A 280,878-nucleotide genomic window follows, 5' to 3' on the forward strand; every position below is an offset into this window, starting at 1 on the left:
GCCTGCCTCCTTCCAGGCCCCTGGTGCCACGGGGAGGGGGCTGCCCCTGGTCCCCCCCACCCAGGGGCTCACCCAGCAGCACTGCTGGCACCGGGGCGGGTCGGGGCTGCTGCCGCTGGGCGCTGGCGAGGCCACCGACACCCACAGCCCTCCGTGATGCAAAGCACCAGAGGGGAGCCCAAGGCACTGGAGGAGCTGTCAGAGGGCTCCGCAGCTCTGCTCAGCTGCTGGCAGCCTCACTTTCTGCCGGGACTCACGTCGCTGTTTGGGTGCGATTTGTCACAGGGCGTTTGTGGGGATGGCCCTGGGCAGGGTGGGGCTGTGGGCACCCAGCGCCTCCACTCCAGGCCCTCACACTGCAGCTCTTTCACTCGGGATGAACACCCCGCTTCATCATTCACCGGGGGAAGAAAGCAGCTCTGTCCCTGCGGCCAGGCTCCCCGGTGCCACCCTGTGTGCAGGGGACAGCCTGGGGAGAGCAGGGCGAGCAGGAGGAGTGGCTGTGGTCGGGCTGGCCGTCAGCACACGGTGCCCACTGGCTCTGAGCCCATGCCACCCGCCTGGCCCCGCAGGGGCTCGAGCTGTGCTCAGCACCACGAACACCAAGCCCTGAATGCACCTGCCCCCCGCTCCTCCCCGCACAGGGGCCGCTGCCTGCCCCGGCTGGTGGCCCTGTGGGAGGTGGCCGCTGGGGTCGGCATCATGCTGCGAAGAGCTGAGCTGCGGCGTGCAAATGTGTGAGTTAATGAGCCGGTTAATTTGGCTGAGCTTCTCCTTCCCAGCTCTCAGACCTGCGCAGCACCACCACAGCTGCGGCCCCTGGGACAGGGATTCCAGGATTAGGGGCTGCAAAGCAGCAGGAGCTGGGCAGCAGCGGGGCACTGATGCTGCACCCGTGCTGGGGCTCAGAGCTTGGTGGCGAGGGCGCAGTTTCCTGGCCCCACACCTCCCGCAGCCACGCTCTGTGCACAGCAAGCTTCTCGCTCACAGGCAGAACAACCTCCTCCCTGTTCCCCTCCTGCCACTCGCCTGGCACCGCTCACCCTGGAGCCAAGGGAAGGAGGAGCCCCAAATGTTTTCTTTTCAGATCCTGCCCTCAGAAGGATTACGGGTTTCTTGTGTGCTCTCCCAAAGCCTCATCTGAAAATAACGGCCTCCCTGAGCAGAAGCAGCACATCAAGATGCCAAGAGCATGGCTGCAGCCGAGTATGATGGATGAATGCTTTTTGGAACATGCCCTGTGAAAGCTTCTGGGAATTCTCACTGCGCTGTTCTGTAAAGGTTTTCTTTGCCAGCCGACAGCTGGAAAAATCACCACCTTAAAAATAAAAGGTGATTTAATTCTTTTAGCTCATTTTGTCCCTTGGGCTGAAGGCACCAGCTGCAGGGGCTGATGCACTCAGAGCAGGGGACCCTGATGCCACAGCTCCTGCTGCAAACCGACACAGCAGCCGAGGCCGGGGCTGTGCAGCAAGGCGGGGGGCTGCCAGCGGGGTCAGGTCAGACGCCCCTGCAGGAACAAACTGTCTGGTGAGGCTGCTCTGGGGCTCCCCCAGCCACAGCCCTGCTTGTCAGGCTAATGAGGGTCACTGATGAACACGGCAGCTGGGGCTGGGGTTCCCCCATCGCAGTCCCATCTGCTAATGAGGGCAGGGGCTCTGACGAGCACCCCAAACACAGGGAAGTTCTGCACTCCGGGGGCTGAGCACCTGCGCTCACATCCCACCTGCCCAGCCCGGCTGCATCCCTGTGCTGGAGCTGCATCCCGGGGCTGAGACCCCCCCTGGATGAGCCCTATCTCCCTGCATGGCTGTGCCCCCCTGGCTGCAAGGAGCTCAGCGCAGCCCCGATCCTCTGCACCCAGGGCAGGTGCCCATTTGGAGGGGAGCCCCTGGAGGGGAGCTGCCCTGGGATACCCGGAGCAGGGGCAGCAGCACCCCACGTGCTGCTGGGGCAGGCAGAGCGTCTGCCAGGCTGGCACGGCTTCCTTCACAGCTCGCACTTGGGCTGGCACGTCTCTTCCAGCCTCTCATCTCCGTGTGAGCCCTGGGAGCTCCCTGCTCACTGCCCCAGGTTCTGGAGAGCCCCCACGGGTGCTGGCGTGGGGCTGGGGTGCCCCAGGGATGAGGGTGGTGGGGGCTGTGTGGGCACCAGAGCGGAGGAGGACAGCGGAGGTGGGCAGTGACGTGCGGAGCTGGCACCGTGCGTGAGCTGGCATCTGCATGTAGGAGACGGGGAGAGAGGCGATGGTAAAGGGAGTGGGAGTCTAAAATATATGCTGGGGAAGCTTTTAAACCACGCCATCAGCAGGGTCCAAGAGGTGTGGGCGCAGGGACGAGCTCATGCCCTTCACTTCGGGCTGTGCTTGGATGGTGCCGTGGGGCCAAGGGATGCACCCTGAGGTGGGGTGGCTGCCCTTGCACTGCTCCATGTGCTCTGCATAGTGAGACCAAGGCACAAATGCCAGAGCAACCTCCCCAGCCATTAGCATATATGCAAAGAGCACTTACGAGCAGCATCACCACACGAAAAACCAGCAGTTTCAGCAGAGGACAGCAGCGGGGGTGCTGGGGGTGCCCCATGGGGACCCATCCCTCGGGCAGCTGGGGGTGTCCCCAGCTCTGCTCTGGGGGCCCACCCCGACCGTCCCTGCTCTGGGACCCCGTGGTGGTGCAGGAGGGACCCCAGATGGAAGGGAACTGGGGTGGGGGTGGTTACTGCTCTGCTTCCCACCCCCAGCTTCTGCTTTTACTCCTCATTTTATTGATCTTTAATTTCTTTTCGCTTTCAGTCATCGCAGCCCACTTGGGCTCCCTGGAGAGGAGCCGGTACCAGCGTGCCTCCCAGGAGGGGGCCTGGGGTGCGGGGGCCGGGGTCTCCCCCGCACGCGAGCGCAGCGGTGCAGGGCCAGCCCCTGTGCTCCCCCCGCGCCCCTCTCCATCTGCATGGGGACTTCAGCCTCGCTTCCCCTGGCACCAAGGTTGTTCTTTGCCCAGCTCGCTGTGTTTTAAGATGGGTTTAGATAGATGTTTATTTCCAAGTAATTATTATTATTATTTTTTTTGCTTTTGCCAGTGTGATTGTTTGCGGAGAGGAAATATTGAACAGAAGCCACAAAGACAAAGCCTCAGATACTAATTTGTGCTTATGCAAATGTGACAGGGGTGGAAGCCCGAGTTCAGGCACGTAACTCCTGGGCCTCGCAATCAGTGCGAGTACCGGCGGTGGGTGCACGATCCCCCTGCTCAGGCCATGGGGTCCCCCTGCCCCCCTGCCCCCCTGCCCATCCCCACACGCTGTGCTCCCCGATGGCACAGCCCTGCCAGCCCCAGCCCTGCACCCAGCGCCGGGAGCCAGCTGCTGGTCACCATGGAGACCCAGAGGAGGATTTGGAACCATCGCAGGGAAATTTCAGCATTCCCCTGGCCATGCACAGCCCCTGTTCTCTCCTGGCTGCAGTTTTGTGCTGCCCAGCCCCACACAGGGCTGCAGAGCTCTTTGCAGGACCGTTCTCCCCAAGGGCAGCCACCACAGTGCCAGCCGGTGCCAACCCAAGGGCTGTGCCTGGAGCGGGCAGCACAGAGCCTGCCACCAGCATTTCCCAGCCTTGGGACAGTGCCCAGACGTGTCCCTGTGGTGGGGCTGAGCCTCCTGGTGCTCAGAGGGGCTTCCCCCTCCTCCAGACCGTTCTTAATCTGCCCCATCCCAGGGATTTGCCCATAGAGGCTGATCCCAATGCCACCGGCAAGACCCTGAGGGGTGGGTTTTGCTTCAGCAACAAGAGTTTCTGTTGCTGTTTGCTGCTGCTGGGTTTCCTGGTTCGAGGATCAGCGCAGAGGCACGGAGCAGGGTGGTGGGCTTGGCTGCAGGTTGCTGGGTGCCCGGATTTGGGCAGAGGGGCTGCTGGAGCCAGCAGGACGGGTGGGAGCAAAGGCTCAGAGGAAGGGGAATGCTAATCAGGCTGTGTGCTGGCAGCAGCCAGAATGCTGCACAATAAATAGCCATTTTAATTACTGCACAATATTTACAAGATTGCTTCCTCATTTGGGAAATTAAAACAAATGCTCCATCAAAATGATCAACATTGTACAGAGAAGCAGAGGGCTGATAAAGAAATACATCGGCTGTTAATGAAAGTGTAATTGGCACCTTGGTGCTCGCATGCCTGTCTCCTCTTTTTTGCAGCCACGGCACAAATGACAGCAAAGAGCACCGCGGCCACAGCAGCACCGAGCGGGGCGGGGGCACTTGTCCCCACTGCGGGGTCCCCTGCCAAACGGGGGCAGGAGGGGGGGCCTTGACAGCCCAGCCCTGCTGAGGCTCTGCAGAAAGAGGACACCTGAATGTTGGGCAGGGGGTGCTGAGCTGCAAAATCCCTCCTTCATGCAGACGGGTTTCTTCTGTCTGTCCTGCCTGCTGTTACTACCAGGAGCTGGCGTTTGCTGGTCCCAGCTCTGGCTGTTTTGCTGCCCCTCTCCTGATGTTATTGCCCAGGCTACAGGTCCTGGGATCATGTGATGATTTGGGGGGCTCATGCTTAATAAAGAAAAAGGCTTTTCCATCTAAATTGGGCATGGAGAAAATGTCCCAAAATGTAGTCATGGATAGGAAAGGGGGACAGATGGTTTCTGAGCATTTGAAGTAGGTAAGACCTTGTTGGTGCTGAGGGAAGTTGCTGCCACCAGCCCCAGCAGTGGTGATGCTGCTGGTCCAGGTGGTTCCCCAGGCCTGGGAGAACTCCTCTTCCTCCACGGCCCATTCTGCAGAGCCCTGCTGAGCGTGCTGCAGACAAGGGCTGGAAAACATCTGGATATGGAGAGGCAGACCCGACCTTGGTCCTTTGTTGAGGGAGTGTGTGACCTGGCAGCCCTGTGCATGGCCGTGGTGTGGGCTTTTGGCACCAAGAGCTGCCAAGACCAAAGCGCATCCCATGGGGACACCAGGGGGTCCATAGGGCTGGCACCTGGCCTGGCCCCCCGGCACCTCCCGGGGTGCAGAGGGACCCGTGCTGGGGTCCCTGTGTGGGCAGCACAGCGGTGGTCCTGGCACCGGCGAGCATCCCAGCCTGGCAGAGGCAGTCCTTGCGGGGTGTTGGGGACCCCCTGGGCACCACAATGCATCTCTGGGCTGCCCCTTCCCTTCCCCCTCCCCGTGCCTTTATTCATCTCCCGTTCTTCCTTTTTTTCGCAGCGCTTCTGTTGCCATGGGAATGGTGATATCAGTGCTCGGGGTGGGGCTTGGTGACATTGATGAGCGCAGCACAAACCCGTTTATGTAACGGGTGCTGCATCCCTGCTCCGGCCACGCTGGCACCGGCCAGGCCCACGGGGGGATGAGACACCCGGCACCCCACGGGACCCCAAGGGACCGAGTTCTGTGCCCCCTGCACCTCCTACCCACTGTGCCTGGCTGGGTGCAGGGAGCAGCAGGCAAGGGGGTTCGTGGAGATGCAGGGACAGGGACGTGTGGCTGCAGCCGCAGCTCTGGGCAGGTCCACAGCCCTGCCCGGCGTTCCTCCCAGCCACACAGTGCTGTCCTTTCCTTCTCCCACCGGGCGTGTTAATTACAGCCTGTGTCAATGGCTTTTACTGTTTGATCATTAAACCAGAGGGAACGTCAGTGTCAAAGGGAAGGCTCCTTTCCTGCACGGCCAGTGAGGTTTAGAGGACAGGTACTGGCGCTACTCAGATGCATCAGAAGTGGGTCAGGCATAAGACTTCCAAGGACATTTGAGAAAGCAGCAGGAATTAATTATGTTCGGATACCTGCTGACAGTCCAGAAGTATTTCAGAGGAGGAGATTCCACCTCGAATGAAACAGGGGAAGAAATGTCAGGAAGGCCCTTCATCTGCCAAGCGTCTGTTCATACAGGAGCGCACAGGACCCCAATGGGACGTGGTCCAGACTGAGCTGGCAGTGCCAAGGGTTCCACCTTTTGCTTGCTCCAGGAGCAGCAGCCTGCAGGGAGGGTGCCGGAAAAGCCCAGGTGACAAATCTGGGGCTGTCCTCAGGCCCCAGCACTGCCCCAGGCTTGTGGAAGCAAATGGATATCGCAGATATTGCAGAGATTAAAATAAATAAATAAATAAAATAGTTTAAATGGAGAGCTGGGGAAAGTGGCTAGCTCAGAGGCTGCTCGTGAAGCACAGACCTTCCTGGGTGTCAGCAGAAAAATCCCACCCGGCTGGTGCCCACTTGCCCTGCCCGGTGCTGGGGCTGTGGGCAGCCAGGGCAGGGTCCTGGGGCTGGGCAGGTGGCCCCCCAGCCCCCTGGTGTGCTGCCTGGGGTGTGCTCGGGGCAACACCTGAAAGCAGCTGAATGAGCCCTGGTGCTGCTGTCCAAAGTGAGTCATTTAGTTAGAGAGGAGTGAAAACCTTATGCTAATGTTTTCCATTCAAAAATTCTTTTGATTTCTAAATTAGTAAAGCAGTAGGTCTTTCTGGGGGACTTTTTATTTTTTTTTTATTTTTTTGACAAAAAGTTTCAAATATTTCTGGAAATTCACTCACAGGTAGGATGTTCTGGTTTCAAAAATTGTCTTCTTTCCCACCAGAAAGGGCCATGGATGGGCAGCCTGGGGCTTCCCAAAGCTTCTACCTGCCTTCGCAGCTCCCTGCCCTGCACAGCATCAGGGCTCCCTGCTGCAAGCACAGGGCGGGGGGCAGCGGGATGTGGGGGTGTCAGGGCAGGGTGTCCGGCACACCCAGCCCCAGCTCTCATCTGTGCCCTGCCTCTGTGCTGGGATAATCTCTGGTGGAAAATAACGAGTGATAAAAGTGGTGAGAAAAGGCAAACCGCACCCTGCACAGAAGGGAAATCTGTGCTTTATCACAGACCTCGTTTTGCTGGGAAATGACCAGAGCAGCTGGAAAAACCCAGAGACCCCAGACCAGAGCTGCTGGAGGGAGAGAGAGCTGAGTAACAGAGCAAAGCCTTAGCGGGTTAAGCCAAGGCTGACTGGTGTTCACTTGGAGTGAACAAGCAGGGAAGAGCCACCTCATTTTTCATGAAGTATCTGTGAGAAGGGATTTACATGCTCAGGGCATACCAGCAGCAGTGCCTGGATAAGCTGGGGGTGGACAAAGTCCAAGGCCATGACAGGGACGTCCCTGGGGGTTTCCATCTCCCTGGATTTAAGGCATCCAGGTGATGATATTCCTGAAGAAACGAGCTTTGGAGCATCCCCAGGCTGGCATCCCGGACCCGCAGCAGGGTGCCTTGGGATGCTGCAGGTCCGAGGATTTGCTGGGTTCCTGCAGGACCCGGCTGGGGTCAATCAGCAGGAGGTGGCTGTAAGTGGGAAAAGCGAAGGGCTCGGCTCTGAGGAAAGCCCTCCCGGAGGCAAAGCTTAATGAAGAAGTCATTGTGTGTTGGGATCAGACCTGCCGCCTGTAACCGAGCCTCATTGTTATTTAAATTACGCTCCTGGCAGGGCTGGGTGAATAACTTCATGATCAGACAGTTTTTCTGAGCAATGAGATGAACCACGCATATAAAGCCTGCCATCCTTTACGAGGAGGAGGGCTGGAGAGAAACCTGGTTCCCCAGGGAATGGCAGCTGGAGCAGAATTGGTGTGCATCCAAACAGCCTCAGATGAAGCCACCTCGAGGGACGAGAGCTCTGTGGGGTGTGGAGGCTGCTGCTGTGTGCCCTGGGCTCTGAGCTGCCCCTCCTGCAGTGCTGGGCTTGGGCTAGGGGCAGGATGTGTCCCGGGGAAGGGTGAGGGGACCCTGAGTGTGGCTGGGGCTGTGCCAGGTACCCCGGGTACACTGCTGCTGGCATGGGGAGGTCGCCCTGCACAGGCACAGTGCTTACTCCTTGGTGTTGCTGCTGTGATGTTTGGGCTGCACTTTTGAAGTCCAGCAGAATGTTTTCAGAGCTGTCCCTATGTCTCCAGTGCTTTGCTACCCAGAGCCTGGAGCTCCCCTTTGCACGCAGGTAAAACGCGTGGCAGGCACGGTGCTGCTCTGGCTGCCCTCACCACACAAAGCTCAGCCAGGTGCTCACCTGGCTCACAACACAGCAGAAAATCCCCACTGGCCCGGATCGATAGCAAGAAGTAATGCCTGCTTCCTATCAAGTCAGAGGACATGAAACCCTCTTATTGATCAAATGGTTTCGGAAACGAGCAGCAAAACACGGAGGATTTTACCACTAGCTTTGTTTAGCCAACTGTGGAGGAAGAAGGTTTGACGTGGGCCACTTTTGGGTACATGAAACAGAATTAATGTTGTCCCTGAGAACCCAGCAGACAGGAATATGAAATATTTAAATTGCCTAACCATGTTTGTGATGTGCTGAACCACGCAAGCACCCGACGGGTGGCTGCGCTTGCCATGCGTGGAGGTCTGGAGCACTTGGCTTCTGCAGCTTTCTGTCGGGTTTGGTGCCTGTGCCCCTTGTCTGAGTGGGAGACCAAGTGAAAGACATGGGTTTGCAAGGTTTTCTTATCTCATTTATTGATCTGCAGTGTGCTCTGTCTTGAGCAGTGATGGAAAAAAACGTGGGCCCCTAAACCAGTGCTGCACATCTGCACATTGAGCCAGAGAGCAGCTTGCTGCCCTGGCTGCTGCTCCTGGCAGCTCCGTGCTGGGACCTGTGTCCCCAGGCTTCCCTGTGCCCATGAGCCCTAGCAGAGCAGCATGAGGTGGTTGGGAGAGCCTGGAAACCAGGCACAGGCTCTGCTTCTGCTGAAAATATTCTGTGATGTGATGGGAAGATGCTGTCCTGCCTGCTCTGCCCTGCGTGGGTGGGTTTGGGGTGGACGGGGCCCTGTTTAAGAACATTTTTTATTGCAGCCCCTTCCCTCTGCCCATGCATTCCTGCCTGGACGGGCCGTGCAGAGGTTGGCATATGCCAGCTCTCTGCCAGCTGAATAACCTGAACAACCCGTGCTCTGCTCCGTTCTCTGGGGACTGCTGGGGTTAATATTTCCTTGCTCTCTTTGCAACGGGTTTCCTCATCCCTGCCCAGGATTCTGCCTCTGCTCCATGCATTTGAAAGCCTCCCTGTGTGAGTGGAGCTGCAGTGTCCCCCAGCAGCCCCTCACCTGCAGCCCTGCCTGGTCCGCTCCTGCACCTCCACGTGCACGCAGACCAGGAGGGGACAGCAATTCGGCGTCTGCCACGCCAAATCTTAACAAGGCCGCTAAAAATGTGAGCGGGAAGTAAATGAGAAGTGATTGCTTTTCAGGTCTGAAATTGGAGCAGCGGCTGCTCGCGCCCGGCTGTGCCTCTGCGGCTCTCCCGTCGCCGGCGATGGGCTGAGGGTTTATGTAACGCTCCCGCGCTAACATTCGGGCTGCTTTGTTTGCACAGAGGCTGGCTGAGGATGCTCTCGCCACGGTGGGTGTGTAAGTAGGTCTCTCCTCACTTGAATGCAGCTTCTCTCTCCCCCCCGTATCCTCTCTGCACGGAAGATGTGAAACATGCAAAAACTGTGAAAGCAGAAAGGGAAACCCCAGAGCAGCTGACATAGCCCTGGGCGCCAGGGGAGCCCCCCATTCTCCCCCATCATGCCTGGGGGAGACCAGGAATCCTCAGGGGGTGCCCGGTGGGGGCAGCACTGCCGGGGGATGCTCCAGGTGCGGGGAGCTCCATGGTTGCTCCATGGGGGAGGGGGGAGCCTGCACTTTGTTGGCACAGGCAGTTTTTGGTGACTCCTGAGGGTCACCCGGCCTCCAGGGCCCCGTCCCCACACTGCCCTTCCTGGCACGCTGTGGGGTGAGGCAGCCTCTGCAACAGGCGGAGCGCTGCTGAGACACCTTTATATTTAATTAGAGCTTGACTCTTCCTCCACCTGTTTCCTGTGGAGGATTTAGGCCCCTGTGAAACACACACGGAAAAAAAAGAGAAAATCTGTTTTCAAGCTTCTTTGAATTCTTTAGGAAAAGCCAACCTGGGCACGAAGGGAACAGCATCCCTACAGCAGCACAGGCTGTATGGAGGCAGCAGCATGCCTGCCGGGACCTTGTCTGCCTCCCATGAGAGCTGCAGCTCTACAACATAGCTCCTGTCCGTGCCAGGAGTGTGCCAGGATCCTGGGTGTGTGTGGAGGAGGATCCTTAGGAAATAGGGAGAAACTGTTTCTCCCCATCTCTCCCTCTCTCTTACAGTATCTTTTGGGGATGCTGCCTCTCTGCTGGACCTGTGGTGCTGGAGCCGCCCAGGCACAGTGCTGCAGTGGGTGTCTGATCTGAACCCCGTGGCTCTGGCTTTCCTTCGGGAGGACTCGCAGTACTGCCTCCTGCAGCCGTGGTCCCGCAGCCCGGTGCCAGTCCCTCCCGATCCCACATTCCCCGCAGCGAGCGGCAGCCCTGCGGCGTGCTCAGCTCTTCCCCTTCCACCAAGCAGATCCCCGGCTGCCTGTGGGAGGATGAGGGCCCTTCCTCAGGATATGAATCACGTCTCTATGGAGCTGCTCCTGCACCCGTCGTCTCCGTGTCTCCCGCGCCGCGGGGCTGCTCTCCCCCCGGTGAGCACAGCGAGGCCGCAGGGAGTGAGGAGCGAAGCTCTGTGCTCCCTGGCACTGCTCCGCTGCTGCAGGCAGGGACAGGAGAGGAGAGCCCGCTACCTGATTTGTCCTAGTGCTCTCAAATGTATGTTTTTTTTTTTGTTGTTTTGTTTTGTTTTGTTTTGTTTTTAATAGATATTATTGTAAAAGAGTGAGTGCCATGCTCACCTTTGTGCAGTGAGCGAGATCCTTCCAGGGGAGGAGTGAGCTACAGGGGCAGTGTGGCTGAAGCACTTTTGTCATCAGTGCCCTGCTCTGCCTGCCTGGCAGGAGCCGACAGCGAGGGAAATGTGGTAGAGAATCTGCAGTTTTACAGAAACAGGAATGAACTGTGCTGATTTCCCCTCTGCTCCATGCGCTGCACTCCCTTGAGAGTGCTGGTTTGGAGTTGTTTGTGCGTTCGTCCTCTCATTGCACCTGTGGGGACTTTACTTGCATTAATAAGTACAATAATTTCCTCAGAGGAAAGAGCTGCGTGGATGTTCAGCCTGACATTTCAGAGTGCTGAGGGGATCTGGATACCCAGCTCCCATGAAAATCAGCACGGCCTTGAAAATCCTACCTTTAATATAATGTGATTCTCAGTGTGTTAAATAATGGAAATGGTAAAGTAAGGGAAAAAAAAAAGGGGAATAAAAAACTCATGAAAGCAGGAACTGTACCTGGCTTTTGTACTTCTTGGCCCAGCAGAGGGAAGAAAGCTTGCACATGAATACTAACATGAATATCAGTGCTTATATAGGGAAATTAAAGACATCTTCTCAGTGGTTTGTGCTGCTGCTGGGTTTCATATGCAACAGCTATGCGGGCTGTGTTTGGAAATGGGTACATGCATTAAAAGAACAACAAAGAAGGAATAGGAGGAATAGGCAAAGCACAGCTAAAACAAGAAGAATTCAGCCTAGTATGGCTACATGCTAAGTGCAGCATGCACTTAGGATAATATACCAGTTTCCTTCGCAAAAGTACACAGGAAAGGAATCAAAATGACCTGTTATTATTTTCCTTATTACTCCCATTCCTTTGCATGCGTAAAGAGTTATTTCTGTTGCAAAATTTCTATGTGCAAGCCGGCAGTGAATAGGGCCTCACCCCCAAGGCAGGAGGCGCCCCGCAGCGCAGGCTGGCAGCACGACCTGCAGCAGAAAGCACCACCTTGGGCCAGCGCTTTCTCTCCCCCGCCGCAGGAGCCCTGGGAAGGTTCCCCTTCATTTCCTCACGACAAAATCGCAGCATGAGGAGGGATGCCTGCAATTTATTTCTCCTTCTTAGCACTAAAATCACATGGTGCTGGGTGTTAGTAACAAGCCTGTCTGTTTATGGAAAGACAACATCAGCAGGACAGGTCAGCTATGTTTTATTATTATAATGAACCCTTTAAAACAGCTGCATAATAACAGCTCTGGGACTATTTCTGGTAAGCCTCCCGTGCATTTAATTCCATGGAGCTCGAGGGGCTTTCTTCAGAGAAAGAGCCCGTGGGATGGGGGGTTGGATCGTGGCAGAGTGGGGACGGTCTCGGTCCACGGATGGAAAATGATCACACGGTTGCAGAGCCAGAATTAAATCCTGCAAATGAGAATTTTGACATGTTTGTTGTTCACAGAAATATTTTCATTCATATGCTTTAACTAAAGTTTCCTTCCATTTTGATTTAAATTTTCCCTTCCTCAGCTCCCAAACCAGGTGCGGTGCAGCACTGGGCTGGCACCAGCAGACCTGGATGCACCAGTGACCCTCCGGGGAGGGGGCTGATGGAGCTGACTTTCAGTGTCCATGGACACAGGCAGGTAGCAAGATGGATGGCAAAGGCAGCTGGAAAACTCCTCCATGCGGGTTAACCGAGGTGTCTGCAGTGAGCTGGGTACAAGAAGGTTGTTGTTGGATCTAAGTTCAGAAATCCCCCCCGGAGAGGCAGGATTTGTATCCCCCATGCCTGTATGTGCCCAGCACAGGAGCCACCCTGCCCAGGCTGCTGCTCCCCCGGCTCATGCGGTGCAGAAAGTGGGGGCAGCCCGAGGTGATTCTGGCCTTAACACTGCACAGCAGCGGACTTTGGGAGAGCAGCATCCTTGTCACTGCGGGTCCTGCAGCAGGCACCCTCCAGGCGGTGTCGGTGCCTCCTGCGGCCGGGATTTCCCCGCGGCTGCTCCTGGTAGCACCGCACACCCGCGCCCGGCCCCTGCCCGCGCCCCCCGCCCGCAGCGCTGCCGAGCGGGGCTGGGGGCGCGGCGCCCCGGGATGCAGGTGCGGTATGCAAATGAGGCAGTGGGCGGAGCCCCATCCCGGCCACGCCCCCTGCGCCCTCGGCGCGGCGCGATGCAAATCGGTATGCAAATCAGGGGGGCGGGGCTCCAGCCGCGCGGCGCCCGCGGAGGGCGGGGCCTGCCCCGCAGAGGAGGGGCGCTGTATGCAGATGAAGGGGGCGTGGCCTCGGCGTTATGTAGATGAGGGGGCGGGGCCGCGCCGGGCGTGTGTCGGCGCCTGCCGCCAGCTGCAGCCAGCGGTGCCGAGCGGCGCCAGCCCCGGCCCCAGCTGCAGCGCCCGGGCCGGGCCGGACCCGGCCGAGCCGAGCGCGGCCTCCCGCAGCCCCCAGCCCACCGCCCGCAGCCCCCAGCCCGCTCCCAGCATGGCCGAGCCGCCGGCGGCGCCGGGCCCCGAGGGTGAGGAGGGCCCGGTGCGCTTCGCCCGTAAAGGTGCCCTGCGGCAGAAGAACGTGCACGAGGTGAAGAACCACAAGTTCACGGCGCGCTTCTTCAAGCAGCCCACCTTCTGCAGCCACTGCACCGACTTCATCTGGTGAGCGCCCGCACCGCGCCCCCCTCCCCGCCTGCATCCCCCTATCCCCCTCCTGGCACCCTCCGATCGCCCCGGGCAGCTCCCGCCCCCCCCCGGTGCGCCCCCTCCTCAGCCGGGACCGGGACGCCCCCTCGCAGCCCCCCGGACCCCGCTCGCGCCCTGTCCCGGTGCCGCTCCCTTCGGCCAGCCCCGGGCACCCCCTGCCGGCGCCGCTCCCCCCCCCCCCGTTCTCCCCGGGGTCCCCTCGGCCCGGCCGCCCGGGGGGTGGTCGCGGTGCGGGGCCGGTGCCGGGGGTGCTCACCCGCCTCTCTCCCCGCAGGGGCTTCGGGAAGCAGGGCTTCCAGTGTCAAGGTGAGTGTCGCGCACCGGCGGGGACGCGGGGCAGGGGCCGGGGCATCGCTGCGGGGGCTGCCGGGGGGGCTGCCGGGCAGGGCCGTGCGGGCAGCGCCGTGCCCGGGGCGCGGAAGCAGCTTCGTCATTTTCTTACCCCCCCGAGCGAGCGCTCGGTGCTCTAAAGCCGCTCGCCGGTCAGGTTTCGTTACCGGAGACGGGTGCCCAAGGCTTCAGAGGAGTCACCCCCAAAAAAAAGGCAGAGGGAAGTTTGTTTTTAACGCACTTAACATGAAAATGTGTTATAGTGGCAAGCGGGCTGTGTGCCGGCTTGGTGGCAGCCCGCTGCCGTAGCTATGCAGTCGGGAAGAACTTGAATGGCTTAGTTGTGTTGCTGGGGAAAAAAATGAGGCTTTATAACGATACATGTTGCAATGGCTTCTAGGTTACTACAACCGGAGATCTTTGTTCTGACCGTGCTGGTATTCTGGAAGGGCTCTTTAGGGGTTTATGATGAGCCCTCATGAAATTAATATGAATTAACTTGGTTTTATTGGTTTTGTTGCTTGGTGCTCTAGGTAGCCTGGCTGGGGGGATCATGCATGCTCACAGACAGCCTACTGAATCCCGGCTGTGATGGTGCCGGTCACACCTGTGTGAGGTTAAAGTCAGGGCTTGTGATTAAATCAGGGTTGATGCTTGCAGTTGCTGGCACTGAGATCTTGCTTTAGTGAATATTTACAGCAAAGCTTTATTTTGCCGGGTGGCTGAATCCCGAGATAAGGTATTTTGCATGAGAATATAACCACCGTACAACTCAAGCTGTTGTTGTGGCACTGTCTTGGCATACTTCGCTTGTATCTGGACCAGAAAACAGCCCCCCTGATGATGATGTGGCACAGGATCGAAACTCAAGGTGTGAGGTGCCACAGGGGATCCAAGCCTCAGATGCTAACTCTGTACCGCACCTGGGAGCTGGGGTGGCTGCAGGTGGGAAGGTTTTGACTTGGGTGCTCTGGGGAGCATCTTTGCAGGTGATCTTACAAGCTCTAGGCCAAGCTTAATGGTGCTGCTCATCCATAGCACCTGCTGCTTGCCTTAAGGGTGTAACCCTAAAGTACCAACTGTATCCCTGCCACCTGTCTCAAGCCCCCTCCAAATGCCTGGGCTGGGCTGACAAGCAGAGGAAATCAGGTGTGGAGGCTAAAGCAAGTCCTGGTGGTGATCTTCATGGGCATGCTTTCCCCTGGCACCTGAGGTTTCATACATGGGCAGCTGTGTTACTCACAGGAGTTTAGTGGAGCTTGTAGCTCTTTGTGGGGCTTCTAAGGCTTACCCAGCCATTAATTCTCTGACTCTCCTTGTGGTGCATACAGCATCACGGCAGGCGTATTGGTACAAACACAGCATCTCTGAAATTTGAAGTTCCCTAGAGAAGGCTGGGGGGGTCACCTACCGGTGGGGCAGGAGTTTTTCTTTCTTCCTCTGTAATTTCTAGTGCTTTGCTCGGTTCTACCTGTAGTATTCAATATCAGATAATTTGAGCCTTTTCAAGTCTCTCTTCCAGCCATTGAGGACTATTGTCCGAACCTGTAATTGTGCACTTGCTCCAAGGTTTAACCTTAAATGTTTTAACTAATATTAAATCAGTCTCCAGTGTGAGGTCGGTAAATGGGACCCATAACGGTAGTCTCAGATGTGCTAATGCACAGCAATTGGCCAGCAATTGACCCTGCCCCCCAGATATTAAACAGAGCAATCCTCCCTGTGGTTTCTTGAAGCAGGAGGCTTTACAAGCTGCAGTAACACCAGTAGGATTCCCATTAGCGTGCTGTGCTCAATGACATTTCCAAAGGTGTGTGACTGGTCTGTAACATATCTTTCTGCCTTAAGAAACCATTTCCAGGTTATTCTGGTATTACAGACATGAAAACCACATTTCTCTATTGCAGTAAATTTTGCAGACTGTGGTATGTAAAACAGACCAATTTTTTTATTCCAAACACCTTCAAAAAAATCAATGCTCTCCCGACTTCCACGTCTGCCCCCTCTGCGGGGTTCTGAGATCCTGTGGCACAAGTGCTGTGATCAGTGCAAGCTGTAGCTCAGCCCGTGGGTGTGATCCTCATTAGAGTGAAAGCATCTTGCAGCTGGTGCCCTGTGATGGAGGCACGCGGTGTCCCTGTGTACAGTGCTCACAGGTCGGGAAGGCGAGCTTGAGCCCCGTGCTTCTATCATGCACCATCTGCATGGGTACCGTGGCCGCTCCAGGGGGGAGATGGCTGTTTGCTGTAGTGGGGTGCCAGGCCCAGCATGGAGTCTCGCTCCATCCCCCGAAGTCACCAGGCTGCTCACCAGGGATCCGTTGTGGCAGCTGTTTAGGCTGTGTGTGACTCCCCCTTCAGTGGGCTGCTGGGGCTGTGCCCCGTTGGTGTCCTGCAGCTGCTGCTGAATTTGGTAAATGAATCAAATCTGCACGGAAGGAAGACCTCAGGACTAGCTTTTACTCAGGGGTTCCCCTCCTTCAGCTGCATGAGGCTTACCGTAAGCTTTGATTGTAGGTTTTTAGCTCTTATAGAATACAGCTTCGATTCCACTTGGACAACTTCCCCAACTATTTTATCCTATTGCTCAGTGACGATAGCTGGAAATGTAGCTAGAGCACATGGCTGTCTTGTTTCTGAGCTGTTTCCTATTGCCGTGCTTGCTTAAGTAGGTTTTCACCTGTGCCCTGATTTCTTTCTAGGGCATTTGCAATAATTAGATTGTTAATTAGCTCATTACTTGTGACTTTTGGCAGGAAGTTTGCAGAAACTGACTCTTTGTAGCTTGAAATACTAATGGATACCACAAATGCCACTTAATTGCTTGCTAATCTCCTTATCCTTGTGTGCAATCTCCTTCTTATCCTTGCATACATCTTAAAACTCCTGGGGCTAACGTCTTTCCTCAGCCCAGCAGCAGGTCTGTGTGCCGGCTGACCGGAGGCACGGGGCTGCTCCCCGCGGTCAGGGCTCGGCGCCAGGGCACTGGCAGTGCTGGCAGGCATGGGGCTCGGTGCCGTGCTGTGGATGTACCCGGGGCTGCCAGTAACAGCCTCTTTTTAGGGGAAAGCTCGGTGCGCTGGCCTCGTGTCAGCGGGAGATGCAGATGGGGCTTCTAGCGATGCCGTACCGATCTGCCAGAGCTGCAAGGTACGCGGGCTTTAGTGTGACCTCGGAAATGACAAAGAGAAAAGGGTGCGTGTGTTCTCCCCTCCACCTCCTCCTTCCTGGATTTTGAAATCCATCTGTCCGAGACCATTACCAGGAAACGTATGAAGAGGGCAGAGAAGCGTCTTATCTGCAGGCTGTCTGGGTGAAAGCACGGTGTGTGGTTAAGTTACCACTGATGGCTTTGCTGTCCCCTTTCCTTTGGCATCCTCAAAACCCTTCTGAACTTAGGGGAACAGGAACTCACTTGAAAGCTGTAGAAAATGCTGTTCTTGGTCTTGTTCTCAGAATGTGCTGATTTAGTGAACTGCCAGCTTTCTCTTCATCTTTTTTGCTTATGTTCCCTATTTGCCATCCTTGGGGTGTATTTCTCTGTTGTCCAAACAGCTCTTGGTCTCTCTGTGGTTCAGGGTGCTGGCTGCGTTGGAGGCACTGTGAGGAGGGCGCCTGCCCTGATAACTGCATTTGTTCAACCTGCAGTCACTGTCACAGCTGTTGGGCTGTGCTTTCACCTTGGGAACTTGGGAAGAAGTGCTTGTGTAGAGGTGAAGAGCCATGTAATGTGATTCTCACTTACAAGCAAAAAATAACCTGCATCTGTTACTGCTTTCACGTGTACAGAGTAAGTAGAAAAGATCTTGGAAAGAAGAATCTTGATTCCTTAAGAGGAGATGGGAGGAAAAAAAAGGCAGCATCATTTGGTAATGGATGCTTGGATCTCATGCAGAAACTTTTCTGGGTAAAATGTTTACTTCTTATCCCTAGCTACGGCTCAGTAAGCAAAGATACTCTTCAAATTTGTTCTCTTTCCAAACTTCATGCCAAATATACTTCCACATTTTCTTCTCCCTGTCCTCCGAAGCTAGTGCTCTCACTTGCCTTACGTTTTCAATTCAACGCTTGATGCAAAAACAAAGTAGCTGGAGAATGTCAGCACTTACCTCTTAAACGAGTATTTCTCTCTTGCTATCTGCCTTCAAAACCCACCCTTCCTTCCCCCACCTCTGCGCTGCCCTCCAGACGGAAGTGAAACCCATCAGCTCGAGCCTCTTGAGCTGCAGCTCGTGGTGGTGGTTGTCGCCATTAACTCCATGCAGGCATTCAGCGTGCACGTTTATTGACTGTATTAAGCAAGTGAGAAACAAAAGCAAAACAAACTCCAATCATTCAGAGTTGCCTCAAAACCAGTAATTTCGTGTCAACATATTATGCACAGTGGAGAAATGTTAGTGTTCAAATAGACTAATTAAAAATGTTACTGCAATTACTTTTGCAACACAAATGATGCTAATTATATAATGCTGCAGAAATTGGAAACATAATTTTGGAGGATTTTTGTGTGCCTTGCAGTGGTAATACAATCCTCAGTGCTGTAGCAGTGAAGCCTCTGGGCACAGGGAGCCCCGCTCTTGGGCTGCTGGGGCAGTGCATTGGAGCAGGTAGAAATAGAAAGGGGAAGTCGGTCTGGTCCCCTGCTCGCTGTGCCAGATGGTCTGTGGTTCTGCAGAATTGTGAATAAAAACAGAGCTGACAGGGAAAATGGGAAGATGTGCCCCTGGACATTTTGGCTGAATGGTCAGGTCTCCCTTAAAGATGAGCGTTAAAGCCTGTGGCCTGATCTGGTTTCTCTAATCCTGCTCTTTTCTGAGCTAGGTGCTTGCAATTCTGAAGAGCACCTGAGGAAGGAGATATGTTTTGGAAGGAAATCTGGATTTGCAGAAGCCTCTTGCAGTGCCGGGTCCGTGGCTATCAGGTTCAGCAGGGATCACTTGATATGTGAAGCCCTGTCAGTGTCTCCTTACAGTGCAGAAGGTTCGTTTTAGTTTCTCAGTGGAAGTGGTTTCTCTTTGCCCTCCCCCTGTGTAATTAGCATAGTAGATTTTTTTCTTATCTCCTGAGATAACTGTCATCCTAAAATGATCGTCAAACTTTGATAACGAAGCGGTCTGTTTCCTTCCCAGGGTATCTGCCACTGACCAGTGTCAGAAACAGGCTGGGTGTGGGGGGGGCTCAGCTGGCTCCAGGCTGCTGTGGGTTTGTGGCGAGCTGCTCTGTCACTTGGGGCTCCAGCACAGAGGTTAAGCCGCCCTGGTACACGGGGCTCCATGATGATGATTCTCCAGCTATTGAGCCTTCCAGGGGAGTTTAATGCCCGCGCGGTCCCTAAGGAGACTTTTCAGCAGATGGTGCAGGCTTTTCCATATATCTGCTAGCTCGTTTGTATGCGGTCCTAACAATCCCCTGGGCTTCTGGGGTGTGTGCAGGGCATCCCCACGCAGCAGTGAGGCTGCTCTGCCCTCCCTGGTTCCCTGCTCTGGGCTCTGCTGCTGGCCTGGGACACCCGGTGGGGTGTGCGGTGGGTCTGGCTCCTGTAGACTGACCTGTGGGTGGGAGGCATTGGGGCCACAAACTGGCAAGACCGCCCATGTTCGATTTCTGGTGTGGGATGGGTTGGGTTGAATCTCCTTCCAAAGTTTGGTACGGATTCTGTTAATGCGGGGGTTTATCCAGGCACTCACGCTAGAAGAGTTTCACAAGCCCTTCTGCTGTGTTACTGCTCTCCCAGCCAGCCAGCACGGCTCTTCAGCATTCTGAATGCACTTGAGAAGACCGAAATCTAAGAAAGCTTGATACACTCATCAATGCTATCCAGTCCCCCCTTTGGATTTATCAGCAAATAAGTCGCATGATCACCATGACTAAGAAATTAACTTCTAACTGTGCCCGTTATTTAGTTCAGGGCAGAACTGCTTGGAACACGTAATTAAGAAGTGCACAAAAAGAAGGGAAATGTTAAAGTGCTGTCTCCTGTTCTGCCTCGAACGTGTGTGGTAATGAGGAGGGATGCTTGTAATGGTGGGTGGGATGGGATTTTGCCCAAGAGAAATGTTTGGGTGGGTTATACCTGGAGAAACCAGCTGTGCAAAGGATTGCTGCTGTACATTAACACAAACAGAGCCCTGGACCTGCCAGAGGCCAACTGTGGGTTGCCTTCGTATGCATGTGGTGCAAGGCTCCAAGATGAAGGACAACACAGAAGAGCAGTGGAGGGTGTTTGCAATGCTGTGCGATTAATTCCTCTTAAACGGCTTCATGAATCATTATTCCAGAAGTCCAGAAATTAGAGCCATTTAGAAAAGGTGAGTAACAAGCTCCCTGTAGGAGAGGAGTAACTGTGGGTTTTCTGGGCAGCGTGCTCCTTGTTTTCGTCAAGGCTTGCCACGTAAGGCAGATTGCTAAGAACAAACTTCCTGGAAAAGGCACAGAAACACAACAGTAAAGGCAGGGCTCCTTGCACACCGATCCTGGGCGCAGCCTTGGGTCTGCTGTCTGACAGGCACTGGCATGGCATCTGCAATGGCCAGGCAGAGGAAGGAGGGAGACAAGAGCGTGGACAGACCCTCCGAACTCTCCAAGAGAGGCAGGTGACTTGCTCATCCAGGAGCCCCCTGAGGCAAAACAAACAAGAGGTGAGGTTACTGGTAGAGAGGTAAAATGGATGGGCAAATGCTGTAGTCCTCCGGAAAAAAATCTCCCTGAAGCGTTTCAGTCCCATCAGAGCTTACACTGAGGGCTGCTCCCTGGCACAGGACTGCTGCTGATGTGCCCAGCAAGGAGGAGCGCTGCTCACCAGGAGTGACCTGGCCCTGCTCAGTGCCAGCTGCCCCAGCCTGCCGGAGAAGCCAACTTTTCCACAAAAGCTGCAGGAGAGGTGGGGGAGATGGGAGGAAAGCTCCAGCCATGTGGTGCTCAGTAGCAGCCAAGCGCTTTGCATTAGGCAGGAGTGGTTCCTGCAAGTCGTAGCTCTGGCTGTGACTTCCCAGCGAGGCAGTGTTCCTGCCTGCCCAGCTGTTTGGTGAGCCTCGCACTGGTGCTGTGCAAGGGCAGAGGCAGCCCAGCACCGGGCAGGCTCTGCCAGATTTTGGGGGGGTGATTCCTGTAGGCATGGTGCTGTGCTGACTGCCCAGAGCTGTGCTGGGGGTGAGCTCCCTGTGTGGAGCTGAGCACTCCTCCAATGGGTCTGCCTGTGCTCAGGGACTGGGGCTTGCTCCAAGGAGCCGGAGGGATGACCCTGTGCAAGCAGCTCCCCCGGTTAGGGGTCGCTTGTTTGGCTTCTCCATCTGACCCATCCCGGTGGCGGTCACAGTGCTGCATGCAGTGATGCAGTGGGACAGCCACGAGCTGCAGCCCCAAAACAGCAGCTGCCGAGTGAGAGATGCTTCTGCAGGTTTGCAGCCTGCAGAGCTGAGGAGGAGGAGGGAGAGCAGAAGCCTTCCCTCTCCAGGAGCAGCCGGTGGTGGGCACGCAGCCCGGGGTGTGTGGGGGTCTGCATGGCGTGTGGCTGCTTGGCGTTAGCGCTGCCATGCCCTCCTCTGATCACCTCGATGCAGGCTGTGAGTGATTTATTGCTCCTGTTCTTAGATCAGCCTGTGTTGGAGAAGTGAAATAAACTCAAACATTCCCTGCATATCCTTGAAGTAAACTCAAACATTCCCATTCCAGGCTACCTGAATCCTGTATAACCAAACAAACCAACAACTTGCAAGCAGCTGTACTTTTTTATTTTTTTATTTGTTTTCCTTTGGGGGATTACTTCAGTGTTTATTGACACAAGAGAAAGCAAGACCAGCACTTACGGGATCACACTTCATACAGTAGCTCAGCTCTCACCATTGCTTCTGATAGCTGATCCTGTTTCCCTCTGAAGGGAAATGCATTTCATGAAACCGTGACAGATGTATTCCTGCAGGTTCAGCTGCATGCTGCCAGCGTGCTTCAGCTCTGTGTTTGCTGGCAGCGGTGGGCACTGTCTGCTGGCCACGTGCTGATCTGCAGTGCATAAATTGCCTTAGGACTGTTCCCCTGCAGCCGCCTCATCTGCAATGCCATGTTCGTTGTGAACTGCAATAGGTCTGGTCCTCCTCTTCCTGGGATGAGGTTCCTGGAAGCCGGTTAACTCCTCTTCTTGCTTACCAAGTGCCTCTTTTTCTGGAAGCTGGGCACATGCAGGGTCAGCAGTAGCTACCCTCCTGTTAGGTACTGATAAATGCTGTTAACGAAGACCTGACTCTTCCACTTGTTGCTGCTCAGGCACACTTGAGCTGCCTGCATGGTGCATCTACCTGCTGCCACATGCCAGCTGAGGGAAGGGTGCGTGCCTGGTGTGTGCCCTCAGAAGCCCGGTGCTGTCTGGGCAGCGCTTTGTGGTGTGCAGTTAACCTGAGGCACAGCTGTGCTCTGCTCAGCTGGGTGCTTTTCAGGGCTTTGGGCTGACTTCCTCAGCTGGTCATAGCTACCCTGCTCTTCCCATTGTGGGGGGAAAAATATTTCTAGCATGGTACTTGAGTCAGCAAGTGTTTGGTGAACTGCTGTAGCCTTGTTAGCCTCTTGTGCTCAGAGTTTAACTTCGGTAGCACAGGAGGACGAGTGCTGCCATGGCCAGGTCTTCCTGCCGCAGCTGAAGCGTGGTGCCTGCTGTACGTCGAGTGCACTTCAGTTGCGTCTCCTCCATTAATTCACCTCCATATTTGGCCTTGCTTTTGCGCCAGGCTTATACATCTTGTTTAGACGTGCCAAGCAGAACGTACTCGCAGCTGATCCTAGCTGTACAGGCAATGCCTGCCAAAAGACCCAGGAGCAGTGGGTTACAGTACCTGCAAGCTCCTGGGCTCACTCACCTGAGGTGCATTGCGGTACCACTCCCGTTATATTGGCTCTCTTTCATCCAGCTAAATCTGTTTTTCTGGAGAATCAGTCTACTTGCAAACTTTCCTCTGTGTAGAAGTGCTATTTCCTCTGAGCAAGAAAATCTTTCTTGTTCCAAGCAGGTGATTATGGGGGGCTGGCTGGGGAAATGGAGGTGAAATCAGTGACTCTGCAAGACTTCTGTTTGAGCAGGGCTCGTGGTTGCTGTGTGCAGAGAGCAGGTGGGTTAGGCAAGCACGTGTGCTCTCCTCAGAGCAATGGAAACTGCCGGCTGCTCGGGATGGCTCTGCCTCGCTCTGCTGGGTGGGAATCGCATTTCAGAGCTGCAGTCATCCTTAGCTCTGATCTGGTCTTCCTACATTTGATATTTAGTCAGCAACACTCAAGCTAAAAAAGACCGTAATGCCTCAATCGCAGCCTTCAGGCGCTTCTTGTCTCCTGCTTGGTGACGCCGGCCGGTTCCTCCCGTCACCTGTTGCCACGTGGAGTGCTGCGCCAGTAATAGCTTCACCTTTAGAGGGAACAGCTAAATACCTCCGTTCTGACGGTCTGAACAGCAAGCACATTCAATAGCTGACACTCCTAGTGCATGAACAAATGCATTTTCATGATTTCCAATTATAGCAGAAGAATGAGAAAGTGCGGTTGTGAAGAGGAGGGAAAGTCGTCCGGGCTCTTGTGAATGGCTTCATGCAACTCTGCTCAGTGACATCGCTGTGAAGTCAGGAGTCAGTACGAAGGCTGTTCTATAATATCAGTGAGAAGCTGGAGTGAGGGGGAAGTGGCCCACGAATTTAATTTGCATCACTGAGTGGATTAGCTCCTGACGCAGTGCAAAGTCATTATTTACCACCAGATCTGCCGCCTTTATCAGTGCAATGATTTGGGGAGAGGCTGATTCAGAGATCATTACATCTTGGTGCTGCACTTGGCGGGGACCGTTAACACTTGCCTTGTAAGCAAAATGATGGCGCTTGTCAAGGTTGTTAATATTGTGCCTACCCAAAGAGGCTGAGTAATTTGTTTTTAGGTTTTTCTTTCTTTCCATATATTACAGTCCATGCTTTGCCTTAGTTCAGGAATACTTGGAGGTACTCCATAGCTCGCCAGTACCCTAGGGTAGCCAAGAAGAGAAGGCTGAAGGTTGCCTAGGTGGTAGGAGTGGTGCAGCCCCTGTCCCCGCTCCAGTGGGTGCCTCTCCCACCAAACAGCACGTGCTGGGGTTGTGGTGGTGCCAGAGAGCTTTGGGAGCACGGCGTGGTCTCAGCTGCTCTCATCTCCACCACGATGCTGGAGCTGCTTGGGCGCATTCAGGCACAGCCAGCACGTTGTCACCTCCCCGTACTGATGGAAGATTAATGCACAGCTTGAAATAACCCTCCTGGCTATTATTTATAGGCTGGTGTCAGGCTCTGGAAGCCGCTTTTGCTGTGGAGCAACCTCTATGTTGTCACGTGGAGGTTAGCTCTGCTGGGGGCTTGGTGTTCCACTGCCTGCTTCAGCCTTCGTGTGGGCCTCCTCAGGAGAGCAGCCGTGAAGGGAGGGGTTGTCAGCTTCTCCAGGCTCAATTGGTATCTGGAGAGTTGATGGAATAACTGGGTTTTGGGAGCTGGTTGGAGATCAGGGCCCTCTCGTGTGGCAGCTGGAATTGCAAGTGGGGAGAGCTGCGGAGAGCCCAGCGCTGCCCAGAGGGGATGTCTGTGCACAGGGGGAGTCGGGGCTGGAGCAGGAGACCTCTGCTCCCTATTTCCCTCATCTGCCACGGGAGATTGCTGCTTTTCTGCTTGCTGCCCTAGGAATGGTTGTAAAACCAAACTAATTCACATTTGTGTGATCATGCAGCTAAGGACCGTCTCCAATAGCTCAGTCCATTAACTTCCAAATTTATCTTACTCATTCGTCTTTGATGGAGAGGTGCCTCAGGGCCAGCGTCTTCTGGAAATGAGGCTTGTAGGTCTGTAGCAGTAGCAAGTTATTCTCCAGAGTGAAACAAAGTGACCTTCATGGCAGCTGAGAAGCTGATTTCAGAGATTGCTTCTGGGGCTTTCCCTGCCTCAGACATCAGCATCTGCACTCTCATGGCCTGGCAGCTTGTCCTGCAAGCCATCCCCTTCTGAGCATGGTAGATATTTGTCCCAGAAGCCTTCTACCTTCATGTCACCTCCTTGATGCCATCTCCTCCCAGTGGGAGGGAGGCAGCCCTGCCCCTCACCACAGCCGTGGCATTCTGCAGGTGGCTGTGTGGTGGAAGCAGAGCTTTGTGCCGAAGCAGGGGAGGTCTTGCTTCACCCTCAAGTTTTCTCTCTCATCCTCAGACCTTTCCAGGCACCTGGAGCCTCTCTGTGCCACCCCGCTTGGGGTGGGCTGAAGGATGCTCCTTGCCCTGGGGAGCGTGCGTCTCGAGGGCTGACCCCAGTGGCTGCAGCTGTGGGGCCAGCAGGGGAAGGGGAAGCAGGAAGGGCTCCCGACACGGCTTCCTCTGCCCGTGGAGGAAGGAAGGGGCTCCCCGGCCACACAGCACATGGGCAGCCCGCAGGCGTGTGTGGGGGGGTGGCTGGGCTGGGCACCAAAGCCCCTGGCTGGGCAGGGAGCAGGGGTTTGGGCAGGGTGGGCTCTGGGGAGCACCGTTCCTGAGGGCACCCTGCAGGGCTCACAGCTGCTGTGCATTCACTGCTGGGACATGGGGCAATGTCTGTGCCGGTGGTGTGAGCCCTGCACTGGGGCGAGGTGTCCCCTCTGTCCTCAGCCTCCATGGGGGGCTGCGGAAGGTGGGAGGCTGGTGGGAGAGGTGTCCTTGAGCCTGCCCCTGTGCCACATAGCCAAGGGCAGGGCGAGATGTGACAGGACATCGGCCCGTGGTACCTCTCGGCGGGCAGGGTGTGGGCAGATGTGTGGATGTGGCAGTGGTCAGAGCAGAGCTGACCTGGTGTCCCCTGGGGCTTCTGAGGTGGAAAAAGTCTCACTTATTGGGTCATTTAGAGACTCTGGATCTGGGCTTTTGGCAGGAGGAAAGGCTTTAATTAGCTGCTGCTCGGTAGGGCTGCTATTAGATCTTCTGAGCAAGATGCTGCTGGACTGGAAAAATGTAACAATAGCTCATTTGCTTAGGAAACCATTACGGTGATTTGCATTTTTGTTGAGTACTAAACCCTTGTAGAGAATCTCTTCTAAAGTAACTTCAAACAGTGCAGCTTAAATTTCTTCCTTCCCCAAAACTCTATGAATATCTATTTTAATGCCAACCAATTTAGAGTTGAACTCCTTTGTTTTGGTGTTCTTACCCTGATGTAAAAGAAGAAAAATACTTGTCTGGGCTGTGGACAAATGCTGTCATCAAAAACTGCATGAAAAATGGCTTGTTTGTCTCAACCTTGAAGCAGAATTAAATTCTCCCTCATCATATACGTAAAACCATTTTTTCTTTAACAGCAGTCCCTCTATTGACCCGAATACTCAGGAGATGCGTACAGGCATAGGAAGCTTTGCAGCATGTTTTCTGAATCTCATCTCTGCTGCCGATTGAAAATAAAGTGCTTTGAAATGCTTTCTGTGAACTTTGTGTTTCTGCCTGTGTCGTCAGCTAGCCCAAGGTGACGCTGAGCGTTGCCAGCACAAGAAAACGAGCTCGTGGCCTCGAGCTGGCAGTGAGAGGCTCCAGGCTCCCCGCACCCAGCTGGCTGGTGGGCAAGGGCAGCCAGCTGCCTGCGGTGGGTCGGGGATCGGGAGGTGATGGCTCCATCCCGAGGCTTTGCAGGGGGCAGAGGTGGCCGTGTCCCAGGAGCAGGGGGCTCGCGGGCTGTTCTGGGCTGCTGGGCTCTGGAGAGCACAGGGCTGGCTTTCCTCAGGAGCCCCTCCTCAGCTTGCTCGAGAAGCTTTCTGCATGGATCTTTCTAATTGATAACATTGCTTTTTTATCCTTTTTATTTTTAATTTGTTTTGCTGAGGCTTTGCTGCATGTGGTTGTTGTTCCTGTCCCAAATGCAAGTTAGAAATCTCCATGCGTTTTGGCCTCCACAGGGCTCACTTCAGAAGAGAGAAGTCCTTTGTCCTCACTCGGGCTGCAGCTTGGCACAAACAACGAGTGACTGGGCAAGGGGCTTGTTTTGTTGATCTGGTTTAGCCATTTCCTCAGACAGGTGTGAGAGCTGCTTCCTGCGTGGGCAGGAAAAATGGGATAACAGCGCTGTGCCAACGTGCTGATGCTGCCTCCCTGACACCAGTGGGGACAGCGTCTGGCACAGGGGGGTCAGTGGGATGCTCCCCCTGCCTCCCTACCTGCAGGAGCCGCACGCAGCATCCCCGGGCAGCACTGCCGACAGCTCAGCGGCGCGGCAGAGCCTCCTGCAGAACCCCCTCCTCTCTTTTAGGCATTGGAAATCTTGAAGAAACTTAATTTCTCTAGTGTTACTATTATCTGAATCCAAGAGGATGAAAATAAATGACTGTTGCGAAGGGTAGACTGACTCACTTTCTAGTTCTCCTGTAAATTTCCATTTAAGTTTCAGTTTAAGCTCAGGTATGAGGGGAGTGAAAGCTAGTAATTTGTGACAAAAACTTCTATTTTAGATCACTGTAGAAGAACTCCCTTTCTAATTGCAGAAATTATAAGGCTGTGATTCTTGTAAAGGAATACTGAATCCAGTAGTTACCTGTGAATTGCCTTTCAGATGCTTCTCTGTAAAGCCAGCAAAACAAGCTTTATGCATGATAACTTGTGCTTTGGTACCTTGGTGCTGCTCGTGCTAGGGCTGTGCAGGGCAGCCCTGGTAAGTGGCACAAGCCAGGAGCTGCTCACTGCCCCGTCACCGCCTGTTTGCTTTGGGATGTGCTGGTGCTGTCTGTCTGATGGCCTCGAGCTCTTGTTCTGGAAACCGCTCAGTCCCTGCCCACCTCTCTTGTGCTGCCTGTGATTTGTGGGCTTTGCCTTCCCTCATTTGTCCCTCCTTCAGTTTGCAGAGTTCCAGCCTGCTTCGTAATTCCCCACGTTAGCAATTTGGTAATTCCAATCACTTTTCCCTTTTCCTGGCCCCCACCTATGGGAGTTTGAAGGGTGTCCCCTCTTCCCAGGGGGGTGGAAGTGCGTCCCTCCATCCCCCCGTGTCGGTGGGTGCAGCCCCACGTGGGGCTGTCTGGCAGCAGCATCCTAGCTGCGGGCACGCTGCTTTATCTTATTCCTGAATCTGCTGCCTCGGCGGCTGTGCGCTTCAGCCTGCAGCTCTGCTGCAAGTTCTTCCCTTATCGCAGGCTGCTTGGCTATAATTTCTCTTCCACCATGTCAGAGTGAAACAAAAATACTTCTTTAAAAAGCAAGAGGAAAATCATGTGAGTACCAAGTGTTATGTCAGCATTTAGAGAGGGTTTGAAGCAACATGGCTGATCTGGGAACTTCCCAAGGGGGGGGCAGAGGCTGCAGGCACAGGGGTCTCCTGCCTTCCTCCCCGTGTGCGGGGATGCTTGGATGAGTGCTGCGGGGCTCTGGCTGTGGCCAGCCCTCGCTTGGAGTAGGACTGCGGGTGTGAGCCTGCTCTGAGTGACCCCAGCACGGCCTCCCCATGGCTGTGAGAGCTGTGGCTGTCCCCACGCCCGCGTGCACAAATGGGAAAGCTGCTCTGGGCTTTGGGGATGCGGCATGCTCGGAGCTCTTGGCATGCCCAGCGCTGCCTGTCCCTATTCAGCCAGCCTCTGCACCTGCTTCCGCTGCAGACAAGTGCTTGTGTGGTGCCAGTGCCCTTTCTCTTGTGCTTCTCCCTTTTGGCATGGGCGATGCCTGTACCCAGCTGCATCGTGCTTCAGCCCAAGAAGCGCCTTCTCCTTCTTGTTGCTGAAGGCAGGCTCCCTGCGATGCCCCCTTCCATGCTCCTCAGCAGCACAAAGAAGTATTTCCCACCCCTCTTTAAAGCAACTAACTCCCCATATATATTTCTGGGATATATGCCCTTAGGCAGCATTTTTCTTTCCACCCTCCCGCAGCCACTATCGCGCAGTAGCTGCAGCCCTGCGGAGCCGGCTGGGAAGTGCTCTGGTGTTCGGTGGGGCTGTGGGATGGAAGCACAACCATCCCCTCCGTGTCCTTCTGTGCCCTAAATTAGAGCTGCAAGATGCTGCAGTGGGTCCATATGGAGACTCCTAAAATAATAGCTGTCAGCTCTCTGCTGAGTTGTATGGGGTGCTAAAGCTTTGGGCTTTAGGAATGACAGCAAATGAAAAATGCCGATCGGCTCTAGCCAGACCCGCTGCCCATGTGTCCTTATCCCATAAGACATGTGTGTACTTTGAGGTGGTTGCTCTAGGGATCACAGTCTCCTAGCTGTAATCCCATGATTTCTGAGGAGCTTCTATTACCCATCCATTTATTACAAGGCCCAAGCTGACCTTTCAGGAGAGCTAGGGTCAAATGGTTTCTTTTAACGCTGATTGTTCACAAAACTTCTAGGGCAAGTAAATGGCCCCACAATGGAGAGTCCATGAGCGTGTGCCTGAGTGCTGGGGCAGTTGCTGCATAATTGCCTGGGTTTTTCAGTTAAGGAGGTGTCTGGAACCTTGCTGCTTGTATTTAAATTCATCTTCTTTGCCTGTTGGGTTTGATGTGCGTTTCCCCTAATAAGCCAGTGCTGATGGATGCCTCATAAAGAACTCATCTTCCCATTGCTGCGGAGACCATTGGGCTCCTAATTGCTCTGCAGTGGCCTTCTAGAGGTTGCTGCCTGTCAGGACAGCTGCTCCCATTTGATTGAGTTATTGCACATTCAGGTCTTGTCCTGTTTAGGTTTTATTTGCTGTCCAGGCCCTGCTCTACAGGAACTGCCAAGCCATTACATGGAAGCGAGTGGTTTAATTGAGGGGACTCGTGGCTCGGCATTTCTGATGCCGTCGGTGGGAGCAGGAGCTGCAGGTGTCCTCCACAGAGCCAGCGGGGAGCAGCGCTGCTAAACCAGGGAGAGATGCCTGTGCCCAGCCAGGGGCTGTAATGAGCTCGTGCTGAAACAGCAGGGGAAGTGGTGGTCTGCGAGCACTGCTTTCCCTTGGCCTGTTAATGAAGCCGTTTCCCTTTGTTTGGGGTGCAGCCGGTGGCCCCCTCTCCGCAGTGGTGGGGAGAAGCAGCTTGCTGCTGGGGCTGCACGTCATGGGGATGGCTGCGTGCATCAGGCAGCAGCAGTGGGCTGCTAAAATCCATGTATTTGCTTTGAAATTCAGTTCTGCTGGGGCTTGACTGGAACCTTTGGCTTCTGTGGAGCAGAACCGGGGTTTTGCTGCCACTGCTGCTTGGTGCCATGCACCTGCAGCGCTGCTCCCCTGACACCCCCCTTCCAAGGTGCAGATCTCAGCTGTGCTGACAAATAACATCCCACAACTGCCTTATTGCTGGCTTTGGAGGGAGCAAGAAGGACGTGCTAATTACCCTGTTTTGTGTGGAAGAGCTGAGGGAGAAGTAGGGGATGCTGCTTGTTTCTCCTGTGACATCCGTGGCCCCCGCGCTGTGATAATGCACGTCTGTCCTGGTGCTGCTGTGGGCCCCACTTGTCACCAGTCTTCCTCTGCCTTTGTGTGGGATGGGGGCTTTCTGTCTTCACCCTGGCAGTTCAGGATCTTCACATCACACCAGCTAATGGGGTTGCTCTTTGACATGTCCCCTGGTCGCAGTGGCTGGGGCTCGGCCGTGTTGCTGTTGTACCCCCACAGTATTGCTGTGTTCCGAGTCCGATCCAGAACCTGAGTTTTCACTTTCGCTGTCTGCCCGTTAGGCTGTAGAGCAGACTTCAAAACAAGCCAGAAGCTTAAATGAGGATCTAACCACACACACTGCAGATGTTTGTGTGGAGGGTGTAGTCACAGAGGTTTTTTTTAAAACTTGTTGGCATGTATGTGGCTGGTGCAGGGGTGCACCCTGGGGGGCCAGCTGGGGCGTGAAGCACCTCTCCTGCCTTTCGAGGGGAGATGCTGCTTGGTCCGGGGGTGTCACTGTACGTGGAGGAAACCTTTCCATGTAGTTCAACTTGTTTCCTTGGATTATGGCGCTGTGCTGCAGGTCTGTGTGTTTGTATCAGCCTGCTCCAAAGCAGCGTGATCGCATACCTGCTGCGTGCAGTGCTCCCTGGTTCCTTCACAACTAGGAGCATTGGTGCTGCTCCAGGCTCAGAGCTGACCTTCGTTTCTGTAAAAGCTCCAGGAGCAGTGTCGCTGTGCGTGGCCTCCTGACTGAAGTAACACAGCACGCAAATTGCAAAACCCGAGGTAACGGCACCCAGCACGTGGGATCACAAAGCTTCTCTGTCTTCTCGACATCCTGATGAGAGCAATGAAACCCGTCCACGTGAAGTACAGCGCTCCTGTTCCTTCGAGACAGCTCAATGCGAGTGGGTGCCCGGCACAGCCCACGTGGGCAGGAGTCCCTGGCTGGGGCTGTGCTGGGCTCTGCTTGCCTGCGTTGGCTGGCTGGAAAAAGTCAATGGAAGGCACCAGCAGCCTGGCTTCAAGGCTTCCAGCTCCTCGCTTCTTTGCAGATTCTCCTGAGGGCAGCTGAATTCATCAGCCACTGGTGTTGGTGCGAGTGCTGCCTGTTCCTTCCTGGCTGCTGGCTTCTCAAACAGAGCTGGGGCAAATGCATCTTGTGTGAAGTCTCTGGCTGGCTACAGCCCCATTTGTTTTGCAGCTTTTCCTATCGCTTATGCTGTTACTGCAGTCAATATCCATCTATCTCTGAGCTTCTGGCCTGCTACGTAGTGATTTCTCTTTCTGTGAAGGCTTCTGAGTGAGCTGGATTGAGGAAGGGGTGGATCCCTTGCAGAATCTGCACTGCTTCAGCTGCAAGAAGAAATATTTTGAGGTTTGACACAACTTTAACAGCTTCTCTGCAGGGAAAGCTGGGGTGATAGAAGCGGTAGCAGGTCAGGTTGTCTATTTTTAGAAGTCCCGTTTAATTGTCTGATGTTATTCTTGCAGCACTCGTAGCTGGATGGTTAGTTATTCACAGCCAAAGTTTATTAGCATGACCCAGCTCCTACTGTCTGCTTGTATGTATTAAACAACAGCTCTGATAGAGTCCTGGATCTTCATGCTGTATCTTGGCTGGGAGAGGGATGAATGTTGTAAGAAAGCACTCCACATCCGCGAATTTTAACGGCAAAGAAACGTTGCAGTTCTTGTAAGTCAGTTGTCTGCACCTCTCCCCTGTTACTGTGTGGGGTGAGTTCAGCGAGCATCTCCGGCCTGGGGGGGCTGTGCTGAAGGCTTCTTGCTGCCAGTGCCTGCTGGGGAGTTCTGCCACCGTCCCTGAGCTGCTGCAGCTCCGTTGCACTCGCTGGATTTGGCTTCATGCTCTCATACTTCATCTCAATTGCGTAAAGGAAGCGTTCTCTGCAGTAGAGAGGTCTTTAACTAAATGCTTTTTATTCATGTTAGTTAGTGATAAAAAAAAATGTCACTTTTGCCTGTTCCCGTACTCCATAACGGGTAGATTTGGTGAGTAAGGAGCCTTGATTTGAGTCACCAGACAGCTGCCTGTGTGGACAGAAGGTGCCATCTGCACGCAGCCTGTGATGTTTGGGGTGTGGGGCTCTCCCAGGGCTTTGGGGTTGTGCCTCTGCAGGGAGAGGGCTTGAGGCAGCCTTGTTCCCATGAACACCTACAGCAATGTGCTCTGCTCCTGCCAGATCCTGAGATCTGATCCTCTGGGCACCACTTTGCAAGCAGGTGTCCCAGCATTTAATTGCACAGCACTTCCTTGCACCCCAGCAGCACTGTGTGGTGGCAGAGGAGCATTCAGGTCCTCCCTGGTCCCCAGGCATTGCTGCTGCTGGGTTTTGGGAATGCTGTAGCTCAGTTCCCCGTTCTGCCGCAATCTGCCTGTGTAACCTTGGGGTCCCTTAGCCTCGGTGAGCAAGTTACACTCCAGCCTCTTAAAAAGAGTGGGAGGATAAATACAGTAAAGGTAGCAAGGTGTTTGCCTGACCTACTCCACCGTGTTTGTTATGCACAGACCGGGGATGGGAGTACAGCTCATTTGTGCTGCTGCTCTGACTCCTGCATCGAAGTCACCGGCTTGTTGAGTCTCATACAAACACTGCTCTTTGCCCTCCGCTCCTTCAGCTGTTGGTAATGGCTTCAAGTGTTCCCACAACTAAAACACGACTTCTGCAGTCACCAAGGCTGAAGTAAAACTCTCAGAAGTCAATGCCTGCTGTCTGTTGAGGAGCGCGGTGCCCCGACACCGAAGCCCTGTTGCATTGCCATGTGGCTGGTTCTTGGAAAAAGCTGCTGCAGAAGACAGGAGCCAGCGTAGCGGCGTTACTTGCTGCGTCCTGCTGATGCAATTGGCTTTGTTTAGGGTCTGGAATATTTTGGAGCATGCTGGTTTGAGTGAATAGTTTTAATTAGTTACATTCTTAGGCTGTGGTTTACTGTGCTGACTCACTTCCAGCTCTCTGATAACTTGAACACATGACTTCATATCAAGGCAGAAGAACAGAAAATAAAATGAGGGAAGATGGCAGTGCACAGCCTGGGTGCAGCGTGTTCCTGTAGCCTCTGCGTTCAGCTTTACAGTAACGGCTTTGGGGAGGCCAGAGCCAGGCTGGGCCTGGGGCAGTGGGGAGGTGGGACCAGGCTGAAAGCGAAGGGAACTCAAGGACAGCAGGCTTCTGCTCCCAGACTTGCAAAATGGTAGAGAAAAAAACTCCAGTGTCCATCTAGTGCAGAACTGCAGTGTCCATTTTCTCTGTTTTCCCACTTTCCTCAGGCAAACCCAGTTCGGTGGCTTGGCCACACCAGCACTTCAAAGCTTAGTTCTCTGAACAAGTACATGTGCTGCTCGGGCAGCTCGGCTCGGTGCCGTCCTCCCGACTCATGGGAGAGCAGGAAGCTGCAGCGCGGTGCCAGCCGTGAAGTCCCCTTGTGCACCCTGAGGTGCAATCTGTGGTATTGCTTCCCCAAAGCTATTTCTGGAGCCTGGAGGTTCTTGCTAGCAACTGTGAACTTCAGTCGTGCTTGGTGCCTGGCACAGCGTGAGCATCGATGCTGGGTGTGACTGTGCGTCCTTTTCAGGGTCCTGCTCATCCCTGTGCCGAGGAGGTTTTGGGGCAGGGGCTGTGATGGAAGCTGCAGGCGAGGTGTTGAGCTGCTGCAGATGGGCAGTGTGTGAGAGCATGGACACCCTGGGCTCCCTGCTGCTGGAAATCCTGCAGTAAAGGGAAGCCTGGCATATGCTCAGTCTTTGGTGGTTTTGTCTAAGGCTTTGTCCCCAGTTTTTCCCTTGTGAAGCAGCCCGGATTCTTCCCTTGGCAGAGGACCTGGTGCCATGCACAACCTCTCCTTGCTGCCACGTGGGGATTCTGGCTCTAGTTGCACTTTCAGTGCTGGAACATCGCTCCTCTGGGCTCCACCTGGCTGGCACCATGCGTTTGGCTTCCCTTCCATCCTGCACTGGGACATCAGGGCTGAAGCAGGTGTACCCTGTTGCAATAAAGCTTGCTATGAGAGCAGCTCAGGGTTTGTAAGCTGGCTGCTGGGGGCTCCCTGTGTCCCCTGGGCAGCGTTCCTCTCCTGCCACCTCCTCGCCTGCCACCCAGCACATTGCATGTGCTCTGTGGAAATAAAATGTGTCCTGCAGCGCTGACCCCCCAGTTTGCAGCTAGGGCTGGCGAGCTGACATCTCTGCATCGTGCCTCCATGGGCAGCATCAGGTTGCCAATTGCGTGTCCCAGCCCACCAGCAGGGCCAGCAGCCCCCAGCCCCCCTGGGGCCTCGTGCAGCCCTGGCCAGGGGCTGTGGGGTGGCTGCGAGCGGCTGCTGGCGCAGAGGAAGGTGCTCGTGAGTGGGAAGGCTGGAGGGGGAGAAGCTCGCTGCTGTTCCTCCTAATTGCTCTCCCACTTCTGTACCCGTGCTTGCGACGAGCTGTCTTGAGTTGTGTCCCTGGGGACGCTGCCTGCCTGTCAGTACCCGGGCTGCTCCCCTAATGGGGCAACTTCAAGCCCATCCTTCGCTCTGCTTTGACTCAGTCCGTCTTCCCTTTGATGTGAGTGATCCATCCTCCTCTTGCCACAGCACGGGGCGCACCCCTGGGCCTGCATGGGGGAGCTGCGGGGACTGTTCCCCCCAGTACAGATAACAGTGAAGGAGCAGGATGCTGCTCCCCAGGCATCAGGGCCCTCCACCTGCTGGGGGCTGTTTCTGTAAGCTGTCCGTAGTCCCGACCTTGCTGTCTGTCCCTGCCTCAGCCACGGCCAGGTTTGCTGAGCTGCTCCATGCAAGGCCTCAGTCCTGCTTGTCCCATTGCTGCTGAGCAAACGCTGCAGATGCAGCCCCGAGGTGCTGAGGACCTGGTGCCCCTGACCACAGCCTGCCCACACAGGGGGGCTGGGGCCCCCATCTGCTGCCCGAGCCAGTTTTGGCCTTTGCTGCCTTCCATTTTCTTCACTTGTGTCCTTTTTCCTCATCTGCCCTGAGTTTGTTGCTGCTCCCCCAAGGCTGCACCATTCAAATGACGATCTGATGCAGCAGTGAAGCCTCGAGTGCTGGGGATGAATTGTAGCTGTCTGCACCCGATGGGAGAAGTTAGATTTCTGGAGCTTCTGTGCATCAGCTGAACAACGGTTCCTGATGAACCCTTTTTAGGCAAGGAAGGTCGAAACGCTGTCATTGAGGGGAAGTTTCTGCTGCAGCCTGCAGAAAGATGGCAGCTTTCACTCCTGCTTGCTCTTTCGAGTATTTTTTTCTCGCTTAAAGAAATCCTTGCTCCAGACTTGCTACTAGAAACTGGTAATAAAATTTGCAGGTTTTTCTTGTAGATGCGGTGAGGGTGTGCAGGAAGAGCTTCCTTGATCTGCGTGGGTGGTTTTACTTGGTCTGGGGTTGTGTAAAGCCTCTTGCTCTGTAGTCCTGCAGGCTTTGAGATGGAAACCCTGATTTCAGCGAGGTGATGGTGTGAGGCTGCCATGTAACACAGCTGAGTAGCAGCACCCAAACCAGGCAGCACTTTGCTCGTGCTGAGGTGTTGGTGGGCCTCAGGCGGGTGTGATGCAGTGAGGCTTTCCATGGGGCACATCTCCTGAAATGCACAAGGGCTCCTGCAGGACGAGCATTTCTGTTGAGGAAGATGAAGGCTCTCCCAATGCTGACGTGCTGCAGTTATATGCAGAAGCTGGATCAGTCCTTCCAAAATCAGCATTGACCTGCTTGTAGCCCCTAAAACCCATCACAGTCCCTGCACCATGTGCTGGGTGCTTGGAACTCCCTTGCTGGTGTGAACCTGGAGTCCCGATATGCTGAGGTTCTCCCTCCAAGCAGGGTTTTGGTGTTTTTTCAGGCAGCTGCAGCTGGATGGTGAGGGGTTGTCTCCAGAGGTCCTGTCTCTGCTGCAGCTCCACCTGCCCCTGGTAGCACCGCAGGACCAGGCACTCATCTTTTCACCAACACAATGTGCCAAAAACCAGACTTCTGTGGCACAGACTTCTGTTGAGTGTAACGCAATAAACTTGCTCTAAGCTTGTGCAGAAAGCCTCCAGAGAACACGGGTGCTGTGGGAGGCAAAGCTTCCGAGTCCTTTGAGATCAGTTCATCCGTGACGTGCGACTCTTCCCCCGTGGGTGCTGGGTCCCGTGGGGTGCGTGGCACATCAGCGTGGGTGCCGGCTCCATGCGGCCGAGGGGCAGCGTGGGCCCTGTTGAAAGAGCAAGTGGGACGGAGCATATTTGTTGTTCCCGGGCTTGTTCTGTGCTAATGCTGGGTCACTCTCAGGGTTGAGCCAGCTGAAAAATACCTAACAGGAGGAGTGAAACCAAAGGGCTGCGTTGCATTATCATGATGACTTTTGGGTAAAAAGGGGCTTTCCTCTCTGTAGTCACCCAGCAGTTCTGACCTGAGGGGTGACTTCAGGCTGATCCTGCAGAAAGTTAAGGTTGTGTTTTTCCTGGTCTTAGTATCAGTAGAAATACTGATGCCTGAATGCTGCACCACTGGCTGGTCAGGAATTCACAGGAGGGCTGCTGATGATTCCCAAGGGAAACGTTCACGCACTGGTAGCTTTTGCTTCTCGTATGCCCATCTGAAAGCTTTTTCCCTAGAGAAAATTACCAGATCAGTGGTGTTTAAACACTTGCTCTTTGCAGATGGCACTGGTCCCTCTGTTTATTCCCTGCTATCAGAACAAAGCTTCAAAAACCAGCTTGTTTCTGCAGCGGCACCCCTGGAGCTCCTGCCGGATCAGACCGCTTTCTCTTGGAAACTTCCCTTAATTGCTGGCTCCCCTCGCAGCCTGGCTGTGCGCTCCTCCAGCATACACGGTGTGGGGCAGTCTGCCCATGCTTCCCCTTGCCGTGTCCTCCAGGTGATGGATATCAGCAGGAATCTGTGTGCGGAATACCTCTACACCCATGGCATCTGAGAGCCATCCGCAAACTCTGCCGTTGCTACGGGAACGGGTTTTCTCCTGTTTGAATGTGGATTTAATTCTTCCTTCCCCTCCCCGCTCCCTACTAGTTAAGACACTCAGATGGATTTTAAGTTGCAAATATAATAGTCTTTCAGATTGTGCAGGGAGTTCAAGAATATCTTTCGCTAATGAAAGAGCGGCCTGAACTCTCAAGGGATTGAATGAGATTTTTTTTTCTCAATACCTACTATGAAAAGCCAAGTTTACCCATGCTGTGTGCCTTGGGGCTGCTCCCTCTGCCACCTGCATGGATAATTAAGACCTTTCAGGTTGCCATAGAGAGTGGTTTTGCTTCCAATATCGTATCAATTGATATTTGGGATGTTTTTCTTTAAAACCACGGGAGTCGGGAATGTTGTCTTTACAGCACGCACAGGTGGCAGATACAGAAGTGGAGGATTTTCTGAGTGCTGTGCTATCACAAGCCCTGTAATTTGCAGGAGGGCTCACCTTAGCTGTGTGGGCTGGCACACGGGTGGCTGAAGGCCTGGGGGGGCGGTGGCAGCGGTGCCCCCCCTGCAGCCCCTGTGATGGGGTGTGTGTGCTGCGGTGCTCCCGGTGCTGGGGGTGCGTCGGGCACGGCAAGCAGTGCTCTGTGTCTTGTTATTTCAGCATCTGGGACAGTGCCTTGGTTCTGCGTGACAGCACAGCATCTCCTAAGAAAGTGAAATGATTCACTGTTAGGTCTAAGGCTGAATGAAAATGGAGATGATGATCAAAACTGTAGCTGTTGCTTTTCATTTAAGGTTTTAACAAAAATTGTCCAGAATGTTCCTTTCCCCCACGAGTGTCTGTCAGCAGCCTGTTCAAGGTGTAATGGGATTTTATGTATGCCAAATCTGGATCTTACAATGGAGCAAGCAGCTTCAGAGGAATTGTTCCTCAGTCATGTCAGCCAAACTGAAAATAATTTGGCTTCTTCTTGAAGTTAGCACACTTGAGTGGGTATTGCAACTTCTGAAGAATAATATTGAAAGAGGAAATCATCTTCAGTGCTGAGAACTTGTCGTTCTGCTCCTGGGAGTTTGTGCTCTCTTGCTTTCTAAAGCGTGCTGGTGGTGGTGGTGGCTTGTTCAGGCGGCGATGAAACCCGTGTGTGTGTTGGAATCGGAGCCCTGGAGCTCTCCACGGAGCCCTGCTCCACTTGGCAGCCAGGCCTCTTGCCCTGGCGGGGTTGGGAGCTCAGCAACACTGGAAAGACGAGCAGCACGAAGCTTTTCTGTTGAGTTCAGAGAGAAGAGCTCCTCCTAAGTGTCAGGCTCTGTGTGCTGAGGGTCTGGGGTCTGCATGGGAGCGTCCTGCCTGCAGGAGCTCACTGCAGAGTGTGCTGGGCTCCTGGAGCGCATTTTGGGGATAAAAAATCTCACTCCACTGCTGGGAGTGAGCCAATGCTCGTGGGAATAGAGCACTGCTGGCTCAGTGAGGATGTTGTCTCCAAAGCCTGTGGCCTCTCCTCGCCCACAGCTCATGAAAGTGGAGATCCCACAGGGTTAAAGCAGGAGGGGGCTCAGGCTCCCGAGGTGCCCTTGGTTCCCACCCGCCTGCCCGTGAGCTCCCAGAGCTCTGGAGATGCAGAGGGAGAAATAATCCCATTAGTAATGAATATGCTGTGTTCAGCCTTTGTCATCCAAAATAATGTTGTAATGAAATAGAATTATAATGTAATTATTATTAATGTCCCCGAAGTTGGAATCGGGCTGACGCAGGCAGGGAAGTGTCATGTTGGGCCGCTGCTGAGCAGCACTGCCCCGGTGGTGATGGAAGAGGAGGAAGATCGTGGAACATCTGAAGAGGAATGGTGATGTAACGCGGAAAAATATGCAATGAAGAAGGGGATTTAGCAATCTAAATACTCTCTGCTAGAGAACTGCATTTGTAGTGAATTAGAATCCTGGCAGGGTGTAGAACAGACGCATTTTTTGGGAAACACCTTTTAGTGGGTGTGTGTTTCATGCTCCCGGAGTCTGAAGGGCAGAGAAGTGCTTCCCTGGGGGCGGCTGGCAAATGAGTTTGCTGTCCTAGTCTGAACCTGTTTCCTTTTCTGTAGCTTCAGTCTGCATCAGTTCCAAGATAAATAGCCTGTGTGGTGCGCAGCATTTCACTGAGGGACCGCATTTATCCTAGCTTGGAAAGCTGCGTGCGGGGGTCTCCGTTACGGATCGGGCAGGATCTGCAGTGCTGAGAGCTGGGAGCAGCCTGGGTGCAGGGAGATGCAGGGGAGGGATGGGTGCAGCCTCAGGGGGGAGGAGAGGCTGTGGTGTCCTGTGTAGAAGGGCGGCCACGATGAGCTCCCCCTCGCCGTGCTGAGCCTGGGCTGCAGAGGTGAAGGGAGCTGAGCTCTTGTGCCGTGCTCTGGCCAAACCTTGGGGGCTTCAGAGAGGCTTTTTTATAGCTGGCAGACCCAGAGCGAGGAACCAGGAGCCTCCACACCCTTGGGTGAATGAATGTCACATCTGGCATCCCTGGCAGCCCCTCTGGGTGCGGGGATGTCAGGCACATGGGTGGGGGCTGTGGCTCCTGCCCCTGGCAGGGTTGGGGCAGGCTCCCGGGGAGCTCCGCAGCAAGGAGCTGAGCCTCTGCAATGTGTTGTTGCTGTTTATACAAAAATAACAAATCTTTCCAAATATTTATTACGATATCATGCGCTGAGGAGCGGGTGCTGTGCATTCTGAAATGGAAAGCCGCCCCCAGGCAGCTGCCAATCTCCGCTGAGGCTAAGCCCGAGATGCAGGAGCAGGGCAGGAGCCAGCAGCTGGGAGCAGCCATGTGTGGGGCTGGGGGTGGCGGGGGGCACGGGGCTCCCCCTGCCCAGCAGGCAGCACGCAGGACTGGGGACCCTCGGGAAGGCCCAGCACAGCTCGGTGCTCTGAGGGGCGGCTGGGGGGGGGTCTGCATGGAGATGGGGTGGCTTTGGGTGCTGTGAGCTCTCGTGGGGTGTTTGCAGGTAACCCCCAAGCCCAGCCAGCAGCTTCCCATGGCTCAGCACAGAAGTTTTTCTTTACCCTGCACGCAAAGGGAAAATGGGAAGAGCCCTGTGTGAAAGGGGGAGACCTGCCATGGGTGTAAAAACAAAGCGAAGCTCGGTATTTCTGAAATCTGCCCTATTTCATTTAAATGAAGTACCATGTAGCAGCTGGAAGAAATTTCAGGCAAGTTTAAATATTTTTATGGTTCCCTTTAGGTTCTTATGTATGGCTTTTTTTTCCCATCATTGCTTTATTTTAATAAAATAAAGTGAATGTAAAACCGCCTTTGGGCTAGCTGGGGATGGCCCGCGTTTCCTGTGCTGAGGATGGGGCAGGTGCTACAGCAGTGCAAACATTTATATAAATCTGTTTCCCTTGGTGACAGTGGCTGCCCCGTAAATCATCTGGGCTAGTAGCAGGCTGGCTGTGGCTGTCTACGTGGTGGTGCTGCCCCAGCGAGGCTTTGTGCAAGGGTTAGAGGGGCCCTGTGCTGAGGGACAGGCTAAATGGCTTATCCAAATTCCATTAAAAATGCAAATGGATTCTTTCACTGGGACGGAGTTGCATTAAAAAGTAGGCCATATCGTAAACATTAATAAAGTCATATTGGCCAGCAGGGACGGGGATGTGGAAAGTGAGCCAAGAAGGCTCTTTGCAGAGCTCCGTGTAAATAAAATGACTCTTCTCTTTTCTCTTCTCTTCCCCTCCGAATGCTGGCAGCCCAGATAACGCTCTAATTGCACACAGTGCCATGTAATCACACAGGACTGCTGCCCAAGAAGAGCGAATCCAATTCATAGTTTGGTGGTTTTGTTTGTGAAGCAGAAGCTGAACATACTGGTCATTTGGAGCTAAAGCAAAATTCAACTAAACAGTAGTTTAATTTAAAGAAAACAAAGCCCAAAGGTCTGGCTTCCCTCCCCCATCTCACTGTGTTTCGAGACGCGTCCCTTAGCGTGATGCTGCAGGCAAGGTCTGATTCCTGCTGCTGCCCTGACCTTGGTCAGGTGTTTGTGCCCCTCCGCACCGCCGGCTTTCCCCAGCCCTTGTGTCTAGCAGGGTTCTGCCTGGATTTTACCCAGAGCTGAGTCCCAGAGCTCCCCATACAGGAGGGAGCTGCCCCAGCAGCAAGGTGACCCCCCCACCCGCCCCGCTCTGCGCACTGCCTGTCTTGCAGCATCAATAAAACCTTGTTCCGAGCGGCTTTCACTGGAGGGAGAGCAGCGAGCAGACGCAGTAAACCTACATGTTGGAAATGTTATTTTAATATCTTAGTCGTATAGCATCAAAAGGAGTGCCAAGTACACTAGAGATCTTGCCAGCTGCAGCCCTTTGAATGTCTTAAAGGCAGTAATGTTGCTGTATAATAACATACAGTGCTCCAAACTGTCATGAGATAATGGCCTGTTTTCAAGGGAAGAAAAACAACAAAAAAAAAACGTAATCTACATCCTTTCCTGCAGCAATGTCGTTGTGGCGTGTGGGGGCTGGAGTGTGGTAGCACTCGCCTCGTGAGGGTCAGCTCTGAGGGATTTTGCTGCCTGCAAGCCTCCCTCCTGCCAAGTGAACATTCGCATCCCGGCTGCAGCCAAGCCGGGGGCAGTGGGGTGAGGGCGAGCTGGGCTGCTGGGTGCCTGCCCTGGCCTGGGCGCAGCACTGGGTGCCCCGGCAGGAGCCACAGGGTGAGCACAGGGGGACAAGGAGGGACCAGGAGGAGCCATGGCCTTGGTGGTGTGGATGGGTCGGGCTGAGCATACCCAGGGCGAGAGACGTGGGTCCTAGCCACAGCACAGAGCTGCTGTGCTGCCCTGCTCGGTTCACCAAAGCTGCCTTTTTTTCCCTTTTTTTTTTTTCCTGCAGAGGAAGTGGCTGGATTTCTTATCAGCACCTCCCCATCTGCAGTGCGCTCAGCAGGAAACCTGCGAGACCTCCCGAAATTCCCCTGTGGAGTTTGGGACTGAGCAGACGGAGAACAAGGCAGAGCAGCTACAGATGCTCCAGGCATCGCTGCTGGGCGCCGCCGGGCTCCCCTGTGGGCTCTGCTGCGGGTGCTGGGGCAGAGTCGAGGTTTGGCAGGAGTGAGCATGTGCTGGCTGCTGACGCAAAATTGGGATTTTGCGGCGCTGTGCCCGGATTTATGCCAGAGCTGGGCAAGCCATTGTGCTCCATGGTGGTCTCTGACGTGCCATCAGGTCCTTGTAAGCCTCAGGCTTGCCTGGAGGAGGCTGCCTGGTGCTGGGGGAGCCCAGCCTGTGCCCACAGGATACCCGGGGTCCCACTGCTCCCAGTTCAGTGTCACCATGTGGGGGGCGTCCTTCTGCTGCTGGGCCTCCCCAGGCTGCCCTTGACCCCCAGCATGGGAGGTCCATGTTTGATAAATGGCTTTTTGCCATGATTGGAAAATTTGCAAATCATTAGGGTTTTTTTTTGCCTGCCCTCCTCACCAGCTTTCCTCTTGCTGCCTGGTGGGAGGAAAGGGTTTAATGTCAGCAGCGTGCTGTGAGAATTTCCAAGGAAATCAGCTGTCCAAGTACAAAACGTGTGGGAGTTTCTTCATTTAACAATGCAAAATTAGGCTAGAACTGTGCGAGGAGAAGGGCAGCAGGCCCCGGGGATGGGGAGAGCCATGCGGAGAGGCTGAGACTTCAGAAGGGTTTGGGATTGTCTCATTCTCATTTTTATGAGTGAATTAGCGAAATGGGGTTTGGGCAAGTCAGTGCTTCTGGTGGGATTTGCCGTGATGAAGGGGGAGTGGGTGGGGGACTGGAAGCCCACCTAGCAGAGAGGCCTTGGGGAGGCTGCTGGGGGCTTGGAGCCCTTCCCTTGCTCCTTGGTCCTGGCAGCTTGGCACATGTGCAGGCACTGCACTGGGATTAACAGGCACCTCGAGTGGGCAACAGGTTTCCAAAGCAGCAAATTGCCTCTGCGAATGGCCTGAATGCAGCTCGCTGTGCTGGTTCGGTGTAGGTGTCCCAGTGCTGCCATGGAGCCTGCAGCACCCCACGCCCTGGGTGGCTTTGTGTGAGCATCCAGCTGGTGTTAGGTGAAACTGGAGGTGCTCAAGGGATGAGGTGTGCAGGTCCTTGGGGCGCTGGTACCTGGAGAAACACAGGCAGCACCCCCTGGCCCACCAGCCCCAAGCCCCCCATGGCAGGCAGGGCTGTTTCTGTGCCACCCCCTTGCTGGAGCACGAGGGAGGGATTGAAAACTGCCTTGGAGAATTAAGCTCATCACATTAGCAGTGTCTGCTGGGGAACGCAAGTGATGTGTGAAGGCAAGCGACAGTGAACTGAAGCTGCAGAGCCTGGCTTTCTCTTCCCGTTGGTGTCCCCCCGCAGCACACTCGGTGGCTTTGCTCCCTGCTGCAGGTGCCCTCAGCAGGGCGAGGGCTGGCCGGGGACTGCAGCCACCCCCTGCTGCTCTGCGCTGCTCCGTGCCCTCCTTCACAGCCAGAAACCTTGGTGCTGGCACGTGGCAAAGGCACGCCTGGGCCGGGTTCTGGGTGGCACTGTGCGCTCTTGCAGCAGCCTGGTGCATCCGCAGAGAAATGCTTCAAGCGGGCACCCCGCTGTTAGCACAGGGAGGGCTGCCTTAATGCTGAGCCCCCTCCTGAGCGGCGCAGCCGGGAGTGAGCCCTGGGGTGGGCAAACAGCCAGCTGCTGCTGTCCCCACGGAGCAAACGGCTCCTGGAGCTGCTGGCTCTCGAGGATGGGTATTTGTTCTTTGTGGCTGTGTGCCATAGTTGGAGGAATTGCTTCCCAATAACGGTTTTGGAAAGCCGCGTGGTGGGAGATGCTGGCAGAGCTGTGCCCTGCCACGCGGGGATGCCCTGTGCCTGCCTGGAGATTGTTGGGGCATTTGGTGCTGCAGATGCACAGGAAAGTGGTGACCTTTTTAAAGCAGGGAGATGGTGAGAAACCAGTAACGCTTTACTCTTCCCTTTACAAATGCACTTAGTGAACTTCTTGGAAAGTCTGTTGCTGGCTGACGTGGCCACTGATCCCCATTGCATCCCCCGTGAGCCCACTCCCTGCTTGCCTGGGGGCTCATGGTGGTGTGGGCAGGTGCTGAGCATAGTGGGGGGACTGTGAAGCGTGGGGGGAAGCAGCAGCCCCTGCAGATGGGAGCTGCTGCCTCCATACCACGGCTGGCAGCTCTGTGGGACTGCCTTGGCCCCGGCGCCCTCCTGGCCACCAGCAGCAGAGGTTTGGGGCCGTGCTCCCTGGTGGGAGAGCACCCTGTTATCGGGGCAGGGGAGTCACAAACTAGAGGAAGCACCTGCTCTGCTTCAGAGCTGCTGAAGATGAACCTGCTTTCTGCCGGAGCATTGCGGGAGGAAGTGGTTGAAATAACAAGATAAAGTCCAGCGCGCCGCTCCCCCGGGTGGGGAGGGGGCAGCAGCTCGGTCCCGCACCCTCCTGGGGGATGCAGGAGTGGGCACAGGCAGCATCACTCTGCCACGGGCAGGCTGCGACCAGTGCCACACACCAGGGTGGTGGTAGAGGCTTTTGCTGTCCCACTTCATGGGAACCTTGTGGGAATGGGCGTGCAGCAGGTGGAGCTTCATCTCCTGCCATCTGGCGAGTCCTGCGCTGTCTCCTGGGCTTGGAAGCTCCAAAATGTGCTGGCAATGGGGGTCGCTGGTCTGGCTGAGGCGGTGGGGAGAGCAAGCTGTCTGCGGGGTAGGTAGGAGTGGAAGTGCTGGGGGCAGCATTTGGGTTCAGCACAAGCAGCAATCGTCTTCTGCCCTCCTCGTGCCCTGCTCTGACCCCCCCGGCTGCAGGCACGTGAAGGGTGCCCAGCGGCGTGCTGCTGGCCTGCAGGGCTGGGCAGGCACTTGTGGCATGGGTCTGCAGGAGAGAGAGGGCAGAGATTAAATGAAAAGCATCTTGAAATTGTCTTGAACGCTCTGGTTAGCTTCTTGATAGGCTGCAAGCATGGGAGGTATGTTAATGCCGGGAGTCATTTGTGCCTGCCTTTAATGGTGCTGTCAGGGCAAATTAGTGCCTTGGGTTCTTGTCTTCTGAGCCAGGCTGATGCTGGTGAGCGTTGGGTTATTTGGGGAAACGCTTTGCTGGTGGTGAACCAGCAGGGAGCTGAGGTCAGAGCTGAGAAATGCTCAGAGTGCTGTTGTAGGAAGCCTGGGACCGTGGCACAATCACACGACACGATTGCAGCATAAATCCTACGTAGGAAGCTTCGTGTTCAGAGGACCCTGGCTAACTGCTGCGTTCAGTTGTACTTAAATTGAGCTGTTGCCATATCTGGGTGTTCAAGAAACCATTCAAACATCACTTTGTATGTAGAGAACAAAACCTCCTGAGATGCTGCATGCTCAAAATAAGCCAGAGGCAGCAGCAGGGAAGTCGTTAGTCTTTATATTGGCCGAAAAAATATTTTGCTGTTGTATTCAGGATGTTTTTTTTCCCTGCACTTCCTGAAAAGCAAAAGGACTATGCAGCAACCCCGACACTTCAGAGCAAGTCACAGGGGTCATGCTGGTGCCTCACCAGGTTATCAAAGCTGCTCGGGAGAGCCTGGAAAGCTTCTCTAGGAAGGACTCTCAGGCCTGCAGGAGATGCAGCACCTGGAGGACACGGCATGATTGCCTGGAGAGATGCTCAGGAAAAACTTGTCCTGACGGGTCAAGGTTGGGCTTTGCCTGGGGTCTGGCAGTTGAAGCAGGACCTCGCTGGCACAGCAGTACTGTTACGTTGTGATCACAGTATGTTAAGGGCTGTGCAGGTGTAAAACAGAGCCCATCCAGTGTAACTTGCTCTTCAAATGCAGCATGGGACAGCAGGACCGGGGTCCGACCGAGGTACAGCTGCACGGGGGGTGGCTGTGACCACTGGAGCTGACAGTGCTGCCTACCGTATAAACACGTGGGGTCTGGGTGCTACCTGGGGTGTGTTGTTAAACAGAGAAAATAATGCTAAAGCGAGGTGAGAAATAAACACCTGTGCTGTTCTGTTGGTTTAGGTAAGTTTACTTTAGTTTCCACGCATTTGGATTAGTCTGAATTATAAAAATATGTATTTATATATAGTCTGAGAACAAGATTAGACCTCTCAGTCTTTTGAGCAGTCTGTAAATGCCTTCCAGGTTTTGCTGTACAGTAGCTCTGTGTTTATGATCCAGTCTTGGTTGAATATCCTAAATCCGTTACATTTATTTGTATGGCCAACTTTAATCTCCAGCCTTTGCCCCCCTGGTTGCAAGTTACTGGAGGTAACCCAAGAGCTCCTGGAAGGTGACCAGGAGTAAAGCAAGGACGATTCTGGCCAAGGGTGCTTGGGAAACTTCTCGTCCATGTATGAGCTTAGCTCCGTACCCTAAATAGAATATCTAAAGGAAATGACTGCTTTATCTTGCAACATGTGTTCAGCATAAATGCCTCTTGCTTTAGCGTTCAGAAACAAAAAGTAGCTCAGCCTCTCTTGATCTCCAGTGCTATGGAAAATACATTTTAGTAGTGGAACCGTGAAGCCTGTTGACCAGCATCTATAGGCATGATGAAATTCTCTCCATTTGGCTTCCATCTATAGGTTTCAAATGTACTCCAGGGTCAGGAAAGATGCAGTCTGTGTGGAACATGCCTGCACACGTGGTGCTTTGGTGTAGCTAGTGCGATGGGGACATGCTGGGAGAGGAAGGTTACAGGTCAGCTACTTGAATTTCTTCAGCGTAGGCACGTGGCTGACCCCTGATCCCATCACCCTGAGATACATGAAGTATGCACAATCCACAGTTTGTACAGGAAACTGATTTAATGTTGGTCATTTGTAGAACAGGTTCCTTAATCCACTCGCTTTGGTTAGATGTCCTTGTCACAAGCTGGAGTCACCCGCATGGTTGTTCTGTGGGTTCTGGTGCACCACTGAGGCTTACATGACAGCAGCTCCTCTAGGCCGATAAGCCCATAATATTCCTGAAACAGATCTGCACAGATACGTGCACAGATACATCTGTGCCTTCGTGGGACTTTGAGTAGCAGCTGCCCCTGCAGATCCTCCTCGGGTTCATGAAGGGAGCTTGCAGAAACCAGCCCACATCTCCCTCCCGGAGCTGTGGGAGTCTCTTCATCCTCTATTTACAGTCTGACACCCTGTTACTCGTAACAGGCTAATCCTGGGTCTGCAGAGTTTGAAAGACATCTTTTGAGAAACTGTCATTAATTTTAAATCCCATCTGTGAAAGCATCACTGGAGGTTACCCTGGTTATGTCAGGCAAGCCTGACGAATCTGCTGCTGGAGCGAGTGTTTTGAAACGCTGGGAGACAAAACCACGTTGCGGTCAGATGCGGGGATTTTAAAATAGCCACCAAATTAACCTGGAGCAGCAGGATGGTGCAAACACAGTAAAGCCTGCAGCAGGTATGGGGGTTAGCGTGGCTTCTCCTGGTAGCTGCAGGGGCCGGGGTGACACTGGCTGCTGGTGAGATGAGCACTCCCAGGGCCCAGTGCCTGGCACAGGGGAGGCACGTTGGGGGTGCCTGGCACAGGAGAACCACACCTGGGGGTGCCCAGCTGGAAGCGGAGTTGCTCCTGGCTGGGATGCAGCAGGCTCCCAGCACTGGTCCTTGAACTACTGAGAGATCCAGAACCAGCCCGGTGCCTCTGAAACCTCCCTGCCTGCCTGGAGGTGGTGGCAGTGTTATCTGGGTGTTGCTCCTCAATAACAGCCCTGATCTCCAGCTTTGGATGCGAGACAATGTTCAGAGTACCTGATTTTAATGGGGGGGGATGAGAGGAAGAAAAAGGGGAGTGAAGTTCCCCTCTCTGCTTTGGAGATAAGTGACAAAATTCAGCTTTAACTGAGCTATGTTGTTAGCACTTTGGGGACTGGGTTTTTATCTTCCCTGAACAGGATTAATATGCTCGTATGGGAAAAAAAAAACACATCTTCAAAGCAAGCTAGCAGCCATCTTCCAGGGCTCTGAGATGCAAATACAATAATTGGGATGGTGGTGGGTTATCTGCGTCTGGGTTTGCCCTCTTAATGTCTGACTTGCTCTCTGGGTAGGATTGATCCTGCAGGGATACCTTTCCATATTTCTACCTCCTCTCAAGAGGCTGACCCGGAGTTTCAATTACAATATTAAATTACCAGGTCACCAGAGTTAAAGTAGGCTGCCAAGTTTTTAACGATCTTCTCTTGTCGTGTGCGTTTTTTTCCAAGCCTCCTTTCCATCTATGCACTTTTAATTGAGACCATCTGTAATCTAACACATCGCAGCAGCGAGCCCAAGAAGCGAGCGAGCGGCGAGTTGTGTAACTGGTGCACTTGAGTCAGGATTTTAAGAGGACTCGGTGTTAATTCTCTGGGGACTGCTGCAGCTTTCCACTGCCTTCCAGCGCCTTTGTAAGAAATCCAGAACTAATTTCTAAGACTGTTTAATCTGGTCCCTCAGGGCCTTGATTAATCATACAGTACTTATTTTTCATCTCTCGCTGGTGGAGATGCTGAAGGTGCAGCTGGGGGCTGGGACAGGTCCTGGAGCTGTGGCGCGGGTGTTGGTGAGCAGAGCTGGCCTCATGGCCCCTGGAACGCCCAGGGGACCCTGACCTGGTTCCCTGGCAAAGGGACCTGGCTGCAGTGTGTTGCTGGGTGTTTCCTCATGGAGCAGCCTCTCATCTGCTAAACCCCATCCAGCCCCTGGGTGCTTTTCCGCTGCTGCCTGTGACCCAGACCCCAGGCAGCAGTGGGGCTGTTCCTGTCCCTGATGGCTCTGCAGCCCTGCCCCGTGCTCGTGGGCTGAGGCTGTGCCCGACCCCTGTGTGCCGTGCCAGGAGGCTCGCGGGCTGGGCTCTTAAGAATCAGGTAGGGGGATGTTAACACCGAAATAAACAAATTCGAGCTTGAAAAATTACCTGTTAGTGTTGCTGCAACATGTCACCTGGCTATAATTAAAGATTAGAGAATAGCATGTTTTCCTCTGGTTCATTCAGGGCATCTGTCAGGGCCCGCGCGTGGGCAGCTCCGCTGCGGGTTCGGTTCCCCTTGTTCCGTGCGTGGGTCTCTGAAACGGCACCTGGCACGGTGAGCGGAGAGGGGGGAGCAGTGCCTGCGAGCCGTGCCAGGAAACGTACAGGCAGCCTCGTCCTCGCTGCTCTGAACTCCTCGGCTGGCTCTGGGGCAGGGTAACGTGTCCCCAGCACCCCGTACCCACGGGCACTGCGCTGTGCGAGGAGCCCACCCCAGCTGGTGCCAGCCCCCAAGCAGCCCCCTGCCCATCCCCGGCAGCCAGAGCCTGGCTCGGGGTGTTTCTGTCGCTAGCGGTGGGAGAAGAAAGATCTCTCCCCGATCTGAGCTCTACTGCAGTCATCGTCCCCTTCCCCGCCCACACCTATTATATTGCCGTGGATGATTGATGCTCCTCATCCCGCCTGGCTTCATTACATTCATTGTCATGCAGAGTGTGTTGTCAATTCATTACTGGTATTTCATATAAAAGCTGCAGACTTTTTTTGAATGTTTTGTTCGTACGTACTCAAATCCTTCTCATAGTGCATGGCTGGGCTCAAAATATTTAACCCCTTTAAAAAAAAAAAGATGAATATTAAAGATGCCTCTTTTGGAAAGGAGCAGTGCAATGGCCTTCCTCTGCCTTGCTCTTCAGCACGGCTGCTGTGGGTGCTTGTGCACCCTGAGCCCTACGGGTGCTGGACTCGCTGGGTTTTGCTGATGACCGTTACCCCTGGGAGCAAGAAGTGCCCCCTGTACCTCCGGCTGCAGCACCTGAAGGCTGCTGCTCGCTGCTGGGCACTGACTTTCACACTCTCCTGTGCTCCCTGAGGGCTCCTCGGGTTTTGCTGTGGTTGTTGCAGGAACGTGCATGGCCGGGGGCTTGGAGCTGAGGTCAGGGGCTTTAAGTCCTTCGGGGAAGGGTGTGCTCTGAACACCGCCTCCCCTGTGGCACCTGTCCTCCGGGTGCCCTCCCAAGGACCTTGGGCGGATGCTGCCAGTTCGGCTCGTGGCCAAAATTGCGTTGGGAAGTGCTGCGTTCGGCCAGCCCTTGTGTGTCAGAAACACCTGAAGAAACTGCTGGAGCCCAAAGAGCGAGTGGAGTCACAGCCAGCGCCCAAGGGAAGATGAAGTGATGAATGCCTGCAGAGGGGGGGGCTTTGGGCAGCTGCTCCCAGGGCGAGCCAGGAGCTCGTGGCCAGCCCCTGCGCTGCCAGCGCCTGCTGTGCGTGCCGTGCTGGCCAGGCACTTGTATGGGCTAAATTATTCAGTCTGCAAGTGAATCTCTGTTACAGCTTGGTACGTGAGAAATGCTGATGAAGTATTTAAATTCTGAGCCATTTTTCTCTGAGCTTGGCAGAGGCTCTCTGATGTAAAATTAATGTCGCTGTGTCTCTGGAAGTGTCTCTCAGCCCTGGCCTTGCTGTGCTGCTGGCCACCTGCGGGAGGTGGGTGCTGGGGCTGGGCTCTTCCTGCAGCTCCTGCATCCTCCCCGGCCCAGGCGAGTGCTGCCCACCTTCCCCTGCCAAGCAGCAAGTGACAGAAGTGATGTGGGCCCTGCTCCCTGTCTGCTGGAGAGCAAAACAAAGCCGTGCCCATTGCTTTCATAATGGCTGGAAGATTGTGTGGCTTAAAAAAAAAAATTAAAAAAAAAATAAGTATCATATTGCTTTTACTTCAGAAATACCAGGAAATGCAGTTTTATCTTCCTGGCACTGAATGACAGCTTTCACAGCACTAATTTGAAAGGCTGGGCCTCTTCAAATCTGTAGTGAAGGTTTCTTTGTGCCATTAGTGCAGAATTAACTGGTCTGAATAAGAATTGCTTTCTTGGATTGAAAATCGTTGTAGCTGTTCAGGCAATCACAGTCTTCCAGGGAAATAAAGCCGGTGAGACCTCTCAGAAGAGACGCCTGCTGTCTTGCTCTTTTCTTCACCCATTTCTTAAGAAAAAAACAACCCCTTCTTTTCTGTAAGAAACTGAAACCACACAAATGCCTTTTGCCACTCCTAATCTCCTTCACCCCCTTCATCTTTTGCTTGCAGTTGGTGGCATCTCCTCCCCTCTCCCCCTGCCTTCTGCCCACCCATCAGCTCCCCCCTTCGTGCCAAATGGCACAAATGAGCAACAGCCCTCGTGTCTGTCAGGGGACAGGAGTTGTTCATCGTGCCTTGGGACTGCTTTGCCATGGTGAAGGCAGACATAAGCCTAGTGAGTGAGAGCCCCCTGCTCCTTGCACTGAATTCACTGCCCTTAATTCACTGCTCTTCCTTCCAGGGGCAGGGTGGGAGCGTGCCATGGGGAGGGTTTGGCTTGTGAAGTGCCTCCTGCAAACCAGGGGAGTATTGGAGCAAAGAAACAAAAACGTGCCATGGGTTTAGACACAAAACCAAGTAATTGGAAAGTGACAGTAGTTGCTCAAAATACAAAATGCTCAGGCACAGCCACCAGCTTGGCATCCTTGCCCTGCAGTTCGCGCGGATCTCACCGTGGGCACAAGGAGTGGCTGCAAACCAGCTCCGTGTGAGCAAAGGGATGAGCAGCTGGGGCAACCTCCCCCCGGCAGGGCACGGCTCTGACCCTGGGCAGCATCCCCAGCCCCGGGGAGCTGCTCCAGCAGTGCCCGCTCCGACCCCTCAGTGCCCAAACCTCCCACCACGGCGCTGCTCCAGCGGGCACCCCAGAGCCCAGCCTCTCACAGCCGTGTCCTGGCAGCGCTTTGTAGAAAGGAGCTGTAGTCCAAAAACCCCAGGGCACGTCCGTTTTTACTGGGTAAAATGGAAAAACTGCTGAAGTCTGATGGGGAATTAAAGATATTTGTTGCATTGTGAGGACTCCGGGAAGCTTTTAACCAAAGCTGGGGATTAAATCCAAATAGCACAAATTTTAGCTCAGCTTCTCTTTATGTGCTGTAAGTGATTAAAAGCTGTAAAGCGCTGTCAGAAATTTAGGACTTCCCCTCCTGGAAACCTTCTTTCCCTCTATTTTACAATTATCATGCTTCGCTGACTGTTTGATGTACCAAGTCTTAGTTTTTAACGTGGCAACGGCAAATGGAGGGCTGCTGCTGGCTCCGGTGCGTTTCCGTGCATCATGGAGGCAAAGCCGGGCTAATGCGTCTGACCTCGTGGTTTGCCCAGCGTAGGTGGATAAAGGCAAAGCTCCTTTAAAAATATCTTTTTTGTTATTTTGTTTCCTCCAGTTCGGATGATCAGAATTCCAGCCCGTTTCCTGGATCTCCTGTTATTTATTTTAATGGAAACATTATCCAAATGAGAGTTTCCATGGGGTTGTAGGGGAGCAGCTACGCACTGAGATACGCTCAAAATAATCTTTGAGTTTCATGATATTAAAACCATCTGCTAAATTATGGATGTCAGCTCTCTGGGGAGGTTTTTTAACTCCTCACTGAGCTTGATTTTTAGATGAATCTTGGGTGATCCTTATTCTCCCTCTGTTAACTCTCCATCTGTCTGCCTTATTTGACATACTGTATCTGATAGGGGTCTTGATGCCTTCAGAACTTCCCTCTGCCCGACAGAGGATGACAAAGGGCTTCTCTTTGGTGGGAATGCACATTCTGGGGAAAATGTGCTCGGAGGGAAGCAAGCATTGGAGGTGACTTCCCTGAATTATGCATTTCGTGAAGGGCTTGGAGAAAATGGATTAGCCCCTTCTCCACAACGTCAGAACAAGGAGTTCATACAATGAAATTAGAGCATCAAATGGAGATCAAATAAAAGGCAGCGGTGCTTTATGTGGCATCCAGTTGCTAGGCAGGGTTCATTCTTGCAGGAAGTCATTTGTCACAGTGTCTGGGTTTTTGAGGAGGGCTGGATACCTTCCTGCCAGCTAACTGCATTTCGTATGGGAGATGAGGCTAATCAAATCTCATGTGGCAGGCTCCAAGCTGATAGCGTGCAGGGGTCAGGAAATGATTTATCATCGCGAGCCAGCCGCGCTTGGCGTGCCAGGTGCGCCGCAGGTTTGTGCGCTCTCCTGGCATCCTGCAGCCCTCGGCTGCGGGCTGGTGCCAAGGCCCCTTGCAGACGGCCGGGGGCCCACGGCGGAGCTGCAGCTGCCTGGAGGCAGCTCTGGGGCTCTCCTGGCTTTCCTGAGCCGCGTGGAGATGCGGCACGCCACTGCTGCCGCTCCTCCAGATGCAGTCACCCAGCTCCTGCAGCGTGCCTGGGGGTGGTGCAGGGCAGCCTTCCCATGGAGCACACTTCCAGCACCCCAAAAAGCTGATCCAGAGCCAGGCCAGAGAAGGCTGGAGAAACAGGGCCCCGAAGTAGCTCTCCAAAGGTCATAAAGGGGCTGAGGATGGAAGCCTGAAGTCTCTTGGATACGCCAGCACCTTCAGAAACAGAAGCACTTGGCCAGAAACTGAAAAAAGCTCCTCATCGTGGTCCTGGCAGCATCCCTCCCTAGGGACAGCTCTCGCTGTGACAGCCGTGGTGGCGCGGGCAGGAGTTTGCAGCGTTTGGACATGTCCCAGACCTGCTGCCACCTCGGACCCACGGCTGGGCTGGGAGCAGCGCCGTGGCTGGGGACCCAGCTCCAGAGCCTGGGCTTGCTGCTGCTGTGCTGCCCACCAGGACGGGCTCAGCCAGCTCCAGCGTTGGGAGTTGCAACTAAAACACGAACCCAGAGACTGCTCCAGGCTTTGGTATTCCTGGGAACATGCATCTGGGCTGGCTCCCTCGGTAGCCTGAGTGCCAGTATAAAGAGCTTAGTGCTCTGGTGAAGGGCTTGTCCTGGGCAGAAGGCGTTGGACTGGGAAGGATTTTGTATTCTAAGAGCAAATCTTTCAGCATTGTTGTGTCTTTGGGCAAGCTGCCCAACTGTCTGCTTTTGGAAACTCATGTGAGTGGAGACAGAGCATGTGAGGTGAGGTATCTTGCATATGGTGGGGAAATTCTTTGCATTTGTTTACATTTGGTAAACAGAAGCAAATACTCTGAATGAGAAAGAAGGTGTGCGTGCAGGCGACACAGAGCGAACAAGCTCTCTGTTCTCTGTAAATAAATCTGGCAAGCCAGAGGCGGGGATACCTGCCTCGCTTGTTAATGGGGCGGAATTAGTGGTTGCCAGGGCTGCATCTGGTCTGCCCTGGCTGCGGTGGTGACAGTGACCATGGGTGGGCTCTGGCCTCGTGTGCTGGGGCTGCTCCCTATGCCGGGGGACCAGGGGAGGACCTCAGCAAGGAAATGCTGCGTGGTGGCTGCGTGCCTGGTTCTCCGCTAACACAGGTGCCTGTGAGCAGCCCCCACGGTTGTGATTTCACATGCCGGAGTGCTCCCCGTGTGCCTCCTGTTGGGGCTGGTTGTTCCCAGCAGCTCTCCCACACGTCGAGGTTACTGTACCTGAACGCAGGACTGTCTGCTCCTGGAGCTGCTGCGAGGCTGTGGAAGCATCCGCTCTCCTCTAATTGCACTTCGTTCAGTGTCGAGGTTTGTCGCCTCTTTTTTAATCATTATTTTTAAATTTTTTACTTTCACTGGAGGTTTCATTTTTAGCTCTGTCCTGCTGACCCCAGAGGACCACTGCTGCGATCCAGGTGCAGAGGTGAGACCTGGCACTACAGCAGAGGCAGTGCTGAAGTCAGCTCCAAGATTAGCGTTCAATTTGTAGCTCAGCTTGGTCACCAGCCTTGTGTCTGTGATGCTGAAAGTCCTCAGCAATTAGGGGGCTTCCACCCAGCAGCTTGTGGCAGTATTTCTGCATAGTGCAATCAAATGCTGGGTTTGTCCCTCCCGCCATCGCTGAGGACTTACCAGGGGGCTTCTGTCTGCTGCAATAATTTGCAGCATTGTTGCAAAACACGCAAACCTACAACTGCTCCCAACCGCACGCTGTTGTATAAAGCTTTAATTTGCTGGCCTGTCTCCCTGTGTTCAGCCTCCCGGTTTGGCTGGCTGTCAGCATCCTGGAGCTGATGGATGTTCTGCCTCCTGCTGAGCTGCGCTAGCAGCCCTCTCTTCCCCCAGGAGGTCCCTTCCCATGCTGGAAGTGCAGCTGGACATGTGCTGTGCAATGCTCGTGCTCTTGGAACGCTTCTTAATTCGTTTTTTTCTGGCTCTCAGTTTCTGCGATCAGTTTAGGAAACAGCTTTATAGTTTTCTTGGGGATTTTTGAGCAGTGGTTTAGGCAAAGAAGCTTATAAGTATCTTTGTTCTGGTTTTGTCCTTTTTCGTGCCCACCTCCCCTCAACACCGTTAGTATTTTCTCTCTTTCCGTCCTTCAAAATCAGGCTCTTTCCAAGGGTCTGGAAATATCCTAATGATTCTGTGAGTTCTTAGCTCTGGAAACCAACCTTCTTGGAAACCTTTCTTCTTCAGCCAAATGCACGGCTCGGCTGCGAGCTGCCTTGTCCTGCAGCTGTTTGCTGGTGCTGCTGAGCCCCGGCACACAGCTCTGGTGGAGCTGCAGCTGGTTTGCTCGGGCTCCTGCAGCCCCTGCCTGAGCAGTGCCGCAGGTTTCTGCTTGCTGGAGCCAGAGCTGCTTCAGGTAGAAATTCTCCTCCCAAACTGTATCCAGGATAACATGGAAAGGAGAAACCTGATCTTGCTGGGATGCGTTAGTGCAAGTTGCCCCAGATCTGAGAGCTGTGCTGCAGCTGCCGTTAAAAGTGTGCGTTCCGGCAGGTCTGCGGGGAGTATCGGAGCTGCAGGACTCTGCCTCTCGTCGTTTGTAGGGTTTTCAATTCTTCACTTCCCCCATGACAGTGATGTTTCCCCAGATGCCTGTAATAGAGAGAGCACTAAAGAAGAATTTAGGGCCAGTGAGCAGTCTTGCATTATGCAACAACAAATGGTAAAGGTTAATGTTTCATTTTGTTGGATATAAATGACTCAGGACGTTTGTAGCTCACCAGTGGGATTTGGTAACTTTATTATCATATAATAAGATTTACAAATTAACTGTCTAATTAGCAACCTGGGAAAGCTGCTGCTTGTACTGTAGTTTCTACGCTGACAAAGATGCAAAAACTCTGATGTGATGAAACCAAGCACGGCGTGGGAGTGCCCGCCCCAGCGGTGCTCCGTGGGGCTGCCGGTCCTGCTGCCGCGCTCGCAGGGGGGAAGCGCCCGCTCTCTTTACACTATCATGCACGAGTCATGGGAGGGAAGATCTATCACATCTTCTTGTGTCTGCCGGGTGAGATGCACGCCCATGAGTCGAGGCAGGATTACCTGCATAAGCTCCTATACCTGATTAATTCTCTTGGATGGTTTTCTGCAGAGACTTAAATTCACCTAAGCATGCACGAACTGTTTGCATGGATTTTTTCAAGGCTTGCAGAGCTTCGTTTGAAGCGTTGGGTGCAAAGCCCACACCACTGCAGTCAGCAGAGAGCCACTTGCTTTGGATGCGTAGGCAAGCATTGCACTTCATCATCCTCAAATGGATTTTCCTTGCAATCTGTATTAATATTGATTGCTGAAGAACCTGCTACTCTTGCTAAATATTCGGTCGCCACAAAGGTGGCCTGCAGTGACTTTGAATATCATTTACTTAATTGAACTGTAGTATGGAATGTTTTCAGGACGCTGCAATCATTTTTCCACTTGGAGAGAAAATACGGCATTTCTAATACATTCTTTAGGTCCCTGCTCAAAGGGCAGGAGGTGTTAACTGGGTGTGTATATTTAATGCCTTCTTTAATAATTAAACTCCTCAATAAAACCTTGAAAAAATAAGGGGAGGTCGTAATGAGAATCTGGCATGCTTCTGAGCTTCTTGGGCATTGGCTTTCTAGTCTCTTACCGCTAGAAATGGGCATTTCACCTCTTCTGCTCACGCACATGGAAAGGTAAAATGAACATGTGCTGTTTTCATGGTTTCTGTCGAGGCAGGAGCAAATAGCTAGAGCAGGGCTGGTGTGTGCTTCACTCTTGCTTCGGCCATCCTCCCGGCTGTCTGTAAGGATCAGCCGTACTTAAGGCTTGAATTTTTTAATGCTTTGTTTTTAAACCAACTGCAATCAAACCCCACAGCTCCACCGATGTGCTGGATCTCCTGGCTGTGCGATGCTCCAGGACCCGATGCATCTCTGTGAAGGTGCTGGCGCAGCGGGGCCCTGGTCTCGGCTGCCTGACGCAGGGGCTCCGGGAGCGTTGCTTCGAAACCAAAGCACCACGGGTTTCTGCCAGAGCAAAAATAGAAAGGTCAGATTTCTGACTTTCCATAAACTGAAGTCAAAGCCACAGCCTGCCCTCTCCCTGCTCAGGGGAGGTGTGTGTGAAAAGTAAAACAGAGAATACACAGAAATAGCTAATTTGGAGAAGTTCTCCTCTAGCCCGCCCTTACACGGGGCAGAAGCCAACCTTGCTTTAGTCCCCATGTACCTCGTGTGCTCGGGGCTGCTGGTGGCAGCGTCAGGGGAGGGCACTTGCTTCAGCATGGAACTGAATTGCAGGAAATTTGTCACCGCGTGCAGTGCTGGGTTAGGTGGGGTGAGCTTTGTGCTCGGGGTGGTGCCCCTGTTACTCAGGAGGGCTTTCCACAGAGCTGCCCTGGGGTTAGCTCAGCAAACTGACCGTGCACCGCGTTACATGGGGCAGTTGAGAAAAGGAAGGAGTGGTTAGCCGATGGAAGGAGTGTGGCAAGAAAGCCTGTTGCAATGCCCAGCAGCTTGCCGTGGTGGAAGAGGTGCAAGGTTGCTTCTCCCCAGGGCCCTGCAGGGCAGAGCGGGGCTGGCCGTGGGCAGGGCGCAGGGCAGTGCTGTCAGAGCCCTGAAGGTAGGGCGAGCACACACACAACTGCTTTTTTCCTCCTCCAGCCACAGCCACCCCCGAAGGCAGGAACAATTTTCCCCAGGCAGGAACAAATGGCGCTGTCCCCAAAGTGCAAAAGCTGCTTAGGGGCTGGGGAAGGTGGAGCTCTGAAGGGTTTGCTTTTCTTTTTTTTACATACGCTTCAGGGTCGGGTTTGCATTCACCAGCCTGTTTTATATGGCACAGAGGAACGGCGTTTGGTCAGCCAGCCCGGTAAGCTTGCTCCTTCAGCCCAACCAAACCACCCCACCTCTGCTGGGAACCTCCTGCAGCATCAGTGTGCAACTCCCGACAGTGCCCGCGCTCCAGCGTGTCAGGGAGGCTTATTGAGTTTATACACACACTTCAGGACAAATCTTTGCTAATAGAGTTCTAATTTCTTCCTTCCTGCTTCCCAGATGCTTCTGTCTGCGTATACAAATGACAGAAATGGTGAACAATGTTTTCAAGAAATGTTTATTTGCTCAGAAAAGCAAGCGAGAGGTCCTGTGAGGAAAGAGATCCTGGCAGCTGCTCTGCCTCTCCAACCTTCTGTGTTTGTTCTTTTTGTAATGAAAAATGTGAAAAGGAAAATGAATTTAAAACTGCGTGTAGCAGGACACGTTAAGGGGATTGTGGGTTTAATGGGAAACGGCACTTGGTTTCTCCTTGTTCCTTAAGAACAATCCCATGTGGATGCAGTTGGGACCTGTTTCGTTGAGGTGCGCCTCAATTTGCTTTTCGTGCTCAATTTCTCAGAACCCCCTCAGCCAGCACAGCTCGTCTGGTGTTGCTCTTGCTTTTGGCACAACTACAGCCCTTGGGAAAAGGATGTAGCAGCAAGAGAGCCCTGAGACACAGCTGAGCTCGGTGCCCAGGTTTTCCTCACACAAAGCACAGCCCGGCAAGGCTCGGCTCTGCTAGGAAAGCCAGCAGTCCCCGGGGCAGGGACCGGCTCCTGTGAGCGGTGCTGCCCGCGGCAGTGGCTGGTGCGGGTGGCCCCTGGGTGCCTGTTGCTGCAAATGAGGTGTGCACGTGGCTTGGGGGGAAAATTAGCCTTTAAAGTACAGAGCGTTGGCTGCACAGACTGCAAAACACTGCCGGCAGCTTCAGATTAGCGTGCGCTGTCAGGGTTTGCTGGTTTAAGGGATGTGGATTTAGCTCCGGATACTCATGCTTGAAAGTCTGGGTGATGGCACGTTGGGATTAATTTACTGTGCTGCTCCCAGAAGATTGACTTTGTCATCTACGTGCGTGTGTGAGGAGGGAGAAGAGGGAGAAGTACGTGTCTTCTGGTCTGGCAAATGGAGGCTGTGGAGTTACTAAAGAAAAGCAGAGCTGTGGGAGGAAAATTGCCCACCTGTTCTCGTCGGTACAGGCTTCCATTTTTGGACACATGAACTTTTCAGCTCAGATATCCACGTATGCCAGTTACTCCCTCTTCTCATACATGGGGGTGACCTCAGCGCGCTTTCAGCAAGTGACAATGAGCTCAAAGTGAATGTAAGGGTTCCCAGCCCTTCTCTGATGTTGGTTCAACGTTTTGCTTCTGCTTAGTTTTACTGAAATGCCTGGTCCATTTGACAGTAGTTGATAAGGGAATCTGTAGCGGAATTTTAAATCTTAAAAAAAAAAAAAAAAACACTGCCTAGAGTCCTAGATGACTAGATGTCTCTTCTCATAAATCTACCTAATTGCTTTTTATTTTTTCAGTTCTGGATTGATGTGGTGCAAAATCTCAACGTGCCACTGATGCTGTCCCTGTCTTCTCTCTGCAGTTTGCTGCTTCGTCGTGCACAAGCGGTGCCATGAGTTCGTCACCTTCTCGTGCCCTGGCGCTGATAAAGGCCCTGCCTCTGATGTAAGTAACGGCCCAGTGCCACGAGTGGTGTTTGGGTCGTTTTGTTTCACAGCACTTTGGAGAAGGCGTTCCTCCAGCTTTCTGGGCTGACGACACTTCGGTGACGCTACTTCACGTGCGCCTCTAATTCATTGTTATCATAGCTGTGTGGGCTCCCGGATATTTTGAAACACTCAAAATATTTTCAAATCCCCCAGTAACTTGCTCTCAGCAGCTCAGGGAGAATGTGCAGGAATCCAGAGACATTTCAGTCTGGGACAACAGCCGATAGCCTCACCCCATCTCCCCGGAGTCACAGCCTCAGCTTTCCCATCGAGGGGCTGCCAGGAGAAGTGATGTTTTATGTTTCGGGTTAATTAACAAGCACAAAGCACTGACCACTAAAAAGATGTATTTATCTTCCTGTGGATGACTTTAGCCAATCTGCCCTGAGCTGAAGAATGCTCTCTCTTCTGGCCAGGCTTGGCTCAATGTGTTGATCAATTCCTTTTGTCATAAGTGGTATACCTGGAAGAATTGGCTGTCATTTAAAAGGTGCTTACTGTGCTGGAGTTAAAAGATGCTTACTAGACTGGAGTTAGCCTCAGGAAATATGCCTGTCCTTGTTCCTCCTCAGCTCATTACTTTTTTTGAAGGCATCACTGCCCCGCATTGTTATTTAGTGTTGGTTCTGTGCTGCCCTGTGTTTGTTCAGCGTTAGCGTTCCCTGTGGCCGCAGCTCTCAGCTGCTCGTGTGCAGGTTCCCCGGTGCCAACCTGGGGCCCTTATCAGGAAGAGCAGGCGTCGCTTTTTCAAGACTGTTCCGTATCATCTTGCAGGTTTAATTAAGCCGATACATATGTTTGTTGGTCTTCTCAGGAAAAAACCTGAAGACACATGTCGTGCTTGCTTGTGATTTGCATGGTGGGTGTTGCCTCCCAGGCTCTGACTCCCTCAGACAGAAAACACAAAACTCACAAGGCAGCATCATCAAGGACAAAAAAAAAAATACTGGAAAATACCAGTTTAGATGTGACTTTCAGAAAGCAATAGTGATGTTCCTTTAAACCAAATACATAAAGCAAACACAACCAAAAATGCAGAACGCCCCCCCTCCTCGCCCCCTCCCAAGCCAGCTGACTTTAAGTCCCCATCCCTATTTTCACAAGGGTGTAATTTTCTGGTGGATCCCAGTGCTTTCGGGGGCGAGTGACAGAGCTGGAGTAGCAAAGCAGAGCTCACTCAAACCTCTCTGCATGGCTCTGCCAGCGCGTTTCAGGTCTGTCTGGCAGTTTGTGTGTTTTACCGTGGAAACTGGCTAATTTGGGGAACTGCTAGGAGAAAAGAGATTGAATTGGGGAAACTACAGTGCACCAGAACTCTCACCCTTAAAAATAGAACCAGTGGGAGCAGGAAGTGCAGCACACAGCTGAAGGTGGGGGCTACACACACGTTGTCAGTCGCCTTGCCCGGAATGGGGCTGGTGCTGGGATCTGGGGAAGTGCCACTCGCCCGGCTGGCGGACAGGGGCAGACCGGGGCAGGGCGCAGGACAAGTGCTGCGGGTCTGGGGGTGTTTGAAGCTGGGACATGTCCTGCCCGGCCCTGGACTCGAGGCTCTTCCCTAGTCCACAGGAGATGTCTGCAGGGGACAGAGTCTGGGGGGGCACAGTGAAGGCTGAGCGTCAGTCAAGGTGTTCTGGGATCCTTTGCCAGAGCTGCCTTGCTTTTCTGCCAAACCAGAATCCAGGCTTGCTGTCTCCCCCTTCTGCCTGACTTCTCCTTCTGTATGAGTTTGCTGGGTTTGGAGCAATCCTGGCTGGGCTTTGGTCCCAAAGAATCAGCAGGGCAGCTCCATCACGGAGCATCAGGGACCCTGGCAGCGGTGCTGGGTGGGCTGCTGCCTGACGCCCCCCAGCCCCAGAACTGCTCCGGAGGCTGCTTGCTGTGCCTCCAGCAGAGCAGTGACTTTGTCCCAGTGCCCAGCCTGCTCCATGTGTACAGTCGTTCAGGTCAGACTGCATCTCTGCATCAGCACATGGGGGTCAGGAGCTGGACTGGAAGCAGACCTCTGAGTGCTTCACAAGGGCTCACCTGTACGGGCAGCAAGGAGCACACAGTGGGTGACAGTAAGGGAGGCCGTGCTTTCTTGCGGTGCATCTTGCTTTAGTATCTCCTGAGGCTCATAGTCGAGTCCCAGCTTGAATTTCACAGATTTCTTGGGGCGTGTTTGCTCGCAGCTCCTCAGCCTCAGGCTGCACAGCACAGTGCCCTCCAGTGTGCTGAAGCCTTCCTGACAGTGCACCTCGCTTCCAGGGAGGATGCTCAGCAGAGCAGTGTCAATGTGCTATCAACGAAGGAAGAGGCAAATGCAGCTCCTGGGTGTTCCCAGGGCTGAGGGCAGGGAAACTGCCCTGCTTGGCACCTCCCCAGTTCTCCGGGCTGGGAGCTGGGTGCTGGGAGCACTGCTCTGAGGCTTCTTGGTTAAGGGCGGTCAGGAGCATGCTTTGAAGCATGCAGGGCATTAATCCCGTGAGTAGCAAGCCCTTCTTTTACAACATCTCTTGCAGTGGCCATTAGCTCGGCTCCCCTCATGCAGAAACTCTGCCAGAGGCTGCACTGCCCTGCTGGGACGTGGTGCTCGTTGCTCTCCTGGGCTGCACGGTGGGACTCGTGTGAGCTTTGATAAGCCCACTTTTATTTCCACTTCCCGACAGACAATTAGTCAAGGTACTCAGTGTTGTTTTTTAAATCCCCCCCCCAGCACTTTGCATACGGCTATTGCTTTTCTCACGGAAGGCTCTCAGCTCCCCAGGGACTGCTGCTAATTGCAGCCCATTGGTAGCTATTGAACCTTACAAATCAGTTAGTGGAGGGGAAAAGGAGATGCGGTAGAGATGCTAACCTGAGGGAGACTGGTGCGTCCCCAAATGCTCTGGTCCTGAGGACTGCTGCTCCGTGGCACTTCTGTATGAGGAGGAGGGTCCGGAGCAGCCTCTGTGCCCATCTGACCACACTGGCCTCGGGGCAGCCTGCAGCATTATTCCCAGCCCCAGTGGCAGACGTGCCCCCAGCCTGAGCCCTGGCAGTGCTGTGACGGGCTTTGCAGCGTGCAATTTCTCTGCAGCACGCTGCAATTAAGCCCGTGGTGACGAAGAGGGGGCGAGGTCTTCCTCCCTTGCACGGGGAGGTCTCTGCTCACCCACCGGGCTTCCTGTGCTGCTGGGAGGATGCCGAGGAGGCTGGGGGGGCTGGGGGGGGGCTGGGGGTGTGTGAGTGCAGGAGGCCCCGGGGGCTCTGAGTCACCCCCGGAGGCACCCGCTGCCTCTGGAGCCTGGGCTCTGATGCTTGTCATTGAAATAGCACTGAATTTATGTGGCTAAAATCAGTGCAAATGGTCCCCCTCTGCTTCACCTGCCCGAGGGTCTTGGTGTCGGGGCCAAGGGGCACTGGGAAGCTTCTCTGCCTGCTCCAACTGTGTCAGATGGCCCAGCCCAGGGGTCCCCCAGCACCTTCCTGTCCTGGTGCTCTGTGCTTGGGCAGGGGAGCAGGAACATCCCCGGCTGCTGGGAGAAGCATAGCCCAGCCTTCTGCCCTTGACACCCAGCTCCTTTTTACATTGTGGTCTTTATACTTTATCTTCTTAAAAGTCTATTAATAAATGAGGGAAAACCTTTTCATCCCAGCACAGGAATGTGCTCTTCTGTATGCGCTCTCCTGTGCCAGAATTCAGCAGGCAGGTAAAGCAGCAGAGCTGCTGCCACCAGCGGTCCCCCTGCTGCCACCCTGTGCTTGCAGGGCAGTGCGGGGTGCCCAGGGCCACTCGTGAGCAGGCAGCACGGTGGAGGCTTTGCAGGGCCCTTCGCTGCTCAGTAGTGTCACGCTGTGAGATTCCTTCCAGCTGTCGGCTGAGCTCCAACGCGGGCACTTTCTCTCCTCTGTTTTGTCATCTACAACTCATAAAGAAAATGGCAGCAAGACCCACTTGTACCCTGCAGACCCAGCTCAGGCTACGAGATGTATGTCATATATCTAAAAATATATACGTTTAGGTATATATTTAGATATTTGTGTGTGCAGAGATGAAATCTATGAGGCTGCTGTAGCTGGAGGAGGAGATGCTGCTTGAGCAGAGCCTGGAGGCTCCCGTCCTGTCTGCCTGCCTGCAGCAGCAGGTGCTGCTCTGGCTGCAGTGGCTGAGGCTGAGCACTGAGCACGACATGGGGTTGGCCGGGGGTCAGGGCAGGACCCCAGCACTTTGCTCCCACTGGCCTAGACGTGCCTGGAGCACTGATTCAGAGCGTGGTCCTGTGTTCTGGCTGGTGCCAGAGGCGGCCTGCTTGCTTTTCTCCTGCTAAGCATAAAGCTAAAGCCCATCTGGCTCTGGGTGCTGACTTGAGGTCTGTTTGCTTGAGGTCTGGGGGCTGCAAATATGCACCAGGAGGCACGAACGAGGGAGCCGCACACTGTCCCCCGTATGCTGCCTCTTGCCCCTGCTGCAGCCCCAGGGCTCACAGGTGGCAGAGCTGAAAACTGCCCAACGTGGTGCCAAAGTGGCAGAAAGGTGCCAGCAAACGTGACTGCAGCCGAGGGAGATGGAACGAAGGATCCTGAAATGCTGAAACCACTTAACCTTGTTCAAGGAAAATGGGCTTTGGCAGTGGGAGAGCTGCGAGCCAGATGCCACCTCCTGAGCCGCACGCGGGAGCTGGGCAGCCTGCCCACGCAGGCACCGCTTCCTCATCCTCGCTCATCATCTGGACAGCAGCTCGCAACAGGCAGCAAAGGCAGCAGGTGCCAGGGAGACGTTTTGCCCATTTCTGTGCGGTTTTGGCTGGGGGTTGATGTCTTGCTTTCTCCCCACCAGCCCTGCCCAAGCTGGAGGGAGCAAGGAGAAACGAGGAGCATCTGCCAGCGTGCAGCCCCCTTGGCCGGTTAATTACCAGCAGTTTGCCTCCACGTCTGACTGTTGGTTAACTATGGCAGCCTCTGCCTGGAAAGGGAAGGGTCTAACTTAAATCTGAACTGTCACATTTTTAGAGGTGCCACTTGGCACCAGGACATGCCTAAAGGCCCCGGATCAAATTATCTGTTGCTTGCCGTTATTGCTCAGTAAGCGTTGCCACTGTGGCTCCTGAAGCAGACATGTAAAGGCTGCCCAGCTGGTGTTAGTTCATTTTAATCCATTATTTCCAAAAATGGAGAGAGGAATGCAGATGCTTGAGACTTAAAATAGGGAGCAAAACTGGCCCTTTTGTACCTGGATGTTATTCTGTGAATCTCTGGGCGATCCTCTGTTTTGTACTCCTGGCTGGCTGTCAGGCAGGATTTAACAGGGAGATGCACGCAGGGCAAACTTTATTCCTTCTGCACTGGCAATCAAGCTTCTTGCAGCAATCTAATCCTTAAGAAGCTTTGAATCAGGAGACAGAAAACTGCTTTGGCAAACAACAATGCCCTGTCTACATTGGGAATCATCTGGGGACAGGGCTTCCTTCTGAACTAATGCAAAGCTTGAGTTTTCCTCTGCTGTGTTGTCGCTAATAACCATGGCATGAGTCTAGAGCGACCTGTAATTATGTTAAACACTGATAGAATCTAGGTTGTAACAATTTTAGCTATGTTTTTTTTTTTTTTTTGGTCTGTGGAGCAATCTGGTAACTGTCATTCCTTTCACAAATACTAATATCCAATTAAATCTTGCAGAAAGAATGAGTTTAATTTATCGCATTTGTTTAAACCTTACAGTATGTTCTTCATTACAGTGGGACACGTGATTTTGCTGAGCTGGCGAGGGAAGAGCTCCTCTCCCCGAGATGGCATCCCCATGCTCAGCATCCGCAGGGGTGGCACGGAGCAGCAGCTGACATGGGCTGTGCTGTCGGGGGCTGCAGACACGGGGTGCAGCAGTTTCAGCCAGGTCCTGGGCTGGTCTGGGACTTGTAAGCCCAGCTGGCTGCTGGTTCTCATCCCCAGAGCTGCTGTATGCTGGTATGCTGGCCACAGAGCCCATGGAAAAATATATTTTAAAACATCCTGACTTTTCTCCTTTATCTCTGTATCTTTTAGTACTTCTTAGTTACTTCAGGATCAATGAAAAAAACAACATTTTGCATCCTGTGAAGTGCTTGTGGTACATGTGGATGCTTAGTTCTAAGCAGCTGGGTGATATTAGTTACTGAAAACTATTGTCGGTTCAAAGCTAAGTATGCGCTGAAGTGTTTTATGGGACGGTGGCTTGTGCATGTCTCAGGCATATGGCCCTGGGAGGAGGCTGACATTTTCCACTTTTCAGAGCGTAACAAAACTGGAGAGCAGTGAAATGTCAAAGTCTCTCTGTTATCATTGACTAGTCCTGCTTTGGAGCAGTTTTCTGTTTGATCTGGTTGTGTTTGAACCTCCTGGAGGAACGTGCATGTGTTTAACCTTGCAAAGCCTACGGAGTATGAGTCTTCCACCCAGGAGAGGAGGACTAATTATACAGAGATGATAGCGCTTTTAAGTAAAAAAAAAAAAAAAAGGCTTCTCACAATGGAGCCTGAAGCTCTCGATACAAATGCTGGTACTGAAGCTGCTGGGGCTGCTTTCATGCTAGGTTGGTCCTAAGTCACGGCAGGATTTTTTTTGCTTTTGATGTCTGGAGATGTTCCCGTGGGTCTGTGTTTTGACCATCAACATTGCTGAGGACAGTACGTTTGTTATGCAGCTGAGTAGCTGAAGACATCGGCGTTTTTGCCATTTACTTCTGTAATTCAGCCCAAATGTGCCCCGTGTTGGGCTTTGGGGTACTGATGCTTACAGCCACACGTTGTGCCCGTGCTGCACTGTGCTCAAACTGCTGCCTGCTTGCGTTCCTGCTGAAGGTTTTAGCTTTGCCATAGTTTTCATGTTAATATGGTTGAAACCCTTATTAACACAAAGGAATTAAGCTGCGCTGTTCTTTATTACAAGCCCTGACACTCCTGTGTTCTCCTGTTTGCAGGAGGCAGAGTTAGCATGCCCATTCAAGCTGAAGTTTTCTGAAATATGGCAAGGTCTTCAGGAGCTGAAATCAGGCATGTATAATGTAATGCAGTTGGCAAACCTAATTATAGTCAGAGCTATTAGTAGAATGCATAATTATTTAAATTGTAGACAAAATAATCATGAAAATGACCTTCTTTGCATTATCCTGTTAAAGGTCATCTAATCAAGATGCATTAATAAATATCCGAGTTGCTCCAGGAAGATAACAGGCCACTGTAGCTTCGTTTTGATTTTGCTTTTAATTTTTCCAGCACTTGCAGCTTTAGGATAGGATAGGATAGGATAGGATATCTGCAGTGCTGCCGGTGCAGCACCCATGGCCTGTCCACGCTCTCTGCTTGCTGGAGGCAGAACCATTTCATCTTTGCCTTGGACTCCTTTTGTGAAAAGACCCAAAATTGGGTGTGTGTACTGAAAAATGTATTGTCATTTACTTTTAGAAGAAGAGAGAAGCTTCATGGGGAAGCTTCATGGGGAGTCCACCTGCGCTGCCCGAGAACCAGCAGCTCCTTCAGGTTTCTGCTCTCCGGGGTGCGTCCAGGCAGTGGGGGCTGCAGCCAGCCCCTCCGTGCAGGACGGCAGAGCCTCGCCACAACTTGCTGCTCGCTTTCATTGTGCTAATTAACTTCTCCAGCTCTCGGCGGGTGCCATCTGCCCCTCGTGCGAGGGCACATGCTGGCTCCTCCTGCAGGCGCTGCGGGCGCAGACGGCCGGTGACAGTTCCTGTGGGATGAAGATGTATCGGCGCTGCTCCCTCCCAGCACCTTCTGCTGCTTCCCTGGCTCCGCCAGAGCCGAGTTCGTTCGCCTGCCAGTTTGCACTTGTCTTCAGCCCTGCAGTTTGAAAAGCTCTTCTCTCGTTTCCTCGGGGAGCTGTGTGTGTGTCTCGTTACGTCTGTTAAGATTGCAGCCTCCCGTTAAATGACTGGGTGGGAGACTGAGGTTGGGTCTGCGCCCTGCCTGCAGCCCCAGAGACCTCCTGCCTTGGTTTGTGCAGAGAAAAACAATCTGGGGGGCAGAAGGCGATGGTGGTGTATGTGCCCACCTGAGCAGCATTGGTGAGGGGCATCCAGAAGCCCCGTGTCCGGCAGGCTGGGGTGGTTCGGAGGCCTCCCAGTGCCGTCGGGCAGTCTCCAAGCTGCAGCCTGTACAGACAGGGCTGGGGGAGCCTGCTCCGTGCAGCTAGCTTAAACAGGAACAGTGGCTCTCACACCATGTGAACGATAATAAACATTTTTAAATAATGCTGAGATGCTTGTGCTGCTTGGGGAAAAAAACAGAGCTTGTCTTTTTGCTGCTCAGTAAGCAGAGTGTATTTTATTCAGTGTTGGCAGCAGCAAGAGAAGAATAACTGTCATCTGTGTCCCTTTGTGGTTGTCTGACTAGCAGATGAGATCTTTTGTCAATAAAAATGTATTAAGTTGCTGCAAGCTGCCAAGGAAAGCTGCCAAGGGCAGGTTCTACCTGCGGCCGTGTGTTTGATGCCGAAGCAGTGCCAGCTGCGATGCTCACGGCCGTGCCTGCTCAGCCAAGCCCCCGGCCCTCCAGTGCCAAGGCCTGGTCTGGCTGCAGTGCTGCGAAAGACAGAAGAGCAAAAGAGCTGGAGGCTGGGGATGGGCAGCTCAGGGCTGGGATGGAGCCTGGGCACAGGCAGGCGCGGAGCTGCGCCGTGCACAGCCCGTCCTCAGCAGAAGCGCTGGTCCCCACTGGGGTGGTCGCAGTTGTCTTCAGTCTGTTGCCCCCCGGCTGCATTTGGGTTTCTCCAGCAAGATCGTGTGCACGAGGAGGATGCTCCTGGAGCTTTCTCGTTAGTGTTCCCGATGCCTCACAAACAGTTATCCTCCCTGGGGGGAGCGCAGGCTTTGCTTTCCAGTGTCACCTTCAGAGTCGCTGCTAGGTCGCTCCTGTGCCTCTGCTGTGAGCTGCTCGTTATGTACCATGGGGGACTTTCCCCGGGGAAAATGTGGGACCAAAATGCAAGGTTTTTGATTTAATGTCCGCGGGTTGGGATTCATTAGGTGCAGACAGCAAGCTGTCACCGTGTTGTACGCGCTCTGCTATTAAGCTGCCTAAATTGCTATGAAATTCACTTGAAAATAGTCTCTTCACATGAGCTGCGTTAATTCTTCTTCAGCAGCGCTAATTTACGGCTTTCTCTGCAATGAGATATGGAAAGCAGGGGCACATAATTTTGGAGCAAACCTGAGTGGCTGTTCTGGAGAGTCCGGCAGATTTTGTCAGTACAAAGGATTAAAATAGCATCACCATCCTCAGCCTGGATGCCTGCATCCCCGAGGAGAGGAGATGGCTGCGCGCTGCTGAAGGACAAATGGTGCCGTGGTGTGGGAGAAAGCCACGGGAGCTGGGCCTGGGATTTTTATTATTTATTTTTTTATCATCATGAGGAAAACAAAGAAACCTAACTGCCCTTCATGTGTGTCTTATTTTAAAGATGAACCCAAGTGAGCTGGATGTGTTTTTAAAGTATTTTATGGCTCAGGCTTCTGGGCCCAAGGAAGGCTCTGGTCCCCCCCGCCTCTCACCTTCTCCCTGTTGAAGCCAAAGGCATTTCCTGATCTATGTCTCCTCTTAGCAAAAGCTGCAAAAATTTCCTAATCTACGTCTCCTCTTAGCAAAAGGCAAAGCTGAATTTATTGCAGAAGTAAATAAAAGCCCAAACAGCATCCAGTGCAGTGTTTGCAGTTCTGGGTGCAACAAAGGTGCTCTGCTCACACCCTGTCCGTGCCCTGGTGCTGGGTCTCTGCTGCGGTGCTGTCCTGGCAGAGCCCCCGGTACCTTCCAGGAGCTGCGGGTGAGTTGTCAGATGGTCGCTGCTCCCAGCTGCCGGCCGCACGCCCCTGGAGAGCAGCGGCTCCCGCAGCAGCCCCCATGGGAAGGCATGTCCCGCAGCGAGGCGGTCATCCAGCGGGCTCGGTGCTGGGGACGACCCTGACGAGAGGCAGAGGTGACGACTGAGATCTCTGCAGGTCGGAGATGCAGTTCTGCAGTCGCTCATCGCACACCAGAAGCCTGCTGTCAAGCCGAGAAGCAGGAGCCTCTCTGATGGGTAGGGACCTGCCGGTACCGCTCAGAGCCAGCAGCTGCTGCTCTTGTTCCCTGGCGCACGTGCTGACCTGCTCATTGCAGCTCCTGTCCTCGGGACACGCAGGCATCTCTCCACGAGGAGGATGACAGATCTGTGGCAGTGCTGATGAGAAAGGTCAGAGCTTCTCAGTGCAGTAAAACACTCTTAATGACATTTTCTAATTCCGCTCCAAAGAAAGCTTTTTCTGTCCTGTTCTTTGGGGACCGTGCCGCTCTGGTAGGAGTGAAGGAGGAGCAGATTTTCTTTTCTTGGCAAACTTCGTTTTAACTGTTCTTGTTTTAAGTCTCTCAGCATCTGCATACGCAATGATCTCGTCATCTCTGTCTCTGCGGTACAAAAATAGGCTCTTTGTGTAAAGACTTCAGCCTTGGTCGAAAACGATACCCAGAATTTCCAGGTTCTGGCACGTTCCACCACACCAGTGAGGGTGAGGCAGGTCCCTCCCGCTCCCTTGTGCTCAGGGAGCAGCCGTACCTTCCCCGAGCCTGTTCCTCCGTCACCCTTGTGCCCTGCTGGGCTCCAGCCCTCGGCTGCCTCCAGCTGCCAGGTCTCTGCAAACCAGCCCCTCGGGGGCGGGCAGCAGCGGGTGAAGCTCCAAACGCCCCAGTGAAGGATCTGGTGTCCTCTAAGTGGAGGATCCCTGCCCCGCAGCCTCGGGACGCTGGGGGCTGTTTGGGGATGCTGTGGCTGTTCCACGGCAGCACGTCTTGCTGCTGAAGCGCTGCTCGCTGCGTGCCTGGATTGCCTCTCTCTGACTTCTTTGAAACTCCCGGTTCCAGGGGGAATTTAAAATCGTTTGCACGAGGTGGAAACTGCCTCGCTTTGCATTAAGCTTGTGTTTTTTATGAATGACTAAAGCTTTCATTTGCCTAAACAGGAATATCTCTATCTAGAAGGGAACGCAGAAATTGGAGTGCTTGGGGGCGATTCCTCCCCGTGCCACACGCTGCGGTTTGGCAGGCCTGTGGCTCGTGCTCGAGGTGCCCAGGTGCTGCTGGCATCGCCCCGGTGCCATGAGGGCAGGGATGGGCGGCCAATGCCCCCCAGCTGGGGCTGCTCGGACCCAGGGGTAGCCCTAACATCAAGGCTTAGGTTTCCTGTGCTCACTTGCCTCTCTGGGGAATGTAAAAGGTTCTTGAAGGTACACTGTTACTTACCAAACTGTCTTTTTGGTAGCTGGAGGTTGTCAGGAGACGGGTGAATTGTGAACCCTCTTCTCAGGCCTCCTGTCACACAGCTGACAGGGGAGCTGCTGGGAGGAGGCATCTTGCATTCGGTATCAACAAGAGGTTTGCTTCGGGTAAAACGTGAGAGATTTCCAGCTTCAAATGCCATAAATTTGCTGCAGCTTGTACCTAATCCCTTGCACTTAGCAGGTTGAATTAAATGAAGCTCAATTGCTTGTCCGTTTTTCTGGTATCGCTCAAGTTATCTGTAATGTTGAGAAATAATAGAGAATATTAGTGGTTAATGCAGCTGAAAGCTTCGGTGCAAGAGTGGTAGGAAAATTAATTTAAGGGGAAGGTACTGTACTGGCAGCTATGTCATGCTAGGCTCTGACTCTGCTCTTTATTTATTTACTTAGCCTATAGTGTCCCGAAGAGGTGACTTTCCCAATGCCTGGGCACCTTTCCAGGCCATTAGAAAGCCAGTCAGCTCAAATGACTGAGCCAGGAGCTGTGCCTCATCCCTAACCTCTAAACAATTAACCTGAGATGAAATTAAGCCAGCCGGCACTTGCCGTGGTCTCGCCCTTGCTTCAGCTCTGCTCCCGGAGTCTGAGGAGAGAGGTTTTTGAACGTGACCCCCCTCAGGTTGGGGGCGTTTTGCTGAGAGCCTCTTGGCTGCCAGGGACCCTTGTTGGCAGGGCAGCGGGAGGCAGGGGGGGCCTTGGGGCCGGACCCCCACCGAGGCACCAGGGTCACCGTGGGAGCTGGTGCTGGCAGGGCGAGGATTTGCTGCTCACAGAGCCCAGGAAAGGCAGGGGCTGGGGCATCCTGGTGCTCAGGGCTCCCTGAAAGCAGGGCCCTGCTTGCAAGGCTGCACAAAACCACAAAGGGGCTGCAGTAAACCATGGGCTTGGCATGCAGTGCTGCAGGAGCATCAGCAGTTGGCTTTAAGGAAGCTCCAGATATTGGAAGTGCTCCTTACGCTGCTCAACTCCCCCAAAACATGCTGGGGAGGGCTGGGTACCAGGGCACAAAGAGGTTTACTGGGTGGTCTTAGTACAGATGGGCATCACGGCTGCTTTTTCTTGCCTTACCCCACTGGGTTGACGTGCATTTTGGGCGGTGTCCAGGCCTTCTCTTGGTTCTCTGCATACCAATTTCACCTGGTGTTTGCTGTGCTAAGACCAAGTTATTCAAAAACAATAAATCCCTAAACAAGCCAATGCCTTGCTTTTCCATTGTTATAGCAACACAGAGAGAGAATAATAACGCTGGATCTTGGTGGCTGCTGGAAAAGGTCCACATCAGTCGGTGGCTGCTGACTGAAGTCCATTAACGGCACCTCTGAAGCCAGCTGGCATGCGGAACGCAGAGAACAGAGGTTCCCTGCCAGCATTTGATGCGAGGTTATAATCTTTTTCTTCTGTTTTCCTCCTAGGATCCCCGGAGCAAACACAAGTTTAAAATCCACACGTATTCCAGCCCCACCTTCTGTGACCACTGCGGGTCCTTGCTGTACGGGCTCATTCACCAGGGGATGAAATGTGACAGTAAGTGCTGTAACCGGCGGCTGCAGCTGCAGCAGAGGAGGCAGAGCAAGGGGTGGGGGGGCCTCACCTGGCAGCAGGGTCTGGGGGTGCCACTGGTACCCAGAGAGCAGGGGTGGAGGTACCCAGTCCACTCCAGCACTTGGGGCTGCAGAAGCCCTACCTCAGGCACGGGAGCAGCTGGGGAGTTACACGGGGAGAAGATGGGGGATGGAGGAAGAGGGGGGATAGGGAGAGATGAGTTATTTTCCAAGTCAATCTTGTGCATTCCTATTTAAAATGACTGTGACTATGCAGCGTCTGCTTACATGCTTACGCCGTCTGCGGGGAACAGCATACTCTGGTGCTCACCATGTGCTGGTTTTCTCATAAATATAGAAGCTTGCTGACTGTTATGGGAACAGTGTATTCATTATCACCTTAAAATGTTACCAAGTAGAACTGAGTTAGTTGAACATATACATATATATATACATTATATATATATATATACAGGTAAAGGCATGGGGTATTTGACGCCCTTTATCAAGCCCTGGTGAACCCAGCTGAATCCCCAGCATTTAACCATGGGTGGGATGGAAGAGAAGTCTGATAAATCTGTAAAATTCTTGAGTAATTAGAGCGAGGGCTACAAGCCCTGCAGTCTCTAGGCGAGATCCAGGGATGCTGGTGGGGCCCCGTCTCTGTGCAGCGCTCTGCTGGAGCCCCAGGTCTCCGGCTGGGTTTGGAGGTCCATTTGCTGCGTGTTTGTCCCCAAGTCCCTCACAAACATCCCCACTTAAAGGGAGAGGGGTTCTTCCCCCCAGCCCACCTCAAACTCCCCTGTGAGCTGTGGCAGGACGGCAGGAGGTGCTGAGCAACCCTTTCCTTCTCTCCGCAGCCTGCATGATGAACGTGCACAAGCGCTGCGTGATGAACGTCCCAAGCTTGTGTGGGACGGACCACACCGAGCGCCGGGGCCGGATATACATCAGGGCCGACATCGAGAAGGATGTTCTAACCGTCGTAGGTGGGTGTGTGGCACGGGGGCGAGCCCTGGCCGCAGATTTTTTTAGGTCCTGGGAGGGAGGGCTGGGAGCTCCTCCATTCAGCTCTGCCCCGTGGAGAAGCGCGGTGTGTGTTTTGTGCTGTCCGTGTGAGAGCCAACGTCCATCTCCCATTATCTGTCCATGCCTTTAACAGTGTCTGGGCCTCTCGGTGGGGATTTGGGATGGTGTTTTTGCCTGGCTAAAGCCCTGCAGCCTGCACCCGGGGCTCTGGAAGCCGCAGCGTGCGCCCCATGCCCAAGGTGTGCGCTGTCCTCCTGGCTGCTGCTGGGCCAGCTGCCCCGTGCCATGCTCCTGGGGGGCACAGCGGCCACCACCCTGCTGGTACCTGCTGCCATCGCCCCGGCTGTGCCCGGTGAGCAGTGCCAAGTGCTGCTGCTCTATCACAGACTCTGCCCTCAGAAGTGTGGGGCCGGAGCCACAGGCAGGTGGCTGGGGACTGCAGGCAGGAGCAGGGTGCGCAGCAGGTCCCTTGGAGGTGCCTGAGAATGACTAGGGCACAAGCAACCTCAGCCTTGCATATGAAAATTATTTTTCCCTTAAAGGAGAGTTTCACTGGAACACAGGACTTTCTTTCGTGGCAATGCTGTTCTCGAGGCACCTTGCTCCAGGAGACAGGCAGGACATGTACCCAGCCTCTCGTGGCATCCAGGAGTGGATGGGCACACAGAGCTCCCAGTCCCACGAGCACAGAAGGCTCCCAGACACCGAGGTGGTGTTCCCGTGGCTCAGGAGGCAGGGCAGAAACTCCCTCAGCCCTTTCTGTGCAGCTGGAATTTCTTTTCTTCAGCTGGGTTTGAAAGACTGTTTTATTTCTGGCCCTTTATGGAGGTGTTGGTGAAAACATGTCATCTGTTGGCTTTTCCAGAAAGGCAAGGAAAATGTACTGTGCTCCCCAGCTCTGCTGCATAGCTAATGAAGGAGTGGGAGCACTTTGAGAGTGGAGAGACTTTGTGCACTCACTGCTGAGTTTCCTCCTACCTGACCAGGCAGGTGAGGGCCTTGGGCTTTCATTGCAGAATTCGGAAGGAGGTGGAAATGTCCCCCCAGACCCAAGCAGACGTGGCCCTGGCGTTTGGAAGCCACGCGTGTGCAGACCACAGCTGGGCACCACAGCCTGTGCTGCTGGCGCCTGCTTTGGCTCACATCCAGTAGGGCGACAGATTTCCGTTCCCTCGGTGGCTGCTTGCTTCAAAAAGGCAGAGCCTGCAATAATTACTGGGTTTGTGGCAGTGTTTTTTTTGGCACGGAGAGGCCAGAACCTGTAAAATTGGGGCACGGTTGCAGCACAGCTCCTCCAGTGATGCAACCCAGCACAGGGCACTGGGGAGATGGGGCTGAGCCAGCCGGGGGCTTTCTGTTGGGGCTGATTCCTGGTGGGCGATGCCCTTTAACACGTTTCCTGCAGAAATGCTGGTTCGGGGCAGGCAGGGAGCGACAGCACAGCACCACCAGCTGCAGTCCCATGGCAGTGGCTGCTGGGGATGAAGCCTCGTCCCCAGGGCACCTGCATCCCCCTTGGCCCCACATGGGCGCATCCGCAGCTCACCGGTACCCGGCTGGCTCATCCCAGAGGGCTGAACTCCGAACCAGACACCAGGAGCCTCTTTGAAGCCAGTGCTTTACTGAAACAATAAAACTAAAGCCCCCCCTGCTGCCAGCCTCACAAATTTGTCTGCATTTCCAAGCCCTGCACACAGTCTCCCTGCTGCCAGCTCCTCTTATCCTGGGCAATTTCCTTCTGCTGCTTCACGAGGCAGTGCTGGACGCCGTAAGGTGTTGAGCTGCTGGGGGGGTGCAGGGCCAGGGGCTGTTTTTGGGGGGCTTTCAGTGATGCCTAAGCACCAGTGAACCTGGCTGCATGGCAAAATGAAGATTTGGTGCTGGGGCAAGATCTTTTCTCCGTCCTGTCGGGTGTGCAGGGCCCTTGTCCGAAAATCTATTAAGCTTTCCCGTGGCCCTGAGCATCGCAACTGGAGCATGAGATGTGAAAGGTCCCTCGGTACTTGGCCGTGGCGGCAGCGAGCAGGCGGCGTGAGCTGGGCAGGAGCAAGTGCCTGCAGGTGGCAGCATGGGCATGGCATTGGAGCTGAGGAAGTAAAGGCTTTTATTTTTTCCTTGATTTGAATTTGACAGGGATTTGCGAAACGCTTTTTGGTAGCGTGCTTTTCTTTTCTTCCTCTTTCTCTGATTCTTTTTCTTCTAATGATAACCTTTTCCTCTCGATGGAAAATGCAGCTCTTTGGTTAAACAAAATGCGGTGTTTGATCTGAAATGACTTGTTTGGTCAGCCAGCAATATGCAGAACTGCATCTGCTTGAACCCCCTTTTTGAAGACCATGGTTTGCCCCAGGCAGTGTTTCTCCCTCCCTCTGAGACCTCCTCTGCACGCTGGCAGCAGACAGGACGCTGCTGCTCTTATCAGCACAGTGGGTGCTCGTGATCCTAATCTCACAAAATGAAAATCAATAAGAAAGGAAACATGCTGAAACATGACACAAACATGCGCTGTGAAACTCGCAGCCGCAAGGTGCAATTTTAACCACAAACCTCAACACGACATGGGAAAGGAGTGGATGTTTTGCAGGGACTCAAGTTCCAGGCTCGTACGTAGGCTGTGGTTTCCTTGAGCTGTGCTCACGTTTTGCTGCTGTACAGCACTCGACATGGTACAGTCCTGTCTACAGCATGGTCTGTAGATACTAAAATTGTAAATAAATATGGTAATACAAGAAAAATCCAAGCTGCAATATTCTTAGCTCTAAAGAACTGGGATGAACCTCAAAGCTGTGGGGTGGACAACTGGAGAGAGCGGCTTTGTTGGTTCCTGTGAGGCTTCTTAGCAAGTGTTGTCTTCTCTCCTGAGGCACCAGGGGCTGTGGGAGCACCATCCATGCCCACAGGTGGTGACTGCAAGCCCAGGGGCATGTGTGGGGCCAAGAAGGAGCGGAGTGAGCCTGTGCCAAGCTGGCTGGGTCACGCTGAGCATTGCTTTGGGCTGTGCACGGTGCAGGGGGTGCCAGGCCCAGCTGGCTCCCCACGCTCAGCTCACTCTTTTGGCATGCTTGGTGCTCGGCACAGAGCAGCGTCAGTTGTGCGAGGCATCCTACGTGGTGCCTCAGCAGGAGGCAGGCTTTGGCTCCAGGCCTAATTAGACAAGACGGATTTGAGCAGAAGGAGAAACGTGTTTGGACGTCCAGCACTCCTGTGCAGTTAGATGGGCTGGAGCTCAAACTTACCTCCAGCACTGGCAGAGCGGGACGCAGGGAGTGGATGCGTGAGGCTGGGACACCACAAACAAGTGGCTAGGAATGGCTAATTGTGCTAGCAGCTCTGCTTGCCAGCTGCGTGACTTTAAGTGGTGACAAAGCCTCCTTGCAGCCGGTGCTGGCCACGCTGCCGCAGGAGCGTGCCCTGCTGAGCTGAGCACCCCCCTGAAGCACCCAACCCGTGCGCAGCCCTGTGCAGAGCTGCAGTGGTGAGCTGCTGGAGATAAACCTCAGCACCTTGGCTTCCTGACATCAGCTCCGATAACTTGGCAATGGTCTTTGGAGGCTCTTGCCCTTTCAGAAGGGCAGTCACACATTGGGTGGGATTTTCCAACTGGAGGCTTGGGAGCCTGCAGGAGCTGAGTGGTGGCTGCTGAGGAGCAGAGGGGGCCGGGAGGTGGCGGGGATGGCAGCAGCTGCTCTGCTGCACAGCCCCAGGAGGGCTCTGTTCAGTTGCTTCTCCTTTAATGGCAAAAAGATCTCTGTTTCTCTCACCCACCACGTAAACCACAGCAAACTCACACTTATGGCTTTGTCATACTAAGTAGGTAGTGTGGGCCGGGTTATTTAGCTTGAGCTGCCTGATGAAATAAAAGTGATTCTTTGGGCCTGGTAAACAAAGTGTTTGGGTACCTAAAAGTCCTTCAAGACTTGTAAGACTGCCAAAACAAATTAAGTCCCTTCAAAAGCCACCTAACGATGCTTCACTGACTTGGGCAGATTTTACCCCAGCCACTTCAGGACCCTGGTCTGTTATGCCCAGCAAACCTACAGACACTTGTCAGCATCACCGCCTGCTCTCAGGGGTTGCCGGCACTCGGCACTCGTTGTTTCACCTGAAATGCAAAGAGCATCCCCTGGGGCCGGTCACTGCTGCTCTGTGCCCACAGGTTGGGGGCTGGCCAGCTCAGAGGGCAGCAGTGCAGCCAGGTTACGCCGTTCTCTGCCCCCATGCGTGGTGTGAACCGGCAGCCAGGTCTGCAGGCAATGAGACCCGCGAGCGCACCGGCTGCCGTGCGCACCCGCGGGCATGTGCGAGCTGCGGCGATGCGGTGGCAGGACGCTGCCGGGTAGCAGCGATGTGCTGCGTGTCTGCGGCGTGCCTAATGTGGAAGGCAGAGTGATGGAGTGTGACAGGGCGTCATTTGGCTAATGTTGGACAAGAGCAAATGTATATTCGCAGTCTGTGTTCTGTTCTGGGCTTTGATCAAGTATCTTATTAGCAGGAAAAGACTGCTGGAGAAAGTGGGAAATTGTAGCAAATTAAAATGTCATCAAGGCGTTGCACATTTTTGCTTCCATAATAGAAAAGCTTCCCAATGCAGATTATTTTGAGACTGTCGTATTAAGAAACATGAATATTTGAGTTTGGGAAACAGAGAAGCAAGAGCATACGAAGCTAAGTCATTGCGTGGCTCAGTCCATTAAATCTGGCGCTTCGCAACTCAGACTTCTCAGAGGCGGCAAGGCAGTAAGGTGCACAGAGCTTTGTCATGGAAATTGTTTGATATTAGCGGCAGGAAGGACTCTGCTTGTGCATCGCTGCTGCCTTGCCTGTCTCCGGTGGCAGATGGGGATTGTTCAGCGCTCTGTAACTGCAGCCCGGGTGCGTGCTAAGGCAGAGCACTGTCCTAGTGCAAGGGCTGGTGGTCGTGTGCCCTGCGTGTGGGGCTGGGAGCACCACGTCCACTTGCTATGGTCAATGGACCCTGCCCCAGGGAAGGGAACTCCTTTTCCTGCCCATACTGGGGCTCCCAAGCTGCCCTAAGCCCTGCCAGTGCCTGCAGGGTTGGCACGGGCTGCTCGGACTGAGCCTTGCTATTTACTGAGCTGATGAAGTAAACCATTGACCAAAACTGAAACCAATTATGCTACGATTAGATAAAAGAGCTGGAAGTGCATTAATTAATAATCACCAGCCCAGGAAGATGCGGCCGTAATGAGTCCTGTGCCTTTTCTATTGTATAAGCATGTGCAAATAGATTCTTCTGCGGAGCATTAATTAAATGTTCTAATGCACGAGGGTGCTAATCTGAGCGCCAGGTGTGCGCTGTGGTGAGGCTGCTCCCAGACGGGGATGGTGCCTGCCGCTGGAGGGAGGAAGGTGCAGTGCTGCAGGAAGGCTGCCCGAGAGCCTCCCCCAGCCCCAAAATCCTGTCCAAGGGGTCTGAGGGGGGGGCACCGCTGGCAGTTCTCTGCACATTGCTGGCCGAGGCCACGGTGAGGTGGTGGGGCGGCCAAACTCGGGCCTCTCCTTGCACCGAGAGGGCTTTCAGAAGTTTTTTTCCATGGTGTGCAGTGGGAAGCAGAATGATCTGCACTAAAATTGTTCCAATGGCCCTGCTTACTCAGAGATGAAGGTAAAGGATTTGGCAGCCAGTAGAAGTTGTCTTTAAGAGCTGGGTAGGAGTGGGTTTTGTTGTAGGCTTTTTTTTTTTTTTTTTTTCTCCTTTTCACATAGAAGTGAACCCCCATATGGCACTGCATATTTAGCAAAGAACTTTCTGGTCTTTCTTTACCCAGCATATTAATTTTGCCTTCCCATGGAAACCTGGGTGCTATCGGTGGGCAGGCAGGCGGCAGGGCCAGCAGCAGCCCTTTGCTGCCAGCAGCTGGGGTGCCCCCACCCTGCGGTGCGAGCCCGGAGCCACCCTCCTGTGCCTGCCACCGATCCGGCTGGCAGCAGAACCCAGCACAAAGCAATGCAGGGATCTCTCATCCCAGGGCTGCCGAGTGCTCCTCTGCCAGGACTTCCCCGTGCTGCAGTGCCCACTGTGCAGGAGAGGCCACTTTCAGAGCAGCCTCATGCGATGTGCCTGGGGAATCGGTGAAAAATCAGTCTTGTCTACCTGTGCCACTGGAGGCACAGCGATGTGTCACTGCGGGGCGAGCAGCATGCACACAGCATCAGCAGGGCTGCAGCCCAGGCACACCCCCACCATCCCCGTGTGCCTGCACAGATGTGTGCGGAGGTGGCCGTGGGCACTGCTGACACCGTTGATCCTCCTGCCGTGGGCAGCTGGGGGCACCATGGGCTGTCCCTGCACGCCCCATCCCTTCCGCAGCCCACAGTGCTTTCCCCAGGCAGCCGGTGCCTGCGCCCACATCGCCCCCAGTGCTGGTGAGGCCCTGCCATGCACCTCCCGCGATGTTTGCCCAAGGGCGCAGCAGCTTTTTCTCAGCAGGTTTGGTACCCAGAGTGGTTTAAGATCACTTGCTTGAAATGAGACCGTAATTTTCTTCTCCTCGCTGTTAATAATGATGTTACTACTTTGCAGTGGTGCACAAAACTGTCAGCACATAAGAGATGTCAAACTATTTTACATCAAATTTAACTGTCAGAGAAATGCCATAAACTGAGAGAAGCATGTTTACTTTAACACAAGGTATCACTGCAAGGCTTTTTAAACTATCTTTCTTTCACTTAATTGTTGTTTTCTGCTTGGAAAACAAACAAACAAATAAAAAAAAACAGAAAGTTACTTAAGGTCAAGCAGAAGCATTATTTGTTTTAATGAATAGATATTATTATTCCCATTAATGAAATTTCTAGGTCTGCACGCTGAGATAATAGCATGAGGTAATCAAATCTCATGCTTCAGGGCATAAACTGATTGACTCTGAGGGTCAGGAATTATTTTTCCTGTTCTATAAAGAACTGAACAATGGCCTGATAAATTACACAGACCTATTCATTTGTCTCCAGAGTACGTTACCCTGGCCGTTTGGACGGTGAAAAATGAGTTGAAGTCAGAGCCTTTGCATGACTCAGTGTGGCACGGTGACACGTCCCCGCGGCCGGGCACTGGGTCCCGCGGGCAGCCGAGGTCCCAGCCGCTCCCCCAGGCAGCAAGGGCAGGGCACCGAGCGCTGCAGGCTGCAGGAGCTGCTCCTCTGCTTGGGTGCCAACGCTCAGGGACTGCTTCCTTTACAGCCTCATTGCTGCTCGGGGAGTGGTTTGGCAGGACACGCTGTGGGACTTCAGTACATTTTCATGTTTTATAATTCAAAAATGGGTTTTAAAGATTGTTTGTTTGCTTGTTTGTTTCCTATCTAAAAGACACAGATAAAAGCCTGTAACAGTGATGAGAAACTGTGTTCTGCTTCTCCAATAAGGGGTGAGGGACAGGAAGGCACTCCGGCTGGATCAGTGCAGAGCCCTGGCAGGGTCCTTGGAAATTAAACTCATTACTTAGAGATTTCACACAGCAGATTGTGAGCCTTTCTGCTTGGACGGTACAAAGCTTTCCACAGAAGATTTTGACTGAGAGTCCAAATTAAGCTGCAGAATAACTACTGTGTATCCTCTGAAGTGCAGAGCTGGTATTTATGTCCAAACTTTATAAAAAATGATTCATTTATCAAATGGCACATGAAAATAATTGTCAAGACATTACAGAAACGAAGTCATGCTGCTTGTGTCACAGCAAGGAGCTATAAATGGGGGGAGGCACGACTGCTCAGGCTGCTCTCACAAGCCCCGGCTGCGCGCGTCTGTTGTGCGGGTGAGGCTGGGCAGAGCTGTTCCACCCGCGGTCACCAGCCTGGAACTGCTGCGGGTTTCCATCTGTGCAGGGGCAGCCCGGGGCTTCTGCAAAGCTGCCTATTGCCTGGGCTCTGCAGAGCACTGCAGCAGGACCTGGAGAGCCCCAGAGTGGTGGAGGTGGGAAGGAGCCTCCGGAGACCCCCCAGGGCAGCCCCTGCCCAGCAGGGTCACCCGGAGCACGGAGCGCAGGGTGGTGGCCAGGGGGTCCTGAGCATCTCCGGAGGAGATCCCGCAGCCTCCCTGGCAGCCTGTGCCAGAGCTGTCAGCCTCACAGTAAAGAATCGTTTTCTCACATTTGGCTGGAACTTCGTGTGCTTCAGTTTGTGCCCACTGCCTCCTGGCCTGTCTCTGGGCACCACTGAAGCTTAAAAAAGCTTGAGAAGCTTGAAAGCCGTGTGGCCCTATGTTCTGCTGCCCCAGGGATGCCCCGTGTCTGCGTCATGGTGCTTTCCAGGGCAGGAAGGGTGCATCCTCCTCTCTGGGCATCTCCAAATGGGCACTTTGAGGATGTCCTGGTATCCTCAGTTCCTCAGGAAGACCCCTCAGCATCCTCCCTGTGGGTGACTTCTGATTTCAGAGCAAAGCCGAGTGCAGGTCAGTGGATGCCGGCAGCACCGTGGGCGTTGGGTCCTCCTGGGGAAGCCATGGCTAGGCAGGGGAACCTCCGTACGTGTGGTGCCGAGCTGGAGCCCCCATCCCCGACCCGACCGACTGCTGGCGAGCCTTAACCTCACAGCAAGGGCATGGGGCCTGTCCTGGGCATGACAGTGTCCACTGAGAGGTCTCTGGATGCTGTGTGTCTGGGTTTCCGAGGCTGCCAGTAAGGCAGTCGTTCCCTCCCCTTCTGTTACAGGTGCTGGGGAGGTGCTGGCTCCCGCACTGGTCACTGTGGGAGAAATACGTGGGGCTGGAGAATCGATAGGGCTGTCCAGGCACCTTAATTGGGCTGCCTAGGCACCTTAATTGGGCAGCAGGCGATTCCCGGCAGGCTTGCCTCTCTCTGTCTTGCGAGCTGCTGTCAGGCTGTCGTGTTTGATAAATGAGCTAGTTTATACATGCAGATTTGATTTTTGGCTACAAGTTTTATTCCATGGAGCTGGAAATTGGGCAATGCTTCAGGAGGACAGCAGGAGATTGCAGATTTTGGAGCATTAATTCCTTTTTTAAAACTATCTGGCTCCCAACCTTGCATCAGAAACTCCTTGCTGGTGATTTGCGAGCGGAGCAATTGTTTCTACTCTCACCGACTCTCTGAAAGCATCTTTTAGTTCCTGCAGCACTTCACAACAAGCCGAGTCCTCTCCTCTGGAATAGGAGAACTGCCTCTGCTCTTAGGAGGTCAGGGGAGAGCGGAGCCCACGCTCAGCCCAGCCTGTCCCCGAGCTCTTGTCCTCAGCTGGCACTGGGGAGCGCAGCAGGAGCTGCCCCACTGCCCAGCCCTTCACCCACACCCCCAGCCCCTCGCACTGGCCTTGGAGAAAGGCAGGTGATGGAGGCTGCTGGAGCGCAAGGAGGTGCCTGAGATGAGGATCTGCTCTGTGCACCAAGCCCTGCAAAGCCCCTGAGGGTGCTGGCCGGGATTTGGGAGGGGGCTTTTGGGAGAGGCTGAGCCCTGGGGCGAGCTGGAGCCGCAAGGGCAGCGGCTGCGTGCTGCCACTCCTGGGAGCACTGCTCTGCTAGAGGGAAAGCAGCAGCTTTAAACTGCTGCAGGGAAAAGAAAGCAAACAACAAATCATCCTGTCAGAAAATGCAAACAGCCTGTTGAGTCGATCCTTCAGCCTCCGTTGTCCGCTCGAGCTCGATGCTTGGTGTTGCTAACTCTGCTGCTTCTTATGTAATGCCCCTGTCTGCTCACATCCAGCTTCCATTCTGTTTTTAATCGCTATTTTCATACTCCTCCTTGGCACACGGGGATGTTGTCTAGGTTTTTGGATATTTTTTACAGTTTGAATATTGAATTTAATCCTTTTTCTCCTCCTCAGTAAGAGATGCTAAAAACCTAGTTCCTATGGATCCTAATGGCTTGTCAGATCCCTACGTGAAGCTTAAATTAATCCCTGACCCCAAAAATGAAAGCAAACAGAAGACCAAAACTATAAAGTGCTCCCTGAATCCTGAGTGGAATGAGACATTTAAATTGTAAGTACAAGAAAAATGTTTGAACTTGTAAACTAATTTTTCTCACCCCCTAGGAATTAATGTCTTTGTATTTCCTCTGATTTAATTATTCGGAGAGATTAAGCTGATTCAACTGAGAAATTATTCTTTTCAGTCCTGTCAACGTGGCTCAGAAATGCTCAAATTTCTGCTCTGTCCCCTGACCAAAGCCGAGTGTTTTGGGAAGGAGCTTCACGTTCTCCATTTGAAGCGACTGCTGTCAGGAAATCGATGTTAAAGGGCTGCCTTGTTATGGAGGCCATCCTTTCGTTTTGCACCCACGTGCTAATGGCATTTGAAGGGTGTGGTGGCGTAGCAGTGGCTTCCAAAACCAAACATCCCTTTTCTTTCCTCCCTTCCAGCCAACTGAAGGAGGCAGACAAAGACAGGAGGTTGTCTGTGGAGATTTGGGACTGGGATCTGACCAGCAGAAATGACTTCATGGGCTCCTTGTCCTTCGGGATTTCCGAGCTGCAGAAGTCTGGAGTTGATGGATGGTAAGAATGCAATTGGTTTAAAAGTGCCGAGCTGTGGGCAAAGTGGTCTTTTTGTACCTGATGGGAGAAGACACGGCAGCCCCTTGTTCTCTTGGCAGCCTCCTTCCCTTCAGGGACCTTCTTTCCTGGCTTCTTGTTGCCACAGGCACACTGGGACCACTTCAGGGACATGGCCCATCAGCCTGATATTCATGGCCACAAGGGCCAGTGCTCCCTCTGGGGTCTCGGTATAGAGGCTTCAGAAGGAGAATGTGTCGGCTGGCAGGAGAACAAGCATTTTCCTGCAGCTTTGGGTTGAATTCCTGTAACTTCTGTCCTGGGCTGGCAGCGTGGCCTCACCAGCCTGAGCGGAGCAGCAGGAGCGATGAGGGGGGGCTTCAATAAAAGGAGGAGTACTGCCCGAAGTGTGTAATTACTGTTTCTTGTTACCATACGAAAGATGAACACAGTGGGTCTGCAAAATCACCCTGAATGGGTCTGTTCATTTCCATTTTATCTTCCCCAGCAGGATACATGCCTTGTTCCCTTGCTTTTTTTTTTTCCCCAGCCACTGATGCCTGAGAGCTGTGTTACTTTTCCATGCTTGCCATGTGAAGTGTAGTAATTGAAAATAGATATTGTGTGTCTTTTGGAAACCAAAACCGGCGTGGCATTAATTTGTGTTAGGTGAGGCGAGCAGACCTCCCGGAGGGAGCGCGGGGCTGGGCGCTGCTCAGGGGGCACAGCACACCTCAGACCCTCATGCCCCACTTAGTGTAGAACAGACCGTGATTGAGGCACAAATTCTCTTCTGGGGGAAAAAAATTGTCACTTCCTCCTAAATTTGCAATCATCTGTGAAGCTGCGTGTGCCTCAGCTGGGGTTGGTACACCGCCTGTCTCTAATGCGGTGCAAAGTGCGATGGTTTTCCCAGCCTTTTAAAAATCATGTAAGTGGAGATCTAAGTAATTTTCCTTGTCACAGTATTTGGCTGGAATAAACTCTAGAAGGAGCTCTGATGTATATTTCATATCTAAACTACTGCAGTTAATGGAGGAAACGAGCTCAGAGGAAGAGTCTGTCCCTATATTATGCAAATAGCGCTTTGTTCATTCAGTGCAGACGCAGGCTCTATAGATAACACCCGGCTGATAACTGCTCCTCTCTGGCTGCCGGGAGAGGATGCGCTGATGGAGCCAAAGCTTTGCCTGCGGCTGTGTAAAACGCCTCAGATCTGAATGGCATTTCCATGATTTTTGATAATTGCTGGCTAAACTCTTCCCCTTCCTGTGAGAGCCCCGGCTGTGTGCTCAGGGCTGTCGGTGCCCGCCTGGCTCCCAGCGGGGTGCGCGCTGTCCCCAGGGAGCTGGAGCCAGGATCTGCCCTGGCCAGGGCAGTGTCAGGGGGAAGGAACCCATGCCCTGCCTTGGCTGTGGGTTTGGGGCAGGCTGGGGTGTTGGAGGAGGCAGCGGTGCTCTGTTGTGCATGGCAGGGGTGTGCTGGCCAGCCCCCAGCCCGCCGGGGGTCCCAGTAACAGCCCCGTGCCCGGGTGCATGTCTGGAAGCATGGTGGAGGTCTGGGGGTGCAAAGTTTGGGGTCCTCCTCACCTTGGGGAAGAGTCACCTGGACATGGGCACAGCCGGGGAGAGCTGGTGCCCTGCCCTGACCGTCTCGCTGTCTCCCTCCAGGTTTAAGCTGCTGAGCCAGGAGGAGGGAGAGTACTTCAACGTGCCCGTGCCTCCCGAGGGAGAAGAAGGAAACGAGGAACTGAGGCAGAAATTTGAGGTGAATTGGCTTTTCTTGGGAACTCGTTGGGGCCACAGGGCAGGGTAGGGCTCAGCACCCCCTCCTGCTTTGTGCTGGTGCCCGCAGCCAGTGCAGCACAGCCGTCTGCTCCGCACCAGGCCTGGGTGATGTCCCCAGAAGGCACGCAGTTGGCTACGTTAGCTAAAAAAGTCACTGAAGAGCTGTTTGTATTCCAGAAGGACAGCAGCTAGGTCAGTTTTCCTGTCCTTACACTGCTGTTTCCTTAGGAGAAATCACCGCGTTTTGCCTTTTGAACAGGTCCCAGTCTCAGCTCCCAGCTCCCAGTGTTGAGGTGGGTGAGACCTCAGTGGCTGACCGCCAGCAGGACGCGTTAGCGGGTCAGGAGCTGTGCTCTGGGCATGTGTGCCCCATGGGCACTGAGCCCTGGCGAGTGCTCAGCTCTGCAGCATTCAAGCATGTGGTGGCCATGCATGGTTATATTTCTTTCCATATCCACAGAGATGCCTGCAGCCGGTTTGGATCTCAACGAGGGGTGAGCAACACTTGGTGTAGTGGTCACGCTTTAATTCAGGTCTGAAGGCAGGGTGAGGGCAAGCTGGGAGAGATGAGCCAAAGGTGGTCATTTCCTAAAAATTGTTGAACCGCACATTAAAACACAAGGGTTCAGATGAACCAGGGGCTGCAATGAAGGGTTCATTCACATACAATTTTCTGCTGGGATTGACAGGATGTTTTTTTAATTGTAGCACACTGCTCAAGCCATCCTTCAGGAGAACTTCGTTCCAATTTGAACACGCAGTGACCTCCCTGTGCATGTCTCTGGCTTCGCATGCGGTGGCAGCAGACAGTGGCTTAGCTGGGAAAGGGAACAGTTGTTTCTGGTGGATGAGAGGAGAGATGAAAATAATTCTTTGGCACTTATGTCAGGCTGAAAATACAACAGAGAATATTGCACAATGCACAGTTTTGTGTAATGTTTGCTTTGTGCCTTGTGCACTGCTAGGACTGCTTGATCCCATGCCTGCTATGTGCAGGTAGGAGGCTCAAATCCCATAATTTTTAAGAAGTCATTTCTTCGTACTGCGAGGAAAGCAGCACAACAAACATCGCCCTTCCATTTGCATTGTTTCAGACGATTACTCTCTATTAGGATTACATAACTCACTGCTTGTGTTTGCTAGAGTGAGTACAGCAGCTCGAAGAGGAGACACTTCGGGTAATGTACTGCCAACACTATTTTCCAATTAAAGAGGGATGAAGACCCTGCGTGTGCCGGGGTGGCCTGATGTCACTGTGCTCCCGGCGTCAGCATGTGCAAACATTGATACAGCAGCTGTGCCCTGGCTCTGAGGTGCAATAAAATAGCATTTTTTGTCTGTTGTTTATTTTTCTGTCATGCTGCTGGTTATGAATTATTACCCCTAAGATAAGTTAAGATACTGATATAATTGGATTTGCAGGTAATCTCAGAAAGAAACCCTTTCTTGCCCTGCTGTACGTTCTGGCGTGGCAGCCTCTGCGCCCTGCCTGGTGTGCTGGGGCTGCTCTGGGTTTCTGAGAGCCGATGGCTCTGTCGGCTGGACACGGCAGCCGTGATCCCAAACAGGCTCTTTGCACCAAGCTGCTGCATGCCAGGAGTGCTGATGGGGTTAGTGGAGGTGTAAGCCAGGAGCACACAAGGCAGTGATTTAGTTTTTGATACCGCAGGTAACCATCCTTCCCCTGGCGTGTAGCACTGCTCCCACAGCCCAAATAACTCCCCAAAGATGCTTCAGGGAGAAATGTCTGTTCACTACTCAGTAAGCCATAGAAGATTTTGCTGCAGTGATTGATCCAGACAGCACTGAATTAATAGATCTTTGCCGTTTTTTCAGTACAGCTAAAATCTTCCCAGAACCCTGAGGATGAATGTAGTACATCTGGAGACTTACCTGAAATGAGCCATACACAAAATAAAATATTTGCCCTGACGGATGTCGGTGTGAACTCCCTAACTGCAGCATGGGACTGGCGAATTGGTTTCTTTCTCTCAATGCCCTTTCTTTTTTTAAATCTCGCTTACATATCTCATTTATATATAACTTGCCTGAATATCCAAGAAAATAAGACAGTTCTAATGCAACAGTTGACATACAACCATATGCCATGGTTGTCAGCTCGGCAGAGAATTAGCTACCCGCTTTTCTTACATTTCTTGATGTTCCAGTGGTGTTAAAACGGTATGCATGGTGGAAGCCACAGATGGCGAGCTGCCTGCATATCAGAAAACGTACCGTCCAGAAGTGTCCCTTCGTGCTGCCAGGCTCTGTCTGTATCCCCACCCTACTGCATCTTCCCCTGCTCGCACCCTCCCTTGTGACCAAGTCATCACTGGAGAGAAAGAAATCCCTGAGCAGCTTGGCCATGGCTCGTGCCAGCAGCCCCAGAGGTGAGAAGAATGCAGTGGGGCCTCCCTGCAGAGCAGCAGCCAGGGGGCATTCCGGAGGATAAGGGCTAAAAGGAATCCTTCGATCGACCTGTGTCAGCACTGCTTGATCCTGCCTGTTCCTGGGCAGCGCAGATCAATAGGAGCAAGCTGAGGTGTGCATGAGGTTTATATTCTGAGTGGAGTTGGCATTGCAGAAGCACCGGCTGGAAGGACGGAGGTGTCAGCCTGCACGGTGCCACGCTGCCTGCCTGCGAGCTGCCTCTGCAGGAGCCCTGCCCCGCTCTGGCAGCCTGCAGCGTGGCTCCTGGCTGAAATCCTGCCCGTGCGCTTCCTGCAGCCCTGTGCCTGCAGCGGGCACGTCCTGGGCTCCAGCAGAAAGCCTCCCGAGACAGCAGCTCCGCGAGAAGCCTGGCAGCACACCCGCTGCCAATTCTGCTCGGTCTTTATCAGCCGGTTGCTGGGACAGCTTGATAGATGCGAACATCAGCTGCTACTGCATAAATTCAGATGTAGGGAATTAACTATGACAAATGGAGTTGGATAACGAAGGTCAAGTGCTTTCTTAATTATTTTTTTTGGTGAGCAGTATTTGACATGCTTCAGTTGTAAACCTTAAAGAGGTCTCAACATTGTGTCAACGTTAGGAGTGCATTAAAGAACAGGTTAAAGGACTTTTTTTTACTCACTTAGAAGTAGGCATTAAAGGCACTCCATAGCAAAAACAAGACACCACTGCAGGGTGCTGATCTTGACCTCTCCCTGACTGTTATCTCGAGCTCTGTACTCAAAAGACCTTTTTCACTCCTGGCCTAGCTGCATGCTGAGCCTGTTTGTTCAAGGGAGCCGTGTTGTGTCTGTATCCTCACCTCCTATGAACACACTGCGATGCTGCAATTCAGGTCAAGCACAGGACTGAGTACAACTGCAGCAGCAGCTCTTCAGCCACGGACTTGGTGGCAGCAGAGACCTGGAGTCACTTCCACACTCGGGTGCTCACCTGGGCACCTACCGGTGCTGCTGGCAGTGCTGGGGCTGCAGCTGGCGAATTTGCTGGAGTGAAGCAAATTAAAATCTTCCTCCTTCCCCCCTCTTCATGCTCACCTTTCCCACTTTGCTCAGGAGCAACAGCATCGTCCTCCCTGGGTCCAGCTTCACTCAGATTCCCGTGACCAGTGCCGGTGCTGGGGCTGCAGGCGTGCAGGAGATAGGTGTTAAATGCAGAGGTGTGCTTTTGGGTGTAATTTAATGGAAACACAATGATTGCCCTTGAATCTTGTTAAAGCTTGTTTTCGCAGAGGTTAATTTAGTGTCAAATTTGATCTGACAAGATTGTTTTTTAACTGTGATAGAGTAGTTAGGGAAGCTTTCACAGAACATGACTGTTTTGCCTGCTGATAAGTACACGTTTCTTTTACAGAGAGCTTTGGAATACAATAGGGTAAGGATTGCTGAAGGCAAAGTCACACAACACGGGGCTGGCTCTGTGACGACGCAAAGGCTGGGCTTGTTTAGTTGCACACATCTGAATCCATCTTCAGCCAAATTAAATGAGCAGCTTTCAGCCAGTGCCACGGCTGCACACTTAGAGGTTTCTCCTTCAAAAGTGGAGATGGATAAGGTGGGGAGTGTCCAAGGCTTTGTGCTCTTCGATCAGAACTGTGATTGTTGTTTTACTTGGGCAAGATTTCAGAGATCGCTGTGCCAAACCACAGGTACAGCCGTTTCTCACTTGGCCCAGCACATGCCAGGAGCTCCGGGTGCTAGGGTGGGCAGCAGGACCCCCAGGGCAGTGCCATGGGGCACACGAACTGACCTTGACTAAAATGCTCTGGCAGATAGCCCCTTGTCCTGGGGAGGTTGCAACAGCGTAAAAATTGCAGCTAGGGAGAAACTTTGGACTTTTAGTGGGTGGCATCCCTGCCCATGGCAGGGGGGTTGGGACTAGATGATCCTTAAGGTCCCTTCCAACCCCAGAAGTCCTATGATACTTTCAGAGAGGTGACTTTGTTTCCTTTTCTATGCACAAACTCTTTTTTGTTGTTGTTGTCATTATTGTTTTCCATCGGAAAGCAAGCATCCTGTGCACGCTGCTCCATTTGCAGCAGTAGCAGGTCTCAGGCTGTTGAATGATTTCAGCCTCTTCCCTGGGGCACTTGTTCAGAGCTGTATTAGCAATTATGATGTTTGCAAATCCTTGAAACTGTACCTTTATTTTTCAGTGCAGCACTCTTTCAGATGTTTGTAGGTGCTGCAGGTGACCTTGAATGGGGAATTTTACAGCAAGGAGAACCTTGCAATAACCAATTAGCAGCTGCAAAGGCTTGGAGATTACTTGTGAGGCTCCTATCTGGAGGAGCTGCGAGCAGCAGTCAAATTGAACTGCTGGAATCGGGTTAATGGAATTTCATGCTAGACTGAGCTCAATGCAAGCCCTACAGTGTGGCATATTTCTAAAAATTAAAACCGAATAAATTGTGAGATAGTTTTTACAAATTGTGGTTCAGCAAATTAGATAGCCCCTGGACCAATGAGAAGGTGCCAAGCAACTGATGAGATTTTGTGTTTAAAAAACGTGGGGGTTTGTGAGGGCTTCTTAATAAGCAATTGTGATTGAACCAGCTCGTGTGATTGCTTGGGGATGCAGAAGTGCTTTCTATTCTGCGTTTTTTTTCAAAATGAATTTGTAGCTTCCTACGTTCAGCCTGAACTGGCACAGGAGTGCAATTCTCTTTGATATCAGATAGTAACAAAGTTGGAGCTTGATAACAATTCCTGTATTTCACAACAATATATTTATATTCACCTGTCATTTTCTCATAAGGTGAGAGACAGAAGTCAGCTTTGTGAAGGCAAAGCTCATTTAAGGCTCTGTTTTATACTTGAATGGCCTCGAGCACATTATGGGTTGGCATTTCTGAGGCAGGGCTCAAGGTTTAAAACATTGAACGCTCCTGGCCACAGCTCGGTTTTCCCATCTGCTGTTGGTGGTCTGTAAGGATGATCTCTGGAGCTGCCACTTGCCAGCGCTGCAGGAGGTCGATGCTACCTGCAGCTCGGGTGTGCTTCTGGGACTCCAGCTCTAGCTCTGCGCCTGCCCGGGGGTGTTGTGGAGGTCCCATGGGTGGCCATTCAACGTGGGAAAAGCCCCCCTGGCTGTGATCAGAGGATGGATGGACTCATCCTGTAAGCTGCAGGAGGAGCTGGCGGCTGGAGCATCCGGGGATGTGGCTCCTGGATTCTCACGGATCTGAGCTGGGGATGAGCTGGGCAGAGCCTGTGCTGTGTCTGACCCACACCCAGGGCACATGGGAGGCTTCCATAGCTTGGTGTAGCTTTCAGATAGCAAAGAGCTGATTAACATGGGATTCAGGAGCATTCTCTGTTTTCATCATGACATTTCTGCATGTTGTTTTCAGTAATTTTTCTCTTTTCTCCATCTCTGTCCCTGCAGAGAGCCAAGATTGGCACAGGGTCCAAGGCTGCAGATGAGAAGACAACAAATGCCATTTCTAAGTTCGACAACAACGGGAGCAGAGATCGGATGAAACTTTCAGATTTCAATTTCCTGATGGTGCTGGGAAAAGGAAGCTTTGGAAAGGTGTGGTAGGACATATGCATTCGCACGCTCTGTATTAAAAATGTTTCTAACAATGCTGAGCAGTGGCTGCGTGGCTGCTCCAGCCCAGGAGTCCGAAGCCCTGCTCTGCCCTTGCTCTGCTTCGTGTCTGGTAATTGGGGTCTGGTCGTTTGCTGCCTTTGGGGCTCTGGTCCTGCTGCATCACAGTAACAAAGACTTGAGGTGTCGGGTTAAACCAGCACCAAAAGAGACGCTCTCTTTGGGAAGCAGGGTGTGTACTGTGTCTTTAAAGCTTTTATTTCGGCTTTTTTTCTTCCTTTAATAATTACAAATATACATGAACATTTTAATTAACTTTCCAGGCTGGTTATGAGTGGTAACAGAATTTCATTCTTCTAGTAATTATGTGACTCGGAGCCTTCATTTTTCTTGGGGAGTTGCCAACTTTGTCATGATTTCCATTAGAAATTCCAGTCCCCGGACTGCTGCTGTGACTTCAAAGCCCAGGCCAGGAGAAAGGTGGCTGGCTGCATGCACCAGCGCTGCGTTCACGGCTGTGACAGATGGCCTGACGCTGCTCTGATTAGCGAACTGCCTTAATTGCAGGGAGCATTGCTCTGCCTCCAGGCAGATCTCTGGAGCGGAGGCAGGACAGAAACAGGAGGGGAGTGCTGCTGATACACACACAGCACACACAGGGGTGAACCTGCCTGTCCCGGCTGGCACCCCGTCCCTCCCAGCCTCCTGCTGCTGGCACCTGAGCTCTGGGAGCTCCCAGCCTCTGCCCGGTGCTTGCTGCCTCCCTGGAGGGGCCCGTGGAGAGCTCAGAGAGGCACTGGCACAGCTTTAGCAGGACAGGGGCAGCTCATGGTGGTGCCCAGCATTCAGAGCACCCCCATTGCCCCTGAGGGCGATGCTGCTGTCGCTCTGTTTTACACAGCTCTGCTGCAGGCTGGAGACCTGGGCGAGCAAGCAAGCGCTGCGCTAGCACCCCTGCTGCTGCAGCCTTGTTCAGCCGTGCAGGTGATGGTGCTGGAGCAGCTCAGCTGCTTGCAGGTCACAGCAGGGGCAGCGCACAGCTCAGCTCTCCTCCCGCAGCTGCCGGGTGCTGGAGGCAGCCGCGGAGGTACACGGAGTGTGGGGGTGCCTGCCTCATCCCAGCAGAGCCGAAACCCCGGCTCTGAACACCACTAACTGCTTTTACCCTCCCTCCCTCCCAACAAATAATCTCTTTTAAAGTCTGCTGCTTGGCATCTGGAAGCTGTAGTTGTTTTTCCCCCCCCCCCCTCTTCCTTCTTTTAATTTGAGAAACATTAGCAAACCCTTCAGTCGGCATCATGGCTTATATAAGGGAATGTGTGACAGAAACTGTTCCCTGGAACAGAATGTTATAAATATGCTAATTAGCGCTTATTAAAACAGCACGTTGGTTCGTACGGGGAGATGCAGCCTCACCCTCACGTGTGCCTGCGCCTCGCCAGGAGCCTTGCCCCGCGTTTCCTCTCCTGCGGCCAGGGCGGGCACTGCAGCGTGCTCGGTGCTCTGCTGCGAGCTGCTGCCACCCAGCCTCTGCTGCGTGGGTCCCCGCAGCCCCTGAGAGCTCCCCGAATGCAGCCAGCAGGGTGTCAGCGAGCCCATCGCAGGCGCCAGCTCGTTAACCTGGTGGCACTGTCAGCTCGGATTTACTGCCACGCGTTTTCCTTCCTCCTCTGCTGCGGCTGTGCAAGATGAGGAGCACCCATGTGCTGGCCTTGCTTTCTCTGCGTCCAGTGTCAGAGTACCTCCAGTTGTTAAGCTGGAGCGTTCCCAAACAAATACTGTATATTGCAGGAATAAATCAAGTTAAATATTAGCTTTTTGTGCGCAAAAAAAAAAAAAAAAAAAAAAAAAAAAAAAAGCAGTTTACTTTCCAGAGAGTGAGCTGGCAGATGAAAGTCCCCACTGAGCCAAGCAGCGAGGGTTAGGGGGGTGGGGGTTCAGCTCTGGTTTTGCACTCTGGAAGACCAGAAAACCACAGGATTGTACACCTCGTACAGGCGTGCATGGCTGTTGTACGGGTGCTCAGCAGCAGGATGCGGGGCAGCCCTCGGTGTCCCTGCCCTGGCTGCTGTGGGGCTGCCCCCAGCTGCCCCCTGCCCGGGCTGGGCTCACTCTGCGGGCGGCCCTGGAGCTGCAGGCGGGGGCAGTCCCGTCCCCCCCCCGGCTTGGCAAGGGGACGGGAGATGTTCCCGACGGAGGAACACAGCTCTTGGCACAGCCCGCCCCGGGTTTGCTTTGCTGTAATATAAATAGAGAGAAGTTAAATTCTGGGGCTGGCTCATATTTTTGTAGCTAATCAATCTGTTATGCTATCGAGCTGTCAGTCGTTTCGGGGGGTTTTAAGGTGTTTTTTTGGAGTAGTGCTGATACTTTTGCCTCTGCTGTTATGGATTAGAGTGCAATAGGAGACAATTTGACAATTTTCGTGTCCCATGAAAATCTTCATGCTGTAAAGTGCTCTCCTGCCCCAGCTTGGTGTGAAATGTCCAGAGGACTGGTAGCAGGCACACACGGGCAGAGCAGCGGCCAGGGCCCAGGTTCGAACTTTCAGAGGTGCTCCAGCCCCGGGCACCTGCTGCATGGTGCTTGCACACCACCTCCTCACAAACACGCGTGTCCTGTGCAGCGTGGTGCGAGGTGTTAGCAAACTGCTCTGGGCGAATTCACTTGTCCTAATCTTACTGTGTTTACAAAGCAAAGGGTACAAATCTTCCTCACTGTCATTAGCAGGCACTGCCGAAGCCGGCTCATCACTGGCTGTCCTTCCCCTGAGACTTCGGCTGTATCCATGCTGCAGTCACCATAGGAACCGCGATGCCAGCGATGCACCGAGAGCGCGGAGCTCAGCACCAGGACAGGCTGTGGGTGCCAAACCTGCACCGTGCTGGCACCGCACCACCGAGCAGCTGCAGGCAGAGCCAGGGGTGCTTGCCCCAGCCCTGCAGGCTGCAAGCTGCCCTGCCTGCTGCTCGGGGAGCAGGCTGAGTCTGCTAACGCTCACAGACTTCATGCTTGTCGGGCAGGGTGCAGGAGGTATTTTTGTGAGTGCTGTAAAGCAGAGCCTGCAATCCCATCTGCATATGCAAATTCAGAGTGATTACAACATCCTGAACAGCATTAGTCTCGATTTACACTTCTGTAGCTGCTCGCTCTGCCAGCCCAGACGTGAAAGAGCAATGCAGTAACACAGTTTTCTGCATCCCCCTTGCACACACCCAGACGTGCATTCGCCCTTGTCCACCGAATGCCTCTCCGCGATGTGTGCAGTGCCACTGACCTGCAGGCAGCTGCAGAGAAGCCCCTTTGCATTTTACATGTCAGTAATGCAGGGCTGGCTGGCTCAGCTGTGGCTCAGGACTGCTATGTCATTGCAAAGCTACCGCATGAAACATTTACAGTCCATGTAAGCCCTGGAGCAGTTTTTTGCATTAATTCAGTGCACCAGCAAACCTCTGCCTCTCACCCCGCTGCAGAGACCGAGTGCTGGGAGCTGTTCCCTGCTTGGTGGGGACGACTCAGTGTCACCCCCCCCTCTGCCTGGGATTTTCTCCCCTACAGGCCTCCAGTCGGCAGAGTTCAGTCCCCACTGCGCTATTTACTGCTACCGAACCCCATTCTTCAGCAGCCGATTTTATCTTTACATTTTGATCTTTTCGTACCTCCAGGGAAATTTCCTGGTGTGTTCATCTCCAAACACACTCTGTTACCAACAACAACGCTCTCTCCCCTGAGAGTCTCCAAGCAAAATATCTTGAAAAGCACCAGGATGCTTTCCAAGCTCTGCTCCGCGCTGCGATTTCTCTGCTTCCCAAGTGGACTCCTCCTGCTGTTCCCCCCGGAGCAGTCCGTCCCTGGCAGTAACAGATGCTAGGTTCAGAAATTCTCTCTTTTACTTTTTTTTTTCTCTGAAAGGGTTATGGGTAGCAAGGTACGTCCGCACACTGGTGACTCTGCATGTGAGCCACTGACTTCCACAGAAGCCTTCATTTTCTCTCAGCCTGTCCTTGCAGTGGCTGCTTCTCTTTTCCACCAACTTGGAACTGCCAGAGCCCACCTGCCTTTAAAAAATCAGCCCCGTATTTTAGCACCTGTGCACAGCAGCATTGCTCGAGTGCTCATGCCCCATGCTGCAGAATCTCAACTTCCTTTAAACATCAGCAAGTAAATAAATCCATTACTGAAGTCGCTGCTCTGCTGTCAGTCTGCTTTTTAACACTGCCGATGGATGAGGACGGCGTGTGTTCGCTGCAATCCTGTGCCCTGCTGATGAAAATGTAAATGTCAGTGGCTTTTCCAAAGCACTTGGCGCTCGGAAGCCCTGATGCCTTCCTCGGCTAATCCTGACAAGCAGAGTGTCAAGGACAGCCAGCCTGTCACCGAGCCAGAGCCAAGCGCATGAAATGAGCCAAAGAGCCACATGCTTTTAAAAAGTACTCCCTAAATGTGACTGTTATTTTTGCTCTAACAAGTGGGCGGGCAGCAGAGACCTCAGCCTGGCAGCCCGTTGCTGCGGCCCCTGCCTTGCTGCCTGGCGGTGGCAGCCGCCGTCCTGTCCCCACACCTGCTCTGCCCCAACAGGACGGGGGGGCTGGGGGTGGCCGCTGGCCCTGCCACCAGGCAGCTCCGTGCCCGGCTCCTGCTGCCCTGTGGGGGCGGCTGGGGGCTGTGGTGGGGGCAGCACGGTGTGGGTCAGCTCTCCTTAGCCCCACACGGGACATGCCAGCACTCTCACTGCAAACCCGCTCTAGAGAGAAACGCCTTGCAGTTCCTTGCAGTTCCACCCTTTTGATGTCGAGTTCTCATAATTTATTTTCAAAACATCCTGACTGCTGCTCCTGATGTGACTGGAGGATTTCACTCTTCCAAATGTAGAGCAGTTCATTTCCACTGAGCTCTCAAATCTAACATGATGCGAGGCTGAGGGAGAGGAGCTGGGATGCAGCTCCCCAGCCCCCTTTGCTTTGCTGGCAGCAGGAGGAGCAGCTCACGCTGATGGAGCGTGGTGGAACGGCTGGGGGGATCCTCGCTGGGGCGCGTGATTAATGAGAGAAATGTGCACCAGCAGACGCAGTGCATCCCATCTATTGCAGTAAATAAATCTGCAAATGGGTGAAAACGGTTTAAAAAGTGAGGTTGAACGGATTCTTCTGCATGAGGGGGGATTTGGCTGGGCGATGGGCTAGCATGTAATGAGGTTTGGGGCTGGCACATAATAGGTTTTGGTTACCGTGCGCATTGTGGAGGGTGTGTGCGAGGCACAGAAAATCTTGCTGCTTTTGTGTACTATTAGCTTTGTACTAACTTTTCCATTGCAAGTTTTTACCATTAAAAAAATGGTAAAATGTGAATGGTTTGGAACTGTGGCACGGGCAAAGCGCCTCAGGCTGGGTTCACCAAAGAGACTGGGCTATAAGGACGTAAATGTGTTACCTGTTACAGCAAGAGCTCCCAAATACTTTTGGAAACATCCCCGTTAGCTTTCTGTACCATTTGGCACTCTTCTGAAGGTTGTAACGAGAACTGCACAGTACTAAGCAGGCTATAGATGTGGCAGATGTGTGTTTACCAACATCCTGCACGTGTTCTCTCCCTGGCACAGGTCATGCTGGCAGAGAGGAAGGGCACCGACGAGCTCTATGCTGTTAAAATCCTGAAGAAGGATGTTGTTATCCAGGACGATGACGTAGAGTGCACCATGGTCGAGAAAAGGGTGCTGGCTCTCTCCGGGAAGCCTCCGTTCCTGACACAGCTTCACTCCTGCTTCCAGACGATGGTGAGTGCCAGGCACCTGCCTGCTGCCCTGCATGCCCAACCCCTGCACCGGACACACTGGGAGCCTGGTACTTTGCAAATCAGGTGTCATTCTCTTGGCTTCACTCATGAGCCAGTGGGCAGAAACCCTCTTTGAGACTCCTGGCACTGCCAGCATCCCAGGGCTGATGCTTTCCTGGGCTACTGCTTGTTGATGCATTTTAGCTTTTCTAAAACGTGCCATTGCTTTTATTCATGTTTCTTTTTCTGGATATACATCATCGTACTTCCAGAAGTGGCTGTGTAATTTCCCCCTCAGCAAACTTATAGCTTGCCCGATTTGTTTGCAGAAATGCCTTCATGAACAAAGTGTTTGTGCTTGCATGTTGGGCTGGAGGCTGTAATGGAGAAGATCTGCACCCTCGAGATTTTTTCATTAGGCAACTTCTGATTGCGTTGATGTGATTTCGCAGCCCTTCAGAAGGCCCCCTGCCTGTGATTGGAGTTATGATTCAATAGCAAAGTGCTGTGCTTTATCTCTGAATTCATTCTTCTGATCAAAAATCAGAGTAGGCAGTGAAAACTAATACAAAGCGCAGGAAATTCAGTTTGAAATGGGTGTGCTATTGAGTTTGTACAAATCAGAAACGGGGATGGGGAATGGGGAAGGGGAAGGGGGACTTTTAAAGCAATCTCTGGGCTGCCGTTGGGCAACCTGTAAATGAAAATGTCCAGGTATGTGTCAGCAGGAGCGGGGAGAGGTAATCAGCGCAGCCCTTTGGAATGACGACAATGCTATCCAGGAGGATTACATTTTAATATTATCCCAGAAATTTCATTTACCAAACACATTCAGTGTATTTAAAGAGTGTGGACCGGCTTTGCAGCACAGTAATCAAAATGTGGCAGGAGAACCTATTTCACACAGCATCTCTGTGGCATCTGAAGTGAGTCAGTGCGGGATTATTCCTGGCAGACCTATAGTAGCTTAATAGTAATCGTATTTGTAATGTAATCAAAATGTATAGCAGGGTGTATTATCAAATGCTGGCACAAAGCACTTTGATTTCTGGGAGCACAGTCCAGAGCGTCCTGCTCAGCCTGGGCTGTTAGCTCAGCTGACAGCTGGGGGAGAGAAAAGCCTGAAATCTGCGTTTTAGAGAAGTGAAGATAAGCGAGGAGAGAGCTGCGTGGGCCTGGAAGGAGAGGGAAGCTGTAGGGCCCTGGGGACTGACTGCGGGGGCCCTGGGGCTGTGCCCGAAAAGGTGCAGGGTCTGCATGTGGGCTGCGGGGAGGTGCTGGTGTAGCCGGGTGTACCCAGCCCTCCCCTTCCCCTTCCCAGCAGTGGCACTGGGAACAATAAATTCCATCTGGAAGGGGGCTTGGTGCTTGTCCCGGCACCGACTCCTGTTCACGGTGCGGAGTCAGGCAGGAGGTAGACAAACCAAATGGTTGATCAGAAGAAGGCGTTGGCAGGAGCCCCGGGAGTCGTGTGCTGGCTGCTCCAGAAAGGGGCCCCGTGCCGCCAGCTCCACGCGGGCGCTGCCGCAGGATCTGCACCTTGCTGCTGCTCCGCAAGCTCGGGAGCTCCAGACTTGGAGAGACCCTGTCCTTCCTCCCACGGCAGGAGCAGGACAGATCCGTCTGCGTCCCCCTGTTCCAGCCTGTGGGCTGGCCAGCCATCTGGCTGCTTTATTCGTGATTTTTTTTTTTTTTTTTTCCCTGAGGCAGCATCCTTCTCTCCTCCACCCAAATGAGGAAAGCTCGAATCCTGCTTTTAGAGCTCAGCTGGCTGTTTCAAGAGAGCGTCTTTTTAATATTCTTCCTCCTTGAAGTTGATCGATATATTTAGGAAGCAGCTGCAAACAAGCACCGTGTTGCTTGGCCTTCCCGTTCCCGTCAGCAGCCCGTGCTGTGGCAGTGGCAGCTGAAGGTGACCTTTCCCCCATGCGTGGCTGCTGCGCCGCGAGGCTTGGCAGAGGCAGGCAGGTGCAGGGGGGCTACGTGCGGCATTCCCGGCCTGCTGGTGAGCTGAAACCCCTCTTCTACCCCATCAGTGCCACATTTTCCATAGCCCGACTGCCCCTCGGGTGCTGTCATTCACTATCATTAAGGCTGCAGTGGTCAGGGTGCCCCTGCAGGGCCAAGGTGCTGCGCCTGGCCGAGGAGCCGATTACCCTGATCACCCAAGTGACTTCGTAGCCGTGATTATGGGAGTGCTCCCATTTGCATTTCTTCTGGGCTTTTAGGACACTGTCCTCAGTGTCCTAAAAGCTTGGCTGTTTTAAGGAGGAAATGAAGTGAAGAATGAGGATTATTATGTAACACCACGAACCTGGGGCTCTCCCAGCGCTTCAGCCTCTGTGTCCCTGCTTTGGGGTGTCTGCAAGGAGAGCACGGGGCTGGGGCTGGGGCTGGGGCTAAGGTGAGCCTCGAGCCTCGCTGTCCAGGGCTGTCTGCGGGGTCCTGCACACTGGGGCCCCGTGGGCAGGTGTGTGAAGGCTGTGGGGAGCTGGTTGTTGTAGGAAGGGTGACTCAGGCCTGATGTGACAGCGCTCCGCTGTTCCCATCCGCAGCTGACGTGCGCCCATGCTGGAGCACAGATGCCTGCTGGTAGCAGGGAAGATGCATTTGGGCGCCCGTCTGTGCCCCACTTCTGCAGGCACTCAGGCGGTCCGAAGACGTCGCTTTTCCCTCCCCCAGAAAAGCTCTGTGCTTGTGGCAGGGGGAAGCTGACATGTTTAGGTTGGTGGTTTTGGCAGTCCTGCATGATTTTCTTCGGAGACATTTCCCATTTGAAAAAAAGAGCTGTGAAACATCAGAGGGAAGTGGCGTTTCAAGGGCATGGCTCCTCCAGGGTAGAGGTGTCCCTGGCGTTGAGCTCCCGCCTGCCCGAGGCTCCCCTGCCTCCTGGGACTGGCAGGGCTCACGCCAGAGCTCTGCTGGGGATGCTGCATGGCAGAACACAGCTGCTTCTGGTTTATTAACCCACGGTTCTGGGCTTTGTGGAAACACCCAGGTCTTGTTTCTCACCTTGCTGATCTTCTGGGGCGTGGGGCAGGGCACGGTGCGAGCCCAGGGTGCCCCAGCACGCAGGTTTGGCTTCCACTGGTACAGCAGGCTGCAGAGAAAACCACGGCTTTTAAGAGCTTACCTGGAAATTTCTCAGGTCTGTGGCTGTGTGGCTGCCTCAGTGTGGAAGCAGGGGAATGCTTTAATACCAGCTAGGTGCTGGCTCATCAAACGCCCTGCAAAATGGGTTCAGTGAAGAATGAAAACTAATTCGTTAATGGGAATGAAAAACCTCTGTTGTGGGAATTCTTCCACTTGCTATCAGATCTATCTGCAGAAGTGCATGAGGTTCAAGTCCAGAGCACTGGAAAGGAATTACCACATCTGTCTCACGGGCTCCGTATGAACACAAACTCCACCTGCACCCCTTGGGGAGGGCAGTAATGGTAATTGTATTGCCGTGAAAAATACAGACCGGAGCTGTCAATTGCTTTGGCCGTTATTTGTGACCTCTGCGAATTCCCTGCTCTAATAACTCTGCTGCTAATTGTTTGCTTTTTTTGTGGTTTTTTTTTTAGGATCGCTTGTATTTTGTGATGGAATACGTGAATGGTGGGGACTTAATGTACCAGATCCAGCAGGTTGGGAGGTTTAAAGAGCCACATGCTGTGTAAGTTCAACAGACCTAGTTCGATACCTTCAGGGTAGGTATTTGATGTATTTGTGTCAGTCTCTGGAAAAATAATCCAAGGCACGGGCTTTTGTGGTGCAAGTCCTGAGCGAAAAGAGAGGGGAAAGGAAGGACAGCAGCAGTGGGAAGACGCGGGACAATTCTTTGGTGCTACGGGTGCCGGTGCCTCCAGCTCCTCCTTGGGGCACATTGCACTTGTCAGTGGGCAGATACCTGACCTCCATGCACGTACCAGACAGGGAGGTCGGGGGGAGGCGCAGGTGTAGGAGGCAGCTGAGGGCTCCTGCCCACGGCGCTGCCCCCACACCTGGGTTCTGCCCCTGGGATGTACGAGGGATGTTTGGGCTTTGGCTGCCCTGCGGGGATTGCCAACCAGGGTGCTCACTGGTGGCTTTTGGCTCCTGCTCCCTGTGATCTGGACAGAGCAGAATGTGTTTGTGAAAGCCTTCGTATGCTTAATTAAATAACTGAAACAGTGAACGGGGCCCGGATGGGTTTGAACCAGCATCAGGCACACAGGGCACTCTGTAGCTCTGGCACAGCCCTCCGAGACCCAGAATATTCATCAAAGAAAGCAGTGGCAGTGCATGCTATCCCCTCCACCTCCCCAAGATGACAGATAAGTTTTCAAGCTGCATTGCCGAGACACAGTAACAAACAGCTATAGATCCCAGCTCTCTCTTAATGAGAATTTGTGTAACGAGAAGTGACAGCCCCCTGCTAGCCCACAGCAACCTGATCACATCTCTGCCCGATCCGGAGCGGAGGGTGGGTTGTGTCCTTCTCGTGTGATGCTTGTCTGGTATTTTTATATTGTGGCTGTCTTTATCCTTTGGTCATGTATGCCCAGTGTGTTTCTTCTAGTGCAATTGGATCTGAAAGGTTTTCATTTTGATTTATCTCCTTTAATTATCAGTCCTCCTTTTAAATCTTTCATTTCAGATTCTACGCTGCAGAAATAGCCATTGGCCTCTTCTTCCTGCAAAGCAAAGGCATCATTTATCGGTAGGTGAGCAAGTTCCTCCACCCTCTGTTCCCCAGAGAACTGCAGCCAGAGCAGGTTACAAGGACAGCAGTGCCGGGGGCTGGCCTGGGTGCCCCAGGGCCCTCTTCTGTGCCAGTGCCACAGGCAGAGGTTGGCAGCCGTGCACCGGGTGTGCGTGCCCAAAACAGGGCTGGGAGCCTCGTGGTGACACTGCTTTTTCAGAGGGTGCTTGGTTTTGTCCTTGTTTTATAGGAAAGAAAGCTCATAAAAGCAGCTTTGATTCTTCTTTTGCCTCTGCTCCATGTGTTTCTCTCCATACAACGCATGCCGCTGGTAGCAGGGACTGTCTGAGCCACGTGTTTTGCTGCAGGGCACTGTTTTCTTATCATTAAATTAGAGTAAGTGCTTATGGAGGGGTTATTCGGAGAGCTCAGTGCAAGTCTGTCACTTAGAGTCAGATACTAAAACTTCTGTTCCATTCGCAATATGATTTACAGCATCCGAGGTTAGCTGGATGAGTGCTGAGCGCGGGGCCATGCTCCGAGGCTGCTGGTTAAGCACTGAAACTCCTGAGCTGCTGCCCTTCCCTGCTCGGGAATATTCCCAGCGCCCAGGGTAGAGCAGAGCATCCTAATGAGTGTCAGACAGCATTAAGCGCTTGCAAAAAGGAAACGCCAGCTGCACTACTGAGTTGCGAGTTGCTGGAGACTGTTGTGAAGATGAAAGGAGCGGAGCAAGCCTGATGTGAGGGATGATTTTTGCCATCAGCTGCCGCAGAGAGAGATTCTGGGTCTGCAGTCCCCAGTGCTCCTTTCTTCCTCCAAGTCTGATCAGGGCTGTAAGCACTGGCTAGAAAAAAACTATCTTAGAAAACAGCAAGAAGTCGTAAATTCTGCTGTTCCTTCTATTATGCTCTTACCTAACCAAAGTTGAAACATGCCAAGCAGAAGTATCTGAAGTGTATTTTTGCCTGTCAAACATTCTTGACTCCAAGAGCAGCCCAATATACTTTGTGTGTGAAGCACGTTGTGACAGTGACACTGCTCTGTTGTAGCCTTGGTCCCAGCCCTTCGTGTGCTTTGGTGCACGTTCACATATTGTGCCCCAAATGCCGAGTGTTTGCCACAAAGCTGTCCTTCAGCTCACTGTACCCATCCTGGTGAGGGCAGGCAGCTCTGGCAACTGGTCAGGGATCGTCTCGGCTGGAGGCAGCTCTGGGTTGTGCTGGGGAGCAAAGCTCTGGTGGGAACGGCCACAGCCACAACAAACGTGCTGCGGGTGAGGATCAGAGAGAAACACTCTGTTTTGTATTTTCATGGGGGAGCAAAGCACAGGTGATACAGGGACTTTTGCTGAGTAGGTACCTACTTTTTTGTTGCTGGTGAGCTTTAAACACACTTTGATTTTCATAGGTGCAAAAGAAAGAGCCATTAAACCTGTCTCCCTGCCACACTGAGAGTATTTTCTGTCATACACTTAAAAGCGGTTTGCCCAGCGTGGTGTTCCTGTGGGTTAAAAGTAAAATAAACATTTCATCCTGACATCACTGACTTGTTTGTACGCATTTCCCCACACACTGTCCTACAAAGAGCCCGTGTGTGAGACGAGGCCGCAGCTCGCTCCCAGGGGTCAGGAGGTTTGTTATTGCTGCGTGGCCTCGCTCGTGGTCGTCTGTGTAATTGCTTTCCTGCGACATTGTAGGGACCTGAAGCTGGACAACGTGATGCTGGACAGCGAAGGGCACATCAAGATCGCCGACTTCGGCATGTGCAAGGAGAACATCTGGGACGGGGTCACCACCAAGACCTTCTGCGGCACCCCTGACTACATCGCGCCTGAGGTAGGAGACCTGCAAGGCAGGAGGTGGTTGGGGATGGCACCTCCAGGGGGGAGAACCTCCTCCAAGAGAGAACCCACTCAGCAGGAGCCGCTGTGCTCCTGAGGGGTCCAAGCCGGAGCCATGGGGAAGGTGCCGTGCCGGGGAGCCCGCACCCCTGCCAGCTCCGGGCTGGGAGAAAGGAATTACCCGTGGCTAACATTTCCCTGGGAAGTGGAGATTTTTGGATCCCTCCAGCTTGCTGCCCGCAGGAAGGGCTGCGTGCCTGGGGAGGAAAGGCGCCCTGCCCTGCCCTGCCCTGCCCTGCCCTGCCCATGGCTCGGGATCGCTCCGGTTGCTGTGCGTTTGGTTACTGCTGGCAAGATGAAGTTGCACGCAGCATTTACGTGAAGTGCTCTATGTGTGCAATTTAATGTCAGATTTGTGAAATTCAGGTAGGTAATTATTCGCAGACGTCTGTTCCCTTGAAATAAAAATATCCCTCTGAAATCTCACTTTGCTGAATTTTCAATGATGAGATTAATATTTATTCATTTAAATATTTTAGAGAGATTCTCTTTGCTAGGACAGACTTAGGTGCGCTTGTATGCTAAGCTATGCTGGGTTTCGCTGCAGCCAGAGAGGCTTTTAATTACTAGTTCCAATGTGTATTGCGTATCCTTGTCCCACCAAGATTAATATTGGTGTCCTATTGCTACGCAGCTCTCTTGCTCTGTGTGATTAATACTCTTTCAAAGCAGGACAAATGACCGGTTCTCTTGGTATTTGGCTGAGTATTATCATTTACACTCTTATTTTCTTCTGCTTGCTCTTTTGTTTTTTCCAAAAGAAAAACAGGAAATGGGAAATTAGGATAAAAATCACGGGAGTATCCAGGAATCCCATTAAATCCTGCTACCAGTGGGTCTCAGAAGAGGAAAGATACACGTCCCCTGCTTTACAACACAAAGTAGGGCACCGAGTTCCACCGTGGCCTGCTGCGGGGTGGCCAAGACAGGGCCCGGCCCCACGTCCTCCCCATGGGACCCCCGTTTTGACCTTTGGCCACACGCGGGACCCCGAGGCTGTGGGGCTGGAGGACAGCTGTGGGGCTGGCAGACCTCTCACGCGGGCAGCACGCGATCTGCATTTGTGCCTGAGCGCGTGAGTCTTTGCAGAATAGAGTTCAGTAATTGAGAGGAATAAATTGGGTAATTGTTTTGCATTAAGTAGCAGATGGCGAAGCCCAAGGCCTGTCCAACCCCGAGCGCTGAAATGCCGCCCGGCAGCTGCACCCAGCAACGAGCCAGAGCCTGGGATGGAGCCCACGGGCTCCCCACGCACCCCGGGCTGAGCCCACCCTGCTCGGGGGCAGACCCCGTGCACTCCTGCAGGGCTGTTCCGTTATGGAAGTCACAGCATTTCAGATTTTACAAAGTAAATCATGGAAAATGTAGGAATATTTCTGCTTTGGTGCCTGATCCAACATAAATTTTGATATTAGATTTTTTTTTTTTTAAAGAAAAAGAAAAACATCAGCATTGACTTTAACAGCAAAACAACCGCATTGCTCAGCAAAGGGTGGTGCTGTTAGGTTCTGTTAGTTTTTGCTGTTTGTTTGTTTGTGTGTATGAGGGAGGGAGGTTCTGTAATAAATAAGAGAAAGCAAACTGGTAACCTGGAAGGCGGAGAGTTTTGGCTACCCACATTCTGCAAGCCTGTTTTGAAGGGCCTCAGCCTGTACACAGAGGGCCAAACTCTGGGTTATTTCAAACAAATGCACTGAAATCAACTGCAAAAAAAAAAAAATATTGCATCAAGGTAACCACAAAGAGTTCCTGCTCCTGCCCCTGTTGAAGCAACGTGCCTTGCTGTGAGTGCTCTGAAAGGGCACAGTAAATGTGCTGGAGTTTTGCCTGAATCAGGAGGAATTTGCCCAAAATCACAGTGAATATTCTGGTGGATTTTTTTGTTGTTTTTTTTTTTCAATATTTAGTGCACATCTGTAGAGTGATTTCATTTAAACTTACCGGATCCTTGGCCTGTTGTGTGTTCTGTTTATAATTGCAATTTCACACTATTTCGGAGAATCAAGTCTCAGTAAATAACCTTGTCCTTTTGACCCGGACTACAGCTTGAAATTAGTTTGCGTTGTGCCAACAGGTGAGAAATGGATGTGTAATCCTGCTGTTTGTGTTGTTTCCAGATAATTGCTTATCAGCCCTATGGGAAGTCGGTGGACTGGTGGGCATTTGGAGTCCTGCTCTATGAAATGTTAGCTGGCCAGGTAATTGAATTTTAATTGATTCCTATGGGTTGGTGCTAAATTCCCTTGTGAGCACATGCCGACGTGCAATTTGTTCTGGTGCTGGTGACTGGGGGGGGGTCTCAGCTCTGTGCAGGAGATGGAGCTGGGACCGGAGCTGTGGCGCGGGGGCGAGGGGCTGAGCTGCTGCCCCCAGGGGCAGACACGGAGATGCCGCTGATCCTTGGCTTGCTTTGCTCCAGGCTCCCTTTGAGGGAGAAGATGAAGACGAGCTCTTCCAGTCCATCATGGAGCACAACGTGGCCTACCCCAAGTCCATGTCCAAGGAGGCGGTGGCGATCTGCAAAGGGGTAAGGGCTGGCTGCTGGTGGGCACGAGCAGCGGGCGCGCTCCCACAGGGCTGCGGGCTCCCGGAGCAGGTTCCTTTGGGTTGTGGTGGATAAAGGCTGGCGACGTCCTGATGTTGTGCTCGTGGTTGTTGCTTGGGGCTGAGCCTCGTCTCAGCCAGACAGTGCTAAGCAGGGCTATAAATATGGCTTTGTGTAGGAATTTTAAAATGTTAGCTTTTAATAGTTAATATTTAAAACTTCTGAATGTTCTATATCTCAAAATAGTGTTTCTATCTACAAATGACACATCTTGCATTTAATGCTCCCACTGCTGTCCCTTTCCAGTTTTGGATTCAGAGTTGGTGTTACAAACAGGATGTTTGCTTCTCTGATGGGGCAATGCTGCTGAAGGTGCTCCACGCTCAGACTGGTCCCAGGGAAGCAAGGCTTCCCCAGCCACCTGGCAAATCACCTTCAGCAGAACACGGTAAAATTGACACCTCGATTTAGAAACCACACTACTGACTAAAGGGGGAATTTCCACAAAATTTCCTCACCTTCCTTCATTCTTTCATCGGTGTTTTAATTGGGGCGTAAGGGGAAAGCCTGCTGGTTTTGTGGCTGTGCAGGAGGATGGCAAGATGCTGTGTAATGCTGAACGCCCTTATCCTTGCCGTGCCCGAGGGAATGATGCTTCTGAGCGAGCAGAGGCTGGAGCAGGGATAGGTCTTTCTGCCTGCTTTGTTTTCTGTTGCATCAGTCAAAATCTGAATGCTGTAAATAGATAAGAAGAGACCGTGATTGAAACGTCTGCTGGGTGTAGCTCTAATGGCTTTTCTCACTTCTGGAAATGTGAGGCTGAATAGGAAGAAATTTAGCCATGCGTAGAAAAGCTTGGTCTTTATAAATACTTCTCCTTTGGCAATGCAGTGGTTCCCTCTGCACAAGTGCTGTTGCAGGGAAGTGTACAAAAACTCGTGATGTTCTTTGCCATCACCACACTGCTACACCAGAATTTTTTCTTAAAAATATGTGCAGTATTTAGGAACCATCAATCAGCTGGAAAAAGAGTTTTTATGTTTTCCCCTCAAATACAGGGAAATACATTTGGGTTCACCACAGAGCCATCGAGGCTGTGCTGTTTGGGTCGCTGTGGCAGGTCTTCTGGGAGGGCACAAAACCAGCCTTGTGTTGGTCTGGAGGAAAGCAGCGGAGAAGCCCCCACGTTTGAATGTGAGGGACTCGGTACTTTACTGCCATGCTCTCCCAAAAGGATTGCAGAGGAATTTTGTTGCTCCTACACAGTTTCACTCTGGCATGTGGGTGCCAGTCATCACTTGCTGTGGATTCGGATATTGCGTTGTACAGCTCGGAGATGAAAAGCATTGGACGCTGAAAGCCTTGCATCGGCATGAGCCAAGTAACAAGTGTTCATCAGAGCGAGTTGGCTGGGAAGCAGGATGGAGAGTTAACCAGAACACAGCTCCTTGACACTACAGTCAGTGCCAATTAGTAGATCAAATGGAGCATTTTCCTTCTCTGCTGTCAGCTCGGATTTTGTTCTGAAGGCTGATGCAGGAGCTGTTGTTTCTGTGGTGCAGGTACTTAGCTTTGCTGTCTTGAACCCTGGCGTGGCTACCAGGACCCAGCTCCCCCATCACCCAGGCTCCTGTTTTGAGCTCGTGGAGCAAGGAGCTTGTGCGTGCACAAGAGCGTTGGCACAAATAACCAGCCCTTTTCCTTCCCATATGGAGGGCTTTGACTGTGCCTGAGCAGAGCAGCCCTTTCCAGGTGAACAGATTGCCTGTGAGCGTAAGCAACCTCTTTAATCTCTGCCTAGTAGCAAAGGCATAAAGTGGCATGTTTGCCTCCCCAAAGTTTACAGGTATTTAGAGCGGTATTTCCGTGGGCAGTGCTGCCCCAGAAAGGCAGATAGTACCTGCTGAGCACCCTGCTTCACCCCAGTGGCCTGCAGGTACGAAGAAGGAGGCTGAGAGGCTGCGGGTGCTGTGGGGCAGCCGCTGTGTGTGCTGCGTTGGGACCAGCTGGAATGCCAGGAGCTGCTGGGGTGCGCCACCAGGACGGGCGCTGGCAGTGGTGTGGCAGCAGCAGGGCTGTGACACCCGCATTACTCTGCCCCTCGGTGCAAGGCGTGTGCTGTTGAGTAAAGCGCATGAACATGTAGCATCTGCTGGCCTTTGAGAGACAAAAAGCAAAGCTGCAGTTAGGGAAAGTGCTGGAGTCCAGGCTTGGGCCTCCCTGTATTTAAGCCACCAACATCAGATATCAGATATAACCTCACATTGCAGGTGATGTGCACCTTTCAGCATCCTTCCTCATTTACAGAAGTTTGAAGGGTTTCGGTGCATTAGTGTGGGGATTAAATCAACTTGTTCCTGTTTAATACAAACAAAGCTAAATGCTTATCCTATGTAAGCCAGGAGAATCAATCTGCATGTTTATGGGGTCCTATATATCAATAACAGATGGTGCCTTCATGCTTACATGAATAAAGGCACAATAGAAAAACAAGAAAATTTAATTTTTGGATGCATATATTGAAAATACTGAATACGTGTGTTGTAGTACAGCTCTGTTCAGCTGTACAGGCAGGTACATGAAGTAGAAAATCCTTTATGATTCATTAATCAGGCTGAGCTGTTCTGACTGTGGTGTGCATTGGTGTTGCAATGAGGAAACCGGGTTTAACACCAACACTTCAAATTAAGCGTGGGGGGTGTGCGTGCAAAACAACTCCCAGCACAAAGCAGCAGGTAAGAAACAAAATTCTGGCTGGGAGAAGCTAATTAGTAAATGAGCAGAGGCCGAATTTACTGGTGCGTGCGGGCAGTGTCTGTAGAACAGAGCGGTGCTGAGGGGCACAGACGTGTTCCCTGGTGCAGGCAGGGGCCTGCTCTCCCCCTGGGGCACATCGGTCCAGCACCAGAGCCAGGCAGGTTTGGGTTCCCCCAGGGACGGGAGCAGCTGGTGGGGAAGGGGCTGGTGCCCCCCAGCCCCCAGGAGCATTCGCAGCATCCCTGCGGTGCGTGCTGTGCAGATAGGTGACCTCACGTCCCGGCACCTCACCCTGGGTGAGGCTTTCACTGCTGGATTTTACGCATGGGCATCTGCGAGCTTTAATGTCTGCCGAGACACAGCTCCTGCAGACACAGACCTGCTTTCCCTCATTGCCTCAGATGATCTCCAGCACTAGAAGTTAAAGAGGTGAGTGCGTGTGTTCAGGAGCAGCATGCAATAAGCAAGACCCAAGAACAGATTTCTTTCCATGTTTGCTGAATGCAAACTAAGCAATTTGCAGCGACAGCCAAATCACTAAATCAGTTTATTAGCACATTTCAGGCTCTTGAACTGTTGTCAGAGACTTGCTTTAGAAAAACCTTATTGAGACACAGGATGCTTTTTATTTTCCTGCTCTAGTACAGCTAAGTGGGATCTGATTGAATTGTCAGGATGCTGTCCAGAGCCTGGTGAGGGGATGAAAAGATCCTCTTGTTTCACTGAGCCTGTATCAGCCTGAAGTGGGTGCAGCGGGAGGCAGCCCTCCTGCCCTGCCTGGTCTCCTGCCCCGTGCCCTGTTCCCCTCTCCTGGCAGCAGTGACCTGACCCACCAGTCTGTGCTGCTCCTTCAGCAGCTCCTTCCACCTTGCCAGGCATCTTAGGCTCAGGCATGCTTTCTTAAAAGAGGCTGCAGCATTGGAGACCTCATTATTTCCCCCCAAAAATAAAACACAAGTTTCACAAGCACCTTGACGCTGTTTCCGCTGTGCCTTGCAGCCCCCAGCCCCTCCACCTGCCCCCCTGTGCCCCCAGACCCCTCCCTGCAGACTCGTGTTGAAGTGCACGCAGCTCCCCGTGCCCACGGGCACACGGGGCACAGGCTGCTCGCTGCGGGGCCAGCTCCATGCCCTGCCCGGCCCCACAGCACCTGCAGCCCCCGCTGCTCGGGCTGCCGTGCTGGTTGGTGTCAGGGGACGCCTGGGTATAAAAACCTCTCCTGCTACCCGTCTGCGGGGTGCGGTGCGGGGCCAGCCTGGCTTCAGCCTCTGCAGAGCTGGGGGTCAGTGCGGGCAGCCCCACATTTAATAAAGCAGTCCTTGTGCCGCAGGTGCACGGCTCATGTTCTCCGTGCTCATCAACTGTTCTAAATCTCTGGAATCTCCTCCTTATCTCCAAACACGGCTCAAACAATGCCCCCCGGATATTAATGTTTGTACAGCCGCCCTTGATTCCCGTGGCCCATTTCACTTCTCTTATTGAGTCAGTGAAGAGGAGAAGTTCAGATGATAAACAGCATTAATGGGTTGTGTGTGCTTTTTTCTCCGAGTTGACTCCTTCACTAGAAATACATCTCGTGTCTGTGTGGCTGCAGATTCAGAGAAGTGGGGGTTCTGCTTCTAGGGCTAATGAAGCCTTTTGAGGGCAGATTGTTCATTTTAAGTGGGCAGTGGCCTTTAAAATTAATTATGCAGCTGCTGAGAAGTTTGCCACCAAGCCAGCTGAGCGCTAAGCAGCTCGTTCGCACCCCGCTGGCCCTGTTGGAGCGGGCTGGCAAGGCTGCAGCGGTGCTGGCAGGGCTGCTGGCAGCCGGGCGCTTCTGGTGAGCGGCTTCCTTCCACGAGGAATAGGGGCTGTGCTGCTCCCACCCTGCTCCTGTACCTGCACTGCTGTGGCCTGCTGCCCTCAGCAGCTGCCAGCCAGCCCCATCCCTGGAGCTGCTCCTGCTTCTCCCTCCCTCCTCTGCCTCCAGCACCAAGCCCGCAGTGTCTCAGGGCTCCCCAAGCAGGCTTTGAGCATCGCAGGCTGCCCTGGGGACAGTGCCTTCTCCTGCTCCAGGCCCTGGGGATGCTTTGTGGAGCCGCGTGGCGCTCCATGAATGACTTCTGCTGCTTTTTCTCTCCCGCAGCTGATGACCAAGCACCCTGCCAAGCGGCTGGGCTGTGGCCCAGAAGGGGAGCGGGACATCAAGGAGCACGCCTTCTTCCGCTACATCGACTGGGACAAGCTGGAGCGCAAAGAGATTCAGCCTCCCTTCAAGCCAAAGGCTGTAAGTGTGACTGTGTTAAGTGTGCTCCTCCTCTCCCCCTCTCCCGCACGCTCTTTCTCTCCTGCACAGTCTCCCACTCACGCTGGTGGGTGCACACGCACACGAGCATATGTGCAGGCGCTGCTCATCTCACCCGCAGCGTGGAGGTATCACATTCACCCGTTCGGAAGATCACATATCTGTAGATTTGGCACATGGCAAACAACTGTTGTGAAGGAATCACTCGCTGTACCGCCTGGATGCTTTGTCTGGCTCTGACTTACAGGGACAGCAACACCACGCGTTCCGCTCGCAGATTTAATCACGTTGCAGTACTGTCACTTTGTTATCTCAGGGGCCAGTCTTTCTGTCTTCTTTTCTCCCTTTTTCTTAAGCTGAACAGGTTTCGCTCTGTCTTTTAAATCTAAACTTTATTTTAACATCTAGCTCAGCAGCATCGTCTGCCCCTGTTGGTAACGAAGCTGTGTTTCACTCAACACTTTCTCTCCAAGGTAAACTCGTGGAAGGCTGGAGCCTGACTTGGGTGTGAGCGCCAATGCGGGAATGCAGAGGAGCTCTGCAAGGAGAACGTGGCTGCTCCGTGTCGTGTCTGCCTCTCTCTAAGACGGGTTTCAGTAGCGAGGGACGTGCTATACGCGCTGGGGACTCAGGAGCTCTGGCTCTCTCAAGCCCTGCAGTGGTGTGGCACCACGTATTTAAATGTCAGACTGATATTTTTGCAAACGTAACTCCTGCACAGTGATGCCTTCGCACAAAACTGGGGGGCTGCTGTCCTCAGAGGCTTTCCCTGCAGTGCCCACAGCATTAGCAAAGAGAAGCAGGCTCCTTCCTGCGTCAGAAACACGGGGATGCAGGCTGCAGGGCAGCTCGTGCTGGGGGCGGGCAGGGGTCTGAACTGCAGCCAGTTTTGCTTTCCAACAGGAGCGGCATCTTTCAGCCCCTAGCCTGTGTAGGACAGGCATTACTGGGAAAGCATTGACTTTGATATCAAAGCGTAGTAGCACAGAAGTCTTTGGGGGCCACCTGCACACGCCCTGATTTGTTCACTTTGGGATCCAGCCCTTGTGCTAACGGTGCTCAGAGACCAGAGCAGAGTGGGTCTGAGCGCAGGAGGGGCAGTGGCACACTCCAGGGTGCCAGATCCCAGGCTCCCGAGGCTTTTCCTTACCCTGTAAGACTCTGTTTCTCCTCAAGTCTGCGGCTGCTGCTGTTTCTCACCTCTCTGCTCGTTTGCTGATGGAAGCAGTGCTGTGTCCCTCCCCTGCTGTGCCCTTTCCTCCTGCGCTGTTGCGCTGTTTGCCGCGTGTTGTGACATGGTGTTACCTCCCGTTTGTCTTGTTGCAGCTCAAAACAATTGAATTCTGTCACAAATGCGTTCTCACTGTTCTCATGTTTTAAAATATGCAAATTTTATCTTCTTGTAAATGTCTCATTTCTTTAAAAATCCTTTTGATCACGGACTGTGGAACAGGGACTGGTAAGCTGTTGCCTGTCGCCTCTCACCTAACGGCTGCTGTTGGGGAAAATTCCGTGTTTGATAGGGCAGGAAGATTAGTAGAAAGGTAGGCACAGTTGATTTAGGATTTAGGTAGGATTAAGACAACTCAGGTACCTGCTGATAGCTGATATTTCAACAGCAATGCATCTGTGCAGAAAAAGCTGCTGCTTTCATGCCATCTGTGAGCGCAGATCAGAGCAGCACAGCAATGAAAATCTGGGTTTGGGCAACTTCTGAATGTATTAGGGTGGGAAAGGCGCTGCTTGCTGCTTCTGACCTTTAGCTATTTGTGCAGGGGCCCGAGCACCTGATAGAGCGGGCGCTTTGTGCTTTTTACCTCAGCCTGAGTCCCTTCCCTTTTAAACCAGTCTTTATAAAGATAAGGTTACAGAGATTGCTGGCAAACCCAGGTTGGAAGATGCTGAATGACACGCAAATGCTGTGGGCTCGGTACCTGCCCACGAGCTGCAGGAAGCCCCCCTGAGTGGCTCACTGCGTGGACACCAACCCGGCTTCGCAGAGCTCACACAGAGGGGTGCTAAGCACCATGCCAACTAATTTTGCTTAGCGAAAGGTATCCCAGGTTGGTGCTTGCTCACTGCTCAAGTAATAAAAGCTCCCCTTGCACACACAGCTCCGTGCTGCCCCTGCATCGCTCCCCAGGGTACAGCCCCGGCTGCGGGCAGCTCGCCGCACAGCCCTCCCTGCTCGGCAGTGCTTTGGCAGCACCCACATCTTCTTTTTTGCCACATTTCTCTGGTTTTGCAGCAGCTCTGCGGGCAGTGAGCAGGGGTGCAGGTAAGGGCTTGCCTCACCTCCCCAGTGCCCAGCCACCAGGGAGGGTTTCACCACCCCTCTCCCAAAGCTGCAGCCAAGAGAAAAGCAGCTCAGCCCTCCGCCTGACTCGGGCATTGCGTACCCTGAGCTGGAAATAAATTCCCAAGAGCTCGCGCGTTGCTTTGTGCTTTGTGCTTGATTAACCTTTATCACAGAGACGGTAACGAGACAGATCAGGGTCTGGGTTGTCTTTGGCGTGCAGAAAGTCAGCGGTTTTGACATGGGGCTGTGCTTGGCTGCTCCTGGGTTTGGTTTGTGCATAACAATTCCTTTCATGGATCCGCATTTACCCTGGGAAGTGTATTTACACTTGCCTGCTCTCTCCATCTCTCATTGAGATAATTATTGTTTTTGGTATCTAATTACTCCTTTACTTTACATAAAGCCTGGTGATTTGAAAAGTCTCCTCATTTTGAAAGCATTGAAATCACATGGCAGAGCACAGGATTGCTCACAACAGGACAGTGGTTTAAAAATTTGCTTTTAATCTAATAATTTTTAATAGCGTAAATGAATATTCCTCTAATTACTTTGAATTAAACAATAGTGAAATGCCATTTATAAAGCAGGATTTGAAAAGCACTCCGGTTCTCCTGCCTGTGCATCTTGGTGGCCACAGTTTCAGTCCCTGGGGAGGAGACCCAGGGATGTGGGCAGACGTGTGCTCGCTGGGTCATCTCCCCAGGGGCTGTGGCTGCAACCATGGTCTGGGCCAAAAAAATGGGAAAACGAGGGCATGTACAGCCTGCTGGGAATGCAGACTTCATCACAGCCCCAAAACAGCCATCCTTGGCTTTCTGTGATCTTTGATCGCATCTCAGGGATCAATGGAAAATATTTTATGATGCCTTTTGTCTCTATTTGAAATCAAGCTAGAAGCTGATAAAATAAAAAGGCTATCTTCTAAACTGACAGTTTTATTTCTGCTGCTAGAAAAAAAAGTCATTTTCTGGTGGCTATAAATATTAGGCAGGACACATTGGGGATTTATGTAAGATAAATTCCCACCCTCCCCCTTTCTCCATTCAGGATGGAGTGATGCCTGCACATTAATAAAGTACTAAAAGCAATTTTTCACAGCGTGGCTTTAGATAAATGTAAAAATTCATACGGCATGTCTCCCGTCCTTTAAAGAGGAGGTTAATTTTAGAAGCTGTAAGGGATGGAGCTCCTGCAGGTGTCGGCCACGTGCAGCCCTGAGCAGTGGGACCCTTCTCCCTGCCCCTGTGAGCGGGCAGCCCTCACCTCCGTACCGGGGGGCTGGCAGGATGCTGCCACAGAGCCACTGGGGTCGGGCAGGGTTTGTGCTCCACCAGGAACCTGGTAGCCTCGGTATGCATGTGCTGAGCAGCACCTCTGCAAGGTAGTTTGAGTCACTGTCACCATAATAGGATAGCACAGGTGCATGGTAACAGCCTCTAAAAGCTGTGTTTGGGGTTGGATGCAGCTTCTGTAAAGCCGAAGATAATTTCCAGCCTTGAAGTATTTATTTTATCCATGAGAAAGCACGCCCTCCTCTTTGGGAGCTGTTTGTTTTGTTGCCCAGGCGGTGTTATACATCAGAACAGGTCTGCAGGAATAAAGCCAAACTTCACAAAGCTGGACACAAAACATTATGGATAGGTGCAAGTTCTAAAATTTTCCATCCACATATCCTTGCCTTATTGCATTATGGTGAGAATAATCATTTGCCAATATGCATATTCAAAGTACATTTGTACCTTCTATCCCAATAACTGGCAGCACTTCACAAGGATTAGTTTTTAAATCTTTCTGATGGAGTTGCTTTTGTTGATTTTTTTAAGACAGCACATTCCTCCGTAGCGAAAAGGAGGCTAGTGCTGTCAGACATTTCACACGAGCTGCCTCGCATGTCTCCACCAAGATCTCGTGAAGCTAATAGGCAATGACAGCTATATTTTCAAAGCACTGTAAAGCTTTCAGTGTATATTGGATGTTGATAGAATCTGCAGGTGAGCTGCTTATTACCAGGTAAACCCTGCTCTGTCGTGTGTTACCACACTGATAACCTTAAGCACTGCAGACTTTCCCAGTAATCTCGCTCATAGTGTGTTTTATCTCAGTGCTGAGGGGGAAGTCTGGTGACAATGTGGCCTCGCAAAGCCCGTGTCTCTTTGTTTCATGATGTTAGCTTCCAGCCTTTGTGGAGCCGGCAACTTCAATTTGGGGAATTTATTTTCTATTTTGATGTTAATGTGATGGCTTTCAGGAAGGCGTCGGGCTGATGCTGACTTGTCAAACACCTAAAACATGAATTTTGCAAGAATCTAAAGCTGTGCTTGATTGCGTGGTCTGCAGTCTACCAGCTCTTCCCTAAGAAACTGGAGCCGTGATGGGCATTGTTCCAGTTCCTTGTGGTGGGAATTGCCAGCTTCTCAGGAGCCCACCTTGCGTTAGTTTCTGGGTATCTGTGAACTTTGCTGCTGCCCTGCATTAGAGAGGGGTTGCTTTGGGCATTTGAACCACCCAGAAATGAGGTGCACTGCCTCAGCAATGCCTGGGCAAGGGCTCTCGGGGCTGTCAGTGCAGCCACTCGTGTGCCTTACGGGGAGCTGTGACTGTCCCCAGCCTCAGCAGAGACAGGGGCTGGGACAGGGGCTGCAGGTGGGGACACTGGTATGGCTGGGAGGATAACCAGAGCTCAGTGCTGCTGCTTCACGGGCACATCCCCGCTAGTTTGTGTCCACCTGTTCCTCCTGGGGATGAAACTCAGAGAGAAGATGGGGAGAATTGCCAGGGGAAGGGTCTGTGTGCCTAGCAGGGCTCGGTAAGGTGGGACAAGAGCAGCTAACCAGCCAGTCCACTCGCTTTGCTTGTGCTTTGTGTCTTCATTATCCATCCCCTTCCTGGCTTTCTGCTGTTGCTTTTTGTCCCAGGCTTGGTGTTTTCTGGTACGTGGACTCTTACCCTGTCTTTGGAGAGGTCATTTTCCACTTGGGTCTCTGTGCTTGAAATCAGGGACTTGCAAAAGGTGGCTCCTGGAGGGCAGCATGTGGGCAGCATCATGCCAGGATCACGGCATGTGCCAGCTGTGTCAGGCTGTCCCGCATAACCACAGCACTGCTGAAAGGCTTCTTCAGAGGCTGCGTGAAAAGCCTGCTCAGGCTCCTTTGGGAAGCCCTCATTTTACCACTGTTCCAGTAAACTGGCTTGCACTGTGTTTGCCTCTTCAGTTATGAGCATTTTGTTCGGATTTGTTGGGTTTCTTTTTGCCTAACTCCTCCCCTGGGCAGCACTGACTCATTTTTGTATCAAAATCCTTGAAAAAGAAGCTGTGTTTACCCTGAGTGCTGCAGTTACATGGCCACAACAGCACAGGAGAGGGGTAGGAGGGGGAAGGTGCTTCCAGGGTCTCTGAGTGCTGAGTTAGAAGCCGTGTCCAGCTCAGGGCCACGGCAGGAGATGCGCTGGGGAGCAGCAGCCTGACAAAGGCAGGCCAGAAGTGGGCTGTGGAGATGGACACACGAAATAGGAGGGTACGGTGCTGGGGAGGGATGGGCTCAGGGGATGGACATGCAGGTGTTCAGCAGGGCTGTAGCTGGAGTTAACTCGACTCAAACATTACCTGTTGAACTTTTTTGGGAGACTGGGGAATAATAAAGTGTCGCACTTGTTGCTGTAAGAATGTGGTAAGAGCTGCCAAAAGAGCACAGCAGTGGCGGCTGATGGATGTTCCTCTTGTCTTCCCTGAAACCTCCTCTCTGGCAGAGTAAGGCACTGGGAAATGTTGGAGTTTACAAGTATTTGCTTTAATATTTTATTACGTTTAGTCTGATGTTTATTAAAAATGTAAATCTGTTTCCTCAGCAAATGAAAGTTAAATACCAGGAGGAATTGTCCCAGCACTTTAGGCATGTGTTCTCCGTAGGGAAGTGGATGGGGAGAAGTGACGGGCTGAGCGCTGCTTCTGCATCCCTCCTGCAGCAGGGAGAGCACCGTTTGTGTGACAGCTCCGATAAGGGGGGGAGTTCACCAGCCCTTAAAGCGGGGTCATTAGCTGCAATTCGTACAGGATGTGACATGCATGTGATAGGTGGTAATTGAGCGTAATCTGTGGCTGCTGCAGTAACCCAGCATCCACCTGTTTTTAGCTATTGCTATTATTATTATATTAAATGATCACTTGCAGCGCAGGAAGTTACAGGACCCTTGTTTTGATTGCTAAGAAAATTAAATAAAGTGTCTGGCACGTCGCCCTGCTCCCGACCTCCCCGGTCCGCTGCAGACGGAGGCGCAGCCGCCAGGTCCTCGGCTGCTGCCTGGGCACCAGCTCCGAGGCAGCCGAGGGCGATGCTGCCTGGCTCCAGGGGCTCCGTCTCTCTGAGGTGGTTTTGCTGAGCCAGCCGGGCTGTGCCACCCAGGCTCCGGTGTTTTGGGGCTCTTCTGTCACCCGGTGATGCTGGGAGGGAGCTCACCACCCCGCCTCAAGCAGTGTTAATAGCTGCCTTCAAGGGCAGGAGAGAAATGGCTGCACGAAGGGTGTTTAAAGATGGGCAGCCTTGTGCAGGTGCTGTGGAGAGCTCTCGGGATGCTCTGCATGGAGAGCTGCACGGCTGCCACATGCACAAAGCTGCCGGCTGGAGCATCCCAGTGCCCCAGCTCCTGCTGCAGCGACCGGGCTCTGCCTGCCCCTGCCCCTGCCCCTGCCCCTGTCCCTGCCCAGCCCTGACCAGCGCTGTCCAACCCTCCGTGCCCAGCAGCAGCCTGGGAGCAGCAGGGATGAGGCCGTGGTCATGGATGAGTGTCCAGCAGGCACATCGGGGAGGGACAGAGCAGGCCTGGAAATTTCCAGCAGCACAGCTGCCTGCATCGAGCCTCCAGCCTGCAGTGCTTTACCCAGAAAGAGCTCTGCAGAAGGTGAGAGGCCTCTCCTTGAGCAGGAGCAGGGAGAATCCTCTAAGCAGCCCAGGCATGATGAAAACTTGCAGTTCCCAGGACAGGAGGAGTGATCTTGCAGTTCCCAGGACAGGAGTGATCAAGCGCAGGCACGTGTCTGGCTGCAACCTAAAACTGCAGGGGCCTTTCAGAAGAGAAACTGCGTGTGCTTGGCAGTGTGGGACAAGGTAGGGGACTGCATGCAGACAGGAGAAAGGCAGCAAGTAATTGCACTCCCATCTCATTCCTCCCTTGCAATTACTTACCATGGCGCACCCAGCAGATTTGTGTCGGTCTCTGGCTATTCCATGAGATGCCATCACCTGACGACTAACAAAACCCATGAGCGTTTTGCACCTTTTTCTTTTCTGCCATTTGCTGCATTGCAATAACCCGCTCTGTGAGGTGTGACTGGGAGGGGTTGCTGCACACCGCATCCCGTTTGCGTTTGCTTTGTTTTTCCACCCACCATACGTTCTTTTCTTCCCCTCTCATAGTGTGGACGCAATGCTGAAAACTTCGACCGGTTTTTCACTCGCCATCCACCCGTGTTAACACCTCCTGACCAGGAAGTCATCAGGAACATTGACCAGTCAGAATTCGAAGGATTTTCCTTTGTTAACTCTGAGTTTTTTAAACCTGAAGCCAAGAGCTAAGTAGCTGTGCAGATCTCATTCCTGCATCTTTATCATCCGGTCCCAACTGCTGTTGTGGTGACATTTTCCATTGCAAAAGCTGCATTCATGGTTTTTCTTTAGTAATACTACTAGAGTGACCATATTTCAAAGCCAGAAGTGTCTTCACATGATTTGGGGCATGCCTGAAGGGTAGGTGATGTGCAGTAAGTAAAAACAATGTTTTTATGAAATTTTGTTTGTAAAAAATGAAAATAGTGTATTGGCTAACGGGTAAAATGGACAGGTGCCGGCCATGACAATGAAGAGGAATCTCTTAACCATGTGCTTTGATTCCCTCTCTTCCCCTTTTTAACTCTTCTAATATAATCATGAAATTTTAATCTGTCGCTTCCTTAGCCTTAGGGGCAAGTAAGTGGTTTTTTACCAAGCCTTTCCCCAGGTGCAGGCACGCAGCCTGCAGTGCAGGTGCTGCCAGCTAAGCCTGTAAGCTCCTCGTAAGAGTGCAGAGTTGGTCGGGAGAGCTGAGATGCTGCAGATCCTTGGTTCTCTGGTAGCTCCACCACGTGTTGGCTTAACCCACCACGGATCCTCCTGCCCCCCCATAGACTTCTCTGCACGTGTGTGGGCAGGCACCGCTCTCCTCGTTGGGTCTTCAGTAGCAGTGATAAATTACTAGGGAAGCCAGGTCTGCTGTTTACACAGATTTCTCCTGATCCTGCAGTTTCTAAGTAGCATTTTTATAGTCAAAAGGAACATATCCAGTTGTAAACAGAAAACATGAAAGAGCTGCTGTAGATGCTTTCAAATCCATGGTCACCCTAGTAAATATCACACAACATTGGTTCTCATACCAAAACATTTTTTTTTTCTTTCAAATGCCAAAGCAATTGATTGAGTTTGTTACCTGCGCTTTAAATGTGTCAAAAATGGTATTAACAAAATGAGATGCAATTTAACATTGAACAGTATTGTGAATTCTGATATGAAGCTTGTAAAGAAATTTGTTTCAACTAATACTCCTACTTTAAAAAAATGCCGCTAGATATTTAAATTGCCTAAGTTTTGTTTCTGGTATCAAAGAAGAGTTTCAGGAAGGATGCATTTCTCTAGGAACAGTACCAAGCGTACAGCTTCCTTTTATACTGTTCTGCAGATGTTCGTGGGCTCTCACTTTGTATCGGTCTGCTTTCAGTTGTAACGTGCCAATTTATTTTTTTTCCCAGTACTGATGATAAAATAAAAAAATGCGAAATAATGTGAAAGAAACCTGCATTTGTTTGGAAGTAATGAACTTCTACAGGCCTGGGCGCAGGGATGCCGGGAGTGCCAGCCACTGAGCTGGGACCATGCTGGCTCCGCGGTGTCCGGCGAGCAGAGCAGGCAGGAGCACCTGGCACAACGCCGCCCTGCACCTCCCTGCTCCATCTGCCCCCCAGCACAACGTCCTGGGAGCATCTTCCAAGCAGAGAGGCCGCGCATCGTCGGCAGCAGCCAGCATCGGCCAGCGGTGAGCCTGCTAAGCAGCCGCACGTGCACAGGGAGAAGCTTTTCTTCTCTCCACTGTCCCTCGGAGGAAGGACGACTCGGACATCGGACAGCCCTCCTGTGGGTGCTGCCTTTTGGGTATCTCTTTAAATGCCTTGAATGGAGACAATCGCAGCGTGCACTTAGGATTTCTGGAAGCTGCAGTCGCAACTATCTCGGTGAGGCAGCATGCCGTGTGTCGGTGACTCATCGCCCTGCCTGCTCGCTCTCAAAGGAGCAGTTGTTAAAAGCAATTGGCAGTTTCAGCTAAAGAGGGATTACAGGTTCCTGCTAGCTTCCCTTCTCCTGAACACATGCAGAATTTCCTTTCTGTCTTTGGAAACCCACTTGTGCTGAATTACCGCAGTTGTGAGCTCTGCAGGATTTTTCTGAGCAGCACCGGATGGCAGCAGCGCTCGCACCAGCAGGAGCTGCTCCTGGCTGTGCCTGGCCTGTGGGAAGGGGCTCAGAGGCCGCAGGGGTCGAGGCTCAGGATGGGGCCAGGCACTGCCCCACCAGCCCCAGCCAAGCTGCAGGTGTGCCCTGCAGGAGCCCTGGTGCTGCTGCCACACGGTGCCCCCGCACTGCTGTGCCCTGCTCCACTCTGTCCTGCCCCACACCTCCTGGAGCCCCTGAGTCCTTCACCGGAGGTGTTTTCAGCCTTGAATTTCCCCATCCTTCTCCTCTCTCTGTTTACCAGATCTGTGTAGCCATTCCCTACCTGCTTACAAGCTATTCGTCATCTTTGACAGAGGCCAAATTGCCAGCAATTTCAGACGAAACTCAAGGTAAGAAATCAGCAGAACCTGCTTTGCTGCGCTCACAGCTGAGCTCTCCTGTTTATGCGTTTTCCTGCCAAGGCCCTGGAGGAGCGAGAGGCAGAAGCTGCAGGAGGAGGCTGTGCAGGGGCAGCTGGCAGCCCCGAGCCCCTTCCCAGCACAGCAACGACAGTTCTGGGGCTCTCTGCATCCAACAAGCCACAGGTTTCGCTCACCCCGAGGGCTCCCAGGTTGAGCACTTGCTGCAGAGAAGCAGCCCCCGGCACCACCAGCACAGACTGCTCCGAAGGGCTGGGGACCGCCGTGGCAAGATGCACAGGTGCCAGATGTGCCCATTTTGTTCCCTTCACAGTGTTCCTGCTGGGGGAAGCTCCAGGCTCAGTAGGACAGCATCGTCTAGGTGCTTGTTTGTTGGAGTTGACGTGGCCCTCAGGAACTGTTTGACAGCTCAGCATCCTGAGAACGCGGCAGGAGCCCGGTGCCAGCACCACCTCCTTCCTTCTGCACGTGCTGGGGTCTGCCCTACACTTACATTGCTGCTGCTTCCTCCTCTGTCTGGCAGAGCTCTGCATCTGAAGCCTCCCCTTCCCTACTCCTGCTCTGTGCCCCCAGATCCTCCCCTTCCTCCTTCTTGGTGTCTGGGAGGTGAGTGCAGGGCTGTGCCAGCCCCGAGCTGTTTGTCCGAAGGCAAAGCTGCAGCCCCAGCCCCCGTGGGGTGAGCAGGCTGGGACCGCCAGAGCCAGCAGGGCAGGCAGGGTTCAAGACTTTGCTCACTTGGCTGTGCATCCACCTCCTGGCTTTTCTCCAGCTCCTTCCTTGCTCCTTGAGCTCCGTCCTTGTTTTTCTTCCGGCTCTGTCTCCTCTTGGCCATCCTTGGCTCTGTCTGCCCTCTGGTCTTCTTCACAAGGCTGGAGCTGCCTCAAAGCAAAACTTCCCATGGGGAGCAGCCCCCCACGAGGATGTGGTGGTCCTGGGCCTCCGCTCGAGTTGGGGCTCATCTCCAGAGGGTCAGTGCAGCTGTGGTGGAGAACACGTTTGTGATGTGGTGCTCCTGTGCAGCGCTGTCTGGAGCTGGGGCAGGGTGGAGGGCAGGGGGCCGGGCTGTTTGCTGCATTCTGGCCGTGCTCCTGCTCGGGGCTCAGAGGTGTTGGCATCTCTGCCCCACCACCAGCAGGCATCTGCAGCCCATGGCATGGTTCAGGACAAGAGGAGCTGCAGTTGAGGGGCAGTGTATTGCCTGCTGGGTGCTTCATCAAAAAAAAACATTCTGCAGGTTCCTACAAGACACCGAATTTGTAACCTGCAGGGCCACTTGTCCAGCCCAGCAGCTGCTGGAGCAGGGGGCGCTGACTGTGGGGCTCCCAAAGCATCCCAGCCCTGGGGCTCCATGTGGGGCTCCTGCTCCTCTCTGCAGCAGCCCAGCCTTTGCTGTAGCCCAGCCTTCAGCCAAAAGGGAGCCACAATCATGGTGCAGGCGTGCCCTTGGGGCCAGCACAGGTGCCTGGGAGAGGCTGGGCACTGCAGCAAGTAATTAGAAGCACAGGGGAGGTTTCCTCCCCATTCAAGCTGCTATGGAGAGGCACTGCTGGAAAGCCCTTTGTCCCTGCTCGCTCTAACAGCAGCACGGAGCAGCAGTGGTTTCACAGCCCCACATTACGCTGCTGGCTGCTGCTGCTCTGCAAGGAGCATCCTCCCTCCCTGTGCTGCCCTTACGGATGAAGGCTCCTGGGTGCTTATGTGGGATCTTCAGCGCTTTGGTTTCCTCTTCAGCCCAGGCTCGGAAACATCCTGCAGCCAGAACACACCTTCACTAGGCAGAGGGACTGACCGACGTGCTAATAGTAGGTTATTGGTGCTAATTGAGACAATGACTTGTTTTTTCTTTTTTTTTCTTTTTTCTTTTTTTTTTTTTTCAGCTTGGTTGTAGTTGCAAAGTTGTTCCTTTTATGAAATTAAAATGATAGAAGGTTGCATTTGTGGAATTTTCATTCTTTGAGGTTTTGAACTGCTGTGTATTTTATATCTACAACCCTGGAGCAAATCACATCCTCACCTTAAATTAAATCAGTAAAACACTGCGTCGATCAATACCATATCATGACGTAATCTAAAAAAAAAAAAAAAATCAAACTTAAAGTGAAAGGAGCTCGTACAGCTGATCATTTTGTGCAAATTTTGAAATCGTCCTGAACGCTCACTTCCATCTCGAGGCGTGTTGCTTCCTCCAGGCTCCTCCTTGCGGGTGTGAGTGCAGTGCTGGGTGTGCATGCCGGGAGCTGCCGCTGTTCTCTCTCAGAGCCTCAGGTGCTCCCTCCTGCCCTCCACTCTCAGGTTGTGTGTCAGGGGTGAGCTGGACAGCCACTGTGCTGCCCTCGCCCATGGTGTTTTGTTTTGTTGCGCAGGGGCTGTGGCCGCGTGCAGGGGACCTCAGCCTCTGCTCCCATCTGCTCCCAGTCGCGCAGCGGAGCCCAGCGCTGCCCTGTTCCTGCACCCCGTGTTTCCCAGTTTAACTCTGTGCTTTCCGTTTGACAGAAAGACAAACGAGACACTTCCAACTTCGACAAAGAGTTCACCAGGCAGCCTGTGGAGCTGACGCCCACCGACAAACTCTTCATCATGAACTTGGACCAGAACGAGTTTGCTGGATTCTCCTACACCAACCCGGAATTTGTCATTAACGTGTAGTCGCGGTGCAGACGCTGCCCTCCCTGCTCCCGCAGCCCGAAACTTCAGCTCGCCTTGTAAATACCGACACTAGTCTTCCGGGATCAGCAGTGCATACATACATACCCTCATCAAAACACGACGACCGCTTGTTTTAGGAGGCCTCTGTATGTGTGTGACACTTGCTAGCTTGGGTTCCCTAGCAGGAAATGTGCGGGGTTTTGAGTTAACAAGCAGTAATACTTCTAGGAACTGTAGTTGGTGGTGACTAATAGAGTTTTTAAACAGAAATATACCAAATTGCTACAGTCTTTGTAATTTTTGAAATCAGATGCTGAAATTCTGGTGAACCTAGGTATTCACAAATTGTTTCCGTTGAATGCTAAGCATGGTTGATATTTTAAACCGTTGTGCTGAAGCTTGCAATGACTGTGAACGTGTCTTAGAAGAGCCTTTTGTTCGAGACATGGATACATTTGATCAGTGTGGAAAAGTCTGCTTGTAGACATATTTTTAAATGCCTTGTACATACAGTCACACCGGCTCCCCGAAGCTGTCTTCCTCCTTAGCCTGCTGTAAGCGTGTGCGTTTCACCACATCCCTTCCTATTACTCAGGCATTAAGACTACAAAATGAATTTCATTCCGGTTCTTGTAAATCAGAGCAAATCTTTTTCTAAGTGAAAGGTGGGATTTTTTTTTTTTAACATCTGGAACAGTTTGCAGTTTTGATATACTATGTCAGCACTCCCATAAATCTTTCTCCTGTTTTTTCACAGACACTGTCGAAATTTAACAGCTCTGTAAAGGATATTAATATTCTACCAAAACAAAACACATTTATATTCTCGGTTTACAATTTACCAACTGAAAATACGCCCGCTACAGAAGGGCTGTACTGAGGGCTATTTATAAAGGTAGCTTTTATACTTTATACCCTCTGCTATTACCTTAAAGGCTCAAAATCATGAATTTTACAGGCATCTTGGTTTTCCTGATTTCAGCCAAAATTCCTGGGGATTTTATTCAGTAATCCAGGACCTTCTGCATCGTTTCAGAACCCCTGACTCCCACGGGGAAACCGCAGCCGATGCTTTGGCAGCAAAGCTCGCCGTGCGCGGGGCCGCGGGGCTGGGTGGTGGCTGCTGCCCGCAGCAGGGCGAGGGCTGAGCGTGTGCTCCCGTGACACTGCTGCCATTCCTCCCCTGGCACACACGAGTTCGGTGGGTTTGCAAAGAAAGCACGTACGTTTTTTGAAATCCGACCAATTCTAATGTAAATACACATCACTTCATGAGTACGGGGCAAAAAAATGAGGGTGGAATTTTCTGAATCACGAGGAATCCTACCAAGGAAATTCTGGTTTGTAGATCTTTTATAAACATCAGACTCTACCTTTTGAAATTCTGTTTTCAATGCCTCATTAAGTGAAAGGACTGCTGGAAGCTAGCGCTGGTGCCGCAGCTGCTGGCTCGGTGCCGTGAGCAGGGCTCCTCGTCCCGTGACCAAACCGAAGGCCGGCCCTGCCTTGTGCGTGTCGGGGTACGTGAGCTGTGGCCGTGGTCTCGGGTACTGAGCTGGGCTTGAGGAAACAAAACAAAACAAAGAAAAACTGCAAATTGTGCCAGATGGACAAGGGGGCTTGTGGGCAACTTTGCATCGGACTAAGACCGGGAAAGTCGGAGTTAGTTCCTGATGAGAGTTCCCATAACCCCAGCACACGTCTCAGAAGACGTCTCGCCATCTTCTGCAGACCACAGTTGATGTTCAGAGCATGTATGTTACTGTAACCTTCAAATCTGTTGCTGCAGAATTAGTATTACTTAAATGGTGAATGTTTTTCATTTCTGTATCTTCAGACCCGAAGACGCTCCCGCGGTCCGGCCGCCCGTGGGTTACGGTGGTACCGCGATGCTCCTGGGGCCAGGAGGGCACCCGCGGCTGCACGGGGTGGATCCACGGGCACTGCTGTGGGGGGAGTTGCGTCTTTTTTGTCTGGGACTCGTGTGTGTGTTGGAGTGACACTTCCACATGGAGCAGGCTTTGTTTGGCTGCGGGGCTGTGCCCACGGGTGGCTCAGCGGCAGCACGTGTTGGGTCTGTGCGCATCTTTGGGATCCTCACAGAACAGCCTGTGCTCCAGGGAGAGCTTAGCAAAGGCAAGGTACAAAGCCCAGGGAAGTCTGCAGGATGTGAGCATTTCTGATAGTTCCCATTCTGCTAGTTTCAAAGCTCTTGCTTTGAGGTTTATTTCCAGATTACCCGTTTCTTCTGTGCAGAAATGTAAAATGGAATGTGCCCGGCCCTGCACAGATGCTGGGATTTGTACTGACTCCTCCAAGGAAGGGCAGAGTGACAGTGGTTGACTCACTGTTTGCCGTAATTTGATGATTTAATCTTTACTGTTGGATGAGGAAAGCAGTGCTTCGGGAAGATGCTCAGATCTGAGCGGCTCAGGAGGCTCTGTTAGTCACTGGGGGCTCTGACACGTGGCTGAAGCCCAGTAAGATGATCCTGGGCAGTGCTGGCAGGCAGCTGCAGTGCACCCCAGCTGTGTGACAGCGCTGCAGCAGCAGGGGGACAAGGGGACAGAGTGTCTGTGCCACTGATGGGCCAGGAGAAGGGTGCTCACGGGGACAGAGGAGGCATCTCAGCCTGCAGCTACAGGCGAGAGAGAAAGCCAGGTGCTTGTGGTACCCCATGGCCCTGCCTGCATGGCACAGGGCATTAGGGGCAAGCCCCACATCCCCAAAGGGCTGCGGTGGGACTGGTGGGGGTCTGGTGGTGGGACCCTGAGCTCCGCACCTCCTGGCCTCAGGTGCAGGAGGAGGAGACTGGAGGAGGCACGAGGTGCTCGTGGCCACCCCCTGCCAGCCGGGGACAAGGACAGCAGGTCCCGGCCTCCGCCAGGGCTGGTTGCACCTGGACACCGCAGGTAAGTGGGGAGCAGGCGCCTCGGGAGGTCTCAGCATGGTGCAGGGATGAATCCATCCCCGGGAGGTTGCTGGATGCTTGCGTGGCCCCGGGGGACAGTGGGAGTGACAGGAGCAGAGCAGGGCAGCGGGGCTGGGGGAAAAGCGGGGCTGGGGCTTGGCCAGAAACCGCCTGGTGCTGGTGGTCTCTGCAGCAGGCTCTGGGGGACTGGGAGACCACAGGCAGACTGGGGTCGGCTGCAAAGCCTGATCTGCTCTGAGGGCTGCTGGGCAGCTGCACAGGGCTGGAGGCGATGCCAGCCGTCCCGAGGCAGGCACTGCACAGCCTGTGTGAGCTCAGTGCGTGGCTGGGCCAGGGCTGGCAGTGCAGCAGCTCCCCGGCCACCCATGGCTCAGTGGCTGCGCCGCTGGGATGCCATTTCCATGGGGCACGGAGGCCCTGCTGCCACTGCTGCCGTCCCCTCTGGCCAGACATCAGAGCAGTCATCTCTAGGTGGAGAGCCGTCACCAAAGGAGTTCCTGACCCTTCCAATCCGTGTAACAAATAAATGCAAGGTTGCGTGGTGGCAGAGCCCCATGGGTGGTCTCGGAGATGGGATGGTGAGAGCAGGTTCTGGGCAGCTCTGCTCATTTAGTCCCAGGAACTAGGAATGGTGACTTCTAGCACGGAGCACAAGGATGAAGCTGTTCAACTGGTAGGGCTTACATCTGGAGCGTGCAGTTCACCCACACGAACAAGTGCTGCAGCTTGTCTGCTTTCGCAGTCACAGGTGAGCCACTGAGCCTGCAACAGCAAAAGAAGCAACAAGCATCTTGCTCCATGCATGGAAGTGTCATCCAAGCTGTTTTTTTCTGATCACGTTCAAACTGGCAATTAAAACAAGGAAAAAAAAAAAAGAAAAAAAAAAGAAAAAAAAATGTTTATTGTTGAACAGTTTGTGTTTGTGAATTTGATTTCACCTGCAAGTATTTGATGACTTTTCTACATCCTAGACTACCTGCTGTGTGTTTGTCAAAGGATTCTCATAAAGACCTCCTTTTAGATGGGCATATACTCTTAATTCTATTTGCTGCATGTATGAAAAAAAAATAAAGTAAAATATATAATTTTAAAGAAACTGTGAGAGCTTGGCTTCCTCTGCCTGCAGGATGCTGGTGGGTGTGGGGAGGGCCAGCAGGGACACCACAGGACCCCACGGATGGGCAGCTGCCTCTGGGGCAGCCACCCAAGGGGCCCCACTGAGCAAATGCTGAAATGTTCAGCTTTTTGGTGAAGAAGGTGCATAGCCTCGTGGCTGGAGTGCATCACCAGATATACAGGAGTGCAGTCCAGGCCTAGAAACCTTCAGCTGCGGGTACCTAAAGATACGCTTAGACCAAGGGGAAGGGAAGGTGTTGGTTGTTCGGCTCTTTGGTCACTTGCTAAGTACAGTGGGTTATGGGCTATGGCTCTGCCAACCAGCCCATGGACACTTGTTCCCAGTCACCACGCAGTGGGCTCGGGGAGGCGGGCAGGATGTGCCCTGGCAGACCCTCTGCAGGCACTTTGCCACTTGGCTGCAGGCACAGGGCTGCACCTGAGGGCTGAGCTGCAGAGGGGCTGGGAAGGGAGCGTGCCTAAATGGGCGCAATGGAGCTGATAGGGAAACCAGCAGGTCCCCCCTGTTCCTGATAACCAGGAGTCTTGCTGGCACATGGGGCCAGCAGAGCCCTCCCAGACAGCCCCTGTTTTACTGGGGTTGTATCAGGAGCTGGTGCACACAGAGGTGTCAGCATCCCGCTGCTCTGTGCTGGCCCCAGGCTGCCCTTGTACCCCCAGACCCATCTCCCCTTGGACCTGTGAGCCCCTCTCTGCTGCTCCTGCTCCCAGCCCCACCGTCACCCTGTCCCCTGGGTGCGGGGCTGGCGCAGTGGCCAGGCAGGGCAGGGCGGTGAGTGGGGCTGCGATGGTCTCCAGCAGCCCCAGGGGTCTCGGTGGGTCCAGTCGAGCCCCCCTCCGGTTCGGTGGTCAGCATTGACGTGCCCCTTCCCAGCATTTCGGAAACGCTTCTGAGCTTCAGTTGTTCTGGCTTCTGTAAGTGAAACATTTGGTTTTGTGACACTTTCCTTAATTATGGGAGCTAATGACAAAACCATTGTGACAAATGACTCAGCTTTTGATAGTGAAGTTAATTAATTCGGAAGTTAGAGTCTCCACCAGAGTATCTGGAGAAACCCGATTAAGAAGCCTGCTTACCCGCTGTAATACGGGCAGCAAAAACCTCAGTCCCTACAACTTGCCAGGTAAAATTCTCCCCACCATGGCAAGGGGGGGATCTGCTTGGAGCAGGGATAATAATGGCTAGACATTAGCACAGCAAATGCCTCCTGAGCCATCTCTCCATCCATCAAAGGCATCGGGAGGAACACAGCCTCATTAATGTTTGAATGAGTGACCAGAAGCAGCTTTGCGTTAGACTCTGACCTTCAAGAGCCGTCTCCCTGAAGCCATCTTTCATCTCTTTCATTTGCATTACAATCCTGTTTGCCTCATTATTCGTTATCCTCTTCTTCTTCAAAGAATTTAAATCAAATCAATTAAATTGTGGTGGGTTGGAGCAGCAGCAAACCTTTTATGGGGTCTCAGCACGGTCCAGCTGGACTCACGACTACAAAATATCTCTTAATCTACTGCTATTTGTTCTTTTATTACTTCTGTCATACAGTTGCCTTACAGAATCCCTTTGATAATCTTCCTCCTTTCCACCCATCCCGTTGCATTCATGCTTTGTGCAGAGGCTGGTCTTCCTGTGACCTTGGCAATGGGATTTCCTCGGCTTCCCTCCCGCGGGATGGGATCGGGCTGTCCCTGGCAGGGCTGCTGCGATGGGAAGATGTGGAACTGCACACAGCACTTGTACGCTTGGAGCCAGCACGGAGCAGCTGGGGAACCCTGGGATCCTGGCATGGTGTTTGCTGTCCCGTGTCATCCCCTCCCCTGTCCTGCACTTGTTTTGTGTACCCAGGGTATCAGAACGGGAGGAAAAAGCAGCTGCAGTTGTGGTGTGTGCTGGTGTGCGCAGGCAGTGCATGCAAAAGCAGAAGTGTGGGCAAAGTACCATGGGCTTCAGCATGCAGCAGCTGCCAGCACATTCACCCAGCTCTCCCGAGAGCCTGGATGCTGTTTGTTTCCCCATGCATGGCCACTCCTGCGTAGCCTTTGCATGTTCCCATGATAAGGAGGCTTAACAAGAGTGGATTTCTGTTTCTCTTCCCTGCTATTTTTACTGCTACTAAACCGTAGGAAGCCCAGCAGGGAGCTGCAGAGCTGGTAGGCAGCCGCATAGGCTCGCACTGACTGAGCCAGCTTGGGTGCGGGCAGCGGGCTGAGGCTTGCTGTGGGTGCCTGTGCAGCGGGTGGCAGCCCCCTGAACCCTGCCCCTGTCTCAGGGGGTGAGATGTGGGTGCTGTGCGGCCACCCGCCTGCAGCGCCTCGGCTCTGTGCGGGGAGCTGCGGCTGCTGCAGCACCGCAGACACCCAGGGCAGGCTGGGCACAGGGCACTGCTCACTGGGGTCACAGCCGGGAGAAATGCCCCGAACACAGCTGCACGTCGTGTAAGGACACAGCAGCCTCACCGCTGGATTCCTGCTAGAGCAAGTAGATAGCAACCAGCACTTCCAAAGCACGTGCGGATATAAATAATCCACTCGTAGGAGTGGGGAAGGATGAACTCATGTGCCAAAGGCTCCGGAGTCCTTATCCCCTTGCAGCCCCCAGGAGCAGGGAAATGAAGTGAGGACCAGATGAGGCTGGAGCTCAGCATCTTTCTGCATTGCTAATGACCTAAACTCGCCTTGTATCAGCATCTCTCTTCCTCCAAGGAAAAAAAAACTAATCCAGCTAGGGATTATTTCTGACTACCTACTTTCTGTCACTTTGCCAATGTAAAAGCACCAGAGCTTTCATCACTGGGTTTGGAAGGACAAAGCCTAACAGATCTTGGTTTAAGACATTTCTGTCTGCAAGGACAGCTTGGGTTTTTGTTGTTGTTGCTTTTTGTTTTGTTTTCTTGTGTTTTGTTGTTGTTTTTGCACAAGTTGTCAAGTCTTTGCAGCAGGGTCTGGTTTCTGTTATTTGTTTCTACTTTGCCCAGCTCAGAAGGGTGCAGGTCCATGAGCAGGTGCCTGGTGATGGACACGTCATTGACCAGCAAGGGGTGACAGGAGCTGTGGCTGGAGCCACCGGGCTGTGCTGCTGGAGCACACAGAGCTGGAGCTGCAGGTTGGGGTGGAAAGGTCCCCAAATTCTTGTTGAGTTCACATCTCAGCTTGTCCCCTAGTCCCAACATATGGCTGCTCTGGGCAGAGCTCCAGGCTCACTCCTGGGGCTGTCTCTCCATGCAGTGAGTGGTATAAGGGGTGCAGGGGTGTCCCCGCCACCAACCCGTCCAGGGGCCACCAAGATCCGAGGTGTGGACTTTGGTTCTGTTTGAGCTTGCTTTGTTAAAAGCCTAGGAAACAGTACATGTGCACTCTGCACACACCTACACACACGATGTTAAAATAACACAATTAAGGCTGCAAAATCCCCCACTCAGAACGCAATTTGCAGCCCCTTCGCTGTAGGTGTGAGATATCTTTGCTGCCTCCTCCCCGGGACGCCTGCCTCTGCGCAGGACGGGGGCCCGGGGGCTGCTGCTGCCAGGCTCTGCCCCACGCACTTCAGGGCTGGGGGTGGGCGGTGGAGCAAGGGGGGGGCCGGAGAAGTGATGTGTGGCTGGGGCAGCATCCTGGAGCCACACTGTCTGTCCCTGCACCTTGCCCCAAGCCACCTGCGTGGCACTCTCAGAGCCCTCAAAACAAGCCTCCATGTGCCATCACGCACGGGGCTCATCTCGGTGTCACCAAGGTGTGGCCTGTGACCATCGTGTGCCAGTGCCAGGCACAGATCTGGGCAACTATAACCCCTCCTCAAAAATAAATAAATAAAATAAATAAATAAATAAATAAGCACCACGGGAGAAAATTCCGTGATTCAGCTTGGGTGGATGCTTCTGGCCATGATCCCTAAGTGCCTGTCCTCCTCCTCCTCCTCTGCAGAGATCGATGTCCATCCTCCCATCCCGCTGAGGACTGCTGCTCTCCAGATGGAAATGCTGGAAGAGTGCTAGCTGGAGCCATGGCCTTCAGAGTCAGCACAGGCAGCGAGCAGGGCAGAGGGCTCCAGGCGGAGGAGAACGAAGCCGGGCACTCAGCACAGCCCGTGCGCTACACGCGCTGGGGAAAAACAGTGTAGCGTTGTAATTAAAATGCCCTACCTAATGAGTATGCACAAAGGAGGTAATTTAAGGTTGAGAAGGGTACTTAATTTCCACACTACTTCATTTCTCAGTACCTCATTTTTTGGTAACCTTCATAATTTTCTGTTTGCGTTTTGAGAGTAAATAACTAGTATTTACAAGTAAGTGCATACAAATGAGAGCTGTAGGAGTGCACGCTATCAGGTAAATCATACACTTCCCTGGCTCACCCGCAGCCCTTAAAAGAGTTTTAATTCAAGAGGTGGATATGTTATAGGGCTTATTTGAAAGGTCGCATGAGTCATAAGCTCATCCAACTGCCTGCAAAATCGTTTGAGAGCGATGCGGAGCTAGCGGCGAGCCAGAGGGTTTAACCGAAGCGAACCGCTCCGGGGCGCGGTGTGGGGCCCCCCCCGGGATGTGGCTGCTCCCGGCCCCGCTCCAGGCGGCCTCCGCCGCGGCCCGGCCCGGCGCTGGGAACCGGCCTCGGGCTGGGGCACCCCGGGGGGGCCCGCGGCGGGGCCCCCGACGGGTGCGGGCGCAGCGGGGCTGTGCAGCCCCCAGCCCCCGCAGCCTCCCCCGGAGCTCCCAGCGCGGAGGGGCGAAGCGGGGTGCGGCGGGGGCCGCACCGAGGGGTAGCACCCGGGGGTGGCACCGGGGGGCAGCGGAGGGGTGTGAGGGGTGGAGGGGGGGGGCGGGGGCTGCCCCGCCCGGTGCCGGCCCCCCTCCCGCCCGCCCCGGGGCAGTCCCCGCCCGGTCCCCGCCCGGTGCCGGCCCCCCCCCGGGCGGCGGTTTCCCGGCGGCGCGGCCCCCCCGCGGCCCGCCCTCCCTCCGCTGCCCCCCGCCCCCGCCGCCCCCCGCGGATGCCTTGGCCGGGCGGCGCGGGGGAGGCGCCGGGAGAGGCGCCGCGCTGCCGGCCGCGGGCGCACGGCGGAGCCGCTCCGCTCCGCGCCCCGCTGCTGCTCGGGCCATGCCGGCCGGGCGCCCGGGGGCTCGGCGGCCCCGAGCAGCGCCGCCGCGGGGGCCCGGCTCGCCGCGGGCCGCGGGGGCATGAGGCGCCGAGCGCGGAGCGCGGCGGCGGGCGGCGGCGCCGGCCCTTCCCCTGCGAGCCGCCGCCGTAGGATGAAGCAGCATGAGGATGTGTGACAGAGGCGTCCAGATGCTCATCACCACGGTGGGAGCCTTCGCAGCCTTCAGCCTGATGACCATCGCCGTGGGCACCGACTACTGGCTCTACTCGCGCGGCGTGTGCAGGACTAAGTCCACCGGCGACAACGACACGAGCCGCAAGAACGAGGAGGTGATGACCCACTCGGGGCTCTGGAGGACGTGCTGCCTGGAAGGTACCGACCGCCCGCCGGCCGCCCCGCCGCCCCCGGCCGCTCGCCGGGGCCCTGCCCAGCCCAGAAGTTCGGGGGAGGGCGGGGGCGCCCCGGGACCCCCAGCGCCGGGCCCCGCGCCCCGCGGCCCCCCCGGCGGAGCTCCCCCGGCCGCCGGCCCCTGCCCGCGCAGGAGGGGCACGGGGGGGCCCGGCGCGGCCGGGGGGAAACTTTCTCGGTGGCTCCCGCACACGCAGGACGCGGGGTGCCGGGGGCGGCGGGGAGCGGGGCTGGCTGCGGGCAGCCGCGGTGCCTGCCCCGAGCGGCGCGGTGCGGGTGCGGGTGCGGGTGCGGGTGCCCGCTGTCGGCGCGGCGCGCCTGGGGCTGAGCGGCCACAGGTCCCGCTCCGGGCCCCGGGGCTCGCCTTGGCGCGGCTCGGTCGGCGAGCGCATCCCCGCAGCCGCTCCCCAGCGAGGGCTCTGCAGGCACCGGCTGCGCCCAGCAGTCCTGCAGCCCAGCCCCAGCGGCGTGCCAGCCCTTCCCCTCGGAGCAGCAGAGCGGGGCAAGGTGTCCGGCTGCTGCCCCACCGCTGCTTCTCCCTCCATCCCTCGGGGACTGCGCCCCACACCCTGCGTGGGCTGCCCCACGGCCGGGCTCCTGCCTGCCCACCCTCGCAGCTTCGCCCCGCTGCTTTGCCCCTGCTGCAGCAGCACCCCGCTGGAGAGGCTGCTGCGGTGGTCCTGCAGCACAGAGCCCTGCTCGGGGGGCGGTTGCAGCCCAAAGTTCCTGGCTGAGATTTACACGAGCAACAGCAGGCAGGGCTTAACCGCGAGCCTGAGTGGAGCCCGGGTGCTGGTACCTGTGCAGCAAAAAATGGCCGATGGAATCACCCTGGGCGCTAAGTTTTAACATCAATGGCAGCGGCTGGTGGCCTGCAAGCTAATGGGGAGCTGTGGCCCTGGTGCTGTCAGGTTCCCCCGCCCCGGAGCAGCGCCTGGCGGTGGGGGCCAGCGAGCCGTGGCAGCTGAGCTGCGCCTGCCACATCGGAAAGTTCTCGGTGAGTCACGGCCACAGATGCAGAAATCTCCTGCCTGTTCCTGGTGCTCAATCCTAGACCCGGTGAAGTCAGTCGGGGCTTTCTTATTGATTCAAGGAGGTTTTGGATCATGCTCTAATTCCATAATAAATAATTGGAGATAATCTGACTCCCTTCTCAGGCTGAGGGAACAGAGGAGGCAGCAGACAGGGCTGTGAGAGATGGGATCACTGGAGGCATGAGTAATTTCCAAAATTCTTATTTTTGCTGGCTGTGGGTTTTTTTTCAGTGGATGCTTTATGCTTCCCTCACTGCCATAAATCACTGCTTTGGAAGAAGCTGGTGCAACCCTGGTCTCTCGGGCACAGCATGCTCAGGAAAGGGTTTAACGGTGCCGTGCCGGAGCTCCAGCTGAATCACAGGTCAGCGCCCCAAGCCCGGGCATGGGGCAGGGAGCAGTGGGGATGCGCTCGCTGCCAGGCTCATCCCTGCCCGCTGCTGGCTGTCCCTCATGGGCTGGGCAGGAGCGGGCGCAGAGCTCTGCACAGGGCCGTGCTGGTGCTGCGCATGGGCACAGGCTCTGGCATCCCTTGCATGCGGCTGCGGAGTGCAGGCGGGCAGTGGGGGTGCCCAGTCGAGATCTGGGCAGAGGGGTCCCACCTGGAACCACCCCACACCACCCCCTGCTCAGCGGAGTGTGTGGGGCCACCTGCTCTGGTGCTGGGGCTGCACGGTGCCGCTCATCACCCCCGGGTGTTGCTGGAGAAGTGGCCGCATGCCTCAGTGCCGAGGTGGTGCTGGGGCAGCTGCCCTCCCCGCAGGGCCGGGCTCCCCCCAGCAAGGGCCGTTCCTGCTGCTGCTCGCCCTGCCGTGGGGAGCAGGATCTGTGGGGTGCTCACCAAGGGCCCTCAGGGCAGTGGGTCCTGGGTCTGCTGCTGGCTGGGCCCCGGATTGCTGCGTGCTCCTTGTGTCTGGCTGGAGAGCCAGGAGCATTGCGCTCCTCCATCCTGAGCTGGGAGTGACTCTGGTCAGTGGAGAGGGCCCCTTCTCCTGGAGTGCAGACTGCTTTGAGCACTAAGCAGAGCCTCTGCTCCTTGGGAAGCACCTGGGCCTTGAGATTCCCACCCCCGGAAGGGTTTTAACGCGTGCTGCGATGAAGGAATTAGATGGCGAGCGCCGGTCCCTCGTCTGGCTGAGTGTCGAGAGCAGATTATTAAAATGACCAAAGCGAGCGTTGGGTGCTCGCTACGTGGCAGCTGCTCCTTAAATACATGTCAGTCACACACGCAGTGCCTGCGTGGGAGCGCCTGGCATCACGTGGCCCTACAAAGCCCATGGGCAAAAGCGGATAAATCTTGAATGGAGCCGCAGCAGACCTCTGTAGAGACACCCACGCTGGAAAACACAAATCGGTGATTGACTTGGTACCTGGAGTCGAGGCAGGTGTCTGCAGGCTGCCGTGCTAGGACAGCCTTTGTTTTAAATTGCAGCGTTTGGATTGTAACGATCACTCTCCTGATATGCAAACACTTCGCAGCCACCTCGCTGTACTTCCCAGCGGGACAGGGGCAGGCTGCTGGTGCCTGTCACACACCATTTGTTTTGGCTTCCTTTTTGGCACAGAAGGTAGGGAGCTCTGCGGAACTTTGGGGATGCTGAAGTTGAGAAATTGCTGTTTAGGGCTTGTGTTGTTTTAGGCAAATAAAAGAACTTTAGTTTTCATCAAACTTAATTAAATTCAGCGTCGTTAAACACTGGGAGCCTCCTCGGGCTCCCTGCTGCACGGTGCAGCTTGGGACTGGCTCCACGGCACCGTGTGGGCACGGAACAGGCAGAGGCAGCGGGAGGATGCGGCCGGGGCTGTGTGAAATGCGGGGTTTTGAAGATGATGTGGTGCTTTCTCTTTCCTCCTCCGTCAGAACTGGCAGGAATAAAGTGCTCTGTCATTTCTGGAGAACCATGAGCGCTGCTCAGCTGCCTCCCGGTGGATACTCCAGCATCCTTCTGTCCCGTCTGTCCTTCTGTCCTGCCAGCCCGTCCGTGCTGCGGCCCCCTTGCCGGGGGCTTGGGGCAGTTTTAGGGGACACAGCTGCATGGCCGGGGCTGTTCCTGGGCTGCACTGTGCCTTGGGCCTGGACACCCCTGGGTCCCTGCAGCAGCAGGAGCACAGTGTGTGCCAGTGGTTCATTCCCTCTGCTGATCTCGGAGAACTTTTCCTGGCTTTTGTTCTTGTATTTGTTTTTGTTGATGTTGTTTGTTTTGTTTTTGTTTGTTTTTGTTTTGTTTTGTTTTTGTGGAACCCATCTAGGTTTTAAATATTATTGCAGGTGCTGTGAGCGGATGGCAGAGGCAGGGCTGGGACCTGCATGCCCCGGAGCCATTTTCCGAGCACCCTCACCTCAGTTGAGTCCCCCCCCTGCTCCTGCGTCCCAGCCCCTCGCAGCCACGGCACCGGCACGGTGCTGGGAACAAACCAGCTTCACTCCTGCTCCCCTCTGGCAAGGCTCACGGCTTCCTGCTCTGCCTTCTCCTCTGTGTAACTCCTACTAGAGTAATTCTCCTAACTTTCTTTGAACATAAAGATTAATCTGTGATATTTAAGCCTTGCTCAGCCACACAAGCCATTTATCCTTATTTCTGCCTGTTCCTAGTGGCTGTACAGCGGTGGGAACATCTTCATCCCTTTTAGCTCCAGCTCACGCTGGTGGTTATCCAGCACCACCCCAAGTCCTTTCCGTGCTGCTGCCTGTCAGGACATCACCTCCAACACTGGAACTACAACTTGCTGTCCTAAATGGAAAGCCTTGGACTTGGCTGTATAAAACCAGCTGTCGCTAAATGAGCCCACCCTACAGAGCTGCCAGAGTGCCCCATGCACCTGACCCATCCCCATCATTCACTGGTACTCCAGTCAGACTTTCCTTTGCCATTTGCACCTTTTATCCACAATTAATTCATGTTATCATTAATAAAGACATAGTTATAGCTCAACACTATTCTAGTAACAGATCCCACGTAGAAACATCCCACTGGAAAACAATTTATAATCTCTGCAATCTGCTTGCCAGTCCCTTTAGGAAAGTGATGTTGATTCAGCATAATACGATTCTTTTACTTTTTCAGGAGAGCTAAATCAAATAGCTTGCGGAGCTCTAAATATATTATGATAATGGCTTCCTTTATCAACTAAATTGGTAACCGTAGCAAGAAAAATGTATGAAGTTTGATGGATCTATTTTCCATGAGGCTGTTAGCCATTTATCACATCCCCTGGCTCCTCCCTGCTGCCGCCTCCGTGCACGAACCCAGAGCTGACGCTGAGTAATTCGGTTCCTACCCTTGCCCATTGCCATGGCTGGTGATGACCAGCACGGTCTAAGCAGACATTCACCAGCTTTTCCTGTCTTCCAGAAATTCACCAAAATGCCAAGATTTATTAAAATCCATTTTAGACCTATTGTTTTAGACCTTAGGCTGTTCTCTTAATGCTCTTGGGACAAAGTTCTTTGGTCCTACCAATTTCTCGCTCACACTTACTAGTGGCTGTTCAGCATCCTCCCTCGTCCCCGATGGAACACGGGCGCCTGTTTGTCTCCAGGTACAGGACAGAAGTGCACGATGAATAAATAATTGTGTGTCACTCCTGCTTCGTGACTGACAGTTGTTCCGTCCTCATCTAGCAGTGAAATTACACCACTGGTGAGGCTCCTTTTTTCTAACACATCTAAACAGTCCTCCTCGTTCTGCTTAAAGCTTTTGGTTGCAGATTTATTTTAACTGATCCCATCAACTTCTACCAATATCAAAAGTCCTGACTTTTGTTCCATTAACTGCAATGTTGAGTTCCTCTCCTCGGCAGGTCTGACAGAAGCTTGGGGTGTCAGGAAGGCTCCTGCCACAGCTCCCAAGCCACAGGCGTGGCTCTGTGTTGACATTTTCCCCCAGTCAGTTGTGCCCATGTTTGCTTTTGGCTCCGCTGAGCTGAGCTGGTTCTCTGCGAAGGCGTTAAATTGGGCTGCAAGCAGCTGCGCCTGGACGGCCACCAGCTCCTTGCCTGCTTCCAGCTCCTCTCAGTCCCTCTGAATGAGGCCAAGCAGAGAATTTCCCCAAGGTGACAGCAATATTGTTTCTGTTAGAAAGTTATTATCTTTAATTTTTAAAAGCGCCAAGCAAATGTCCCTGAGATTGCAATCATCCATGATAGAGCGCTTTTTCTCGCTACTCATTATAGGTGGGTATTTAAGGAGCTGCTCATCCTGTTCCTCTGTCTGGTTGGTGTCTGTAATAGATTCTCATCAACAGCCCATCCTGCAATCTAACACTTCTCCATGGTGCTCGCAGTCCGGCTCCGTTGCGCTGCCAGCAGCGCTGGTGCTGGTGTCTCCGGTGCAGCTCCAAGAGCTCCTTGCTCAGCCACATCGGCATCCCCGGCACGTGGCAGCTCCGTGTCACCGCAGGGGCAGCCCCAGTGAGCGTGTTACTCTCTGCTCCGCACTGTGCAGGCAACGCACGGGGAGCCGGGAAAGCCAGCAGTGCGAGGAGGGAATGTCGGGGGGCATCAGCATGGGCTGGAGGTGGTGGATGGGGACACGGGACAGTGTGAGGGTGTGGGAGGGCTGGGGAGGATGGGTGGAGTGACAGTGCCCTCTTCCCCATGGTATGAGGATGAGGAAGCATCAAATTAAATCGTGTTACAGAAACTAAACAGGCACCTAAGATTATAGCGATGGGTGAAGATGAGGAGGGCACGGTTACCCATCTGAGAAGACCTGAGGAAATTACCATGCCACAGGCTTAACCACCCTTCCCTCCTGGCCCCAGAAAGCCTCTCCACACAGGACAGCACTGAGCACGGGCAGAACACACACCCGGCACTGGGACCAGTTGTGGCTCTGGGGTCAAAGCAGGATGGGACAAAAGCATCGAGCATGGGGTCAGCAATCTGCGTGTGATAACCCAGGTGTCACCTCTGACTTGGGGACCTAAACTTTGGCTTGGTGGAGAATAGGTTGAATTAATTACTGTCCTCTAATGGAGGTGGAAGTCAGGCTGCACCTCTGGCCTGCTCCAGCCCCATGTGCCTGTGGCTTATGGCCAAATGCCAAGAGCCATAAAAAATCCTCCTGGACGGAGCCGGGCCCACACCGCCTGCCAGCCAGCGCTGCGCTTTCAGGCAGCTGTGCAGCCGCATCTCACTGAGGGTTTGAAGGTACCCAGAGCAGATCCGTGCCTCGGCTCGCTCCCACCAGCTCTGCTTTGAGGAATTGGCGCTGGGAACAGCGGGTGCCGAATTTACCCTTGTGGGATGCTGCGGCATTTGTCAGGACAAAAATCCCATCGTCCGAGGCGGTGTAGGGAGCTAGCTCCCACATTGCCTGTGAGCAGCACGTGATGAGTAAAATGTATGCTGCAAACAGCTCAGAAACAGGCATTTTACTGCTGCATAGGCGTGGTGCAGAGTCTGTCATCTCAAGAGCTGTTACTGTTTAATAGAGGTGGAAGTCTGAATCTGAATGAGGCTCAAGTGTTGTTTTTTTCCATGCAAGGTCACTATCTCCATTATGGCTGTAAATAATTAGGGGTGGCTAATGAAGGCTGAAAGCCTGAGCACTGGGGCTGGTGGCTGGGGAGCGCGGCCGTGGCGGGGGGAGGCCGCCCGCTGGCCGGATCCTGCCCGCTGCCCGGGGTGGCAAGGCCGGCACCGTGCGCACGGGGAGCGGGGAGAGCAGCGGCGACGCTTGGCTCCGCCACACAGTTACACAGCTCTGGCAAATCACTTCTCTTTGCAGGAGCTTTTTGCCTTTCATAGTGTGCAGGTCGGCACGGTGGGGGTGGATTCATTGGTGCTGGTCTCACACAGCTCCAGGAGCGCACAGCACCCTCGTGGCTGGTCCCAGGGGTGCAGACCCCTCCCCGGCCACTGGCACAGCCCGGCCACACCACACTCCCTGGCACCGCCGGCACCTCTCAGCGGTGCAGGGCAAGGGGCCAGGTGTGGAGATCCACGAGCCCCCGCGATTGCCCCTGCTGCTTGGGATGGGATGAGGGCAACCAGCCACGGTGTTAAACTTGCTCGGTGCTTCTTGCGTCTCAGTGGTTGGTTTTCACATGGATCTCACCATGGATTTTTAATAAACACGAGGTACACTTCATAAACAGACATCAGCCTCCTTTTCCAGGCAGACCAGAATTGCTCCCATAATTCTATAGATGGATTAGGCCATAAATACGGGGTGGGCACGCGGCAGGCTGGGCTCCATCCCTGGCTCACCTTGCAGATGAGGTCTGTGCCTGATGGATGCGCATTGGCAGGGTGCTGTTGCGATGTATCCACCAACAGGAATGCTCACCAGCACCTGAGGGTGCCTCAGAGATGCCCAAGGGGAGGCGCCCACCCCACTCATGGAGTCACTGGGACGCGCCGCAGGCAGCCAGCAGGGACATGCCACGGGGTGCGAGCAGCGGGTGCATGCTCGGCGAGGGGTTCCCTGCACCCATGGGTGCTGGGAGGAACTGGGGGGTCTGCCTGCCTGCTGCCCTGCTCCGACCTTGGTAAGGGCAGAAACTGTGCTGCAGCATCTAAAAGTCACTTTAAGTGTTTATGTGACCCTTGGAAGAGGATTGCAGCTGGTGCTTGGCTGCACTTTGGCTTGAGGCTTGGTGTTGAGATGGAGGCTCCCACGTCCCCTTCTAGGGGCTCGCTGGGGGCTCCACTCTGGCTTGCACTTGAGCTTAGCACCACGAGGTTTTGTTGCTTCTATTCTGAAGGATAAGCACCCTGGGGAGCACAGCCGTGTTGCCATTCATTTCATGCAGTCCTCCAGCACGGTCTGTAACGAGCCACGGCTCGCTCTGGGGGAACGCAGCAGCGGGCGTCTCGAGATATTTCTTTGATTAAGAAGACACCTGCTGTGGTGAAGAATGACAGCGCCTGGGTGACAACTGGTGTCTTCTCTTGGCTCATGTGCATCGGCGGGGCTCTGCGCGGCTCTGCAGAGAGGAGAGGTTTCGGAGCAGTGCTGAGGAGCGAGCACGAGCACGCTGCCTCGCCGTGCCGGGGATCTGTTACACAACCCTGAGTGCAAACACTGCTCGTGTCGCGGGCTGCCAGGCTCAGCCCTGGTGACTCAGGGGCGCTTCATGCATTTTCTTATCTGGCATTTGTGTTACCTTTTAACCATCTGCTTTCAGCAGTTACTTAACAGAATTTTTCAAGATAGGAAGCTCAGGCCAGGCATGCTCCGTGCTTTGAGCTGTCCGATGTCCTTTGGTCTGGTTACATCAGAGACAGGCTGCAGAACATCAACTTCTCTTGGACGTTTTGTGAATCAGAGGCACATCGTGTGACCAGCAGCGCACCAGTGCTTGGGCACGGGATTTCCCAGCCAAAATTATTGCACACTGTCTGCCCTCTGCAGCTGTGGGCCCTCGTCTATCCGAGGTAGGAGGGGATGCAAGGCAGCAGCTGCCCGAGGAGCACTCCCGTGAGTGAATGCCTGCTCGTTCATCACCACAGCAGCACGGTGACAGAGTGCTCGTATGGTAACTCGTAATTCTGCATTTCTCTACGAGCCACTGGCCGCCAGACTCGCAGAGGCTGGTGCACGCTGCAGTCAAGGTGCACGCGTGGCTGTGGCTGCCAGGAATACTAATTCTGGAAGTGCTGCCGTCCCTCCTCCACCCCTGCTGCTCTGGCCATGCTTTGGGGCTGCCCCCCTGAGCTGGGGCTGCAGCGTGCCATGGTCAGCTTGCCAAACGGAGCCCGGGTGGAGCAGTCCCATCACAACAGGGCTTTGCTGGCATTTGAAATGTGTGGTGTGACAGCTGAGATGTGTTTGTCTTCCTAACACTTGCAAGATTCGCTTGCACACTGGATGACTGCATTTGTCAGGCTTGAAAATATCCTTTTTTTTCATAGTCATCATGGAGAGAGGAAGGAGAAATTATTATGGCTGCTGAACAGGTAATATCGCATGATGATGTTCTCAGATATTGCCTGTTTCTTATCTCCTGACACCACAATCTGTAGACAAACCTGGCGCTGTCGGGCTGCAGAGGATGCTCAGCTGTCACCACGGCGGGTTACTGGGAGCCGCGCTGCTTTATCACACAGAGAGCAGGGTCGCAAGGCAGGCAGGGGAAGGCGGAGAGGAGAGCAGGCAAGGAAAGCAGCCGTGAGGAGCAGGAGCAGGAGCAGCACCGCACCAGTGGCCCTGCTGCCTCACAGGGGCTCGGGGCGTTGCTTTGTGCCACAAGGTTTGTGTTCCAAGGGCAGGGCTGGGCTGGGAGCAGGAGCCACGGCCCCGGGGCAGATCCCTGAGCTCAGGGAAGGTGAATGAGCAGCACAAGGCGTGACTCAGCCCAGGGAAAGCACTAACAAAAGGCAGCATTTGAGGGTGACATTTGGGCTCGTGCCTTGCAAATGCTCACTCTTCCAGTTTATTTGGTGATTTGGTAATTGTCCCATAATTGTACCTTTACTCTCAATTCGTGCCTGGAACCGTAAAGGGAGGGGAAAGCAACCCCCAAAGAGGTTACCACCAAGTGACTACCCTTTTAAAGCGTTTCTCATTTTAACTTTTAAAATCAGCGTGGCCTTACGCTGCTGGGACCTTGGTCATGCTGCTCCTGTCCCCCACACCCATCCTGCAGGCCCCAGGCTGCCCCCTCCTTCCCTCCCCACAGGGCTGCTCCTTGGTCAGGAGGGAGCCCGGAGCAGACCCCCTGTGCCAGGCTGGCCGCTGTTTGCCCATGTTTTGGCAGCTGTCAGTGCCCCGCAGCAGCAGCAGCAGCACATCACACCACACCATCACACGGGTGATCACAAGGGGCTGCACCAACCTGCCGCTGGGCTGCCTCCCGCCCCACCAGGCAGGGTGGCTGCCCCCTCCTCACACAGCTGCCCTTTCCCCGTTGTCTTTGCGTGCTGTCCGCAGCCTGCAACAGCTCCAGCGTTGCCTTCGCAGCCAGTCGAGGCAGTGACTGCCACCAGGCTGTGCAGCATCCTTGCCAAACCCTCCATTTGCCGGCAGCAGCGCGCTGCTCGCCCGGCCTTATCGCAGCACGGCAGCCGTGTGGAGCTGGGGAGATGTGGATGGGGGCAGCACCCCGGGGCCTCCCAGGAGCAGGACTCCCCTCCCGGCCCCGCCACCCTGAGGTGCTGCTGTGAGTCAGTGCGCTGAGGATGGGCTGGCTGCCTCGTGCAGCCTCCTTCCATCCACTCCTGGGGAGTTTCTTCTCATTCCTCAGCAGGCTCCAGCCAAGGAGGAAAGTGTTTTATCTGCATCACTCTTTGGCCTTCCCTCCAACAGAAAAAGCTGAAGGACAAGAGTGATCCTGCCTTTAACAGGGTAGGAAAATGGCAGTCTGAGGTGTGAGATCCCTTCACTTGGCGGGGAGACAGGACCCGTACCTTCTGCCTCTGTCACCAAACAATTGAAGCACGCTCCAATGAGGGCGTGGGGATGGCGATGAGACCCTGAGGGGGTGGTTTGCACGCTCATCATGTTCATTTTCAACACTATCCACTCTGCACATCTCCCAGCCTGCCCCAATCCCCAGTGCTGCTGCGCAAAGCGCGTGCCCCGCAGCTCGGCCAGGAGGATGCTGTGGGAAGGACCCGCAGGGGCTGCCGCGATGAGCCCCAGCCCCCTTGTAGACGTGTGCCGTGTGGCTTCTGTGTTTGTCCCAGCTCCCTGACGGCTGAAGTGACAGACAGACGTGTCAGCGCCTCCGCCGGGAGCCGCGTTCTCGCAGCCGCTCTGTCGGCACCGAGCGGGAGCTCTGCTCCCCGGGGAGCAATCAGCGTGCTGGGGTGTGCGGCGGGTGGCACTCTGCCTGCTGAGCTGTGCGGTGCCCACAGCCCTCACCTCATCGGCTCTTGGTACGGTCGAGCTGGTGTCCCTCACCCTGCGGTTTGGTGCCAGCTCGGTGCTGGTAAAGCTGCGGCAGCTCGGTGCTCACATTGGGTACTGCCTGCTGTGCCACAAGGGGCTAGGGAGCAGTCCTGTCTCTTAGGCAAGGGGGTTTCATGGTAGGTGAGAGCTGACACTCACTTAGAAACCATCGGCATTGTCAGTTTGGACAGATCTCACCCCCAGAACGAGCAACAAATTAGGAAAAGCAGAATGTCCCATTGGCATCTGGGAGCTTTGTGCCGGGTTCTGGGTTTCATCCTAGCTTGCTCCAGCAGCACCTGGCTGCATGTTATTTCAGCTCCTCTCATGCAGAACTTATTTCCAGGGCCGTGGTGGGGGCCCTGACACCCAGCACAGGCACTGGGGCTGGTCCCAAGCTGCACAGACAGCCCCAGCCCTGCCCTGGGGTGCAGCCTGGTGCCTCCTCCAGCCCCAGCCACCACAGGTGCATCAGCAGGAGCAAGGGCAGCTGTGTGCCATGAGCATAAAGTGGGCTGCTGAGCTGCAGCTGGGACAGACCCATTAAAAGTGCTGCCGCAGGGCACTGCTCTCCTGGGGGGATGTGTGCTGTGAGCTGAGTGAGGCTGGGGGCAAAGCTGTGCCCCCTGTGCGAGCCTGAACCGAGGGCAGGGGAAGGCACCTGCATCGGTGGGGGGCTCGGCCCTGCTGTGCTCGGAGCTGATGGCAAAACATCTCCTAGCTTCAACAGCAGTAGGGTGGGCTCTGGTGCGTGAATTAAGGCAAAGTGGGAAGGAAATGGAAAGCTCTGGCACCAGCTGCGGAGCTGTCTGCTTGCCTGTGCTTCTCAGGGTCTTTTACTTTTTTTTTTTTTTATTCTCCTTCCCCCCCCTCCTCAAATCTATATCGGGCTGCTGCCTCTGAAAAGGGAAGAGCCGTGTGGGAGCTGGAATTGTTTCAAAGCCCTGCAGTTTCTCTAGCAAAGCGCACCGTGCTTTGAGGCGCTGGGGGAAGCTGAGGCCCTTTTGCAGTCAAGGTGAGTGCAGGAGCTCGGGGGGCTCAGGCTGCAGCGCTGCCCTGCAGGTGGGTGGGCAAAGCAGGAGGCTGAGGCAGCAAAATCCCACATGCAGGCAGGAGAGGGGGAGGTGATCGCCCAGCGTGGCTCAGAAAAGGTGCTTGTGGTGCCCTGGTGCCCCTTGTGTAATGGGCAGAGCCCCCCTGCTCCTGCAGCCCTCCCTGTCCCCACTCCCCAGGCACCAACCACGCCGCAGCTCACACAGCTCAGGAGCATTCCCCATGGTGAAGTCTTCCAGGGCACAGTTGGATGGGACAAGTGCTGCTTAATGGAAAGTGCTCTGAATTTTGGGGAACCTGGCTGTGCCTCTTTGTAGGCATCTTTCCTTTCCCTGCTCCTGGCCAAAGGGACCAGCAGAGCCTCCGCTGCCCTTCATGAGCATTCCTGCTCCTGTGCCAGCAGCGCGATGCCCCCTGAGCTCCCTGAAACAAATAGGTTTTGATGGATGCAGTCCCTTTTAGTGCATCAGCTGAAAACTTCAAATATTTATATTGTTAGGGAGAAGTGACAAGAAGTATATAAAAAAAGCAGGTGTCGGAGTGGCAATCCCATATTTGAAGTTCAAGTACTTAGCTTCAAATCAGCACTGTAAGAGAAAGAAAAAAGAAATTTAATATCATTTTTGCAAGGAAAACAACCTGCCAAGCCTCCTCCCAGGCTAAATGTGCTTTAAAGATTGACTGTGTGGCTGTAAAAACTATTGATGAACTGTAAACATGAAAAGATCGCCCTGCTCGTGGCCTGTCAAAAGCATTAGGTTGGAAATGCTCTGTGCTCCGCTCCAGCATGACTCACCGAGTCCTGAGCAAATGTGTTTATTTGTAAAGATCCCTATTTCAGAAATAGTGACCTTTTTAATGCCTCGTGCAGTGAGCTCAAAAATTCTAAATTGCCTTTTGGCATCTTCCTAGTCTCGCTGAAGCTCTGACAGCGCTTTCCATGGCGATTTACATATTTTTAGCCTTGATAGTCTGTACTGTGTGACTCCTTTGAGAACTGATTTACTGCTCACAGCCCTCAAAATGCAGTTGGGCATCAGTGGCACGGGGCTGGGACCAGAGCGTGCAGGAGGGCAGGCGGGGAGCCGCGGTCCTGCCTGTGCTGGGATGTGCCAGAGCCTGGGGCCATGATCCCTGCTGAGCTGAGTGCTTGCTCTCACCCTGCAAATTGCCCATTTCTGAGCCCAGTTGGCCAGGCTTCACCTTCCCCTCTTAAATCTTGTTGTGGTTTTTCTGCTGGGCAGACCTCTCTTGGGATGGTTGGGTTGTGCTGTGGGAGCTGGGCCCTTCACGGTGCTTCATCCCAGCTTTGTCCCAGTCTTTTGCCTCTTGGAAACCTTGCCGTTTAATGCCCGCCTCGAGCACACGGTGCTGTTAGCCACGCATCCAAGCAGTCCCTTCACCTTGAAATAGGGAAGAACCTTTTGGTGCTGTTACTCCACGCTGTGATGGGTGAAAGCACCAGCTCAGCTCTCCCACCTCACCGGGCTGCCCCAGCTCTCCGGGTCCCTCCTCGCCTGCATGTCCCCAGTGTCCTCCTCCAGTGGCACCAAGGCAAGTGGTTGCCAGTGGCCTCAGCCCTGTCCCCATGTTTGTGGTCCTCGTTTTGGGTGTCCTGTCATTGCTCTCCATGTGTGATGATGGGAACATCCCATCCAGTGGAGGTCTGACTGCAGCGACCTCCAGGTCCTGGGCTGGGGACCCCCTTGTGAGGCTGGGGCAGGACCCCTGGCAGAGCTGATTTTCCCCCCCCCCAGAGCTACAGAAGCCTCGGTGCTAATTGCTTGCTCGGCTCTTCTGGCATCTCTGAGCGCTGGGATGTGACTCTGCTGCATATGAAATGTCGCACTTGTTATAACAGTTATTTAACGTTCCTCCGTCCCGTGACTAACGCTTCTGCCGTTTTTGTCTAGGAACAGGAGATAGCATTGCTCCTTTCTGTTGTTGTTGTTCATCCTAATGCATCAGGGAAAGATGTTTTGATGGTTTTTCTACTGTTTGTTTGCGTCCTTTATCAGCGCTCTACAATTTTGAGTTGCTGATTTAAATTCAGAGTTATGAATATCTCCTTTCTTCTTTTTGTTGGGCATGTTTTTATTTTTACGACTGTTTACATATTAACCAGGCAGCTTTTAAACTGGTGCAAACCCACATCTCCGTTGTGAATTTGGGGGTAAAACGCTCTTAAATCATTCCCTATTCACAGCTGTGCTTTTATGTTTAAATCTCTCCTCCGAACTGATTTGGCTTATAATTGTTTTCTGCTCTGTGAATTGGCCTTTAAAGCACTGAGAATATATGTTAGTGCCTTGAACTTCACTCTGTTTGCCCATAAGAAGTACAATCAAGCCACGATTCCTTGGACCTGAGCAGCAACTAGTTTTTAATTTTTTGATCCATTCCCCTTCAGCTGTCAACACAGTCTAAAATAGCGCTCCCTGTGTGAGATGCCATGCTTCAGAGCTATGAAATTGTCATTTATAGGTTTTTAGAAATTCAGAGGACATTTTAATACTGGCGAAGTGAAACCTCCAGCTTCCCATCATAATGCAGCTTTCTCTCCTACTTATTATAAATAGGTACTTAAGCAGCCTCTGGTATAATCTGTCCTCTGGTACAGCTCAGGGGGCTGAAGCAGACACCAGAGCACCACAGCTTGTTCCTTCTCTATATATTAATTCTGGTTAAACAAGTGGCCATTAATTCAGACAGGATCTTTTTTTTTTTTTAATTTTTGATCCTTGTTTTTTCCACCTTATCCTTTCTGAGTGCATTTTTTCATTGATTTTTAGCATTCTGGCTATACAGATCTCTCCATAGGGTTCACAAACGCTACGCGGGTCAAATGTGCTCCAATAAACGAGCCAGTCCCGTCCCTTTGGTTTGTTATCCCAGCTTGCAGCCGTGATGTGCAGGCAATTAAAGGTCTGCCCTTTGCTTTCCTGACAAATTTTGCTCTCACCGCTCAGTTTCATGCTGGAGGAGGACTTGTTTGTGCCCTGGTTCCTCTATCTTGTTTTGCTGCTGGCTTCGTGCCCTCGGGCTGGGGCTGGTCCTGGCTGGAGGGCGGGCGGTGGATGGGAGCTGCTGTGCTCCACGCAGGAGGGTCGCCCCTAAAGGGCTGCTTTCTGAGCAACTGGGCAGCAGTCTGACAGGGGCAGTTTGGGCACAGTCCTGAGTCCTGCACGTGGCTCTGTAATGGTCGTGATGGGGAGAAATGGCTGCGAACACGGTGGGGCTGGGTTAGGGACGTGCAGCAATGAGGACCAAAAAGCATCACAGTGGAAGACCAAGGGAGAGAAAACAGCATGAGCTGGGGCATGGGATTTGTGTCCAAATAAGAGCAGGAGAGGGCGTGAGTTTCAGTAATTAAATGAGAGGCCATTAAGGCAGCACAGATGATCGTGGGGAAGCGGAGCCCAGCATTAAGAGGAGCTGCAGGGCTGTCTGGGAGCGGTGGGGATGGGTGCTGGGTCCGGTGGGTGCTGAGTCCAACCTTCACACCGGGCAGAAGGTCGATGAAGCATTGCAGTAATGGTGCCTGGTCCCATCTGCGGGGCTGATGGGGCTGCACGGCTTTTGGAGGTGGAAGCTGGGCCTCAAACCCTTGGCAGAGGCCAGAGGAGCGTGTGGCAGGCGGCAGAGCCACGCTGGGCACCTCTCCCGGGGCTGAGCTGGCCACCCCAGCCACCCACAGCCACAGACCAGGCTGGGGGGGCAAGCCCTTCCCTGAAGCTTTTCAGTTAACCCACCCGAACCCGGTGTCTGCGGAACAACCGAGGGCTGGATCCTGCCCTGGTGCTCCCTGCCTGTGCCTCGGGCAGACCTAGCTCTGACTCCTGCCTGTCTCTTGCCATCAGTATCTCCGAGCTGGCAAATGAAAGATTAAAAAATCCTGGAGTTGTATTAATTTAAAAGGATAAACTCAATCAGCAAAGCTCATTACTTCCTAGCACGTGGCTTATTTACACTGATTCTGGTGGCACCAGCCCTCACTCTGCTATCATGGCAATGTCAATTACGTTTCAGAATAAAAATCAATGTTTATTTGCTGTTAAAGACGAAACAAGAAACGGCTTCCTCAGGAGTGCTGGGAGCTCCCCCAGCCTGCTCTCGGTGCTGGTGCCCTGGGGGCTCCCCAGCTGCCACGGGGGCTTTGTCCTCGTCCCCATCTCGCCCCCGCCCTGCTGTGCTGACCTCTGGGGGGGAAAACCCCCGACCCCCAGCAGCTGCTTCCATCGCTGGGCATCTGCGGTCCTTGGAAAGCTCGAGTGATGGGAAGGAAACCCAGGGGAGCGTGGGGGTGACCTGAAAGGCAGCTCCGGTGCGTTACCTGATTGCTTTTATAATGAGAAAACCAAAGCTGAACCCTCGAAGAGTGCTAGAAATTACCCATCCTTTTCAAACTTTTTTTCCTCTATTATTCAGAATTGTTTTGCTTTTCTGAAGTGCCTTGTGTAGGTTGTAGCAACCCCACAGATTCCAGAATGGGAGATGATGAGTCACTGTCAAAATGTAGATTTTTTTTTTTCCCTTTTAGCAATGCTGAGGGAGTAAAGTCTGTGACATGCTGAGCGCTGGAGCATCCCTGGCTAAAACTGGCAGAAGTTCCCAGTCCACCCATCGGTGTGAGAGCCTGGCCGTGCCCACAGCTGCCCCCACGGGGATGCCTGGGCCCCCCCAGCTCCAACACAGAGCTCTGGGCTCACCCCTTGATGGATCTGTGCCTGGAGGGCTGCATCTCCAGCTGGTGGGGGGCTGCAGCGTGTGGCAGAGCAGCTCTCTGTGTACCCCCAGCCCCGGAGTGCCCACGTGTGCCTCACTGAGCGTCCCATGGCAGCGGGCACCAGGCTGGGGCATCCCACGGTCAGCCTTGGCTGGGGGGGCGTGAGCCTGGGCACTGCTCCCTGCCCCCCGAGCCGTGGGTCCTCGCCACCCGAGGCCAGGTTCTGCTGCACTTCTGCTGCACATGTTCCAGCTCCTGTCTGAAGCAGCATCAGCGCCCGGCCGGTGCTGTAACCGCAGAGCCCGCCTCTGCCGCCTCCTTGCTGTTGCACTTGTTTAATTTGACTTGGGGTTTTTCCACTGCTTTTTTACCAGGAAAAAAAAAATCCTTCAGAAAATGCATATCTGTGTAGGTGACTCTGCTGAGACACCAACCACCACCACAGAGAGGGGGAGAGGGTGTGAAAGAGACGGAGCCAGGTTCTGCGCCACCGCCCCGCTGGGGATCTGGCACGGGGCCACTGTGGGAAGCGGGGATGTGCTGGGGGGAGCTGGTCCTGGGGCCAGTTGGTGTCCTGGGGGGTGTCCTGCTGCTGGGGCAGCATTTGGGGAACCCATCCCAACCCACAAGGAGCAGAGGGAGCTTTCCAGCCATCGCACATGCTTCGTCTTAATTTAACTTCTCACCAATGAAGTTTGTGCAAGCAGATGCGTTGTAAAGAGGTGACAGCCCGTGATCTGGGGGGCCACAAAGCTGACCTCGTGGTGGGGACAGGTTGCTCACCTGAGTCCCCAAGTCTGCCGTGGCTCTGGGAGCAAAGCAAGCTCCAGCTGAGCAAACACCTGCCCAAGGCATTCAGATGCATTCGGCAGCATCCTTGGATCAAGCTGCTCTTCCAGCTGAGTTGCCCTCACCACTGGTTTGAGGAGCCCGTAACAGCCCCACCACCTTCCCTTCGCTTCCCCAAGCCGCTCGTGTTGCGTTTGAATCCCGTCTGTGGTGAGGAGGTGAGCGCTGTGCTGGGCTTTGTTTCAGAGGAGCTGGGGGCGGCAGCCTGCCTGCAGGCACCGTTGCTCACATCCAGCTCTCGGGGAGAGGGGAGCAGCCCAGGGGTGCCCCCAGGCTTGGGGTGACTGACACTGGCAGCGAGGGCTGGGAGAGCTCTGCCGTGCTGGGGCATTACTCAATATGAGAGAGCAGCGGCCCTAAACTCAGTCTGTGCCCACCGCTTAAATTGGGAGCACTGGGGGGGTTTGCAGGGAGCTGCTTTTGGGCAGATGGTGCAGGCTCAGCCCAGTCTGGCAGCAGCATGGTGCTTTTGGGGCTGAGAACCTCTTGCCAGGACAGGAGCAGTGCCCTGTGGTAGCTGCTCGGTGCCACCACCCCCATGGCACAGCCACTTGTCCCTGCGGTGGTGGCCGGGCCCCCCCCAGCCCTGAGCGCCCGAGGTTTTGCAGCTCCGCAGCAGGGACCCTGTGCAAACAGCCTCGGGATCCCTTGCAGAGCGGGAAGCTGGGGAAGGATAAAGATGAATTTCCTTCCAACTCCCCAGGCATCTGGGAGGTGGGCGGAAGGTAAAAAAAGATGAGCCTTGAAGTTTTAATTCCTTAGAGATATTTAGGTACCTTGCTCTTGTTACTCGAGGGAGCCGAGTGCCTGAGCTCATAACCCAGCACTTCGTAGCCAAGCTTTGACCTCTGCTTCTCCAGTGGATGTTAAATTTCAGAGAACTTCTGGCACGGTGGCCACACCACTTGCTCCATGCAGGTTAGGCCCGATAAGTTGTCTTTGGGATAGCCGTTCCTGTAGGCCGTGGCTCATGAGATAACTTGCCTGAGCTTACCAGGACGTGCCAAGAGCCCAGGTCTGAAATTTGACCTTGCAGGAGGGCTGAACTCCCGGATGGGGGTGGCAGGAATACTGCTCATCTCCCCAGGTCTTAGTTCCCACACCGAGGGAGCAGCAACAGCCAGAACAGTGCCTGAAAAGTGTTTCACTGGATGAGAAGTAATGAGATGTTTAGAACCCAAAGTAGAGCCTTTTAGTCTTTTGGCTTTCCAGGTTGCGATCAATATTCTTGGCCGTGTTTCCACCATCAGCATCATGAAAATCATAGTTCTGTCGCAAACTCCTCCTTCCCCCTGCCCCCCCCCCTTCCAATAACCCTCCCTGGGGGAAAGTGCTTTGAGGGGAAAAAGACCTGAGATAAAATCAATTAATTGCCTTTGCATTCTCTGATAAATGCAGTGCAGAGAGTACGTACTTCGCAATACAAATGAACTAAAGCAGCAGCAACAAAAGCCTGCTGAAAGGAAACATTACCCCATAAGAGCAGCCCGCTCCGGGCACCAGGCTGGTGGTGGTGGTGTGCAGGGGCTGCTCAGGGTGCTCCGACCCGATGGGGTGGGAGGGATGGAGGAATCCTGCAGAGCACGGGATGAACAGGGGATGGATGCCTTTTCAAACTGAGAGAATGCAAAATGTGTTACGTGAGTTCATCTCCTCCAAATCAAACGTTACCTGAAAGGCAGGGCCGTGGTGAGGCTGGAGTAATCGGGCAGATCCTCTCTGCACGTTGGTGATCCAGTTCTCACGTACCGTGTTTTCATGTGAAGTGCCCTGCAAGATTCCTCAACTGGGGAGGGCTGCCCTGCCCTGCCCTGCCCTGCTGGGGACACTGGGGGCACCCCTGCAGCTGCCCACCCAGGGGTGCCCCTGGATTAAAGCAGTGCCATTAAATCAGGACCGTGAACCAAAGCTCCCTGGTGGTACAGAACATGGACAAATGCTTCTTGTGGACTTGCAATGGATTTCCGTGGGGCTGAGCAGGGAGAGGGGAGGAGCAGACAACTCAGGGCAGGTGGCACCCGGCCAGCAGCGAGGCTGGGGATGCTCGTGCTGCCCCGAGCCCCCACAGGGTGCCCAACGCTTTGATGCATCCTCCAGGGCCCAGAGGAGCAGGAGCAGGAGAGCAGGACTTGCTCAGGTGCCCCCCACCCCAGCTGCTCCCCTCCTTGCACTGCTCATCCATCACTTCCAGGTGTGCCTGGGTTCCTCCAGCCCCACGGAGGGGCAAGGGGCTGCTTTGTGCCCTCCTACACAGCAGAGGCTTCAAAACAGCCTGCACGGGGAGCACGGAGCCGAGCTGCTGAAGGACACGCTCCTGGGGGCCGGCCTGGCCCAGCGCCGCGGTGAACTCATCCGCAGAGGGCATGATTCATCCCGAGCTCACCCTGCTCCGTACGTCTCGGACACTCAGTGCCAGAGTATTTTACTGCTCTTGGCTGCTGGTAGGCTCCCGTGTGCCCAGCCCTGGGGATGCTCCTCCTGCCCTCGGTGCAGCCGTGGGGCTCTGCAGCCAGCACCAGGCTGTGCGCGGGGTGGGTGCAGGGGAGCAGCGAGCTGTGCCGCCGTGATTCCCTCCTGCAGGAGGGACTGAGGGAGAGCAAAGCAAGCCAGCAGCACGGAGGGCAATGTAATACGACAAGGGATTAACTTGCTGGCTTCACGGCTGGCTCTCCTCCAGCTAGCTGCCTCAAACCTTTTTTCCCCAGGCTCCTCACCGCTGCCTGTTGGCTGGGCACTGTCCACGTCTGTTTGCACAGCTGGGGGGCACAGGGCATGCACTTGCATGGGGAGAGCTGGGCTTGCTCACAGTCCTGTGTGATGGATGTGCCCTGTGGGTTAGCGAGATTGCAATGAGGATCTGGTAATTCGGCACAGAAAAATGCAATGGGAGAAGCTGGCCAGTGCCAGGGCGGGCAAGTGGAGGCTCTGGAACAGGGCTGTGCAAGTCACAGCGAGAGGAGCCAGCTGCCAAACAGCCCAGGCTCCGGGCAGGGAAGCGCAGCGATAAGCTAAGTTGGCTAATCGGGATTCACACTGACAGGGAGAGAAAATTACCCAGATCCAGCACAGAGGCAGCTAAGCGGGGAATGGATAACCACAGCAGCGTTCTGCCTTTGCTCCAGCTCTCCCAGCCAGCAGATGAATTAAAGCCCAGGCGGTGTGACTCACGCACGCAGAGCAGGGTCACTTTGCCAGCACGGGCATCAGCTGTGGAAATGCCAGGCCAGCGGGCTGGGCTGAGCCCAGCACCCCCAGAGCAGCCCCTGCCCAGCAGCAGCAGCTCGCCTTCTCCTCATGCAGCAAGAGAGGAGCCCAGCCTCAGGGCTCCTGGTGAGTCCCAGGCTGCTCCTGCCCCGGTGCCCTGGCAGGGGCTGGAGGTTTCTGGGGGTGGGTGCCCCGGCTGTGCCCCCGACTGCAGCCCTGCCGAAGGAAAAGTGGGCAGGGGGCTCTGGAGGTCCGACAAAACCCAACCCCTCTTCCTTTGCACCCGCAGTGCTCTTGTTGGTAGGGCTCCTGCTGTAAAACAAGGAGAAAGCCCCGAATTTCGAGTTGTCTCCAGGTGGGCTCAGGGTGCGTGGAGCCCCGCGGTGCGAGCAGCCCGGCCGGGAGCTGTGTGTGTGTGTTGTGTGCTGTGTGTGTGTGCTGTGTCTGTGCGCTGTGTGCTTGCAGCCCGGGCATTTTTTTGGAGCCGGGGCGTTCTCTGCGCGCCAGGTGACCGCGCGGTCGCCGTGGTAACGAGCATCGGGAGCAAAAAACCCGAAATAAATGTCGGGGCGTGAAAGGGATGCGGCGGGGCCGGGCCGGGCTCCCTGCGGCCCTCGTTTGTGTGAGCCCCGGGGGTGCGGGGGGAGCTGCCCGGCCCCTGCTGGGCGGGGGGGGCTCCCTTGGCCCCGGGGTGGGGCAGATTTTGGCAAACCTGCTGCAGGGCGAGGGGCTGGCAGGCCAGGAGCATCGCCAGCCCCATGAGCACTGCCTCTAAAGAAGCCTCCAGACACGCAGGTTGCAGGCAGGAGTTGAGTCCTGCAGCTGAGCAGAGGCTCTGTTCCTCCGCTGGGAAAGTCACTTCTCAAAAAATACATAGATTTTTATGTCTGTGGCAATCGAAGTGTTTTGGTGGGACAGGCAGCACTGCGGCAGGGGTTGCACATCCCAGCCGGGAGCAGCAGCCCAGGCTGGGCAGCTCGACCCCTGCCATGGCATCCTGCAGCCGGGGGGGCTGCACCCGAGGCTTGGTCTCCAAAATTTCCCACGTGGAAAGTTTTCTCTTAATCAGATATTGAGTGCTGGCCACATGAGCCTGCTGAGGAGGTTATTTCAGAGAGAAATGTCCCTGTCTTGTGAGCCTGTGCACTTGGAGGAGATCCTGTACCATCCTGTGGGGGGCTTTGCAACCCCTGCAGGCCAGGGACAGCAAACGGGCACAGCACAGTGCAGGCGGTGGGCTTGGCTGGTGCCAAGACAGAGCAAGGACCTGCCTTGGCTGGGTGAGGAAAGGGAGAGATCTGGGGGGAAGCTTGGGGGGCCTGGGGCAGAGCCTGGCTGGCAGGTACAGGGAGAGGGGAGGAGAAGGTGAGTGGAAAGCCAGGAGCAGGGGAGGAGGAGGAGGGAGGCTGTGCCGAGGCTGCTGTCCTTGCCGTGCCCGGTGCCTCCCCACCCATTTGTGCTGCCCGTTCTCAGCCTCCCCAGCGCCCGCAGTTCCCAAAGCAACGGCAGCAGGCGCTTCTCCCTCCGATGCCGCGTCTCCGCCTGGATGACAGCTTGCCACCTCCAGAGCTTCATCTCCAGGCTTTAATTGATGCCTGTCACGATGCTCAGCTCCCCCGAGCTGGAGCTGGAGAGCGGACTGACGGTGTGCTGCTGGGGATGCCGTGCAGGATGGCTTCTCTCGCCCAGCGCCCCGTCCCCCAGCAGCACATCCCACGAGAGAGGGGACACAGCCAGCATGGCCTGGCGCTGCTGTCACACAGAGCTGCTCCCATCGAGCTGCTGCGGGCTGGAAAAGCCATCACTGAAGGTGGACACAGCTCTTCTGGAGGGATGAGGCATGGGACGAGCAGCACATCTTGCAATGGCTTTTGGCAAGCCAGAAGTCGGTGGCACAGCAGTATGAGCAGGGGACAAGTCCCCGGGACCTGCACCACTGCAGCACGTGGCTGTGAGATGTTTGCTGGCAGGGCCCCCGCTGCCATCTGTCCTGCACCAAGCTCTGCGTGAGCGTTGGCAGCTTTGTGGAAGGGCCATAACCCGAATGGGATGGCGAGAGGGATCCCTCCCACCTCAGCCTGCCCTGACACCGCGCGGAAGCCATGCTCCGTGCCTGGTTACCCATTTATAACGTCAAGGACAACATTTGTCAGTGCTGCAGAGAAAGCACCGGGCATGCCCTGGCACTTGTGTGCTGCTTCCTCCGGAGAAGGCAGCTCAGAGAGTCCTGCAGACAGGACCCACCGCAGCTGCCCGGCCCCTGGAGGTGCTGCAGTTCCACCGAGCCCTGAGCTGTCCCCAGCAGCGCTCGGTGCCTTGGAGAGCTGCCACGGGGAGCAGGATCTCAGCATCCACAGGCGGGGACGGGCTGCATCCATCAAAACAAATCCATAAGTGCAACTGGGCATAGCCAGATTTTTTTTTTGTTTTAATGCCTTTGATTTCCCTCTGACTGCACATCGGTAGCACACAGAGCAGGCTGCTGGATGGATGAGCAGAAACAGTAAAGAAGAGACGCAGCCAGTCCCTTCTCAGGCTGCCCCACCAACACGTGTGACCTGTCAGGATCTCCCCTCTGTGGACCCCCCCGTGCTGTCCCCATTCCCTTCCTGTAGTGACCGAGTCCCCAGTGTGTCACCTGGCTGAGCTGGGCTCGTCCTTGGCTTTCTCCTTCCATGGCACAACTGCACCACTTTGGCACAGGAGAGAGCTGGGCCCTAAAGCACAGCGAAGAGAAAGCCAAAGCAAACAGGCGTTCAAAGGCAAAATGCTTTTGTTTTGCTTCAGAGCCAGGAGGGGGGAAAATCAGGAAAAAAAAAAAAAAGAGAAAGCCTTTTTTTCCCAAATGCTAAGTGGGAGGCCATCAGATGCCAGAGCATCTGTCTCCTTCCCCAGGGCTTCCAGGCAGCACTGCCGGTGCCCACCACAGCGGGGCTGTGCTCGGCCCCCGCTCCGGGTTTTGGGTGCGGGAGGAGGGGGGCAGCAGGCGTGGGGCTGTGGGGGTGCGGGGTTTTGGGCCATGCCGTGGGGTGGGTGGCTCAGCCTTGGCACTCGCCTGTGACTCTGGTGCTTACCCATGGTGTGTGTGTGTGTACACGCGTGTGCCTGCCGTGCAGGGGCTGCGTGAAGGGGGCTGGAGCTGGGTGAGGCCGGGTCCCCTCGGTGACTCTGCCTTCTCCAGCATCTGCTGCGGTTGCCAGCGTCCCGGGCACAAAGCAGAGCTGAGAAGCAGCAAGGAATGGAAAGCAGGCAAGAAACCTGTTGTGGTAATTTGAATGAAGTTACCCATGCCTCCAAAAATCACATCTCCAGAGTTAATCTGCGCCCCAAGTGGTGTTAGCGGGCACAGAGGGGCAGGTGGGTGCTGCTGGTGGATGCTGCTGGTGTGGGGGGGTGCTGCCCTTCGCTGCAGGCTGCCCCTGGGAGGATTGCAGCGGGGGGTGACACCAAGACTCACGGGTACCCCTGGGACAGGGGGGCTGTGGTTGGGGTCACTGGGCACCCCCGTGCAGCACCGCCCCCAGCGCAGAGGGATCTGAAGGCTTCCTGGCTTGTGTCTCCTCAGGAACCTTCCGAGGAGTGTGCAAGAAAATCGACCACTTCCCCGAGGACGCGGATTACGAGCAGGACACGGCCGAGTATCTCCTCCGTGAGTCCCCCTCTGCGCGCTGCCCCCGTCCCCAGCAGCCCCCCAGCAGCCCCCAGCTGGCAGCAGGCTGAGGGGTGGCAGCCCCAGCTCCCTGCACGGTGGCACCCACCCGGGCACCCACACGAAGGGACACAGGCACTGCCCAGCCTGCTGGCAAACACGGTGACAGGCTGAGGGGTCCAGCGGGTGCAAGCACTGAGGTCTCCGGGCTGGCTCAGCTGCTGACACCCCGGGGGAAGGGACCCCGGCACCCCCTGCCCCTCCTGCGGGGCTGCTGCTGCTCCGGGCGCTGCGCTGAGCTCCCCGTTTTGTAGCTCTCCATGGGGAGCCATCGGCTCTGCTCACCCAGCTAGGAGGGGAGTGCTCCGAACGGAATTGGTGTGCAATTTTAGGAGCTGAGCGTTTAAGTTCTTCTCCCACCCCCTCCCACAGTTAAAACAAAAAGTCTATTTTAAAGCCCCCAGAATGGCATTTTAATGGGGCTTCTGTATCTCTGCGCTTTTAATAAGGGCCCTAAGAGAGGGATGAGCCCAAAGCAAGGCACGGTGTATTTTAGGTGCCTTTGCTTTAGCAGCAGATAGGGATTTGCTGCATTAATTGTTCGCTGCATTCAGTTTGGAAGCTGAACTTCTGATAGGGCTTGTAGGAAAGCCCCTTCCCTGCATAGCTCTGGTAAGTGATCCCCAAGCGTGCAGACAGGCCCTGCCCGAGCTAATCCTGCTGATTTGGGGATGGAGCCCAGCCTGGGGCTACAGCACCAGCCCTGCCGGGCTTTGGGTCTTGGACTTTTTGTTCATTTAGATCATGTTCCTCCCCAAGTCAGAAAACAATTTTAATAAGTAAGTAAATGCAGCTGCAGTGGTTTGGGGACCCAGGTGACAGGTTCCTGACCCCTGTGGCTGGCAGTGCAGTGCCTGTGGGTTCGTTGGCAGCCCCTTGAGATCTGGGAGGTTTTCTGCAATCCTGAGGATCTGCTCTTATCCACAGCCAAAACCCAGAGGTGCCGTGCTTTGTAGTGAGGAGGGAAATTGCTAGTGCTAGCTGCATGACAAGGCTCAAGAGGTAGTTCCCTGAAATAGTGCAGGAGAAAAAAAAAAAAAGAAAGAAAAAAATAATTGTTTTAAAGGTTTTGTGCCTGGAGGCCTGAATCACAGGTCTTGCGTGGTTGATGCAGGGCTCGAGAGGAGCTCAGGAGAAAGAGGAGCAGCGGACACCCAAGGGGAGCACTGTGGGGCTGCCCCCAGAATTGCATCTGTGAGGGCTGTGAGGGCATCCTTGTGGGGCTAGGACCCGGCCTGTGGCTGCCAGCCCCCCGCGGGGTGAGCCGGGCTGTGTACCCCCAAGCCCGGGGGTCCCTCCCCAGCAGGGTCCCCAAATCCAACCCGGCCCGGGGCTGCCATGGGGCTGGGGGTGCCAGCCCCTGACCGTGCCCCGCTCCTCGCCCCGCAGGTGCAGTGAGAGCCTCCAGCATCTTCCCCATCCTCAGCGTGGGGCTGCTCTTCTTCGGCGGCCTCTGCGTGGCAGCCAGCGAGTTCTACAAGAGCAAACACAACGTCATCCTCAGCGCCGGCATCTTCTTCGTCTCGGCAGGTAGGAGCTGCCCCACGGGGCGGGAGCGGGGGCTCTCCGGGTGTGCTGCAGGTGTGCACGTGGGGACTCGAGATGGGACAAGGGGAGCTGGTGGCACAGCCTTGTGAGTGGTCCCATCCCAGGTGAAAAGTCCTCAGGGACAGTGAGGAAAACCCACAGCGGTCCTTGGCCAATGGGCCACCTTGCCAGAAAGTCCTGTAAGCCCCACAGGGTGTCGCTGGGGGAGCCCAGCATGGGTCAGGTTTTGGGGGGATCTGCCTTCGGCCACCACAGAGCACCCAGCCCTGGGCAGCGGGTGGAGGGGCTGCCGCAGTCCTACAGGAAAAATAACCCTGCCTTGAGAGGCCGTTCCTTCAGGATTGCTCATTTCTCTGCGCACTGTTCCCCAACGCTTCCACTGATTATTTTATGACAATGTCTTTGTCTCAAGGAACTGCTCTATTTTGTGTTTTTCTTCTCCCCACAAAGAGACAAATTACTCTCCCTCCTTCGGCTGGCAGGAGCCGCTGATGCAGATGAGAAAACAACAGAAAGAACATAATCGATTCATTAAGTAAATACAGGAATGCATCAGCCGCTCCTCAGCCTTACGACACAGCCCCACGGCTCTGCTGGCAGTGCAAAAATTGCCCAAATCCCAAACAAAGTCCCCAGGCTCTGCCAGAAATTAAGAGACGGAGCCGCTTTGCTTCCCGGAGCTCTCAGCCCTGACAAAATGGGGCCGGCACCCCCCCGGGGCGTGGGGACACTCCCATCCCCCCCATCCCTCTCCCGCTGCTGGAGCGAGCGCCTCTCCCTCTCCCCCCGAAGGTCTCAGTAACATCATCGGGATCATCGTCTACATCTCGGCAAACGCGGGGGACCCCGGGCAGAGCGACTCCAAGAAGAGCTACTCCTACGGCTGGTCCTTCTACTTCGGGGCGCTGTCCTTCATCATCGCCGAGATGGTGGGGGTGATCGCCGTGCACATGTACATCGAGAAGCACCGCCAGATCCGCGCCAAGTCGCACTCGGAGCTGCTGAAGAGGTCGGCCTTCACGCGCCTCCCCCCGTACCGGTACCGTTTCCGCCGGCGGTCCAGCTCCCGCTCCACCGAGCCGCGGTCCCGGGACATGTCGCCCGTCAGCAAGGGCTTCGGCACCATCCCCTCCACCGACATCTCCATGTTCACCCTCTCCAGGGATCCCTCCAAGGTCACCATGGGGACGCTGCTCAACTCCGAGCGGGACCACGGTTTTTTACAGGTCCACAACTCCATCCCCAAAGAGTTCAAGGAGTCTTTGCACAACAACCCGGCCAACAGACGAACCACGCCGGTCTGAGCGGGGCCCCGCCGCCGGGCAGCGTGCAGAGGCGCCTTGTCAGGCTGCATGACATGATCCTCGTGACGGTGTAACCCGTGAAACCCCGTTTTTAAGGACAACCCCAGCAGGCTCCCCGTGCCCCTGCCCCGGCGGGGGGCTGGGTTTCTCTCCCGAGCCACCCACCCGGCTGCCCCACAGCCGGGCTGGGACTGCCGCCCGCCCCCGGCACCGAGGGCACCGCGCTGCGCCGCGTCCCCGGCCACGGCGCCCCTGAAGACTGGCTGGGGGCTTCCCAAAGTCACCATCGTTAATGTTGATAATAACCGCAGTGTTACCTTAGCTGTATGTCCCCATGGAAATGCTGGCGACAGCCCTGTCTGTGAGAATCCCCATCCGGTAGTTACATTTAAGCGAAACTGCCTGGAAGTCCGGAGTGTGAAGCACCGAGCGGGTAACGTAACGATGCTCGTGTTCCTGAAACCATGTCCCCCGTTGTGATGGATGGAGTGCTCGAGCTGGGTTTCTTTATGGCGTTTCGTGCATGCATTAAATAGCTTGGAATTCAATTTTGTCATGTCGGGTTGGAAGAAACATCCTTTTGCAAATTTCTGTGGTCTTGAAAGGGCTTCTTTCTTTCTTTCCTTCCTTCCTTCCTTCCTTCCTTCTGTCTTTCTTTCTTTCTTTCTTTCTTTCCTCCCTCCTTTTGGTGCATTCTGACCATGAAAGGACTCAGGAGCAGAATTCCTCCAATGACTGGTAGCAATTAGCCAGCATTTAATTAATCTCTAATGTTGCAAGAAAACGAAATAACTCCCTAAAATTAATACACGCGCAGCCACAGAATACTGTCTGGGCGAATCGAGAGGCAACGCTTGAGCCGGTGGTACTTCGGGAGAAGCTGAGTTGTGGCTGGGCCTCTGGCTATGGTTTGTATGCTGATGGTGTATGATTCTATAATGAACATGACCAGGAGATTGACGAGAAAAATAACAATAAAATTGTCCAACTTTGGCAAGCAAGTTACTTGGCTGAATGGGCACCAGGATGCAGCGTGCATCGCGGGTGTTTATCCCATGGCGGTGGGGAGGGGGAGATGCTCTGGGTCCCTCCATACTGGATGTTTTTGGACACAAAGCGTGGCGGGGGGAGCACCTCTCCCACCCCGCGGGGGGCCACCAGCACAGGCCGGGGGGGCTGCAGGGTTGGCACCATGCATGTGGCCATGGGTCTGTCCGGAGCAGAGCTTGGCTGCAGGAGGCAGTGCCTGCGCAGCAGCTCTTGGTGCAACGTGTCCCTTAATTGAGGTTTATTTAGCCATCTGACAAAACTGATGGATTTCTGGGGGGTCGGTAGGTGACCGCAGGTGCTGGGGGTGTGATGAGCCCTGTTTGCTCTGCGAAATGGAAGCACCGGGTGCTGCTCCGTGCTCCTGGCAGCCAGCGGCCCCATGGCGTGGCCACGTGTGGCTTCAGGTGGGTGCCTTGGCTTCCTCGGGGCTTATTTGCTACTATTGCAAGGGGGTGGTGGCAAGGAGCCCTATTCAGATGCTAATTAGGCCTCTTAATTGCCACAGTCGCTGATTGCATGTATTAAAAACAGCCGAGGAAGTGTAGCATTCTGATCCTAGGGAAATATTTAAAAACAAAGTAGTGAAAGGGCTCGCTGCGTAAAATGCAGAAGCAGCAGCATTTTAATCTACCTGGCAAGCAATCATCAGCCTGCGAGGGCTCTCTGCAGCTCCCAGCACGCAGCCTCCTTCATCAGGTGGTTGCCCTGAAGAAGGCCACCTGAGCACGTGCTGGGGTTGTTTTGGGGAGCTATCCCAGTGCCTCGGACCTCTGACAGTGGCTCCGGGCTCACCCAGCAGCCTGCGCCCCTCAGACCCCCAGCAAACCGCCCAACCTGCCCCATCTGGCAGATGTGGTCAGCGTAGTGCCAGGAGCGGGGCGTGCTGAGGACTGCCCTTCAGCGGACCTTTGGGGACTCTGCGAGCAGAACCCCCGGTGCTGTGTGAGCTGAACACCACAGCGAGATCCCCGCGGTGGGCACGGAGGGGCTGACCCCACGCGGTGTTACCGGGGCAGGGGCAGGAGCCTGCCCTGAAGCATCCCTGCCTGCTCACCTCTGGGCTGTGCGCACGCACGTGCACGCTTTGTGGCTTAGAGGAACGTATTTGTCAGACTTACAACTTCAGAAAACCTTCTCCAGCTGAGTCACCAAATACTGCGGGTAAGAAGCCCTGTGCGTCCTTATCAGGAACAGCGAGACGTGTGAACAGGGTGCATTTTTAATTAAAGCCAAGCCCCACGCTGGTGGAGCAGTGTGGCCCATGCTGGCCGGGAGGCTCAGCAGCAGAGCAGAGCACTGGGACTGGCTCGGCACGGCAGGAGGCATCGATGGCCAGGAAAACATGTGGCCAGCTGCAGATGGATTAGCTCCCGTGTCATGGCAATTGTTAATAATCCAACCCACCGTGCTGTTATCATGATCAATACTGCCGTCGCTGCGTTATTTCCTGCCATTCTGGTGGCCACCAGGAGCCCCATTTGTTGGGGCAGGAACGCTGCGTGCCACCTCCTGGGCAGGCGCAGGACTCCTGGTGCCTCGGGTGTCATTAAAGCCACGTTCAGGGCAATTTGTGTTGCTGTTGCTTGTCTTGAGGGCCAGTGAGCCAGGGGATGGGTCAGCAAAGGATTGTGCTTTGTTTCAGAGAGAGGATCGATTTTCCAAAGTTATCCCCTAAGTCGTGGAACAGAAGCAGGAGGTGCCCCCAGTACGAGGTCTTACTGCGGGGTGGCCACAAGGCAGGTGGTGCATGAGCAGCCGGACAGCACGGGTTTGCCTGCCTTGAGGCTGAATTTTTTCGTTTGTTTCTGAGGCACCCTAACTCCAGCTGTTGTTCTTTCTGATGCCGTTGTCCTTTTGTTTCACCCAGTGCAGCCGGCTCACCTCACCCCAGTGAGCACAAAGCGCCGCTGGTGCTGGCTGCACAACTCGTACAGCCGCTGTGCCTGGTGCTGTGCTGGGAGGTGTTCATGGCAGAGGGACAGGACGGGGACCTGGCTGCAGAGCAGCACATCCAAACCCTGCTGTGCTGCTGCCCTTGCTTGGAAATGAGACCCCACGGCTGGAGGCTGCTGTGCAGGAGGGGTTTGGGTACCGCTGCCGGAGCCCATCGGCCCCACCTGGGGCAGCAGCAAAAAACATCCCCGGCATGGGGACCACAGGCAGCCCGTGCCAGCACCAGCAGGAGCCTGCCCCTGGCACAGAACAGAGCTGGGGGTCCTGGGCTGGCAGCCCCCCTGCCCCGATGGGCACCGCTGTGCTGCTGCCCCCGTGCCGCAGGGGCTGAGCCGAGCCGCAGCCTCCCCAGCGACACCGAGGCGCTTGTTTGTGAAGGGAGGCCGGGCAGGCGGTGATTGAAGGTGTTTACTGCCACGTGTAATATCTTTCCTTCGTGCCGATGTCTTTCCCCTGAAAGAGAAAATCAATACCCAGGCTAAATCTGGAGGCTTCAATATTTTTCACAGAAGTGCAAATCAATATGGATTTCTTAACAAGTTTAATTTCGATACCTGAAAGTGCACATTCTGCCTATTTCCTGACCTTTCCAATCCTTTGGGGAGAAAGATTAAAAAGATTTGTTCAAATTCAAGAAATTGAATCAGCAATTGCCCCATTACCGTTTCCTTCCTGCCAGACCTTGATAAACAGCGTGATGGCCCATCCTAGCCACATGGCCCACGGCACCTCACCCCGTGCCATTACTGACAGCCGTGCCGTCCTGCCCTGACCCATGAGGCTCACGTCCTTACCCCAACACCCAGAGCTGCAGCCAGCACAGGAGCAGCAGCCCCGGTGGCAATGAAGGAACAAGCACCAGCCGCAAGCAGATGTCCCCACTGCCCCTTCTCACGTCACACAAACCAACCCAAGCCTACACTCGTTTTTGAACAGCTTGATTTAAGGGTGCTGCAGTGCTCTGGAGCAGCTCTGTATTTATCGTGCAGAGCCTTTGTGCAGTTTCAGATCATTGTGTGATCACTGTAAACGCTGCAAAATGAGCGCAAGCTGTGGGCTCGTCTCACCTGAGCTAAAGACTTCAGGTAACGTTGTGGTTGCCCTTGGAGTGATCCTGCTGAAAAAGACCAACTTATGTTACTAAAGCAGATGTGTCTGTGAAGGTCAGCGCCTGCTATTTCAGTGTCACCCCAGCAGTGGCTGTTGCCACAGGTTGCTCGTGGCTCATCCTGCACAGCAGGGAGCTGCACGGGGGGTGCACGGGGCCGGCCCAGGACAGCGGGGCAGTGGGACAGGGACACTGCGGCCCTTGCAGTGGTCGCTGTGGGCTTATGTTCCTGCTTGCTCAACTCAAAAACTCAAGGGAGGTTTTTAATTGCTGCATTTGTGTTGTGGTAGACAGAAGACCCAGCTACAAGCTGCCTGCTGCCGGCCGGTGGGAGTTGGCACCAACACAAACGTGGAGGGAAGATGTCACCAGCGGTGGCTGCAGCCGAGCTCTTCTTCTGACCTTTTTTTTCCAAGCCCAGCTCTGCAGGTACCTCCGATCAACGTGCAGCTTCCCCACGGCTTGCTGTAGGGGAAAGCTCCTCAACTCAGTTCCTCCAGAGCTTCATTGGACCCCTTGGTTGGTACTTCCTCATCATTGTCCTTTGCCCTCTCTTGCTGTGATTTGTTTGTGTGTTTTATTTTTTTACTGTTAGAAATAGCTCATGAAAGCCTCGGTAAGTCCAAGCAATTTATATCATGTGTTCATTATTTTCTGGATGGACAGTAATGGCTTCTGTGGTGCCATTACTATCTGTCATCTAAATCCAAATGCTGAGGTGCTTTAAAGGGCAGCCTTTCATTCCGGGGCTGCAGTAGCTGCTCCAGCATCGTTTCCTTCTGCTGCGAGAGCCTGCACACCGTAAATCTTCAGCTGGCCATGGCCACTAACCCCAGCTCTTAAAAGTTCCCCAGAAAATTTTCAATGAACAAGACTTTCACCTGCTTTTAGAGTGAAGTCTCACTGCTAATAAACTTGTCACTCTGCCATGAACATCCCTTCAGTCACTAGAGAAGAAAAACCTCCTTGACGCACCCACACTTGCATTAGAGGGGGTGTTGGGAGCAGGGGTGCTGTGGGGGGGAGGCAGGTTGCAGGGGGGGGCCTGGCTGAGCCCCCCTAATGGGTGCTATAGCCCTGGGAGCAGTGATGCAGGTAAGTGCAATTATAAATTAATTAGTGCTGGGTTTCATTGCCTGTTCCTGCCGGTGGCTGCAGCCTTGCATTGATGGTAGCCAAGGTGTTTTTTTTAAAATCAAGCATTCTTCCCTTTTCCTTGATAAACTGGTTTCTATCAGCAGTCCAAAGGAGCTTGCCAAGGCTATGAATTATTCCAGGCTTGCTCTCACCCTGCCCAGTACAGGACAAGTCTGATAGTGAACAGTGCTGGGACTGCACAAGCTGTTCTCCCTTTCAGTCTCTTCTGGGCTTTGTCAGTTTTGGGGCTGTCTGGTTCAGCCTCCTTCCATCAGTCAGCATCATCCTGTGGCATCAGCCTAAAACAATTGCAGACCGAGCTGTAGGTACAAGGCAGGGCAAGAATTTGTGGTGTTAGCCCAGGTTATCTGATTTGCAAAGTTAGTGTCTCAATTAACAGAGGGTCAAATTTAGCAGTAACTGAAGGGAACGGAGGAGCCTTGTCCTCACTCGCACATGCCTCCTCCTAGGGCCAACCGGCTGCACCTTTTTGTTCTCTTTTTGTCCATTTACAGCATTTTTTTAGCCTCTTATTAAGCAACTTTCTCTCCATCCTCTGTGGTTTCCTTAGTTACTCCGTGCCTTGCAGCACCGTCAGTGCTCAGGGCGCTGCCACAACACCGACGTCTCCTGTGCCAGGGGCTGCTCAGGTGGTGCTGGCTCTGCGGGGCCAGACGCAGGCACACGGCCACATCTGCCTTGTGGCAAAACTCTGCGAGAGATGCAGCCCTGGGAAGCGCTCACAAGCACACACAGAGGGCTGTAGGCAGCCTGCTGGGCTATTCCAGGAGCACTGCGCCAGCGCCTGCTGTGCCAGCACCGTGGCTGCTCGCTTCTAACCACAGCAGTGGCCCTGTTCTGTGACAACGGCACCGTCCCAGGGGGCTCAGGGCCTGCAGGGGTGCCAGTGCCTCCCCCCGGGGCCGTGCACCACAGCCGTGCCTGGCCCAGCCCCGCGGCACCCCGCACGGCACCGCCGGCTGTGCCTTTCTGACGGCGCGGGCTCTCCTTGGAGAACCCAAGTTTCTGCTTTCTTTAATAACCCCTAGGTCCTCTGGAAAACTGCTATGAGTAGCATTAAGAAGCAACTTGGTAAGTTTATTTTGATGAAATACAATAATTATCATGCTTAGCAGCTGTTGCTATTTAAAATAAGAAAAAACGGGGCTTGCATTGAAAATGTTTTGTAAACCATGTGCACCAACAATCTGTTCCAATGAAACCAGCCATTATGGAAACCGTATAATAGCAGGAGCTCATTATGGAAAGTTAAATTGCAAATCATATTTTGTTTCAAATGAGCTAGATGAATGCATAATTTGCCTCAAAGAAATAGTTTTGCAGTTCTCATCCTCCTGCCAAGAGCTGAAGCTCTCGGGCTGCAGCTGCTGGAGCGGCCTGATTGTCCATTTCAGACTACAGGAAGTTTTGGTTTCAAAGGAAGATTTGAAGTGAGAAGGGGAGGAACAAAAGCAAAGGAAAAAAAGGCAGAAAGCCACCACCGCTTTCAGAGCAGAGCAGTTGCAAGTGCTCAGCAAGTTTCCTGCAGGGACCCCAGCGCCTGAGGGGCTGCGCGGGTTGGATTTGAGGGCAAACAAGCCAGGGAGGGGACTCACACGGCTGGGGCCATCCTGCTGTGACCCACGGGATGGAGCCACTGTGCCTGGTACAGCGGGGTCTGGGCACTGACTTGGGGGGGGTCACTGCAGGGTGACCGAGGGGTCCTGGCCCTTCCCTCTCCAGAGCTCACAGCACCAACTTCCAGCCTGAAAATATTCTCCTTCCCTGGCAAGGGCATCATTCATGGGCATGGAAGTGGTTATTAATTATCCTTCCATCACTGGCTCTGTCCCAGTGACTCCTCGCAGTCCCCGTGCTGGTAGGAGGCGCACAATAACCGTCGTCAGAGCTCTGTATTTAGGCTCATCCATTTTCATCAATTAAAAGCAATAGTAAATATTCCAGGGAGACTCTAAAGGCTCGCCTGCTCCTCCCCGAGGCCCAGTGGCTGGGGAGCACCCGTGGTTGATTGTTCGCCCTGGGAGCACGGCACTTTGGTGGCTCTGGGGACACAGGTGCTGCGTGTCCCCAACCTGCTGGCCCCAGCTGCCCGGCCTGGCCCCCAGCACCGAGGGGCAGACAGCGGCTGGGAGCCTCCCTGGGAGCCCAGCTCGGTGTGCTGGGGACATCAGCCCCCGCCTGTTGGTGTAAACTGTGAGCGCTGTGCTTTACTGCCGGCCCTAAACGAGAGCATGTGTAGTAATGAAACCTGGCGGGGGATCCTGACGTGGCCCTATAAATCCTGCAGCTGATGGGGAGTGGAGCAGCGAGCCCGCAGCCCCTGGGAGCCCTCACCCTCCTGCAATGAGGCAGCGGCCAGGACATGGGGACGAGCTGGGGGGGTGGCCACCACCCATGGGACGGGGTTTGCCCCACACCATGCTGCCAGCATGGCCATGGGCTGCAGGACGGGGGTGTTTGCCCCCCAGCAAAGGCCAGGCTAAGGGGGGAACCCCTGGGTGCAGTGTCTGAGCAGCCAAAGTGTGACAGCAGCCTGTCCTAAAGTCACCACCTGGGCACCTCCCTCCCCGTTCCTGCCCCCTGAAGATGTGAGGGCTCTCTGAGGAGCATGGAGGTGCAGCGGGACGGGGCTAATTGGGGCAGCGCTGACTGCAGCTGCACCAGGGGCTGGGGGCAGGACCAAGGCAATTTGGCCAGGGCTGCAGGACCTGCTCCCATCCCCGGGCTGAGGCTGAACTGAGCTCGCTGCAGCCCCCGGGGTGCCCCTGTGCTGGAGGAGCGGGAGGGCTGCGGTGCCAGGTAAGCCGCTCATCCGCTCATCCCCATCATCAGCCCTGCAAGCGCTGCCGGTGTCAGGGACGTGGCTGAGCAGAGGGTGCTGGTGTAATTCACGCAGGCTTGCAGCAAATGAAAAAGCAAGAAATTGGCAGCAGGTAAATTGTTGCTATTTGAACCTATAAAATAATGGAGAAAGAGCAAGCACAATGAGCAGTTCCATCACGAGCCAGGATGAATAAGGAGCGCAGGCTCCCCGCGCCCCGGGGAAGGCAGGCAAGCTTTGCAGAGTCCCTAAATGCGCCGTATATCTTCACAGAGAATTTCAAGCCAGTTAACCTAGCAGCAAACTGGCAAAAATAATTGAGAAGGCTAACGGGTGTTCTGTAACCTTCAAGTAAATAGCAAATATTTAAAACTTCAGGCTCTCTTTTTTATTATTATTATTATTTTTTTTTAACATGGGCCCTTTTTTCTTGTGCAGCCTGGAGCTCAAAGCAGATAGGTGATTTGCTTTTGCTTCGCAGTCTTAATTAGCCTCTATTTCCCGCCCCTTGTCAGCAATATACAGCAAGCTAATTACTTCTTGCTGCTGTCAGGTGTCCTCCCTGCCTGCTACTGAGAGCAGCCCCTTCCTCCTGCCCTTTGCCTTCACGGCTTTCGCCCCGGTGACATCCCTGTTCTCAATGCCCGAGCAGCCACATGTCCAGCTCCCTGTGCCAGCCCCCTGTGGTCCCAGGGATTCGTGCAAGGTCTGGAGGCACCCAACACGTGCAATGAGGGGTGCTGAGGGTGCCCAGCACAGACTGCGTGAGCTCTAGGAACGAACCATGGCATTAACCCCACACATCTGCATCCCTCCCCCAGGTGCCCAGGGTTTGGGCTCAGAGGGGCTGGGTGCCATGGGATGCAGATCAGGGCACAGACCCCCCTGCTGCAGCCTGGGCAGCCGCTCTCTGTACGGCTCGGTGGTGTTGGGGGGCGGACAGCCTGTGCCCTGTCCCTCCGTGCTCAGCCCAGCCCAGAAACACCAAACACCAACTCCCGGCCCTGCAGGCAGAGCGGAGCTGCAGTGGCACCGAGCCCGTCCCAGAGACAATTTCATTAAACATTAAAAACAACAGCTGCTCACAGTATTAGGGAACGCTTAAAGACAGCAGAAGCACTTTGCAATTAAAATGTGTTTATCTTAGAAAAGAAATCCCGGAAACTTGTAATTAAAATGTTTATACAAAGGGCAAGATTTCAGCGCCTGCATCTTTACAAACTTCCTTTCTGGAAGCAGCAGGAGCTCAGGTTAGGCTGTCCCTGGCAGGCACCGGCCTCAGCTCTCTGCCAGGGCTGGTGATGGCACGACGGGACACCGTGTCCTGGGGCATCGGAGCAGCTCGCAGGAGGCTGGAGCATCCAGAGCAGCCCCAGTACTGCAGCCGTGGAAGCCCTCACCCATCTGTCGTGTCCCAGAAGTTGCAGTTTGGCATCGGCCGAGGCAGCTCCTCCCAAGGTCCAGGCGCTGCCAGGCACAGCCCGGATGGCCGGGACACCTCCTGGCTCTACAGATGCTGCACAGGCAGAAACAGCCCATCCCCGGCGTGATCTGGGATGTGCCCGGACTCAGACCTTCACTTCCACTGCCTAGGGCTGGAGGTTTCTCCAACAGCTCCTGCAGAGCTGGCAGGCTGCTGGAGCTGGCTCTGAGGGCAGCCAGCATGCCTCAGCAGCTCGGCGCTGGGCAGGGGGCTCGGTGCTGGGGACACCGACCTGCCCCACACATCGGGGGCTCTCCGGGCAGATTCTCACATGAACAGCAGTAAATATGGGGTGGGAGATCTCCGTGGCTCCTCTGATGAGGTACAGCACGGCCTCGGGTCCCCAGGGGAGGCAGGGCTGGGCTGAAGGCCAGCAACGTGGACTCGGCCAGTTCAAAGAGCTCCGAGTGCTGCTTTGATTTGTACAGGCTCTGCTCCTCTGCACATCCACTGCAGTGCTTCTCCCCTGTGCAGGCAATCCGTCTGGCTGCTCTTACAGGATTTTTCTCTTTTGTTGCCTTTTTTTTTTTTTTTCCAATTCTCCTTTTGCTGCCATTGGGGTTTTGCTGCTGGTTCTCCCTCCCTGCCAGGCACACAGGACTGCAGGGCTGGGGGGAGACCGAAAGGACCCGGGGCTGCAGAGCCCACCCCTGGGTGAGTTTTGGGGTGCTGGGGTTGCTGTGTGGGGCTGGCACGGACCAGGAGGCAGCACCCAGCAGCCTCCCCCTGCCCATGCAGCCACCCCTGCCCCCCTCTGTGCCTCATCCCCCACCAGGGGTCTGCGCCCCCACGTGCTGCAGTGCCACCCCGGGAGCAGAAGCGGCAGCAGAGCCACCAGCCTTGCCAGGCTTAGAAAAGGAAAATCCCATCGGGCTGATTTCCTTCCCTCTGCCCCAGCAGCAGCTTTGGTGGTGTGTTTTGGTGTGTTCCCAAGCTTTTTGTGCCACCAGTTATGGCAGGTAGGAACCTCCGTTACAGAGCAGACGATATGAAAATGTTACCTGGAGAGCTACAACTTTGTGGGCCCTTACAGCCCATGCTTTGAGGCTTGCCCCAAGGCCGGAAGGTCTGCAGTGAGCAGCCCCTGTTAAGACCTGAATTTTAAAGCCTTTTCATGTTTATTCCACAGTGATAACAGAAAATAGAAATAAAAATTAAAGCCAGAACAATGGAAGCGAGCTGGTTCTGGGCTGCTGCAGAAGCCATAAATCACTTTCAGAATGCGTCCCAGAGGCTCTCACCCCGGGGTTCAAGTGCCTTTTAACCTCTCAGATCATTGAAACCCGGCAGGAACTCTTTGTCTTGCTGTTGTGAGGTTTGTAAGCACCTGACAGTCCCAAACAAGCTGCAAACCCTAAAAGCAGGCTGCCTGGGGACACACCATCACCTTTGGAGATGGTTAAACATCCTAACAGAAGGGATGAAATGCGTTTTATAAAGCATGATCTTTTCAGGCAGCATGGAAATCACAGGTCCCAGTTCTCTTACAGACAGCAAACAGCCTTTGAACAGGGTCGGAGCTGCAGCCTGGGCACAGAAAGAGGCGTCCCAGCCACTGCTCTCAGCTGCTGAAGATGGGGAAAGACGTGGGTCGTGGCAAACCTTCGGGTGTGGGGCCAGGCCCCACAGAGGGCTGCAGGCACCCAGAGGCTGTGGAGGGCTCGGGGCAGGCAGGAGGGACCCCAAGGACGGGAGGAACCCCAAGGACAGGAGGGACCCCAAGGACAGGAGGGACCCCAAGGACAGGAGGCACCCCATCACCTGCCCCCATCACCTCCTCTTTCCCCGGAGCACGCCGGGGGCCTGGCAGCTGCACGGGGGCTGCCCCCAGCACAGGGTGAGCTGAGCCCCTCAGCCCAGGCTGGCTGCGAGGTGCCACGACGGTGCCAGCAGCACACACGGGCACCGAGCCGGCCACGGTGGGCAGGGAGCACCCGGAGCAGGCGGGGGTCTGGCTTTGCCTGCGTTGGCAGGGGCAGAAATTTTGCAAATCCCATCACGTCGTTACCTTCCTCTCTCACAGAGCATGGGATTGATTTCCCGCACTGGGTGTATTTAGGCTGTTTGTTCTGTGAGAAGGCAAATTTGGGAAGACTTACTATTGTGCCGGGCCTGATGAGAAAACCTTGTCAGAGGCGGCAGCGCTTCCTTCGGCTCGCGCCCTGCCGGCCGGTAATTGGGCATTCAGCGCAGTGCCGGCTGCGGATCTGCCCTGCACACAGCCTGCACAGCCTGCACATCCTTCACACAGCCTTCACACAGCCTGCACAGCCTTCACACAGCCTGCACAGCCTGCACACAGCCTGCACAGCCTGCACAGCCTGCACACAGCCTGCACAGCCCGGCTCGCTCTGGCTCGAGTCACGGCTTACTCCGAGGCTGCGCCTGGAGCTTGTGACAGCGCCTTCCCGGAGCACGCAGGGGGACGCGCTGGGGGATTTGGCTGGGAAGCTCGCCTTCCAAGCAATTCAAAGCTGCCGCACTGGAAGCCTGTATTGATTGTGGGCACAGCTTCTGCAGCCAGAACCATTTGCCTTTGCACGTTGTGGCAAACCTGGCAGACAAGGAGAGGCTGCACACAGCTGGCTGGGCACTCAGAGCAGCGGTGGGCAGAGCCTGACAGGCCCCTCAGTCCTTCCCCAGTGCCACAGCTGGCTCAGGCCATGCCTTTTGGGTGCTCTTATATTACAGTAGCCCCCACAGCCACCCCAGGGGTGCTCTCCTTCTGCAGGAGGGCTCCAGCAGTGAGCAGCCAAGGAGGAAGGCTCCGAGCACCCCTGCCTGCAGCCAAGCAGCCACAGTGAGGGGTCAGGGAGCGTGGGGCAGCCTGGGACACCCACGAGCAGTGTGGAGACACCCTCACATCCTGCACTGCTCCTGGGGGAGCTGCACTCCCCTCTGCAGGACATCTTGGTGCTGGGGTGCCCTCGAAGCTCACCACCTCTGTGCCTCCTGGAGCCGGCAGTGTGGCCAAGAGGGGCTCAGGGGTCGGGAAACTCGTCCGCAGCGCAGGGCCCTGAGCTGCTGGGGCAGCACCGAGGAGCCTGGGGCAGCCCTGGCTGGGGGCAGCCTCAGCGAGCCCTGTTGTTAACAGCCAGCAATGAACAGCTGTGCTCTGAGGCAGGGTTCCTCTCGGTGCTGTTTTGCAGCCTGCTCGTTTCCCGTGGTTATTCCAGCCCCCCCCGTCAGAGCTCTCACAGGGCATTGGCAAACATCGTCCGGCACGTTGCTGCCTGTGGTTCCCTGAACTCTCCTACAAAGAACAGTTTCCCAGGGAACAAGACAAGAAACAGAGCAAAGGAAAACGAGAGTCCCGCTTCGTTCCACCACCAGAATTACAGATCAGCAGTTTATTCTGTTCCTTCCCCCTCGAAGCACCGAGTCACCTGCTAATTGGCATCAGACTCAAAGCAGCGACCATTTGCTCCTCTTCTTCTTTTTCCCATCAGTTCCTAAACCACATTTGGTCCCACAGAGAGGGGAAATAATGTACGAGGAGCCCGTGCTCTTGCCTGGCAGCTAGGGTATTCCTGCAGAAACAAGCAGCCTGTTTTGCTCAAAGCAGCAGTGGCTGCTTCCTCCAGCATCGCTTTTGCAGCCCGGGCCAAGGCTCAGAGGGACGCGTGGGAGAGATCTGGGGCTGTTCCTCACATCCCAGTGCCCTGGGCCATGGGTCAGTAGCACCTGGCTCTGCTCCAGGGCTTCATGCAGGTCTGCCCTGAAGCAGAAAGCGTGAAATGGGGCATGGAGATGGGCAGAGGGAGGGCCAGGGCCAAGGATGGGGAGAGCCCTGGGGCCTCAGGTCTGCAGCCCACCCCAGGGGGAGTGCTGTGGCCCCGAGGTGAAGGCTGTGTCCTGCCCTCCCCTGGGCCCAGCACGGAGGCTCCTGGAGCTGTGTGAGGGCAAGAGGCAGCACGGGAGCCGCTCACCCCAGCAGTGCAGCACGTTCCAGCTGGCAGGGGAAGCGGGGATGTGTCTGTGAACTTGGCACGTGTCGGCGGAGACATACCCGGGAGAGCAGAGCCCCGGTGGAGAGCCTTCTCCTGCACTGCTGAAGTGCACTTGAATCCTGGAGAGCCCAGGCACTCTGTCTGGGTGCCATAGCCAGCCTTTCTCTGAGCCTCTTTGACTTTCTATAACACATTTGCATGTCTCTTGCACGTTTTTATTTCCCCACAGCCGCCAGCTCAGCACTCAGCGGTGTCTGGCTCCCTGGCTCTCCCCTGACATCGCTGTCTCAGTGGCACCGAGGGGACGGAGCACCCTGCTGAAGGCAGCCTCGGCTGTGCAGCAGGGCTGGAGCTGCGGCTGCTGCCCTCCTCCCCAGTGCCCCGGGAGGGGACCCCACAGGAGAAGCGGCCTCCTGCCCTGCTGTGGGGCTGGGTGGTGGGGACCGAGCTGGTGCAGGATCCCCCCAAACCATTCACAGGAGAGAAACGGGGTGACTGTGCCTGGATGTGCGTAGAGGTGGCTGGCCCTGCCTACACCTCACCGGTACTCAGCAGGGTGCCCAGCACCAGGTCCAGATCTGCAGGGGCAGGAGTGCCTCAGAAATAGAAGTCCTGAGTGCTGAGTGAGAGCCAAAATCTCTCCGTGACATCCACATGAGACATACGGGACCTGCTGCAGCTGCTGCTCATCGCCTGTGTCCTAACTCCGAGGTCTGATCGTTATTTTAATGAGCTGCAGCATCTCGTAAAACGCAGCACAGAGAAAATTATATTAAACAACTGTGAAAAGAAATCATTTATTTCCATAATGTCTGTGTTTTGGATGGAAGGGGAAAAAAAAAAGACTCCAGCAGTAAGACTTTTCCTGCCGAGCCACAAAGTGGCAGGTTGCTCATTAGCTTAGATCATTGCTGCTCAAAATGTAATCATCTTTAAAAATGATTAAAAATGGAAACCTCTCCAATAAAAAGCATGGATGGCAAAGCAGCAAAGGGCTTTGCACTTCCAGAGCCTTGGGGGTTTCACCGTGATCTCTGCTCAGTCCCACCTGCAGACCCCGGTCGCGTTAGGGGTAGCAGCTTGCAGCCTCAGATCCTGAGACGTGCCGGAGTCCCCAGACCTCGGCCAGATCTCTCCATCTGCTCTGTCCTGAGCTCTCCAGAAACGCAGCCCCAAGGAGGGGCAGCAGCGTGCCCCTGGCTCTATGTGGCCCCCATCCTCGCCCCCCCCTCCTGCTGCCTCCAGTGCTGTGGCTGCAGCACCCGGAGCCCCTGCAGGAAGTGAAACCACCCTCAGGACAGCTGAGAAGTGACACTGGGGCAGGCAGGGCGAGCACGATGGCTCCTTCCTGGTAACACAAAAAAAAAAAAAAAAAAAAGCCAGGATTTTTGGACAAGAACATGGCTGTGTGTCGTGGTTATGGTTAAAGCCAGGTGCTGGAGCCTTCCAGTCTGAATTCCCATGTGATCCTGTGCTGCGTCCCACACCTGCATCCTACCAAACTGGGGCTGGACGGAGATAGGAGGTCGGATGGGACCTGGGACGGCCGCGAATCCGCAGGAGCAGAGCAGAGCACGCAGCCCGGCTCCCTCCCAGGGCTCATTAGTGGAGCCCATTAAAGCTTATGCTACACGGCCAATGCATGAACCAAGAAGGGAAATGAGCATGAAATCTGATTGCAAGGTTCGTCAGAGTTGATGGACCTGGGCAGCCGGAACAGCTGTACCTCGAAGGAAGCTGGGACGTGTTGTCAGGCTCTTCCAAGCATTGTTAAACAATCATCTATAGGCAATGATTATTCATGAGCACAATGAAGATTATCATTTAGAATCCTTAACAATTCAGCACAGCTCCTGTTTGATGTGGCGAGGCTCTAGCAGTGCATTTGCATTAGGGAAAGTATTACTACTTTTGATGGAGGAGAAGGATTACAGGAGAAATCTGCATAAATTTATTGGTAAATGTCATTTAGCATATGTCCAAATGTAATTTATCACTGTTTTGTAGTGCAGACTGTCTGACTCACACAGGGCTTTATTTTTTTTTCAATAAATAACCCCTGGGACAGAATTACCTCACTGGGAGGAAGGGGATGTTAAATCACCAGCGCTGCAGGTGACCAGCGGCTGCCCGGCCGAGGGGACAGAGTGCCCTTGGTGCCGGGGGCTCTCCTCCTGCCCCAGCCTTGGCGCTGGCAGCCCCCCAAGGCCGCTGCCCCTGGGGACACGGGCACACTGCGGGTTCCCCAGGGCCATCACCCAGGCCTGGCAGCGAGCTGCAGCCCCGTGTCCTCCCCCAAACTGCTGCCTCCGCCTTGGCCCCGGGGTCCTGGCAGCCCCGGTCCGTCCCCTCGGGAAGGGTTTCCTGGCAAATCCAACAGTTTCCATTCCCATGGGCCCTTTCAAGACTTCTGTTTGGGTTAATTTCGCAGCTGTTTGGGCTCATCCTGTCCTCGATTAACTCTCCAGAGGCATGTTCTTATCCACAGAGGCTTTTCCAGCTGCCTTGGCTCTGATGTTCGGTTTCCCCTGATCTGCTTGGTATTCCCCGTGGGACACGAGGTGGTTTGACACACTGGCTGTGACGGGGTGAGAGCTTTCTGAGGAGTGGGAGCAGCTCCTGGGGCAAGCTTTTTGGTCCCACAAAGCATGCTTTCTGTAAGTGCACCAAGGGGCACACAATGCCTGGAGGCAGGAGGGCCCCTGCACCGTCAGCAGACCCAGCCCGTGGCTGCGCACAGCGGGACCTTGCAGCCCCTTCCCTGAGGAAGTCAAGCCCGAGAACCACAAATTTCCACCAGCTTGGAGCTGCAGCCCGGGAAGGCTGAGGGGTGACGCTGACCCCGTGCTGGGGCAGGCGACATCCCACACTGTCGGATGTCCTCAGCAATCACCGTGTCTGACCTCCCCCACCCCGCTTCCACACCTCTCCCAAGCAGGCAAAGACAGGCTCCATCACGACTGCCTGATACGCCTTATCGTCTTGTTAGCAGTTAATATTAGCACGGTAGAAATCGCTAATATGTGATATACAATAATTAGAATTCAATTTAATTGCTGAGTAGCTCTTAAACCGCGCAGACAAACGTGGCTCCCCCTCTCTGGATGAGGGAGCAGTGCATGGGGACGAGGCCATCCCGGGAGCTGGGTGAGGCCAACGCAGCCCAGCTGAGCCCAGGGCAGGGCAGGATCTGGCCTCCCTCCAGCCTCCTGGGGCCGGCAGCGCACCACAGCTGGGCTGCATTTGGCTCTGGGTTCTCTGATGTGCCTTGCTGCAGGAGCACACGGCCTCTCCTCCTCTGGGTCTTGGATGAGGTCGGAGGGAAATGCCTCTCCCAGAAACAGCAGAGAGCTTCACGTGTGGCTGCAGGTACCCCCCAGGTGAAAAAGGAAACAGAGGAAACAGAGGGCTTTGCAGGGGCTGCCCCACCTGCACTGGTGCTGGGTGCAAGCCAGGGGCTGTTCCGTGGGCATGCAGGTGGCTGAGGGCACGCGGCTGGCAGAGCAGTGGGGTTTTGCTGTCCCTGGGGTGGGAGCGTGGCCTGGGAAGGGCTGGCTCTGCAGAAGGCTTTGGGGTCATGGCAGGTGATCAGTGACACCAGCATGGTGCTACAGCTAATGGGATTCCGGAGTACCGGTACCTGGGAAATGCCTGAGCAGTATCCACAGAGAGGATGTTATCTCCGTGCAGCACCGCTGGGACCAGCGCAGCGTCCTGTCCCGTGCTGGTGTCCGTGCTCCCAGCGAGATGTTAAGAAGCTGGAGAGTTCTGGCAGGAGCTACAAGAGCTCCTCAAGGTCTGAAAAGCTGGCATGGAGTGAGAGATTAAAGAGATCAGCCTATGCCTCTTGTCACAGAGGAGGTTAAAAGCTCACTTGACTGTGGTCTCCAAGTACCTCTGTGTGGAGATCTGTGAGAATGGAGGCAGAAAGGTGTTTATCTGAGACTGACTTAAGCTGGAAGTAAAGCACACATGTTAACAAAGGATGAAATTAATCTGGGGACAATTGACCCAAGGATGCCCAGCAGGCCTTGAAATCGAGGTTATGAATAACACTTGATTTTGGACTGCTGGTGCTGAGGGCAGTGCAGCAATCGCAAGCCATGCTCGAGGGTCAGCATGGTCCCGGGGCCAGGCAGAGGCAGGCCCTGCGGATGGCTGCTTGTCCACGGGGCTGTTGTCACCTTATCAGCGAGGGCAGGAGCCCAGGGCCTGCTGAGAGCCCTGCCCCGGGCTCCACGAGGCAATGTGCAGCGACCCAGCAGTGAGCCCAGGACGGCTCCTGCCAGGAGTTCGCCTTGCACAGTATTTCTTCCTTTTTCTGAAGTGTAAGCACTGAGGCAAAAGTACCTGCGTAGCAGGGGCTGGATGCGGACTTTATCGCCAAGGGATTAAGGGCTGCTGGTGACTCAGAACTGAGATGACTCAAAGCAAGGCAGCATCCGAGGGATAAAGCCAGCCACCACGGCCCCCATCGTCAGCCGATTCCACAGACTCAGCACCGTCTCCTGAGTGATTAGCGCAACTGCACGGGGAGTTCGCAGAGCAGCAGTGCTGCGATTTGGCACTCCGTCTCCTGAAAGTCGGTGTCTGTGTCCTGTGATAGCAGCCGCACAGCCAGCCAGGCCTGGTCAGGGCTGGAAAGGAGGGCTCTGGAGGCCGTAAAGAAGGTGCCTTTGATCCCCGTAATTAACTTTGATGTAAAATGTATTGTGAAACTAAGAATTAGGAGGAAAGCTGGGGTTGCTTTGATGTGTGTGTGGGGATGCGGCCAAGTTTATCCGAGTTCAGGCACACCATGTGCCAACAGGAGGCCCTGGGCTCCCTGTGTCCAGGAGAAGACCCAGCCTCTGCAGAGGCCATCCAGGCTGGCACAGTGCCACCAAGGTGTCCGAGTCTGTCCCCACCACGGGTCCCTTGTAACCAAGCAGGGAGAGCCCACGAGCTCCTGCAGCCAGGGCAGCACGAGAAGCTGAGAAGTCCTTGACTTAGTGTAAGCACTGCTCTGCAACAACGGAAACGTCAGCGTGTTATCAGCATCGTTCTCATCCTAAATCCAAAACACGGCATCATACTAGCCGCTGTGAAGGAAATCAAAACTCTATCCAACCCAAAACCAGGACATCCCTGAAGCAGGTGTGGATTTCCCCCGCCAGTGGCAGATGCGGGTGCTGGAGCTGTGAGGCCGGCTGAGCGCAGTGCAGTGGGCAGGCAGGGTCCTGCTGTCCTCTGCCCTCTTCCAAAATCCCACAGGGATGAAATGTTCCTTCAATGAGAAGGAAATCCTCCCAGGTTCCAAGTGAGCAAAAGCACAGATTTTAGGTGTCCCAGGCTGAGGAGGAACCCCCTGAAGCTGCCTGGTTGTGTGGTTACAGCTACACTTCTGTCAGCAGCTCCGCAGTCACAGGCTTTCCTGCCTACTAGTGCACTTCAAGGCTTAATTAATGTTTGAGAAGCAATTTACAGATGAAAATTGCAGGCATGAAACAATCCCAAAAGACAGGTTGGTCAGGAAGAGGTCTGACCCATAACGATGCTTTGCTAAATGTTTTCTGGTGGCACTGACTCATTAGAAAACAAATTTCTGTTGCAGGATTTCTTGAGCGGGGACAGAGCCCTGGCAAACCCAGCTGGATGGAGCTGCTGCTGCCCGGCTCCTGTGTGCCTCTGCAACAGGACAAAAGCAACACAAAATTTTCTTCTCCATTGCCTGAGTTGCCAGGTTTCCACAGAGGCATTGCACTTTTGGTCACAGGCAACTTTGCGAAAGAACTGTAGGGACAAGCAATTCCAAAACCTCTGAGCATTTCTGGTGATTTAGACCACTGTGAGAACAGCACTAAGCCGGTGGGGGGAGTTAAATCCCTCATTAATCTCAGAAAATGTATGTGACATTGCCAAATAAACTGTAGGTGGTCCTGTGAAATCAAACTGTTCCTCCGTGTCTTAGGCTCCCTAGGTCCCTTTCTTTTGACTGTTCATTATTTCTCCTTCCTTTCACTTCGCAAACTGCAGCACAGTCCCTCACAGATACCTGTAATATTTATTAGCACTTAAAACAACAAATAACACCTCACTTGGGCCCCTGGGCCCATTCTTCCCGGCCGGTGCCACCCCAGCAGCCGTACATCAGCAGAGCAGTGGAAGCACGGCAACGTGCGATGCTGGACGGATGGCTGGGGGTGCAGCCCTGACCATGGGGAATGAGCTAGACAGACCCTAATCTTTCAGGAATCGTCCCAGAACTGTAATGGATTTTTTCATGAAAAAGTAGCTGGACAGTTTACAGGAGAGCATGCAGACACTAGCGGGTAAGAAGGCTCCCAGGAACTTCAACAAAGCCAACTTCCACCCCTGGGTTTTGAATAGGGATGAGCAAATAATGCCCAAGCTGGGAAAACCACAGGGCAGCCACGGGATGCTGGAACTCTGGGCAGTAAAATGAACTTGCGGTATTTCTCCAGTTCTCAGGCACAGGTAAAAATGTCACAGCCCAGCTTCTCCTTAACTATTCCAGCAGAAGGGTCAGTGATTCAGTTAGGGATGGTGGCAGGGCACAAAATAAAAGAATTCTGCTTCTTCATCCCATAGTTATTCTGTATTGTTCTGAGAATAATTGGAGGATTCACAGCTCCCCAGCTGGACTATCAATCCAGCACATTTCACATGCATTCATCAGGCAGTGCCCAAATCACCATTTTTCAGTCTTGAACTCAGAACAATGGAACGGGATATTTATTAAAAACAAGAGGATGTGTTCTGATTAGCTTTGGTCTGTTTCTGACAAAGCTCCTTCTATTTACGGTGGCCAAGATAAGGAAAAGTCCGTATTTCTTTCTCAGCTGATACTATTGTTTTAGGAAAGAAAGCTGGAGGGGTGGAGAGCCAAGGACTGCTGACACCAGGTGTGCACCTCCCCACCTTGGGATTCTCCATCTGGCCTTGCAAAGGCATTCTCATCTTGGGAAGCTTTCGGAATCATGAAAACAGAAAACTGAAAGTTTCAGTGACAATTCCTGGAAAATATCCCAGGGATTAAAAAATGCCCATTGGGAACCCCGGGCTCTTTTCTAACCCAGAATTGTGCCCAAGTGAAGTGCAGGTGGGTGATCAGAGCTCTGCAGCACTCAGAGCAAGCGGGGTTTAGTCCCTTTGCAAGCAGATTATCATTATCATTCCTCCTGTTTTCATTGGCAGAATGTGGCTCAACACTAACAGCCCCTTGCCTTAAATTTGACAAAATCCCCTCCTTTTTTCTCTCCTCAGAAAACAGTTTTATAAAGCCCTATACAAAGACAGGGAGCTCCAACTCTGTCAGCTTTCACGCTTAGCAGCCGGAAAGGTGTGCTGCACAGACAGCTGCGGACTGCCGCCGCATAAGGAATATCCTGCCTGCACAAGGCTGGCTTCGATCCAGGATCATCAGAGTTTTAAGCTTGTGGCTAAGAGGGAAAATCAATAGAATTGTACAGAAATCAGATCCCACAGGTGCAATACGGAACTGGAACCGGCAAAGGGTCGATGCGGCTCAAGTGAGGACCTCCCCGCAGAAAACCGCAGTGCCATTTCCACCTGTGAGCTTTGGTTTCAGGAGGAAATAGCAAGAAAACCTTCTGGAGACTTTGAAGTATCCTCGGAGCTGGAGGAATATGATCAAGATCACCCGTGGTTCATCCACTGCTGTGTGTTTTAATGCAGAGGGTTATACTAAATGATGCCAGTTTTCTCATTACCCTTATAGTCTGTGAGTGTTTGAGTGAAGAGCGCAACTGTGGATGTGTCACACTCAGGAAACGTGCTGGTTTCTGGCACTGACCATGAGTGGTTTGTGGATATGAAGGTTAAGTTGGGAGCGTGGTGAATGTGGTGTGCTGCCACCTGTAATGTGGTTCCTGGCTGGGTACAGATGTGGCCGTGCTGGTTCAACACCTGCTTTCTCCCTTTGGTCAACAAGGTGGAAGTGCAGACACCTGCATGATGCTGCTCTTGGATGGCCTTCATTTACCACCCCATGGGTTCCAAGTTTTGATCACTGTGCTCAAAATGTATTAAGTTACCAATGGTAACAAGTTGGGGTGATGTAGTTGTGAGTCACGGTTTGGTGTGTGTGGTGTACGCACACGAGCTGTACACAGAGCAGCTGAACAGAAGGGAGCAGGAGAAGAAAAGAACCAGAGGTTGGTTTGTTGCTTTTTGCTCATGCTTTTTTTTCTCCTTCTTTTTTTTTTTTTTCTTTTCTTAGTGTACCGATGGTATTGTCATCCTTAATTAAAGCTTAGCTTTAACCAGTGCCTGCTCACAGCATGTTACCTCAGAAGCTGCACTGATGACACCGAGCTGTGGAACTGTGACATTACAGAGCCATGTGGATATTCCAGCAAAACTGGCCGAGTGGGCCGACAGCTCTGCAGGTCTTGGTTTGGGCTCTCAGATTGTTGGAGAGCCCCAAATGCTCGTGGCAATGCAAGCTCCACTCTTCTTGTGTAGAGCTCACAGCTAAAGTTAAAATAAAAATAAAATAAGAAAATTTAAAAAATAAATAAATAAAAAAGGAGGGGGAGTCTTTGCTCCCAGCAAAACAAACTGAAGAATGAAATGCAAACACAGACCATCCCACTATGCCACCCTGCTTATTTACATGTCTTTTTCCAGCAGACTTACTACTGTGGCTCTGAAGTTATTAGAAATAGTTTGCCCTTTCTAGTTTCAATTTTTTTCACTTGTTTGCTTTTTATACAGCAGGTACTTCCCAGACATTCGGGAGCAGCGTTGTCACGGGCAGCACTCAGTCTGAACGCTCGGGTGTCTCAGAAGGAAGCAGCACAGACAGCTCAGCAAAAGTGTGCTCGGTGCAGCACGGCAGAAATGTGCAGAGAAATAAGCTGCTTCCAGATCAATAAAGGAGTAAATGAGAGGAAGCTTCCTACACAGCTCCTAATAATCTGTAATGGAAAAACTATGAGACTACATTGTAACCCAAATACCTTCTTTATTGCTCTTTTTAAAGATAATCTGTGAGTCTGACCTACAACAGTGACAGCAAACCTTGGGTAACTTATGCTTTAGGTTGTTTTGCAGAATGTGGAGGACAATTCACTGCTGAACATATCTGAAAGCAAAAGGGTTAAAAGTCGCAGAAGTAACTTAGAGCTACAAAAATAGTGGTGATGCCAGCAGGTGTACAGAGCACACCAAGCCACAACGCTGCTCTCGTATTTGCCTAGACTTTCAGAACCTAAGCCAGCTCTCTCTGAAAGCCACGCAAGTGTTTTCTCGTCTTCCTGTGAGGTTACTTGTGTACTTTTTAAAGTTATAAATGAATAATTCTTCATCTGCTGCAACAACAAACCAATATGACACGGACATTTCTGCTGAGTGTGGTTAAACATCATTTAATAGGCATGTCAGGTCTGGTACTTATGTGGAAGCTAGCTTAAAAAAAAAAACAGTAGTAAGGATGTGCTGACATTCCTTTGTGGAATTATTAAAACCTCAAACAATCGAGTGGAGACAATTTGCTTTATGCACAGCCTGTGCAGGCTGCAGACCCCACGTACTTCACAGCCCAGTCCCCTCACACACACAGCTCCTTTTTCCCTGGGGTGCACAAACCCCCAGGTGTAATCTGTAGGGTTTAGACACCAGAGGTTTCCTAGCGTAGCAATTTAATGAGAAATGCTTGTTTGTTTGTTTGTTTGTTTGCCTTTCCCAAGCCTGTTGGGCTTCGCTGTTTTTACTTAGAAATGTGCCTGCTTTTAGGTTGGTTTGTTTCAGAGGGCACTGCACCGCCTGATACTCTAAAGTATCGGGTTTAAAGTACCAGGTATAAAGTTTGTCTGCAGGGACTGGGCTCTAGAGCACCAGGAACAACCCCTTGTGCAGTGAAGTTTAGAGCTGGAAGTTTGTTCAGTGATAAATGTGTTGGCTCCTGAGCAGCGCAGAACTATGGACAAACGGGGGGATAATAAAAATAATAAAAACGTTAATAAAAACACGGCACCCACGGGAAGGGGATGAACAGCAGCTGTGCGGTTTGGTTCCATTTATTAGGAGGGAAAGGAAAAGGGCGGGCGGGGGGCGTGAGGGACACGGCGCTGTGGGGGCACACGGCAGGTGACACCGTGAGGCGGCTCCGTGAAGTGACATGGGGGGTGACAACGGGGGGTGGCTCCGTGGGACGGCTCCGTGAGGCGCCGCCATTGCCGCCCCCCCCCCCTTGGCCGCCAACGGCCGCTCCGCTGGGGGGCGCGCGCAGCCCCTCGAGGAGGGCGTGGCGGCGGCGCCCACGTGACGCGGGCCGCGCGGCCGCTTTGTCATCCTGCGCTGAGTCACGTGGGGTGGGCGCGGCGTGCCGTTGCGCACGCGCAGTGCGGCGCCCGCGGCGGCCCGTGCGGTTGGCGGCCGGGAAACCCCTCGGAGGAGCGCCGAGGTGGGGGCGCCGCAGCCGCCATAGCGACCGGGCCGGGCCGGGCCGGGGGGCGCCGCCGCCGCCGCGCGGGGCCGGGAGCGGAGCGCAGCGGGGCCGGGGCCGAGCCGAGCGGCGGGGAGCAGCCGGGGGGGCGCCGAGGCCGCCGCGGCCCAGCTCGATCGCGAGGGCCGGAGTCGTCGCGGGGCGGGGGCGGGGGCCGGGGCCTGGCGGCGCCGCCGCCGCCATGGAGCGCTGAGGCCTCCGCCCGCCCAGCCCGGCCCAGGCCGCGCGGCCTGCCCATGGCGGAGCGGCGCGGGCCCTGAGCGCCGCCCGAGCCCAGCCGCCTCCGGCCGCCGCCGGCCCGCGCTGCCCGGCGCCGCGCAGCCCTGCCCCGCCTGGCCGCGGGGCCGCACCCGGCGTCGAGGCCGTGCCGCCGCCGCCGTCCCGCAGCGGGCGCCGCCCGGCCCCAGCCATGTCGTGCGTGCACTACAAGTTCTCGTCCAAGCTCAACTATGACACGGTCACCTTCGACGGCCTCCACATCTCCCTGTGCGACCTCAAGCGCCAGATCATGGCCCGCGAGAAGCTGAAGGCGGCCGACTGCGACCTGCAGATCACCAACGCCCAGACCAAAGAAGGTGCGTGGGGCGCCGGGGCTCGGCCGGCTCCTGGCGGTGGGGGGCGAGCGGAGCGCGGCGGGGCCCAGCCCGGCAGCCGCGGTCTGGCTGGAGGCCGCTGCCCTGACAGCTCCGTGAGGAGCGAGGCGCGGGGGGGGTGCGTGGTTGGTGGGCCCGCCTGGCGCCCATACAAGTTTTGGGGTCGTGGGGTCCTTCCCACTCTTCTAGCTCAAACAGTAAGGGAACGCGGGAGGGCAGCTGCTCGTGGCAAACTTGGCAGATTTATTTGAAGTTTGATGGAGAAAACTGAAAGTGATAAAAATAGGGCAGATGGGTAATGTGTTTGAAGAAAAAAAGTGGGTTTGGTGACTTCTATATACTCCACTGTACTGGAAAATTGGCGTTGTGGCTGTTGTGGGAACGGCTCACTCCCAATGTCTTCTGTTAAGAGGGTGTCTGTGACCATCAGCTTCACAGACCTTTAAAACCATTTCACCCACAAGCGTGCTCTGTATGTAAACTATGCCTTGGAATTTCCTGTTAACGCAACCTGTTTTTTCACCAAAGACACTCATTCAAGTGCTATTGAGCGTGGTGTCATCATTTGCTTGTAACTCCTTTTTTCCTGGTTCCACGTGCTGACTGTGTTAGGACACTGGTGAAGGGTGATGGCTCTAATATGGTGCTCAATCGTCAGTGATGAGAGAGCTTTTGTACTGCCTGGCATGATACTTCAGCTTGCAGTGGTGATCTGCCATCTTTATAAGTTTGGATACGATTAAAGACTTTGGGATGTTGCTTCTCAGAAATAAAAAGAATTCTGAAGTGTTTTCATTTCTCAAATGGTAAACTTTTTTTTTCTGTTTGTCTTGCGCTTCTGTGACACTTTTATAGCAATCTTTTCTTAAAAATGTGTATTAGTTTTTTTCCTTTTGCTGTTTCACAGAGTAAAATTCAAGTTAGGTAATATGTAGGTACACTGCAGTAACTGTAACTTCACCCCTAGCCTTTAAAATGATTGCACTTAAAGCTCACTGATTGTTTACAAATATTAAAAATATTTATTTTCAGGAGGATGTCTGTAAAGGGACTTAACAGCACAGTGTTCAGGGGCTGTTGATGAATTTTGTTGTATTGCATAACGCGTAGGTGGATAAGTTTCAGAAGTCCTGATTTTATTTTTTTATAGTAGCGTTGAATAAAATTGTCAGACCCTTTTGAAAAGTGTTTAATTTGTTTTAAGGGCTTTGCTACAGGAGGGTCTGGAAACTTTGTCTGCAGTTGCTAATGTATAGTAAGTTTCACAAACACTAGGGGCTGATTGGCCAGCTGTCTGGAGTTGTATCGGTTGGGTCTGCAGAAACAGCCTTAAAACCAGAGTGTTGGATGGTAACATTGTGATGGAGCCCAATTACTACCCGGGGGGCAGGGGGGAGGCCTATTAATAAAGGTTTTCTTTCTTCTTTTTCAATAGAATCCTCTGTAATAGCAAGTGAGGAGCAGAAAACAAAGTTATAGAAGGAAAAAAAAATACGACTAATTTATGCTCATAAATGTGTTATTCAATAAAGTGTTGCTAATATTCTTAATATCAGTTCTACAAAGTATGTTGCCTTGTTCTCATGCCTGCCAGAATCTGGGGAAGAAAAAGTATCTGCCTCAGTAGGTTACAATGTTAAGTGCAATATTGCCTAAAGATGGAGTTAAAGCATATCTCTTAAAGAGCATCACGCATTTAAAGGCAGTAAGATCCTAAGATGCATTGCTCTTAGACTGTTTTTTTTTTTTTTTTTTTTTTTTAAACAAATTCTAAACTTGGTGTATTAGCAGCATAGATACTTACTGAAGTTCTTGTAAGGGTGATTTCCACTTTAAAAAAAAAAAAAAGGAAGTTGGAAATTTCATTTCTTACTACTTGGATGGAGGTATTTAAACACATTGTTCAAAGATAAAGTTAAAAAATAAACTAAATAGGACTTCTGCCTAAATGACATGTCTGGAATTCTTACATACGTCTGTAAAGCACTAGTTTCTTATGACTTCTGTCTGTGTAGGAGTTCTGACATGTTAAAATGATATTGGAAGGAACAAAGTGAAACTTACAAATGGTCTGCTGCTTCAGGTGTTTGGGAATCTCTGACCTTCCAAACTGCGGTAACTGTTACTTCTTATAATGGAATTCTAGTAATGGAGGGAATGCTATTGTAAGCTGAAAGTAAATAGGAACTTAAATATCAATGGAAAAAATATGACCTGATGAACTCTTTCAGAGGCTGGGAAGGCAAAAAGATGGTAGGAACCCATTTTAAAAAAAAAAAAAGCCTGTTCTCAAGAATGAGTATTTAAACGTGACTCCTCTTCGTTTGATGTCAGTTTGATCACCATCTTTCACAATAGATATTCTCACAACATCCGCATTTTTTGTGGAAAAACTGCAAGCTTTAGAACTCCTGTTTCTTGAATAGTCTTTTTCTGCCCTAAAGCATTCTGACTCAAAAACACTTGGAGAAGGTATAAGGAAAGCATTCTTATCTGGCAGAATACATTTTAAAAATGAATGACTCTGAACTGCTTGTGGTGAGATGAATAGTTTTAGGGAAGAATAGTGTTTTTAAAAGACTCTCTTGAACTGGGGACTTGCATGAGTTCATTGTTGCAGCCTGCACTTGACTGCTTTAGTAATGCCCAATGTGATGTCTTAAAACTCATGCTAACTCCAAAATCACTTGATCTCGCTGCTGGTGTGCCTGCTGAAAGGTCAACAGTATGCAAACTTAGCACTTCAGATAAGACACTTAAGCAACTTTTAAACCTCGTCCTTACCTCCTTTAAACCTTGTACAAGTTTATATTGCAGTGCTAATATCAGGGATTGCTTTGGTTACACCTCAGTGCAATTAATTCTTGGGCTGCCACGCAGTGTTATTATGCAGAGTCTTCAGAAAAGATGTGGAGTTCCTGGTTTCCCTGGTGAAGCTGAGTGTAGGTTGTGTATCTACTCAAAAACTGCCGTGGAGCTTAGACGCAGTGCCAGTCTGGGAGTCAGCTGCTTGAACTCTGCCACCAGCAGGTTTGGGATCCATCCTTCTTGGGAGTGTGGAGGCAGCTAGAATATTGTCCCTTTGCCAAGCACTTAAGGCAGGCTCAGTTGGGTCGATCTTCACCTTGTCTCCAGCATTGCTTCCACTTCCACCAGGCACAGGCTGAAGTGACACAATGACATTAAGGCTTCAGACACTCAGTGTGGTCAGATTGACGGCTGAAAGTTTGTTAGATTTTGTCAGCTCATCCTTTCAAGACCATAATGACCCAAGCGAAAGATCTGTGAGCCATTTGGGCTACTGACCTAGCTGATTTAAGAAATGATGGTGTGCCAGTGGTAGCTGAGATTGGGGATACCTATTTTGGTGGAAGCTAAACACCTAGAAATAGTAGTCCACCCCATTAGTAAGGGTGTGTTGAGGCAGGGCTTTCAGTGCCAGCTGCAGAGCTCGTTTTGCTTGCTGTAAAGTGTGCAAATGAATGTTGATAAGAACAGAGTTAAAAATGAGATGAGGGAACATATCTGAAGTGCTAGGGAGAAAAGGCATTCTTGGGAGTTGCACTGTTTTCTGGTAGAGACAATCTTGAATGTTGGTGGTCATCATCTTTCACTCTTCAAATCCTTCCACCAATGGTAAATTGTCTCATTACTAAGTAAAGCTGAGATGCCTAACAAAGGTGGTTTTGCCTACAGGGTCGCTTTCTGATGATGTTTTTGAAGAGCATCTGTACTTTATCCAGGTGAAAATACTTCTCTACGTAGTGCTCAAAAGATGCTTTTTGCAGTCCTGTCAGGCTCAACATGGTGATCAAAACAGGCCATAAAATCCAGAATGAACTTTTTAGAGTAGCTTGTTCGTAGTATACATATGATGCAAATTCTGGAAGTCTGATGGCTTTAATTTTATACTATTTTTGCAGGAAGTTTGCAGACATGCAGGTTTTGAATTGAGATCTATACATAGGTATGAGGCAGCAAATCAGTTACTTTATTTAAGCTTGTTTGCCTCTATTCCTTGAAATGTTTCTTTCCCTGTCTATTTCAAGTAGACTATCTTCTTACAAGAGATACAGCAATTTTTACACTGTTGCACCTCTTCTGCTTAATGTAACATCCATTTTTGCCTTTGTTTTTGCAAGCTTTCTGTACTAATCGAATCCATGTTTTTAATCACAGGTCAGGCTGATGAAAGCCCCGTAGCCAGTTGCTGGCTGGCACCATCAGTAGAACAAGTTTTGTGCCGTCAGGGAATAGGCATCAACAGAACGGTCACCTCCTACTTTGCTGAACACTTCTGCTTGAGCTCTGCTTGGACAAGTGTGAAAAGTGGCCTTGTTGAGCATGATCTCACCGCTCCTTTTGCAGATGTCCGGTCACGTGGAGGGGCAGGGACTGCAGAGTGACACTATTTTGCAGATCCTGGGGGTTGCCAAGCCCATGGGGAGCAAGCTTCTGCTGGGAGATGCCAGTTTAGTCTTAGAGCTGTTAGACTAAGCTGGCGTCTGTTAAATTCAAATTAGGCAAACAAGTTTCCAGAGACTTCAAGAATACCTCTTCAGCTTTAGCCCTCATCTGACTTTAAAAGACATCAAGTTTTTACTTTGCATTGTTTTATTTCACTTTTATTAGAATTTCATCACCAAAATGCATTCAAATAGTTAAGGCAAAGGACAAATAAATGTAGTAAAGCCTGGAACAGGGTCCTCTCACAGAAGTAACTCGGCTATTCGCTCTCCTGTATATAATCACTCTTCCACAAATTCTCTGTCACAAGCAAATTGGACAGTATTAATTGCTAAATACCAATAAGTGTCCTATACAAATAAAGTCTTTCCTTCACGAGGAATTATTGCTCTTCTGTTGATCAGTTTAAATATGTAATAAAAGCACAGGTTAACATTTAAAGGAAATTCGTTCTTACATCATTTTGTTCCCGTGTGGATGGAGCTTTCTTCAATGCACACAACAAAGCAAGGAAATTTATGTATGCACACGAGGACAGCTTACTCAGAAGGCAAATGTTAATGCATCTCTTCTAAGGGTCAATAGATTTTCACAAAATGCTAAAAGAGGACTTCTTCATCTATACCATAGACACTACAGATACGCTTGTTTGAATTGGCCTGTCTGCAGGCTTGTTTAATTTGTGAATAAATCCCTTGGCTATAGGGGACAATAGTTTACAGACCCAGCAGACTGATAGTGGGAACAGAAACAAAGCGTATTTTCACTGTTGAGGAAGAACAGGCATTTTTAAAAATGCACAAGTTTTCTAATAAAAGCATAAGTTCTCAAAGGAAAAACGTGTCTTTTTGGAATAGTTATGGCTGTCATAATCTGGTATGAAAGTGCAACAATTCTGTTTTTTAATTATGAGCCTGAGAATAGTAGATAAAAACTTCAAAAACAGCTCCTTGTAATATCCCTTGTCTACAGTTGTGTCATGCACAAACAAAACAGTATCTTTCCTCTGTTTCTTTCAGCTGATGTCCAGGCAGATGCAGCTGGGCAAGTCAGCTGTTCTCATGTTTACAGTGTAGGAGAGGTGCCAGTTGTAATCTTCTGCAGGACTTCCAAGTTCTGCGTGCGGTACAGGCATAACAAACTCCTATGTACTTGTGGAGCCGCTGTTGCTTATCCTAGAGCTCTGAAGTCTTTGTCCAGTGGCTTATTTTCTAGACCAGCAAGAATGCTGGACATGACATCATACAGCAGGTAGAAACAGCTGCTTGGGAGCTGCAGCTCACCTGATCTCTCAGTTGCTTATCTAGGTTTCAGTATTCCTTGACCATCTCCAAAAAGTCTTATTGCAGGCCTTTCTTGACAGCTAACTTTGTAATGGTTACATTTTCCTTTTGAGAAGAGCTCCAGGGGTTGTTTCAGGATATATGACTTCTGTAAAAGCTCCTGTTTGCATGGATTTCATTAGGAACTGTTTTCTCACACAATTCTAAACTGCTGTGAAGTTCAGAGGAAGTCTGCTGTTTGGTTCCCGTGGGGAAGATCAGGAATTAGTTAAACCTAAAAGATTTCTCAGTTTTGTGTAGAAGCATTTTGTCATCTGGAAATAGAAGTCACATTTTGATTTCAGTGTTGAAATGATTGTCTGGTAGGTGTGTTTCAGTTTAAAGGAGACTTCTCTCTAGGAAAAACATTCTGAAAAATGGAGCATAAATTATCAAATATTCTTATTTTGTGTTTGATCACTGGGAAAACTACCCTGACGGTGTGTGACTAGATACATGGTGTCTTTGGTTTTCACACCATGGTTCTGATTCAATCTGCAAAGGTAAGGGCTTTTAGTATTTAAAACTGTAGATCGGTTATAGGGAATGGCTGCTGGTAGTGCTTCAAAATCGGCATATCTGACTTGTGGAAGTACAATAGAAAAGCCTTTCTAATAGAGAGATCTGCGTGTTTCAAGCTTGCTCAGTGTCTCAGGGAGCTGGGGGGGCATCCTATGTAAAAGGTCAAAAGGTTTTCTCCTTTTCAAAAGAGCAACATGATGTGAACCAAGGTAAAGCGTGGATAGCTTCAGGCACGCTGTTTTCTAAAAGCTTTTTGAAATCCGCCTTTGTAAGTCATTTTGAGTTATTTTGCTCTGCAGAAAGTGACTGGAAAGATTTCACCCCTTTGTAGTTAATTCTAGCCAGGTAATAAGCTTAAGAGGAGCTGTGCTACTTTCATTTGAGCCAATTCTGGCCGGTCTGTGAAAGCAAGCTAAAATAAAAAACCACAAAGATTGTGCGAGAAAGTTTCTAGTAATGCCAGTTTAGTTTCCACTTAAATTTAAAGCACTGAGTAGCTGAAAAGCCTGGTGGCTGTTGATTAATTAAGCTCCAAGAAATGGACAGAGTTGGCAGGTTCTCTTCTCCTGTGTACTGTCTCAACCACTAAGCAGCAGAAGTGAATTGGGTTTAGTTATCAACTCTGAAAGCAATGGCTGAAAGTTTTCAAGCTTTAGTTAAGTTCCTGTGCCGTTACAGGGCAAGCTAATTGGGCTTAAGAATTTGGTTTATGACTGTGCTGTGGTTTCTTTTTCTCTAAAACTCTGTTGGTGTTATAGCCTATTAGAAGTAAAAGCAATTTAATCAAGGACAGGAAGGAACCTTGTGCATTAGCAGGGACTCCCCTTAAGTGACCTTTGAGACAATTTTGCTGTTGGTATTCAGACGAGTTAAAAAAAATAAATAAATAAATCACGAAGCCCATGATCTTGCTGCTTATGTTTGATTATAAATGTAAAGACATTTTTTGAAGTGGACTGTTACTTCAAGACAAAGTACAGTGTCACGTGTAAAATTCCACTTTTATATCTGTACAAGGGTGCTCAGAAGTGCTGTCTAATTACATATTAATGTGCATTCTTATTGCTAATCTTTTTCTGTGTTTGTGGTGTGTTTGTTTTTTTTAGAATACACAGACGATAATGCCCTGATCCCTAAGAACTCATCAGTAATTGTTAGAAGAATCCCTATTGGAGGAGTTAAAGCTACCAGCAAAACATACGTTATGTAAGTATCCACAAAGCACTGCATTCTTTGTGAGCGTTTTCTTAACTTATTTTTTTGATTAATCTTAGTTTGTGAGAGGCATTCAGATTGTATATTTCTTGTAAAAGCTGTTAGTTTTTGTTGCAATGGGGTAGATTTTCATATATCTGTCCCAAAATGGACTAATATTTTTAGACCTACTAGGGCATTGGGTTCAAACTCCCGCAGCGGTAACTCTTCACATCCGTTCTATTGGCTTCTCAGGGGGGAGGTCATTTTCTGAGACCTGAGATCTGAACGGGTTTAGATCCTGTTTCCTCTACAAGAGGAGATCCCTTAGTGTACATATTGCTCTTCTTTGTTTTACAGTTGACACAAATAGGCATGGTGCTGTGAATTTATAATTTGTTCCCATTTCAGTAGACTCTCCTTCTCAGTGTGTGAATTTCTTGCATTTTTGGTCTGGGGATGTGGCAGTATTCTTATGGCCCAAACCCACTATTTTTGCATACTAGCAATAGAGGAAGGAGCAAGGGTTGCCATTTGGTGAGCCATGCAAACAAAAAGTCTCATACATAAGTGATTTTGTTAGCTTCTTAAAGACAAGGGTTGTTTAAGGCAAGGGAGAAAAGAATAATATCCTTACGTTTATTGCCTTTTGTTTCTGTACTGTGAAGGCATAGCTAAAGCTTTCCTTACTTGAAACTCAGTAAGCAGTTCAGCACGCTACCATTCCTAGTTATCTTTCTGTTTCACCCTAAGCTGGTATCTGTGCTCCAGGTTTTCATCTGTATTCCTAGCATTCATGAAGAACAGAGAATCACATGTATTGATTAAAATTAGACATTCAAATGCATTTCCTGACTACAGGATTAGTGCTATCGTTCATTTATTCGTACAATCCAGTTCTGCAGCAGCCACATTAGTGTTGTTTGAATGGCTTTCTTTTCCAACCTCCTTAAAGATATGCCCGTCCACCACAACTGGTGAACGTTATTGGTTTGTGGTTTTGCTATGCCTTTTTCGTGTTGGTTCTCGATAAGTAAGGTGTACTGATGAGTTACAGTGTGTCTCTAACAAACAGTACAGCAGCACCCTGGTACCCATGAAGCATTTGCATGCAAAAAAGTTGAATTTGTGTGGCTCTGCACATGAGCTTAAGCACATTGCTGCTGTAAGTAGTTGTAGTGCTTTCAGGCTCTACCTAGCAATTCTAGACCCCACATTTTTGTGCTTATAAGCATTGCCTTGTCTTAGGGCTTAATTTACGTACGTATGCTTAGTGCTGTCTTGTCAGTGCATCCTCCGTCTCTGGTTGGATGGCACCCTCTCCTGGTATTGTAATGCGGTTGTAAAATTAGAGGATAGATGCTGCCAGCATCAAAGATTAATTAAATACCTGTATGTGGGGATAAAGAATTGCGCTGCCGTTTTAACATTGGAAATTAAGCAGGCAGATGAGCTTTCTGTCCCTAGCTGGAAATATTACAGAAACAAGTGGTGGAGTAGTTAACGTTTAGGAATTCCGAGTGTATGCTGCAACAGTGGAGAGGCCTCCAAAATACGTTAACTCCTCTTGTAGTATGTTCCTCAAGGTAAAAATATGAAGAAACCATTGTGTGGTAATCTAAAGCATTTCCTTATACTTCCTCATCTTCAGGGAGTACGCGGCTCTAACTGTGAGCCTAGTGGTTTTCTAGCAGTGGCAGGAAACACGAGCCTTGCAGTTTGTACATAAATTCCGCAGCAGCCTTTAATTGCCTCTGCTCATGGGACACTTGGGATGATGTATGAATTGTTTGTTAACTATATCAGTGGTTGCATGCCTGATTCATGAGTAGCATGCAGATACAGATCAATCAGTATGTGGAATCTCGGCAAGTTTTCAAATGTACTAAAGAAATAGTTCCTAAAATACTGTAGCATTTTCAAGATTATTTTAAAGCAAATTATGGCAATTAAGACCTTTTTTTCTGTCACAGGACTCCTAAATCGCACAAAATCCTAGAAACTGCTTTCAGGTGACATTTCTACTACTATTTTTAGTCAATGTAGCATATGTAACACGTTTAATATTTTGGCACTTTCATGGCTAAATATAGTAGATATCTGAACACAGTGCTTGGGCTTCCACAAAGAAACACAGCTCTAAAGACTATGCTGCTGTCATTTTTATTTTATTCCTTCCTTTATCAGATGACTGTTTTTTTGTTTTGGTTTCCCACTTGAAACTTGTACTTCAGAGAGTCTAGACTATCACTGTTCTTTCTTAGAAATTAAAGTATTGTGTCTGGTACCTAATTGTAATGCTAAGGATATACAGATTGGCTAAAGCTAGCTTCATGCTTAGAACATTGATTAAGAACACAAAACTGTAGTAGAGACTTCATATTTTTGCTCCTGATACAGCAGGGACAAAATACCTGAGGACTTGTGCTTGCACTGTTGTGTTCTGTATTTGTAAATCTTAAAATAATATTTAACAAAGTAGAAATGAGATTTTTTTAGTTGCACTGAATGTACTGAGGGAGAACAGTTTATGTATGTGAATAAATTTCTACATTCTCTAGACTACCAGAACATAATGTTGTGATGCTCAGGTTTTATAACCTGTTTTCACTGCTGTATGTTGGATACAAGTGCTTTCTGTTAAATTCTGATCACCTTTATTTCTTCTTTTAGAAGTCGAACTGAACCAGTGAGTGGAACATCAAAAGCAGTATGTAAAAACACAATCTCACACTTTTTTCTACACACTGCACTTAATTATAAACAATGTAGCCTTGCATTAATTTTCCAAGTATTAACTTAATATATTTTCCAGCAAAACATAGTATATGTTGTAAATACAATGTATTTGATTCAGCATAGTAAAAACTGAGTAATGCCATCATTTGCACAGTTCTAATGTGAATATTGGTATTTGTGCCTAGTAATGCATTGTATTTCATATTGAATATGCTAGAATATTTCCTGTATGACTTTGTGTTGTACAGATACTGTATGATCATTTTTAGATCATGTAGGTTTGAGGTTTGCACAATTGAACATGGTGCCATGTTCTACATCTGTCTGTCTATAGCTAGTAATATGTATGTTTGTATAGGTTGTTGTGTGCTTTTTGTTTCTTGCAATAAAAATGTTTGGAGTGTATTTTTTGCCATTTTCACATTGTATCACTTAGCTTTCGTTTTTAAATACTTTTTTGCCTAATGGTTTTTGAAAATGTTATCAAAAACCACTGAGAAACCATTATTGTTAAACTCGATATTGTTTCTTATTTCTGACTTGGGGGTTCAAACAAATACCAAAACCAGCATATTCCATACAATTTCTGAGGACATTTCTGTGCAGCTAAATAACTCCTTTTTGTGTCCTTAAGCACTCAAGTATTTATTCCTAAAACTGAAATTGAAGTGATATTGTTTGGGCCCCTCAGAGTACATAAATGTCTTGAAAAGATGTGAAGACATGAATTTGAATATCATTGCTACACAAAGTGGTATTCTAAAGTTCTGTGTTTGGTCTTTTTGCTTTACCTAACGAAACAGTTTAGTTTAATAGTTTGCAAGCGAAAATATCTAAAACCTGGTATAAAATTTTTGGCACAAGGTTAGAGCCCGGTGCATTTGTGGGTAAAGTCCATGTCATCTTTCTTAACTTTCGTCTGCACTGTACTTTTGGATCTGGGTGGCTTCAGGGTTGGATGCTGCTTTAACTTCCCAAAGGTTAAGCCTCTCTTTAGTATACCACCATTTTGAATTTCCCTTTGGAAAAGGGGGCAGCATTTTAATTCAGGCTTGAAAACACACTGTTACTCTGCTGCTAAAATATAGATAAGTACATGAGGAAATACTTGATTGGTAACGGTCTTAGATACTGATTTGCCACTTGGGTCAAATATTGTGTATAACTACGGATTTCAAAATAGTTCTTACAGTATAAAAATTACTACTTGGTGTTTTTTATTTTTCATCTTTATTTTAAGTATAACTGCTTTTTCTTCACTAGAATGGTGTGAGGCATTACACTAACCCTGGATCATTGGATCTGATCACTCATTAAGCTGTTAGGATAACTTAATCTAGAAATTCATGAACTCTGTGTCTGCATTCTGTGAAGAATGCAGCCTCTGGTTCCCATGGAGTGGTGTGCAATCAACCTCAGATGAAAACCTTTTTTAAATGTAGGTCTGAAAAGACTTAAATCTGAATCTGACATCCGTAATTCTACCGCTGATTGGTTCGAATTCCTTTTTCGACATGAATGCCTCCCATTGTGAGTTCAAGTTAGTTTAACTGGCCCAGTGACCCTAGTAGTTAATGTAATGCATTTGTGTAAAGCACGTTTATAGTATTTGATCTAATTCAGATGGGTTTTTATTTCTTGAAAACAGTTATTTTCCTTTTTGTTTACTAGCATGTGTATAAACACAAATCACATGTTCATAAATAAAGTTAACATTCTTTTAGCCTTGTGTGTTCCCTGGCATGTCTGTATTACATTTTTAAGTAGCATCTGACCATAAGCTAACATAGACGTCTCAAAAAACAAAAAAGAGAGAAAAAAAATGGGAAAAAAAAAAAAGTATCTGCAGTGGTGGGGGGAAGACTTAGTGTTAGTTAGAACAGATTAAAGTTCTAAAGTGGAAGAGAGAGCAAAAATATTCCCCTCTCGTTTGCTCTGACTACCTGAGTTGGGCTGTGGGTAGGTATAGGGAGGGTGGAAGCCTCCTTGGAACTCTTCCTTTACAAGTCTTACATTTGTATGGAGGTGGATGGGTACTTAGATACGAAAATTAAAGATTACTTTAAAAACACTGCAGAGTCAGGCACCCCTAGTGTTGGAAGCACAGTGAGATTTACTTTTAAAGCCAGCTCAGATCTTGGTCTAAAGTTTTTGTTTGTTTTTAAATATCTGTATTTCTGTATGTATTTCAAAGTAGAGACAGCATCTTAGTGTGGTAGGGATAAATTACTGGAAAGCTCAGCAACTACTGTTAAACAGTAATGCCTAAGCAGCAAAGTTAAAGTGAGTAAGAAAAACAAAAAGGATGCACAAAAGCTTATGGCTCGAACATTTTTTCATTGTCTTTTTTATGTTAGCTGTTATTTTATGCTTCCAAATTTGTGGTGGTGTCCTATTGTTATTACAGACAATCAAGGAAGTGGATCCTTTTTGTTTTAGCATTAGTATTTCAACAACTGCAAGCATCTCTGTTTATCCTTAGAGTCTGCATAAACGCACAGTTGTGTCCCTTGTTTCAGCGCCACTGAATGCAGCTGCGATCCTTCCTGGCAGGATTTTCTGGTTAGCTAAGATCTCAGGTTTTAGGAAACCACTATGATTTGGATATACCACACTAGCAGCAAAACTAGCCTTTTCCCTATTTTCTGTCCCAGTTTCTGCTTGCTGTTTTTTAGCTTCTGTTGAATCTTCTGTATGAAATGAGAGTTCCTACATTCGGCTCTCAGATCTGTTTTCTTTCTCTGATTCTTCTGCAGGATTATCTTAGGGCTGTGTGCTAGATTCCTGGAGATTTTGTTTCTACTTCACTAATTTGAGGGACTGGCAGGACTACTTCAATGGAAACATAAAGATTTAAAAAAAAATGAAATAAAAATGAAAAGAATGCAGGATCATTGGAAGATGGCCATTGGGCAGACTTACTCAATAGTGCATTGTTTATTTGCTGCTTTTGGTACCAGTTTGGTAGAAATGAGTGCCATCATCTCCTTTAAGAAATTAGACTGTTGCCTACAGGCCAAACAATACTGTTTCCTAATAAAATATAAACACTAATTAACATTTTATTAATTGCTTTGTTTCGGTAACTGGTCAATACTAGACTGTTTAATATCTCATTAGACTGCTAGGCTCCAATCAATAACTTCCCCAATATTTTAGCTGCCTCTGAAAACACACAAAATGGTAGCAGTTGTGCCTCCCTTGAGAGACCTCTTTTTTCCACACGTAAAGGAGTGACATACGGAGTGTACAGCTACACGATACTTAATCAGACATCCTTTTAAACATAGCTAAGTACAAAATCTTCTGAAAAGAACGGAAGTTGAATCTTCTAGTAAGAGTTGCAGTGGAAAAAAGCTCTTTTACTCCAGATCTAGGTCTTTTCAAAGGCACAACTTAAAAATATGTTCAGATAGTAATATAGTAATGTTCATGTGCTTTCCCAAACATACAGAGAAGGAATGATTAACTAAAACCAGTGCGTTACTGGAGTAAGGAAACATCTTCTGCAGGTAGATATTTTTTCCCCTACAGTCTGCTAAAGCTACTGCCTCGAGTTCTTCCACCATGTTAGTAGAGGACAAGAGTGTTGTTTTTTTGGTGTTGGTTTTTTTTTTTTTTTTGGTGTGTTTTGTTTTGTTTTGTTTTTCAGGGAAGGGTTTCTAATCTCTTTTCTGATCAATTTTGTGATCTCTTGAGGAGAGCTGTTCAGTTTACATTCTGAAATTTTATTCTACTTTTTTTTTTGAACAACTTGTAATAAGCAGAATTTGGAATGTCTTTCTGATAATGTTAACTGGTGTAAGCTTACTGCTGCCTGTGGCATAATTCAATAATGCATAATACTGGAAAAGGAAAGGGAGTTATCGTTTTCAGTTGTGGCCAAACTACACTTCGGTGTTGGTTCTCAATAAATGCTGCAGTCTGTTGTTAACCTGTGGCCTTAAGAGCTCCTTCCTGCAAGCTGGTCCTGTAGGTAGCTGAGGGCAAGGAGAGTGGTTGCAATAGAAAAGCAGTGACAGGATTATGTTCTGAATCCATCTTTCATTACCAGTAATACGCTTGATGCTTTCTTGCTTTTGTGCATTTAGTACTAGGCTGCTATTTGAAAACTATTTTTGATCTGATAGCAGGGAGAATACTGAATACTCACACTTTCCAAACTAATTCATAGTATGTAGTCTAATAATAAATAATGATAGAAATTAGTTTTCTCATTTTTATAGACTACTTTATCATGGTAAACACCTTAATTTCAATGATTTAAGCAGTTTTTTTTTTTTTTTTATCTAGGCAAAGTGGTGGGTTGTTTTTATGACTGCTGTTTTGGATTGGTATTTTTATTAGGGTTTTGTGGGGTGTGGTGAGTTTGGCATTTTTAAATGACGTGAGGGGCAGAGTTTATGGTTCAGAGCTAACATGCCTGTGCTTTATTTTCACAGGCAGCTACTGTGTTCACAAAAACATAACCATGTGCATTTAAAAATGATTAAACATTAAGCAATTAATTTACAGATTACACTGAAAATAAGTTTCCTGTAGTGATGCTTCTTTCTCAAATTTATTTTTTTTTTGAAAAAAAAACTTTTTACCAGAAAATTGAGTTTCCTTACCCCTTTGACTTTTATGCAGCTGTGAGCATTTGGCAAAATTCCCTCAGAGATACTCTTGAGCAATAGGTTGATCTCAGTTGGTTTGGTTGTTCTAGTTTCTTCTCATTAACCATATAGACACTCTTAAACTCTTGTAGGTCTGGACTTTGTTTTGAACAAATACAAATTACACTAGGTTAAAAATGCCTCTTCCAGAGAGACACAGATGATATAGTGCAGACTTTCAGACTACAGTAGAGGTTAACTGTTGCTATGTTTTGATTGTAGAACTTGAATATGTGTTTAATTTTTTGTGAACAGATTGATGACTCTTCTGCATCTATTTCTCTGGCCCAGCTTACTAAGGTATATATATATATTCTTGTCAAATATTTACCAAAAAAAAGTGTTTGCTTCCTATTTTAAATCTTACATTGTGATCTATAGCTGGCTTACTGTTGTAATTTGAAAAAAAAAAAAAAAAAAAAAAACAACCTTTAATTTTTAATAAGTTAAAGTATTTATCTTAACTTTAAAATGTGTGTAAAATTTGATACTATCCTGTAAAGAGTAGTTCCCAGTTTGGGAAGATTGAAGGGGAGTACCTTATCAGCCTCAACATAATGTTGCAGTATTATTCATCTTCAAGACACAAAGAAGAAGCACTTCAGAAGCTGTTTACCGTTTTTCATACGTTTCGTTAATTTTTCGTTGGAAACTAACACAATTTTTACAGAAGAATTTAATTGGCTGTAAGTTATGGACTTTTCAGGGGGGTTTGCAACAGCCAAAATACAAACATTTCTGTAACATGGACAATTGCATGGTTATTTTTGAATTTCTAGTCTTCACAGATATAGATCCATTCTTGAATGTTGCACAGTTTCATAAGCTGTAGAATATATAGTGGGCAACACGATCTAATTTGTTTGAACACAGACTGTAAATTGTGTAAATGTACCTAATTGTTTATAGGAATATACCAATGTGTATGTGTGGCATATTAGCACGTGACCTTCTGAAATTGTTGTAATGCCGTGTTTTGCTATGAAACTGCTTGCATTTTTTGCTCAATAATGTGTAACTTTGTCTGGGAAAGCACTAGTGACTGCACTTTGGAAAAGGCTTAGTTCTAGCCAATTAAACTACCAGTCTTTAAATTCCAGAGATTAGAGGAGGCAGGGTCTAATGCAGAGTAGCTAGAGTTTGTTCTTTTGAAAAGAAAAGCTGGAGCTCATGTCCAAGAAAGAGAAGTCTTCCCACTGGTAAATTCTTCCCCTACACTCTGCAGAAATTAAATCGTATACATCTGGCCAAAAAAAAAGGAATGTAGCCACCTAAAGAAATTGGTCTCCATTAGTGCTGTCCCTAAACGTGTCCTTGGTTCTGTGAACTCATGTCAAGTTTTATTCTAAACTGAGAAACTGTCCAAGCGGTGTGCACATTTAAGTTTTCAACAAAATCCAAACATTTTAGAAAAACACAGGAACATAACGAAGCAGCTCAAAACTGTTACGTACCCTAACCTCTTCAGTGCAGACTGGCTTAGCCTGGAGGCAATGTGTTAACAGTTTTCTGTTTTATTACTACTATGTATTAAATGCCATATTTGAATTTTGGTCTATTCCTAATAATGTTTTGTGGGTTTTGGATGTGTTTTGTAAACCGTTTGGGTTCAAACAAATTAGTCAAGTAATTGTAAAAGTTTTCTGTAAATGTTCATGGAAACGGTTTCATAGATGTCGATCTGGATTATGTTCATGTTGAGAAAAACTGTGTATATGAAACAACCATTTAATAAAGCGTTGAAACTAGTTGGTTGCTTTTGTGAATGAATGCATATAAAACCAAGAACACGAGTGGTTGATCTGAATGATAGGTGCTTGAAGGTTCAAATAATTTACAGTCACTCCCTTAGACCCTGCTTGTATCTGGACTAGTGTGTAAAAACCATTTTAACAAATACTGCTTAAAAATCAGCTAGCTTCAATGATTAGAAAATACAGCTGTAGATAAGGTTTCTATTACAATTTGTGTGTTAAAAGGACACAATCAAATTGAAAAACAGCCCTTCAGTATTGCTTGTAGTTCAAGCACTTGGTACAATGAATTGTGTTGGGAGGAACGTGCAGCTTGGACTACGTTATGGTCAAATTTCTACTGAAAAGTCTTTTCTTGCTGAGGGTTTATAAAAAGCTTGATTCCTTTTAATGCTTATTTGCCAGAAGCTGAATTTCAGCAAGCAGAAACAGCTTCGCAACAAGTTGTGTGTCCTTTTAATGCTGCAAAATGTAAATATTAGTGCTTGGCATCCATGTTTCTGAATTGAATGTACAATGGATATCTTCTCCATCAAATAGTCTGGAGCTTAAAATTGATTGAAAAATACTAGATATTGGTGGGGTTTTTTGTTGTTTTGGGGTTTTTGTTTGTGCTTACACTCAGCTTCAGTCCACTTTGTATTGAAGAAAATTGGATTGGTTACACAAGTCTTTATGTAAGGTACAAACAGAGCCTAAGGTTTTGAGTGCCCAAGAATGCTCTCTTCAAGTAGGTTAACAGGCACATAAACATCATGTAATGGCGTAAGGACTCCCCAGAACATCTTCAGGACAAATATATTTTATATAAGCAGCTGTTTCATGCAACCTCAGCTAGAGTTGTGCTGCTCTTTACAGGATTGGATGAGTGGTGTTGTCTTTGGCTGTGTGGACTTAAATGTGTTTCTAATGTGTGTGTCAAATAATTACCTGTTAAACAGACTGCCAATCTGGCTGAAGCCAATGCTTCCGAAGAAGATAAAATAAAAGCTATGATGTCACAGTCTGGCCATGAATATGATCCAATCAAGTAAGTGTTGCTGAAGTCAAATCTGTTCTTTGAAGATTGTGAAAAAATTGTAGAGTTGTTTGCTCTAAGGGGAGATACATGTGTACCTTTATATTTTTTGTTTTTCCCAAACTTTTTTAGTTACATGAAGAAACCCTTGGGTCCACCTCCACCATCATATACTTGCTTTCGTTGTGGAAAACCTGGCCACTATATCAAGAACTGCCCAACAAATGGGGTAAGATTACAGTGGACTGCTGGTGTTACGTGGTTTTGTTTGTTTTGTTTTGTTTGTATTGTTTTTTAGTTTAGTTACTTAATGAATACATCAATATTCATATTAAGAATCGTTTTTCCTGAGGTGAAATACAGAGATTGTAAGACAATGTTACAAAGCCCTTGAAATGTAAAGTGAAAGCTGGAATTATAAGACTGCATAATTTTCCTAGGTCATAGGCATTTAATATGTCCGTAGATTTTTTTTTTTTCTGTGTACTTTCACTCATACATTGATACATTGGAATTTTTTCTTTTAACTTTAACTTTTAAATGACCATTAACATTTGTTAATACTTTGTATTACAAGAGGAGAGGATATTTCTCTTGACCTTTCTATTGAAGATTTACATGTTTTAATTACACTATCTCTGGTTAAGTATTCATGACAGTTAGCATTAGTCACTAAAGATAGGCATGAGGTATGAATTGAACCTTCATACATAGATGGTGAATTTAAGTTTCTCCAGTGACTGATTCAAAACACTGGAAGAAACTTGCAGCCTGACTTGTATTATGAATGTTTCTGTCCTGATGGAATAGTAAGTTAGGGGACGTTTAACCCCTAAGGAGCCAGACATTAAGCCACATGAATGTCTGTTGAGTTCAAAATGATGCTAAACCTTTGAAACATCTTGGCAGTATTCATTTATGAAAACAAATATTTTAACCATGCAGTCCTCATGTTAGAGAAAAGGAGAGGATTAAGGATTTTGCTGCTTAATCATTGAAATGTCATTTTAAGTGTGACTTTTAGGATGAAATATGTCTGAATTTCTTTTCTTAACAGGACAAAAATTTTGAGTCTGTTCCCAGGATTAAAAAGAGCACAGGAATTCCCAGAAGTTTCATGATGGAAGTGAAAGATCCTAACACAAAGGGTGCTATGCTAACAAACACTGGAAAATACGCAATACCAACAATTGATGCGTAAGTATGGAATTTATCAGGTGGACCAGAATATTTCCTCCCCCTTTGACTGTCAGGTCTCACATGTGAAACAGCGCTTTTCCTGTTGGTATAAACTAAGGGCATCCTCCTGTGCTGAGGACAGCAGTTGCTTCTATTCCAGTTTTAGAAGAGTTTGGTAGTACTTCTGTTTTCTGTTGTTTTCTGAATGTCCTTTTGGAGAAGCTGCAAGGTCAATGACTTTAATTTAGAAAAGTGTCATTTCTTAGAGATTAAATTTATCCTGACCCTACAACTTAGATTTTACCCTCTGGCACAGAAGGGGTTCATTTCACAGAATTTCCAGCTGCCAATTGTTTTCCTAGTCTAGGCTAATTTCTCATCTCACTTGAGCTAATGCATGGGAGAGTTCTCCAGAACGGATAGATAGACGCTCCCTCTTCTAGTGTTGTGACTGTAGAAAAAGTATTTTGAATTGAACGCCTATATTTTTAAAAGTCTGATTATAAAATTATTTGATGAAGCCCAAAGCTTAAAAAAGTTGTCTTGAAATGCTTCAAATTTCTTCAATTTCTTCAAAATTTCTTCATCTTCAAATTGTTTTATTTTTCCTCTCCCCCTCTTGTCTCCTCCCTAAAGGGAAGCTTATGCTATAGGAAAGAAAGAGAAGCCTCCTTTCTTGCCAGAGGATCCATCCTCCTCCTCTGAAGAAGATGATCCTATTCCAGATGAGTTGTTGTGTCTGATTTGTAAAGATATAATGACAGATGCAGTTGTTATTCCCTGCTGTGGAAACAGTTACTGTGATGAATGTAAGTATTACTCCCACGTTTGTTAATTCAGATCATCAAACTTGAAAGCAAAAATAGGAGATAACGAGATTAGTTTGTTACTAGCTCTATTTAATGCTTAAGAATAGCCTGAATAAGAAAGATCTTCTCTGGTATAAAAGGGGGGAAAAAAAAAAAAACTTTTTCCTCTTTTTAAGTATCTAGTTAAATCCTTTCCACATGCAGAAAGAGGAGTATGAGAAGTGTACAAAATTGTGCAGGTGAATACAATGTTAGATATCAAATGCATTTACTTTGTCTCCAGACTTTCCTCTTGTTAAATAAAGTGTTACTATTATATATCCAACTCTGACTACTGTGGACTCTAGCTCTAACTTACTGTGGGTTGCAATAAGTGGGTAGTTAGATATTTAACCTTCTAGGAAGAGTTGGTTAAAACCTTTAGAACCCAAACTTACTATTTTTAGAAATGTTTTATTTGTTAACCTTATGGTTGGTTGACTAGTAGTGGGAAAAAGGACTAGTCAAAATGGCAAGACTCAGTCCACTCTGCAGCTTCCAATGTTATAAGAAATGAAATATCAAAACTGTGTAGTTATTTGCTGCATATGCTATTGAACATTTACAGCTTTGTGCTCTCAATTCAAGACCATATTCACTCATTAATCATGCACATGGTTTTATAATTGACTAGAGCCCCCAAAATTTTCTTAGTTTGCCTAAAAAATTATGTTTTGATTGTAATGATTCACAGGTATCAGAACAGCATTACTGGAATCTGAGGAACATACATGCCCAACATGTCATCAAACAGATGTGTCTCCTGATGCTTTAATTGCCAACAAGTTCTTACGCCAGGTAACATGATCACTTTTACATAAGTTATTCATAAGAAAAGTCTACTTGTAAAAAAAAAAAAGGGGCAGTCAGGTAATTCAGGTCAATATGTTATTTAACGTGATTGCCTCACTTTTGGATTCAGTGTTAACACTGAAGTTGAGTATTTTAAATAAAAATGCATTTACAAGAGTACACAAGTAATTTTACTCCTTGGAAACTTTTTTTTATATACATTTGCTGAATTTTCATGTGACTTTTGTAAATGTTTTTCCACCTATAGGCTGTGAACAACTTCAAAAATGAAACTGGCTACACAAAAAGACTCCGTAAGATTCAGCAGCAACAACAGCAGCAGCCACCACCACCACCACCACCTCCACCACCACTAATGAGACAAACAATAACACGCAACTTGCAGCCTCTAATGAGGCCAACAATTTCCAGACAGCAAGATCCACTAATGATTCCATTAGCTTCTCTGTCTTCTCATTCTGCTGCTTTGGCCCCTGGTCAGCCTGTGGCAGCTGGGCTGCCAGTAAATCCGTCTTCTGTCATTGTCTCTGATCTCCCTCCAGCAGTGTCCCTGTCTCTCCGCGCTGAAAAGCCAGATGGACCTTTTCAGTAAGTACATCTGTAGATCAACGCAAGTGTAAAAGACATCAAAATGCTGAAGTTAGATTCTTCCTCTCAAACTTCTTAGTGATTTATGGATCGTTAATGACAGTTCCAAATAGTTGTGGAAGTTCTGCTTTTTGTTTTTAGTGTGAATAAAGACAGTTTGATAAGTTGGAAGTGTACTTTATTTAAGGACTTTCTCAGAATTGTTTCTTGTTTGATTCCCTATCAGTCATTCAGTACAGGTTTACCTTGTAAGAGGAACATTTTTTCCCTAGCAGCCCTTTATTTAAATGACAATCAATTCCTGAACTAGTCATTTAGTTATCACGTCAAACCTTCTGGTTGAGTGTATTAATTTTCCTTTACTACTGAGGAGATGGTGTTTTCATGAAAACTATACAAGTTCAGTTGCAGGTAGAACTAACTGGGTGTTTTGACATTACTTTTTTTCTAAAGTAGTTTTGTAATCATTTTTATGATACGTCAGAATCATTATCTGTATTACTGATAATGTAGTCAGTGACACGTGTAGATTTGGGTAATAGATCTTTAAAATGTTGTAAATTTGAAGTATTTACAAACATAAAAGTCTAAGCTTGCAACCCAAAGAAGTTCAACGAAAATATATTGAAAATATTAACTACTATTTAGGGTTTATATCCTTTCAACTTTATGCCTTGAATGTAAATAATTGCTCTGTCGAGAAGACTGTCAGGTTGTACAGGAGGACGGCTTGAGAACAAAGAATCACAATTTAAAAGAACCTTGAAGACAGCCTCTGAACTAGCACATAAACATATTTCCTAATAGAATTTTTGTTCTTGCATCTTCCAAAATGTTTCAGTGTGGGGCTTATACATACTCTAAGCCTTTCCTTTGCAATTAGCATAATAAAATAGTTTGCCGTTGAACTTTCTCTTTAAATACCAGTAGTCCAAATTGACTTTAGTACTTCATTTGGAATTGACCAACTTTCTATTTGTAAATCTGGCGAAGGTTATTTTTTAGTTCATTTTTCAATTTACAGTAGTCAGCTTTTTCTTACCTTTGACTTTATATTTCAAGTAGCATTTCAAAAGGGTGTATTTGGTTTGTTGGCTTTTTGTCCGTAGCGATGCAGATGCTGTTATACCTCCTGCTCTGATGACTGCCGCTGAACTTTCTAAATCTTCCCCTCTGTCAATCAGCAGTTTGTTGGAAGAAAAGGTAAATTTTATTTCAACAAATACAGTGATTCTTATATTTTGTTAGAGCCTATTTCTAACAGTTTGTGTTTATTCACAAGGGCTATCAGGTTCCTGTACTAAGACAACCAGCATTACAAAGTCTTCTGGGTCCACAAGGACAATCAATACCCACAACTGGTAAACATCTGCAGCTTTAGAATTTCTTTTTTTTTTTTTAAATAATAATCTTCTGATAAACTGAATGGGATTTTTTTCCTTTTCCTATCCAATCCAAAAGGTCATCCCATGAGAGCCGGTGCAATTCGCTCAGCAGGCGGCAGGCCAGGTTGGGAACTGTAAGTATATTCTGCAGAAATTAATACATTATCACTTGTAACCTGTTCAATTAGGCAGTGTCACATAACTTATACAACAGCTGATTAATAATGAAATAAGTATGTACAGATAGTTATAGAGAATATAAGTGATAATTAATTTTTAAATGATTCTATTTGAATTAGCTCTAACAAGAGGAGGATCTGTGCTTCCAGTAAGACTATTTAAAAGAAAACTCCAGTGCATAATTGAAGAGGACTCTGAAAAATTAATACTTTTTCAGGAAACTGTAACTACATGAACAAATTAAATATAATTAAAGGATCAGATGGAAAGCCACCCTTTTGATTACTGGCTGAATGTGGCTGACAAAATTGATTTCACAATAGAATTCGGCATCCAACATTACTTTTTATCAACTTAGTTGATACTGACTGAGCAAATTGTTGGAAAAGTCAATGCTCTGATTTTATGACAATCTGGAGTTTCTTCAGTTTAGACCTCTCAAACAGGCAAGCTGCTTTCTCTTACTTGGAGAGAGAGGAGTTCATTTTATTTATTAATCATAGTGCCGAGTTTGTCCTTCATTCCGGTATATATTTGTTACAGACAGATTGTAAGTGTGCGTTACCTTTATAAAATCTTAAAACAAAAACAAGGCTCCGTCTTACAGAATATTTAAAATCTCAAATTCAGTAAGCAAGAAAATAACAACAATTCAGGAACAAGAACAGGCCAAATGCATCATCATGAGGCAACAACATAGGAAGCCTATGTGGAAGATGTTAAAAAGAAGTTCAAGAGAAGATTAGTTAATATTTGTGCAGTACTTTGAAGATCAGAAGTTTGAAGTATTAAAGTATATCGAGGAGTGGCAGAGGAGCGGTGGGCACTTGGCACTTGTGAAATAGGAGTCTTCTTTAAGCATAGGCAGCCTCCATCCACAGTTGAAAAGCTGAGTATAAGCAGAGAAGACTGTGGGAGCTATTGGGGGTAAGAATGTGGAAAGCAAGCATGAGGATCAAGAAATGTGTGTAGACTCAAATGAACAGAAAGCAGGGAGAAAAACACATAAGTTCAGAACAGGAAGTACTCCCCACTGTTTTCTTGCTTCCATTCACTTTCCTCTTTAAAATCAGGGCAGAGTGTAACAAACAGTGACACATGTTTTTGGGTTTCTTTAGAAGTACAAATCGAGGACGCCCGCATAGTGAACGTACACAAAGGACTCAGGCCCCAACACTGCCAGCATCAGCACCAGTCTTTGTGCCTGTGCCTCCACCTCCCTTGTATCCTCCACCTCCCCATGCACTTCCTCTTCCACCGGGGGTACCACCACCACAGTTTCCTCCTCAGTTTCCACCTGGTCAGCCTCCATCAGCTGGGTACCCTGTCCCCCCTCCAGGATATCCCCCAGCTCCTGCAAACATGTCATCAGCTTGGGTACCAACAGCAGTACCAACGGCTCATTCAAATGCCATCCCAACGACACAAGCACCTCCTTTATCTAGGGAGGAGTTTTACAGAGAACAACGGAGACTTAAAGAGGAGTAAGTATTTGGCTCAATGAAGTTGTGTTGTTTTTCATTTTTGTATTTCAATAGCATATCGGGCTGCAGTTACACTAAAGCGCGTCTGACATAAGCAAAAGTTACATATAGAACATTTTTTTCCAATATACATTTTCATTGTGGATGGTAAACATGCAAAACTAAAGACAAATGTAACTCTAAAACTTTCCCTAAAACTCGTAGGAATTCTAAACTGTTTTTGCATAAATAGGATGTTCACCTTTTGCATTTGCATGCAGTATACATTTTCTCATATTGGCCATGTTTTGTTTCTTGATGTCTTTTTGTAATAAAGGTCAAACTATAATTGTAATAAAGGTCAAACTTATTTTAACAGGGAAAAGAAAAAGTCCAAACTTGATGAGTTTACAAATGATTTTGCTAAGGAATTGATGGAATATAAAAAGATTCAAAAGGAGCGTAGGCGTTCGTTTTCCAGGTAACTGCTTTACATGTCCGTAATGGAGAAGCAGATTGTCTAGAAGAATCAGGAGGAGTTCCACTCCACCTCACTATCTTTAGATGGATTGGATAATTCAAGGGATTAGCAGTGACAGGAGTTTCCTACGTAGCTCAGATACAGCAGAGCTTGCAGTTGACTGATAGTTATCATTTGGCAGCAGTTATTAAGAAGCAGGTGTCTCTTACTAAAGCATCTGTATAACCATCCTTCACCTCCTGGTAACCCTGAGGAGGCCAAAAAGTGAATTAGTTGCTAGATGTTCTCTGTCTCCCTATTCTGATTGTAACCATTACTTCAGTGCACTTTGAAGGAAATACGTGAGAGAAATTGTCGTCATTTCCTCTTTTGTCTATCTCATATGGATACACGGAGAGATTTTAACCTGGACTGCAAACTGGTGGCTTGCGCTAGTATCTTGTTTACATTGTTAAATTTTCCTTAGGACTTAAAAGATCAGACGTGTTTCTAACGAATTCTTAAATTGCTGAAGGACTTTGAGAGGAAGAATGATTCTAATGAGTATGTGCAGATTAATGTGAAATAGTGATTCAAAAATTAACGGAAGAAAAACTTGTGAAGGAAGATACTCAGGATAGTTTACATTTTTTATCCCAAAAAATCACTTGGGCAGCAGCCTGAATAACTATTAGTAATGTTTATTACTAATAGTCTGAATGTCTATTAGTAATGTCGTCAATATCTTTATTAAGAGTAATGGCATTGATTCATAATATTACTAGAAGCCGTTTAAAAGCTTTTACGTATTGTTTTACTTGAAATGAGGTCATTTGCCTTGGCTAGAACTAGACACGTGCAAACTTTTGCTAGGACATCTGGCTAGAAGTTTATTAAATCTTACGGCATGTAATGTTGCAGTACAAAGTATTATGTATCCCATACGGATTGCCAAATAAGCAGTGAAGTTAAATTGTCTAAGCTGGCATTGTAGAATTGAGTTTTACTGTCTTCAGACAAACTCCTATTTTCTTGATACTTGGTACTGCACTGTAGCCATTAAGACTTGCGTTTTTTGCATCTTACTGCAACAGAAATGATTTGCATGGCATTGTAGTTGCTGAGTAGTGAAAAAAATGTACATTTGTGTACCAGCAGAGGCCAGTATACACCACCTGAAATCAATCAATAGCTATGGTAGTCAATATAGTAGAAGTGAGTGGAAATAGACTTTACTCTTCCTGTATGTTTTTACACTAACAAAGCAGCAACTGTTCCGTCTGTAAGCAAAAACTTTTACATGTTTTCAAGTTCTTCAGTTTGCAGTAGCATTATGTCAGCAGCTGAAAGAAGCTTTGACATAAGCATGTGGAGAGGAAAAAAAAGAATTGAGAGAAAAAAATGGGGAGAGCGACTGTTTTGAATTAACTTCTTCTTTGTTTTTTGTGTTGTGTTTTTTTTAAGGTCCAAGTCTCCCTATAGTGCTTCATCTTACTCTAGAAGTTCATATACCTACTCCAAGTCAAGATCAGGTTCTTCCCGCTCCCGCTCCTACTCTCGATCGTTTAGTCGTTCCCATTCTCGTTCCTACTCGCGATCTCCTCCGTATCCAAGAAGAGGCAAAGGGAAGAGTCGTAACTATCGGTCTAGGTCAAGGTCACATGGTTATCACCGTTCAAGGTCAAGGTCACCCCCATACAGAAGATACCATTCTCGGTCTAGGTCTCCAGTATTTCGAGGCCAGTCTCCCACTAAACGGACTATACCGCAAGGGGAAGGAGAAAGGGAGTATTTTAACAGATACAGAGAAGTTCCACCGTATGATATAAAAGCTTACTATGGCAGATCTGTTGACTTCAGAGATCCTTTTGAAAAGGAAAGATACAGAGAATGGGAAAGGAACTATAGAGAATGGTATGAAAAGTTCTACAAGGGCTATGCTGTTGGTGCTCAACCTCGACCTCCAGTAAACAGAGAGAACTTTTCTCCAGATAGGTTTGGTCCACCTGGAACCAGACGAGAGAATTCACCATATGCTCGGGGACGTAGGGAGGATTATGCTGGTGGGCAGAGCCATAGAAATCGTAATATAGCTGGAAATTACCCTGAAAAACTTTCAGGAAGAGAGGGCCATGGTATAAAAGATCCTACAAAATCAAAAGAGAAGGAGGTTGAAAATCCACTGGGAGATGGCAAAGGAAATAAACATAAAAAACACCGGAAGAGGAGAAAAGGGGATGAGAATGAAGGATTTCCCACTTCTGAGTTGTTAGACAGTGCAAGAAAACCAAGAGAACCAGGTACAGCTGAAGATGTTAAAACAGATTCTCTGTTCATGCTTCCAAGTAGAGATGATGCCACACCTGTGAGAGATGAACCTATGGAAGCAGATTCTATTGCTTTCAAACCAGTGTCTGAAAAGGAGAAAAAAGAGAAGGATAAGCCAAAAGCAAAAGTTGACAAGGCAAAACGGAAAGCAGAAGTGGCTGCTCCTCCTAAAAAAGACAATGCAATAAAACCAGCTAAATCTTCCCAAGAGAAGGTGGACACCGATCGTGAAAAATCGCCTCGAATTGAACCTCCTGTGAAAAAAGTGAAGGAAGAGTTGCCAAAAGCAGACAGCGTTAAAACGTCTTCCTCTCAAAAGGATGAGAAGGCTACTGGTACACCACGGAAAGTTCATCCAAAAGCGACAAAGGATCACCCAGAAACCAGACCAGCCAAGGAAGAAAAGACAAAGAAGGACCATACAAAAGAAATCAAGTCAGAGAAACCCTCCAGCAAAGAGGACAAGTCAAAAAAAGCTGTTGAAAAAGGCAAAACTTCTGATGCAAAAGCTGAAAAAAGAAAAAGAAAAGCAGATGAAAAGGTTGATAAAGAACATGAAGCAACTTCGATAAAGGCCTCTAAACCAGAAAGTGCTGAATCAAAAACATCACCGAAGGGAAAAACTGAACCTGATGGTGAAAAAGGAGAGAGAACTCCAGAAAAGGATAAATCTGCTTTTCTTACCACTCCTGCAAAAAAGATTAAACTTAACCGAGAAACTGGCAAAAAGATTGTGAGTGGAGAAAATGTGCCACCTGTGAAAGAACCCGTTGAGAAAGCTGAGCCAAGCAGCAGCAAAGCTAAACAAGAAAAAGTGAAAGGAAAAGCGAGAAGAAAAGTAACAGCAGCTGATGGATCTGGTTCAACTCTTGTAGATTATACCAGGTACCTAATCATTTCTTCTCTTATCCCCTCTAAAATGTAAAGTCCTTCTGATAACTAATGAAAGGAAAAACAAAACCCATGCTCACTGAGTGAGTGAATCATCTTTGAGCTTTTCAGTTAAACTGTACATGGGTCCAAATCAAATGTGGTGGGAGTAAACAAGCAGTCTGTAGTGAACGAAAAGCTAATGAGCTTAATTCATGGGTGATATGGTTAACCCTTACTTCTGGGTCTTTTTTCCCCTCTTAATCCTTACCCTTTTGAATACTGCTACACATTGACTCTTCGTGGTGTCCTTTCTGTCTTGCCTTCAGCTTAATGCTAAAGGCAAGGATAACAGATATGTCTGTACAGTGCAGTGTTTTGTATTTTAAAAATTGCAAGGTACTGTAGCGATCGTCTTCTGTTAGAGTGACATGAAATTATAACTTACAGAAATAGCAGCTTGGTTGCCAATACACTGTGCAGCTTTGAGGCCCTAATTGCTCCTTAATTGCTTGCTTACTTGTTGAAACAAGAATATATATCTAATTTATCTACTATTGATAGAAATAGGACATCAAGGAATTACCAGATCAGACAGTCCCCAATCTGATAATCTCGTGTCTTTGTTAATTAAATGCATAGTAGGAAGATACTAAATTAATTGATTGCTCATAATCTTAGCCAGTGGACTCATCCTTTTTCATCTGTTAATTTGTTGAATATCTTTTGAAAAAATACCGAAGATTTACGAGTGAAACAAAGGCCATTTTATAAAAGACAGCTGTGCTTGCATCTCTACCCACTTATTAACGTATGTTTTTTTCTCTTCTTAGTACAAGTTCTACTGGAGGAAGCCCTGTTAGAAAGTCTGAAGAGAAGCCAGATACAAAACGAACTGTCATCAAGACAATGGAGGAGTATAATAATGATATAACTGCCCCTGCTGAAGATGTCATTATTATGATCCAGGTTCCTCAGTCAAAGTGGGATAAGGATGACTTTGAGTCTGAAGAGGAAGACATTAAATCTACCCAGCCACCTTCAAACATAGGAAAACCTGCTAGTGTTGTAAAAAATGTGAGTAGTAAGCCTCCAAATCCTGTAAAACACAACGAAAAAGAGACTGAGCCTTTGGAGAAAACACAGAAAACTGCAAAAGAGTTGAGTTATGAAAGCTCCCAGCATGATGCAAAAAGTTCAAAAAGTTTGATGTCAAATGAAAAAGGGAAAACCAAAGAGCGAGATCATTCTGTGTCAGACAAAGACGCTTCTGAGAAAAGAAAGAGCAGTATTCAGCCAGAAAAAGACCACTCAGAACGTGCAACTGAACAAGGAAATGGAAAAAATATTTCTCAATCTTCCAAAGACAGCAGATCTTCAGACAAACATGATTCTGGCCGTGGATCCACTGCTAAAGACTTTACTCCTAACCGAGACAAAAAATCTGACCATGATAGCAACAGAGAGCATTCTAGTTCCAAGCGTAGAGATGAAAAAAGTGAATTAGCAAGGAGAAAAGACTCCCCTTCTCGAAACAGAGAATCTACATCAGGACAAAAAAGTAAACCAAGAGATGAACGAGCAGAGTCCTCCAAAAAGGGCACTGGAGATTCCAAAAGGAGCAGCTACAGTCCTCCACGTGACCGAAAGCAGTCAGATCACAAAACTACTCATGATTCCAAGCGTTCATTAGAGGAGCACAAACCTCTAGATAAAAATTCAGGGAAGGAGAAAGAAAAGGAGAAGGAGAAAGAAAAGGAGAAGGAGAAAGAAAAGGAAAAGGAGAAGGAGAAGGAGAAAGAAAAGGAGAAGGAGAAGGACAAGGAGAAAGAAAAGGAAAAGGACAAGGAGAAAGAAAAGGAAAAGGAGAGGGAGAAGGACAAAGAAAAAGAGAGGGAGAGGGAGAAAGACAAGGAAAAGGAGAGGGAGAGGGAGAAGGACAAGGAAAAAGAGAGGGAGAAGGAAAAGGAGAGGGAGAAGGAGAAGGAAAAGGAGAGGGAGAAGGAGAAGGAAAAGGAAAAGGAGAGGGAGAGGGAGAAGGAGAAAGAAAGGGAGAGGGAGAAGGAGAAAGAAAGGGAGAAGGAGAAGGAAAAGGAGAAAGAAAAGGAGAAGGAAAAGGAGAAAGAAAAGGAGAAGGAAAAGGAGAAAGAGAAAGAAAAGGAGAAGGAAAAGGAGAAAGAAAAGGAGAAGGAGGAGAAAGAAAAGGAGGACAAGCACGTGTCTGAAATAACGAGCAATAAAGAGTTGGGTTGCAATAAGCCACCTTTGATACAAGAATCACCAGATGCAAAAAATGAGAAAGAAAACATGACTGGACAAAATGATAAAACTGGTGTCAAGCCTAAGCCTCAGGTAAGCAACCCCTCACGGCTGTCTTCTGATCCAACTCGAGAAACTGATGAGGCTGCATTTGTGCCAGACTACAATGAAAGTGACAGTGAAAGTAATGTATCTGCAAAAGATGAGGAAACTGCAGGAAAAAATTCTAAAGAACCGAAAGAAAAAGCTGTTGATAAAGTTAAAGAGGATACAGCAGCACCTGCCACAGCTGACCAGCCTGAAGCAGGCAGAAGTCAAAGTCAGAGCAGCCCCAGTGTTAGCCGCAGTCGTAGTCAAAGCCCTTCCGAGAGTCAAACTCGAAGCCACAGCAGCAGTGCCAGCTCAGGAGAGAGTCAAGACAGCAAGAAAAAGAAAAAGAAGAAGGAGAAGAAGAAGCACAAGAAACACAAAAAACATAAGAAGCATAAGAAACACACTGGAAATGAATCAGAATTGGAGAAAAGCCAAAAACACAAACACAAGAAGAAAAAATCAAAGAAGAGCAAAGATAAAGAGAAAGATGACCAAAAAGTTAAATCTGTCACTATATAGAATGACAGATAAGAAAAAATTGACTTAATTCCTAAGTCATCTGTATTAAATTTTGTTAAAATGTAAACGAATTCAAGCGTTGTAAATAATGACATGAAAGACCCTGTGCTGCACTTAAAATATTGCTGCTTGATTATTTGATTTTTACATCAGAGCTTTATAAAAGTGAACATTTTGTACAGAATTGTGAGTTGTGACCATGTAACATGAAAGGTTTTGCTGGGGCATCTTATTTTTAACCACCATTAATTAGTTTGGGTGGAGTTTACTGTACTGTGAAAATTTTCACATTTGAATTTTTTTTTAATTGCCTGGCGGAAGAAGCTGGTATCAGTTACGAAATATCTGCAGAATGATTTGCAGAATACATTACAGCCCTGTTATGTCACTTTTTGATTACAATAAAAAGTTTTCAGTAAACTTTATTCCTTGTGATGAGATCTCCGGTGATAGCTGAACGTAAGCAGAGAAAGGAGTGTCAGAAAAAAATGTACTGGTAGCTTGCTGATAACCAATGTATGAAATATAATGTGTCGGGGGGGGGGGGGGGGGTAATTTTGAAAAGACTGGTTGAACTTGAAATCTTTTGAACTGATACAATGTGGGGAGGTGGGGAGGTATTTCCCAAGAGGTGCCCTTTTCCATGTGCCCGGTGGATTTGTGTTTATGTTTCAGAAAGTATCTGGCCCCAGAAATACAGCCACTGTTAACATCTGGTACTGACGGTTTCAGAACAATGTTATATGGGAAGTTGTCGTATCTCAACACTCCTCCAGTTTGTTTAGAAAGCTGTTGCCATTTGTTGGCAAACATTTACACATATATTTTAACATGTCCTGTAATCCGTATTTCCTCTCACAACCAAAAATGACTTTGGCAAAAGAAGAAAAAATATTAGAAAGGCAGATTTCTGCTTCAGACTGGTTTGAACAATGGCAGAAAATCTCAAAAATATAAGTTTAATTAGCTTGGTAGTTTCAAGAAGGAAGTTGTTTCTTCTTTCTTCTCACAGGTGGCAGTGGTGGGTGTTGCTAAACTGTCAGGAAGCCAGCATGGTAATAAATACATCTCATGGTGCATGAAGGGCATAACACCCCAGTAACAACTGGACTTGGTAGTTCCCCTCTCCACCGTTTCTCTGTGGGATTTGCCCCAAATGAATTAGAAGTACTAGATATTAAAGCAGCATTTCAGGGCTTCCTGCTTGCAGAAATTATTTTGTTCAAAAATCAGCATTGTTTGTAGGAACTGTCACTGGGATATTTAGCAGTACAGAGATTAATAAAGTAATTCTTCATTTTGCTTTTCAGTCGGTTGACTCACGTTTTAAATACCAGGTTAGAGGTAGAGCATCTTTTCCTTCTTCTGATGGCTAAAAGAATAGCAGAACGAGTACTGAATTCACTTCCAGCACTTTGTACTTTTCCATGCCAAGGCATTCGTGGTAAATTTCAGATGTTTTCTGCACAGGCTTTCTTTCCAGGAGAAAAGAAGTGGCTAATAGATGTTAGGTGTGTTCATCTAGCATTTCCTGCGCATGGTCCATCAAATGTGTCTGACCAAAGTAAACGCCAGATGTATGGGAATCTCAGGCAGCTCCAGACTGACCATTTTTAGATAGTCTGTGCTCATGATGATGAGGCCACTGGAAACAGAAAACGTATTTAGCACTGTTCGCTGTCTGTGAGCATGCTTTGGCCTAATGAAATACAGAAAATTTAGCTCTAAGTGAAATGGGATTCTTACCTGAGTTGGAATGTGTCAATGTGCTTTCTTATTAATGGTCAGAATAATTGGCAAGCTTATATAGAAGTTTCTTTGTGGAATAGCTCCTTAAAAACAGGCAAAATGCTGTATTTTTATATAACGTGCTGAGGAAGCTGCAGTAAAGGCCTGTCTTAATACTCTGCTAAATTCTCCATATTTTTTTTTTCAGAGCTCTGTAACTGTTACTGATTTGTCAGGCTCCTCTGAATTTAATTGACCACACATAGCATTTATGATTACTTTTTTTCCTAAGATTTTTGAGCTGAAGGCACCTAAAATGTACTTGTGCTCAGGCTTGAATGGGTAATTTTTACTACAGTCGTGTTTAGAAGTCTTTGGACTGAATTTCTGAAGCTTTTATATGTTGCCTACGGTAGTGTAAAGGAGTGTATCCAAACGGGTCTCTAGGTGTGAGAGTAAATACACCTGGAGTGCATTTGATCTCACGTGGTGAAATACAGTTAAGATGGTTTTAATCACAGAGAAGGAAAACATACATGTATTTACAGAGAAAAATAAGTTTTGACTGTCTTCTTCAGACATAAGAAGCAGGTGTTGAGTCAGTGAATTTAACATACTCCTGAAGCAACGCTGCCTTGCCACCTAACGGTAACTGTGCTCTGCTCCTCTAAAATGGTCACAATTCCTTACGCCAGTGTCTTCAGAGAATTGTTGGATTCATCTCACCTTCTTTCTTCATTTTTTTTTCTGAATAGGCTAGAATGCTGTTAGAGCATCCTGGTGTGTATGAGCCGAGATGCTGTTAGAGGTGTTCGGGGTCTTTCCTTAGAAGTGATGGACTGGTTAGACAAACACCGTGGGCATATCCCGTCTGTCCCACAGCAAAGACTGGAGTAGGTAATTTGAGTCTACAAATGACAGGATCACTGAAAAAGCAATGCTCGTGCAAAATCCCAAACTACCACAATTAGCAATGAGAATGAGAATATAGACTTGATGGATCCTGTAGCACAGTTTGAATAACCGAAATGCTGGGAAGCTGCAAGAAACTGCGAAGAAAATGCCGTCAGTTCTCAGCACCAGGCAAGCTGCAAAGGCAAACCCTGACAGAAAATAAATTACAGAGAAGGGTCCGAGTCCTCGAAATAAATCTTGAAATTTACTCTGGGTGAGAGGCATCTGGCTAGTCAGGGATTTGAGGTGCCTCACAGCCCCCTGTGCCGTCACCCCGCAGGTACCTGACTGTCGGCGGGGCACGGCGGTGGTTCAGTGTCCTCTAGGTTCCCTTCAATAGCAGAAGCAACGCGTACCCATCACTGTAACGAGGATTAGGCATGCGACTGATCCTGCTCATCATCTTAGACCAAATACTGGTATTTGTGGAAGGGGAGAAATGGTAATTCCTGCGTGCAACCTGCAACCTTCCCAGGCTGCAGTGTTTGTTGCTGAACTTTTTTTAGCTCCCAGCAGCTTACAAGTAAATGCCAAGCAGGAAGCACAGCACTTAAATGGTTGCCAAATTGCTTCTTGTGTTCTTGCCTAGCAAGCTGATGGGGGTCGTTTAAATTAGATTGGGTTTTATATTGAAATGGGATCAACTGAGATTTACTTTGCATCGTTGCCCTGAATTTTAATACAGAACCATCCTATGGTGAGCCTGGCTGTGCACTCAGCGCAGGGCCTGCGAGCACAGCACCCCTCTGTGAGCCCCCCACAACCAGGCAGGGCCAGGGCAGCTCCTGGGGGCATCAGCCCCGCTGGCTGCCCCCCGCTACAGGACATGGGGGCATCAAGGGCAGGTGGCAGCACGCTGGGTGCCCACGCTTTGTTCCTGCTCCTCGCTGCACGCTGCAGGTGGGCTCCAGTGCATGGAGAACCCGCGGCTTTTCCTTCTCCCTCCGCTTACTCCTGGTTGCAGTGGATGGCCTGAGGCATTGGATGAAGCTGGTGGTGCCACAGCTTGGGTGCTTGAACCTGGCGTCTCCCTGATGGCTTTGGGTGGAGCTCTGGGGGTGATGCACTGGTACCAGTGTCTGTGGACGTGGTGGCTGGAGGGTGAGGGCCCCCAGTAGGGGATGCCACCAGGTCTTGGCTCAGCCCCTCTGCAGGGAGCAGGGTGCCCAGGTCTGGCAGCGCTGGGCTCGCAGCGTGCCCTGGGGACAGAGCAGGGACTGCTGGGGTCTGCTCAACAGGGCAGGAAAGAAAGCAAAGACAGCCCAAGGTTGAAGAAGGCAACACCTCTGAATGAAGACTAATTAAAAGGAAGAGCTAATCAAGGCCTTGAGCTCTCAGGAGTCCTGCTGGCAGGGATGCTGGGTGAGCTGGTGATGGAGCATGCCTTTTGGGGGAAGGAGGCTTCCTAATTAAATAGGGGCTGCAGAGCTGGGCTGGGGGGGAAGCTCTGCCAGCCAGGTGGGCAGAGGGCTCGTTTCAGCCGTGACCCCCGGCAGCACGGTGGCACGAGCACGGCTGGGAAGCACCCAGGAGAAGCAGCGAGTGAGGGGGGGGCTGTTAGCAACGGTCAGAGCTCCCCTGCAGCCTTAGTGGGTGGATGATTAATTAACTTCTTTGACAAACATGCAGGGAAGCTCATGACCAGTGGGGGAACAGACCCAACTGCTCCCCAAATCCAGGATGATTAATTCAGGGCTTGTCCTGGGAAGGTGTCCGGGCTGTGCCAGGGGTGCCAGCTGCCCATGGGACATTTTATGGGACGAGCACCAGCTGAGACCTGAGCACCTCCACCCCCAGCACAGGCAGCTCCTGCACAGAGCAGAGCCTGAGCAGAAGACACCCCACAAATGCACGGCCCGCAGATGCACCAGGGTGGGTTTTGCAAACTCAGAATGTGAATTTCAGAGACCCAGCACAGCACCTGGATGCCTCCCGCAGCCGGAGGATGATGGGCAGAGCTCTCCTGCTCTGCAGGTACCAGCACATTCCCCATCCCTATGCTCACAAATAAAATGTCCTGAGGAAAGGAGTTGCAGACGGTCTGCAGCTGAGAAAATCCCCCAGAAGGAGTGGTTTTGAAGTTAGGAATCACCCACAGCTATGGGTTTGGGCCACTCAAAGCCCATTTCCATTCACAGCTCCTTTTCCATGAGTTCTCCAGCCCGCCCTGTGCCCACCGTGTAACTGTGGTGTGTGAGCAGTTCGTGTGCGTGCACAACCCCTCCGTGGGCAGCCGAAACCTGTACGGCCTTGGGAATTCGGGTCCCATCCGCTGCACAGAGGCAGCCCCATAAAGTGCTTATACCTATAAAATGGGTGTGTAAGATCCGGATTTTTTTTTCCAGGTCTTACTTTGCAAATGATGAAGTTAGGAATTTTGTTGCAATTTACATTTCAGTTGGAATCTAAGCCAGTACTTGACATTGTTTTAATGGACCTGGGAAAAATACTGCTGAGCTGTGGTTTTAATTTTTTTGTAGTACAATTTTCAGCAAAGATATTGATTAAATCTTTTCTAATGAAATAATCAAATCAGAGAATTAAATACACAAAAACAGGAGACACAGCTCTGACTTCCCCATTTCCACGCGACCCTGAGGACAGGTATTTAATGCTTGTGAGCCTGGAACTCCAGAAAGGATGCGGTGTGTGCATCTACTTCTGAATTTCAAATAGTATTTCACAGATCCAGTTCTATTGTCCAGACCATCCTCCCCCACAGCCCATCAGTGTGCTCAAATTATTTGTAAATACAATTTGATAGGAAATATTTTATGAAGACTACACCAGTTTCTTATCGCTGCTCGTACTGTATCACATCTGTGGTCTTTGCCGACCGGCTGCAATCTGCAATGTTCTGCCACACCTGAAATGTGCATTTATCTTTATCTGCTCCTCTCTGTCTGAAAAATGTATTACACACGAGGGCGAAATACAATAATAAAGCAGTCATTGTCTCTTCCGAAATACATTTAATGTTTTAAATGTCTGCAGATGGGTTTCTCTCTTTCTGGATGCTAAACAGAGAAAGCCGTGGGCTTCTTGTTATCTGTCACTTTTAAGTTTTTGACACAGCTCGAGATGAATACATTAATTACAGTTATTTAAAGCACTGGGAGGTTTCTGCTTTAAACATTCAAACCTCTACGCTTTTTGCTGAACTAAAGCTGTTCATTACGGTTTTTTTCTGCTCCTGTCTAGCTATCTGCCTGCAGCACGCGCACACAGCCTAATGCAGAGATCCAAATAAAAGTCTGGGGTTCGTGTGTCAAGATGACATGCTGGTATTTTCTTAAAGACAGCAGGTAAGGTAGTTTGCTTGGATATAATGTCTTTCATTTAGCTTCCCTAATGTATAATCTTGGAGTCAATTTCAATTAAAAGTGAAATGTTTTGATGATTCCCATCCTTATTTTAATTCCCCTCTGTGTAGAATATGCTGTAAATTGATAAAGCAGGAAATTTGGCACTGCAAAAGCCAGCACAGTCACTTTGTACTTCCATTGTCCGTGTGTGCACCAGTTTATAAAATAACAGGCTTGCTTTTGTCTAAAATTTAACTTGTTGGGCTTTTATGCTAAATATTTGACTATAGCCCATGGCAACCCAGGCATTTACTGCACAGCTCATTCCTGTGCATTTTGTCGCTTCTCTCCAGCAATGTTTAATCACGCTGGCTGTTGTCTCTTCTCTATTACAAGAGGAAAAAAGAAAACAGACAAAAACGTGAATACCATAATGAAACCAAACCAAAGCTCTGTTTCAAATTAAATAGCAGCATCACCTCTTCATCGGCTGAGGTTCAGGCTGGAGCACCGGGTTGGGCAGATGAGCTGAGCGGTGCCGAGAGCCACTCTGAGCCACCCAGGCTGGTCCTGTTTGGCTGCACCCCAAACGCCCTCCCCACGTCCCCAGGAGCTTCCCCGCATTCCCTGCATCCCCAGTGCCCTCCCTGTGTGTTTAGGTGCTGACAGCGGCGTGTGGGGTCGGGCTGGTTTGTGCTTTTTTCAAGCAGATTTTCCCAAAGCGCTGCTCGGTGGCATCCTCTTTGTTCCCGCTCAGCGCGGAGGTTTGCAGGAAGCGCATTTGGGCACTCCCAGGCTGACTTCTCATTCTGTCCTCACCCGGCTGCCCTGGCCCTGTGGACCCCCTCGTGCTGGCGGTCCTGTCGGGTGCTGCAACCCCTCCTCATGGGCACAGGCGCCCGTTCAGGTCAGCACTTTGCACCTCTGCTCATGCAGCTTTTCCCTCCCTGGCTCGGTGTGCGGTGGCCCGGTGCCTGCCAGGGGGATGTGGCCGCGGTGTGCCAGCAGATCCAACGCCATGGGAACGGGATGGTGGCAGCCCGGCCCCACCACCACAGCACCTGGCAAAAAAGAAGCTTTGCTGTGCTGCGCCAGGAGTGCAGGGGAGAGGCCGGGGGGTTCCTGGGGAGGAGGAGGAGGCTGCCACAGCACAGGGTGCCCTGTGGGACCCCGGCTGGTCCCTGGTCCCAGAGTGGCATGGCTGCTATCAGCACTGGGCACAAAGGGCCCAGCTCCTTGTCCTCGCAGGGAAATGCCTCCACAAAGGCCGTCAGTGCCTGCTCGTTTGAGAGGTAAATGAGAGGTGAATAATTAGCCATGATGCATTCAGTGGCAAAATTCCTCAGCTTTCATTTCTCCCAGCTAGCACGTGGCGAGGCCACGGAGGCTGCTTGGGCACCGGCCCCTCCCAGAGCCCCCTTTGGGGCAGTGGGGCTGGGCAGGATTAGTCTTTTGCAGTCATTTTTTTTTCCATCCAAATTTTGTGTGCGTGCCTGGGCTTTTGTCGCCCTTTTGTGAGCGAAACGGTTGTTTGGTAGCAACGAGCAAGGGCTCCTTGCCAAGCCTGCCTAATTAAGATTAAGCATATGCAGATTTGCCTTGTTTTCGGCTAATGACAGCTGCAAACAATTATTTGTCATGCTTGCTGATTGTTGATTGGTAAAGGCGAGGCCGTGCGAGAACCGTACGCGATCTTCTTTGTGCGTCAGCACCGCTGGATGCTCCCACGGCCGCGGACACCCATGAGCAGCACCCAGCCCCTGCAGCCCGGGGGTCGCTCGGGGCTCACGGTGCCCACGGCAGCCGGAGCAGCGGTACCGGGTCGGGGTGGCCGCGGTGCTGGCCGGCTCCGGCAGCCTCCACGCAGCTCCTTGGGTTGGGGCTGGCTGCGTGGGGGATTGCTTTGTTTTTTATGTTGCCGTTGGCATAAGCGCGTTGTGATGTTTTTTTGCAGGAAAGTAAATAAAGACGTCTGAAATCGTATCTGACGTTTGTAGTTTTCAAGCCAGCAGCCTTCTGCAATTTTCTGTGAGCTGAGGACCAAAGCAGAGACCAAATTAGTCGGGAGGCTTTCTTCCTGGAGTCCTGCGCTGAGAGCTTTCAGCTTCGCGCAGAGCCTGAGTGCATCTCAGGAAGCACCTTGGCATCTCTCCAAAGTGCCTGGGCTTTTTAAGGACATTCTCAAAAAGAGCTTGATTTTTTTGTTGTTGTTTTATTATTATGCTGATGAAAGGAGAGAGCCTCTTAGACAAAAGAACGCCTGAGAAAATGAAATTCTCCGTGTTGCAGATGAAAACACTCTGCATTGTTTTAAGGATGGCAGGGAAATGAGGACACGTTGAAAAAATAGTCATCACAGAGAGATAATTATATCCTGTTCGACATACACGCTGCTCCTCAATGCTCGCCTCGCGGACGTGTGCTCGCAGCCTCCCTGCCTTTGTCTGCGGCGCTGGAGCCTGGCAGCACCGGAGCTGCCCCGGTCCCTTCAGATGCTCTCAGAATTTCTCCCTGGGTGTCTCGGCTGACTTCTGTAAATCTCTCTCAGCTGTTTTCAATCCAGATGCAATTTAAAATAGAGTTGAGGAAAATGGAAATGTTCTGGGAGGAAAAATTAGAAAATGTGTCTTCTCAATAGCTGCTTGGCTGCAGCCCATGGTTCCCAGGGCCCCTCGGTGGCTGGCAGAGCACGGCTGAGGCTCGCTGCTGGTCAGAGAGCGGCTGCACGGGGCCGAGCCCGCTGCCGTGGGCTTCGTGGTTTTCCAAAGGCACTGGGTCACCCACAGCCAGACAGAGTGCCATCACCTCTCCCCCCTGTGCCACCGGCAATCCTGTTCCAGCTCGCACCCATGCAGAGGCCGGGTGGCCACGGGGCTGCGTTCCCAGCCCCAGGGTGTGAGGAAGGCAAGGTTTGGGTTCGGGTGTTGAGCAGTGCGGGACCGATCACAAGCTGGGGTTTCGGTGGCTTCTCCAGCAGCTGGGAGATGGCACCGGTGGCTGTGGTCAGCTTCCTGCGTGCAGCAGGGCCGGGAGGTGGCCCCGTGAACGTGCGGCGAGGAAACCACCTCTGCATTGCCCCTGGGGGGGAGGCAGCTGCAGCCTGCTCCGGGCTCGGCCACGGCGCTCGAATACGCACATGTCCCTGAGAACATTTTGGAGAGATCCTGATTTTAATTGGGTTTACTTAATTATTATTTACTTTGACTGAAGAAACTGTTGTATTTAAATAACGCTGTTTTTTGCCAAAACGCTGTCACGGAGAAGCTGCTTTCCCTTCAGGAGCCCTCAAACATGGGCTCCCTTCCAAGCCCTTGGGCTCGGTGGCGCAGCAGCCAGTGCGGAGCATCCGGCACCATGCAGCTGCCCGGGGCTGGCAGGGACCCCGGCCTCACGGGGCTGTGGGCAGCGTGACCCCGGCCCAAGCAGCTGGGCAGGCGGTGGGAAGGTGAACTGGGAGCTGTGCACTGCTTCCACTGGTATTTGTCGCCGGAGCCCGGCAGGGCTGAAGGTCTCAGCTGTGAGCGTCCTGCAGGCTGGGGCAGCCTTCCACGGGCTTGTGACTCTAAGGGAAAACAGACCCAAGGAGCAGCTGCTGGCTGGAAGGCTAAACGACCGAGTGCAGAAGAATGGTGGGAAGAAAACTGAACTTCAAGGGATGAAAAGCAGAGCGTAATTACAGACAGCAACAATACCCAGCAGTTGCACTGAATTATAAGCAGACGCGTTCTCGTTTCAAATCGTAGTGTGGGGTTGCTTTCCAGGCCCTTTTCCCTCGTTTCTCTTGTGTTTTTTTTTTGTCTGGGTTCAGCAGCCCCCAGGCTCTCCCCAGAGCTGGAAGTCCCCACGTTGTGCAGCCGACGCTTCCCATCGCAGCGGGCAGCGCTCGGGGACCGGGGCCACCCGCCTGGGGGCTGCCTCCCCTCCTGGCTCCATCGGCTGCCTCTGCCGGGCTCAGCGGGGGCCGGGGCCACCTCGGGGTCTGTCTGCGGCTACCAGGCCCTCCTCCCACCTCGGCTGAAGCCCAAGAAAGGCCGCTGTGCCCCGGGAGGTGTGCACAGTGCAGCGGGGGCCGGGGGGCTCCGTGCAGCACACCTGGTAGGGTGGTAGTCCTGGGGGCCACGTCCACACCTGGGCATGTTTTCACTTGTAATTGTTTCCAGAAAGTGCTGATAATTTTATTGCCAGCCTTGAGAGCCCTCCACTCCTTCTGTTTTTGTTTGTTTGTTTGTTTGTTTGTTTGTTTTATTTTTTTTTTTTGGTGGGTGGGGGTGGCTGTGATTTGTGAGTTCCCAGTGAGATGCCCGCCCTGCCCAGGAGCCCGAGCAGCACTGCTGCCTGGTCCTGAGGTGTGCACACATGGCTGAACCTGGGGCACGGCCTTCACCGGAGCCTCAGTGCTCAGGAGACATCTCCTGGGAGGCTGTGGGTACGTCGGGCGTGCCAGAAGAAAGCCTGAGCTCAGCTGCGGGGACCCTGGAGGGCACCAGACCCCGGGGCTGGGGGAGCTGGTGGAAGGTGCAGGGTTCTCAGGGGAGCCCTACGTTAGGTTACCCAAGCAGCTGCTCTTTGAAAAGCTACAAAAAAATAAAATTAAAATAAAATAAAATAAAATAAAATTAAAATAAAATAAAATAAAATAAAATAAAATAAAATAAAATAAAATAAAATAAAATAAAATAAAATAAAATAAAATAAAATAAAATAAAATAAACAGAACCTGGGCCAAGTGCTTGTTTGCAGCTAGCAGCACTCTCCTCCTCTCCTCCCCAGTCAGGACTGCTCGTGTGGGACGTGTCGGCGCTCTGATGTCTGTTCTGATGTCGTCTAATGAGCGCCTAGCATGCCTCTCTGCTGCTGCCTGACGTATCGGAAGGAGATCTGTACCTATTACACGGAGGATACAGGAAAACCATCAATTTGTGCGTGACTGTTTTCTGATTCAAGCTGCTGAATATTCAACAAAAATCATTTGTGACCTATATTCAGTGTAATTGCTATTATTGCAGGGTAGGTAACAGGAATGTCAGTGCAGGCACCACAGCCCTCCGCGCTCGTCTCCGCTTTGCTCAGGAGGTACCGGGGCAGGGAAGGGGCTGGGGGCAGCTGGTGGCTCGGCCACCCCTCTCCCGGCTTTGCCCTCGGGGAGCGATCCCTTCCCCAGATCTTGATCTGTCCCTTTGCAGTTGTAAAGGAAATACAAAGCAAACCCAAGAGGCAGCAAGCGCCGCTCCTGCTGAGAGCACCAGGTGCTCTGGGGCTTTGGGGATCCCCCAGGGGCACGTTTAGGGGGTGCCTTGGGGCCGGGACCTCCCCGCCACCCCTTGGGCCGCTTCTCTCCTCCTCGCTGAGCTGCCCTGGGGCTGGGGCAGTGGTCCCAGCCTGGCAGCGGGCTCCTGCAGCAGGGTCGGGGGCTTCGGCAGCGCCTCCCCGGCCCCACAGGGATGGGCTCACCCCGAGCACCCTGAGATGCACCCAGAGGAAACCTCCGCTTCCAGCACATGCAGACGGGTTCTGTGCTCAGCAGCACCACTTTTCTATCATTTGGTCTCCTTATTTGGTATTTCTTTAATAATTAGCGGCAGATTTTGTACTTATGTTTGCAATTATCTAAATGCCTTTGGGACATGTTCTGCCAGATAATTGAATCTCCTTGGTATGTGACTGCAAAGATATTGTTACCGAACGCATGCTGGAGCCGGAGAATGTTTTGCTGGCTTCTGGTGTCCTGTTCAGATAAATCAGACTTTTTTCCTTTTGAAAAACTAACAGAAACAAAGAGTTTTGCTTTGCTGTCCTCAGCAAAAGCTTTTCTAGCAGCCTACATTGGAGAGGGAAATGCATTATTAACAGCAATTAATGGGATGTGCGTTTTAATTATAGGCAGCATCTCTTTCCTGGGCTTCAGCAGATCCTCCACGTGCCCCATCTGCAGCTGTGCAAGGGCCGAAGCACAGGGTGCAGCCGGGGCTGGAGGAGGTGGTGGAGGGGGGAAGCTCTGGGGGGCCCCTCGCTGCTGGGCTTGGCAGTGCCCGGGGCAGCTCCCCGCAGGTGGGTGCCAGGCCGGGCTGCAGGGCGCAGTGGGGCAGTCCCGCAGTGCCCCGCGGCTCCGGGCGCCCTCCTGGCACTCACAGCACAAAGCTTTCTGTCCCAGTGGCATCGGGGTCTCAGTGCCAAGCCAGGGACAGGAAACTTCCTTCCTTAACTGCCACTCCTCAGAGTAAGGGCTAAACTGCTTGGCGTCTGCACAGCCCAACTGGGGGAGATTCCCTTCCCTCGGCATCGTCGTTTCTGGGAGGACCCAGACAGGCAGAGGACAGGGGGGCTTGGCGGGGGGTGCTGCTCCCAGGGGGCTCCGTGGGCGATGCCCTCTGCTCCCTGCTGCAAGCAGAGGCCTGAGTTTGTAAGCAAAATAAATAAATAAATAAATAAAAATAAATAAATAAAAATAAAGAGAGAGAGAGAGAGAAAATGATACAAATCAAGCCATAAAGATGAATGAATAAGTTAGAAGGATAACTGGGTCTGTCTCAGAGATCACCCAGCACTGCAGCTGTTAGAACAGCCTGCTCTGAGCAATGACTCCTCTGGAGCTTTAAGTAGCTTTAGGGTTGCCGTTCCTATTACTTATTTTATATTACTTTTTTTTTTTTTTTTTTCCCCCAAGTATTGAATTTTCTCCCTTTTAAACATACAGCTGCAATTTGCCTCTGCTGCACCACCGAGGTGAGAGGGGAGCAAGGGGGGGGCCAGCAGGAGCCTGAGCACAGCAGCTGCTGGAAGCATCCCTGCCTGTACCTGCCCTGAGGCTGCAAAGGGCCCCCCCAGCACAAAGCCTTTGAAGGGTGAGCAGAGGGCAGCTGCCAGGTGGGGCAGTACGGCACTGGGAGACTTTGCTTCCTAAACGTCCTGTGGGAGGATGGGAGAGGGGTGTCCATGCACACCTGCTCTGCGTCATGGGGTGCTCCCTGGCCTGGCTGCAGCGTGTCCAGCACTGCTGGGGGTCCCAGAGGGGGCCAGGGAGGTGAGAAGCCCGCCTGGCACTGCCCCTTCCCCCGGGACACGCACTGTTGCTCCGTCTGTACTGAAGGGCTCCTTGGGGTTCGGGGCTTGTTTTGCTTTTCTCCATGGCTGGGGGTGCTGATGTGGATCCGTGCTCTGGAGCAATCCGTGGCCGTGCCCATCAGTTGCCAGCAGAACTGGTGTTTGTGGCACCTCCTTGTCATTGGCACCATGTGCGGGACCTCTGCCCCTTGATGGCAGGGAGCAGCAGGGGTGGGCACATGGTACCCAGGCCTGTGGCTCTGGGACACCCTTGGGGACAATGCCCGGCCTGCCCCTGCGCTCCTGCTCTCATCTGGGCAGGTTGGGGCTGCTTAACCCCCGCAGCAGCACACGCAGCACCGGGATAACCTCTGTGAGGTGGGGTCCCACCTGCCTGCTGCCCCCGGCCCTTCCCAGGGGATGCCCAGCCTGGGGTTAACGCCTGCCAGCCCCGCTGGCTGCAGCCCAGCCGTGCCCCCACGCACCCCCTGCTCCTGCGCTTCGCCCCAGCCACAAAGCAGTTAATATTTGTTGATCGCGGCGGCGTGCTCGGCTCTCTGTGCAGCTCTCGGAGGCAGCGCGATACTCCCTGGTCTCCAGGGATCTCGTGGCATTTTGCCCAGATGGCATCGGTCTGTGTCTCAAGGACATAACACAGCGCCTACGGATCCTTGCAGCAGCGCTGTAGTGACAGATGAAGCCAGGGCGCTCCTTCGTCTCCACCGAGAGGGAAGAAAAGCTCCACAAAATGCCCGGGCTCCAGCCGGCCGCTCCCTTTCGCCTCCACGAATGAGCCGGTGCCCGGCGGCTGCCCGGGGTGCTTCGCGCAGGGGCAGAGCTGGCTGAGCACGGGGGGGTCCCCTCCCCGCGGAGGAGAGGGCGCTCGGCTCCGTCCCCTTCCGCCAGCACCGCAGGTAGGTGGAGACGTCCCCGCCGTGCTGCCGGGTGCCCGCCGTGCCCTGCTCTGCTGCCCACTGCCCCAGCTGAGGCCGATGCTCACCCTTCTGCAGAGATGGTGCTGGTGGCCTGGCCTCGGCACGTTGGGCTGGCATGGGTCAGCGTTGGTGCTGCCCGGGGGGGTGGCCCCCATCCTCTCGGCTGCATTTTGCAGCAGGCAAAGCGCTGGGCCTGGCAGCTGTGGGGGAGGCTGTGAGCAGCACCGCTCCAGCCCCCAGCAGTGCGGGAGGGCTGGCGAGGGGCTCGATGGCACCATCCTGCGCCCAGCTGGTGAGGGTGCCCACGGCTACCATCGGTGCCATCCTGCCTGTGCTGCGCAGGGCTGTGGCCACCGCTGTGGGTGTTGGTGCCTGTGGGGTTGTGGTGGTCTCAGCAGGTGACGGCTGTGCTGGGTTTGGGGCAGCGCACGGTGTGGGGAGCTCACCGTGCCCAGCTGGAGCACCCACGTCCCCGCACAGTGCGCACGGCAGGGCTGGCCCCATCCTGAGGCTCCTGCCTGCCCCACGGCCACGTGCACCTCGCTCTGCAGGGCCTGCCCACCCCGTTCCCTCTCACCCCACACCAGCAGTGCCAGGCTGTTAAGGCCCATCCTCCAGGGCCCTCAAGCCTCAGGGAGGTGCTCGTGTGGTCTCAGGGGTGACAGAGTGCGGGGCAGTTTGGTGTCCTGGGGGACCTATGAAATGCTCGCAGCGCCCATACGGTGGCCGTGGTGCAGTGCATGGATGGAGAGAGGGGGGCGCGTGTCCTCGGCACCCTGCAGCTGTGTGAGCGGCATGGGTACAGGAGCGGTGGTGCCCTTCATCGGCTGAGTTTTCCTGATGCATTTTGGTTCCCTGCGTGCCGCAGCTGGTGAACCCATCGTGGCGATGGAGCTTGGGCTGGCTGCTGGCACACCATGGTGGGTGAGGACGTGAGGACGAGCAGCTCTCAGTGGGAGCTGAGGCCGTGCTCCCTCCTCGTGCCATGAGCCCCTCGGGAAGCAGAAAGGCATCTCCAGGAGGGGCCCGCCACCGGGCGATGGGTGGCAGCCTCCCGTGCTGCTGCAGGACGTGGGGCTGGTGGTGCCCCTGCCCTGGGGGTGTGTGCCAGATGTGGGGTCCCAGGGCTGGCCTGGCATGGCAGGGAGTGCAACGCCTCCCCCAGGGCTGGGCAGCGTGAGGAGCGTGTCCCTCCGAAGGAAGCAAGGCATTGCCTCGGGCCCTGTGCCCCCTCGCTCTGCCCGCACCAGGCAGCCCAACCCCCCCACACCAGCGGTGCGAGGGTGCCGGGAGGGGAGCTGCAGGCAGCCCCGCACCCATGGGTGGGAGCCCCACGTTTCCCTGCGATATGTGCGGCTGATTTAATACGAAATGAAAATTGGGTTTGTTTTTCTTTTTTTTTTTTCCCCCTTTTCTCCTGCATGTGGCCAATCGAGTGTTTCCTTGCTGCGTTTCATTACAGCCTGCACAGGCTCAGACACGGCTTCCAGCGGCTGCCCGTGTGCCGGGAATGCAAATGAGCCTGCCTGCACCGCGCAGCTACTGCAAAGTGTATTTGTCCTGAATGCAGAATAATTAATGGTTTGGGAGAATCAAGTGAATTACGCTGGAGCTGTTGCCCAATTAGTTAAACTAATTGAGAAGTAGGGGCGGCTATCAGAGCCCCCGTGTCCCGGCCGCCCTGCAGCAGCCGCTGTGGTCCCCGCCGGCAGCCAGTCTCAGCCCTGCTGTGGAAATGGGGCCGTTCGGCAGCCTCCCTGCAGAGCCCAGCTTTCATTTTTTGATGTCCTGCTCCATTTTCGGAGGGACAGCCTGCTTTGTTATTTCTGGATGTGATCTGTAGGTCTGCGGGCACGCAAAACTGAATTTTTAATTTCAGCGCCTTGATGCCAGGCAGGGACCAGTCCTCTCACCAGTAACGTCCCCCAGCAGCAGGTCTGGCCCCGGGCCCGGCGGTGCCTGCGCCCTGCCCCTGCCCGCAGCTCCAGCAGCCCCCTCCGGTCTCGCAGGCATCCAGGGGGTGGCTGTGTTGGGTGGCGTAACGTTTGTTGGGGCCTGAGGAGATGTTTACTTGTGGAGTTGCAGAAATGGCCATACCTTCTTATTTCCCGCTTGGAATTAAGACATTTCAAATAACGCAAAATCCTGCACGTAAAATGGCTGGAGCGAGCCCCAGCTTCCTGCTGCTAATTCTGGGTGGGAAAAAAACCCAACACTGTGTGTACGTATAAAAATGTGAATTTTTATTTATTGATAGATGTGTGTGTGTGTGTACAGGGTGCCTGTGTCGGTGTAAGGGTGGGGAGCGCCCTCCGCACCGCGGTGCAGCCCGGCTGCGGGACCAGCCCCGCGCTCTGCAGGCGCCGCGGCCGGGTGCGCGCTCATTGAGTTATGCTTCCCCCCGTATTCGCTGTGACAGATTACAGCTTGATAGAGCTGCAAACACCGAATAGCAACAGAGGCGTCAATTTAGTTATTAACAAAGGATGGTATTCAAATGGCGCTGGCACGGCTCCAAGTCGCAGGAGCTTATGAGGAGCGCGGAGGGTGTATTAAATATTCATTGAAATCTTGGCATTTCGTTCCCATCTCCTTCTCTCCCGCCCCCTTCCCCCGAAATTATTTGGTTCTAAAGGTTAGAAGCCTACTTCAAAAATTAATTATTTCATTAACCCATTATAAATTAGATTTTTACAACTAAGTTTTTTAGGGTCGAGGCGAAATGGGTCTTAGTGGCACTTCATCAGGTTTGCTCGTCACGTGAGCCCTGACCCCAGCCACGTGATGGTGCAGACCGATGCTAACGGCAGCATGTGACCCTAAATGCTACGTGAGCTCAAAAAAAAAAAAAAAAAAATTTAAATACAAAAATATAAGCAGGTCTGTCTCCTTCCTTCACCTGCCCTTTTGTAGTTGAGCCGTACCTGCCGCCCGGAGACCCGCGGGCGCGGGGAGCTCCGTGCCGCCGCCACGCTGCAAAACCCTGCCCTCTAATTTGGCACCACGGCTCCCCATTTGGTAAGTTAACAGATACTTCGAGCAATTAATTGGCGCAGCTCTCCCGGCGCCGCTCATTAGCATGCAGCGCGCGCGGGCGCTCCATCGCGTGCAGCCTCGCCTCCACGGGCAGCACGGCCCTGGTGGATGGAGCGGGGTTCTGCCACCCGTGGGGGCCGTGGGGCCACGCAGCGGGGTCAGCGTGTGCTTGGCGTGCGTGTGCCCCTCTCCGTCCTCCCGCCCTGCACGCAGCTCCCCGCCGCGGTCCCACCGGCTGCGTCGGCGCAGGCATTGCGATGCTCCACAAAGGGCTCCTCGCAGGTGGGAGCCGGGGAGCCCCGTGTCCGCTGCCCATTAGTGCTTTGATGCTGGGATTAAAAAAATAATAATAATAATCAAGCAGATGTATCCTGAGTGCGGCAGGTTTTGGGGAGGCTTTTCCCTTTCCTTCCGCATCCGAGGGGCGTTTGGTGGCGAGGGCTCAGCGCGATGGTGATCCATGCTGCCGCCGGTGCGTTCAGCTCCCTGCGCGGTGGCTCTCAGACAAAGCCAGCTCTGTTTCGGTGCTGAGGGTCCCGGCAGCACCCGACCGGGAGCGTGGCTCGGCTGGTGCCTCGGTGCTCCCCCGTCATGTCCCCGCCAGGGTGGGGCCACTCGTCCCCCAGCAGCGTGTGCGGAATAAGGAGCCGCCACGCCGCGCTGCCCGGGGCGGACGGGGGCTGAATCCTAATGCTGGGGGCTCCGGCCCCCACCCAGCCCAGCCAGGAAGGGGCCGCGGGGGCCCGGCTGCCGGGCGGTGGGCGCGGGCGAGGCGGCCGCCCGTCATTAGGATGCAGGTCCATCGCCATCTCCCTGGAGACCATGGGAAAGGAGGGCTCGGTGAATCGTTGTCTGGTACGACTGGCAGCCGTGCTGGGAAGAGGGCAGCTGCGTGCAGGCTCTGAAGGGCGCTGATGAATTACTGCCCCTGTTCAGGCACAAGCCTTTGTTCCCCGCGCATTGTCAGCAGAGAAATTGGAGAGAAAAGTAAAATTAATCAGGCGCAGCTAGTGATACGGGGAAGATAATGGGCTGAGCTCGTACTCGGAGATAGGACTGCGCAGCAGCATCCGCCTTAGTTTTAAGCATTAGTAGCAATTTTTTTTTGTCCTTGAACTAATTATCCACAAAAGCTCTTTTGAGCTGACACCGAATATGAATTGCCGTTCTGGTGTGGCATTGTGACTGTAGTGATCCCATATTTAATACTTGGGGCATTCCTGGGCAATCATTAGCCCCTTTGTGTCGCTGAAGGAAGCCATATGTTTCAGAGACATCTTTAAAGATGCTTGCAAAAACAACAAAAAAAGGGATTTCTGTGTGTTGCTGAATGCGGCTGCCAATCACCCGGCGTCCCGCTCGGGCTCCCTTGTGCTCGCCTGGAATGCGAGGCGGCGGCGGCGGCTTCAGTAAATACGGGCTCGTGTTTGTAGTCGGGATTTGCCGTCTGGGGGAATGAGCTCCGCAAGCTTTTTAATTGGCACCAATGTCCGCCCTGCCCCTTTCGCACGTTTGCTGGCTCTCCCCAGCAGAACTCCTTAATTCAATCGCGAGGAAGCGACTTCCACAGCTTCGCTGCTTGAGAATAATTTTTCTCTGCTGCCTGTACAGATTTTTTTTGACTCTCAGCCAGCTGTCGCTGTGAGCGAGCGGTTAAACAAACAAACAACTGACCCGGGCCCTGCCTCGCCTGCTGCGTCGCCGTCCCCCGGCACCGGCCCCTTCTCGAGCTCTCCCTGTAGCTCTTTGCTCAGACCCCGTGTTTCAGTCGCTTTAATTGGTTCCGTAATAGTTTTGTGGCAAGCAATTCTGCTCCCGTCAAAACCTTCTCATGTGAACGTTCCCCTGTGGTACGGGAAAGATAAGTAATGAGGAAAATTGATCCCCGTCAGCTGCAGGGGCTCTGTGGCAGTGCCGTGGGGTGGGTGTGCGTGGGGTGGCCGGGGCTGGCTGTGCCCCCGTGCTGCCGAGGTGGGCACTTCTGGGGAAATAACCCAGGCCGAGCTCACCCAAGGATCAGGAGCTGCTGCCACCAGCCCCACAAAGAGAGAGGATGTGTCTGTTGTTCAGTATACGAGGGCTTTTGGAAGCTTGAATTCAGTTTGGATTCTGTAGGGAGGGAGGCGCAGGGATGTACTTGCAGCACTGAAGGTGTTAATGGGACTTTTTTTGGCCTGCCACAGCCCTCCGGCTTGGCTCTGGCTTCATTTCTGAGCCCAGCAGCAACCGTGGCAGCTCTTTGAAGCAGGTCCACGGACCTCCGCTGAGCAAGGAGCTTGCCTGGTGCTGGCAGAAGCTCGGCACCGAGCGGCTCAGCCTGGAGCCCCCGGCAGGGCCTGGGGACAGGGGTGCCCCTGGGCACCAGCTCCGTGCCACCGGCAGCCTGCGGCTGTGCTGAGCTCTGCTCTGGGCACCGCCAGGGCTCACAGAAGGCCAGAGAAACCTCAGGAATTCAGGAAATGAGGCATGAAGCCGCACAGTGGTGGAGCTCCCCCAGGAGCTGCTCGTGGAGCGAGGGCACCCCCGGCGCTTCCTGCAGGGCTGCCACAGGAGGGCTCGCCTGGGGAGCCTGCTCCAGCCCCCAGCCCCAATTTCAGGCCCACCTTCTGAAGGTCGGCTCTGGCATGCTGCATGGGATCTTCTCGGTGGGCTTTTTGCTTGGTTTTTGCTCATCTGGACGCATGTCCAGCCGTCCCTCATACCCTGGGACCCAACTCCTTCCAGAGCACCCCGTTATGTAGGAACGGACTTAAACCCACATGGGCAAAGCCTGTCCCGTCCCTGTCCCCCCGGCGCTGAGCTCTGCTGCCTGGGGGCAGGAGCGTGGCTGCTGCTCCCCTTGCTTTGCCCCCACCTCACCCAGTGCCTCCCGTCCTGCTCTCGGCAGCCTCCTGCCCTCCCCTGCCTCTCCCACAGCCACAGCCCAGACCCCGTGCCCTCGGCCCCCCCGGCCTCCTCTGTGCTGGGGGCTGGCGTTGGTCCCTGCCCCTGCCCACGCTGACAGCCCCCTACCTCCAGAGCTGCCCGGTCCCTGCACTCCCCATCAAACAGCTGGCACACAAAGCACAGCTCTCCATCTTGATTTAATAAGTGTCTGGAAATGTCATAAAAGACATGATAATAAAATATCAGATGCGGGAAAATGACTAGCCAAAAGGCATTTAAAAAAGTGAAGAGTGTAAATGTAGTAGATTAAGACACTAATTCCTACCCCTTGTATGTTCTCCATCTTTCCTGTGTCTTGACAGACAGAAATAAATGCCCCCTCCCTCCGCAGAGCACTATCTGCCTCTCCTGGCTGTACGGTAACCACGGGGTGCCCGCCGCTGTAACAGCCCATTTATTCTCAAGATTTGATGCTTTATCACTTTCAAAGGAGAGGCTCAGCTAGTTCATCACACATTCCCACTGCAAGCACTTATGCTTTAAGAGCAGATAGAGATTCTGATGGTAATAGCTAAATTTGATTTTTGATGCTCTGAAGTCTCTCCGAATTAAAGACCTGCAATTTGTGCCTTTGTTTAGACCACGCGAAAAGGCAACAACAACAAAGACAAAAAGGTAAATGATGGAAATGATGAAATAGTTTAAATGAGTTTGGAGGAGGCAGAGGATCCCTCTGTAACTCAGGATCTGTGAAAGTGATAGCTGGTGGGGTTTTGTGTGTGTGTGTTTTTTTTTTCCTTGTAAATGTAGCTTTGAACCAAATAAAATGCTAGTAAATTCCCAGGCCCAACACGCAGTGCAATAAAGACAGGAGCCAGATCAGCAGCTAAGTGATGGATGTGTTAATGTTTTAATAGGCTGATCACCTCATAAATAATTTGCTCAGTTCTAGAGTAATTGACCTGGTCACAGAGGTAATAAAGGGCTTTCCCCTGGGTTCTTGTTCAAAGGTTCAGCAAACCCTTTCAGAGGGCGCCTTAAGTGGCTTTTAACAATATATATTTTATATTGTTACAGTCTGGTACCCTGCTAATTCAGCAGTCAGTGCAAACACCATCAGTTCAGCTCCATGGATATCGCAATTAAAAAAAAATAGGAATGGTGACTGAGAGCGACTTTTGCCGGATGAGCCGTGTTAGCACCGTGGTGAGGGGGCTGTGCCGGCACTGCCGTCCTGCGGCACCTGTGGGCACCACGGACCCACTTTGGGACCCTGCTGGGCTGCCTGGCCCCATCCCTCTGCGTCCCCAGCACCAGGCATCGGCCACATCCACAGATGCAGACAGAACCCCAAGATTCTTCTCCATCCCCTCGGTGCCGCTGGTATCTCCACGCAGAGCTCCAGCCTGCTTGCTGCTTGCCTGCATCTCATTTTCTGTAACGCACCAGGGGCTGTGCCAAGGTCTGTGCCCCGCACAGTGCTGCTGCCTCTCCGTGGTGTGTGCCGAGCTGGGCGTCCTCGTGTGCTCCAGGTGTGCCTGTGTGTGCTGGGGGTTCCTGCCATACACCTGCTGTTCTTATTTACTGGGCATTCCTCCTGTGTGCTGCGTTTCCCTCTTGTGTGTTGGGCGTGCCTGCATACCCTGCCTACTCCTGTTGCATTTGGGATATTCTTCCCGTGCCCTGGGCACTGCCATTGCACCCTGTACTGCTTTCCGCTGCGGGCTCTGGAGCTGCAGCCCCTGCTGGCAGCCAGGGCAAGGCTGCTTCTGTATTCTTAGACTTTTTTACCTTCGCCTTTGTGGGGGTAAAATGGTTTATGGCATCTGCAGCTCTTCCCCATAGGCTTGGTGTGTTGCTTTTTAATTTTTTTACACTGTTAGCTAGAGCTTAACAAAATGCAGCTCGGTGCCAGCAGGCTGATGTTGTTCTGACCGCATGCTGCTGCAGGATTTGTCCTCCCAAGTGCTTTGATGTGCTGTGGGGTAGGCCAGCATGGTCATCTTTCTGCAGCTGCAGATAAGGAACACACGGAACACCAGAGTAATTTGTCAAATAAAATCAATTGCAAACATCTCCAGCATTGCACCTCCAGTACAGGGACGTAATTAAATTTGACACAACAAGGAAACATTCCTCTGTTTTGGGGGGCAGATAAGCAGGGACCTGCAGCTGCACGGACAGATCCATTCCCTGGCTCCAGCAGCGCAGGATGAGGATGAGGAGGGCTCAGCCGCGGGACGGGGCAGCCACCCGGCTTCCTCAGCTCTCAGCAGCCCCAGCCCTGAGCCCCAGCCCACTTTGTGCCTGATCTTGGGGGACTTGTTAATACCACATAAAACACTGGCCGGCTTCAGCCCCCACCTTTTACCCGTGTGGGATGGGTGCAGCAGACACACGGAGGGAGGTGAGGGTGTGCTGGGCGCACACAGCCCCGCACAGGGCAGCAGGGATGGCCACGGCTCGGCGGGGCTCACGCTGCCGTGTGGGTGCAGTGACCGACCTGCACCATGCTGCCTGCAACACAGCACCGTGGTCAGACCTCCCGCTGCTCCCGCAGCCCTCACCAGGCAAAGGGGGCAGTTTTGGGGCACCCGTGGTGCATGCAGGGTTTGGCTGGGAAGGGTGCTGGTGCCGGTTCTGCCACGGGCACCACAGGGGCCAGGGTGCTCGTGTGAGGGTCTGACTGCGCCCGAGCAGTGCTGCCTCCACAGGCAGTGTCCGGGGGCACAAAGGGGAGGATGGAGAAGGGCGTTCGTGGTGCCTCTGGCTCCCCGGGCCCTGGGCAGCACCGTGCTGGCTGCGGAGCCTCCCTCCTCCTCCCGCCCTGCCCACCGGCACGCGCGGCTTCATCCAAACCATCAGACGCAAATGTGGCTGTAATGAAAAGTAAATTTAATATCCTTGCCCCTAGTTTTGTAAATTAGTATAACCGTCAGCTACAGAATAAATGACACCTAATTACTGTTCGGGGAAGTTCATGCAGAAGTGCTTAGCTGTGAGGTGATCATAGGGAAGCACTATCAATGACGGAAAATGAACAAGATGCCGGCTGTAGGAAACTGTAATTACAGAGGACTGACATACTGTGAGCTGTTTATGATAATGAAGTGGTGCATCAAATCAAATTAACCTTAGTTATTTAACACAGAACGCACCGAGGACTTCTCTCAGTTGATGCTAAATCCAAAACCAGAGCAGTCGCCCTTTGGATCGCTGAAGTCAGGAAAGCGACTGAACTGAAGGCAGGGACGGTCGCTTTTATTTAGGACGTGGTTTTGGTGCGGCTGCTGCTGCGTGCTGGGGTGTCGGGGCTGGGCGATGGCAGGCAGCGGTGCCCTGCACTCTGTGGGTGTCCCCGTGCCCCGCTGTGCCGGCGTCCCTGTGCGCTCCGTGCCGCAGGATCAGGGCTGGGGACAGTCGGCCTCCCAGCCTTGGGGTCGGCAGGAGGCAGGGGAGTTCTCCCCTGCTCCCTGCAGTGTCTGCCTGCACACGGGGCTCGCTGCCTGGCTGCTCCACTTGTAGGGCAAAGGACACAAGTGCTGTTTTTTTAAGAGGGTTTTGTTTGCCCATCCCGCCTGCCCATGACGGCTCCTGTGCTCACCGGAGGAACATTTACCTTGGGATCTCTTCACACTGACGGGTGAGTAACCTTTCGAATTAACCCGAAAGCTCTGTTAAAGATTAATGAGCTTTAGGCAGGGGTCTGTCTGTGCTGGGGGCTGCAGCAGCACTGCTCGCTGCCCACCACAGGCAGGGGCTGCGGCCACCGCCGGCTCTCGGCTGGTCTGGGGACCCCAGAGAGCACCATGGCAAGGGGGGCGCAGGAAACGTGCTATGGCAGCATTCCTGCAAATAATGCTGGAAGGCTGTTTGTGTCAGCAGCATTTCTTTCATTAAAGGGGAGAGCAGGAGAGCCCAGCTCATGGGGTGCCCGTGGCTCCTGCCCCGTCCCGGGCTGCTCAGCACCAACAGATCAGTGTCAGGGCTGGCGGGGCAGCAGGGGGGGAGTGGGACACGGGCAGGGCAGGGCAGGGCAGGGCGCAGCTCCCCACACACATGCTGCCGGGATGGGTGTGAAGGGAGGGAAGAGGAAAGCACCCAACCACAGTGCCTCTTGCCCTGGTTCACAGTGTCCGCATCCTGGCAGTGCCTGCTGGCTTTCCAAGTACTTGGTTTGCTTCTGAACATTTTGTTACGTGCTGCTTTGGATTGTTTTGCATTAGAAAATATTTGCTCAGTGCCCTGCCTGCCTGGGCCCCTGGGAGAGGCTGAGCCCCTCCTTCAGGGAAGGGATTCCTCAGCAAAACTTCCCGTTAGTTGGAAAACCATGAATTGCATCTTCAGTGAAAGGCATTGCTCTGTGTAACTCAAAGCAGTTGACGGATTTTGAAAAACCTGCAGCTAGATTCATCCTAACTTTTTTTTTCCTATCTGATTTTTTTTTTAAGTTTACTTTCATTTCTAGCTTCCATCAATAGTGACTTTTGATCCGTCACACACACACACGTACACCCCACAGAAGGGTCCTCAAGCAAGCAGCAAACTAAACAAAAGTGCCGAGCAGGCAGTGTGGGGAGGCGCACGATGCGGTGAGCTGCTGTGGTGTGCGTGCTGCAGGACAGGGGCGCTCACACAACCCTCGCTCCCGGCCGTGAGACCCCATTGGGAGCATTGTGGCAGGGTGGGCACCAGCTGCCGGGCATCAAATGTGCTGGTGGGACATCGGCGATTTCAGGCTGCCAGGGGCTGCTCCCAGCTCTGCCAGCTGCAAGCACCCGTCCCTGGGAGAAGCAGCACGGCCCTGAGCCCCCTCGCCCTCAGCCCTGTGCACAGGGGAGCAGCCGGGTGTCAGCCCCGTGGTCCTGCTCCCAGCTCCGAGTGCCTGGTTTGGGCGCTGGGCTCTGGGGCTCTGGGTTCATTTTGCTTCTTTCCATCGCTATGAAAATGCCTCCGAATCCTGATAGTTAATCACTATTGTACAGGAATAAAGAGAGGAGATTTTCTCTAATCCCTTTTAAATGGCCTCCAAATGAGGGCTCAAGCAAAGATGACTAATGACAGACATGATTAAACTAATTTGGTAGGTGAAGCTCTGATGGGAGCCCTCCCAAGCCCAGGTATAGCACTAGGGGACTGTGCATGGCCTATGCATGCTGCAGATGCAGACCTCCTTGCTGTGATATTTAAGTAAGCAAACTTTTGTTTTGTTTTGTTTTGAACAGATTTCCTTTTTTATTGAAAATAATTTTGTCTATTTCTGCAAACCTTTTTACTTAGCACTGCCAAATATAATCTCATTAATAGGATCCTAAATCCAGATTCACTTAATAGCCAGATACACGCCTCATACCCGATACCTCTCATCAAAGGGTTCCCTCTGAACATGTATTTGCCTTTCAAGAACTGATAACAGTAATGAAATATACAGTCAGTGAAATGTGTCTGAGGACTTCTCCAAAGAAGCTGCATTCATCCTGGGAGACCTGTTGCAGAAAGTCGTGGAGCCAGACACTGCAGGTGCCAGCCCGGCACAGTTTGGGGCCTTTTCTGCTGTGCTACCTCTGCGGTGTGGCTCCGGGTTGCAAACTGCCCCCCTCGGGTAATTTCCTGGCAGATCGAAAGTCCTGCAGGGCAGATGTGGGGTCAGGGAAGGTGCATGTGAAAGACTGAGGCAGGGACGTGGTTTGAATTCGGGATCCTCTTGCACGCCTCTTGAGGCCACCTTCTCTGGCCTTGGGAAGCTGCTGAGCGTTCCCAGGCATCGGTCTGTGCAGCTCTGCGGCTTGTTTCCCTGGGTCTAGGGAACATAAGCTAACTGAAATTTATGAGACACTTGTAAAAAGCAGAATCTAACTCTCCAAGACCTTTATATTATTAACACATGCTATTTCCAGAGCAGCGCTGCTCTGTCAGGGCAGGAGGATTCCCAGCAGCATTTCCCTCCTGAAGGCTCCTGCACACACTGGCTGCTGTGCTGCTGTTGAACCGAAGCCATCAGTGAAAGTCAGCACTACACAGGAAAACAGATTGGCCCGAGCAGCTCAGCCCTGGTGACTTGGCAGGGAGGCTCGTCAGCCCGTGCATTAGGCTGGCACAAAACCCTGTTTCCAGCCAGTGAAGCTGCAGCCAGCTCATCCCGGCTCGGCCGCCAGCAGGGGTGGCACAGCCGGGTGGGCTTTGGCTTGGTGCTCAGCTCCGGGGTCCATGTGCAGGCACCTGAGCTGGCCCTGCTGGCCATGGGTATGGCCATGGGCTGGGGCTTCCTGGCTGGCTGGCAGCAGGAGGGGACACGAGGGCAGCGCAGGCACTGTGGGGACGCTGGGCGAGCAGGGACGCTGTGCTGGAGGGGAGATTTTGCTCCCTTCTCCTGCGGGTTCCTGTGCGGTGCCAGCCCTGCAGCTGGGGTGGCCCCCTGGGCAAGAAGGTGCTGCTGGGGGGGATTTCAGAGCCACCCCCTGCACGATGGAGCCGTGCATTTTGCCTCACTCTGAGCGTGTGTCCCTGGAAGAAATGTCCCCACGTGCTGAGCCCGGTGGGGCCGGAGCCAGGGCATGGAGCAGCCCCGCAGCCCGGCCCCGGGGAGCTTTGAGAAGACCTCTAGGGCTGCTGCTCCGCGTAACGGCCTGCAGTGTGCTCCCGTTCACTAAACTGTCAATTAGTCTTGTACATAATTAACCGCCATATATCCCCTCCTAGGCCTATTAAAATACCAAAGCCTTCACAGAGAAAAGTGCAGGACTACGCAGGACAAACTCAGAACGTCCCGTTCCTGCCTCGCAGTAATGGGAGTGATTAATGTGACACTACTGCTGTCCATCTTGCTTTTGTTTAATTATCATTTTTGTATTGTTCTTGTCTCTGGAGGCTCGATCTGGCGGGAATGGCTTGATGGATTATGTATGAAATCCAGGTCAACACGTCCAAGTATTACTGCCTCATAATTTGCTGCGCCACAGAGGCCAATATAGATGCCTTGTGTTATTAATTATACCAATATATTTTCATGAGTAATGTGATTAATTAGGCTGTATATATTACAGTTCCAGGCCTGTTCTGTTGTGTGTTTGTTCTTGGATGGAGGTGGCTGGCTCAGAGAGCAAGAAGCAAAATCTGTAACTTGGGCTCGGTCTCCTTTCTTCTCTCCCAGAGGATTCAAGGGAAAAATGAGACTCCGGCACTGATCCTCTCATGCCAGGCAGGCGCAGGGCGCTGGGCGAGGGCAGTGGGGCCTCAGCCCACAGAGAAGCTCGTTCGGGCTGGGGAAGGGGCACAGAGCTGCTGGGGAGCCTCCGGGCTGCTCTCACCGGGCTGTGTCCTGGGGGGCTCAGCGCCACGCAGCCCCCAGCACTGCAAGGCTGAAATGGCTCACAGAGACCTGCCTGCCCTCGCCGAGCTGCCTAAACTGTGCCAGTGAAGTTGTTCCTGTAACTCATTTTTATTTTCTTCCTACAAGCTCACAACACGGGCTCTAAAACGTGCCGAGCGTGTTCCCTGGTGCCACTGGCTTATGACATCTGTGGGGCTCAGGTTCACAACGTGCTTTTATCCTGTCACAGGCGGTACCTTGCCTAGCTGTTGTCACTTCTCAGGGTACAAAGACGGGGCAGTGCTTGCAGCTTTGCTGCAGCAGGAAATGTTCCCAGAAAAGCATCTCTGGGCACAGCTGCCCCAGGCTGGCCACCCACGCTGCCCATGGCCAGCACCAGCCGTGCCGCAGGAGGCGGTGGCATTTGTCCCCCCCCATCTCCCCTGTCACTGCAGCTCTGGGACCTGGGCAGTGGCAGCCACACAGGAGCTGCACCTTGGCTGCATCTCGGCCTCAGGGCTCTGCTCCCTGCGGCAGCCGAGCTGAAACCTCTCCTGTCTTTTGTTTCTGTGAAGGTCAGAGAAGAGTCACCGCCCTTTAAGTGCCAAGAAGAGGCCTTCCACCCTCTGGTGCAAGAAGACTTTGAACAGTAAGGCAGCTGCTTTTCCTTTCCGAATGGTTGCTGCTTGATTGCATGAACATTGATTTTACTCTGGTCGTTTTTTTCCTTCTTGTCATGAGTTTGATTGCAAGGGTTTGTTTCTTTGCTTTTTCACGTAATTCAGCTCTGGCAGTCCCACAAACAGCCATGCCTTTGATGGGGTATTGTCCTTCTGCTCGCACTGAAGTCCTTCCAGTGATGCTTCCCGACCCCCGGTTGCAATTTTCATGCAGCCTGGGTTGGCAGTTCTCGGGTGCTGCCTCCCCACCGGCTATCCTGGGGCCAGCAGGGAGGCATTGTGCACAGTGCCAGGCAGAGGAGAGCAGCACCGGCACACCACGGGGCAGCTGGGGCTGTTTGGCTCTGCAGGACCTTGATTTAATTATGCCAATGGCTGCAGCTGGCACCCAGCCGGAGCCGCACAGTCCCTGCCAGGTCGCTGTGATGGATCTCCAGAAGCGCGCTCTGCCTGCGGCGCCCTGCAGCCCCTGCTCTGACCGTCTGCAGGGCGAGCTCCACCACTGTGCCATGGCCAGCAAAGCCCCTGGTGTGCCAAATTCATGTGTTAGCCAGGATAATTCTCCCACAGGGGGACTGGAGTGGCCCCAGCCAGTACCACTGGTCCTGGTGCTGGCACAGTTGCGCACCAGGCCAGGTTTGCTATCCCGTGTGATGGCGTGCAGAAATGCACAACGTGGCTGGCACAAAGTGGTAGGAAAGGCACAGCAAGCACGGGGTGATGGGATGGGCTGGCACCACTGAAACCACTCAGCCACTGCAGCAGTCACCGGTCACCACACAGCGGGGAGGTGGCACGGGGAGCGGGGGCACCTGGTGGCACTGGCGGCTGCCCGGGCAGAAAGGCGCCCACCTGCTGGACGTGGCGGGGAAATGGAGCAGAGTCAGCCATAAATTAGGCATGATGAGGGCAGGCTGGGACACAGGAGCCCAGGCTCATTACTGATGAGCTCTCTCCCCGGGTCCTGCTGTGTATTTATTTATTTGTCCTGAAGCTACTTGGAGTGTGAATTCCCCTCTCAGGCAGGCAGCGGTGAGCAAGGCGCTCCCGATAGCACCGGAGGAGCTTGGCTCCACCAGTGTGGTGCAGCACAGCCCCTTGTCCTTGTCTCTGAGACCTCCTCCCTGGCACCAGGGCGCACTGAGAAGGAAACAGCACAGCGGGTAACCCTGCCGTGGCTGGGGAGCATGCTGAGTTTGGGCAGATGTGTGCACCCTGCCTCGTGTCAGAGCACCGTGCATGGGTCAGGGTAAGTGTGGTCTTCCCCATCCGCATCCCCTGGATGGGATCTGCCTGGAGCTCAGCCTGAAGTGAAACCTTGTTGAGATCAACCCCAAGTGGTCCTGCCCTGGGCTTTGGTCGTGAGGTGGGGAGGAGCCTCCTTTATTCTACATTTAGCTCTTGGGATTCACCCCCTCCCCCAGGACAAGCCCATTGCTGAAAACGCCTTTTAGAAGCTCTGGTCACAGTCAAAATTAAATCAGAAAATGAACTATTACTCAAAGTGACTTGGAGTTGCTCAAGATTTATATGCTTTGGGCAGCTTGAACTCCATTTGCTGGGATACCTAGGGAAGCCTCAGCCACTAGCGCACCGTGACCGTTTGCAATTTCACACCACTTTAAACTCGCTCTCATTGAGATTGGGGAGATGAAAAATGTCTTTATTAAGAGAAGTCACAGGTCCCTGATTGGCTGCTAAATGTGTTTTAATGTGTGGTGTGAGCGGGGAGGGCAGGACGGGGTGCGGGGCACGCTGGTGGCTGAGCTCACGTGGCAGCCTGGCAGGGCAGAGGGGCTCTGAACAAAGGATTTACCTTCAGTTTCCTGCTGCTTGCACCATCTCGAGATGGTTAGCAATGGCTCTGCACCACCCTGGGGACAACCTCAGGTTGGCTGGGCTGCTGTGCTCCTGCTGGGCTTCCTTGGTGTGATCCTGGCAGCATCTCCCAATGAGGCACTGTCCGCAGACACACGTGTGTACACACGTTAAACATAACTGAGACAATTAAACTCACCATGGTTTGTGCTCCAACAAGTGAGTGTCTTGGTGACCATCCTCCCCGTCATCACACCGATCTCGAGCAGCTCCCGTGCGCAGCACAGACGGGGAGCTGCAGGGAGGTGTTTATGCTTCCTGCTGCTCTTGTTTCTCCAGCAGACCTCTGCGGGTATTCACTCCATAATGATCTTTTATTCTCACGTTTGTATCTTTACTCCAGGAATCATGCACTGAACCTGGAGTGAAGTCAAGCACAGACCCTCCTCCCCGCTCATCCAGCAATGCAGTTTACAAAAGGCTCTGTTATTATCCCCGCATCCACACTCTCTAACCCTGTAATTAGATGCTTAGGCTATGATTGCCCCATTGTCCGCTGGATGGGTTTAATCATTCTTTTCTCCTACAGTGGCAATTTTGTTCCAATTAATTATTTCAGTTTGAACAGCAATAACTGGTTGAGTTTAGAGAGAAATTAAAAGGGTAGAGCAGGATAATGAAGAGTGAGCTAACAAGGGAGAGACTGCAAACAGGGCTGCTGCGCATCCCTGCTTCTCTTCCAGCTCTCCTTTGCTCCCCAGGGAGCTTTCTGGGGCTTGAAAGTGTTCCCACCAGAAACATGGGTCCTGCACAGTGCAGAAGCTCTGCCTGGCTTCGTCCATGCCTGGAAGCTGTTACTGGGTCTGGTGGAAGCAACAGGGTATGCTCGTGGGTTCGTCAGCCCGGGAAGGAAGGTGTTTCTCATTCAGACTTTAATTGATGCATCCTGGGCTCTGGTACAGGCAAGGCGAGGTTTTGTCTGGTTGTGCTATCTACCTAATGTTTTCCTCCCCAGTGAACACACGGCCCAGTTCTGTCCCAGCTCATCAGGGTTTGTGGTCGCTTCCCACGAGACTCCCTGGGGAAGCGAGTTCTCAGTGCTGGGATGCACCAGGAGGGACGCGCGGCAGCGAAACAAGGTGCAACAGACAGCAAGCTGCCTGGCCCAGAGTTCGCATGGCAGCACCTCCTCACAACGAGGAAACTTCTCTGCGGTCCTGCTTCTCGTCAGGTCCTGGCTGGTTTTCAGAGCAGCATCGCTGTCTCTGTGAGCGTGGCTGCAGCTCTCTGCTGGAGGAGACGCAGACCAAGCCCCGCTGCTGGTGGGAGCCCGGTGCTCACCCCAGCCGTGTGGGCATGGCAGCAAAGGCAGCACCATAATTTGTGGTCAGTCCAGGGCTCCCAGTGCATGTGAAGAACCTGACAGAGCCACAGCACCGCTGTGAATCCATCTTTAGAAGTTTCTGGCCCCGCTTTACTTTTAGATCTGTGTTGGTATGAACAGAAACTAACGCACAGCCAGCCCTGGGGGCAGTGTACACAGCTCTGGCTCTGGGCTCCCAGAGAGGAGGAGTTTTGCTGTGGCAGTCACTGAGGCTCTGGGCTCTGCTCCCTGGCCTCGCTGCCCTGTGCTCAGCCCCCTGCACGACCGCTGTGCCCAGAGCTTTGTGACCAAGCACAGCCAAAGGCACAGGGGTCGGGGCTCCTGCCCACCGTGTCATGGCAAAGCCAGGGAAAGATGCCAGTGCAGCTCCTCCCGCACCGTGAGGATGCTCACTGGGAGCAGCAGAGGCTCTCCTCCTGCCGTGTCTCACACCAGGGTGGCCTGGGGATGAGGTGACCTCGTGTGGGCAGGGGGACGTGGGGCTGGAGGGGCTGCTGCACCGCGAGGCTGCGCTCACCGGCACCAGGGGGCACGTCGAGCCAAAGCCAACAGCAAACCGTGGGCTCTAAATCACTCATTAATTCAGGGGAATTATCAGCTGGCGCGGGTGCCATTCTCAAGGTGATTCGGGATGCAACTGATTTGGGTTAAATAAATAAATAAATAAATGTTGTAAGGTTATACAAGGTTTTGAAGAGAGAGAGGGGGAAAAAAAATTGATGCCTTTCAGGAGTTACAAAAATGCTGCCTGTGCAATTCATGTATAATTCAATGAATTCCAGAGTAGTTTGAATATTTAAATTATGTATGATCAAAGCAATAAAGAAATCTGCATTTCCTCACTCCGAGCCCCCCAGACATAATGCTCCCAAGCGTCCCCTCCCCGAAAGGCAGCTCCTCGCTTCCACACTCCCAGATCTATTGAGCCTCGTCGCTCCAAAGAAATTGAGTTCGACTGGAAAAATACGGCCGCCGAGCGCAGCCGCTGCTCCTCAGCGAGCACACCACGCACTGCAAGGAGAGCCCGCGCCGTTACCAGGACAATGGGCAGCCCAGGGGGGCGGTGGGCACAGGAGCAGCCCCCCAGCAGCCCCCCAGCAGCCCCAGTGCAGCGGTGCCAAGCCATGTGGGGGCTGCAGCCCTGCCCCACAGCATCCCTCGGGGTCTGCAGAGGGGCAGCTCTGGTTTCGCTGCGCCCCTGCCTGCGTTGCTGCGTGTGCTGGTGGGCTCAGCCCCCGCCGAGCCCCTGCCCGTCCGCCCCTCTGCTGCAGCTTCCCTCCTGCTATGGCCATGGCGAGCTGGGCAGGGGAAAAAAGCAAAAAGGGGAGGGAAAAACAAAACAAAACAAAACAAAACAAAAAAATGCAGCTTCTGCCCCTCCCCCCTGCTCTTCTCCAGATGCTGTAAATTTTCATTAGTATTCTGTAATTTAATGATCAATTCCCAAGAGAAAATTAGTCTTCAATTTACAAAAAAATCCCTGTTAATTTAAGCATAATAGTAGGAGAGCGGTGCGGGTGCCAGGGCCCAGTCCTGCACTTCCCACTCCTCCCTCTCCACAGCCTTGCAAAGGGCAAGCACAAGGGGGAATTTTAATAACACTCCCAAGTCCATTCCAAATCTCCCGATGAAGACTGCGGAGAGGTTCCTGGGGGCAAGAAAAGCAATTTCCTGCCGAAACAAGAGGTTATTCTGAGCCAGGCGGGCACAGCTTCAGCTGCAGGTTGATGCTGATAGACCCAGCGAGGTGGGAGCTGAGTGGGGCCAGCGCCAGCCCCTGGGGACCGCGGTGCCATGGCCCAGTGGCACTGGGGACAGCAGCGCTGCCCGGCACCAAGGGCAGCGGGCAAATCCCGAGCGATGCAGACGGAAGCCGACCCCTCCAGATATTGAGATAGATGGTGGTGGCTTCGCTCATTAGAAGTTGTGGCAAAGGGTAGGTGCTGGGAGTCTCCAACCCAGGGAAGAGCTGCGAGGGGAGCTCATTAACTTGAAAAATTGGGTCCAGAGGGCTCATTTGTCTGATATCAGCTCACTGTTTTTTCTAGTAATGTAGGGAGTGAGCGAGGGAGATGTGAGCCTCTCCTCAGTGCCCGACTCTTTGATTTACCCCTTTCTGATTCATGTCCTCTCCTTCACATTGCCTGTGGTGCTGTTTGTTTTCCTTTCCAAGCCGACCCGTGTGGAACACTTTGCTCCCCTCACGCAGCACCTGTGGGGCAGGTTGGGCACTGCTGTGTCCTTACCCCAGCACCACGAGGCTGCTCCGTCGGGACACGGCCACATCTTTGTTCAGGCCAAGGTGCTCACGGGGCAAGATTTCCCAAAGCAGGCAGGACCGGGAAGCTCCTCGTAGCCCCTGCACCCAGCATGGATTCGCTGAGCTCCCTGCTTTGCTGTGTGCTTGTGTCCGTCCCTAACCAACCTGTTCCTTGATGGGGCCTGAGCATCCTGCCCCCGCTATGTCCCCGCTCTCCCCACCCTCAGGAGGTGCCGCAGCTCACTGTGCTCCCCCCAGGACCCCCAGCACCTGCTCCCTGCCTTGCTGCCCGAGCACACCTCCTGCCTCCCCCCCTTCCTTCCCCATCACTTGGGGGGTGGCTGCGTGGGCAGAGGCTGCCCTGAGGTGCTGGGCACAGCCGAGCCACCAGCCACTGGTCCCCTGGGGCCACACGGGAGCTTCGTGGGCCATGGGACAGGAGCACCCTGTCCTAGGGGGCTGGTGGGACTGCCCACCGCGTCTCCACCCCGCCTGCGAGCAGGCAGGCAGCAAAAGTGACAATTAATAAAGTGTTAGCAGCAATCATGTTAATTGCATCAAGCTATTAATAAAGGCAGATCTGTCAAAGCACAGTAAATACTTGAGAGGAAGTCAAGGAGCTGTCCCTGCCAAATGCAGTCCCCTAGCCCCACACAGAGCGGGCAATGAGGAGGAGGAGGAGGAGGAGGAGGAGCAGCAGCACGGTTCTGTCAGGGTCCTGTGCAGGAGAAGGCCACTCAGGCTCAGGGCTGCACGCCCAGGTCAGCATTTGTGGCTCCTATCAAAAGGCAGTTTAGAGTCTGGGGTAACTGACACAGATGTAAGTAATGTTCTCTTTACAGCCTGCCTTTCCCCGAGATGTTGTTAAATTAGAAGGGAAATCTATTTCCTGTTTAAAAAAAAAAAAAGAGGCGAGTGAACTCAGTGTTAAATATAGATATATGATATGTAAATGAACCTGACAACTGAGTGAATAAAAAATGAAGGTTTAAATTATTGAAGGGTAGGAGGAGATGGCGCATGCAAATAGCATTAATGTGGAAAGAGGCAGCTCTCTGAACGGGGAAAGGAGGTTTTGAAACATAATTATTTCTTTTAAGAAAAGGGCTACATATTAAATAAAAGCCAACAGAACCAGCACATGTTTATTTCAAAGGCCTTTCTTTCTATCATGTCACTTTATTCTCCTGCCTTTTTTTTTTAATTCTTTTTTTTTTTTTTTTTCCTGCAAAGCCATGAGAAAAATCGAAGGCTACTGAATATTTTAGCTTTAATTAAAACAAGATAAATTAAGTTTTGATTGCCACACAAGAACAAATGGGTCCCAGAGACGGCTGATCACTGGCGGCTGTGAGAAGGTGTTTCCTAATTGATTTGGTGGGGACGGAGCTCACCCGGCCTTCAGCCCCATCGCACACACACTGTGGTTCATCGCCATCACCGGGAAACTGCGACGGCTTCCCGAACGTTTGCAAGGATAGCATGGACTGAAATGGAAAACCACCTGCCTGGAGATGTTAGCCCACCAGAAGGAGTTAACTGCACTAGGCGTGAAGATAATCTGTTTGGGTTTGCTCTTGTTTCATCGCATGTGTAGTGAAGACTGCAGGGTCGGGACACAGGGAGTGAAACAGCCTGGGCTGAGCTGGCTCCAGGGCGCTGAGGCTGTGGGGTTGGGGTTGCAGGGAGTGCTGGTGGCTCACTGTTGGAAATAGAGAACCAGCTGGGTATTTTTGTCAGCAGTAAAGCTGACAAGGTAGTCTCACGGAATGGGTACTCTGCAAGCGCAGTAAATGTCTTCATTACCTTTCCATAGCTATATTTATGCCTCTCTGACCCTCTTCAGGACTGACAGGGCAGGTTACGGGTTTCCTTTTCCTAATTCAGTACATGATGGCTTGGGACGAGTTGTTAAAGCTATAGATCAAAATGTCATTTATTAGAAAAGTGCCTCCCCGGGGATTCTTACCCTTCGTTTATTATTTGTTGTGTGCTGACAGCGTGCTTTGCTCTGTCTAATCTGTCTTTCTGGCTATTTATATAGCCCTCATCACGGTAGCACCTGGGTGTCTCCCTTTGCTTAAAAAATGATGTTCTGTCTCTCCTCTTTCCCTGCTCTGGGAAGCGGGGTGCGGGCTGCCGCCCCGGAGGTGTTGTGCTGTTGGTGTGAAAAGTGTGCGGGATTGATTTCCCCGTGGGCTGCCTGCTGCGAGCCCCCTGTGCTGCGTGGCTGTCCCCAGTCCTGGCGGGGCATGGGGGGACCTGCACGAGCCCTGCCGAGCTCCCAGCTCACTGGGGATGGGCAAAACACGGGAACCGACAGGCTCAGAGGGGCAGCTTTCGCATCTGCCCGGCAGGAAGCAGCGGCCACTTTCGTCCCCTTCCCTGGCCTCGTGGTTTGGTGGCAGCCTCAGCGGGTGGCATCAGTGGAGGGGCCGTGGGGCTGCGGCCACTGGGGGGTCCCGGCCCCCATCCACATCACGCCACGCTCGGCTGGATCCAGCCCATGCCCCGTGCAGTTCCTGTGCTTTACATGGTAGATTGCCTGCACAGCTATCAGACGCACAGTGTTCATGGCCACAAACCCTCACAGAGCAGCCCGTCAGCCAAAAGTTGTTGAAATAATTCTAAATAGAGACTGCTAAACCTTTATGCAAATAATTCAGGAGCTGAGAAGGAGACGGATTTGCTGAATTAGTCGTTCTGTATGTAGCACTGCCTGGGACAGACTAGCAAACCAATTAAAGCAATTCCTCCCACAGACAACTTTTGCATTGATGAAACGAGTGGGGACGATAATTCCTTCTTGGATTCCCCCTCATTTTCACCGCCTGCTTGAAGGATGCAATTCATTGTGCTTGCCTTCCCCTTAGACTAGCAAATAATGTCAGCAGCTAAGCTGTAGGTGCACACATATCTCTGTGCAATCTGTACAGGAGATTGCAGTCTATCTGCTAGATTGCACTGACTCTCTAATTTGCTTAGGCAAGCACAAAGCTTTCCTTAGCAGACAAATATGGCACTGACAATACCCCTACAAACCCTGCTGTGTGAGAGATGTTGTGAGTTTACCATTGAGAGTTATTTGTGGGTCTGTAGCCAAGAAAGTGGGTCCAGGAATCCTCCAGGCAATGTCCATCACACACCTGCGCTGTAGCAACAATTTACTTCCCACGTAACTGAGAGCTGCCCAGCAGGGTCTTTGGTGAATTCCATGAAGTTTTCTGAAAACCATCCTCCCTGACTCCAGGAAGTCCTCCATAGGACACCAATCTTACCTTCAAACACACTCTGCTATTCAAACCTTTACCCTTGGAAACTCACCCTCCGTCACTCTGTAAGGATGCTGCCTTTTCACTTCTCCCCATGATATCTGCCAGGCCAGAGTGCATTTTATACAGCTGGGGACAGCTGGGGAAAGTTACTAATCACCTAACCCATGAGTACAAAAGAGACTAAAAGCTGAATTTTTAATGATCTGAATGTACAAAGCCAGGTTTTGTCACAGTCCCCAGGGGGCTCGGGGCTCACCTCCGTTTCCCACAGCTTTCCACCCACTGTCTGACACTTTGCTAGAGACCGAGCTTCCCATCAGGATGGGGATGGTGCCTCTGCTGCCTGCCTGCTCCATCCCTGCCCGCTCCATCCCTGCCCGCTCCATCCCTGCCTGCCCCCTGCCCACCCGCTGCCCCAGGGGCCCAGCCCCGCAGTCTCCATCCCAATTCCCCCACCGCACACCGCCAAGCGCCGCACCGTGCCCGCAGCCTTTGTGTGCGCTGTGCGCTGGCAGGCAGCCAGCCCGTCCTTCCCCAGCCGCCTTTGTTCTGCGGGAGCTGAGCGATGCAGGCACGCGGCCTCGCTGCTGTGCTCCAAAATGTGGGGCAGGCTCGTGGCTGCTGCCTGCCCCGGGCAGAGCCCGGCAGAGGGCCACGGGCCTGCAGCGGCTGCGGGGTGCCCGATGGCAGGGCAAGCAGGGTGGAGCCGTTCTCCTCCTCTCTGCCGCTGCCTGGGTGTGTTTGTGATTTCCTTGTGCGGTCAGACGTGCCCTTCCCAGAGCAGCCCTGACCACGAGGCTCAGCTGCAGCTGGATTTGCTGCACCGCACACCCGGTAGCTGAGATCCCAGCTCTGGGTGGCAGAAAAGCTGCTGGGGTCAAAGAGGAGCCCCCGGGTGGGACCCTGGGGCCCTGCCCAGCCGCAGAGCCAAACCTGCCCAGCCTGGTGTGCCCACCCTGCCCCTGCCCCGGGGATGCTGCCCTGGCGGTGAGGTCCTGCAGGCAGCCACGCTGCACCAGGCAGCAGGCAGGACAGGAGCCTCTGGTGTCATCCCACATCTGCAGCCCCGCTGCTGCTGTGCTGGGTTGCAGCTGGAAGTGGGCACGAAGCTGCTGGCCTCAAAGGTCTGGCAGCAAAGACCTTTCATCTTGCTAAACCTCAGACAGACTCCTAAGTAATTTACTGCATCATTGTGGTGAGATGGAAACCACTCCAGCGCTGCAGTTCCCACGACACATTTCACAGGAGTCACGGTGTCAGCCTAGATGTGTTTCCTACCTCCCAGTTTAGGAAATTGCTTATGAACAACTGTTGGGAATGCCGAGTTCCCCTCCTCTCTGATCCCATCCCAGTGCCTCCTCTCTCTGCCCTCCAGAGGGTATTCAGCGCAGGCTGGGCCTGACGGGGAGAAGCCAGGCAGGGTGAGGCAGTGGAGAGCCACCAGCAGACACGGGCAGGCACGGCCATTCCTGATCTGCCAGCTCCTCTGGGGTCTGAAGCTCTAGTTTAAAGAGAAGGCTGAGAAAAAAATCCTAATTGTTAAATAAAAAAATATATTATATGAGCGAGAGTCCCCAGGTACATACTGATGTCACAAAGTGAGAGAAAAACGTGGCAATGCAGCTGCCCCTCAGTAGGGCCGCGGTTACGCACCCATCTGTCTGAGGCAGGCAGCCATTTTACAGGGCCAGCATTAAACCAGGTCTTGTATATAAATAGTTGTACCGCCACGTGTCTCCCTGCACTTCTGGGTGCACTTGTTTGTCATTCCAGAGACTGTAAGTGACTTTCTTCATACACTGCGGCCTGCTGTACAGCGCATCCTCCATGCCCCAGGTATTCTCTGCTGTTGTCAGAGAGGAGTGCAGCAGAGGTGAAATCTGCCATCGGACCGCGCTGTGCTGTGCTGAGTGCCTGCTGGGCTGGCCAGCCAGCCAGCGCTGCTGCTGAGGAGCTGTGCTGCGGCTGCAGGAGGCGGCAGGCAGCGCACACAAACCCCACTGCAGCTGGCAGCCGGCCCCGGGAGCGTCCCTTTGCAGCGGTGGCTGACCCGCAGCACGGCTGCGCCGCTCCCGGTGCTCCCCATGGCGCTGGTCGGGGCAGGAGGAGGGACGGAGCACTTCTCCCTGCATGCTTCATCCCCATGTTCCTGCCAGGTGGTGGAGGACACCATTTTGTTGTTCTGTGCCTCTCCAAGTAGTGCCGCGCTACTCTCTGGATTTTTATTTATATTTAGCAAAAACCCTACAAATAAACTAGAAGGAGCCATGGCAGCAAAGCAGCCGCCCACCCGCAGTGACCCAGCCAGCTCTGGAATGGGCACAGCCTGGGGACCCGCGCCGGTGCCCAGCCGTGCCGCGGGTGGGAGCCCCCTGTGCACCTTCGGGGGGGCAAAGATGGGGACGGGGCAAAGAGGGGAGGGCGCAATGGAACCCCGAGTGCAATTTTCTTCCCAAGTGCAATGCAGCCTTGGTAAATAAAGATTGGAAACGTCTCTTGCACTGCGCCACTTAAGAGACCAGGGGATGTGAGGACGGCGTAATTGGCTGGATGCAGAGTGAAATTCAGGCTCAGCGATTCCATTTTACAGTTGGCAGCCTTCCCAAGCACAGATCAGGGGAAGCAAGTTGGACTAGCTTTAAAACACAGGGAAATTCTTTATCTTTTATAATTTTTTGCTGATTTAAAGGGTAGGATTAAATTCTCATTTAATAACCCCAAGTGCCTGCTCTCCCCCTCTCTGATCACTCTGTGTAATGGTGATAATGCTGGAAAGGCACTGGGAGCCTGGAGGCAAGGCAGCAAATTTTCTTTTCCTGAGCGCAGATCTAATGATTGTTTGCTACTGCAGCCTGTGAAACAGGCACTGACTGCTTAATCATGAGCCTTCGCCTAAGATTTCGGGAGCTGTTTTCCAGGTCTGTGTGGAAGGCAAGCTGAACACTTTCTGTTAGCACCTTCCAACTTTGTCATTTGCGTTTCTTCCTCCTAATTAAGGATCCTACAGAGACCCAGATGTCTAACATAAATAGTCCAGTTGTCTTGCCTGAGCTGCTCCTGGGCGGGCAATGTGTTTATGAGCAAGAACTGCTTCTTCAGTGCCTTTATATTACCACCTCTTACCATCGGCTAAGCTATTTTTAAATCGTTCTAAAAATGCATCCTGTAAATAAAACCTCTACAATGAACAAGAAGAGGAGCCTCCTAGCAGAGTAACACAGAGAGCCTCTCTGTGAACAAGAAGACTGTTTTCCCTTGTCTGTCAGATCAGCTCATTTAGATTATTTAAGTCAAGTGCAATTTTGAAAACAATCTGTTTTGCTCATGACAGCTTCTTCATTCTGTATAATGATGCTGAATGTAACAAGCGGCAAAGGGTTATTGACGGCAAATTCTCCACATTCCCAGGCCTGCGCTTCTCATGCCGACTTATAAAAGGAGCCCCTTGCTTTATTTTCCCCAGACATTAAGCAGAAAGTATTTTCTAACGTGTCGGCTTTAGAACGCCGCGCTGAAGCTTCATTTTGCATGAAGCCTTGACAGCAAACGCAGATAAAGGGGAAGGGTGGAGGGAAGGGGAAACTCTGAAATGGCGCCAGCTCGTTTTTAACTGTTTTTAGTCAGTACGTTTCTCTCTCTCTTGCAGTTCACTCTCTCGCTCTGATTATGTAAAAATCCTAATTAAAAAGTTAATGGGGAACTTGAAGACTGGAGAATCCAGATGTGTGCCAGGCTGGCAGGGGGCAGATGGTAGCTGCTTGTTGTTGGGAAAAGATATTTGGGGATCAGTGACCAGAAGGCCATGTTTACCGACTGGTGAAAATGTAACTGTAAAGATCCATCGCTGGCAGCTGCCTGGAAGCAGAGCCCTCGAGTATTTGTTTCCATTATTTCTAATTTCACATATGACTGTAGTGCTATGGGGACGTTCAAATACACACCAGGAAAGCAGTCGCCAGATGAACCTCAGCGCTACGAGGACACAACGCAATGTTTCCCAAATCCCCAACCTCTCACCTTGCTGGGGGCAGGTGGGTGCTGCAGGAGGGCTCTCCCCACCAAGCAACCATTGCCCTCATCCCTTGCCAGTATCAAGGCGAGCAGCGGGGCCGTCCTCTGCGGGCTGCTCTGCCCCCTGCACTCCCTATGGCCGCTGCTCTGCCACCAGGAGAGGGAGAGGTGGGGAGCCACAGGCACCGCTCCCAAGCACTGCCCATCTCTGCAGGGATGGGGAAGGGGACAGACGGATGTCTCCAGCAGTCCCAGCTGGCAAACATCTGGCCGAACAACCTTACACCACATCAAAGTGCTTTGGACATCAGCCTGGGTAGATGTTGGGCGCTGCCTGTAAACGTGCTGGAATGCCTCTGCCGTTCTGAGCACACCGGTGGAGGGTGTGGAGGAAGGCTCACTGGCAGCACTGGCTGGATTCCTCCCTGCATGCAGCACCTGAAGTACTCCTTCACCCACTTGTGAAGACGGTGGCTTCCTAGAGACAGTGAGCCCATAAGGAAGCGACATTTCATAATTATGACATTTCATAATGGATGTTAAAGACTTTTCTGCCCTTCAGCTGCTCCCAACCCAGATGGTTACACACACCCCTGTAAGTGCAGGGTGTTATTTTACTGTCCTTTTGCTGGCTGAAACAAGAAGCCTGGAGGTCCAAGCTCTAATGAACACAAGAGAAAAAAAAAAGAAAGAATTAAACAAAAAAATGTAGTGAGCAGGACAGAAAGTGACCCAGATCTTCTCTTCCAAATAACCTTATGCTCAATAAAACTTCAAATCTAAGGGCAAGGGTGGCTAACACTGGTGCCAATTCTGGAGGTGGCAAAACTGGCTTGCTTTGCTCTTATGAGCACTGTGGCAATCAGAAGGGGCAACAGGAGCTCAGAAGAAGTAACTATAGCACAAACTCCAGCACAGTTCTCCTATAGCATCTCATCACCATCCTGCATTTTTTTCTGCTGGCAAATGGGGAGAACCAGCGTAGTTAAAGGGTGTCCCATGTTACCCTGTCATGCACATTCCAAACAGCCGCTGTATGGCTGATGAGTTGACTGATGAAGTCCGAATTCAGAACAGAAGGCCTCTCAATATGCAGTTTTGCATCTCTGGCAGGATTTAAAACAAGGAGAGGCTATCTAGCACCACTTCCACCCAACTGCTGTGGCCTGTTAAGTGTGGCGGCTTGACTAACAGTCCTTTTGCTGCTTCTTGAAGAAAACGTTCTTTTTATTTGAGGGTTGTTGACTTGCCATATTTTCACCAGTGTATCCAGCAGTGAAGCAGCCAGTTTCATAGCTGGAAGAACATAGCTGAAATAAAGTGTTAGTTGTGAGGGTGAAAGATTTAGGATCGCAATGTTGGTGTGAGATGTTGGCATAGGAAGTAGGGGGATAGTTAACGCAGCAGATTTGCTGATAATGTACAATAAATTGTAATATTTACAATACAGAATGGAAGGAATTGCTACAGCAGTCTAACTGCTGGAAGCATGTGGATAAATAAAATTAGAGAACAAACTAAAATAATAGAGAAAACTACTGACCTTGATTATGAATTTTATTGACAGAGGCATAACACAGTTAACAAAATGTCATAATAAGCGTAATGCACTTATTAGCCTTCCTATCTGAGGACAGACTTAACAACAGTCCTCCTGCACTGAGTGAAGTCCCTTTAAAAACAGATGAAACAGGACTGCAGTGAATGAAACTGTCACAGAAAGCTGAATCCAGATGCCAGGAAATAACAGCTTTCATTTACACACTATTACATGACAATCCAAACTTTTTCATAGGAAGAAAAATAAACCTCCAGACCAAATTTAACTTCCAAGTTATTAATAGAAGCAGAGAAACTAATTTCAAACTGTCAGTGCCCTTTTAAGTACATGAAACATAATACTATCACTTTATGCATGTGTATGTTCAGCTCACAGCAATGCAAGCTATATCATTAAGCTCTAGGAAGAGGACAAAAATAACCTTACTGGCTAGGCTGCATTGTCATAAATGCTCATCTTTAATAATGTAGGATCTTCTTCAGCTGAAAAATACTCCATTCATGCTGGCAGAAAGGCAGGTGATATTGCAGCAAACTTCCAGAGACAATTGCTCATTTGTCCAGGGCATCCATTTATTTTACAGGTGAATGAAATGGCATTCATTTTTTTCACTAACACTAATAAGAATGGTAAAAGCCAATTGAAACTGAGCTGGTAAATGTCTGTAATAATGTTGCAAGCTGGATGCAAGAAGAGAGCAAAGACTTCCCTATGCCAACAACACCACTTTTCTCAGCAGCTCTTATAATAGAGCAGACAGGATGGTGCTTATTTCCATTTGAACAGTAGAAGGGAGTTTAGAAGAAAATTAAATTCCTGAGCATTACTGTAGGCACATACAATAACAATTATTCCCTTGAACAGTAGCTGTTCAGACTGCTAGGGTATTTTTAACTAGTGCTTTAGAACTAAATGAGGAATGCCAGCGAGCAGCCATCTGAATGACAGCTTTGCTGTGCACCAAAACAACCTAGCCCGGGACCAGACAGAATATATTGAAAGCTAATATATCTCATTATATTTCTGAGATTGGTTTGCAGAGATGTAGCTACAAGTATGATATCAGTACACTTGGTATGGCGCTGATACCTTTCCAGTTCGACTTTTCTAAAAAGAAGCCTCTAATCTGTATTTGCTCTTTCTTATACAGTCTGCAAACAGTGGTGCATCTGCGTCTTTGGAAGAATTTCATCCTCTAGGCTTTGGAACTTGGGGACAGAAATCAGCCATAACGTTTCCAAATGCAGGCATGTTAAGCTGACTCACAAGTTTAAAACTACTATTGCAAGCAATCTTCTTATATATGCTTATTATTCGTGCAAGTAACAACACTATAAATTGCTCTAACTTAAAATATAAAAACGTACTTCCTTGCCGTTGTTTATTCTGTAGACTTGGACAGTGAAAATTGAATCTTTTCACTTTCATTTTTGAGGAACTTTCCAACTCTTTCATTTGCAGTATTTGTGCTACAAAGGCCTAATTACAATGCTATCTCTACCTTTCCTACAGAAAAGTGCCTGTAAGGATGCACTTCTGTTTATGGTGACTTTTTATCTGATCTCATCTTCACTCTGTCTCAGCATTACCGTTCTTAATTCTCTTCCATTATTCCCCGTCAGTTCTTTGAGTGATTTAGTTTCTCCAAATTAATTTCTGTGATATTTTTACCGAAACCAAGTGCAGTAAAACGGAGTGTGGCTTATCTATTCTTCTCTCTTTATTGCGTGTGTTGAAGTTAATTTAATCTAAAACATAAACAGAGATCTTTTATTTGTTCAGATGAATGAATTTCTATCTAGGTTTGTGAACACTAGACGCTTTTCAGTGTCCTCTCTCAACCTAAGGAAGCTTGTGGAAGTATAAGAGGAAGGGCTACCTCACGTCATGGTGTTTATTTAGACATTGATGCCTCTTTTCCATCAGAGACAGTAGTTATTGACGCCCCAAAATTCAGAACAGAACTGAGCATAGCAGTAGCACCTGGGAACAGCCATACCACATAGGGAAAAGTATTGCTGGGAACGTGTGTTATTTGCTTATTTGTGTGTCATCCCGCGTTCCTCAGGGAAATGATCGCTCTTTGACATGGGTTGTTGCAATGAGGTAGCGGGTGGGATTCTGTATTTTCAGGATAAATAACAAACACGGTGATAAAACAAGGCCTGAGGGCTGCCACAGCCGCACTCGGTGGGTCAGGGCTCTGCGGCCGCACCCCGGGGTGAGCTCCCTCTGCGGCTGGGGCAGGCCTCACACGGGACGCTCAGGCCCCTGGAGGCCAGACCCGGTGCCCATCTCCTCCCGCTGCACCGGCCCGGTGGGGGGCTCGGGCGGGGAAGGACGAGGCCTCTCCCGGGCCAGGCCTGAGCGCCAGGCGGCGGCTCCTCGCGGCCCCGTCCCCGTTGCCAGGGCGGTTGCTAGGGCGCCATGTTGGGGAGCGCGGCGACCCGGAAGCGCTGCGGGGCGCGGGGGGGGTTCGCTTCCTGCGCGGCGGGGCCGGGCCGGCCGGGTGAGGAGGCAGGAAATGGCGGCGGTGCTGCAGCTGCAGCTGCCGGGCCCTCCCGCTCCGCACTGCCGGGCCCAGGCCGCCTAGAGCCGCCGCGACAGCGCCGGGCCCGGGCCGCAGCCACGCCGGGCCGGACTCCGAGCACTTTACATACATGAGGTAGCGGGCGGGGGGAGAGGGGAGGGGGGGGGCTGAGGAGGGGAGGGGCCGGGCGGCGGCGGGGCCCGGGAGCTGCGGGAGGGGGAGGGGCCGGGGCGGGGGGCGCCCCGCAGGGGGGGGGGAGGAGGGAGGGGGAGGCGGAGCGGGGCTGGCACCGGGAGCGGAGCCGGAGGGGACAGGGACAGGGACAGGGACGGGGCCAGGGGCACGGGCAGGGGGCGCGGCGGGGGCTGCATCCCCGCGGTCCCCCCGCCGCAGGGCCCCCGGGCGGGAGGCGGCGGAGCCCCCGGCAGCGCCCCGCGGAGCTCCAGGACCCGCTCCCGATCCCGATCCCGGTCCCGGTCCCGCTCCGCCGCCCGGGCGCGGGGAGCTGCGGGCTGCGGCCGTTAGGCGGCCCCGGTGATGCAGCAGAACGGAGCGGCCCCGGGGCTGCCGCGCGGGGTGAGCGCGGGCTGCGGGGGGGGGGGCGAGGGCGGCTCGGGGAGGGCCCCGGGGCGCGCCCCCGGCCGGCACCGGCGGCATGGGCTGGGCCCGCGGAGCTCGGGGTGGGTCCCGGCCCCGCCGCGGTTTATTTTTTTTGTGCTTTCTGCTGCATTTGTGTTGACATGGAAACCGACACCGCTTTCTGTTCCAGAGAATTGGAAGCTAAAGCTACCAAAGAAGTCGAAAGAAAACTAAGCAGGTAAGATGCTGCTTTGAATTCACTGCCGCAGTTTGGAGAGCGTCAGCCTAAGACTAAAAATTGTTATGTATTTTTTTTCCTGGGCCTTTAATTTCACGTTAATTATAAGGTTAAAAAATAAGTAAATTGAAAATGTGCTTGTCTACTGCATAGGGGAGTCTGCAATTTAGGTAGTTCTGTAATCTAAACACCTTTTTAATATAGTTTCTTTTACGTAATAACAGTATCAAATCCTCTAATAGAATTTGTTTGCTAGGCTCTTTTGCCAGGAGACTTTTACTAGGGCCATTTGAAATATGTTTAAACCCTGAATTAAAGTGATTGCTGGTTTTTGCATAGTTTGCTTTTTTCTTTCTTATGGCAGTTAATCAGTCCCAAACTTTCAGATTAATTTATGATTACACTGTGAAAATTGATCAGATTTCCCCCATTGTCAGTGTGTCTTCCTTTTTTTGATGATATGCATAAGCAGGGTTTGTTTTTTCCATTTTATTGTTGGCATCTGTACAATATATATAGAATCTTCAAGATGCATTTAAAAATGATATTCTGAATATAATGTCCGGGTAATTGTTAAATGGACTTGACTTGCACAGAATATTTTCAAATTACAACTCTTTAATCTGTCCACCAAAAATTCCAAAGCAGTCTAAAAAATGAATTCTGTGGATAGTACTCAGTATATACTTGATACCAGAAGCAATTTGAGAACCTTGTTATTAGATAGAGCGCTGAGATATTTATTTATAACGGCACGAGTCTTAGAGTCACAACAATGTGAAGATCTATTGAATTGCTTGTGAGGTCTCTCCTGTCACACTGGCAGTATGGGTGGTGAAAAGAGGTGGAAGTAAACTGTACAGCTGCCTGAAGAAAGCGTTCTGTGGGGAGTGGGAACAGATCGAGGTTCACTGAGTAACTTCTGGTATGGCTCGGGTCTGTGTTTTCTGACACAGGAGCTATGTGTTTTCTTCTTTTAAACGTTTAAGAGCTGCTTTTTCCCTTAATGTATCAGTTGTTTTCAGAAACCTGTCATCTAACTGGTTTCTGTTTAGCGAGGGAATTTTCATCATGCGGGCACATAGCCGGGTAAAGCTGCAGCATGCCTGCTCTGGATAGGCCTGATTGTTTTACTATTGCAGAGCTCAACAGATAGCCTTCATTCTTTCTCTGCTATCGTTATTTATGATCTTATTAAATCTGCAGTGACCTAGTCAAATTGTAAAAGAGTAAATGTCCCTGGGAAAGGTAAATAGACCCATTGTACAATTGTTCTTATTCTAAAATTTCATAGTGTATGTACAGACTGTAAACTCTGTGGGATGTTGGAATTTCTTCATGCAAGTTCTGCAATTGCCTTTGGAGTTTATGCTTAAAAATAAATAGGTAGGAAATACCCTTTTTGTAAATCTTAAATACTGGCTTAGACTGGTGGTGTGCGATAGAGTGAGTATTGCAGCTGTTACTACAGCTTGCTTACCCGGTTAGAGCGATGACTTTTAATCTCGGGACTAGAAATTTGGCTCACGAAAGGATCTTCATTTGGTCTGCGTCCTCTTTAAAATGCACTTCTGCAGTGGATGAGGTGTGTACTGCTGGTTTCAGAAATAAGCACAGTGCATGGCTGGCAACAGTAATTCAAATACATGTGTTGCACATTTTATTGTTGCATAATGTTACAAGTGAAATGTAACCTGCTCAGTCTACCTCTGAGCAAGAACTTGTAACCTCCTAATACTAACTAGAGGAATGCAACTTAAATTTGGGTCAAATCAGCAGCAGTAAAAAAGGCCACGCAGTTCTCTTGGTTCAAGAAATAGCTTTTTAATTCTGTTTGCTAAACGGGGCTTTTCTACCTCACTTACGTGGAACTGAGAGAAGGAAAATATCTGAAATATGTTTACAGTTTTACTCCCAAGCATAGGCATTTGACTCGTACTTCACAAGCATACAAATTATAGGGAAGATTAACAACTGTGCTTTCATTCACCCATTTCTGCTCCATCTGCATTGGTTGCAGGCTGTCTGTGTTTTGGGAAAGCAGACTTTCCCTGACAGCACATACACCTCTAGATTTCATCCATGTATTCTTCTAAGTTTCTGCTGTATGTTTCTTGTTTGTTTTTGTTTTAAATCTGTGTTAGTATGACCACCATATTTGCATGAGGCTTTCCTTTTTTTGCTTTAGAAAAAAATGGGATGGTTCAATGACAGGGGCATAGGGTGAGAAATGTCGTGGTTTCTGCTGATACGTAAGCACTTGATTTTCTGTTATTTTTTTTTTGTTTGTTTGTTTGTTTTTAGAGGCAGGAGGGGCAGGGCTTTTTTCCTGATAAACTTCCTATAGGATGACTTCTGCAGTCAAGTGAGAAGAGCATACTGCAAAGAGGCAGCATTCTCTTCATACCTTTAAAGACCTTCAGAGATGCTTAAGCAAAATGATAGATTCTTTTCTCCCCTACCCAATCAGTGGGATACCTTTTCAGATGATGCGTAGTTGTCAGGTTGTCCCCATAAGGTAGCTCGCATTTACCTCTTCTTTTTCTAGTGTTACCAAGAACCCATCACGCAGTGTGCTTCTGGACTCCACGTTAATAATACTGCAGCTCTCTTCGGTAGTTACGATGCTGGACTTGAGCAGTCGGTGTTCGAGTTTGTGCCGATGTTACAGATATCCTGCACAACCACTTTGCTTCTGGAGAAGCGATTTAATGGATCTTCCCATCCCCATTTGTTCAGTGTTTATTGCTACTACTAAAGTCTCGTGTATTTAGATGACAAAATCTCAGGGAAATAGATTTGTATGCTTGCGCAGTAGTAAACATGATAAACCCTAATCTTGGGTAAAGCCTCAGGGAGAAAATGGAACCAAAACATTATTCCAGAACTATGGCGTGTTGGTAGTGGTTGCAGTTTGTAACGTGGTTCTGCTGAGCCAGCCTCTGCGTTAGGGAAGTGGGAAAGATGAGTGGCTCTGAAAGAATTGATAATGGTAGACACGAGAGTTGAACTTCTGTCACCTCACTTCGAGGGTGATAAAGACAGGTATTTTGAAAGCAGAAAAGAAAGTAGCTGGCATCTCTTTGCTAATTAGGTACGCACTGAGGTATCAGTTCTTAGCTTGGCAGCGCCCCTTCTTTACGTTAATAGCTGGGAAGAGTTAACACATGCAAAATCTGTATACAAGTGGTTTAATTTTCTCATCAGGGGCTTTCTGTGCTCCTGTGTAGTGTGCTGAGTGGTTTTAGTTGTCGGAATGCTTTCCTTCAAGGCATGTTTTAGGTGTCATTTGTTGTTAACTTTAAATTCCCGGCTTCTCTTCCATAAACTTGGAGGATGTTCTTTGTGTTATAACGCACTATTTTGTAGGAAGTGTTAATAAAGGAAAAGGAGGATCAATCTTTAACTAAAAAACACTTTTTTCTAGCTGGTTGCTCTGTAATGATGGTTTCATACAAAAGCAAGTTATTGGATTTTAGAAACTGAGGAATAGTTTTTATTGGTAGCTGTATGTATTTGCATTATCTAAAAAAAAATAAATACTAGGGAAATTTTAGGTCAGAATACAGCAAAAATATAAATTTTAAGTCTTGGCAGTGCATTTGGAAGTCTGTATATAATATCAGACAGGTGAGTTATGTAGTGCATGCACACATTTGCTGCTTTTGCAGAATTGTAAAAGGTCTTTCAGTTCGGTATGCTTATCTAACCTTCTGACTGTTCCACCTGTAGCATTGCAAGTTAATTTATAACTAGAAGAGCAAATAGGGAAATCGTTCTTTTCTTGTTGTTTTGGTTTTAATTATAAACTTTTTTTTTCCAAATAATATAGTTGTCACTGGAAATTCTGAAGTGGTTTCAGAAGCCACTGTGTATAATCGCTTCCAATTGCTACTTTCATGTTTAAGCCACATAGCAAAGGGGCAGAGGGCAGAAATCCATAACTAATTAACATAGAAGCTGATGTTTGTTTTACTAGCAAGCATGCTATCAGTGTCTCCAGCGTCCTGCTATCAATAAATAAGCTGAATGATGTTTTCAAGAAGCGGACCAATAAATACGGTTTCACTTTCAGTTATTAATAAATGTCTTTTTAGCTTCAGGTCTTAGGACAGGGCCGCTAGGGGCTGGTTGTTTAACTCGTCTCCTTTGTCCAGTGAAAAGAGCTGCCCGCCCAGGCCAGCCCACCCACCTCGTGTTGGTCAGGACTTGTGCCAGCCAGTGGTCGGTCACTTGGTGCATTTAGCACACTTGGCCAGGGGAATGACACTGAAGACCCAAGTGCAGGCTTTGCAGTGTTTCAGGAGCTTCAGAGTAACCCAACGCAGGATGCCTTTGGGAGAATCCCTTCCCAGCCTCGTGGCTTGAAGCATTTGTCGGTGACAAGTGTCTTTAAAATGTACTAGCACCATCTTGTGGGGCAGTGTGACTTTAATTTGGTTTGAAAGTGAGCTGAGAAGGTAGCTGTTCGGCTGGCAAACACAGCGTGAGCATCTGTAACAGTGCTGACATCTCCAGCAGCCTTCGTAGAGATGCGTTCTGAGTGCTAGCGTTCACTTGAAGAATTTCCAAACTCAATTAATACAATCCTGTTACATAAGTAGCTTAGTTCTGATGGATGCTGGATAGCTGGCGTTAGTGGTGGGATGGCAACTTGATTTATTTTGGTGTTGCCATTTGCTGGGTGCCAGTACTATGTGCTTTTCGCTCTGAGATAAACACTGTGTTCATAATATCGCAGTGCAATGTCTTAGATCTTAATTTGTGTCAAAAATCTTATTGTAACCATAATTTCCTCTGTGGGGTGACTAGAATTGTAATTGTATTGTGGTGTAGCATGTTTCCCTTTCGTATGTTATAACAGCAAAGGAAGCATGCTCTGCAAGTGTTAATTATTGCATCCTCATTATGTATTTCAGGAAAATATGGGTATATTTGATTCTTATGTAGCACAAGAACAGAAGTTAAATACATCTAACTACTTTCTCTATTTCAGCCCATACATTTTTAAAATGCCAAGCTGTAGCTTTTTAAATTACACATTAATAGAAGCTTTTGCAAGACTTAAAGTAATCAGTAAAATATGATTTGATGTAAATGTTACCTGCAGTGTTTACATCTTGAATATTACAGCTTTTCCAGATTGCAAGCCAAATAACAAATCAAACAAAACATAAAATTAAATGTTAGCATTGTCAAAGCTTAAAGAAGTGGTAGAATGACTGCAGAAGGCAGAATGTGGCTGCTTTGCACTCAGTGGCACAACTGATAGCAACGAACTGACTTCATCTCAAAAGTCACCCAGAATCATGAGGCACTTTGTCTTGCAAAAGTGGTACCTGTCTTAGAAGATATATTTTTTTTATTTTTTTAATGGCTTAAATAAGTAGAGTTGTGGTATATTTTGTTTCCTTATACAAACAAGTTGGGCTGAGTGAGTTACTGTAACAAGACTGCCACAACTGGGGGGGAATTTCAGTGTGTTTGATAAGTATTTATCTAGCACTCAGTCTGTTCACAGTTGTGCAGACAGTTGCAACTTCTACGTGTATGTTCTCAGAGCTTTAAAAAATGTAGTTTCTCCTGAGATCAAGATCGATTTTCATTTGGTCTCACTTGAAAATAACACATCTTTCAAGTTAAGCTGTTTAAACTGAGGGTCTTTACTCCAGTCTCAAATGTAAATTTCATACGGCTTGGGTGTTTTATTTGCAGTTGATCTGAACTGCAGAACCAGGTTTGCATTGTTGTTAACACCATGTAGCATTGAGCAAGCTAATCCAATTATTTAGGAGGAAAAGGAAATGTCCTGTAGGTGTAGTTATAGTAAAAGCTGGATGGCTGATAGGGGAAGTAATAGAAGTCTGCTTATATATTTCTTACGACCAGGATTTGCAGAGGCTGAGGGGCCAGGCACGCTGCTACCAACACCTCTGTTTTCCAAGGCAATGGCATGCACATACCTAGGGGCAGGGAAGAGCCCAGCAACAGAGCTTGTTCTTCTGTTTTCATCTTGTTACTATTAGCCTCTGCTCCTACCCTGTTTCCTGTTAAATGCTGCAAAGTAACTTGAAGCTGTTTGTAATTTGTACTGAAAGAGATACATAAAATGTTGAGTGCAGAACAGGCATAGGTAGCTGTGAGAGTATAAGGGGATAAATGAGAAATACTACGGAACTTCTCAAGAAGTAGCATTAAAAACGTAGCTTGTTGTAATTCTATGTTCTAAGGGATGGTGGAGTCCAGGGCATAAATAGTAGCACTTGCTGCCTGTTGATAGGGTTGTGTATTAACTTCTTGGAAAGAATAAGGGAGGTTTGCTCTTGTGGCTGTCGGAGATGGAAATTTAGGAGTTCTGCCTTAGACTGTGATGACCTAATAGGTAAATCTAAATTTTTTATTTATATTTTTTAGGTCTATGCTTATGTTAGAGGGTAGTGGTAGTAGTAGGAGTACATTCCTTAAAAGATTCACATTTTTAATGAATAGGCAATAAGGACTTTATTGTTATTTAGTTTTAGAATGAGTTAATTTTGCTTTTTAGTCATTGAGATTTAACATTATAACAGTAATCTAATGCTCTTGTTAAAGCCTACCTATAGGTAGGCAGTTTTTTCAGGGTCCTGACGCGTACTAATTACAGTTTGTGTGTGTGTGCTGAGCTGGCTTTGTCATGTAAAATCTCTTCTTAAATACATGAAAATAGAATGATCAGAGTCATAATTTAGGAATTGTACCGTTCCTAGGTGGAAGCCGAAAAATGATGCTGAGGTAGAATATTCCAGAGCTACTGGTGTGTTACTTGTTAGCATGTGTATTCTAAAAATAAAATGTAATCATGTTGACTTAGTTGTAGCAAGATCGATGAGTCACTTTTTTGTTGTGAAAATACTGCTTTGCATTGCCTGTGCTTTTTGCAGCGCTCGAGCTTTCTTCTGAAACCTGAATGATTTCTCAGTTAATGAAGTTTCTGCATGTGAAGCACTAACATTTGTTAAGCAAAAAGCGTTAGTGGCTTTCTTAACCCTTAGAATTCTTCTCAGGATATTAGAAATCCTTGAAGTAACCTTTTATTCCAGCAGACAGTTCTGTGTAGCACGCCATCCTGCGGCGTTGATGCGCTTCCTGCATCAGAGGGGTTTAACCTGTGCCCGTAGCCCCTGTTGGGCTTGCTGGAACAATTAATTCCGGTGGCAGTCAGGAGAGTTGGACTGTTTCCCTGGGGCTCCGCAGCCTGGCAAGGGCAAGTTTGAGGCTGGCTGACTGCTGCTGACAGCAACAGCCTGTTCCCCAGGTGTCACCTCTCGCTGAGGCCCTGCAGCTCATCGCGTGTGTGCCCAGCGCTTCTGGATGCAGGGACACTGGGCCCAGGAGGAACCGCGAGCGCACTAGGTGGCTGCTCCAGAACAAAGAACCTGGCTCTCCGGGGCTAAGGAGCCTCTGGGAAACAAAGTCACAGGATGCTGACAATGATTCCAGCTGCACAGCCTGCTTGTGTTGGGGCTTTTTCCTGGGGTGATCCTGGTACGAGGTAGGCAGAGAGCTGCTCCAGGAAACGTGTGGAAGGCAACCGTGTGCAGGTGTCAGGCCAGCCACGCGTGTGCCAAGCGCTTGTGCGTTGTGCTCGAGCAGTGAGGTTGTGAGAGGAGAAGGGCTGGGGATGTGACTGCTGGCCACGGGAGGAAGGCGTGCAATGCTTGGCCTCCTCAGTTGGATAACAAGGCTCTTAGATGAATTCTGTGTGTTGTATGTTCTGTGAGTTGTGATATATAGAAACTGCAGATTGATTTCAGACCTACACACTTCTGGTGGTGTTACCAATTTAATTCACGTGTTAAAAGTTGAATTATTCCAAATGAACTCAGCCTGAGGATGTCTTGCAGACTTTGGTTACAGATCCTCAGGATGGAAGGCAGTGATGGGCAACACTGCCCTGTCTCACGTACATGTACATACGTGTGCAGATGTCGCTGCAGGTTCATTGTTACCCCTGATTTGCAGTGTGTCCAAGGGATTGCTTTCAACTGACCTGGCCAGCGGTGATTGTTTTCTGTTACATGACTAACCTCGTAGCTGCTCATTGATACCTAATTACAAATGCCAGATAGCTTTTTGCGGTAAGACAGAGCTCACTGAGCCTTGCAGCCTGATGATAAAACTATGATGAAATGTGGAATAACCACAGGGCCTGCAACTGAAATACAGAGGGATCCCAGAAAGAACATTTAGTTAGTTTGCATATCTCAGCACATCAGAAGCAATGATTTATTAAAAAGAAGCGACTGTTGCTTGCTGTCATCAGAAAATTTTAAAGGATAGATCTTGGTCTGGAGAAGCTTTTTAGAGTGGTGGTAGGAGGAATACTGGTATCAATTGGCTATTCATTGGCAAAGCATGCTACAGGTCTGCCTGTGCTGCCAGGCTGGTTTGTTTAACCCATGCAAGGAAAGTTCATTAGTACTTGTAAGTAACAGTTACCCTGGAGCTGTTAGAGGAGAAAAAGAATGGTGGCTGTACAACAGATCAGTGATATCCCACCAGAAGGGACCACTGGGGAAAGAAACAAGTGGAGGATGAAATCAGATTTGCAGTGAGAACAAAGATCTTGGCAAATAGGAATGAAAACTGGTTTCTGTTTTTATTAGTTGCTATTCAGATACATGTAGTCATGCTCCAAAGAGTTTGTTTACAGGGAGAAGTCAGAAAAGTAAAAAATTTGTAATTAAGTACAAATTAACAAAAACAACAACAAAAAGATACTTGTTAATTTTGTGAATACAAATCTTCCTACTCTGCAGATACATTTTTACAAACTAAACAAAGTATAGCTGTTGTCTGAGTGTACTGGAAGAAATAGATTTGGGGAAAGTGTTTCAGTTAGCGCATGCGAAAAATGATCTTACGGTTGTATCTTGGGTAACGTTAATAGGCTCAGAAGTTTCTGTGCCCTGTAAATACTTAAAGTATTGCAGCCTTTTTTATTCCCTGATGTCATATGAAAGCATTATTGTATTGTATCTCTTCTTGTTTGAAAATAATAATAATAGCCAAATGGCCCCAAGCTTGGAGATTTAAGTGTAGGTATCGTTATTACGGCATCCTCCCCACTGGGACCAGAACCACTTTTAACGTTTAGCTGAAGAATCTCACAATGGGACAGTAAAACAGTCTTACAGCTTAAAGGTAGAAATCAAATGGTCAGCGATGATGTGATGCTCACCTCTTCCAGAAGGCTGGCAGTATTATGCAGAATGCTAAATGTAAGAATTGTAATGAATAACCTGAGGAGCTGTTGTTTGGTATTGGTTGCGTTGGCACCATCTACCATGAGAGGCAGGTGGCATAAGAATACTGGTTTGTCTGCTTAAAAAGTGAGGAAGTTACATGAATTTGCCACAATGGGACTTGTGACTTCTGGTTGCCATGTTGATTAAAAAAAAATAATAATAATAATAACTGATACCTCGACTCATTTTGAACATGACTTGAGCTGCATCAAATGGAGAATTTTAACCAATTAACCAATTATTTGTATAGCTAAAGAAGTAATGAAAGATTTGATGCTTCTTACGTATCCTGTATCTTACTGTATTCAGTTGCATCACTTCTGGTTTTTATATCTAATTATCGTATTTTAAGCCACGGTTTTGTAGTTGTAGGTAACTTGGGGTTAAAAAGGAGCCAAGTGTTTCTAGGCAAAAGTAAACCACGTATTGACTTAAAGACACTTTTAGTTTTTTTTCCCCCCTAAGTTTTGTATAAGCAAGGTTGTCTTTATTAAGATGAGTAAATTTGTATCATGTCATTGAATGAGGCTGACTTTTTAAAGGATATTTTAATATATTCAAAGTAAGTGTGTAAGAAAATATTTTCTCCTGTTTTGCCTTGCTTAGTGTGTGAAATGCATGGCAAAGATAAAAGAAAAAAAATCACAACTGTTTTTATGTTCAAAGCTGAACTTTGGAGATAAATGCCAACGAGACCAGTTGTCACCAACCGGGGTGTAAATTCTGTAACCCTTCCCTTAGTTGTCTCGGCTTTCTCCTTTGCTGCAGTAACAGCTGGGAGTCTGTTCCCTTTTACTGCCCAGTGATCTCCATGGCAGTTGGGATCTGAGCACCGCTCGCATTGCAGCTGATGGAATAGAAAGTGTGGACAGACCTGGGAGCAAGCTGGTTGCTTATGAAACATTGCTTTATAAACAGGACTTCTCCTAATCTCTGAAGTTTGTTCAGAGAGTAAATGTGGTGTCTTCTTGCTTTACTTTGTCAACATCTGTGCAGTTTATTCCCATGTCCTGTTCAAAGTGCATAGAAATTAGATTTGAGGGACATGATTTCCTCAGTTAGAGGGTGGGTGTGCGTTGGAGCTGCTGGTAAGATTCAGGATATCAGAGGTGTTTGGGGTAGCACAGATGTGCTTCGGGATGACAACTAGAAAAACATTCTCAACTTCTTCTTAGCTGTGACCTGCCTGTATGGTCAGGGTGTGTGGGCCAAAAGCTTCAAAGCTTTTGAACTTGTAAACATTCCTGACCCTGAAGTGGTGAAGGGGTCTTGCAAGTAGGTTTTCTAGTAAATAAAAAATATTTACTGTCTGAATCACAAACTTTGAAGTAGCTGAGTACTTGTAGGCTCCCTCTCTCATATTTACATGCTTGTATACCTGTCCTGCTTTCTGCTTTGTTCTCCTTTCTTGTATTTTCTTTGATAGTCTGTTTTTGAAAGCCTGCAGCATACCCTGTGAAGTAGTGTTGTAGTGAAGCCTTCTGTTTTAGCATGTAAAACTTTATATTAAGTGAATTTAATTTAATGACAAACGTAAAACCTGTTACAAGTTAGTTTTCTCACTAATTTAAGGTGCTCTAAAATGGCACTCCCATCAAAAGCCCAGGTTCGACCAAGCTCTTCAGTTTGTGCTGCTTGTTCATGCATCCTTTGTCAGCAGGAGCATCTGCACGCACACACAGCCGGCTGCGTTATCTCACTGCTCCGGCAGGAAAATGTCTGCATTGGATGTTCCTTGGCAGAGGTGGCATTTAAGATCGGCGAGCTGGTGCAGATTCCTGCATTAGCTCGGTGGCTGTGTAGGAACCAGCACTGATCCAGGGGATGCGCGCAGCCACACTGTGCCCGGCCAGCACTGACCATGCCAGGCTGTAGGCAAACGTGATGTGGGAGAGCTCAGAGCCGTGCTAATTCGCAGTAGCAGGTAGAGCTTAAATAGCATCTGAATCGACAGTGGCTTTTGAATGGAATTAATGCCTAAGCCTTCATTGCATGTTTTATAAAAGGAAAATATTATACGTGTCTTGGCACTGCATCTGCTCTTAAAGTTTTTTCACTTGCAATTTGCAGTGAAAATACATAGTCCCTATAGAAATATTATCCAATTAGAAGTAAAATTCCCCAGTTCCTTTTGGGTCACTGTGAAATAATTGTTCTAAAATGAATCTAAGTGTGTACAGATTGTATTTTGGGAGAGTTAATTACAAACTGTATGGTTCAGGGATTTAGTGCAAGAAGAGGAAGAACAGTTGATGGAAGAAAGGAAAAAGAGAAAAGAAGACAAGAAGAAGAAGGAAGCTGCTCAAAAAAAGGTATGTTGAGCATTAAAAAAAGTGCTTGTGGATTACGTCTTTTCATCACTGGTGAATATTGTTACATCTGTTGTTACACAAGTGTTTTCTTTTTAATTTCAGTTTTTACGATTTGTGTCTACTGTCAGTTATGTAATGGTGACTGACATATAGAGCCTCTGATTGGGCTTTGTGTACAGGTTCTGTAGAGATTAAATAGTCTCCTGAGATGACCGTTCTTCTTCCCGATTGCCAGTTAAGTCCACCTGAAGTTTGAAAACTTCCTCAGTATCAGTGCTCCCCGTTTGTTAGCCTAAACAAAGGTGTTCGTTGTGCACCTGTAGAAAATTTGGCATGTCTAATCTTACGACAAATCTAAGTAAATTTGTACAGAAAGGATCCTTCTGGAAAAGATGAGGTGTTTCCTGGTATTTCAGAATGAGGTTCCGTAATCTTTTCAGCAGCTGACAGCAATGCTGCATAATAATTTTTGGACCTCAGTTGTAAATTAGTAATTCATTCTCTTGGAATTCTTGTGACCAGGCACAGAATTTAAATGAAAATTTTTAATGAGAAAGGCGTTGGTTTACTTGTAGAATTTAAGTCTTTCAAATAAATGTTTCTTTGGGGTTCTCTTCTCCCCAAGTTTAGTATTCTTGGGAGTCGGAAAGGCATGTTTGAGTGTATTTTTGGAAGAATTAAAAGCAAAAATATATTTTGAAAGTGAAGACACCAAACATTTACCTGAAATTGAATGTTTTGCTTTTGCTTTCTCCTTCCATATAGCACATGATGGCCTGTTGTTAAGCTGCATGGCTTTGTTTATTTGCTGTATTCTGCAAGTAACAGAATATCAAGTGCTTGGGCTTGATGCATCAGAAATTTCAAGAGGCTTCTATCGAAGAAGCAGTAGGTGGCCACAAGGATGCTCATGTGCATTCCTGGAGAAGCCTAAACTTGATGTAGATTAAGAAAATAAGTCTCTGAAAAACCACAGCAACAAACAACTGCCAGTTAATTAAGATGTTTGTTGTTGTTTGTTTGTTTTTAAAAAAGTCTATTACAGATGTAGCTTGATTCTAGATTTAAATGAAAAACATGACGTAGCTCACAAATGTTCTGTTGTTTTTGTTTTTTTTTGTTTTTTTTGAGGGGTGCCTATCTGCTATTTCTTATTTGTGAGTAATTTCAAATTGATCAAACTTGCCCTTTTTGTTTTGTAATCTAACTTTTTCTGCTTAATCTCTTCAAAACGTGCTATTTAGTATTACCAATCTTAGGCTTGCTAGGAAAAACTTAAGCACCTATCCATGCATCATCCAATGACACTGGAGAACGAACAGCTAATGCTTGTTTTTGTATATACTGTGGTTTTTTAATAATTGGAAATAAAAGGCAGGGATTGTAGGAGAACAGCAGCTATCGCGGAGGTGTGACGCTCAACTTAGAGAACTTATGTTCTGTTTAGTGGTGCTTGCACCCTGATGCTGAGAAGCTTTCATGGGATGTGATTGTATTCCATCTACCTTTTTATGACTGTATATAACTGTTTTGAGCACTTGTTTCCAAGCCAGCTGTTGTGCATTCAGATATCCTGGCATTCAGAGTGCATACAAAACCTCCCAAGTCTTCAAAATATTTTTTTAAACTAGATTTTTTAAAGCATAACGAAAAGTTGTGGCATTAGGTAGTAGCCCCAAGTATGTCAAATTCTGGAAAATGAGGCTGAGGAGCAGTGATATTGGAGTCAGGGTAATAAGGGTAAGTAAGCAAACTGAAAATGAACATGATGTGGGTTTTTTGATGCCCTCGTGTAAGTAGCCAATGGATCAATAATTTTTTTGGTGTGCATATGCACTCTCTTTTTCTCTCAAGGTTTTAATTATAGATAATCTTAGTTTAAGTATTGCTGCAAATTACTTTATTGCACCATGTGAATATATGCAATACCCTAATTAAAAGAGGTTGTATACAGCTACCAAAGTGACCCTTAAATCTCACTTCGCTTTTGCATTAGTGTATTTTAGAAGTGATAACTAAGAACACTCCCATTTCAGATGGGAAGAATTCTGATTTGTGCTTCTGAGAGGTCCGTTATGAAGCCAGTTTCACTGTCTGTTCTAGTCAAAACCATGCAGTTGAGTTGCAACAATGAACGTTGCTATCCCCATTTTTATCTCAGGATAAAACCACATTCGAATATCTCTCATCTTGCCTGTGTCACAGGAGTAACAATTGAATTGTGGAAATGAAAGACTTAAAGCTCTTGCATTTACTTTCTTTCTTACCTCCTTTAGATTTCTATGTCCCTCCCCTTTCTTCCCCTGCCGTATTCTGCAGTAGAAGTGGTGGAGCTTCCTTGCTTCCAGGCACAGTTTTTAACTCACTTCAAACAGGTTAATTTGCAAGTTTAATTTAGTCCGTTTCATATGCTTATCTTTCAAATTAATTTTGTCTTCTGTAACATTTTAACAGCTTTCTAGGCATAAGGAATAATAGGCATGGGTTGGTTAGAAAGAAGTATAAGGTTCTGATGTAGATAATTAAATAACTTTTAAAAAATTTTAAAAGAAGAAAGTCAAAAGCTAATGTCGCTTTATAAAGTGGCACGAGCACATGTGGCTTTTGCTCTTATCTGCACAAATCACTGACACTTCTTCTTTCTTGTTCTAGGCCATTGAACAAAAAATCAAAGGTAAGTTACTTTAGAGTTCTTTCTGTTCTGTGTATTGTTTCTGCATTTTTAAATATGTTGAATCACATGGGTCAGCTGAAAGCTACTGAAAAATAGGATCTTTGAAACTTCAGTTGCACTATTTCGAACAGTTACCATAAAAGATTAGAAGAGTAAAGGATAACATTTTTTTCCAGGGGTTGGAGCGTTCTGTTTATCCTGTTTTCCATTCTTAATTACTTAATACGGCACTAGGCATGTATGTAATACCTTCAGATCTTATCTTTGTTTGCTTTTTTTCTTTTCCCTTTTTGCTATGTTTGAAAAGTGCACAAGTGCTCTTGCACTTCTGATGTGACCACTTAGAGATCCACCTAATGGACTGGTTTGAAACTTGCTTTCCAAATATCCTAAGTGTAACTGGGGTCAGGAACACTTGATAGACAAGTGATTGAGATGTCTATCACCATCAATTTTAACTACTTACTGTGCGTGGAGAGTTCATCGTGATTAGAATGATCATGACGGTTATCTTAAAAGCTGTCATTTGGATGTTAGTGGCAGGCTGGGAGTACTGCAGTTACTCTCCGTGTTTGTGGGTTTTATAAATTCTCCATTCCTTCTGTAAGTGGAGGAAAAATTCTTTTCACTTTTTAAGTTGGCTGGAAAGTGGATAATAATCGTATAAGTGGTCATGTGGAGTGCTTGCTGAATCACTGTTTTTTGGGGAACATCAGGTTTAATTTAATAACTTGAGCAATGGTAGAAACAGGAGATTGGACACCCTGCTTAGCAGAGATGCAATTATTGTTGGAAAAATCAAAAACGTCTTTGAAGTGCTGTTCTGGCATGAAGGTAGTAAAATAGTACAGGACATACTGTGCTTGAGAAGAGTCAAAGAAGCAAATGAAAGTGTCCGTTTGGAAGGCGGTGTTTGAAGAAGCGTGCTAGTTAGCATGGGGTTGAAATGGAGGAGGCAGACTCTTCACATAAAAAATGCACTGCTGCTCCTGCTGAGTACTGCGGTACCAATTACAAGGTATTAGGAGAGGCGTTTATGTCTGGTTTCCTTAAGTGTGATGTGTACTCTGCTTGTACGTGTTCAAAAGAAACACCAGGTTGTGTAGAACCAATAGGTTTTCGGGGTGTGACAAGGCTCCGCGGACAGAATGAGAGCCGTCTGTGTTCTGTGTGTTAGTAAGCCCCTTTACATGCTGCTTCAAGGAAGCTCATGTTTTGGCTTTTGGAATATTGATGGCTTGTGGCAGAGCTGCTGGATGGCAGCGGCTGCGTGTGAACGTCAGCGCGCTGCTCCTGCAGCAGAGGTCGGTGATGGCAGCTGAAGCTCAGCGCGTGAGGCGGGCTGGAGGTTTCGCTGGGCTGACGGCAGCACCTGGCCCTGCGCACTGAAATCGGTTGGGCAGTCTATATTTGGCTCTGAGCACAGGACTGAATACCTGATGAAAGTGCTGGAGATCATAATAAAAGAAAAAGTGAAAAGTGTTTGCTGAAGTGCCCTTTTTCAAGCAGTGTACGAAATTGCATTTGAGTTGCAGGTTAAGTATTTGCTTTCTTCTCTATATGCCTGCCATAAAGCTTCTAAGATAATAACCAGTTGTAAAGAGTTGTGAAACTATTTGTTTTTATTCTGAAGTAATAAACTGACCAAAAAAACAGTGAAGGAAAATGATACAATGCTTTCCTTTAAATAATAATGTAAATTTTTTGAATGAACATCTGACCTACGTACTTAAGCTGTGTTGGCATCCGTGTGTCACATTAAGGACAAGGCTGCAAAAAGCAAATGGCTAAAAATAGCACGAGGAAGGGAGGGTAGTAATTCTGCTCAGTAGGCTACTTGATGGTAATCTTCAAATCAAAAGAAAATGTCTTTCTTACGAAGGACAGACTAATCTTACTTTTCCATTTTCTCTTTGGAGGCCTAGTGTTATTTACTGAATGGAAGTACTGAGTTCCAACCTTAATGTTACCTGGTTTTTAAACAAGGTATTTCAGCAAGTTTAGCAGGAATTTAGAGTTGTCGCAGGAGCCCCAGCTGGCTGTCCTGCTGAAGAAGTGGGACAACATGGGATACAGACATGCAGCTTTTTGTAGCAGTTCCTGTAGGAACAGAACGTGTTGCAGAGTTGCACATGGCTCTTTTATTGTTTCAACAGTTTTGTCTACTTGTATTCAGGATGCAAATTAATGTTTCATTAGTTTCCAAGTTTCCATCGCGTTAATGTCTTAAATAATTTATTTTGTGCGTGAGCTGAAGATAAAATACAGGAGTATAGGATCTCTAAATAATTCAGAATTATGTTCTTTCTTTTAGAAAAGTAGCTGGTTAAGTGGGGGGCGGGGTGGGTAGAAAGGTTATTTCTTTATTTCTACTCATAACTTGGATGTTTCCAAAATGTTTTTTTAGTTAAGGTAGAAATTGGTGTTGTACCAGATAAAGTAGCTATCAGCATGCATGTAAATTATAACCTTCCTTGAAAGGAAGTCTTAATGCTGCTGATTTCTTCATCATGTTCAGGATGGAGAATGAAAGTAATGAAGAAAATGCCAATATAAACTTTTTTGCTAAAAGTAGCATTTTAATGCTGTAGTATTGCCATTAAGAATGCATGTATTTCATTCCTGTGGATCTCAAATATTCTAACCTGTCTAGTTTTATACATCTGGTTTTATTAAAAGAGGGAAGAAGACATTCATAGGCATTAGAGATGAAAGCACTGTTTGGGAAGGTTTCTGTATTTGTGCAGCAGCAAGCATAACAAATTCTAATACCAACAAGTGTCCTCCAAGTACTCTCATACCAGGTATTTTTAGAAAAAAATATCACTTGAAAGTACTTACTTGACTATTCTAGTGTTCTCAACAACTGTTGTTGTATTCCTTCTGCTTTCACAAAACATGTAGTTTTGTTGTGTTTAATGTCAGTACTATTAAGGACGGTCAAATCAATCTATTTGCCCTGGATTCCTCCTAAAACAGGAATCTTCAAACCGTGCTATAGCCGTGGGTAGCTAATGATGAGCCAAGCACTAAACTAAATGCTACTTAAGAAGAATACTTGAGTTTTGTTTTAATACTCACTTGAGTAATCGTGATGTGCTCCTACAGAATGTGAGATTTCACTGCAAGATAAAATCTTTTTTTAGATCCGGACTTTAATTATGGATGTAATAACCTAGTGAAATAATTCCTAAAAACTGAAGGCTAATGTTTATGCAAATGCCGGTGTTGTGGTTAGTTCTGAATGCTTTGTGCTTTGCAAAACAGTACAAGCTAGAACTGAAAACATCTGTCAGTCTTAGTCCTGAACTGCCCTGCTCTGTAGAAGGCGCGGGCACGAAGTACTGCTCGTATTGCAGAACAGAATAAACTTTGAATCAACACTGAAACAGAAAGTGCTTTTAAAAATAGCTGGGTGTGGAATTGAAATCTTTGACTCATATTTCCCACCATGGAAACTTCTTATTCATTTTCTTCTCCGTGAAGCAGAATTGCCTGAACACACCAAGCCTTCTGTTTTTGTTGGGTTCGGGGCTTTTTTTGTCTGCCTGAGAGCGCTTTACCTGATCGGGAAAACTGTTACGTTAGCTTTTAGGTATTGAAAATAAATAGTAAAAATGAGCAGGATAATAAAGGCTTGTTGTTAAAACCACCCCTGTAAACGGCTCATAGTTTACCTTTGTGCGGATCTTCAGGGGTTAATGAATTGGCAAACAGTTAGATATTTTCCAGATCAGCTAGCTGAGCTTACAGCTGCGGCCATTTTTCCACAGCGAAAATTCTAGCACTACATCTTACGTGTGTCAGCTTGAAAGCCAGACTTCCTCTGTTTGCCCTTCAGCATTCCAGCACTGACAACTCTTTGGGGCATGACATGCGGGGAGAGTGTATTACAATACATTTTTAAGAGGTCAGCTTAAGCAGCAGCGAGAAGAAACGTTTAAATGACAGCCTGGTGCTGTTCTTTGTGTGGTTTAGGAGGCGATTTGATCTTTGTAAGCTGATTTTGTGCGAGTGAGAAACTGTTTTCCATCTGCACTAAAGTTATTCAGACAGCTGCCATTTTTTTTATTGGAGGGGGAGTTTAAGTCACTGGGCCCCTACTCCAGGAGGAGTTGGCAGGCAGCACTCCTGTAGCAGTAAAATGACACCATGCTTCTCCTCCATTTTCTAATGAAATCTGCAGAGTGGGAAAGCAACACAAGTTGGAAGCGTCTTTCTTTGGAATCTCTCTGTACACTGTAACTTCACCATCCCCTGCTCTGTGGGTTTTCAGCAGGTTTGTTCTTTATAAAAATCTGTCATTTTTAATATTCATTTCTGTAAAATTGCTGTTATTAGTCAAGTAAATTAACTGTGATTGTCTGTTAATAACGTTACCTTTCTGCTTTAATGTGGCTCAGAATAAAATAGTGTTGTACAAAACAATTTTTATTAAACAAGCGACTTCTTTATAAGACACAAATATTAAGATAAGGATTAAAGTGTCTTGGAATTTATTGTGGCAATATTGGAATATTAATCTATCATTTTAATCTTCTGAGAAGTTGTGG

General features: G+C 51.3%; 4 protein-coding genes and 2 long non-coding RNA genes across 23 annotated transcripts in view; all 6 read left to right on the forward strand.

The window, feature by feature from the left end:
* Positions 1-12,976: 12,976 nt before the first annotated feature.
* PRKCB (protein kinase C beta) lies at positions 12,977-128,470 on the forward strand. Of its 2 annotated transcripts, none has more exons than XM_068698938.1 (17): positions 12,977-13,312; positions 13,632-13,663; positions 59,458-59,540; positions 72,257-72,368; positions 73,246-73,374; positions 83,209-83,365; positions 83,746-83,880; positions 85,548-85,644; positions 91,506-91,652; positions 97,270-97,443; positions 101,012-101,103; positions 102,067-102,129; positions 103,811-103,949; positions 106,132-106,212; positions 106,434-106,541; positions 111,445-111,585; positions 124,290-128,470. In XM_068698938.1, the coding sequence occupies exons 1-17, from the start codon at positions 13,143-13,145 to the stop codon at positions 124,440-124,442; spliced, it is 2,013 nt and encodes a 670-aa protein (XP_068555039.1). In that variant the 5' UTR covers positions 12,977-13,142; the 3' UTR covers positions 124,443-128,470. The 2 variants fall into 2 exon arrangements, with proteins under 2 accessions (XP_068555039.1, XP_068555038.1); XM_068698937.1 differs by lacking the exon at positions 124,290-128,470 and adding an exon at positions 119,314-120,720 and having other exon boundaries at positions 12,979-13,312.
* On the forward strand, positions 85,651-88,830 carry LOC137864644 (uncharacterized). The gene is made up of 2 exons (XR_011101580.1): positions 85,651-86,158; positions 86,373-88,830. It is a non-coding gene; the product is annotated as an uncharacterized lncRNA (long non-coding RNA).
* Positions 128,471-133,546: 5,076 nt separating the features above from the next.
* Positions 133,547-162,277, forward strand: CACNG3 (calcium voltage-gated channel auxiliary subunit gamma 3). Its single transcript, XM_068699266.1, has 4 exons — positions 133,547-133,975; positions 158,281-158,364; positions 159,814-159,954; positions 160,765-162,277. Exons 1-4 carry the CDS (start codon positions 133,765-133,767, stop codon positions 161,274-161,276), a joined length of 948 nt encoding a protein of 315 aa, XP_068555367.1. The 5' UTR covers positions 133,547-133,764; the 3' UTR covers positions 161,277-162,277.
* A 16,059-nt stretch (positions 162,278-178,336) lies between these two features.
* On the forward strand, positions 178,337-180,661 carry LOC137864910 (uncharacterized). Its single transcript, XR_011101686.1, has 2 exons — positions 178,337-179,469; positions 180,393-180,661. It is a non-coding gene; the product is annotated as an uncharacterized lncRNA (long non-coding RNA).
* A 4,510-nt stretch (positions 180,662-185,171) lies between these two features.
* RBBP6 (RB binding protein 6, ubiquitin ligase) lies at positions 185,172-216,947 on the forward strand. 6 transcript variants are annotated; one of them, XM_068699824.1, is made up of 18 exons: positions 185,172-185,845; positions 193,281-193,380; positions 195,342-195,380; positions 196,042-196,078; positions 201,021-201,065; positions 203,461-203,549; positions 203,670-203,766; positions 204,595-204,734; positions 205,353-205,525; positions 206,259-206,362; positions 206,625-206,965; positions 208,060-208,168; positions 208,248-208,326; positions 208,427-208,484; positions 209,649-210,014; positions 210,373-210,474; positions 211,918-213,666; positions 214,485-216,947. In XM_068699824.1, the coding sequence occupies exons 1-18, from the start codon at positions 185,680-185,682 to the stop codon at positions 216,520-216,522; spliced, it is 5,832 nt and encodes a 1,943-aa protein (XP_068555925.1). In that variant the 5' UTR covers positions 185,172-185,679; the 3' UTR covers positions 216,523-216,947. The 6 variants fall into 6 exon arrangements, with proteins under 6 accessions (XP_068555925.1, XP_068555926.1, XP_068555930.1 ...); XM_068699825.1 differs by having other exon boundaries at positions 208,075-208,168; XM_068699829.1 differs by lacking the exon at positions 210,373-210,474.
* Positions 216,948-244,297: 27,350 nt separating this feature from the next.
* TNRC6A (trinucleotide repeat containing adaptor 6A) overlaps positions 244,298-280,878 on the forward strand; it is a 67,338-nt gene continuing 30,757 nt past the window's right edge. For 10 of the 12 annotated variants that reach the window (XM_068699766.1, XM_068699767.1, XM_068699769.1 and 7 more), the window contains exons 1-4: positions 261,185-261,370; positions 262,005-262,052; positions 273,561-273,651; positions 276,304-276,325. In XM_068699766.1, the coding sequence (XP_068555867.1) occupies positions 261,366-261,370; positions 262,005-262,052; positions 273,561-273,651; positions 276,304-276,325 (166 nt within the window). In that variant the 5' untranslated portion in view covers positions 261,185-261,365. Of the gene's footprint in view, positions 244,366-261,184; positions 261,371-261,552; positions 261,812-262,004; positions 262,053-273,560; positions 273,652-276,303; positions 276,326-280,878 lie in introns of those variants that run through there. The other 2 variants (XM_068699773.1, XM_068699770.1) reach the window with 2 other exon arrangements.

This window comes from Anas acuta, chromosome 15, assembly GCF_963932015.1.
Source record: "Anas acuta chromosome 15, bAnaAcu1.1, whole genome shotgun sequence".
Lineage (NCBI taxonomy): Eukaryota > Metazoa > Chordata > Aves > Anseriformes > Anatidae > Anas > Anas acuta.

Excerpts from the sequence above, each read along its gene's own strand:
- RBBP6 (XM_068699824.1), top strand. The coding sequence starts at position 185,680 with ATGTCGTGCGTGCACTACAAGTTCTCGTCCAAGCTCAACTATGACACG. Across the intron at positions 206,966-208,059 it reads AAGCCAGATGGACCTTTTCA|GCTTTTTGTCCGTAGCGATG; the intron begins GTAAGTACATCT and ends TTTGGTTTGTTG. Across the intron at positions 208,169-208,247 it reads GCAGTTTGTTGGAAGAAAAG|GGCTATCAGGTTCCTGTACT; the intron begins GTAAATTTTATT and ends TTTATTCACAAG.
- PRKCB (XM_068698937.1), top strand. The coding sequence starts at position 13,143 with ATGGCCGAGCCGCCGGCGGCGCCGGGCCCCGAGGGTGAGGAGGGCCCG. Across the intron at positions 83,366-83,745 it reads TGGAATGAGACATTTAAATT|CCAACTGAAGGAGGCAGACA; the intron begins GTAAGTACAAGA and ends CCTCCCTTCCAG. Across the intron at positions 85,645-91,505 it reads AACTGAGGCAGAAATTTGAG|AGAGCCAAGATTGGCACAGG; the intron begins GTGAATTGGCTT and ends CTGTCCCTGCAG.
- CACNG3 (XM_068699266.1), top strand. The coding sequence starts at position 133,765 with ATGAGGATGTGTGACAGAGGCGTCCAGATGCTCATCACCACGGTGGGA. Across the intron at positions 133,976-158,280 it reads GAGGACGTGCTGCCTGGAAG|GAACCTTCCGAGGAGTGTGC; the intron begins GTACCGACCGCC and ends GTGTCTCCTCAG. Across the intron at positions 158,365-159,813 it reads CACGGCCGAGTATCTCCTCC|GTGCAGTGAGAGCCTCCAGC; the intron begins GTGAGTCCCCCT and ends CTCGCCCCGCAG.